At 38.2% G+C, this 242,579-nt stretch overlaps 8 protein-coding genes and 1 long non-coding RNA gene across 21 annotated transcripts; 4 read left to right on the forward strand and 5 right to left on the reverse strand.

Moving 5' to 3' along the window:
• Positions 1-598: 598 nt before the first annotated feature.
• LOC126374057 (uncharacterized) lies at positions 599-31,378 on the reverse strand. Its single transcript, XR_007567395.1, has 3 exons — positions 31,103-31,378; positions 1,838-2,042; positions 599-1,101 (listed from the first exon to the last, which is right to left on the reverse strand). It is a non-coding gene; the product is annotated as an uncharacterized LOC126374057 (long non-coding RNA).
• LOC126374021 (mitochondrial coenzyme A diphosphatase NUDT8-like) lies at positions 17,934-19,478 on the reverse strand. The gene has a single exon (XM_050020467.1). The coding sequence runs from the start codon at positions 19,396-19,398 to the stop codon at positions 18,715-18,717; it is 684 nt and encodes a 227-aa protein (XP_049876424.1). The 5' UTR covers positions 19,399-19,478; the 3' UTR covers positions 17,934-18,714.
• Positions 23,413-29,824, forward strand: LOC126373951 (uncharacterized). Of its 4 annotated transcripts, none has more exons than XM_050020338.1 (4): positions 23,413-24,057; positions 24,718-24,791; positions 25,086-25,370; positions 26,012-29,824. In XM_050020338.1, exon 4 carries the CDS (start codon positions 26,219-26,221, stop codon positions 29,555-29,557), a length of 3,339 nt encoding a protein of 1,112 aa, XP_049876295.1. In that variant the 5' UTR covers positions 23,413-24,057; positions 24,718-24,791; positions 25,086-25,370; positions 26,012-26,218; the 3' UTR covers positions 29,558-29,824. The 4 variants fall into 3 exon arrangements, with proteins under 4 accessions (XP_049876295.1, XP_049876296.1, XP_049876294.1 ...); XM_050020339.1 differs by lacking the exon at positions 23,413-24,057 and having other exon boundaries at positions 24,374-24,791; positions 26,012-26,170; positions 28,564-29,824; XM_050020337.1 differs by lacking the exon at positions 23,413-24,057 and having other exon boundaries at positions 24,374-24,791.
• Positions 31,379-34,690: 3,312 nt separating the features above from the next.
• Positions 34,691-36,016, forward strand: LOC126374019 (mitochondrial coenzyme A diphosphatase NUDT8-like). The gene has a single exon (XM_050020465.1). It carries the CDS (start codon positions 35,053-35,055, stop codon positions 35,743-35,745), a length of 693 nt encoding a protein of 230 aa, XP_049876422.1. The 5' UTR covers positions 34,691-35,052; the 3' UTR covers positions 35,746-36,016.
• A 2,560-nt stretch (positions 36,017-38,576) lies between these two features.
• LOC126373945 (chloride intracellular channel exc-4) lies at positions 38,577-142,502 on the reverse strand. 6 transcript variants are annotated; one of them, XM_050020325.1, is made up of 9 exons: positions 97,105-97,178; positions 78,693-78,786; positions 47,345-47,446; positions 45,824-45,988; positions 44,763-44,902; positions 43,385-43,487; positions 42,708-42,818; positions 41,735-41,800; positions 38,577-40,727 (listed from the first exon to the last, which is right to left on the reverse strand). In XM_050020325.1, the coding sequence occupies exons 3-9, from the start codon at positions 47,387-47,389 to the stop codon at positions 40,635-40,637; spliced, it is 723 nt and encodes a 240-aa protein (XP_049876282.1). In that variant the 5' UTR covers positions 47,390-47,446; positions 78,693-78,786; positions 97,105-97,178; the 3' UTR covers positions 38,577-40,634. The 6 variants fall into 6 exon arrangements, 5 of the variants coding, with proteins under 5 accessions (XP_049876282.1, XP_049876281.1, XP_049876278.1 ...); XM_050020324.1 differs by lacking the exon at positions 97,105-97,178 and adding an exon at positions 83,573-83,646; XM_050020321.1 differs by lacking the exons at positions 78,693-78,786; positions 97,105-97,178 and adding an exon at positions 142,332-142,501.
• Positions 142,503-143,105: 603 nt separating this feature from the next.
• Positions 143,106-144,090, forward strand: LOC126374018 (pre-mRNA-splicing factor Syf2). Its single transcript, XM_050020464.1, has one exon. The coding sequence runs from the start codon at positions 143,193-143,195 to the stop codon at positions 143,901-143,903; it is 711 nt and encodes a 236-aa protein (XP_049876421.1). The 5' UTR covers positions 143,106-143,192; the 3' UTR covers positions 143,904-144,090.
• A 260-nt stretch (positions 144,091-144,350) lies between these two features.
• Positions 144,351-161,117, reverse strand: LOC126373969 (uncharacterized). 2 transcript variants are annotated; one of them, XM_050020376.1, is made up of 5 exons: positions 159,324-161,117; positions 157,682-157,897; positions 153,060-153,203; positions 148,090-148,137; positions 144,351-147,870 (listed from the first exon to the last, which is right to left on the reverse strand). In XM_050020376.1, the coding sequence occupies exons 1-5, from the start codon at positions 160,615-160,617 to the stop codon at positions 147,845-147,847; spliced, it is 1,728 nt and encodes a 575-aa protein (XP_049876333.1). In that variant the 5' UTR covers positions 160,618-161,117; the 3' UTR covers positions 144,351-147,844. The 2 variants fall into 2 exon arrangements, with proteins under 2 accessions (XP_049876333.1, XP_049876332.1); XM_050020375.1 differs by lacking the exons at positions 144,351-147,870; positions 148,090-148,137 and having other exon boundaries at positions 149,225-153,203; positions 159,324-160,715; positions 160,995-161,117.
• Positions 161,118-161,656: 539 nt separating this feature from the next.
• LOC126374044 (ragulator complex protein LAMTOR3 homolog) lies at positions 161,657-163,954 on the forward strand. Its single transcript, XM_050020496.1, has 3 exons — positions 161,657-162,186; positions 162,264-162,456; positions 163,072-163,954. The coding sequence occupies exons 1-3, from the start codon at positions 162,143-162,145 to the stop codon at positions 163,210-163,212; spliced, it is 378 nt and encodes a 125-aa protein (XP_049876453.1). The 5' UTR covers positions 161,657-162,142; the 3' UTR covers positions 163,213-163,954.
• Positions 163,955-164,309: 355 nt separating this feature from the next.
• LOC126373995 (glyoxylate reductase/hydroxypyruvate reductase-like) lies at positions 164,310-178,894 on the reverse strand. Of its 4 annotated transcripts, none has more exons than XR_007567387.1 (8): positions 178,827-178,894; positions 177,937-178,073; positions 176,997-177,186; positions 176,387-176,550; positions 175,335-175,499; positions 173,245-173,370; positions 171,805-172,554; positions 171,188-171,326 (listed from the first exon to the last, which is right to left on the reverse strand). XR_007567387.1 is itself a non-coding variant. In XM_050020434.1 (7 exons), exons 1-7 carry the CDS (start codon positions 171,951-171,953, stop codon positions 165,537-165,539), a joined length of 1,065 nt encoding a protein of 354 aa, XP_049876391.1. In that variant the 5' UTR covers positions 171,954-172,405; the 3' UTR covers positions 164,310-165,536. The 4 variants fall into 4 exon arrangements, 1 of the variants encoding a protein (XP_049876391.1); XR_007567386.1 differs by having other exon boundaries at positions 178,578-178,891; XR_007567388.1 differs by lacking the exon at positions 178,827-178,894 and adding an exon at positions 178,538-178,561.
• Between the last annotated feature and the right edge of the window lie 63,685 nt (positions 178,895-242,579).

The following is a 242,579-nucleotide window of genomic DNA, read 5'->3' on the forward strand; positions in this document are numbered from 1 at the left end:
AATATTGTTAAATTATCACTTAAAACAATCTGAACACAAGACACTCGTAAACACAGTTGACGCGACCGTGTCAAATAGTTCGGTAAATATAAGTAAAATCTTCTTATGTATGTTACTATGTATTTGGCCGAGTTAAAATGAGTCCAATAGGTCCAAATGACATTTCATGTTGTGACAACCTCGGAAAAAATGAAGCAAAGAGCGAATCATTTGTCCTTTTCTCACTCATAGTTTGTGTCGTAAGCTAGAAGAGAGCCGGTTTATAGTTTCTGAATTCTTATTTTAGCCTTCCTTCTATGCTTTAGTTATTGTTCTGAGGTTTTTTCTGATAGCGCGCGCGATGTGTGGTTCGGTAAAAAACGCGAAGAAAAACGAGAGCAAAAATAATTCTGAAAATAGTTGTTGTAATGCAGGGATCCTTGTTATTGTGGAAACAAAAATAAAAGTATTATAGCAGAAAGCTTTCATTCTTATAATTAAGTTAAGTTTCTTATAAGGAAAACTTAGGTTAAGAAGTAAGTAAAACAACAACCTTCGTGTTATAATCTTTAATGTTAACAATAATAGCACATAGGATCATTTACATTATTATAAGTAGTTGCAAACATAAAACCATTGCTCGGAAACTGTTTGTTGTTGGTTTGTTATTAAAGTCTTTGTAATTCAAGTTAAGAACATTTTGCACTTGAACATCTTGATCTGTTTTGTTTTATAAGTATTGCGCTATTATGAAACTCTTAAGTCCATTGTAGTAATTGAGAATTACTTGATATTCCTTGTATTTTGCAATACTTATAAGTTAGAAATAGTATTTAGATTTTTTTCATAAGTTGTCAATGTTCAATAGTGTTGCACCTTGATCTAGTAATAGAATTCCACTTTTGTAAAAATGGAACATGATTACTATGGCAATATTTTATACCTAGGTAACATGATGTTTATGAAAAAATAAATGATTATATCATTGGTCCATCATAATAAGTTGTGGTCTCTATGCTCTCTTCGGAGTCAAACATCATGTCAAATGGAACAACTCTAAATAAATTCGAGTCATAAGATTGGCAGCGACCTCGCCTTTTAACCTTTACGTTATAGAAACAACTGTGAAAAAGTAATTAATATTAAATACACAAATCATTAATGTACTTATACAGGGTGTAAGTGACATCGTAACGAATACTAAGAGGGATGATTCAGCTCATTATTCTGAGTTAATATCAAGTGGAATTTTCTATGGCAAAAGTATAGAATTGAAAATAATTAAAAAAAAACATGAAATTTGCCACCGAAAATTCCACTTGAAATAAACCCCCTATTCGTCTTAATCAACCCCCAATTCGTTACGATGTCACTAACACCCTATATAACAAAACCTTTTTCTTGTTTCAAACTTTTTAGAGCGTGTTTTTTCCGTAGTCGGGTTTTAGTTTTTAAACTTATATTTTATAAAATATTTTAAATATAATTTATCGTTTAATAGGTTTTAGTGGGAAGTAGTAGTTATAATATTGATTTGTTCTTGCATTAAATCGAAGTAAACTGTTATAGATATCAAAGTACAGTCCTACTAATATATAAAAGTGAAAGTTTGTAAATCAAGACAATTAAAACAAAAATACATAAATAAATTATAATAAACAAAAAAAATGCAAATACATATTAACATACAAATTACTAAAATAGTTCATAAAATAAAAAGTAAAAGTTTAAAAAAAAATCGAATATTGTGTTTCGAGATTCAAGATTTGTGAGGCATATCCATGTTAGGATAAATGTCGCAAATGGCACTACCTATCTCGATCACTGATTATATTCCACTAAGTAGGTTCATACTCACTTCAGGCAACCTTCGTTTGGATATGTCTCATTATCACTACCACAAACTGGATCCAATATGCGAATGCATCTACATTCATGTTTAATCCTTTTTGGATAAACTTTTCCTCGCAATTTTACCAGTAGCAAACGACCAGAAGAGCTTTTCCTGGGGAAAGACGACCCTGGTACTGTCAGCACGGCCACCGTGAGTACTACAATCATACCTGGAAAAATGACATTAATGTTTGGTTCATACATTTTTTTTTTAACTTTGTTGTGTTTGCTCTTGGCCCCAGACAATGCCCGAAGGCATTGACGTGGCCTAAGATGGAGCGAGCTCGCCCAGAAGGCGCCTGTTCACTCTGGCCTTGAATTCGGAAATATAGAAGATGGCAGAGAATTCCACTCCTTAGCAGTGCGCATAATGAAGGACGATGTAAGCGCTTTGTGCGAATAGTTGGGATATCCACCAAATAGGAATAGAACCCGGCTGTACAAACGTACAGCCGGGCTGTGAAAACGTACAGCCGGGTTCTATTTTATCTTCGGACTTCCGTTTGGAAGAAGTATAAGGTGACGATATTTGGTTCTTACAGACATACCTGTAATACACGTATTCATTGTTCGCGACGGAGCAGCGCAGTGACCAGGTTTTGCAGCAGACCCCACAAGGGTGGAGTCAGTAACACTAATGACTTATTTCGCTTAAAAATCTCCTCTAATAAGTAGCTAATTGGTTGTCTATGTTTGAGATTGAACATGTAGCAGATGTCTAATTAAGATAGGAGCTTGCAAGCAGTTATTATAACGAGTTTCAGATTAACCGTATCATTAGTATACTTAATTGGTCTGTGTCGCTTTTAATGACGAGTAACGCTTACATAAAGACGATTTACACAGTCGCACACGCAGATAAAGTAAGTAATATTGTAGGCAGTGATGTGCCATTGCCGGGAACATAACCACCATCAAGAGCTTTATTACCTAGACTTTAGGCAGATGGGATCAGAGTACAATCTTAAAGAGATATTATAATATATTTATTTCATTTACTTATTTTTATTAGTAGAGTCTTTTGTAAATATTTCCTTTTATTTTGGTGCAATAAAGTACATTTATTTGTAGTAGTATTTTGAAAAAAAAAGCAGCAAGTGTCCTTACTGTTTAAAATGTAAATTGTAAAAAAAAAGAAGGCGCTGTTCAAATTTAACGTAATAATTACCTATTATCTCATTGCTCGGGGTACTTACATAATTATTTAAAAATATATGGTGGCATATACAAAAATAATTGTTGCTTGATATTTGGATCAGATACAAAAATAATTGTAACCATATTTTAATAATTATATTCACTTATTCTTCTTCTATCGAGTCGGTTAAAAAGTTGATTACCAACCTCACCAACCCTGGTTTCAGGGTTATTATTGAGCCGCCAAAGGCCTCTGACATGGCTCATGTAACGACCACGTATTTACATCAGTAAGTAGTAACCGGGACCAACGGCTTAACGTGTCTTCCGAAGCACGGATCATCTTACATAAATAAAGGTTATAGTACCACATAATGTTATGATGACATTTTTAAACTATCCTGAAATTATTAGTATCACATCCCACGCCAGGATTTGTTGTAGATCAAATATAAACACGCCCAAAACATATTTGTAAGCTAAATATTGACCAACTCTATCACGACATTCAAAAGCAATTTACAAAGAAGATATCTGGTACCTTTGTTCATATAATTTGTGTTACTATGTATCTTTATTGCTTCACTTTATTTTGATCAGAATAAAAATGGTTGGAAAATGTTAGGTTGTAATAAGAAAGGTGGCTCCAAGCTGGTATCGGTGCGAGGCGCGGGGTGTCCCTTCCATATAGACTTAGTATTCATTTATTGTTTATTCTAGGTAAAAAATGAAACAAGATTGAATAATATAAGTACTTCCTTTTACTGTTAAATACGAGATTTTGTCGTTTTTTTTTTTTATATTGAAATAAAATGTTTCTGCCTTTCTAGAGCCATAAATAATATTCGTCGCAAGTACCTTCTGCCAATATTGACACTTTTGGCGTACAACTGCAAAAAAAAAGAATCTGAACGAAGATAAGTAGCTATAAATCGCCTTTTCTTTAAGCGACTTGTTTTCTAGACAAATGGGGAGCCTAGGGGCGTTCAATAAGGCAAACATGCGCATCCGGAGATCGAACCGGCACTCTCCACTTGAGAGACAATCCTCTAAACCAGAGAACCAGGTCTATATTAAAACGCACACATTTTACACTCCTAGTTTTAATTCGCATAACAGAATCCGCATAATTATAAAACCGCATACTTTTAATTTATATAAAATGAATACGCATAATCTTAATGTGCATAATATACACATGAAAAATTCTAAACAAATTGTATGAGACGCCTTGTGAAACCTTCAAAATCAGTGACGTTAAAATGTCTTCACCGTCACAAGTAACCTAACCCACTCGGCTATATGGCGCTTTGCTCCACTCAATTATATTTAAAAAAAAACTGTAAAAACTGAACACTGCCTCTCAAGATACAGGTCTCCTAGTTTGAGAGATAGGGTTACCTTCTGCTTTTAAATAGCCACCAACAAAATTATATTTTATTGTTAATGTGATGTTTAATAATTTTGTAAATTGTTGTTGTTGTGTGAAATAAATTTATTTATTATTTTTAAATCTTTACCGCCGCCATGATTTTATGTGTTTTTATATTTCTATCCTTAAATAACTCTGTATGGGTAGTGGGGCCCTACTCGGTTATATGTTATGCAAATTGATTTTATAAAGATTAAAGTTATACCTACATAGATAATAAATACATAAATAATAAAGTTATAATAGTATTATGCGACTTTATTATTAGGCGAATCTAAAATTATGCGCATTTGCGTTATGCCAAGACTGTTATGCGGATTTATATTAGACCAATTAGATTTTGCCAATTAAAGGACACCCCACAGAACCACAGAGCCTACACATAAAATATGTAGACCGGGCCGGGGGTGGTATAGCGGGCGGGCGAATTGTGCGCTTATTTGGCCCACGATTAGTATTAGTTAGCACCAATAGGTGGCGCGCTTATTTTACTCGCTGTAGTAGGTAGTTACATTATTTTTTGCATGCCTGTATCAGATTTTTAATGAATTTGAGGCGCTACAATGTAACATCATTAATAAAAAAAACCGGGCAAGTGCGAGTCGGACTTATGTACCGAGGGTTCCGTCCGCATAGAAGGACATACTAACCTCAGGCAATATTTATTCGCATACGTTACGTTGTTAGTACCACAGACTGGGACCCATATTTTGGGGCAATCACATACTTCTGGAGACCCCATCAGCGATGCACACAGAAGTAGGAGTACTAGACCTGTAAAATCCAAAGTTATTTACGAATTAAGTACAACAATAACCCTAGCATTGTCTCGTTTTGCACGGGATCCGTAAACCTGAAGATTTGACAGGTCCGGTTTTTTACAGAAAAGACTGCTGTCTGACCTTTCAACCCGCGAAGGCAAAACCAGCCCAATACAGGTTATGTCACATACATCCGAAAATGCATTTCTCGGGAATATGGGTTTCCTCACGATGTTAGCAATACCTAATCCGTGCATAATATTTTTATTATATTATATTATATATAGCTACAAACCCATTGACTCACTGACTCACTGACTCACTGACAGGGTTGTTCTCCCAGAAGGAGCGTCGGGGGGTAAAAATAATGTATGAGAAAAGTGATCGGGACCTCCCGGTGAGTATGGGAAAACTTCCAGATCTTGGAAAACTGCTCCGCATCAGGGAGACGCCCTACAGTCTGGCGAAACTATCACACCTGGATCGATTCTTTTTTCACAATACCTACTTAAATCTTGGTCAAATTCTATCGTGGGTGAAAAAAAATCAAAATGGCGGAAAAACAAGATGGCCGCCATACAAAAGTTTGTTTTTCCAGAAAATGTCTCGGAGGTAAAACTGATGTGTGGGAATGTAATCGGAGTGTCTTGTCGAGTACGGAAAAGTTTCTCAATCTTCGAAAGCTGCTCCGCATCAGGGAGACACCCTACGGCCTGGCAAAACTATAAAACCTAGAGCAATATTTTTTTCACGAAACCTATTTAAATCTTGGTCAAATTCAATCCCCGGTGAAAAAAAACCAAAATGGCGGAAAAACAAGATGGCCGCCATACAAATTTTTCGTTTTTCCCGAAAATGCCTCGGGGGTAAAAATGATGTATGAGGAATGTGATCGAAACATCATGTTGAGTATGGAAATACTTTTCGATCTTCGAAAGCTGCTCCGCATCAGGGAGACACCCTACAGCCTGGCGAAACTATCACACCTGGAACTTTTTTGTTTTCACGAAGCCTATTAAAGTCTTGGTCAAATTTTATCGCCAGTGAAAAAAAAACAAAATGGCCGAAAAACAAGATGGCCGCCATACAAATTTTTGTTTTTCCAGAAAATGTCTCGGAAGTAAAAATGATGTATTGGGGTGTGATCGGAACGCCATCTTGGAAAACTGCCCCGCATCATGGGTCACCCTACGGCCTGGCAAAACTATAGCACCTAGAACTTTATTGATTTCACGAGACCTATTCAAGTCTTGGACAAATTCTATCGCGGTAAAAAAATTGCGGGAAAACAAGACACGCGAGCAGCTTGCTGCGAGCGAACCACGCGACATCTAGTATATATATATATATATATATATATATATATATATATATATATATATATATATATATATATATATATATATATATATATATATATATATTATAAGTATATATATATATATATATATATATATATATATATATACTAGATGTCGCGTGGTTCGCTCGCAGCAAGCTGCTCGCGTGTCTTGTTTTCCCGCAATTTTTTTACCGCGATAGAATTTGACCAAGACTTGAATAGGTCTCGTGAAATCAATAAAGTTCTAGGTGCTATAGTTTTGCCAGGCCGTAGGGTGACCCATGATGCGGGGCAGTTTTCCAAGATGGCGTTCCGATCACACCCCAATACATCATTTTTACTTCCGAGACATTTTCTGGAAAAACAAAAATTTGTATGGCGGCCATCTTGTTTTTCGGCCATTTTGTTTTTTTTTCACTGGCGATTAAATTTGACCAAGACTTTAATAGGCTTCGTGAAAACAAAAAAGTTCCAGGTGCGATAGTTTCGCCAGGCTGTAGGGTGTCTCCCTGATGCGGAGCAGCTTTCGAAGATGGAAAAGTATTTCCATACTCAACATGATGTTTCGATCACATTCCTCATACATCATTTTTACCCCCGAGGCATTTTCGGGAAAAACGAAAATTTTGTATGGCGGCCATCTTGTTTTTCCGCCATTTTGTTTTTTTTTCACTGGCGATAAAATTTGACCAAGACTTTAATAGGCTTCGTGAAAACAAAAAAGTTCCAAGTGCGATAGTTTCGCCAGGCTGTAGGGTGTCTCCCTGATGCGGAGCAGCTTTCGAAGATCGAAAAGTATTTCCATACTCAACATGATGTTTCGATCACATTCCCCATACACAGTTTTTACCCCCGAGGCATTTTCGGGAAAAACGAAAATTTTGTATGGCGGCCATCTTGTTTTTCCGCCATTTTGGTTTTTTTTCAGCGGGGATTGGATTTGACCACGATTTAAATATGTTTCGCGAAAGAAAAATTGCTCCAAGTTTTATAGTTTTGCCAGGCCGTAGGGTGCCTCCCTGATGCGGAGCAGTTTCTGAAGATCAAGAAGTATTTACATACTTAACATGACCTTCCGATTACGCCCCCTTACATTGTTTTTGCCCCCGAGTCATTTTCTGAAAAAACAAAATTTTGTATGGCGGCCATCTTGTTTTTCCGCCATTTTGTTTTTTTTTTCACCGGCGATTGGATTTAACCAAGATTTAAATACATAGTGCGAAAAAAAAATTGATCCAGATGTGATAGTTTTGCCAGGCCGTAGGGTGTCTCCCTGATGCGGAGCAGTTTTTCAAGATCGAGCAATATTAAAATACTCAACATTACGATCCGATCACATCCCTATACAACATTTTTACCCCCGAGGCATTTTCAGGAAAAACGAAAAATTTGTATGGCGGCCATCTTGTTTTTCGCTATTTTGTTATTTTTTCACTCACGATAGATTTTGACCAAGATTTAAATAGGTTCTGTGAAAAAATAATCGTTCCAAGTGCAATAGTTTTGCCAGGCCGTAGGGTGTCTCCCTGATGCGGAGCAGTTTTTCAAGATCGAACAGTTTTTCCATACTCAGCTTGACGTTTCAATTACACCCCTATACATATTTTTTACCCCCGAGGCATTTTCAGGAAAATTGAAAAATTTGTATGGCGGCCATCTTGTCTTTCCGCTATTTTGATTTTTTATCATCAGCGATTGAATTTGACCAGGAATTAAGTAGGTTTAGTGGAAAAAAAAATGTTCTTTGTTTGATAGTTTAGCCAGGCCATAAGGTGTCTCTCTGATGTGGAGCAGTTTTCAAAGATCGAGAAATATTTCCATACTCAACAAGTAGTTCCGATTACATCCCCATACATAATTTTTACCACCGAGACATTTTCTGAAAAAACAAAATTTTGTATGGCGGCCATCTTGTTTTTCCGCCAGTTTGATTTTTTTTCACTCACGATAGAATTTTACCAAGAGTTAAATAGGTTCTGTGAAAAAATAATCGTTCCAGGTGCGATAGTTTTGCCAGGCCGTAGGGTGTCTCCCTGATGCGGAGCAGTTTCTGAAGATCTAAAAGTATTTCCATACTCAGGTTGACGTTTCGATCACACCTCCCATACATAATTTTTACCTCCGAGACATTTTCTGGAAAAACGAAATTTTGTATGGCGGCCATCTTGTTTTCCCGCCATTTTATTACCGCGATAGAATTTGACCAAGACTAAAATAGGTCTCGTGAAGTCTAAAAAGTTCTAGGTGCTATAGTTTTTCCAGGCCTTAGGGTATCTCCCTGATGCGGAGCAGTTTTCCAAGATGACGTTCCGATCATCAATTTTAACTCTGAGACATTTTCTGGAAAAACAAAAATTTGTATGGCGGCCATCTTGTTTTTCCGCCATTTTGTTTTTTTTTTTCACCCACAATAAAATTTGACCAAGATTTAAATAGATATCGTGAAAACAAAAATGTTTCAGGTGCGATAGTTTTGCCAGGCCGTAGGGTATCTCCCTGATGCGAAGCAGATTTCAAAGATCGAGAAGTATATCCATACTCAACAAGACGTTCCGATTACATCCCCATACATAATTTATACCACCGAGACATTATATGAAAAAACAAAATTTTGTATGGCGGCCATCTTGATTTTCCGCCATTTTGATTTTTTTTCACCGACAATAGAATTTGACCAAGATTTAAGTAGGTTTTGTGAAAAAGGAATCGTTCCAGGTGCGATAGTTTTGCCAGGCCGTAGGGTGTCTACCTGATGCGGAGCAGATTTCAAAGATTGAGATCATTTTCCGTACTCGACAAGACGCTCCGATTACACTCCCATGCATAATTTTGACCTCCGAGACATTTTCTGGAAAAATAAAATTTTGTATGGCGGCCATCTTGTTTTTCCGCCATTTTGTTTTTTTTTCACCCACAATAGAATTTGACCAAGATTAAAATAGGTTTTGCGAAAAAAAAAATTATCCAGCTATAATAGTTGCGCCAGACTGTAGGGTGTCTCCCTGATGCGGAGCAGTTTTCCAAGATCTGGAAGTTTTCCCATACTCACCGGGAGGTCCCGATCACACCCCCCATACATCATTTTGACCCCCCGACGCTCCTTCTGGGAGAACAATTATGTCAGTGAGTGAGTGAGTGAGTCAGTCAGTCAGTCAGTGGGTTTGTAGCTATATATAATATAACTAGATGTCGCGTGGTTCGCTCGCAGCAAGCTGCTCGCGTGTCTTGTTTTCCCGCCATTTTTTTACCGCGATAGAATTTGACCAAGACTTGAATAGGTCTCGTGAAATCAAAAAAGTTCTAGGTGCTATAGTTTTGCCAGGCCGTAGGGTGTCTCCCTGATGCGGAGCAGTTTTCCAAGATGACGTTCCGATCACACCCCAATACATCATTTTTACCTCTGAGACATTTTCTGGAAAAACAAAAATTTGTATGGCGGCCATCTTGTTTTTCGGCCATTTTGTTTTTTTTTCACCGGCGATAAAATTTGACCAAGATTTAAATAGGTTTAGTGGAAAAAGAATAGTTCCAGGTGTGATAGTTTTTCCAGGCCGTAGGGTGTCTCCCTGATGCGGAGCAGTTTTCCAAGATTGAGAACATTTTCCGTACTCGATAAGACACTCCGATCACATTCCCATACACAGTTTTTACCCCCGTGACATTTTCTGGGAAAACCAAATTTTGTATGGCGGCCATCTTGTTTTTCCGCCATTTTGATTTTTTTTCGCGTGCGATTGGATTTGACCAAGATTTAAATAGGGTTTGCGAAAAAAAAATTGATCCAGGTATAATAGTTGCGCCAGACTGTAGGGTGTCTCCCTGATGCGGAGCAGTTTTCCAAGATCTGGAAGTTTTCCCATACTCATCGGAAGTTTTTGATGACATCTCCCATACATCACTTTTACCCCCCGACGCTCCTTCTGGGAGAACAACCCTGTCAGTGAGTCAGTGAGTCAGTCAGTCAGTCAGTACATGGGTTTGTAGCTATATATAATATAACTAGATGTCGCGTGGTTCGCTCGCAGCAAGCTGCTCGCGTGTCTTGTTTTCCCGCCATTTTTTTACCGCGATAGAATTTGACCAAGACTTGAATAGGTCTCGTGAAATCAAAAAAGTTCTAGGTGCTATTGTTTTGCCAGGCCGTAGGGTGTCTCCCTGATGCGGAGCAGTTTTCCAAGATGACGTTCCGATCACACCCCTATACATCATTTTAACACCCGAGGCATTTTCGAGAAAAACGAAAATTTTGTATGGCGGCCATCTTGATTTTCCGCCATTTTGATTTTTTTTCACCGGTGATAAAATTTGACCAAGTTTTAAATACGTTTTGCGAAAAAAGAATTGTTCCAGGTGCGATAGCTTCGCCACGCCGTAGGGTGTCTCCCTGATGCGGAGCAGTTTTTCAAGATCGAGAAAAATTTCCATAGTCAACGGGATGTTCCGATAACAACCCCATACACAGTTTTTACCAACGAGACATTTTCTGGAAAAACAAAATTTTGTATGGCGGCCATCTTGTTTTTCCGCCATTTTGATTTTTTGTCACCAGCGATTGGATTTGACCAAGATTTAAATAGGTTTTGCGAAAAAAAAATTGATCCAGGTATAATAATTGCGCCAGACTGTAGGGTGTCTCCCTGATGCGGAGCAGTTTTCCAAGATCTGGAAGTTTTCCCATACTCATCGGAAGATCTTGATCACATCTCCCATACATCATTTTTACCTCCCGGCGCTCCTTCTGGGAGAACAACCCTGTCAGTGAGTCAGTGAGTCAGTCAGTCAGTCAGTCAGTCAGTCAGTGGGTTTGTAGCTTTATATAATATAATAATAATAATATATATAATAAAAATATTATATTATATTATTAATATATTATTAATATTATTAATATTATATATATATATATATATATATATTATTATAATTATAATAACTAAGACATAGTCATGAGAAATGTTGTAAAACAGTTATTTGCCTTTAAAATAAACACAATTTAATTTAAAGCTTATTTAGTTACTTAACAAAAATATATAGAATAATTAAAAAGAAATAGAAATCCAAAAAATAAGTAATCGGTAAGTAGATCCAAAAAAATAATGAAAAATCAATTATTTTAATGAAAATGTGAATTATGTTAATATTTAACGATGCTTACCTATTTTATAAGCGTCCATCTAGGTAGGTGAAGCAAAAAAAAAAGTATTTTACAGCAATACTCGGAAAAAAGAACTATAAGAAAATGCAAACTGAATAAGACATTATTGCAAATGTAATCGATTTTCTAAGTAATTACCGTGCTAAGAAACAACAAATTTTAAATTTTGCGTTTATTTTTAGTAACCGATGGTGTAAGTAGGGAATGCAATCCCGACTTGAAATCGCAAATTCGAAATCCCGTGGGATTGGAAATTTCAATTTCGGGTTCTCGTTTAGTTTATAAAAAATGTTAATTTAAGATGCCTGAAAAATGTGAAGACTGCCTGTTTGTGATACTTAGTGAGGTTAATAAAAATAAATATATTTTGAAAGAAATCAAAAACCTTTATTCTTCAATATTAATAATTAAATAATTGGAAATCAGCATAATCAAAACAAAAAATATAACTCAAGGAGATACGCCCAATCCCGTCAATCTCGAATGCTCGCCTAGTACTAAGTACTTCGGGATTGATCTCGAAAAATTTGACGAGATCTCACGGGATCCCGATCATCGGGATTGCATTCCCTAATGTTAAGTAGATAGATAGGTACCTTCTCGTGTACCTATCTATCGATCTGCGAACACATGTGGTCAGTACATTGTTTTAAGTTTACGCTAATTAAAACACATAATAACGGGTTCTTACCGCGTTTAAAATAGGGATATGAGACTCGATATTCATCAGTCATCCCGTGATCATGGCACTTGCAACAGTGTCGAAATATCGGGAGTCTCATATTCCTATTTTAAACGCGGTAAGAACCCGTTATTATGTGTTTTAATTACATGTGGTCAGTATCATTACAAAATCCTCTTTAGTCTTTTTGCAAATATCCAGTTACGACAGTACTTACGTCAGTTGTGTGCGATATACCTACATAAATTCTAACAGAATATTTGCAAAATTCAAAACCCACTCTACCGGCTTCGTCGACATAATGTTGTTATGTATGGCTCCGTTGCGCTTACAAGGTTTTCACTATATGCCGATAATATACGAATATTGGACAATAAGTACCAAGAATATTACATACTTATTTACGGCATAAATTTACCTAATATCAATTTATTTTATATTGAATAATTAACATTATTAACTTTGTCATGAAGTGCTCTTTTCTCCCTACCACCCCGAGGTGCCTCCAGCCGGAGCGACCAATTTGTCGTTGTCTAACAATATTGCATTTTATGTGAATAGTAATAAAGTTAGTTCCGGTCATGGGTTTCGGTGATAACAGAAAGTGAGGTCTTCGCCGGTTTTGGTCTGTCTGTACTGAATCGATGTTTTTAGTTGTTTGTAAAAAAAAAACAATGTCAGCACAAAAAACCAAACCATACCATGCAAATAAAATAAAATTTGACCAGCACATAATTTTATTATAAAACTGATTCTACAAATTATACTTTTTATGATGTACTTATCAATAGGCTATCAACAAAATAATAAAGTACATACTATCACAGATAACTAATTAACAATTGAAACATGGTGTCACCAGGGAAGATAGTTGATACAATAACAATATGGGTGTTTTGTAAAACAAATAATAATAACAGTTTGAATTTGTGAGAGACAATAAATTTTTCAAGATTACTTCGTGTGGTTTTGTTTCATCAAAAATTCCAGCTCACCGATTTCGGAAGAGAACATCTTCTCCCTAGCATTATCCCGTTTTTCACAGTATCTGCTTACCTAACCTGAAGATTTGACAGGTCCGATTTTACAGAAGCGACTGCCTGTCTGACCTTCCAACTCGTGAAGGGAAAGCCAGCCCAATACAGGTTAGGTCACATACCTCCGAAAATGCATTTCTTGGGTATGTGGGCTCACGATGTTTTTCTTCACCGCTGAGCGCGTGATAATAATTTATGATCCAAACATGAATTTGAAAATAAATTCGACAATCATTGGTATTATATATTAGGTTAAGTGATGTTGTCTTGGCAGAATGTTAAGTTGTCTTTGTTTTTTCATACTAGTGTTTTTAAAAAAAATAAAAGTCAGTTTTGCTTCTGATCTCACTGTGTTTGTATTTTATATTGGCGACTTCGGAATAATCGAGGAATTATGGCTGTGAACATTTCAAATGTGGTATTTCCGGGACCGTTTAACCCAAAAACTGATAAGTGGTGTGATTATAAGGAACAATTGTTGTGTGCACTCGACGCCGCGGGCGTGGGTGAAGCTAACCTCAACAAAGGACGATCGCTATTCCTTGCTCAGTGCGGAAAAGATACATTTGCGTTAATTGCGTCGTTGTTAGTTCCTAAACGCCCCACGGAAGTGTCCCTAGAGGAGATCTTTATTGTTTTGGACCGATTTTATGAACCGGAGGTGAACGAAATACTACAGGCGGGAAAATTTTACAAACGTCAACAGTTACAAAATGAAAGCGTGCAGGATTTTGTGGCGGCTATAAGTTTAATAGGTTCGAAGTGTAATTTCATGGATTTGAAACGACAGTTGAGAGACCGTTTAGTGCTAGGGGTGCGGGACGATAGATTGAGGCGTGATTTGTTGAAAAAGAAGGATCTAACATACGAGATTGCGTTACAAACATGTCTAGACTATCAAGTGGTGTGTCCGGAGTTATACCCAGTGGCTGTAACTAACGCGTCAAAGCAAACTCCGTCCAATGTCACCGACTATCATGAACCAATGGACATTGGTAGTGTGAAAACAATGGGATGTAGTCGATGTGCGCGTGCACACAAGTCAGGCGAACGATGTCCCTTCGTAAAAGCGAAATGCTTCTATTGTAAGAAGTTTGGTCATATCGCTGCAGCTTGTAACCGGAAGCCGGGCAAGGTGCATCAGGTGGAGACAGAAGAAGACAGTGCTGACGCCTCAGCGGTGGTGGAGAACATGATGGGCATATATGTCTGCAGGGACCGTTACGTGCCGCCAATAACGACCGAGGTCACGATTGATGGAGCTGCAGTCATGATGGAAGTGGACTCGGGGGCTTCACGTACCATCATGTCAGAAGAGACATACAACAAGTTGTGGTCGTCACCCCCACCTCTGCGGCCAACTAATTTGAAACTGGTGACATGGACTCAAGATGTTTTAAAAGTAGTAGGACTGGCAGACGTACGTGTCTGGTTGGGAAATGTAGAAGCACAGTGCGAGCTGGTGGTGGTGTCAGGCAAAGGGCCAAACTTGCTGGGCCGGAATTGGTTCCAAGCATTAAATCTACAAGTGGCGGGACTATGCTGGTCAGAAGAAGAGATTGAACAGTACAAAATAGATTTCCCTGAAGTATTTAAGGAAGGGCTGGGTGAATACAAAGGCCCGAAAGTATCACTGCATATACGGCCAGATGCAAAACCACGCTTTATGAAAGCTCGACCAGTGCCGTACCCTCTGAGGAAAAAGGTGACAGACGAACTCAGAAGGATGGAGGAAGAGGGAGTATTGACACCAATCAGATATTCAGAGTGGGCATCACCCGTAACGCCGCGCATGAAAGAGGATGGCTCGGTACGCATCTGCGGGGATTATCGGTCGACGGTGAATGCTGCGATTGATACCGACATCTACCCGCTGCCGACACCAGTCGAGGCATTTGTAAATCTTAGCGGAGGTAGAATATTCAGCAAGCTGGACCTGAAACATGCATATACACAGATGAAAGTGGATGAGGAAACAGCGATGTTGCTGACACTGAACACGACGATTGGCTTAATGAGAGTGAACCGCCTAGCTTTTGGGGTGAGTGCGGCCCCTGCGATTTTCCAACGCATCATGTCCTCTGCCCTTGCGGGAATGAAGGGAGTCGCGTGCCTGCTAGATGATATCGCGATAACTGGAGCTACAATGGAAGAACACGATCGACGGTTGAGGGAAGTTCTACAGAAACTGCAGGATATGGGACTACGGCTAAATATGAAAAAATGCGTATTCGCAGCAAATAGTATCGCATTTCTAGGCCATATGATTGATGCGGAGGGCGTCCACCCGTCACCGATGAAAGTCAAGGAGATAAAGGAGAAACCAGCTCCGACGAACAGAGAGACGTTGCGTGCTTTCTTAGGGTTATACAATTACTATGAAAAATTTTTACCAGACAAAAGCACCATACTAGAGCCATTGTACAGATTGCTGGAATCAAAAAGGGAATGGACTTGGAAGGAAAAGGAGCAGGAAGCATTCGAAGAGGCAAAACGCTTACTATCGTCGGACCTCACATTAGTAGGATACGATCTACAGAAAGAACTTCTTCTGATTTGTGATTCATCTGAGTATGGACTGGGAGCGATAATTGCACATGTGATGGAAGACGGATCGGAGCGTCCGGTGATGATGGCCTCACGCACATTGCAAGCGCATGAGAGGCGCTATGGGCAAATAGATAAGGAGGCCCTTGCAATTATATTCGGATTGACGAAATTTCATGAATTCTTGTCTGGTCGGAAATTTTGTATAGTGACAGATCACAAGCCCTTGGTTGGGTTATTCAACCCAGCGAAACCCATACCAGAACAGATTACACCAAGAATGTTACGCTGGTCATTGAAACTCGCTTCGTATGACTATACAATAAAATATAGACCAGGGAAGCTGATCGGCAATGCAGACGCATTAAGCAGATGGACCGCCGCAGATACGGCGAGCGTGAAGGAAGAGGCACTGCGAGAAGTAATGCTGCTGGAGGAACAACCCACAGGTTGGAATCTGGATGCGGTTAGAATTGCAGAAGAGACTAGAAAGGACCCGGTTTTGCAAAGAGTGATGTTCCACGTGATACATGGTTGGCCACGGAAGAACACAGATCCAGACCTGCAGGCTTTTTGGGCCCGACGAGAGGCTCTTTCACACAATAAAGAATGCTTATTGTGGTGCAATAGAGTCGTGGTACCCTCGGCCATAAAAGAAGAGGTGTTAAAAATTTTACATGTTCCACATGCTGGGATAGTCCAGACGAAAATGTATGCCAGAGGGTATGTATGGTGGGTGAACATTGATCGGGATATAGAAAACTTGGTCGCTGGGTGTGAACAGTGCCAAGAAGTACGTAATAACCCACCAAAAGACCCGCAGATTTGGATTACTGCAGATAAGCCATGGAGCCGTGTCCACATAGATTTCGCTGGGCCCTTTGAAGGCAAGACATTCTTAGTCTTGATAGACAGTTATAGCAAATGGTTTGAAGCCGAGATAGTCCAAACAATGAGCAGTAGCACAGTGGTAACGGTACTCAGGAAAATTTTTACTGCACAAGGATTACCAGATGTGATTGTCTCGGATAATGGCAGAGCATTCACATCCGAGGAGTTCAACATGTTCCTGAAAAAGAATGGAATTAAGCACCTATATTCTCCGCCATATCACCCGGCGACAAATGGTCAAATAGAACGAGCGATCCAGACTTTTAAAAATAAGATGAAGAAGCTGACGCCTTTGAATTTACAGTGGCAGGAGAAGCTCTGTAAGGTGTTATTCTATTTAAGAACTGTCCCAAATAGTGCGACGAATAAAACCCCTGCAGAAGTATTGAATGGACGCAAATATAGGACGGCAGTGTCAGCCCTGCACCCAGATTCAATGCCCAGTCAAGCAGACCAGCAGCGCGAGGCGGCGTCGCGGCGCCGACCGGCGCGTAGCTTCAGTGTAGGACAACCGGTGCTGATACATATGTACGGGCCGGGGGAGAAATGGCTCAGGGCCACAGTAACAACTGTGGAAGGACCTACCACCTATAGGGTGAGGACGGAAGATGGAGAGCTGCATCGTCGACATGCAGACCAAATGTTAAATAGACCGGCGAGGCGAACTACTGATAATGACAACAACAACTCGGATGAGTCACAAGATCCTCCCATAGTGCTCCCTCCCCCTGAACTATGGCGTGACATGATTGGGATACCTGATGAGTGATTTGAAGTAGGAAATGGCAAGTAAGGGTCTTGGTTGTGATGATAATTTAGAATTTTGTTTATTTTTCATGAAAATTATGATTGTTACGTTTAATTAAGAAAGAGTCTGTAATCTAAGAGTAAATTAGTTAGAGGCATATTTAATTTTGTGAAAACCATTGATAATGAGAGAGAGGTATATTATATATTAGGTTAAGTGATGTTGTCTTGGCAGAATGTTAAGTTGTCTTTGTTTTTTCATACTAGTGTTTTTAAAAAAAATAAAAGTCAGTTTTGCTTCTGATCTCACTGTGTTTGTATTTTATAATTGGTTTAGGCCTGTGCAAGATTCTAACCTGCAACCTCAAAGTGAGAGGCAAGCGTTCTACCAACTGGGCTACCTGGGCTCTTCGCTGGATTTCGAAAGAGAACGCCACATAAAATTCTTACGTTTAGCATCTTGCCGACTAGGAGTCGAAGTGGACGCCATGGCCAATATCGGTCGGATATCACCATCATCATCATCAATATTAACATACAGCCTATACATACATGTACATTTCATTCTGAACTCGGTCATCCATTACCAACCAAAGATGGTTAGCATCATACTTCTATGTTACAGACGACTAGTTAGCCAAAACAGTTGCTATCCAATAACAAAAAGTAAAATTATAATAAATATAAATTAAAAAAAGAAAACATTTCCAAATGATTTTAACACTACACTTTTATAAATCATAATGTAACTTGAATAATTCTATGTCGACACATGCAGTGCTTAAAAATTACTTTCATTTATATGAGCAATATCATGTACCCACTTTAGAACCCTGTCACATTAACATATTTGATGTTTACTGTTATTTACAGTTCAAATTGTGAAGAAACTTAATATAACATGGTTCTCAAGTTTAAGTGACCCAACCCAACATGGGTAGACCAAAACACTTTTTATAACTAAAGTATCATGTTCTCTTTTCTGATTATGCAGCTTTCCAATAAGCTAAAATAACAATTTTATTTAGGTGACAGTTTCCAAGAGTCCCCATTACCTAGCCATTACCTGTCTGACCAAGCAGATTCAATCATTTCAAAAGTATTCAATTACTTATAATTTTGAAAGCATTGTAAGCTCGCTTAGGGTGAATTTTTTTCTCAAAAAATCGACTCTATACACATTTTCTGGAAGTAAACACTGCAAAAACAAGTGTGTTATTAATCCAGTAATACCCCATATTTTATGTTTACCGTACATATACACGGGTAGAGGAGGTTTGAACTCCAAATGAGCATGGTTCTCAGTATTGCACAGAGCTGATATAGGGACGGTGAATATCTCTTCCACTTCTTGGGGATTGGGCGTGAGCTTGTCCATTTTGAAATTCTTGATCTCCCCAATAACTGGCGTGATGAGCATATCCTTGTTACGGCCTTGGATACCTGACATTTGGCCCCAAACATCCACGTCTTCCCGGGCGACCCCAATCTCTTCTTCTGTCTCCCTGAGCGCGGTTTCAACCACGCTTTCGTTATTATCCATCTTCCCGCCAGGAAAAGACACCTGTCCTTTGTGTATCTTCAAGTTCATTGACCTCTTAGTATACAGGATATGGACTTCATCACCAACAACACATAGTGGAACGAGGACCGAAGCGAGAGTCGTGGGTTTTTCTTCGAAGAATGCTAGGGTCGGTAGTTCTTTCACACGGGCCACACATCGCTCTCTGGAGGAACTGGACAGTAACACTTTTGGGGAGAAAGACATTGTGTATTTAAAAAAAGATGTTGTCATTTAAAAACATGGCCTTTTGGAAGTCCAAAGTTGAAACTATACGTTTACAGAACCACCGAACCAAAATGTTGTTTTTGACAATGACAGTGACATTTATGACGTTTGTTATCAGCTGTTTCTAGAGTGGTCTATTTACCGATTTTTCAATAGACTGCACTGAACGATGATTAAAGATTAATTGGTTTTTAAAGATTGATTTTATTTTTATATTAAAAAAAAATAAGTATAACCGTTAATAATTTAAAAGAAAACTAAATTTGTTGGTATATTTAAAAGAAAAACTGAAAATTCGCTCGTAAAATGGAACACATTCAAAGTTGAAACTGAAAAATTATTGGTCTTTGTATCATAATCATTCATGGGCACTATTATAGTAGTAGTAGTACTATTATACATCGCAGTACAACCATAGATAAGTGTATTATACTAGCGTACAGTACACTACACTGCGGATTTGAGCCCCTTGCACTTGCATCTTAAGTGCAGTTTTCCCTAACATACTTGGCACGCACGACCACGCTATGATACATACGCCTCACTACTCATCACGTTCGTGTAACAAAAAGCTCGGTGAGGCGTGGAAACTTAATTCATCTTCCTCCAGTAGCTCCAAATCAGATGGCCCGATTTGGTGGCGGTTTCTTTTGTTTTTGCGAGAAGGTTCAATGATATGATTGAAGGATCCAGGATGACCAGGTGTTCACCTCGGCGTGACAATAAATAAATACTCTGATAAGCATAAGAGTCAATCATTATTTTTCGCTTTATAAAGGCAATTTCTCTTCGTCGGGGTTTTTTTTTCAAATATCGGGTGGCGCGTGTTGTGCGGAATAATAGGCATTCTCATAGAAACACAATACTTAGACGACGATTTACTTTAAATTCTAGCACACAAAAACAATCAGCAAAAAAACCATTTAATCACTCTAAATACTTATTGTTGGTGTGAAGGAAGTGCCCAATTTACTGAACAACTTGAATTCGTGGGAAGTTTCAAAGATTATTAATTTCGACAATAATATGTCGCATGCATAATGCCTCATGTCATAATAAAGGAAATCCTAAATGCAGGCTGATGCAAACAAATTGCAGGGAAATAATTATTTAACCAATCTTATTGCTTGGGTGTCTTGTATTAAGTGAAAACATCATTCAGCACAGACTAGACACTCCATTCAAAAATCTCCCTTAGACTGCCCAACGCGTTAATGTGAGTGAGACAGACAATCTGCAGGCTTTCGACGGCCCATTTAGAAGGGAAATAACCTCAAGTTCTATACACTTTATAGGTACACCATACACTTGATTAAAGCGATAAGTGCTTCCGCGTAGCTGACAAATTAATTTTAGATATAATTGGCTATTTCTGTAATTCGTTGTAATCCTAAGCACCTACCTATTAGTCAGGTATTTTCCTGTCTAAAAACAAGGAAAACAGTTCCATTTATCGCCTTTATACTCATCTACTTATTTACAAGGCTTTATTATCTTTTACATTTTTCAGTTGAAAAAATGTATTTTCGACTTAAGGTTCCTTTCAAACCTTGAAAATGATGTCCTCTTCATCATGACCGACGGAATTACTCCGCCAAGCATCAGCATCATATACAGGGTGTAAGTGACATCGTAACAAATACTGAGGGGGACGATTCAGGTCATTATTCTGAGTTAATATCAAGAGGAATTTTCCATCGCAAAAGTATAAAAATATATTTTTTTAAATACATGAATTTTGCGACGGAAAATTCACGATCGGAATCATCGCCCTCAGTATTCGTTACGATGTCACTAACACCCTGTTATATGACGCTTCGCACCTATTCGTACGTAATATGTGTAATACCTACCTACACCTACTCCCTTCATCTTATCTCATGAGATTAAGTAACTTGTTTACACAGGTAATCAATCATAATATAATGATTACAGTTTTACAGTAAACATTCAATTATCAGCCATCATGGTCTAGTGGTTAGAGCGATCTAATTATGAGGTCCGAGTTCGATTCCCGACATTGTCGAAATCACTTTGTGCGTCTTTCATTTGTTTAACCTCAATGAGGGACTTTCCAGGCTACGTTCCAAAAAAAATACAGATGGCACCATGTCACATTAACTTTTTTGACAAATTGAACTGTAAGTCTCACTAAATGTCAAATATGTTAGTGGGACAGAGTCCTAAAGTGGGTACATTATATTGCTCATGACTGTACCTAGTTAAGAGTCTTTTGTAAATATTTCCTTTTATTTTAGTGCAATAAAGTATATTTGTATTGCATTTTATTGTATGGGAAACGGGAAATAGCACCACTGTAGCGCAAATTGCCGCCAAGTAATTTATGCCGAACTTAACGGAAAACCTTGGACGGACAAAGGGTATTGTTTCGAGACGGCACCAAGCAGCAGGTTTAAATAGACCTCTGACATTAATAACTCTACGTTCTTTTCTGTACTCCTGTTAACGTGTACCAGGGTTGATAAAGGCGGTCATTGATCTCACCAGCCACACGAGAGAAGAACGTGTAACTATGCAAAATTGCATGTTGATCGGTGTAGTTTGGATTCTGATGATCTAAAAACTAAAAATGAAAAGCAAATACTTACTAAACTTACTTTACGTTGTAGCACACCACAGACACTTCATACAAACAACTTCGTTTTACACAGACACCACACATTGACGTAAACGTACACGCGCGTCTGTGTGTGTCACGTCTGACGCCATACGATTCAAGTCTAAACTAAGTTCGAGGGGGGGGGGGGGGGGGGGTGGGGTAAACCTAGCTCAGACGCTGGTGGGGAGCGGAGAGTTGCCGTTCTATACGTAGTATTGTTCCTTATTATATGGTTATAGTTAATATTATTACATAGATAAGATCACGCCTCTTACCCGTGGGGGTAGGCAAGGACCACAGAATTCTGCTTACTACGATCCTGACATACCACTTTCGCTTCTTTCACTCTCATGGAAATCTTCATGCAAGTTCGCTGGTTACAGTACTTTTTATATTAATATTAGCAAATACTAGGTAAATTGGCAAGATGGGAAGATAACAGATGGACTAAGATGGTATGCGATATCGAGGCAGACCACCAGCCTGGTGGTCGGTGACATTGTGTGATGAGACTTGCACAGGACCGGAAAGGATGGCGTGAAAGAGAGGAGGCTTATACCCAGCAGTGGGTGGACATAGGCTGAGTAGATAGATAGATAGCTAAGTATAATAATTACCTACAATTTTCTTATTTCAAAGTGCAAAATATCTCTTCAGCCTCACGACCATTTCCTTTGCATTTTAATTTAAAAGCACAGACTATGGCTACTCCTACTAAACATACTCTAAAAATAATTAAAGTAGGGGTAATAAGTAATTAAGGTATTTTTGAAGGGCTCTTCGTAAAATAGATAAGTTGTTAAAATGTAAATCCTCGATATTAGGACCACCGTGGAATACTAAATAGGTAGATATGCCTATTGTTCGAAATTATTCGCATTTATTCCTAACTACCTCCTCAGATCAAATGTCTCTTTGAAATAGGCGGTAAAAAAATAAAAATAGTTCTAGAAATTAAAAAAATAAAAGAAAAACAGATAAATAAAAATGATTTAGTTAATCTATTCTATGTTATGTGAAGCTTGTGTACAAAGTTATTCAATACTTACCTATGTTTGATTGTCTTGTATATCAAAGTGTTGTTTTTATCTTTAACTTGTTTAAAATGTCTTTGGAAAATCGAACGGAAATTATAGATAACGCTTCTGTTTAGTTAATGTATACTATAAAAGACCTACAGTGCAGTGAAAGTTCGTATCCTGCGAGCATAGCCGCTTCAAGTCTCATACGCTGCGGTATTGCAAACGTAAAAATAAAACATAATGGATTACAAACTTCTTGGTAAGTTTTTGTTTCTTTTGTTCTAACAATATTTGCGCTCCCACGTTTTTTTATTCGCGTCTTAGGTGACGGGTGATTCCTGCACATACTTTATTTTATTTTAGTTTCACTCTGTTGGCAACACCAACAATAAAATATTATTTTTTTTATTATTGTGGCAACTTTAAAATCGCTCTCTCTTCCTCCTTCAACGCCATCAAGATGTAACGTGTAACATGTCGTGTGCAAGAAAATAAATATTTTTCTAATACTTTCAACATCGTCTTTGACTACGACCAACCGCAGACCCTAACATGGTCCTTCGAAAAGTAACGAGCAACCTGTGGATTGGTGCATCTTGAGAAGGGTTTGCGGAACATTCGTCGCTTTGAAGACGCGAGGCCACGCGAAAACGCCGTACGCCGCCATCACGGCGCAAGACATTTCTCGTCGGGTGAGGCGCGAACCACGGCTACACTATGTGCGCCAGAAAGTAGCAAACAAAAACGGCTGCGAAGATGAATTCAGCCTGAGACTGTAACAACTCTGGGGAGCCAGTCAACCAAGCCTGCAAGGATCACGGCGCAAGAAAACTTTCGTCGGGTATGGCGCGATATGTATACAAGGAAGCAACAAAGTTAACAGTTGGGATGATTAATTTGGCATGCTGGACTACAACAGTTGGCGAACCAGTCAACCGGACCTGCAAGGGACTTCATCAGGAGTAACGGGCTAACGTGACATCAATAACGAGTATATTATTATATAGTATAAGGAACTATTAAGTGAGTTTTTACGTAGTTTTCTAACATACCTAATTCATTCATGAACATTAATTCTTTAATTCTACAAAAAAAAAATAATAATAAGTCATTCATTCGTAAACGTCACGGTAGTCGTAGTCATTCATTCGATGTGTGTTCACGCTTGTCCGTAATTTGTATCATACGTTGATCAAAAAAAAAAAAAAAAAAAAAGGTTTTTTTTTTATATAGTTGTCAATTGTCATTCATTCATTCATACGTTCTATATTTTATTGTTTGTGAAATTTTTACACGTCGCCATTTTAGACGCCACTGTTCTGTTACAAGAAATCGAGTTTGTTTTGTTTTCATATTGATTGCAATTGAACCAGAGTTAAGCTTTAACAGTTTTATACGATTTAATCTCGTCACTATGGCAGATATAAAAGTGTTAGTAGCAAGCCGAGGTCGCTGCAAAGGCGCAATTACGCGTTTGAAAAATTCGTATAGTGAGGAATCTTATACGAAAATGCCGGTCGAAAAAATTAAAGTTAAACGGCAGCACTTAAAGGAGGTTTACGCAGACTATAATAGTCTGTGCGCGCAGATTCTAGCAGTCGACCCACAGGATAATGACGACCAGGCGGACGTGGAAGAAACATACCTCGATTTGTTGGCAAATTTCGACCTTGTTTTAAACAGTTTACAAGGCGGCAACGCGGCGTGCTCAACATCACGGATAAAGCTACCGAACGTAGTTATTCCTACATTTACTGGTAAGTACACCGAGTACTACGAATTCATAGAAATCTTCACGGCCATGATCCACAAGGACAACTCATTGTCTCCGGTTCAGAAATTTTATTATTTAAAGGGCGCGTTATCGGGCGAAGCCCAGGCTCTTATAAATAACTTGCCGATGAACGATACCAGTTATGTAGAGGCTCTTCGATTACTCAAAGAACGATTTGACATCAAAACAAAAATAGTTCATGAACACATACATGCCATACTGGACATGCCAACGATGACTCGATCAACACCTTCAAATCTTCATAATCTTATTTCAGAAGTCAAGCAGCATCTGGCAGCATTAAAAAACCTGGGTGAGCCCATATGGGACAGCATCATCGTATGTATTGTGCTACGCAAATTAGACATGCTGACAAGCCGGGCTTTCAAGATGGAGCGCGACAACAAGTCTCTGCCAACAGTTGTGGAGCTGACAGAGTTTTTAGAGCGGCGAGCGTTGGCTTTAGAAACCAACGACAACATTCCTGTCCAGAACACGCGCCCGCAACGCCTTGTTAGCCATGCTGTAGCAACACCCTCTGCTTCTGCTGCATGTTCTTACTGTAAGTCATCCCAGCACAAATTATTTCAATGTCCCAACTTCAAACTTGCTGCACCAAACAAGCGCTTAGAGTTTGCATTAGACAACAAAATATGTAAAGTTTGTTTGTCCCAACATAAGCGCAAATGCAAATATCATTTTAAATGTGCAGAGTGTAAAAAGGAACACAACACATTGTTGCATGGTATTGACTCACAAACTACTCCGTCTGTCACACTGCTCTCCAGCACCACTCAGGGTCAGGTATTGTTGCCTACTGCAAGAGTTAAACTTATTTCTCAGTCAGGCACAATCATTTACGCCAAGGCTCTGCTTGACAGTGGGTCGCAAGCTTCTTTTGTAACACAACGGGTAGTCGATTTATTACAAGTGAGTCCCACTAAATCTAATACTACTATAATAGGCATTACTAACCATGAAAAGTCTGTTGACAAATGTATAAACCTTGAGGTTCATTCCACTGTTTATCCATTCAAGATAAATGTCAACTGTCATGTGGTAAAAACGATAACCTCCAAATTGCCACAAACTCATGTCGACTTATCATCCATTGCACTGCCATCAAACTGCCAACTTGCCGACCCGTGCTTTTATAAACCTGGAGATGTGCACCTATTGCTTGGAGCTGACATATTTTTTCAGGTCCTCCTGCCGCCCCTTGAAGGAGCCGCCACTACAAGCAGCCAGCGTTCTGCTTGCGGTCCGGGTGCAGCCAGTCCTGAGCAGCCATCAATACTACACACGTCTTTCGGTCACGTCGTCGCCGGCAGTACAGGCACGCCTACTACATCCAGTAACCAGGTTATATCCTTATTTTGTCAGGAATGTAGTACTAGCTTAAATGAAAACATGAGTGCATTTTGGAGGGCAGAAAAAGTACCTGAAATCTTCCCAGAGCAAGTACCTGAACAGGATTATTGTGAAAAGCTTTTTCAGGAGACCACTAGGCTTGAAAATAATAAATTCCTAGTCACTATGCCAACTAAAGTCCCTTTAGAGCAAATTAATTCTGAACTGGGAGATTCTTTTAATCAGGCACTACAAAGATTCATTAATTTAGAAAAGAAACTGCAAAAAAATCCAGTTCTTTTCAGAGAATACAAAAAGTTCATTGATCAGTACACTGAATTAAAACATGGTGAATATATTGATATAAACAGCTATGATCTTAGCAAAGATCCTGTTTTCTTTCTCCCACACCATGCAGTTATAAACGAGAGCAGTCGAACAACAAAATTAAGAACAGTGTTTGATGGCTCCATGCGTACAAATAATAAAATCTCTTTAAATGATCTATTAATGAATGGCCCAGTAGTCCAAAAAGAACTTTTTGAAATCTTAATATCATTCAGATTAGAGGCCTATTTCTTTATTTGTGACATTCAAAAGATGTTTAGATGCATTCAATTAAATCCATCACAACGGTCTCTTCAAAACATTTTATGGCGAGAGTCTCCTGAAAAAGACATTCTATGCATACAGCTGAGCACAGTAACATATGGTCTCAAGTCATCCTCATATCTAGCCACAAGATGCCTTATAGAGCTTGCCACAAGATATAAAGACCAATTTCCGTTGGCCTCTGCTATCTTAATAAATAACACCTATGTGGATGATGTGCTGGTGACTAGCAAGACCGAATGCGAACTTTTACAAATGAAAGCTGAATTAGTAGGGCTACTTGAACTGGGAAGTTTTTACTTGCACAAATGGGCCTCCAACTCCACTGCGTTACTTCAAACTATACCAGTGGATAGTCGTTATTTTGGAGAGGTCGAACTGCACAATGATATGTCAGTAAAAACATTAGGGGTGAGTTTTGACGTGAAGGACGATCTGTTCAAAACTGCCTGCCCAGAGCCATACAAAAGCACTCATGATACTAAGAGGGACATATTAAGTTATATTAGTAAGTTCTATGATCCCCTGGGTCTTATAGGGCCTATACTTGTTCGTGCGAAAGTCATCATGCAACAACTGTGGCTTAGTGAAACAGACTGGGACTCCATTCCGCCAGAAAACGTACGTAAGATGTGGGTCGATTTCTCACATGATTTATCACTCATGGAGCCAATTAAAGTGCCTCGATGTGTGACGACACAAGGTATAGCTGTCCACCAACTTATAGGGTTTGCTGACGCTTCATCAGTAGCATACGGTTGCTGCCTCTACTTGCGCTCTATCGACGCACAAGGTAACATTCGTCTTGAATTATTATGCTCCAAGTCCAGGGTAAACCCGCTCAGGAAACAGCTGACTGTGCCCAGGCTAGAATTGAATGCTGCGCTGCTTCTCTCGGAATTGTCTGTAAAGGTATATAATACACTTATAAAAAAGATTAATGTACATGACACTTACCTCTTCTCTGATTCTCAAATTGTCCTAGCGTGGCTAAAAACCGACGCGACAAAATTGCAAACTTATGTTGCAAATAGAGTCAGAGCAATTCAGGAGCTTACACATAGTTGTTCATGGCAATACATTAACACTGCTGAAAATCCTTCAGATTGCCTCAGCAGAGGCCTGCAGCCACAAGAGCTGAAAGACCACCATTTATGGTGGAACGGTCCTTTGTTTTTGCATAACAAGGACTATAATTTTCAATCTATACTTGACATGCCTACATACTTACCTGAGGTCAAATGTAGCGACAATAAAGTTGTATGTAATACAACTACTACATTAGACACAAATGTATACGAAAAGCTTAAAAAGTTTTCTAATATCAATAAAATGTCACGTGTATTTTCTTACATTCTACGTTTTTGTAACAATCTCAAAAAAGACGCTGTTAAACAAACAGGTTTTTTGTCTACAGCCGAACTTCATAAAGCCTTATTATTGATTGTGAAAAACGAACAACATCATTTTTATGAAAGTGAAATTAAATGTTTATCTAATCAACGACAGCTAACTGGTAGTTCCTTAACACCTTTGACCCCTTTCTTAGATGGTAATGGCATACTTAGGGTTGGTGGCCGACTGCATAATGCCTCTATGCCATACAATGCAAAACACCCTGCAATACTACCTAAAGGTTCTGAAATTGCTGACTTAATAATTCGAGATGAACATTTAAAGCTTCTTCATGCGGGGCAAAAGTTAGTCTTAACTTCTCTGAAACAACGATTTTGGTTAATTGATGGATTGCGCACTGTAAAGAAGGTAATTCATAAATGTGTCACATGTTTCAGACTGAAAGCCTCCGCGTCAGCTCAATTGATGGGTTCCTTGCCTGCTGAACGAATAACAGCGTGCCGCCCATTTCAAAAGGTCGGGATAGACTTCGCTGGTCCGGTCTCTGTCAAAAACAGCCGCATAAGGAAGCCTATTATAGGAAAGGGTTACATTGTTATATTTGTCTGCTTCGTGACAAAGGCGATTCATATAGAGCTCGCCTCTGACCTTACCACGGAAACCTTCCTGGCTTGTTTCAAGCGCTTCATAGCGAGACGGAATCTGCCCAGCGACGTCTACTGCGACAACGGCGCCACATTCAAAGGGGCAAGGAATCAATTACATGATTTGTATCGCTTACACACTAATAAGGGTCACCAGGATCAGGTTTGCACATACGCCTCGGAGCGTGGCATTTCTTTTAACTTTATTCCCAGCTACAGCCCAGTCTTCGGCGGCCTGTGGGAGAGTGGCGTTAAGAGCGCCAAACACCACCTAAAACGTGTGGTAGGTAAAGCCTTGCTTACTTATGAACAACTGAATACCGTATTGACGGAAATAGAAGGAGTATTGAACTCTCGTCCATTGACTGCAGTGACGGCTGACCCAAACGACTTCTCATTCTTATCACCAGGGCATTTCCTCACGGGTGCACCATTAAATACTTACCCAGAGCGTGATGTAAGTAACACTCGTATAAATCTGTTAAAGTTCTGGTCAATTGCTGTCAATATGAAACAACTATTTTGGAAATACTGGAGTAGGAATTATTTAAACCTACTTCAATGTAGGCCTAAATGGCGTAAAGACATGCCTAATGTTACTATTGGTAGTCTTGTAATATTATGTAATGACAATACACAACCCTTGTATTGGCCTATGGCACGTATCACGAATGTATTTCCTGGAAAAGACGGAAAAGTTCGCGCTGTAGAGCTACAAACCGCTAATGGTCACAAGCACAACAGGTCCATAACGAAGATTTGTGTATTGCCAATAGATTGTAATTAGAAAAGTAAGTATAATTATCTAAATAACATAATTTTCTTTTCTTTCAAGCATATAAATATGCATTTAATTGTAACTTAACACTGTGATGCTCTCATAGTTCCATAATAGAATAAGAAATACTAATATGTTTATGTAGTGTTCTTTTAGGTAAATATAATATGCCATTGAATACATAATTTGTTACATAACTTACGTAAACGAATATTATTATAGAAATTAAGTGTTGAATCTTCGATAACTATAATACTTAGATACATAAATACTTGCTGTTACATAAAATAATTATTCAACTTTACATTGTAATACTTAGATAAATTAATAATTTACTTAAATAAGTGTTATATTATGTTACATAGTAAACTAAATAACTTGCTACGATTATAAACTGTACTAGCCATAGTCCATAATTTAAAACAAATATTTTTTGTAGTACTTACCTTTAATATCTTATAAATAATAATTAGTTGGGTACTCTTTAAAATAATGTGATGGTTGTGTACACTAATTTATAGTAAAACAATACGTTTGTTTGTAGTATACCTTTATTTTATATAGAGCTTAATTTACATTTTCAACTGAGGCCTTTGTAGTGATTATATACAATTAACTATACCTAAAGCATAGCTGTCTTCTAGTGTATAACTTAAATTTGTTTTCATTATTTGCTGAGGCCCCAACTTATGTTGGCAACACCAACAATAAAATATTATTTTTTTTATTATTGTGGCAACTTTAAAATCGCTCTCTCTTCCTCCTTCAACGCCATCAAGATGTAACGTGTAACATGTCGTGTGCAAGAAAATAAATAATTTTGCTATAACTTACAACAACGTCTTTGAATACGACCAACCGCAGACCCTAACACACTCCTTTTATACTACCACATTGTAAGTGAATCTATTGCATTATGAATTTCGGACGTGATTTTTATATGTATGTATTGTATGGTATGTAACTTACGTTCAGCAGAAAATACTAGCTGTTTAATATCCATACACCTTTTGTAATTAAATTATTGTACTTCTATTTATTCGTACACAGCCTAGTTAGTTTCAATTTGAAGTGCTTGATAAACATTGCACGCACATACTTATGCACAAGAATGCAAGCGGATAAAGTAGGTACTGGTTTGTTGTGATAAGTAGCTTTAAGTATATAATTATAATTAGATCCATCAAATAGTTCACAGAAAAGAGTCATCGTAAATCTTGATGTACTTAGATGTATAAAAAAAGAAAAAATAACGGTTGCAATAATTCAAACTAAAAAGATTTTTGCGCGCTCGTTCTCATATGGAAAACCTAGTCAAATGAGATACTTTTTTCTAACAAAAAATACTAATGAAGTTTGTATGAAAATTCAAAATGAGGAGGTCAGTTTAGTTATTCTTAAATTAAACTAAGTAAATAGATTAAAAAGAATAAAAATATACCTAATTGAGTATTTTTGATTTATTTTTGGACTTGCTTCTATTTGAGGATTAGTATTCTATATTTTATCTATCTTTCATGCAGTCAACTACCATATTAATGGAAAAAAACTTACAATATTTTCTTCTTCGCAGTATGTCTTCTGGCCCTGTCTGTGGCGTCAGTTCTCTGTGGGCAGGCCCGTGATAAATTCGAACAGGGTTATGAGAAATGGTCTTCAAACTGCCCCTGCGCACGAGTTTACTTTCCAGTCTGCGCTTCCGATGGCAACACTTACAATAATGACTGTTTGTTTAAATGCCGCGCTTCCTATCTGAGAGAGTTCGGAAAAGAACTCACCATTAAAGCATACAAGAGATGTGAAGAAATCTAACAAGATTTGAATGTAACTTTTAAGTAGGTAGGTATATCAAAGTTTGTTTTTGATTGTGAATGGTTAGTCCTTTAAACCGGATATAGCTATTTTATTTTTATTACTAAACCGTATGTAGTTTACTTTTTATTGCCAACCTTCTGTGTTTAAAAACAGAACGAATAATCGCATTTATTTGATAATTTATAATTATTATGTTACAAGAATCGGAATGTTACACCCGATCTATATTTAGTCAAGTATAATATTCTCTCAAGTCGAGTATTTATTTATTGGAGTGGTTTATTTATCACATGCTTTTATGATGAGTGTGAAATATCTTGCACCATTAGCACCTCACCTGTATGCACTAGAATGTTTAAATTACACATAAGAAAAGTACTTATTGAAGGAACTATTTATTGCTATTACACATGGAGTAAGTAGTAGTTGTCCAGCAGTGGGAAACTTCACGCTAGACAAGACCAAATCTTCATAATTATGAGAATTATTGGAGCATTTTCATTTTAATTACGTACCTTTTTAATTTGAAATCCAACAGAATAATTTTGCTGATATGTCTCTTTCGTTGGTAGGTCCATAACTACGTGCGTAAGCTGCAATAATGGTGCTAATTCTGGCAGTTACACTTTTTTAGATTATGGCTATGACAGTCAATCTTATTATATGAGACGACATGACGCTAGAGGCAAACTAATCTTGACTTTATTTGACAGTTCTAAAAATAATGTTATCCTTCTCTAGCGATAAGTGCAAGAAATTTTACAACTGTCAAACTTAATAATTAAAATTAAGTTCGTATCTGCCAGAATCCTCACCAAGTCAAATTACAAACTATGTTTAGCACAATATAAATAAAGAACAGAAAATAATTATAGTGATTACATTAATAAAAATATATGTGAAAATGAAGGATCACTTTGTGATCCCTAGTTTGGTTAGGACATCACAGGCTTGGTGATCACCTGATTGTCCGAAAGTAAGATGATTCGTGCTTCGGAGGTACGTTAAGCCGTTTGTCCCGGTTACTACTTACTGATGTAAGTTAGTAGTCGTTACATGAGCCATGTTAGGGGCCTTTGGCGGCTCAATCGTAACCCTGACACCAGGTTTGATGGGGTTGGTAGTCCACCTCACAACCCATATGATAGATAGAAGAAGAAGGATTTTTATTACAGTCTCTATTAACTTGTCATATATACTTTCAGCTGTACTAACCCTCCTCACGACTGTTGCGTGCCAGACATTCCCCGGCACAGACATTTGGGCAGAAAAGGACTGTGAATGTACCTACCAGTACAACCCTGTCTGTGGCTCCGACATGATAAGGTACAGAAATTGGTGCACATTCAATTGCCGTTTAAACTACCTTCGAGAATACAGACGTACTATCATCGATAGGGTTGACTGTGCTGGACTTCCTCCAGCTACGCCCGTTTTGGGCTCAAGACCATAAATTTATTAAAATATAATCTACTAATAACAAAATTGTGTGAGTATAAGAAATATGTTTGCATGCTTTTATTTTTAATAAAATGTACTTGCTTGCTTATCAAACTTGTTTTATTAACATACTATGTAAATACCTAATTTGTTCCTTCATTTAATGTGTGGCGATAAAAGAAAATTAATGATAGTAAATAATACTCAATAGAATAGAATAGAATAGAATATGTTTATTTATCAAAAAACTTAAACATGTATACATTACTGGCGGACCCCGCACTAGGGAAACCCTGTATCGCGGAGGTCCTGAACATTTGTTATTACCAAACATATTTAAATAAACCGGCGAGCTAGCCTTTCATAACAGTACTATTATAACAATAGGTACATGTCTAAAAATTAATTAAACTGAAACAAAATTGTCTAAGTATTGCAATACAAGTGCAATTAGTATTTAAATTATTTGCCTTTGCATATTTCAATAAAGCAAATGATGGTAATGTCAGTATTTAGGTACTTAAGTAGGTACATATATTTTGTAGGTAGGTTACTCATACTTTTACAGGCATAAGCTCATCAATTTCGAATTTTCTCCTCATAAAATCGTACTTATAATTATCTTCTGATAAGAAATTTTCTAGAAATAGATGTGTTATAATGGCAGTTGTGCCCCATATTTTATGTTTATCGTATAAAAACACAGGAAGAATAGGCTTAAATGCTAAGTAGCCTTGATGATTGGGATCACACAGGATAGACATAGGTACGGTAAATATCTCGTCAACTTCATCTGCGTTGGCAATAAGTTTCTTCATATCGAAGCTTCGAATTTCGCCGATGATTGGTGTGATGAGCATGTTTTTATTTCGGCCTTCAATTGGCGGCATTTCACCCCAAATGTCAACATTTTCCCGCGGTACACCGATTTCCTCTTCCGTTTCCCGTAAAGCCGTTTCAAATACATTTTCGTTGCCTTCCTTCTTACCGCCAGGAAAACATATTTCACCACTATGATTCCTCAATTTGGTTGAGCGCACAGTATACAAGATATGAACTTCATCATCAATAATACACAATGGAATGAGCACTGAGGAGAACATTGTATAATTCTTCAAATCGTTCTTTATTGTCTCTAGTTCTTCCAGTTTAGCTACACAGCGTTCTCTTGAAACAATGGATAACAGTTCTTTATGAGAAAAAGCCATGATTTTAATTTATATTTGCGTGTACCTTAGTGAGCTTGTTATCTAGGTAGGTGTAGTCAGTACAAAGTCAAAGTAGATTTCGATATAATCTCGTATTGAATACTGACATGTGTATGACACGATGTGATAAAGGATTGATGTTATTGCAGAGTGGGATTGAAGTATATATGCATTGTAATGGTGGCTTTTCGGCGGGAAACGGGAACGGGACAGTTGCTTTCTTCATTGAGTAATCTAAATAATTAATACGAAGTGGTGTTTTGTGGTTAATGATCGCATTAAGTTAGTCGGAAGACATTCGCGAGTGTTATTATATTGGAGTATTCAATAAACAAAGTGTATCTGCCTATTTTCGCTTAGTGCCGGGAAGCCGCTTCATAACTCAAATGTTTATGCGGACTTTTGAGTTAATTCGTTTGGGGTTCGGAGTAGGAGTCTACTCCGAGGGTGGGGGCTTAGGTTTCATCATCATCACCTTTCATCATTTCATTAATCATCAAGAAAAAAAATACGTAAGACATGGCTGTATGGGCATAGTTCCCTTTGCCTTACCCTTCGGGGAAAAACAAAACAAAAAAAAAAAAAAAAAAGCATTGTAATGGTATCCCTTAAAAACAAAAACTTGATTGACAGTTGGTTTGTCAAGCTGATGTGATTGACACTGACAGTGACAGTTAAATGATCAGCTGATAAACAGTGCACTGGTAGGTTCAGCTTAAGTATTTATTTAAGAAATGTATACGTATTATTACGATAATCGAAAATGTCACGTAAAATTCATATTAAATAAGTTTATACAAAATGCAACAGTTAATTAATGTATTTAGTTGAAATTCTTCCTGGCTGATGTGTTCCGTCCAAACTTTCGAATACCTTTTAGTTTGACTTTGACCTTTGAGATTTTTAAAATAAGACAAAAAATAACAAACAAAAGGTCGTTACGTCAAATTGTGGTGTGAAAAAATTAGTCTTTACTTTAAAAAAATATCAAAATAATTTTAAGTACTCATTTTTCAAAATTTACAAGTGAATGTAACAACAATGTATACAAGAACTGCGTATTGTGTGAACAATATATTCTCTAATGCTTCTCGCGAGAGATGCTTGGCCAATTTGAAGAAGATGCGCGTCCCAGACGGGTGGAAGGGTGCCACTCCGACTGCTCCTAACGCCTCCGTGCTCATCCCGGTATGTAGTGTGGAGGACAACACTTCGCTGCTGTATACAATAAGGTCGCCCAATCTCCGATCGCACAGTGGACAGATATCCTTCCCGGGCGGAAAAATGGATGAAGGCGAAACACCAATACAAGCAGCTTTGAGGGAGACTCAAGAGGAGATAGGCCTCTCGCCCACGAAAATCGACGTGTGGGGCCACGGACCTCCCATACAGGGCAGAGACAAGAAATTCCTCATCACCCCTGTAATAGGCACTGTTGTAGATTTAAGGAAAACCGATTTACATCTAAACACAAAGGAAGTTGCTGAGGTGTTCTGTGTCCCTTTAGAAATACTTTGCAACCCGAAAAATCAATTTTATACTCAATTTAGAAATGGGTTCATTCTGCCCGTGTTTGTGGCTGAAGAGTACAAGATATGGGGAATAACTGCTTATTTAACTCATACTTTCCTCAGTTGTTTGCTACCTAAAGAAGTGTACAGGAATGAATGGACAAAAAAGAAGATTAATTTGAAAGATAATGAACATATGCAGTTGGAGTCTGATACAATGTAGCTTTCAAATTGTGAAAATGGACATTATCATTAAGAGATAAGTGTTATGAATTGTGAAAGTATCCTTATACAAATATACACTCAGCCTTTGTTTTAAAACCAACAAATGCAGGGGCCAACTGTAAATTGATTCAACTTGAGATCTAAATTCAAGATACCAAAGATATACCTCTATGGAAACAGAAGTGCAAATTATCTGTTGTAACTTATACAAATGTATATTTACATATTTATAAATAGTTGACTTATATAATAAATTAAAAGAAATTCAATGTTTAGTTTCAATTGTTTATTAAAAATTACAAAAGCTAGCTAGCTAATTATCACATTGATTGAAGCAATCAGTTTTGTATTAATTTTATAAGATATTTTACATATTTTACACTAAGCATACTAATAAGCATTACAGCTCTTGAATTGAATAATTTGTTGATTCAGAATGCAACTTAGGGCTGTGGCTGTCTATCGAGAATATTTCCAGTACTAGCACCATCCCTTGGAGTGGCAACTGGAAATTTAAGTCCCACTTGTCACTGGGGCATAAAACTGTTGGGAATAAACGTGTGCGTTACCCCAACAAGAAAGTATCTCCTAGAGTTATAAGAGTAGAACGTATAGTTGGTGCCTTATCTGCTGTAAATGTGCCCCCACATAAAAAATGTGTGCCCCCTGTCGTTTCGAAAAAAAATCGAAAAAACGATTCTTGCTGGGGTAACGTTTTTCTAGCAGGAAAATTCTAAACGAATGATCGGAGAGAGAAAAACTGTGCATGGCCAGATAGCTTATATGTGTGCCAAAATGTGCCCCCAAAAATAAAATCTGTGCCCCTTCAGATTTTCGAGATATTGCATTTCCTGCTGGAGTAACGTTTTGATGAATAGTATATCTCTAAAACCATTGCATGTGCCCCTGTAGAATAAACATACGCGAGTAGCTCTTAATGTGTGCCCCTTTGTGCCCCAATTAGATTTTAGAAAATATTTATAGTTTTCAAGTTATCGCGGTTTTATGAAAACCCGAAAAAACATCGCAGCGCCTAAATGAGACAAGGCATAACTTCGCTGAAAACTGTATTCGGTCTTTCTTGACGCTAATAATAACCATACAAAGTTTCAAAAATGTTCATGCATGCGTTTTTGAATAATCTTGCTAAAAGTAAAAACGATGGTGTCATAACTTTGACGGCAAAATACAAGGAACTGGCACAATCCCAGATGTGTAGGTGTAAACCAAAATCTTGTGCCTTTAGTCAAAAATATATGGTGAAAATATTGAGCTTCAAATGTTACGCATTAAGTAAATATAAACAAAAAACCAAAATATGTAAACAACGGCTGGTTATCCGACCAAATCTGAATGACTACTAAAAAGCGACGGATTCATACTTAACGAGGACCTTCTTTATTGGACGTATTATACCTAAGCTGTTGTCCTTACAGTCGCGTTCAAAAGTTTTGAGGGCTAATTAAAAAATATATTAAATGCACCTTGTGACTATATAAATGAAACAGCTTGTTGATGTGTAAATTATTATTTACATTAGTATAAAAATACAGGTATGTCACAAAACAGTTTGGTCACGATTTTGAGCATGTTAGTCACATGTACATTTTATTTGAAAATGGCTCTTATAAATGTACTTAATCATGTGTAAGGTCATAGAAACAGCTATTAAAATATAATCCAATAACAACTTTATTTTATTAGTTATTACTTTTCTACTTCAGTGTACTCAGGCACAACACGTGTGAACCGGTTAGTGAGTAAAGTAAAGAAGGTCATCGATATGTATGAATCCATCGCTTTTTAGTAGTCATTCAGATTTGGTCGGATAACCAGCCGTTGTTTACATATTTTGGTTTTTTGTTTATATTTACTTAATGCGTAACATTTGAAGCTCAATATTTTCACCATATATTTTTGACTAAAGGCACAAGATTTTGGTTTACACCTACACATCTGGGATTGTGCCAGTTCCTTGTATTTTGCCGTCAAAGTTATGACACCATCGTTTTTACTTTTAGCAAGATTATTCAAAAACGCATGCATGAACATTTTTGAAACTTTGTATGGTTATTATTAGCGTCAAGAAAGACCGAATACAGTTTTCAGCGAAGTTATGCCTTGTCTCATTTAGGCGCTGCGATGTTTTTTCGGGTTTTCATAAAACCGCGATAACTTGAAAACTATAAATATTTTCTAAAATCTAATTGGGGCACAAAGGGGCACACATTAAGAGCTACTCGCGTATGTTTATTCTACAGGGGCACATGCAATGGTTTTAGAGATATACTATTCATCAAAACGTTACTCCAGCAGGAAATGCAATATCTCGAAAATCTGAAGGGGCACAGATTTTATTTTTGGGGGCACATTTTGGCACACATATAAGCTATCTGGCCATGCACAGTTTTTCTCTCTCCGATCATTCGTTTAGAATTTTCCTGCTAGAAAAACGTTACCCCAGCAAGAATCGTTTTTTCGATTTTTTTTCGAAACGACAGGGGGCACACATTTTTTATGTGGGGGCACATTTACAGCAGATAAGGCACCAACTATACGTTCTACTCATATAACTCTAGGAGATACTTTCTTGTTGGGGTAACGCACACGGAATAAACTACCAATTGATAAGAAATCTTTTGTCAGGCTAAACACCAATACCAAAATTTTATAGTACCTACTTCAAAAACATACTTTTTGGAACACCAGGCCCATCACCAAGCTTTGAGTTGCTTTTCAAAACAAAAAAATCAAGGCACTTGACAAGCCAAAGAAAATATGATTCAAACAAAGGAAAAAAACAAAAGAAATTAAAATAAAACACAAATAAAAAATAATAATATTTATCCAGGTTTATTCCTTAACATTTACATTATAATCTAGTTATATTTTATACATTGTCCAATTGACATGTTGATCGTCTCTCGCCCCCTGTCTCTACAGTCTGTACTATAATATATGGAAATGCCTTACAAAAGCATTTTTTATTACCACATCTTAATTTTTTTCTTCTAAATGCAAGAGATATAATTTCAATTTTCTTTTTTACCTCTAGTGTGCAGGATATTAACGAACTTATAACTGCAATACTTAGGTATGTATGTAAGTGCCATATTTAAAAGTTTGTGGTAAAAAAAATACATTTGTAATTTTGTGGGGAATTTCAAAATGCTACTATTTAAATAGGTGGTCCAACTTAAAGCCTCACATCCTAATCTATTGTAGTCCCTGCTATAAATATTAAAAACATAATTGGGTTTGTTTATAGAAGATAAATTAGTAAGTACTTACAATATAAAACTACCTTCAAAACAAGGTAACAGAGGCAGGCAAGAGCACTCAGGATACTTTAGAAATAAAAACAGAGGATTTATTTACTGAACTAACACAAAATAAAGGCAGAGGCATTAAAATGGCGGTGAAATAATTTCAATTTCTAACCTAATACTAAACTAGGGGGAGTCCAAAAGAACAAACAAAACAAAATGAATACTGTAACCAATCTTACACCTATTGTGAATATAATACAAAAAAAATGTCTGAATGTCTATTCGTTGTGTTTGAACACTGAATCTATACTAAATACTATCGTTAAAATTAATAAGTTCACAGTTTACGTAACAAAGTGGTTGTCAACCATTTTGTGTTGTTAGCTGCGACATTTTGTAACGGTCAACGTGGAGTTGTAGGTATGTGAACACGATATGTTCAGCACCTCTGCCGAATAATGAAATACCGATTGGTACAAAATACACAAAATGGAAGTTTTGAAACTATTTTTAACCAATACAAATGGCCACAGTCACCTCTCCCGATAGTATATCTCATCATCTCATGATGGATTAACAATTATACTCCAATTCTTAAATCACTTACACAGTAAGGACATTACTTTTCATTTAGATATTATTCAATATTACGTCTATACAGAGAGAGGTTAGAAAAAACTAAACTTGCCTTTTCAAGTAATATTATGCCTATAAAGGGGCATTTAAGTAACAAGTCACCCACAATAACCAATGATGAACGCTATATTCCAATATTATAAAAAACAATTTCGATTGCACCACACCAAACATTCTATCTCATAGATTTCAAATTTACAGCGACGCTGAAGAATACAAACATTTTTATACATACAAAAATATATTGTCTCTGGCATGGGCGGAGCGAAAAGGGATCACAGGTCCTGGGTACAAATGACTGAGATGCAAGATGTCTGAAAGAAAATGACCAGAATGGACGCGTAAAAAACTTAGACGCCATTTTGAATCTTCATTATCAATTTCTGCGTACTTCAATGCAATGCAATCCATTCTGATCACTGTGTGAGGCTGAATTAAGTACTATTTTAGTGAGCCAGTCTCTAGCAACTTTGAGGGGAGGTCATGCATGTAATGTTGGCTGCTGCATTGCTTCCTCGTAGGAAACGCAGAGGTGCCAACGTAACAACTCTTATTTCAATAACGGTGGATTGTCTATAGGCGCGGAGCCAAGGCGGCATGACGTGGTCGACGAATGGGATATTTTCGGATTACTTCCTTTATTTATAAAACTCAGACAATGTTAAACATTCTGGACGCTTCTTAAAGCCAATTGACAATGACCGGCATGGATATTGCTTATTTTATATTTAATTTAGGGTATTTAATCAGTCGCGTCTATAAGCTAACTGGAGTAAATTACGATCCCACATTACAAACGATTCTGTCGCGTCGTTTTTTAAACTCGCCAAGTCTAAGGTTCTCGAGGTATAAAAAGGAAGGCACGTGGGACCTGTCGAGTTTAGAGAACGGCGCGATGGATTCGTCGCACCAGGTTTGAGGCCCCAATGGTGGTTGTGAGGCCCCCGTGGCCCCGCCCGGCACCGGCCGCTCGTGTGCGCGGCTACTCCGCGTGGTTCAGGTCCCCCACGTCGACAGGGATGGACGTCGTGAACGTTGGTGTCTCCAACTCTTCGTGTTTCTTCATTTTCAGCGCCTGCAAGCGTAAGTATCAGTTAGTAAAATTGTTCCACTTAGAAATGACGGCAACTTTTTCCAAGCCAATAATTATTGTAAAAGACTGCACAATGAGCTTACGAAATGATATATTTTTTACTATATTTTTTAGCGTTTATGATTCTTTTTTTTATTTGCCCATTCGGGCAGGCAAAAAATATTTGATTCTATAAATGCAACAGATGTTTTCTTTTTATTCTGTGGTTTAAGGTCCGGACCAATGACAATGAGCAATTAAAACTATATTTTTTTAATTAATTGATTCTATAATGCTTGTGAGGCTGTTATAACTGTAATAATATTATACACTGATTTTATTTTTAATAAGAAAAATATTAAAGAATTATTTATCAATTTAAAAAAGAGAAAAGATTTTTTTTTAATCTAGAATGCAAAGATTACTATTAGCAATAAAATATGTATTAATATTATTAATTGGCAACACAGAGATCTCCACCCAATTTTATTAAAAAAAAAAACATTTTATTTAAAGTTAGTTGGTTATTAAATATTATTATATTTTTAATACTATTTGCGGTGCGACTATGTTACGATTGTTGGCTAAGGATGACGATTGATGAATGGAACGAGTACTTTAAAAAAATATTTAAAAGACATAATAATTTGCACGTTTGGTATAATTTAAAATACATTAATTTTGTGCTCATATGAAGTTAAAGAAACCTGAACATGTAAGTATTTACTTTTGTCTCTTTATAGATAGGTAAACATTATCTTTATTTCTATTTTTAATAGGTATTATTAGAAATGATTATGACAAAGTTCCATTATGATGAAACCCACAAACCTTCGGAACTTTGTCACGATCAGTTTACAAAGCACTCACTTCGACAGAGTTACATTTCGACATATTTTTAAAACGTAACTTGGATAAGGTTCCATGTGCGCTGCGTTTACATGAGAGATGCTCCCTTAGCGTAATGTGATGGGTTATGGACACACATGACGTCACTACACCCTACATACCGTCTCCTGAGGCACGTTTCGTTGCCGCGTCGGCATCGGCGATAGTACCAGACCGTTATTCGATAGCTGTCCATATTGGAAACTCAAGTAAGAAAACAGAAGACATATATAGATGTAAATATAGAAAGGAAGGTAAAGGTGGGTGTACCCTATAGTAGGTACGGTCACGAGCACGAGCAAGTGTATACATATTAATATATGTATACACTTTGGTACCATGTCACATTAACTTTGTTGAAAAACTGTAAGTCTCACTAAATGTCAAATATGTTAGTGTGACAGAGTCCTAAAGTGGGTACATTATATTGCTCATGACTGTACAGTATATCAAGGTGAATGTTGAGTTAATAGGAATTGTGATGGGATTAAAATGTAGTTGTTTGTGCAATACGCTAAAAATCACTTCATCCTATGAACTTAAAAACCTTTATAGATAATACTTATATATTTTCAAATGATCCCAAAGTTAATTTCAACACAGTCCCAACCAATACATACTAAATAATAATAAAATTATTCAAAAATACGTAATAAGTTCTGAATAATAATAAATGAAAGCAGAAACTAACATATTTGTAAAACGAACAATGCAACAACTTATTTTTGACGCAAACTCTTTTGTTTTCCGAAAAGGCGCTTACTTGGTTTTCACTATAAGGCTTTTTAGCCTTCAAGGTTGCCAGATTTAAATAAAGAAGCAAAAATATATTCTTTTATTCCTTCGTATTGTAAAATAACAAGAACCACACTATGCAGCCGTTAGTTGGTTGGTAAACCCGGTAAACAACCCTACGACTTGTGGTAGGTTATGAGATCATAAAATAAAGGTACGATCATAAATAGAGGTACGCGATAAGGGGCACTCAATACCCCTAATAGTGTAGTGTTCTTCTATCTTGTGGGTTGTGAGGTGGATTACCAACCTCATCAAAACTAGTGTTAGTTTAGAGTACGACATGTAGTATGGCCTCACCTGTTGCAGTTTGTAATGGTTGATGATGTCCTGGTCGGCGGGGCAGCTCTGTGTGAACGCGTCCAGCTGGTACATGTGGTACATGTAGCGCCACAGCGCGCGGAATGACGTCTGCAATGTTACACGTTAAGGCTTTCTTAGTGGATGTTTTTGTGACATTCTTCTACCGTGTGGGTTGTGAGGGTACCAACCTCATCAATCCTGGCGTCAGGGTTACTATTGAGCCGCCAAAAGACCCTGACATGGCTCATGTAACGACTACTTACTTATATCAGTAAGTAGTAACCGGGACCAACGGCTTAACGTGCCTTCCGAAGCACGGATTATCTGACTTTTTGGACAATCAGGTGATCAGCCTAGATAAATATATGGGCTTGTTTTCCCATTTTTAGTGTGCAGCCGAAATTTAGTTTTATATATATATAAAACTATTTTTTTTTATTAAACTAAATTTCGGCTGTACACTAAAAATGGGAAAACAAGCCCACAAAAATTTAGTTTATTGTGTAAATTCACTACGAAATGTATACTAAATCGAAACTTATTCTAAATTCTAACTAAATGATCATTTATAAATGTTGATGGAAAGTATCGCGCAGGCGTATGGGGTATATTACAGCAGCGGAACAGGATCTAAGTTTTTGATTCACTGCCAGTCCAGCATACAAGCCACATACCGGTATCTCGAAGTCGACGAAGTACTTCCCGGCGACGCGGATGTGCTGCAGCCGCGGCATCAGCTCGCAGTCGAAGCAGCACATCGTGTCTCCCGTTAGGAATCTGGAAACGCACAATTAGAACTGAGAACTGATATTAGGCAGCTAAATTACTCAATTGTATAATATTATTATGTTTTTTTTTAAAGAACGTTTAGGGCCCTGTGCCGAGGTTTTTCAATCAATCAATCAATCATTTATTTGCAAGAACACAAAGTTAAAGATCTTATTCTAAGTAAAACAGTGCATGTATTCAACCTGCAAGCAGGTGTGCAAATATTTATACATATACCTAATTATATTAATTAAGACATTGTTCCTATAGTTAAAGAATTCGTTGAAACTATAAAAACACATATGTAATAACCATTTCGTTAAATCATGCTTAAATTCTATCATATTTAATTCCTTTAAATTTTCAGGTAAATTGTTAAAAATTATGACACACATGTTATAAACATTTTCTTGCAGCTTCTGTTCCCCGGCTATACAGGTTGTGAGAAGCTGCAGTAGTTTTAGGCGGATGAGACGTTCGTTATGGAAAAAATTACGATTCAAAGTGTAACTATGTTGCCTACTGATAAAGATATTTTTGAAATTGAATCAGTGATGTGCCGTTTCTGGGAATATTCCTATATTGAGAACATTCCCGGCAGTAAAAAGGCGCTAAACTTTAAACCGTGTAAATGATTTTAGAATTTGTTTTCGTATTTATGTTTGCATTTTATATGATTCATCGCGTCCAAGCCGTGTCTGGCGACGGCGACTCCTAAATGTCTATCCCAGGTCGTTTTTATGATAGGCTCTAATGTGGCTAGCAAAACCGAACTTCGATTTGAAGGTTCGGCCACATGGCGCACAGAATAACTGGCCAGCAGAATTAAACGTATAGTTGTAGGAGGGCTTCTGTCGAGTCTTCCGTATTTGGCGTTTTACGTCAAGATCTCCTAAACGCTTCTTTTCGTACAGGTCCACGTTTTTGTGAACAGTGTAACAGTGTAGTGTGTTTGTGTGTGTGTATAATGAGCGCTTCTATCCCGGACATGCCAGCACGACGCAGCACTTCTGTATTTGGAACTCGATCTTGCCACTTGATGCGCAGAATAGACCTTAGACATCTGATTTTATATGATTATCATGTGCTCAGCGGTAAGTAAACATCGTAAGGAAACCCACATTCCCGAGCAATGCATTCCGGAAATATGTGACCTAACGTAACCTGTATTGGGCTGGTTTTGCTTTCACGGGAAGGTCAGACAAGCAGTCACTTTAAAATACCGGACTTGTCAAATTTTCAGTGAAACGAGATAACGCTAGGGAGATGATGATTGTATTATACCTGGTGGCTCTGCGCTCGAGCAGCGCGTCGATCCTGCCGAGGTGCGCGCGCAGGGCCGACGACTTCTGCTCGTCCTTGCGCACCAGCACCAGCTTCAGCTTCGAGTACAGGTTCTCGATCAGAGACGCCACTTCCTTGTCCTGCAATGCGGAAATATTCAGGGTTAAAAAGAGACGGAAAATCCCCCTTGGTGGAAAATCTGTGCATGTGAAAAGAGAGCAAGATAAATGTTTATTCAGTAGTAGTATGTAGGTACCAACTTGACAAATACCAATCGTAGCGCTCAGGCATTGGATGGATCACCGCCCAAATTATGTACCACCTCTAGGCACAGGCATCTTATTAAAGCCTTTCCTAAATCAACCATCTGCACGGTAATATCGAGGGTTTCGACCAATAGACGCAGTAAATGCTATCTACATGGATAGATGCCGTACGACTATTTTCCAAGATCCCAAGTGTCAAACGATTACGAATGAAAAGGTCAATGACCCATGGTCTGCGTCCCTGAAAGTGTTAGCATGGATCTCTGGCCTCCCATCAATAAATTTCCCCTCGAACTGTACCACGCTGATCCTTTATTGGGCGTTGGTGGAGGTTTTGGGAGCAGTAGACATCCCAATAGTTTGCAAGCCATCAGAAGCTTAACATCTATAAATTGTTTTAATCATGATATAAGAAGACCAGGTATGCTCAATCCTATGACAAGCCGCCATTGCTAGCTCATTGATGACGTAAGTGTTACCATTCAATTGGTATCTCCAACATTCCAAGGACTTAAATCATATTATTGAAAATTAAGTAAATTACTGACTAATCTATTTAATTACTATTATTTGTCACATATATAAAAATAATTGAAAATGTACGTAAATCTTTTACTAAATCCTTGCAAAGTAAATTAAAAACATTGGACGTGGGTAATTTACTTTTACGAAATGGCAACGCAGGGTCGAATGACGTCAGCTGGGCTAACTTTGAAATGCTAGCTGTCAGTTTTGAACATACCTGGTCTTCTTATACCATGGTTTTAATTTAAAAGCGGGTACTATAATAATTACCTGTACGAAGAGGTTATGTCCACCAGGCACGGACTTCATGATGTGGCGTTCGATCTTTTCGTTCTCGAGGATGGCGAGCCCGTTGTCGATCAGAATGGGCGGGTGCGTCGCCTCGAAGTTGGTGCGGAAGTCTGGCGGTGGCTTCTGCATGTCCACTGTTGTCACCTGCAATGGGTTATACGGGAGTATAGACGTGTTTACTCTTGAATAGATCAATAGTATAGTCCGCGCGCCCTGGACCTCACTCCCTGAGTAAGACCCAGAGGGGGTAAGACCGCCCGATATGAATTGATACGGCGCGGATAGTTTCTGTTCTATGTATAGAACGGTTTACGTGTTTTAAGACAGTAGTTAAACAAAAACTTTACAAAAAAGGTTATTATAAAGTTAATGATTGTTTAGAAGATATGAATGCATGGGATTAACTGTCTGAGAACTGATATTAGGCAGCCAAATTACTCAATTGTATAAAAATATTTTGATTATTTTATTTTTTTAAAGAACGTCTAGGGCCCTGTGCCGAGGTTTTTCTTGCAGCTTCTTTTCCCCGGCTATACAGGTTGTGAGAAGCTGCAGTAGTTTTAGGCGGATGAGACGTTCGTTATGTAATAATTGACGATTCAAAGTGTAACTATGTTACCTACTGAATAAAGATATTTTTGAATTTGAATGTACGTAGTATTTATTATTCTTTATTCTATGGTTATGGTTATGGTATGGTAGTGGACAGCCTCCGTGGTCTAGTGGTTAGAGCGTTAGGCTCACGATCTGGAGGTCCGGGTTCGATTCCCGATGGGGACATTGTCGAAATCACTTTGTGAGACTGTCATTTGTTTGGTAAGGACTTTTCAGGCTTGAATCACCTGATTGTCCGAAAAAGTAAGATGATTCCGTGCTTCGGAGGGCACGTTAAGCCGTTGGTCCCGGCTATTAGCCGTAAAAACACCTCCACCAACCCGCAGTGGAGCAGCGTGGTGGAGTATGCTCCATACCCCCTCCGGTTGATTGAGGGGAGGCCTGTGCCCAGCAGTGGGACGTATATAGGCAGTTAATAAATTCTATGGTTATGTGCAGAGCTTTTTCTTGCAGCTACGTTTGCTCGCCTGTACAGATTGTGAAAGCCTGTCATTCGATAGCATATTTATTGGGGAGTTTGGGTCTCCTAAAAAGGTTGCACAATCAAAGAGCAAAAGTTCAGTCACTGATCCCAGCGAACTATTTGTAAAAAGTGGTAAAAGTGAACCATTAGTTGTCACAATTATAAAAAATATATTTTTGTAGATGTTCTTGATTACCACGTGCTCAGCGGTGAAGGAAAACATCGTGAGGAAACCCACATACCCGAGAAATACGTTCGGAGGTATGGGCTGGTTTTCCCTTCGCTAGGTGGAACGTCAGACAGGCAATCGCTTCTGTAAAAAACCGGACAGGACCTGTCAAATCTTCAGGTTAGGTAAGCGGACCCTGTTAAAAAGTGGGATGATGATGATGGATTTGTAACATGGCAGATGGAGTACGTACCTTTAAACTGATTGTCTTGAGTTCGGCTAAGAGGTACAGGTCCATGAAGTACTCTTGGCAGAACAGACACGCGCCCTTCCGTCGTCCGTCGATTGTCGACGCCTGAAATTAAAAATAATATTAATCAATGAAACTGAAGATATTATTTATCGGATTTTACATACAAGAAAAATGCCATAAAAAGTATTTCTTAAGTCTAACAGAAAATAAAAATAGGTTACTTGACAACCTAGTCAAATGAGATACTTTTTATTGAAAAGTCAAAGTTTTCTTAGGAGTTTGTATGGAAATACTGTCCTGTGACGTCATCAATAAAAGAGGTCAAATGTCGAACTCATTGTTACTTAATTCATAAATAAAATTCGAAAATAAGTCCAAACTAAAATGAGATTGATTTTTGATCATCTATTTCTATGTTTTTAAGAATGCGCAGAAAAATAATTAATCATTCAGAAATTAAATTTCAATCATTAATGCGACATATATCTCGGGTTTCGACTGACCAGTTGCATAGTTTGCCGTCTATTAGGTTAGGTAGGAAGATAAGATTTACCTACGCATACACCGCGTCTATTTTTGCGCCGGTCTATTGTTATACCTGTCATTTCTTATCCGCCGAAAAGGAAAGGGACGGGTAATCGACAGGCATAAAATCACGAACGAACACACGTCAATTTTAGGCAGGAATTTTAAAAACCCTCCCAAATTTTTGTATTAGCCAATATTGCCCGACAGAATGAAGTTGGCAGCACACGTCAAACGGGTTGCATACTAGCGAGATGCCTATTTTATTCACCCTGGTTATTCATTAAAAAAAATTAACAGTTGTCAATGATCCGTCCCTTTCCTTTTCGGTGGATTAGAAAACGACGGGTATAACTTAAAATGAAATTAGGAGGTATCTGCAAGAATCGGGGACAATTTCTGTTTAAATTTTGTACACATTTATTTATATTTATACTTATAAAATAAATTTAGAAGTGTCGGCAGGAATCGGAGCCACTGTTATATTTTAAATATATTCCACAGAACATTCGCTATGAGTTCTGGTTGCGTATTTTCAATTAGTTTTTTTATCTCACTAAAGTGGTTATGAAATAGCGTTTAAGATTTTCATAATAGTGCTATAAGTAGGTTTGTCTGTTTATTATACTGAGTTGTGAGTTAACTGCCGACGTTCAATTAGACTTGGTAATTAGAGAGTGAAGTAATTACCGTCATAGAATTTGTATTTAGCATAAGTATATTGTAAACGCTAAGTACCCCGTATTAAGTTAAAAGGTGAATATAGGCAAATACATACATCTTCTGAAATCGTCTCCCGTTTTCACAGAGTCCGCTTACCTAACCTGAAGATTTGACAGGTCCGGGTTTTACAGAAGCGACTGCCCGTCTGACCTTTTTTTTTTTTTTTTTTTTTTTTTTTTTTTTTTTTTTTTTTTTTTTTGACGTGACTTATTGTAGATTTGCCGCAGATGGCATTAACTACTTGGCCGGACAAATGGGGAGCGCTGAAGGCTCTCACCCGGTACAACATTTAAGACAACAGGCCTGAGGGTGCCCAGTTGGGCGCGAACCTCGGCTCAGGGCGTCGTCTGAGAGGAAAAACATTTGAAAGAATTAATCGACCCTAGTGGGTCGATAGCGATAAGCGCTGAATGAGGGAAATCGTCGACCACGCCGGCGGGGTCGGTATCGGGGTCCTGAAGTGTTTGGTGTCGCGAGCTGATTGGCTGCCTCTATGGCTAGGGTAATCGGGTCGTCGGGATCGTATATTACGTCCTTCGGACGCCGATACTTTTCAGTACCGTCCCTAAGCGGGATGTAATCGGAAGCCGCAACTACCAGGGGATTCGGGTGGTGCGGAGCAGAATCGAAAAAACGTTTGGAAGCTAATTTGAGCCATTGGGCAATGGTTGGCAGACCTAGGTCAATGTGCAGATTTTCATTGCGAAGGAACCACGGAGCTCCCGTGGCTTTCCGCATGAAACGATTTTGTATTACCTGTAGACGGTGGATTTGAGAGGGACTCGCATGAGCGAAAACTACCCCTGCATAGGTCATGATCGGACGGATGCAAGTCGTGTAGATTTTCACCTTATTCCTAAGGGACAATTTACTTCGCTTGTTAAGGAGACAATGAAGACGGCCCATTACAAACGCGGCGCGATCGCGCACACGTTTGATATGGGCCTTGAAAGTAAGACGTCTATCTAAGACTACGCCGAGATATTTGACTTGCTCCTCCCAAGGGATCGGCTTGCCAAACATCTTAATGATTTTAAGTTGACGGCGTGACCGTGGCGTGTTATAATAGCCCTTTGAAAAGTACACCGCTGCACTTTTCTCCGGGTTTACCTCGATTCTCCATTTGCGAAACCACTTGCCCAAGGCATTGGCCGCGCGTTGGAGGATTCCGGTCATCATAACTCGACCACGGCACGAAGAATAGATGGCTGTATCATCCGCAAATAAAGCTAATTCGGTATTAGGGGATTTGGGAATGTCACTAGTATACAATGAAAATAGTAAAGGGGAGAGAACGGAGCCTTGTGGGACTCCGGCATGTATAGGGTGCGGTGACGAGAGCGTCCCTTCCACGCGGTAGCGAAAGGTTCGATTTGAGAGGAAGTCTCGTATGATGTGCACGAGACGGTCTGGCACTCCCAGTGAATAAAGCTTGTAGATCAAGCCGTTGTGCCAGACTTTGTCGAACGCTTTCGCCACATCGAAGAAGAGCGCTCCCGTAGCGACAGGTTTTTTTTTTAAGTTTAATCTACTAGAGATATGTTCAACAATACGGTGCACTTGTTGAACGCAGGAGTGTTTGGTTCTAAAACCAAACTGCTCTGGTGGAATAAGACTATTGGATTCGGCGTAGTCCCGTAATCTAGCAAATATGAGCCGCTCATAAACCTTCCCCATGGAATTGAGGAGACTTATGGGGCGGTAACTCGAAGGTTCGTTTTTAGGTTTCCCAGGCTTTGATATACCAATTACAATTGCTTCTTTCCACTGCTGTGGAAAGACGCAGTTGCTCAAGGCGACGTTGAATATTGCCGTTAGTAAGCAGATGAGGGGAGCACCGAAGTTTTTAAGGACACGATTCGTGATACCGTCTGAGCCAGGGGCTTTTCGGGTATGAAATCTTTTGATAATACCTAGGACCTCTTCCTCAGTTACCTGTGGAAGAGGAGGATCGGTGGGAGGTACAGAAGCCCTACGCTGAACTTCAGAGTTCACCGTCGAGAGGTGCCTACGATCGATAGGGAGAGTGCTGGGCGAGCATTGGGCTTCGAGACTGTCTGACCTTCCAACCCGAGTAGGGAAAGTGAGATACCTCCGAAATGCATTTCTCGGGAATTTGAGTTTCCTCACGACGTTTCCTATCACCTTTGAACATGATAATTATGATCCATTGGAAAATCATTGATTTAGGCTACGGGCCTGCGGGCTGGATTGGACCTCACGGCCCTCTATTCCGAAATACCCATTTAAATTCTACGGCCTCTGTCGTTCAGTGGTCGGGACGTATACCAAAAATAATTTTGATCCCAAATTTGGTTAGGACGTTGCAGACTCACAGATCACAAGATTGTCCGAAAGTAAAGACGATTCGTGCTTCGAAGGGCACGTTAAGCACTGATATATTCGTGTAACAAGTAAGCCATGTTTTCTTGAATCTTGGTTGAAATCTTCACAATATTAGTTAGGTGTGGAATATTCATGAAGCATTGTTATATGAAAACCTTGTCGGTTTGTCTGTCTACATAATATACAAGGACTTCACGTGTTTAATATGACGTTTTTACTTAATATATCGTGTTTGTTTTTGTACGGAAGTTTAGTACGGCCTCCGTGGTCCAGTAGTCGAGACGTTCGGCTCACGATCCGGAGGTCAGATCGAATCCTGGTGGCGACATATCACAAAAATCAGTTCGTCAAACAGAATTCAAAATCAGCATATCGCCCATATAATGACAATATATACTTTTTTATTATTATTGGCTCCAGACAATCACGTGATGAAACGAGCGTTCGTTTGGAACAAAGCAGTGCGTGCGCGCAGGTCAGGCCTTTGTCGATTGTAGTCGTAGTCTGAGTCATCGCCTGTATTCCGGTCAAAGGGCTTCACGGAGCGACGGAACTTTCTCCTGTTTTATTCTAACGCTTACGGTCTATGGCTTTGTTACCATTTCTTGGATTTTCTAACTCTATGGGATGTATGAAATCCTCGATAAGGAAGTGATAAATGATGATGTGATCCAGCCGATTACGGCTACGGCGACCGCTTCAACTCCGACGTTAATGTGCTCGCATGTGGCTTATTATATAGCCAATCTTATTGGAGAAGATCGGTTGGGCTTTCGGGTTAGGGTGGCGTGCCTCCGCTAGTGGGGAGCGGAGATTTAACGTTCTATACGCAGTTTTATTCGTTATTCTATGACCAAGGCCCATTTTTCGAACGAAATACATAGGTTTATTTCTTTACCACCCTAGACAAGATTTATTGAATAGATACCTATTGTACTCACTTCGATAGTAGACATATTCTGTGCCGTCCAGTGGAACGTACACAGACTATTAATTTTCGCAACACCATCCTGTTGTAGATAAAAGCATATCGTAGACTCATATCGACATTAGCTATAATAAAAAGCAGTATAAAGTGACAAAATAAAGGCGTTTATAGTATATTATGTTGCCTACATTTGCATGTCACAGTACAACGGCCCGCGAGGGTGACCACCTGTCCGACAGGTGGTGGGATTATTCGGCAGCTTACAAAGGTGGTAAAACCATAACCTAGTCTTTATAATCGTGCAATCGGGTAAAAAGATGACTATAATGATGGATCGTCGGCTTAACTCTAGTCGACTTCAAAGCGTTTTTGTTTAATTGTATATCTTTTGAGACTTATGACGTGTTGAATGTATAAATGATGTGTCGTGGTACGGACGGAGCTAGAACTTCTATTTGTCATGACTTATTGTAGGCTCGCTTAAGCACCCACCCGGTACAAAATTTAAGACAACAGGCCTGAGGGTACTCGGATGACCGCAAATTTCGGCTCAGGGTGTCATCTGAGAGGAATATATTTGAAAGAATTGATCGACTCTAGTAGGAAGTGGGATGAAAAATTGCGACTCCGCCAGCGAGGACATTATTTTTTATTCCGTAGAATCAGGCATTCAAAACCAAAGGGTAAGTAAACCTAGGGGATAAAATGAATAGTATGTAGTATAAACTGCAAAAGTCCAATCAGTTTCTTGTAGATTAACTGATTGCACTATAGACCTCCTGATTACGTGTCGTTCCTTATATAGACCACAAACAGGTACAAAAACATACATTTTATAATTATGACAACTAATGCTTCATAATTTCACTACCTACTGTTTACTAATAATTCGCTGGCTCAGTGACTGAACTTTTGCTCTTTGATTGTAGTATCAATGCTATAAATATTTTTCTTTTATTCTTATCGTGTGCGTTGTGAGGTCAATTACCAACCTCATCAGCCCTGGTGTCAGGGTTATTATTGAGCTTCCAAAGGCTCTTGACATGGGTCATGTATCGACTAGTTACTTACATCAGTAAATAGTAACCGGAATCTACGGCTTAATGTGCCTTCTAATGCACAGACAATCAGGTGATCAGCCGGTAATGGCCTAACCAAACTGGGGATCATAAAGAGGTTTTTCTGATATATTAATATGTCCCAACCTCACATGTTTTTTTTTTTTATTAAAATTATATTCTTGTGTGTACGCGCCTTGTACAGCATGGTCCCTCTATTCACGGACTGCGCGTGGAATAGAAACCTAGCGACGCGATGATGCGTGACGCTATGGTAGACATGGCCAACCACACCTGTAGTGCGTTACCGATCATTGAATACACTGCGTGAGAGGATGCCGAAACAAATAATGGATATCAATTGTTTTTTTTATTTTTTTTTTCAAAAATAGTGTTCTTCACCTGCGAAAACTCAACAAAAGAGAAAGAAGTTTGTTCCAGCCAGAAATCAGCGCCGATAAAACAGTTGAGACTGTTAAAAATTACGCAGCATAAAATAGCAAGCATAATAAAATCAACAGCGCAAGATTACCAGGGCATGTCTTAACACACATAAGTTTACAATAAATTACATAAAATAAAGGCCTACTTTCCTTCCTGTCGCGCTGCTAACCGGGCAATTAAAGTTGAGCATTGCTATGATGAATTATTCAGCAGTTTGGTTGTACACTAAATAATATAGCGTAAACATTGCATCATTGTTGGGATCTAGGAAGTTTAATTGGTGTGAGATACGTGTGGTCACTCTAGTGTGCGCTATGACGATACTTGCCGTCTCAAAGTAAATAATGACTAGAGAATTATGGAATAAGTACTACAACTGGGGGGTTAAAAAGTCTACACAGAAGCAATTCATCTAAGAAAGCAATATTGCTATTTGACATTTGTTTGCACTGCGCACTTACTTTTATTTGCGCAAATGTCAAATAACAATATTGCTTTTTTAGATGAATTGCTTCGATGTGGCCTTTTTAACTCCCCTGCTCTCTAGTGATGTGGTGAATGAAAGCTATTTATAGTTCTGAACTGTACCATCATCATCATCATCAGCCGTACGACGCCCACTGCTGGGCATAGGCCTCCCCCAAGGATCTCCACGACGATCGGTCCTGCGCTGCCCGCATCCAGCGGCTTCCCGCGACCTTCACCAGATCGTCGGTCCACGTTGTAGCGGGCCTACCCACTGAGCGTCGTCCGACACGCGGCCGCCATTCCAGAACCTTTCCGCCCCATCGGCCATCGGTTCTCCTCGCTATGTCTCCTGCCCACTGCCACTTCAGCTTTGCAATTCTCCGAGCTATGGTGACTTTAGTTCTCCTGCGGATCTCCTCATTTCTGAACTGTACCATACATGTTAATTTACCTTCTGCCATTACATGGCTTGAATAGTTAATATGTATTTGGTATCTATATGTAAGAATCCTTTCAACAATATATGAGTCAAAGAATAACACAGTCAGTACAAAATAAATGTGTACGTAAACTTATCAAATCAAATGATTAAGTATAAGTGTGTGTTTGGTTGTATAAGTTGTTACTAATATTAGCATATAAGTTGTTTGTTACTAACATATATGGATACAGTCCGAAATAAATAATTTGAATTTTGAATTTGAATTAAGTCATATATCTAGTATATGACAATTGGGTTGTGTACTAGGTTCAAGATTAAATATGAATTTCTGATTACTATATAGACAAATCTAAAACTAACGAAAATCTTTTTCTTTTTTCTATTTGATTCCATAGTAATTTCGTGATCATGGGTATGAGATTTATATACGTTCGATTACTACACCTCTTTCATTGGATCTGGTGCGTTTTATGTCCTTTGTAAATACTAAACATGATTCAATAGGTATAATGCAGACATGTATTGGCATATGGAAATTGTTAATTTATTAATGGGCCAGTTTTGTTAATAGGCAAGTAACTACTATCAATTAACATGTGCGATAATAATGGAAGGTCTCAGATTCTAGCCATACACGTCACTGATGTCAACAACTCAATTGAAATCAAGGCGTCTTAAACAGAACGGATAAATAAGTTCTTCCAAGAAACAATAAATTCGAGACTTCAACTGGATATTAATAAAAGATCAGTCGTAATATCTCAAACAAATCACATTGAGTAGAAAAAATCGTGGACGCAGAATGAGTAGTGGAGCAGCGATGCGCGGCGCGTGGTAATGAAGACAGGTTGGAAACACTATAAATCACAATGCCAAATTGCTGCATTCTAGCAATATCTGCGGACACGATAGGATGTCTTGTGGCCCAACCAGGCGTAGCAAACAAACATTGGGAGTCAACGACACCGCCGAACATACAGGCACTTTCAATTTCGTGAAATCGAAAGCGCTCAGCGCACACATCCCGCGCCCGAGCCTCGCTAATTCTCCGCATTTTCGCCAATATGGCGGCGAAAAAAGATAATCCGTCACGCTGTGCGCGGGCGCAGCCAGCCGGCGATTTGTCATTGCAGCTTCAGGCGCACGATGAAAGCCGCGGGACTGATCGTGTGAACACAATTTTGAAACTTGTGAGATTCATCAATGCATACTCGGGATTTCCAGATTTAACGAGATAGACGAGCATTATTATGATTAAGTAAGCCATTTCTTACGTCGATTTTATCTGTTTTTATGAACAAGTAGCTTCACCATTGAGGCTTAATTGTCTGTTTAAATAGTGCGAAGATTTTAACATCAGATCGGCTCTTGGAAATTCTGTTTCATTAAAAATCCATTTAGCAGTCCCTGAACCTTAGTATCAAGAAAAAAAATCTTAGTTTCAAAATGAGAAAATATCAAGATGAAGTGGTCATCTAAGATAGGCGTAAAGTCAGCGACCCGCGACAGTAAAAGCTGGCAACATTGCGACTGGTCGAGAAAGTGATCACCTCAATTACATGACCACCTTATATGGGAGCTAGGTTTTATAGGAAACTTAACGTTTCCTTGACGATAAGCAGACATAAATGAGCAGATCACACGATGAACGACGAGATTATCAATATAAAGAAGGATGTAGAATGTAGTGTTTATGAAGTTTCACAGGAAACCAGACTGATTGGTAGAAATGGAAATATTAATCCGACACGTAAAGGGTGATAACACAACAGATCAGACGATTAATTGGAGCGATAAACCGGAGTGATTGAGAACTGGATGAAGGATAGTAAACGGGTGAACTTTCTAGGGTTTATTTATAATACCTAAGCCAGTTTAGAAAACAGCGTAAAAGAAAAGTCTAAGTACGTCTTAAATTCTGCAAAATTATGCTACAACGTTACAAGTAACAGATATTTTGTTTTCTGTGGAATATTTTTCGACTAACGACCTCATCGTAAAAATGGACGATTGACTCGTGGAGTAATATCACGACATTCATTACATGAGAGAATTTATTTGAAAACATCGCGTGTACCATCCTCAATTTGAAGTGAAACCCCGAAGCTAATTGGTAGTTCTTCCGCGTGAGAAAGGTGATTTGACAGGTTTTCAATACAACGCTACGTTGTTGCCCACCCTCGCTGTTTGCAGCTAGAAATAGAATTTGTAGCACCCTTCACTTCCATCCAAATAATTCTTTCAAGTAACTTTATTTAAGACTAAGTTAAGTATTATGCTATCTTTCATTCATCGTCATTTACAGCGGTTCCTGATAGTTTTAACCTACAAAGTTTTAATTAGTTTTAAGATTTTTGAGCTGGCAAAATAAATGCACCACTCATCCTGCTGCTCTTATCCCATTCTGACTAGGGTCGACACAACTTGTGTACCTGAAGAAACACATAATAACGGGATCTTACCGCGTTTATAGCAGGGATATGAGACTCCCGATATTTCGACACTGTTGCAAGTGCCATGATCACGCTATAAACGCGGTAAGAACCCGTTATTATGTGTTTTAATTATGATAATAACCGCGTAAACTTAAAACAATGTATGTATAAGTACCTCTCATCACTCATCTCATCTCTGTCAGTCGTCATCTCACTACTCACACCTTTCACACACACATCCTTCTTCACTCTATCCATCCACATTCATACTCACAATAACAGTGATATTAAATAATGCACCACTAAAAGTGGGAATATTTTTACGATGTAAGTAAAACTGTGGAGCAAGAACGCCGTCGAATTTGCTCCTTTTGACCATTTGGAATATTCCAATATTGTTATTACTATGAAAGTTCAAAAAGTTTCGAAATACAGCGACCTCCTTTAAAATATATCAGTCTCATGATCTCATCATCATCAATTGGAAGTAATTCCAGGTACTTCCGCAAGTGAAGTAATGCTGACAGGTTTATGATTCTGCAGCCACTCTCACTGCTTGATGCCCGAAATAGGACCCTGCTCCAACCACCAAGTAATCCTAATATGGAATGTATATATATATAGAAGCTTGACAAGTTTATAAGCAAAAAGATTTTAAATGAAAGCTTTTAAATTACTTTTTTACAGTGTTGAATTACGATTGAAAGCTGGGCTGAAATATTTTACACTTTTCTTTACAGTTGAAAGACTGTAGTTTAAGAGTTTGTTAAGTATATTATTAAAACTTTCTTATTCTGTCATCATCATTTGCCTAGCGCTATCGTTTCTGACAAACCGTGTCCACTTGGCGCTTACCTAACCTGAAGATTTTGACATCAGCTAGTTGCCAAGGGATGGTATGCGATTTCCAGGCAGACCACCAGCCCGATGGTCGGATGACATTGTGAGGTACGCCGGAAAGCAATGGATGAGACTTGCATACACAGGAGCGGCAAAGGTGGCGTGAAAGAGAGGAGGTCTATACCCAGCATTGGGTGGATACAGGGTGAGTATAGATTGAAATACATGATTATTTCAGTAAAACCAGTATTAGTAAAAGCTTCATATGACGCAGTTCGCTATCTAGTGACAACAAATAGTGTACTGTGCGGACAACGGATGTGGATTGTGCAATGGGCACCTCCTTTCCGGACTCGCCTGCAGTTTTTGTCCTCGGTCATTCCGGTCAATGTCTGACGCATCATTGCCTAGCTGGTGCAGACTTTCGATATTTGTTTCTACATCCGTGAGATTAAATATCAAAGTTTTTTCGTATATTGTCGTCTAAGAGTGGAAACCTCGTAAGCATTTAAACACTTTCTGAGGTGGTTTTCTTCAACATTTCGACTTCTTTCAAAAAATTTTATTACAATTAAAAATTTACACTAAAGACTTTTACTAGCGTGTCTGCTGCGAAGTTTTGTTAACGTAATTCACATCCGAATCTGATTATTCAAAAAGATACTTGCAAGGTTTTAACGTGTTGTTCAACGAACAAAATCTTTTTTATATAATTTTTTTTTCTGTAATATCTGTTTATTTTAAAATTGACAATTTGTCAATATCAAGATATCGATTAATTACAAAACTATACGATTGTTACTCTATTTTCATTTAGTAATATAAAAACCAATAGTTGCTACTTTCTACACGCTTTGGAGTAGTGCGTCGCTATTGTAATTACTGTTTCTTCCTTTAATAGATAACCCTAAATGCGTCACATCTGAAACGTAAATAGGTAGTTGCGTTGTCTTGTTGCGTTCTTTATCCAAAACTTACTGTAGATTTGTTTAGGTAAGTATATCTACATAATTATATATATATATGTATATATCCCTATTGTAGTAATTACTAACACACCCAGGTATTATCATACTTGTTACGCTATGGAAGACAATGTGATACTTCAGCTTTTTTACAAGTCAGGCGTTAACAGGACCACTTTAAGGCGATACAGGATAAGAACAATGTAATTACACGGTGTAACTCCGGTAAGGAATCAAATGTGCAGTTAATATTCTGTACAGGCTATGTCGCTTGCTTGTTTGTCTAACGGTATGCTATAAAGATACTGACGCTTTAGGCCCTCGCTACAGTGTGGAAAAAGTTTCGAAGATATACCACGCTTTTTAACTTAGTAAACGAATGGTAACCTGGAACTTGACAGAGGGCAGCAGTAACTGTTAGTACTATTCAGAGCCGGAGTACAGGAGTTCTAGTACGGCTTTGAAATAGACTACTCTGAAAGCCATCCCACTCGCGTCTACTGCTAGGCGAAAAGCAAGAGGGAAATCACTGCCTTATTTTTCCCTAAAAAGTAGCATGCAGAATGCTACACCGACAAGAGCGTGGCTCTTAAATTATTGATGAACCGAACAAAATAGATGAATGAAAAAGGCAATTTCTTATAGGATAGAGAATAATACTGCGTACAGAACGGTCACTCTCCGCCCCGCACCAATTCGTATCTGGAGCCGAGCTAGATTTACCTCACCCCCCCTGGGTCTTACTTTACTCAAAATGGCCGTAAGTCGCTAATGAGTAAGGGGAACAGTGCGAGGATTGTGTCTCGTTCGCACTTATGCGGCGGCACACGGTAAGTACGAGATTTTTATAAGAAGTATCCGAGGTGTGCTACAACTGTACGAAGTTTCAAGTCCTTTTCTAGTATTACAATCGCCTAGCTGCTTCTATGCTGTTCTGGGAGCAAATAAAAAACATAGAACACGTTCAGCTGCTTGTCTTCCCGGGCATGTCGTAAAAACCGACAGAGGGATTGCGTCCTCTAACATGATGGACTAATGTTATGGGCGATAGGCTGATCCCTTATCACCATAAGGTTCATCATATCCATCTTAGGACTTCGTATCAACAGTGGCTGCAAGTTGTCTTTGATTACTTGTGGCTCTGCCCACCCCATTTGGGATTACGGGCGTGAGTTTATGTATGTATGTATGTACAATCGCCTAGCATCAAGTACAACGTGCACTTAAAGAATTTTCTATAAGGCCCAGGAATCTCCATGACAAGCAAAGTAGAGCTTGCAGGAATTTTCAATAGCTTTATCCGGAAACCCTCTGTTGTGGAATGCTTTTAATAAATGATGTTAGTCAATAAAATGTTCTATATTAAGCTCTATATGGTCGTCGTGAATGTAGGAGACGCGCAAGGTTGGCGACGCTTCGATCCATACAAATATAGTGTTAAAATACTTTGTGATAAAAAATCTTCATACAATTAACAACATAACATAACATAACATAATAGCCTATATACGTCCCACTGCTGGGCACAGGCCTCCTCTCAATCAACCGGAGAGGGTATGGAGCATACTCCACCACGCTGCTCCACTGCGGGTTGGTGGAGGTGTTTTTACGGCTAATAGCCGGGACCAACGGCTTAACGTGCCCTCCGAAGCACGGAATCAACTTACTTTTTCGGACAATCAGGTGATTCAAGCCTGAAAAGTCCTTACCAAACAAAGGACAGTCTCACAAAGTGATTTCGACAATGTCCCCATCGGGAATCGAACCCGGACCTCCAGATCGTGAGCCTAACGCTCTTACCACTAGACCACGGAGGCTGTCCAATACAATACATACAATTAAATTCAATATAAACTCACGCAATTTTCTAGAGATCTTATTTTACGGCTAGAGAATGCAATCCCGATCTCGCGAGATCTCGTCAATTTTTTCGGGATCAATCCCGAAGCATAATATGACGAAATCCCATTCGAGATTGACGGGATTAGGCGAATCTCCTTGAGTTATACTTTTTGTTATGATTATGCTGATTTAAAAAAAAAAGATTTTTGTATTCTGTCATAAAATATTTTGTTTTAATTAACTTCACTATCACAAAGTAGGAGTTTTCATCGTTTTCAGCCATTCTAACTTTACTTTTTTTTTATATTTCCAATCTCGGATCTCGAATTTGCGATCTTGAGTCGGGATCGCATTCCCTAATTACAGCCTCTGTGGATGGTTGAGTGTTGGGCTCGGAGGCTTACGGGATGAGAGTTTAGTTATTTATGGTTACTGCTCTATACGTAGTATTATTCTTTATTCTGTGCCTACACTAAGTCCACCTTAGCTTACTTCCTTACAAGATACCCGGGAAGATAAGTTCTACTCTAATAATATACATAAAGGTACAAAAAACAAGCCTTATTAATTTCAGACGACGCAATGATGCAACCTTTCAATGACGAGAATTCGTCAAGGCACATTTGACCTTTTAATCTTTCGAAGCATCCGACAGCCAACAACGATATTGAAACGTTGCTTTTAGAAGTATTTTTGAAAGTGATTTTATTACGTAATTTCAACAATGCGGGTTGGATTTAGCTTTGTAGATTTGTGTTATTATTTGAAAAACTACTCACTCAGAACAATTACGTTAAAGGATCTTCTAGGATCTAGATTAAGGCCCTACGCGATAGATCAAGCACGAGGCGTCGGGATCGAGAGGTGTAGGTATATTATACACGTCCACCCTTTTAACATTCAGTTAGCCCGTCCATGGTATAAGAAAACCAGGTATGCTCAATCCTATGACAAGCCGCCATTGCTAGCCCTTTGATGACGTAAGTGTTACCATTAAATTGGTATCTCCAACATTCCAATGAACCGTCTAAAAATTGTATTATTGAATATTGAGTGAATTACTGACTAATGTATTTAGTTACGTATTATTACTTGTCACATATATAAAAAGCATTGGTCGTAGGTAATTTATTTTCTACAAAATGGCAACGCAGGGCAGGATGACGTCAGCTGGGCTAACCTTGAAATGTTAGCTGCCACTTTTGAGCATACCATGTCTCCTTATACCATGCGTCCACCCATATATTTTATTAGGCACATATTTCGTGCTCGATAATTCGCTATATGTAATAGCCATAGGGATTAATGTACGTACGTACTCTAACCTTCCCTTTTCTTGTAAAAAAAACCCTCTTCTATATATCCTCTATATAGAGAGGATTGCACATCTTCAGGTTAGGTAAGCGGACTCTATGAAAAAACGGGATAATGCTAGGGATATGAGGAAGATATAGAGGATTGATTGCACAAGGTTTTTTTTGGACATAAATATGACAGACGGCGAGATGACTAACTTAGTCTCGCTTGTATACAATGACGTAATGTCTTTATTCATAACTTATTCACGATGTGACGGCTTACATGGTCAAATGACGCATCTCTAAATTGTACGATAATATGTTATAATTTTACTTCTATGAAAGGTTAGCTCGCCGGTGTATTAAAAATGTTTGCTAATAACAAATATTCAAGACAGTGTTTCCCTATTGCGGGGTCCGCCAATAATGAATACATGTTCAAGTTTTTTGATAAATAAAGATATTCTATTCTTAGTGGCATAAGAACATTTATTACACAGAGTGTAAAAATGTTGATAGGTATGTTTTTTTCAGGAAGCGATTGTTTTGAGTTACACGCACGTTTAAAACTCTTTTGTCCATATAAGTACTTAAGAATGGTTTATCAAAACATTATTATGTCGTTTGTAAAAAAAACAGATAATAAATAAGTTTAAATAGAGAATAATTGCTATGAATAACTTCAAACGTGACTAGTTTTTAGGCTTCCGAATCTTACAAGGAAAAACGGATCCCTTATACTTTGTTGTCTGTCCGTCTATCTATCTGTCTTTCTGGCCAAGTAGTTAATGTCATCTGCGGCAAATCTACAATAAGTCAAGTCGAAAAAAAAGTCCGTCAGTAAAGGCCCTTTTTTCGGGAACGCGTGTAGCTTATCAAGTTGAAGTAAACATCTGATTTCTGAGGACCTTTGAAGCAGTAAAAAAAAAGCTTTTAAATAAAAAAAGATCTCTCTTAGAGATAAGTCCACCCTTGTAAACGTCCATTTCTTGTTTGTGATGTAACTAGTTGTTAAGTGCAATAAAGTATATTTAAATCCAAAGATACGACCGTTTTTATCCTTATTTTCATACATTTCGTCGGGGAATCAAAACCTATGGAGTACGACATGGAGTATGGGTTACGACTACTAATACCTATGTATACACTTTGATACCATGTCAAATGTCTTTTTTAACAAATTAAACCGTAAGTCTCATTAAAAGTCAAATATGATAGTGCGACAGGGTTCTAAAGTGTTGACATGATATAACTCAGTGCAGTCACTAAGCCCAGCGACCTATCTGTAAACAATGGTAAAATTATGAACCGTTAGTTGTCATAATTATACATTTATATTTTTGTAGGTGTTTTTGGTCTATTACAGAAACGACATGTAACCAGGAGGTCTTCAGTGCAACCAGTTAATTTATAACTTTGCTTTTTAGTTGAGAAACTGATTGGACTTTTGCACTGTATCGTACATAGAGAATAGTTATTCAACAGCAGTTTAGGCCTCCCCACTTGACCGGTTTTTTATATTCTGTAAGTACCTAACCACATTTGCCTCCATTTTTCCGGCCCCAAGTTGTGAGTAAACCGATCATGTGATGACAATGACATCATGACCTCACCAGGATATGTCTAATACATGTGACTATGAGAGGTTTGAGGTTACGTTAATTGTAATGATGATTATGATGACTTGGTGGCCTACAACTGTGTCTAAGTAGGTTTGCCTATTTTTGTAATGACTGCCGTTTGATGCCGATTATGTGCGTGTGTGACCAGATATTGTGTGTCAGATATTATTTCTTGGAACTGTCAATACTATTCAGAGGCGAAGGACAAGAGACCTAGTACGGCTTTGAAATATAATACTCTGGGCGCCATCCCACTCGCGTTAGACAGAGTACTGCGGGGCGGAAGGCAAGAGGGAAACCGCTGCCCAATTTTTCCCTAAAAAAGTAGCAATGAGAATGCAACACCGACACGACCGTGGCTCTTAAATTAGTGATGACGAACTATACACGTAATATCATCCCTTGTCCACTTTATGGGGTCGAAACAACATGTATTTTTCTTCCATTTATCACTGTGAGTCGTCATCTATCATTCATACACACATCATTCTTCACACAATCCATCCAAACTTTCTGGGGTCCCCTACCCCTTCCGTCCATCCACATTCGTACTTTCATAGGCTACCAATATAATAAAAATCATTCTTCTACTATCGTGTGGGTTGTGAGGTGAATTAGCAACCTCATCAACCCTTGTGTCAGGGTTATTATAGAGCCGCCAAAGGCCGTTGACATGGCTCATGTAACGATTACTCACTTACATCAGTGAGTAGTAAACGTGCCTTCCAAAGCACGAATCATCTTACTTTTAGACAATCAGGTGATCAGCCTGTAGTGTCCTAACCAAACTGGGGATCACAAAGATAATTTTTGTGATATGTCCCCATCGGGATTCGTACCCGGGACCTCCGGATCGTGAGCTCAACGCTCAACCACTGGACCACAGAGGCCGTTGATAAAAACCATTAAGTAATTATCATAGAAAAAAGTACAATAAACATAAACTTTACTGTAATTGAGGGCCATAGATAACACATCAACGTAGATACGACTCTAGAGCGCGATTGACAATGATTGATCCATTGACTTTCACACATGCGACCGGTGCAATTACCTACGCTAATCGCTGATCGTACTATTGACGACATGCGCGAACGCCGTTTTTGCATCCATTGCGCGTTACTCGCTTGACAGAAATTATAATTCATTGATTTCTATTCATCGCTTTATTTCGATCTTATGTTTATACAGCATTATGTATTTTTATTGCGGGTTTTATGTTAAGGCAATTTTGTTTGAGTGGCATTCCAATGGAATGTCTTAGTACGAGCATGTTGCAGTAAATAAAAACGTCTGATTAGTGAGAAGCCGTGGTAGCCCAGTTGGTAGAAAGCTTGCCTCTCACTCTGAGGTCGCAGGTTCGAATCCAGCACAGGCCTAACCCAATGATTGTTGAATTTATTTTCTAATTCATGTTTGGATCATAAATAATTATCACGTGCTCAGCGGTGAAGGAAAACATTGTGAGGAAACCCACATTCCCGAGATATGCATTTTCGGAGGTAGGCATAAGACTTAACCTGTATTTGGGCTGGTTTTCCCTTCGCGGATTAGAAGGTGAGATAGGCAGTCGCTTGAATGAATTCTAATACAAATTCGACCATCACAGGCCTGTGCTGGATTCGAACCATACTTTTGCAATTGATATCAACTCAGAATCATGGCCTGAATATCTCTCAAAGTTTTCGTTACGATGTCACTAACACCCTGTATATGCAACATAAATTATGGTTATTGTTATTATGTAGGTAAGAACTCGTACCCGTTATCGGAACGATTATGCAACCGTATAGATCGCTGATGGCGATCTGACAGGTGCGGTCGCCGCGATGTAATTAGTGCATATTTGCGAAGTGAAAACATACACGCTGTATACAGCAATGGTGTTTTTATTTCTTGTAAGATATAATCATCATCATCATCATCAGCCCATTAACGTCCCCACTGCTGGGGCACGGGCCTTCCCTGATGGATAGGGAGATCGGGCCTTAAACTATCACGCAGGCCCAGTGCGGATTGATGGTTATTAACGACTGCTAATGCAGCCGGGACCAACGGCTTAACGTGCCTTCCGAAGCACGGAGGAGCTTTGAACTTTTTTTTTGTGGTCACCCAACCTATGACCGGCCTTTGCGAAAGTTGCTTAACTTCAACAATCGCAGACCGAGCGCGTTTACCGCTGCGCCACCGAGCTCTTCGAGAAGATAGAATAAGTGGTAGAAAACTTAAAGGTTAAGGCAAATTTCGAGGAATGTCGTCCAAAAGATCGTGGCGATATACACTAAATTAATACATCCTAAAAGCATGGAATAAGGAATAAAATACTACGTATACAACGACAACGCTCCGCTCCCAAGCAAGCGTCTGAGCTAGGTTTACCTCCCCCCCCCCCCGCCCCCTTCAGATTTAGTCTTCAATCGTATGGGCGTCAAACGTCACACACACAGAGGCGCAATTCCACCTTGACATTCGAAGAAATGACTACCCTTATATAACATTCACAACATATCCAGGGTGTTAGTAACATCGTAACGAATACTCAGAGGGATGATTCAGACCATGATTCTGAGTCGATATCAAGTGGAATTTCCTGTCGGAGAAGTCATGAAAATTTTAGAGTTTATTTAAATTATTTTCCGTTCCATACTTTTGCGACGGAAAATTCCACTTGATATCAACTCAGAATTATCCCTCAAAGTTTTCGTTACGATGTCACTAACACCCTGTATATTCAGTCGCCCCGTTCACTATATACACACAACCCCGTTATACACAGACACCACACATTGACATTATCGTACACAGCCCTGATAGCTGGGCTATTATTTTATTTTGGGTCCCATAACCTGTCTCTCACGTTCAAACACGATTTTTATTAAAGCAAACAATTATTTTTTAAATAATTACACTATTGGTACATTTCTGATGTTATACTCGTGCTTTTATGTTCCACGTTTTTATCAAAATTATTTGAATTTAACCAAAAACACGGTAACTAAGTTGTACTTTTGAGTAACGCAGTTGTTTCCCTACAAAATTCCACTGTCCCTCTCATATATTTACTCCATATAAACATACATTACTTAAAAACTCTTCAAGACGCTATTAAAATGTAATATTTGCGGTAATAACACGTAATTTAATCTTTACTTTAACAATAATAAATATTATTTTCCTTTATCAGTTTTTAATTATTCCAAAATATTTATTGTGTCCCCGCGGCAAACCGAAAAATTACGAACACTATGTTACCATACGAAACTGAGTCTTAAAATTAGAATTTTGTATGCATTTGCGCCAAAAGTCGTATAACATATAATCAAATATTATTGGGGCGCGGGGGGAGTGCGTGGCTTTGAAATTCGCCGAGTCAGTCACGAGGACGCCGGCGGGATAGGTGCGTGTATTAATTGGGAGACCGCTGAGTGACCGCTGTGATAGGTGAGTTTTTTGAATATTGAATAATCTTTTACGTTATATCTTAAAAAAAAGGAGCAAATATTTATTGTACACGATCTGTTTTATAAAATGAATTACCATATGAGTGCTATTTTAGAATACACGTGGTTTCTACAACTGAGTTACCGATGCACTGCGTTACTGCGAAATGTAACGCAGTTGTAGCAATCGTAACGCAGTGGAAATACTCAAAGTTTTTGCTCAATATTTACAAATTTAATGGTTTTAATAATTTAATTTATAATTATTTCGTTACAGAGTGTCGAGTTTATCGTCCACAAGTCCCTAGTCAACAACGTGTTGACCATCGGTAGTGTTTCGAGCAGGGTAGCGTGCCTGATACTCAGAATATCATCTCGATATTCGCTGACTGTCATCCAGGCATACGCTCCGACCTCGGGACACCACGATGACGAAGTGGAGACTATGTATGAGGAGATTTCTAAAGCCATGCATAGCCATAAAAGCCACTACACGATTGTGATAGGGGACTTTAATGCACAGTTGGGGAAGCGTTGCGGTAACGAGCTGAGAGTGGGGCAATTTGGATTTGGGGTCCGGAACACCAGAGGCCGGATGCTGGCGGACTTTATGGAGAAGGATAACCTCTATATGATGAACTCCTTCTTCAGAAAGCCCGCACCCGCAAATGGACCTGGATAAGTCCCAGTGGAAATTATAAAAACGAGATCGATTTTATCATGTCGACAAAAAAGCACATATTCAATGATGTCTCTGTGATCAATGCCGTTATGACGGGAAGTGATCACCGCATGGTAAGAGGCACATTGAATATCAATATCAAGCTAGAAAGATCACGAGTGATAAAATCCATGCTCCGACCGGCGCCAGCCCAGATCCAAAAACCCGAGCGCTTTCAGCTCGAGCTTCAAAACCGCTTCGAGTACCTTGATAACTGCGCAGAAGTGGACGATATAAACGACCTGATGGTGGATGCTGTCCGTACGGTAGGTTCTAAACACTTTAGAACCCGCCGTACCAAAACGCAGAAACTCTCGCACACACACTCGAACTCATGGATAAGAGACACGAAATGAGGCTGCAGGACTCAGCGGATGTCTTACATTATAGACAACTTAATAGACAGATCTCGAAGTCTTTGACAAGCGACCTTCGCCAATTTAATACTACACGTATTAAAGTGGCTATAGAGCGGAACAAGGGCTCCAAGGTGTTCGCAAAAGATCTGTCTATTGGGCAAAGTCAACTAACGAGACTGAAAACTGAGGACGGCAGAGTCATTTCGTCGACTCCCGAAATCCTGAGGGAGATTGAGATTGGAGTACCTGACGCACCTTCGATTTGCCGATGATATAGTCCTAATGGCTGAGACCCTGGAAGACCAGAACACCATGCTCGAGCATCTCAGTAACGCATCCCAACGAGTGGGTCTTAGCACGAACATTTGTGTCCAACGACCATGTCGCACCCACTCCAGTTCAGGTTGGGAACGTTACACTCGAAGTTGTAGACCAGTACATTTACCTAGGACAAATAATCCATTTAGGTAAGTCCAACTTCGAGAAAGAGATCTCTCGTCGGATCCAACACGGATGGGCAGCGTTCGGGAAGCTGCGAATATCTTCTCGTTCAAAATACCTCAGTGTCTCAAGAGGAAAGTCTTTGACCAGTGCGTGTTGCCAGTGATGACCTACGGCAGTGAGACGTGGCCGCTTACTATGGATCCCGTGAGGAGGCTCGGTGTCGCTCAGCGGGCAATGGAGAAAGCTATGCTCGGTATTTCCCTGCTCGATCAAATCAGAAATGAGGAGATCCGCAGGAGAACTAAAGTCACCGACATAGCTCGGCGAATTGCAAAGCTGAAGTGGCAGTGGGCAGGACACATAGCGAGGAGAACCGATGGCCGCTGGGGCGGAAAGGTTCTAGAATGGCGACCACGTGTCGGACGACGCTCAGTATAGGCCCGCTACAAAGTAGACCAACGATTTGGTGAAGGTCGCGGGAAGCCGCTGGATGCGGGCAGCGCAGGACCGATCGTCGTGGAGATCCTTGGGGGAGGCCTATGCCCAGCAGTGGGCGTCGTAAGGCTGATGACGATGATGACATACATACATACATAAACTCATGCCTATTTCCCACCGGGGTAAGCAGAGACTATAGAATTCCATTTGCTGAAAACGTATTGAATGAATTTGATGTCCCATTAAATATATTTGAAAAATAAGACTGAAGAGAGACTCAGACAGAAACTAATGTATGTTTAATACTGTTTTTTTGAGAAGTTTTGATTTTATTTTATTCTAAGAGAGTTTTGTTTAATTTGTTATGGTTTCAATTTAATTGTATTCTGTTACTAATTGTTTTCAGTAAGTTAAACACCATAGATGCGGAAAGTTTACCATTATGTTACTTACTAAACTACTGCGTTACTTTTTTGTCCCCCATTTTTATGGAGACATTTTCAGAATTATAGCTAAAACTACCTAAGTATGTTTTAAAATTTTTGACTTTTTTTGATTATTTTTAATATATAAATGGCCTCCATAAATAAAATGCTTGAACTGCTATTGTTTTCTATTTTATTAAAAAAGTTTATCTCATAAAATCAAAATTAGGTAACGAAGTGGTAAACCTAACCATAAAAAGATGTATTAGACTGAAATGTTTCGTTATTTAATAATATAAGTTCAAAAATCTTTTATCTTAATTTTAAAAAAAAAGGTTTGAATTTAATGTGAACGTTCCCAATAATAAAACTACATAATGTAACAAAGTAACACAGTTGTTGTTTTTCTGCACCCTCCCTAGTATAAATATAAAAATAAGTGAAAAATAATTGGTAAACATCGCTGCAAAGTCCTGTAAAATGTGATTTAAATATTATTATTGTTATAATAGTAAGAAATATTAACAAACAATAGCATAAATAAAAAAAAAATTTTTTGGCGAATAAGTTAACCATGGGACCCAGAATAAAATAATAGCCCAGCTAACATCTAGCACCACCATCAGAGGTTCTCCAATTAGAAAATGGCCTGGGGGGTTAAAATGGCCACATCGAAGCAATTCTGGCAAGCCCAAAGTTGAGTCAGTCTCAAGTTGACGCTTGTCTTAACTCAAGACCGACGTCCAAAATTAGTGAAACGCCCAGTAATCCGGCTCCACTCACACCTGGGGGGTTAAAATGGCCACATCGAAGCGAATCATCCAAAAAAGCAATATTACAATTTGACATTTGCGCATATAAAAGTAAGTGCGCTATGCAACCAAATGTCAAATAGCTAAATTGCTTACTTAGATGAATTGCTTCAATGTGGCCATTATAACCCCCAGGCCATTTTCTAGTTGGAGAACCTCTGATGGTGGCGCTAGATGTTAGCTATCAGGACTGTGTACGATAATGTGGTAGTGGTGTCTGTAAAACGAGGTTGTTTGTACATAGTGTCTAGGGTGACCGAATATATGTTACTACTTTGTTTACTTTAATAATTACAACGCAAATTTTACTCGATATGATATTTTGTGGCCAGACTTTAGTTGAAGTTCTAAAAAAGAAAGTTCTAAAAAGCATATTTTATTTCTTTTCTATCTATCTATACATAGATAGATAGAAATATCTTTTTATTGTTAGATCCTCAACTAAGGTCTGGCCACAAAATGTCATATCGAGTATAATTAGCGTTATAATTATTAAAGTAAAGAAAGTACAACTAACAAATAATTGAAGCGTGTCGGATCAAATGAATCGTATCAGTTACTGTCAGGTAACTTCATCTGTGATTGTTGAACCGTTTTATAAAAACTAGGCTTCTAAGGTGTACTGAATAAGTGGGTAAGGAGTGAACATAAATTATAATTAGAGATTTTCTAGGCTACGTTCACCAAAAATAATATAGATGGCGTTGTACGGTCACGAGCATTAATATGTATACACTTTGGTACCATGTCACATTAACTTTTTTGACAAATTGAACTGTAAGTCTCACTAAATGTCAAATATGTTAGTGCGACAGAGTCCTAAAGTGGGTACATTATATTGCTCATGACTGTACAGCTTTAACGTGATACTCGGGTACATAAATGGGAGAAGCGTACGAGTATATAAAAATAATTGTTGCTTGATATTTAATAAATTCTTTTATATTATTTTTTTTGTTTTATTCTTTTATTTATTTTAATTGTTGCTTTTTATTTTTGTTTTATGACATCTTTTATTTGTACTGTACAATTGCAATAAAAATCTCTTTTGATTTTGATTTTTCATATCACATTATGTATACCTAGAATTATGTTGTTACCTATGCCTATCTTTATTTTGATCAGAATAATAATGGGTGGCAGATGTAATTGTGCCTCGGTGTAATAAAAAGGGTCATCATTTATACCCAAAAACAAAGGTAAAAGATGCATAAAAAAAAATCTATCTATGAAATTAGAAGGTTAAACGAAGGAAAATATGTTCAGCGCCATCTATATTGTTTCTGAGGAACGTAGCCTGTAAAATCCCGCATTCCAACTGAGCGACTACTTTTGAACTCTACATTATTTATTTTTTATCTTTATGCCTGCAAATGCCATCCAGTGCATAGTCGAATGGTACTAATGGCAATAAAGGACGATAAAAATTTTTGAAAGGGTTTTTTAAATTTCTGCCTAAAATTCACGTGTGTTCCATAAATTTTATGCCTGTCGATTACTGTCCCTTTCCTTTTCGGCGGATAAGAAAATGACAGGTAAAACTTAAAATAAAATCAAATAGTGTGTACTGAATCAGCACCAATGTCTCACTAGGCCACATACAGCAATTCATCTAAAGTTCAAAAAGTAAGTGCGCAAAGTCAACAAAATGTCAAATAGCAATATTGCTTTTTTAGATGAATTCCTGTAATGTGGCCTTTGGAACCACCTGACGTCATCCTAATTAAATAATTTCTCGGGGTATACGATTCAAGTATAAACCGTTGTTGGCATCCCCAACATTTTAGTTTTTTAATTATTATTTAAGTATGGCAATACTGTAACACTCTCCTTTTTCTAATGGTGAACATTACACGCGATTCTCTAAACTTCGGGCTTTTGTCTTATTTTAACCAGCACCCTATCGAAAGTAAAACAACCGTATAAACCCGACTGACGTAGAAACAAGTGTAAGTATACAATGTATTAACAATATTAATAATATACTTTATTGCACAAAACAACTAGTGACAACACAAACATGAGATGGACGACAAGGGAGGATTTATCTCTAAGAGAGATCTCTTCCAGCCAACACAGAGGTGGTACAAGAATAGCTGCGGAAGAATAAAAAAGGTGCAATATACGAAATATAATAATTACATCTAGATAAAATAATAATAACTATTTAAATAAACAGAAGAATATGGGAACACAAATACATGCCTAGGCCTCTATAAATATATCATCATCAGCCCATTAACGTTCCCACTGCTGGGGCACGGGCCTTCCCTATGGATGGATAGAGAGATCGAGCCTTAAACCATCACGCGGGCCCAGTGCGGATTGATGGTTATTAGCGACTGCTAATGCAACCGGGACCAACGGCTTAACGTGCCTTCCGAAGCACGGAGGAGCTCGAGATGATTTTTTTTTGTGGTCACCCATCCTATGACCGGCCTTTGCGAAAGTTGCTTAACTTCAACAATGGCAGACCGAGCGCGTTTACCGCTGCGCCACCGAGCTCCTCTATAAATATATACAAATATATAATATACTAACATAATATATTATACTGTATTGGTATTGCTGATATGAAATGCATAAGATAGCGTAAAGATGGTGCGCCTTAGATGGCGACTGCATAATTATTGGCAATTAGCATCGGCCGGTGGCTTTCAGAACTTCATTATAACTAAACATGGCATGCTTTCCAATATGTCAATATTATAACCATTAATAAGAGATATGGTCAAATGATTAGCACGTGCTCAGCGGTGAAGGAAAACATAGTGAGGAAACCGACATTCCCGAGAAATGTATTTTCGGAGGTATGTGACCTAACCTGTATTGGGTTGGTTTTCCCTTCGCGGATTGGAAGGTAAGACAGGCAGTCGCTTCTGTACAAAACCGGACCTGTCAAATCTTCAGGTTAGGTAAGCGGACCCTGTGAAAAAGCTGCATAATGCTAGGGAGATGATGATGATGAATAAGAAATATGGTCATTATGGTACTACACCGGCTTATTTCTCAAACGGAGAACACCAGTTCGAATCCCGGTAGCGGACTTGCACCAATGAGTTATTAATTTATCTTAAGTGCAGTTTTCACTAACACAGTTGACGCAACACACACAGTTTATGTTTATTATGTATTTAATTATTATTGTGCTTGTATTTATGTGTAAGGTGTACTTAGTTTGCACCCGCAATCTTTTATTTTTTATATCCTCGCCTTATGGTTGCCCGGAAGAAATCGCTTTAAGCGACAAGGCCGTCATTTACCATAAGTATAAGTACGATGAGGTGCAAATGTCCAATCAGTTTCTTGCAAAGAAATAATTTAACTGATTGCACTATGTGAGATAGGGTTTGATCCGGGTATGGCGACTTCACGCCGACGACGACAAGTGCCCTCTACACCGGTTCCCAGGTGGCATAGCCGAGCTGCATTGTGTGAGGGATCGGCAGACTTGGCTAGGGGATCTTAAGCTGGATATATGATCCACGTAGGATATTTTATTTTTGTCTGCCATACGCAATAATAACTTATTGCACTTAAGTCCTCCTAGTTACATGTCGTTTCTGTAGTATACCAAAAACAGCTGTATGTATGTGTGGAGGTTAAACAAATACCTAGCCAGCACAATGATGCGTGACCTATGACATAAATTAACGCCTATTACCGTAATTACACTAGGTGTGTCGTGTAAGTGTATCTTTGGACCTACAACATAAAATGACACATAATATACTATTATACATATGAGTGCAATCTTCTTGACATCCACAGGGTCCGCTAACCTAACCTGAAAATTAGGTCTAGTTTTTTACAGAAGCGACTCTGTCTCACCTTCCAACTAGCAGGGAACACCACCAGAAGTATTTTAATAATTACAATTGTTTATTTAAAAATATTTTCTCTTAAAATATTTTTATTTCTCGAAAAAGCTTTATATGATAGAAAAAAAAACACATTTTTCTACAATTTGTTTAAATTTCGCGCGAAAACGCTTGGTCACGTGACATTTTGTAGTCTGTAGTAGCCTGGAAAGCACCCGCATTGAGACGTTAAGGCGTAACAAATTGCTTTGCCTTTTCAATATCAATGTAATTTAAAAGTAATAATATTAGAACGCCGCTGAAAATGTGAATATATTGGCTGCATTTAGCATATTTCAATTACACGATTACACCAAAAGTTATTCAATTAACAACTATTATTCTGCAATTTTTTTTTTAATCAGCTACTGACAAACTAGACAATTTAAACGAGTTTATATGGCCTAATAAACTATGTTTTCTCACCTGGCCTTAATTTGTCTTATGTAATTACTACCCATATTTAATATGTGTTGCCAGTGCTGAAATAAAAGGCATAAATAAACTTGATGTAAGAAAATAAATGTTATTTTTTTAGGGTTTCGTGCACAAAGGGTAAAAAGAGGACCCTATTACTAAGACTTCGCAGTCTGTCTGTCCGTCGGTTTGTCGGTCAGGCTGTATCTCAAGAACAGCGACTGTTGAACACAAATTATGTATTTCTGTTGCCGCTATATTAATAAATACTAAAAATAAAATAAAATAAATATTTAATGGAGGCTCCCATACAAAATACGCGATTTTTCCCCTTTTTTGCTCGATATCAATCCTCCTATCGTGTGGGTTGTGTTGTGAGGTGAATTACCAAAATCATCAACCCTGGTACCAGGGTTATTATTGAGCCGCAAAAGGCCCATGACACGGCTCGTGTAACGACTACTTACATCAGTAAGTAGTAACCGGGACCAACGGCTTAACGTGCCTTCCGAAGCATGGATCATCTTACTTTTTGGACAATCAGTTGATCAGCCTGTAATATCCTAACCAAACTAGGGATCACGAAGTGATTTTTGTGATATGTACCCATCGGGATTCGAACTCGGGACCTCCGGATCGTGAGCCCAACGCTCAACCACTGGACCACGGAGGCCGTCTCGATATCAATAATGGCAACAGATAAACAATATGAAATTCCGTGTGTAGGTACACGGAATTTCATATTGTTGCTGCTGTTTACTTAGTCAAAGGTACGGAACCTTTCGTGCACGAGTCCGACTTGCGCTTGGCCGGATTTTTTTTTTGTTTAGTTTATTGCCTGCTGATGACGTAAATTATTAGACAGCCTTTTAAGGCATTTGCAAATAAGACTTGGCAGCAAACAGGAAAGAAAATTACATGTTGGGAATAGCGTGAATTATACTTAGTATTCACAATAATTATCATAATACTGACATAAGTAATGGCGGCGCGAAAGACGTTATCATTTTGCAATTTATAAATAGTATTTGAATAGGAAAATTGTATTACATACACACACATATGAACTCACGCCTATTCCCCACCGGGGTGCTAGGAAACAAGAGAAGTGTGTCAGGATCGAAGTAAAAGGAATTCCGTAGTCTCTGCTTACTAACTTTTAGAGAAGGGTTGTTTGAATAGTTTGTTGTATATCCTCCTAACGCCGAGATTTGTAGAACCTTGTTAAACAACGCAGTTTGGATTTTAAAAGGACACTCGGTCGTACGACTATATTGTTTTATTTATTATTATTTTTATAATTCAGGTAATAAAGCTCTTTTTACATAACTTTTGCGCCTTTTACCGCCGGGAACAGCACATCGCTGTTCAGAACAATGCAGAATATGATATATAAATAGAATGCCATTTGCAGTGACCTTGCAGCGGCGACCTCGCGCGTCTTAATGAACACTCTCTAACGTAAACAATTTCTACATGTTCCGAGAATATCAGGCCGCGGACTGGACGGTGGCGGGCAGCGGGGCTTCTTCTTCTTCTTCTATCGTGGTGGATTACCAACCTCATCAATCCCGGTGTCAGGGTTCCTATTGAACCGCCAAAGGCCCCTGACGTGACTCATGTAACGACTACTAACTTGCATCAGTAAGTAGTAACCGGAACCAACGGCTTAATGTGCCTTCCGAAGCACGGATCATCTTACTTTTTGGACAATCAGGTGATCAGCCTGTAATGTCCTAACCAAACTAGGGATCATAAAGTGATTTTCGTGATATGTCCCCATCGGGATTTGAACCCGGGACCTCCGGATCGTGAGCCGAACGCTCAAACCACTGGACCACGGAAGCCGTTGCGCGGGGCTCAACAGTACCGATTAAACAAATGACAACATTTAGAAATATATTGTTTTGACGTAAATCAGTATCTCATGCTCATGTGACATACGCCACAAGAGCCACAAGTAATCAATAAGCTAGTGTCCAACTAGTCACATTAGTTACTTTTTACTAAACGTCAAAACACAAATTTACTAAGGAATTTGTATAAAAAAGCACACAGCGATGTCATAGAAAAACGGGATAAAATGTCGGACTTATTATTACGTTTTTCGTGATTACAATTCATAAATAAGTTAAATGGAAAAAAGAAAATGGTTTTCGTTAGTTCTAGATCTGTATTTATTTAGTAATCAGAATTTTATAATTTATCTTGAACCTAGTACACGACCCGATACATAGACAATCTATGTCAAGCTACTTAATTGACTTGTCGACCACGGAATAGAAAGAAGCTAGAAAGGCCCTAACGCGCATTTTGTATAAGAACCGCTGTCACCGGTTCAACCCCGCTCTCTTTTACTACTACTCCTGCAAATAGATAACTACGATAGCTCTACTGCCTCTCAAATCCCAGCAATGTATATTTTATGGGCTGCAATTTTATCATCACTTTTCTTAAGATACTGCATACAAAAGTATTTTTTGATAAACAGCTGATCATACTAAGGTTTTTAGCTTTGCTGTGATAAGGAGGGATCTCCTTGCGTGATAGTTGATATAATTCTGCAGGTTATAATGTACAAGACGACCTTTTAAATATACTATCGCGGAGCTGCGTGTGTTGTAAAGTTTGCGGACGAGTGGAGTGTAAAGTTGATGTATGAACTATTTGCTCATAGTTGTATGGCGCGCGTTTCGCGCTTACTTGGCCCTTCCAACTTCTCTCTTTTATTCCGTGTTGTCATTGCTACCCGCAGCGCAGACAAGGGTTTGGAAAATAGCAAGTCGTACCAGGCAGGACCTTTGCCGGCTCAATGATAATACTAACACCAGGGGCCTGTTTAATAAAACTTACAATTGTAAATTACAATGACAATTTGATGTACATTGCGGAGTGTGTGATCATGAATATTTTGCAGTTTCATATTAGCTACGCAATGAACATCAAATTGTCGTTGTAATTTACAATTGTAAGTTTTATTAAACAGGCCCCAGGGATCTTAGCGAAGTTGCAAAACGATTATGACAATCGACCGTGATAAAATACTTAGGATTGACAAATTTAAATTCAAAAATATTTATTCAGTAGGTAACATAGTTACTCTTGAAATCATCATTTATTTACATAACGAACGTCTCATCCGCCTAGAACTACTACAGCTTCTCACAACCTGTATAGCCGGTGAAAAGTTGCAAGAAAAACATAGGAACAGAGCCGTAGACGGTCTTTAAAAAAAAACTGTTATACAATTTAGTAATTTGGCTGTCTAATATCATGTCAATCTCATACATTTTTTATCACTGTCACTTTTCTAAATCGTTTGCAACTTGGTTAACCCCCTTTGGTGGGTGAGGAACAATCGAACAGTCGAAAATAAACATAAAGCTCATGTGAAGCTTAATGTATGTAAATAAGCTCACGAGAGTATTAAATGTGTTCTTCTAGTTATTAAATAACTTTGATAAAAAGTTGTGTTGCTGTTGTAGTTTCTTGTTATTTCTTCTCCTCAGTTATAACACCTTGCGAAATGATGTAGATTCCAAAATGTTAAATTGACATGCAACAAGTGTATCTATGATAATTAAGTTGAATAAATGATTTTGATTCATCGACCTAACAATCAACACGAAAGACGCACCCATGCAATCCCGCTTCATTTGTTTTATCGCTCTCGCTACCGCCCCCGCTCCGCTGTCCGCTTCCGCCCGCAGTGACTACACTACCTTACGGCAATTGTCAACGTTCACGCAGTAATTACTGTAACGACCGTTGTTATTGGCCGGCGACATCGTAACGAGCTGTTTGGTTTCACTTCTTGCACTACAAGCAATCTTCGTGACATTGTTGTCAATGAAAAATGTTCCAGCTCTTCCGTGTTATTTTAAATGTAGAATGGAAACTGTTTGTTGAAAATAGAAAAGAAAATATTTGAAAATCAAAAAAAAACAATTGCACGTTCTTTGAGGCTAATAAATCCTACGTATGAAATAGGTTCAAAATACAGAAGCCAGAATAAGTGAGTTGAAACATGTACAGTCATGAGCAATATAACGTACCCACTTTAGGACTCTGTCGCACTAACATATTTGACATTTAGTGAGACTTACAGTTCAATTTGTCAAAAAAGTTATTGTGACATGGTACCTACCAAAGTGTATACATATTAATGCTCGTGACCGTACATTCTTTTGTCGATTCGATTTATGGTTTTGGTAATTTTTAAAGGTTGACTAGTGCCCAACGTTGGTCTAAGAGAAAGTTCGGTGAGTTGTTGGTACTTAGTTCATCTTTCAATGGATGTACCTTTGACTATCCCAATTGGGAATATATTCGGTTTCGCTTTTCTAACCCTATCCTTTGGCATTAAAGTTTGGTTTACCCGGACACTAAATGCATTTGACTTATGTTATAAGGTATCATCTTACATCTAGAACTTTTCTTTAAAATGAAAATATATTTTATTAACTATTTACATGCAACTGTTACAAGTTACAAACCGCACGAAGTCTTCAGAGAACCCACAACCGGATTGCACCAGCGCAAACCGGATCGACGACGATGCGTCCGCGCATCGCTTGCGTCATATTTTACCTGTAACAACATCAATTCACTATTACTTCTCAGGTTTGCATATAAAGTGGTTTCTGAGTGCAATAAGAGTTATGCAGTTGAGAGACCTATTAAGGACACGCATGATCACGAAAAATGATAAGATGTATTCTTTAGAACCATATCACATTCGCTTGTTTGACACTTCGAAACAAAGTCTCACTAAATGTCAAATGTGTTAATGCGACAGGGTTCCTCAGCCATAACACCTTGCGAAATGACATAATTCAAAAATATTACATTGACCTTCAACAAGTTTATCCATGATATTTACTTTGAATAAATGATTCTGATTTCGTCCAACGTCCGTTTCAACGTTCATACGTCCAGAATCCCCATTTTAGTGCTTGTCTACACTTTAAAGGCCTTTGTCGAGATACTTATCTTCACAATGGGGGAAAGTGAAGTGACAATTCGGCGTAGACCGCGTCACTCGTCGGGAAAGTCTCAGTTAGATACGGTCGGAGAACTGCCATTAGTGGTATTTCCAAATTGTCGTGGTCTTATTGTGACTTGCTCAAAGCATAAAGAGAAAATTTTATCGAATTTGATTTGAACCCGCACTTCTCGTCAAGTCCAGACTAACGTGTATACCACCGGATCAGATTGTATAGCATTCCTGGAGAGATTATTAACAATCGGGTAGTTTTCTAGGTAAAAGATAAATTATAAAATTCTGATAACTAAATAAAGACAGATCTAATGGTGACAAAAAACGTTTTCTTTTATCTATTTAATTTATTTGTTATTTTTAATAAATAAAAAAATGTAATAAGTGTGAAATTCTGTCACCTTTTTCCATTACGTCACAGGTTGCTTTTTCATACTTCATATACTAATTTTGTGTTTTGACGTTTAGTAAAAAGTAACTGATTTGACTAGTTGGAAACTAACCTATTGTATCATCCATATGAGTATGCTCCATACCCCCTCCGGTTGATTGAGGGGAGGCCTGTGTCTAGCAGTAAGATGTATTATGTATGTTATGGCTACTGCTTGTATGTGGAGATAATTGATATCACGGAAACAGGAAACTATTCCAGGATTTGTGATCGGTTAATAGCAATAGGCTCGCCTCCTATTAAACAGGACTTAAAACAGCTGGCGAAGAGTACACCTCTGCATACCCCTTCGAGACAACAGGCATGATGCTAAGTTATGTTATGGTTACTGCGAACGTAACAAAACTTTATACGTTAACAGTTGCATGTGACATTTTAAAATTATTTGAAAATAACGAAGCCAAAAAAGTTCACGAGATACGTGAATACGATCCTGCCTCTAGAAGAAGCAACAGCAAGTGATACTGTCAATCAAATAGAGTCATTAACGAGATAAGGTGAAGATTTCTATCTAAAGTATGCGGAGAAGTCGATACGGAACGGTCAATTATAGTACCCGAGCTAATAACAGCCCGAACGTACTAATTACTTGAAGAAACTGAAATGGCCCGAGCCGAGAATTAGTGAAAGTGAACGTAGGTATTTCAGGATAGTACTTCTACTTGCACTTGGTGAACCGTGGTAGTCCAGTTGGTAGAACGCTTGCCTCTCACTTTGAGGTCTCAGGATCGACTCCAGCACAGGCCTAAACTAATGATTGTCGAATTTGTTTTCGAATTCATGTTTGGATCATAAATGATTATCACGTGCTCAGCGGTGAAGGAAAACATCGTGAGGAAACCCACATTCCCGAGAAATGTATTTCGGAGGTATGTGACCTAAGCTGTATTTTCCCTTCGCGGTTTAAAAGGTTAGACAGGCAGTCGCTTCTGTAAAAAAAACCGGACCTATCAAATCTTCAGGTTTCATTAGCGGACCCCGTGAAAAACGGGATAACGCTAGCGAAATGACGATGATGATGATTATTTGTCAACTTTCGAGTCTCCGCCTAAAAGAGACGCGACTATATTGAATTTGATGTTTTATTTATCATCAATCTCTCATCATCATCATCACCAGCCCATTAACGTCCCCACTGCTGGGGCACGGGCCTTCCCTATTTATTTGTGGTCACCCATCCTATGACCGGCCTTTGCGAAAGTTGCTTAACTTCAACAATCGCAGACCGAGCGCATTAACCGCTGCGCCACCGAGCTCCTCATCATCAATCTCTCAACGTACAGCGTAATAGTTAGTTCAATGTGTGTTTCATTGATAGTTTGTGTCATTACTCTCAATTCGTTATTAATGAGAAAGTCAGTGAGCCTTCCTCTACACAAATTTTACGCCGTCATTTTATTCAATTACTCGTGACTTTGCATACAAATATCTCTATTTCATTTTTGGAACTCGTTATAAGCTAATTTTGAAGACGGTTTTTTACTTGCTGTATAATTTTTATAGGCTCCATCATTAGCTAGATCTTGATCTTGTTTAGCAATAAGGCCGCCTATTGTACTTATGTTTTTATTCGTATGTTTATGTCCTTTGTATATGTCGTTGTGCAATAAAGTCTTATTGATTGATTGAATTTGGAACATTTTACTTTTTATGATTGTTGCGTCTGTTTTCTAAAATGATTCTTTTTCTTCTTCTATCGTGTGGGTTGTGAGGTGGATTACCAACCCCATCAACCCTGATGTCAGGGTTACTATTGAGCTGTCAAAGGACCCTGACATGGCTCATGTAACGACTACTAACCTACATCCTACATCAGTAAGTAGTAACCGGGACCAACGGCTTATCTTGCCTTCCGAAGCACGAATCATCTTACTTTCGGACAATCAGGTGATCAGCCTGTAATGTCCTATAACCAAACTAGGGATCACAAAGTGATTTTCGTGATGTGTCCCCACTGGGCTAGCACGGCTATTAAAAAACAAACAATATGTATCAGAATATGTAAACTAAAATAACAGCTTAGCAAAGTAAAAACTAATAATGATTACGTCACAGGCTGTTTTCAACAAAGTTAAGAAACTTATTAAAAACAATGTAAAAAACATGCTAATATTATTTGATTCCAAAACCGTTAGCGGTTTAATAAAAAACAAAAGCAGACGTCCTCGACCAAGACATAAAGTGACGTCATCACATTCAAAGATTCACATTGAGGTTTCAAAAATAAAATCCTTTTTTTTTTCATGGCAATCAAGGCCTGATAAAGGAGAGAAACTGTATCTAAAACAAAATGTAAAAATGTAAGAGGTTAACTGTTATTTGAGTAACTTTTCTTCCAGTGACTTTTTGCTATTCATCAAGAGAAAAAAATCTGGAGTATTGGCAACAGAATACAAAAGACAGAAATTGTAGATGATACCACATTAAGCAGTGACCAAAATTCAAATATGCATTAATGTTTGGTAACTTTACTGACCGGAGTAGGTACATTACCAATATGAAAACTCATTGCAGGGCCACACTTTCTAATTTTGTCTCTTTTCCCTTTCCTTTTGCATTAGGCGATGATTACCGTGATGGTAATTTTATTTAGATTTTTTGAATACATTTTGAGTTTTAAGAACTTAATGGTTTGTGCCGTTAAGAGTTCGACAATTTGAGACCGCATTGCTTTAGAATTGTTGATTTCTTTTCATATCCTCAAAAATACTTATATGAGTAAATTCAGGCTTGTAACTTTATGTTAGGATGGTATGGCAAAATGGTATGTGGCAAAATATTGTACGTTAAGAGAAACATTTTAAGCATGTAAAACAAATATTACGCCAGCTTTTTGACGTTCAAAAAGTGCTAACTTTGTAAGCCAATTTTGAAAAATAAATATTTTTGATTTTTTTTGCCAGGAGGGTTAAAATGGCCACATCGAAGCAATTCATCTAACAAAGCAATATTACAATTTGACATTTGCCCATATAAAATTAAGTGCGCATTGCAAACAAATGTCAAATAGCAATATTGCTTTCTTAGATGAATTGCTTCGATGTGGCCATTTTATCCCCCCAGGTTACCAAAACACCCGATTTGATACGATTTGATACATGAATTCATAACATGACTTCGAATGATGATAAGTTAAGCCAGCTGTTATATCTAAAAGTAAGATAACCCGCAATGGTGCAGGCTGGTGGAGTATGCTTCATAACCCCTCCGGGTACGTATACATATAGCATAGGACGTATTATTTATGTTACATCTAAACCAAATCCTGTAAGGAAAATCGAACCTACATTATTTCTTACATTTTCCTTAATACACGTATCTAAGAGCACATAAATAGCTAAAAATACATTCATCGTAGATGAATTGACATGGTGACGTAACCAGCAACTTTGTTCACATGATGTCTTGGCTATATTACATGACACGATATCCAGTTTAGCACTTCACATGGAGCGTGGTGATAATTCTAACAGCCTTGCAAACTACTGTTCCCACACTTTAAATATAACTACGTAAAATAAACAGTAAGTCAAAAGTTTTAGGTACACTATTCCTGCTTTTATTGCCTTCTGTTTAATGATGTTGTAAAGGTAGCGTGACTATTAATAGACATTTAGGTCTCTTGTCATAGATAAAGAAATGGTTGTCACTTAAAACTTGCAAAAGGTTATACCTTTTCTGACATATTGGCTGGTGTTATATCATATTATATCAAATCAGATAAAAGACTTTTTTGAATCAACCAAGCCAAATTTTTGAGAAGCATTGACGAGTGTTATATAACCGCTGGAATGCGCAATAAACTGCATATATTATGTGCTGGACGTACGGACTAGATGGCCAACCTGAAGTTGACCAAGGCCCATGAACGCCCTACACCGAGGGGGTGCTGGTCGCCGCAACAGGGAAATAAAAATGCTTCTTACAAATCTTGAAACTAATGAGGAGCGAGGCACCGCAGGAGAGCCCGGAGACGTCGAGTATGCGCGCGCGATAGGAACCAACTGACACGATTGCTTGGAAATGACTTCCTTTTATACAAATGACGTACCTATTCCACTCCTGGGTGTGCCTCACTTCTCCGATTCTTTATTTTCACTATAAGTTAGACACATTTTCTCTTATAATCATTTTTCTTATAAGAATAGGCAAGCAAAAACTATATTAATTCAATGATCCTAATCTTTTCTAATCTATATACATCATAAATAGCGTTTCTCTTTAAAATTATTTCAGTAATCTAGAATTTTCATTGCTATTTGGGGCAAAGTCCCTTAAAAATGGATCATTTTTCCTATGTTTCTCTCTGGGTTAATAAAAAACATGAACAAAATAAGTTTTATTAGAAGGTACATACTTAAAACTACACGTAACAACATTATTTCAAGTGATAAAATATAAAAAACAATAATTATCAAACAAAAACCTTACAACTCTAAGTGAAAATGATACAAAAATAGCCCAAAAACAAAACTTAATCAAAATCATTTTCCTCCAATCACAAGTTCTATAGTCTGTCCTGCTCTTTAAGTCCTTTTTTATCACAATTCTTTGTCCTTATTTCGCATTGCGTCTCGCTCTAACACATACTAAATGAAGATATCAAGATTTCCTAACAAATTTTCACTTTTAATTGTTTATTCACATAAATTACACCATAATGTCTTTCACAAAAAATAATAAAAAGTCAATCATCGCGAACATTTCTCCCGCCGTGCAGAGTCCGGATTCGTCGGGGCTCTGCAGTCTTCTTCTGCGTGAGCGATCATTTTGGTAGCAATACCAACTTCTTAACCGGCCTTTTTAGAAGTCCACCGGCTGTGCGGACCTCTACTGTGCGTACGACGTTGTCAGCGCCCGGGTAGACTGCAGCCACGAGGCCTCGCGGCCACGTGTTGCGCGGAAGCTGTCCATCTACTATCAGGACTGGGTCCCCGAGTTGTATGGAAGGACCCCGGCCATGTGGCTCCCGCCGGTATTGTAGCTCTGGCAAATATTCTTTTAGCCACCTCTTCCAAAATAGATCGGCTAAGTATTGAGCTCTCCTCCATTGTAGTTGATGGTCTATATCCTTTTCGGTGAAAGTCCCGGGCAGTGGGACACGAGCAGAACCACCCAACAGGAAGTGGTTAGGTGTGATAGCTTCGTCATCTGTGGCTTCTACCGACACATGCGTGAGAGGTCGGCTATTCACGGAGTACTCTACCTCACAGAGCAGAGTAGCGAGGACCTCTTCTCTCGGATGTCTCTCATGTAGGACGCTCAGCAGGGCAGTCTTCACGGTTCTTACTAGGCGCTCCCATGCACCCCCCATAAAAGGCGCAGAGGGCGTGATGAATCGCCACGTGATGGAGCGCTGCGACGCTTCATCTTGTAGCGCGCGTCGCAACTCTCGGTCGGCTCCGTGCATGTTGGTCCCATTGTCCGAGTGAATCTCAGACGGACAGCCTCGCCTCGCTATCATCCTCCGCAAAGCGAGGATCGCGGAGTCGGCGCTCAGGCTGGCGGCGACCTCGAGGTGGACTGCCCGAGTGGTCAGGCAGGTGAAAAGCGCTACATAGCGCTTTTGGTGTTGGCGGCCCACTCTCATCTCTATGGGTAACAAACGTAGTCGGCTATGTGAAGATACCGCCTTGTCGTCCTCTACGTCCCGCACTTCCTCAGGGAACGCTTCCTCCTGGCTGGCCCGTACCAACAAAGTCTCCGCTTGTTGAATAAACAAAGCATCTAAGGGCAGAAAATTTTTATCATTGTTATCATTAACATGTATAGGTCTCTGTTTCGAAACTCGACGTGCGCTTGTTTTCTTCCAATCAGGGTCTTGATCGCCTTTTTTCATAGTCCTTTTGTAGTGTGTTCTCTCAACTCGACAGAGCGCTAAGAATTGTAATACTCGAGCAGTGGCGCGCTGTAGCCTCTCCCACCGCGAAAAACGTGATGGGTCAGGAATCGCCTGGCTGGCTCTCGCCCTCTCTCTTACCTCGGTAAGTATCATGGTCCTCTCCTCACCGGTGATCTCGAGTTGTGGTGGCTTATCGTGAGGCCAGGTAGCCTCACCCTCTCGTAGAAAGTCAGGACCGGTGAACCAGGGACTGGCTTGCGTGAAGGAGGGGGTTGTCTCTCGCGTGGCGATGTCTGCCACGTTGAGGCGACTCGGTACCCAACGCCACTCGTTCACTGCTGTATGCTCCTCGATGGCAGCGACTCTGTGAGCTACAAAAGGCTTATAAGATTTTGATCCTGATGTTATCCAAGTCAACACAGTCTTACTATCAGTCCAATAAGTTTTCGATTCTATTTCTATGTGATGTTCTTCTAAAACTGAGGCGGCAAGACGGCTTCCCAGTACAGCAGCTTGTAACTCGAGACGTGGGATGGACATTATCTTCACAGGTGCTACGCGTGCCTTCGCTAATACTAATGATAAATGTACCTCACCATCTGGGGTCGTTATCCTCCAATAAACTGCGGCAGCGTAGGCAACCTCACTTGCATCGACGAACGTGTGCATCTCGATCCTCGCGGCGGTGCTGTATCCCTTGTAGCACCGTGGTATAGTGAGGCGCAACACGTCTCGGAGATCATTCAGCCATCTGCTCCATCTCTCTGACAGGTCGTCGTCAAGGACTTCATCCCAGCCAGTTCCTCGTCTCCATGCCTCCTGTAAAACTAGCTTAGCTCTCACTGTTACAGGTGAGGCTAAGCCCAATGGATCAAAAAGAGACATAACAATTTTCAAAGCCTCTCGCTTCGTAGGGGATTTATTTTCCAATAGGACTGGTGAAACTCTAGCTAGATGTGGATTAAACTCTAGGTTGTCATTCTCCGGTCTCCATACTAAGCCGAGCACCTTCTCCATGCTCAAGCTTGGTCCTATATCGACAGTCTCCGTATGCTGTTCTCCTTTGACAGCTTGCAAAATCCTCTTCGAATTGGAATTCCATTTTCTTAATTCAAAGTGGCTTTCTCTATGTATATTACGAACCAATAAAGCAGTTTCAATTCCAATTTCTTCAGTGGGAAAACTATCCAAATAATCATCCATATAATGATGATTTTCTATCGCTGCTACCGCTTCAGGGTGTGTGTCCGCGTGCCTTTTCGCGTTCCAATTTTTCGCGAATATAGCTGTGCAGGGGGAGCTGGATGCACCAAAAATTAATGATGACATTCTATACTCACGTGGCGGCCCGTCGCGGTCGTTACCGCGCCACAAATATCTCAAGGCGTCACGATCCTCCTCCCTTATTTTCACCTGCATAAACATCTCAGCTATATCAGCTGTCACGGCTATCGGGTGGCGTCGGAACCTCATCAGGACACCGGGCAGCGACTGCAGTAAGTCTGGACCAGTAAGCAAATGATCATTAAGGCACACATTACGATATTTAGCGGCTGCGTCGTGTACTATTCTCACCTTACCGGGCTTGGCGGGGGTACGAACTTCGAAATGGGGCAAATACCAAGTACGTCCAGGTGTCGAGTTTTCCGGGGCAGGCTCAGCATATCCTTTCTCGATCAGTGCATTCATCTCCTCGTGGTATCTTACCTTCAAGTCTGGTTCCCTGTCTAATTTCTTCTCCACTGAGAGAAGACGACGGTAAGCATTCTCATAATTATTTGGCATAACAATATCATCACGGCGCCATAACAGCGACGTTTCAATGCGGCCGTCATCCCTCCGCTTAGTATTTTCATGGAGTAGCTTTTCTGCCCTCATCTCGGGGTCAGAAAGCGGTCGTTTCGGGTTGACCAACAGGGATTCCAATGAGAAGTATTGTTTTAATAGTTGATTAGCACAATCGTTATCATTATCATTATTGCAATAATTAACCTCGGTAATTCTATTTACATAATCAACTAACTGACCTAATGAGCGTGTCCTGGTCCCATGAAGCACCCATCCGAGTGGTGTTCGTGACGCAATTGGTTGTCCCTTTTTGCCAATTCGAATCTGATCAGCTATAAGCAGATTCCAGTTATCTTGCCCAATTAAAATGGTCGGCTTGGCGCCCTCATATATAATTTCATTTCTAAATTCTCTCAAGTGATCACAATCGACAATATCAATGGGACTAACGGCTTGTGGAGAAATATTCAGGCTATTCACTGTTCGAGCACTTAAAGTGATAGAGTAATTATTCATACCTGTTATTTCGATCTTTACTCGTTTTGATCTCGGTGTAATTATCCTGGTGTCACCAATCGCCTCGATGATGAGAGGCTCCTCGACGCCTTCAGCTCCAATCCTCTCAGCCATTTGACTTTCGATTAAAGTCACCGTTGACCCGTCGTCGAGAAGGGCGAGGGCGGACATCTCTCCCGCCGGTCCTTTGACACGCACTGGTAACACCTTCAGGTATGTACATGCCTTTGTTTCCGCACGAGCCGTAGTTACACATTCCGAATTTGTCTCCACTGTTATTGTTTTAATTCCTGATCGCGGGTTATGCAATAGTTTGTTATGTGTGCCACGGCATCCCTGTTCTCCGCACTGTTGTATTTTGCACGAATGTTTCCACTTTCGAACACGTAAACATTTGAAACACAGTTTATATTTTTTAGCGAGTTCCCATCTATTGTTTATATCGGAATTTTTAAAAACGTCACAACTTTGAACTAAATGAGATTTGTCACATACCGGGCACGTTAACACTGGTTTGTCCGTTTGTATCACTTGAGTATGAATTTTCTGAACTGCACGTTGTTTGAATTTATCGTTCATGTCCACTTGTTCCGGCGGCGCAAACTGACTACAATAATCCGCTTCTGTATCAATGAAGTTCGCGAAGCAAACTAAATCCGGTTCTTTCTTGTCCCGACTCGATTTCTCATACCATCTAAACTTCAGAATCGATGGTAACTTGTCGGTGATAACACGTACTAACTCCGGGTTGAACATATATTGTTCTTTTCCTAATGCCTGTAGTGTTGCCACACTGTTTCTTATCTTCCCCGCGAAGGCACATATTTCTCTTGGGGCTTCACTACAGCGCGGTAAACTTCTCAACTTTTCTATCTCTGAAATTGCGATTGCGTCGGGCCGGCCAAATCTTGTCTTCAATGTCTTCACCACTTCATCTGGCTTGGGATTCGCAATTAATAACGAATTCACTGCTTCGAGTGCTCTCCCTCTTAGACTTCTTCTGAGCCTTGCGATATTTTCTACTTCACTGTAGTAATTTCTTGATTCGTTGTAAGCAGCTTGATATGACAGCCATTCGTGGTGAGCCCCCGAAAATAACGGTAATTCGGATATATACCGCGGCGCGGGTGTTGATTGACCGGCGCGGGCAGCGAGGGCTATCGCCGATGCTAGCTCTGATATGTCTAGCTTTCTTCTTGATCTTCTTTCGTTTCGTTGTATTTCTTTTTTCTCTTTTTCTTCTTCAATGTTGATTAGTGGTGGCTCTTCTTCAATTGCAGTTTGTCCCTCATTCGGCGCCGATACAAGATTTCGCCCGTCATTCACGGGATCAGTCGTCTGAAGCAGCGGGTGTCAACAATGTATGGGGGGAGCTCGATACCTACGGGGGCCAAAACAAATGTGGCCATGTATAATCTGAAAGACTTTTAGTAAGAGTAGTAGAATTCAGGGCGCATATACCGAAAATTATTGCTGAGTTTTTTACTAATATAAAAAATAAAACAAAGTCTTTGTTAGATCAATTAAATATTTATATAATTACCATTTTTTTTTGGTAAGCCAATTATTTAAAAAATACATAAACTTAATTTTTGGAAATAAATATATATTAATATACTGGCAACCCTATCCCTTGATGTCTGTCACTGTGTTTTTTCGGCGGGAAACGGGAACGGGACAGTTGCTTTCTTCATTGAGTAATCTAAATAATTAATACGAAGTGGTGTTTTGTGGTTAATAATCGCATTAAGTTAGTCGGAAGACATTCGCGAGTGTTATTATATAGGAGTATTCAATAAACAAAGTGTATCTGCCTATTTTCGCTTCGTGCCGGGAAGCCGCTCCATAACTCAAAAGTTTATGCGGACTTTTGAGTTAATTCGTTTGGGGTTCGGAGTAGGAGTCTACTCCGAGGGTGGGGGCTTAGGTTTCATCATCATCACCGTTCATCATTTCATTAATCATCAAGAAAAAAAATACGTAAGAAATGGCTGTATGGGCATAGTTCCCTTTGCCTTACCCTTCGGGGAAAACCAAAACAAAAAAAAATGTCTGTCACTGTCATTTCAAAATGGCGGCGCCTACGCAATTACGCATCGGTGTTGATTTTGTTCTGTAATATTTCGTGAATATTCCTTACCGTATCGTCGAGTTGAGCTACTGTTCCTCCGATAACGTGCAGAATATCATCATTTTTTAGTGATTTTCGAGACAGCGACTCTTTTTCGTGGTGTTTTGTGAGACAGTGACTCTTTATGTGCTACGATGTCGGATAAGGAGAACAAACGGAAATGTTTTAAATGCGGCTCTTCACCCGCTGAAGACGGCATTAAATTGTTCCGAGCTCTTAAGCCTGGCACCAATAACCTAGTTCGGTAAGTAAACATGTGCTAACACCAATTGATTTCCTTGTTATTTCAATTGTCAGTTATCTAACCTAGTTATTTGTCTGTTGATAACATAATAACACAATGAAATAATGTTATATTTTAATTTATTATTTCAGTTGTGAGCAATGGGCACAGTACATGTACCCTGGAAGAAATGTTAGCTCTGTAGAATTTCTGAAAAAGATCTACAATGAGCACAGGATGCTTTGTTCAAAACATTTCCAAGAAGAGGATTTTACGGATCTGACTCGAAAATATTTATTAAGGACTGCAGTCCCCAGAGACGTAAGTTATTGTTATTTTATTTTGTATTTTGACATTTTGTAGAACTGCTACTGAAAGGCAGAGGCTATAATATGAAAGTGCTACCTAAGTGTAAAAATGTCAGCTGTGAGAAAATATATGGATTAAACTCTGATATAAAAATGTATTAGAAATGTAGACAGACCCGGCCTGTACATGTTTGTGTACTTTCTAAGACTATGAAGAAATCATACTTGTTCTTTTCAACTTGCCTGCTAAATGTATGACATATGGCAACCCCTTTACAAAGAAGAGGCCTTCAATGATAAACTGAATTTTTCTATGCCGATTTGGTTCAGTAGATTTTACCCGGTTAAATAGTAAAATAAATAAATAGAATGCTAAAGAAGATAATTATGGTTAAAGTTATAAGGATCTCACTGGTTTTAAGTTGAAATCATAATTAAAAATAAAAAAAAATTTCAGATTGAGCAACATGTGCCTATCTTCGTGGCAAGTCAGCCAGGTACTTCCGGAGTACATAGCCAGGTACTAACAAACATCACAAATCAGCCTGCTCATGGAACAGTAAGTAGTTCACAATGTAATCCCTTATTATTAAATCCAAATGGGTGTACTAATTTTAATTAGATTTGACACAGAGATTCTTTGACATCCAAGAATGGACTGGACATATTTTTACCATCATCTCCCAAGCCTTTTTCCCATATCTCACTGGGTCGGCTACCTTATCTAGGGGATTTGACGAGGGTACTGGCTTTTACACCAACCCGCAGTGGAGCAGCGTGGTGGAGTATGCTCCATACCCCCTCCGGTTGATTGAGGGGAGGCCTGTGCCCAGCAGTGGGACGTATATAGGCAGTTTATGTACTGGCTTTTACACAGAACGACTGCCATCTGAGATCTACCTCCGTGTCCCAGAAGGGAAACCAGACCCAATCCTAGATTAGGTTCCTAGAATAGGCAAACTGGACATATTTTTCGCTTAAGAAAATATTGAAATTACATACGTAATGGAATTTTCATTACCGGGTTCTTAGTACTTTATTTGTCAGCTCATGTTATTTATTATTTATTTATTAAAAATAAGTACAGTACTTAATACATTCGTTTACAATTACATACATTATTACATACATTACATACATTATTTTTATTTATACATTTGTTTGTTGCTAGTAGGTATTATTTATTTATTGTATAACTTATCCAGTGCTATGAGTTTGGTGTATCATCCAGTTGTATTGTGCCCAATAACTCCACCCAGGGCTCGTCTTGAGTACTCGGGGAAGCCTGCCGGAAAGAAGTGGCTCTATGTGAGTTTTGTCTCCCATTTCATCCAATATTAACTTTAAATTTGTTTCTTTGCAGATTGAGCAACAGGAGCTGGGTCAACCGGGACCATCAAGAAGCACAAATGAGGCTTGCATTGAAGCAGGGTCCAGAAAACCTAAGACCAAAAAAGAGCAGATCTTGCAATCCAAATGCATGAAATATCTGCAAAAAATTTGTGTGTTACAAAAACGCGTACAAGCACTATCAGCTCAAACAATGCTCAATGCCATAGCTGATGACAATAATGTTAAAAAATTATCAGCAAAAGTAACTCCTGCTTTTGCACTTTTTTTGCAAGGGCAGATAAGAAACTGTAACCGTAAATTGAGAGGAAGAAGATGGTCGAGAGAGGAGAAAATTACAGCTCTCAGAATTTTTAAAAGATCACCAACCTGTTACCGATTGTTACGCAGGCTTTTCACATTGCCTTCACCTGGTACCTTGAAAAACCTCTTAAGTAAAATACCTTTTACAGTAGGATGTAACGAAGCAGTTTTTAAAATCATGCAAAAATTTGTGAAAAGCCAAAAAACGACAGACAATGAATATATTTTGATGTTTGATGAGATGTCGCTAAAGAAACATCTCAATTATGATTGTAAAAGTGACCTAATTGAAGGTTTTCAAGACCACGGAAATCAAGGCCGATCAGAAAATATTGCAGGATATGCCTTAGTATTCATGGTTGGTGGTATCAGAAAACGTGTGAAGCAGCCAATAGCACACTATTTTTCAAGCAGTTTTGTTACAGCGGACAGACTTGCTATACTCATTAAAGAGGTAATGAATATTTTTATATTATAGCTAGCTGTTTACCGCGTCGTTACCCACGTGATTCCCGTTTTCCCATTCCCGTAGAAATATCGCACGCAAAATCCTTTCTTAGTGCTCCCCTACACCTCAAAAGGAACCTATGTGTAAAATTTGGAGTCTCTAGGCCTAGCGGTTTTAGCTGTGCGCTGATATTTCAGTTGATTAGTTTCTTTTATATATTTAGATATTAAATTTCATATTGTAAGTATGTTTTTTCAACTTCTAACGTATTTCAGGTCTTAAAGCGATGCTTCGAAGCTGGAGTAAATATATCTGCTACAGTGTGCGATATGGATGGAGTTAATAGGAGGGCTCTATCCAACCTGGGCGCAACACCAGAAAATCCATCCATAAAAATAGGAGATAAAGAAATTGTAACATTATATGACACGCCACATCTCCTGAAATGTTTCAGAAATTTGTTTATCAAATATGACATTGAGTATTCTTCGAATATACATTCAACAGGAAAAACAGGAAGAGGTAATTTTGTTTTTATTTACATCAAAACACCTATGAACTGAACTGCAAGGCCAATCAACCCAGCAAATCCACGTGCTAGAGTTTCTATACCTTACAGAAGTAGGCAATTAAAAGAAGGTAAACAAACTTGAGCTGTGCGACCAATTTTAACAATTGGTAATTTATCATTTTGCTGGGCTATAACAGCTGTCAGATTTTGTATGAAATGTTTGTTTTCATTCTTTTAACTACCTACTTACAGAAGTATACTTGACAGTATACTAGACCACCTTACCCATAAGATGACGCCTGACTGATGGGCCTGACGCTTTTTTGTTCTCTAGTTAGTGGTCCTAACCAAACTGAGAAAGCACTCACAGTGATCAGCAAATGTAAACCTAGCAAAAGCTCAGACCAAAGAATGCCAACGACGGACGCAGTTTATCCTGAATGTAAAACTGCTCAAAATAAATTTAACAAACCGTGCACACTTATTATTTTTATGTTTTTCAAATGGCACTAAGAAATATTAAACTTAAAATTTACTTACAGGTGTTGCAAAGTGGAGCCATATAAGTCAATTTTTTCAAATTGACAATACTAACCCGAACTTTGTATTTGCACCATGCTTAAAAAAAGACCATTTAAACCCTAATAACAAGCAAAAAATGAAAGTAAACCTAGCAGCACAAGTTTTGAGCCACTCTGTTGCTGCAGGAATGTTTGCAAGAATATCCACCGGTAAGAAAAACCTCAACTTTTTATGAATATAAAAGGAAAAACATATTTTTGATCATGCTATTATTTAAGATCTAAATTTTAGTTGTAATCGTTGGTGGTGGTGGAAGCGATCGTTTGCCAACAACCTGGCGAAAGCGGATGTCTTATTCCCGCAGCAAAGCCCCTGAAACTATATTATTATAATATTAAAAAGATAATTGTCTTTAATTAATGATGTATAACTCCTAACTAGACTAAAAAAACTAGCAATCTAAAGGACCGCTTAAAAATAAACACTAAAAGAATGATTCTTTCCTTGAAGACTCAATAGCTATGTCTTATCATTATCATACACCTACCTACTTATTTTTCAGGAGAACTTCCTGCTGAGGCAGCATTAACGGCGGATTTAGTCAGCAATATGGACAAATTGTTCGACAGTTTGAATAGCGAGCAAGCTGATTTAAGAAGGGGAAAGCCTCACGCAACCAATTTATCACAAACAAGTCCTCATATTGAACATTTTAAAAAAATGAAAGTTTTATTTTCTGATTTGACTTTTGTTGGCTGCTCTCGAAAGCCACCCTCTCAAGAAGGATGGATATGGACAATAAATGGTGTCGAGATTGTGGCAAAAATTGTCCAACAATAAAAAAAAATTGAGCTTGGCAACAAGGAGGTTGCAGCAGGACCCACTTGAAAATTTATTTGGTTGCATCCGAGGATATTGTGGGTCTAACACAAACCCTACCACTGGGCAGTTTGTGGCTGGGCTTAAGACAGCTATATTAAATAATTTGTCGCGTGTTGGCACCACAGGGAACTGTGAAACTGACAACAATGTTGTAATTAATAATTTTGAAACAATGTTGTCAGTTTCGAAACCCACACAAGTAAGCACACCGAATGAATTTAATTATATTGAATTGCCACCCATGGAGGATGCTTTAAACGAAGAAAGTGGTGAAATTAAAGCGTGTGCTTACGTGTGTGGGTTTTTAATTAAACAATTTCCTGTGACGAGCTGCAGCCTCTGCGAAAGAATATTTTTAACAAAAGATATTGAAAATCATCACTCTTTTGTTGAGTGGCGAGAGTACAGCGAAAAAAATCGAAATCTTAAATATGTTACAAAAAATCTTGTTAATTGTGTGGAGTGCAGTGCTACACTAATTAATATTTTTTTAAACGAAAAGGCTCACATAAATGAGATTAAAAAGAACATTTATACAAATGTGAAAATGTCAATTAATTTTGATTTTTTGAATGCCTGCACTTCTCACAAAGAGACAAATATTGATAGTATAATAAATAGCGTTTTCTTTATTTGTATGAAAAGATTCTGTACTCTTAAAAATAGAGAATTTTCAGAACAAGCATCTGCGACAGCTTTACAAAGAAAAATGAATATAATATTGCATAAGTAATGCCTAATTTACACCGGAGCAACAACGTGCGACATTGCCACATGCCACATCGTCGGTGCGCCTACAAAAATGAGTATGTGTACGAACGACGAAAATTGAAATCGAGTTTTATGTGTAAACATTAAAGACGTGGCATGCGGTAATATCGCACGTTGTTGCTCCGGTGTAAATGAAGCATAATGCTGCTTGTTCTGGAATGATTTGATTAAGGAGGCTTTTTCTTTGTGTTGGTCGTAGTGGTCCTAACAGCCAGTACGACCTGGGGCTTATTTCTCGAAACTTACAAGTCACAAGTTACAAATGTGTAACCATACTAACCCTTAAATTTCACAATTACCACGCGTGACCATGGTTACACACCTATAATTACAAGACTTGGAGGTTTCGTGAAACAAACCACTGGATTTATTATCTATCTTGACATTTAGTTAGCAATCTTCTGTCCACTGCGAAACATATTGTATAGAATAAAATAAGGAAGTAAATCTAAAGGATTGGGACTGCCGCAACTTTTGCGTAGGAACTATTTGGTATTAATAAAAACTATATAAAAATAAATGTTTGGCCCATGTTTCGTGAGAAAAGTTGTTCAGTTTCATGAATGAAATCCAATCCTTCAGTGTAGGTTCTACACCGCATTTCTGTTAATTCATGCAACAGAATCTTTTCATAAGAAGAAAAATGTGATATTTGCACCATTGCTCCTAATTTACGAAAATTCTATTGTTACAAAATATATAGTTTTCATTTAATTCATTATCATCGACACTAAAGAAGAAGAATAAATACATACATTTATACTTTTCTCAGTACTTGTTGTTTTTATTTATTATCTTGTAAGGAAACTTAATGTACGTTCTTGGATTTTTTTTAAACTCTTGTTTTTTTTTTCAAATTTCCAAGAACATACATCGAGTTTTCTTACAAGTGAGAAAAACCTAAATTTTTTAATTAAGGATCAACGTCGAGGCCACGATTCGTAATTCCCGCGCTATTCTGTGTTAGCGTGGGCCAAAACTAGATGGCTCTCGTATCGAACCGCTTTATATGGAGTTGTCATTCTTCTCCGCTAGGAGTAATAGTGTTCTGTGGTCTGAAGAGGGGCTCCTTCCATCAACTGCGACGGCGGTGGTAGGACCGACCGTTCTTGATTGGTTTCTTTCAGCCACGTATCAACATATTCTTCCCGTTCGGGAATTGTCGATCCTTCTGAATCGTCTTCATTTTCCGATTCTTCACGAGCTCTTCTTAAATTGAGTTCCGCAAGTTCCAATTTAATCTTCAATACTTCTTCACGAGCTCGTAGTATCGCTTTCTCACGTGACTTTATCGATCCGCCTACCGACGGGACCCTATGCGAGGGCGGGGGCGCGGGGAGCGGTTCCATACGCGACCGGTCGATGACGCGAGCGCGCGCACGAGCGCGCACCTGTGCAGTCTGCGCGGCGGACGACGAGAGACTGCCGAGCGCAGGCGACGCATCCCGGACACGCGACGGCGAACGCGGGGGGGCGTGGTACGTTATGTGGCGGAGCGTAGTCGGTGAAACGTATGCCGCGGTCGAAAGTTCTTGCCTCGGGTCTAACGTGGGCGCGATTGTAGGTACTGGTTCAGTTGGCTCCTTCGGTTCAGTTGCGATCGCGGACGCGGACGCGGATGTCGATGCGTGTAATATGTCTCGAACTTCTTCCGGGCCGCGCTCCTCTAATTTTCCTTTACTCCTTGTAATAGGCATCTTCAATAATCTCTATTTCCCTGCTGCAGCGGATCCGGCTCGAAGGACCAACAAATGTGCTGGACGTACGGACTAGATGGCCAACCTGAAGTTGACCAAGGCCCATGAACGCCCTACACCGAGGGGGTGCTGGTCGCCGCAACAGGGAAATAAAAATGCTTCTTACAAATCTTGAAACTAATGAGGAGCGAGGCACCGCAGGAGAGCCCGGAGACGTCGAGTATGCGCGCGCGATAGGAACCAACTGACACGATTGCTTGGAAATGACTTCCTTTTATACAAATGACGTACCTATTCCACTCCTGGGTGTGCCTCACTTCTCCGATTCTTTATTTTCACTATAAGTTAGACACATTTTCTCTTATAATCATTTTTCTTATAAGAATAGGCAAGCAAAAACTATATTAATTCAATGATCCTAATCTTTTCTAATCTATATACATCATAAATAGCGTTTCTCTTTAAAATTATTTCAGTAATCTAGAATTTTCATTGCTATTTGGGGCAAAGTCCCTTAAAAATGGATCATTTTTCCTATGTTTCTCTCTGGGTTAATAAAAAACATGAACAAAATAAGTTTTATTAGAAGGTACATACTTAAAACTACACGTAACAACATTATTTCAAGTGATAAAATATAAAAAACAATAATTATCAAACAAAAACCTTACAACTCTAAGTGAAAATGATACAAAAATAGCCCAAAAACAAAACTTAATCAAAATCATTTTCCTCCAATCACAAGTTCTATAGTCTGTCCTGCTCTTTAAGTCCTTTTTTATCACAATTCTTTGTCCTTATTTCGCATTGCGTCTCGCTCTAACACATACTAAATGAAGATATCAAGATTTCCTAACAAATTTTCACTTTTAATTGTTTATTCACATAAATTACACCATAATGTCTTTCACAAAAAATAATAAAAAGTCAATCATCGCGAACATATTAGAACCGGCGGCGCCGGCGCAAACGACGCAGTCAAAGGACACGCCGCGCGCTGCGCAAGTATGAATTGCACAACACATCTTATCGGCTTGAACCTTAGTTTTTTTAGTTTAGTTTTCATGTTATAAGGAAATATTTTTCCTGGTAAAGCTAGAGATTTACATTAGAAAAGAATATGAAGCATTGGTGAAATAAATAATAGTATTGTTTAAATGTGTAATTAAATAACAAGCCCTGTATGTGAATATATTTAAAAGTGCAAAAGTGAAGAAACAAAAGAGGAATCTAAGTAAACAAAAGAAACTGCGATAAAAATAGGAAATGGATCAAAACATACGACGTAATAGGAATTGTAAAAAAGTTGGAAGGTCAAATCGACTAAGCTATACAAATAAAAATAAGAAGAGGCTCTATCAATCTTAATAATGATAACGACCACCAAAAAGTACACCTACATGTTTATAAAGAAACTAATCTCAGCATATTTCATGACAGAGTCCAATTTAAGCAGTTGCCTATAACACGACATCCATCATAATAATAACTGACTTCCGAGAGGGCAACTTATCTCACTTACATTCACTTATCTTGAGATGGCCACAGCTAACCAATTTAGCTGATTCGAGCAATTAGTCAGGGCGATGACCCAGTCATCGAGACAGACTGTCTCGACTCTCAACGTCACCATTAATCATAGATCTCTAAAACGCTTGACTTTTTATTGTTCGCATATGAAAACATTCAAATACGTAAATGATCAAAAAGGCATGTTTTAGCAAAGTGTGTTGCTAAAACATTGTATAAAATATAATTATTTTTTGCATGGCAATATTGTACAGAATTGAATGGCCGACGCCTCCCGCGAAAGTGTATTTTAAGTATTTTAACGATTATAAAAACTTAATTAAATAGTAACATGGAACAATCCGGTGTTTTGCAATTGGAACTAGAACCCTCGACCTCTCACCATCTACACCTACAGTCCACACACACCAAGACCCGAACAAAGTGAATATCTGGCCTCAGGTTGATTTCCAAAATTAAAAATTTGATAAAGTACGAAAACCAGAGGTTTAAGTATTAATACCACAACAAGTATCCGTTAATCTGTCCAGTCAGTTCAGTTGTTCAGTTCAGCTGTTCAGTTGGCATCAATACCGTTAATAAACCAAAACGTGACCATGAAACGAAAAGAGCCTAAATCATTAACCGTTACTAGGCTATGTTTATTTTTACCTATTAAAGACGGAGAAAAGGAATCTAGCGGTTGTCGAGAAATGAGGTTTTACGCCAAAAAGACAAATAAGTGCAAAGAAAGTGTAAATGACATCAATTGTGGAAATCTGTAACGGACATGCAAACGAACTTTTATAAGCTGGAATTTTAAGTTTGAGGAAATTATCTTAACCTGATTAATTAAAACCTAAACTTATCTGAATATTCCACTACTTGGTACCATCATTGATGCGAAGATATTCCGGGTATTTAGATGAAGTATAATAAACCCGAATAACGGAAAAGAAGAACATATGAAAGTTGACAAAGTTATCAGAAATGATGTATGGATATTTCCAATAATTGACAAATCACCATAACTTATCGTTGATTTCACACAAAGTTCACAACTTTCACAAATTCTACTGCAAGTGTTTCATCACTTGCATACTAGTATTAGCTGTTAGAATACGAGGCGTTAAGATGATTACACGAGTCTTTACGAGTACAAAGATCAGAGGTTGTGACCTCTTCCTGTTAATACCCGAGGTAGCTAAGAAGTACATAAACTATGGAAAACATTCTTAGATTAGAAACAATTAAGATTAACAAAATAATGAACAAATGCCGATGCAGTGTTGCTTTTTGAAACGTGGACAATATATCAATATAGAGTACGTGTTTAGTGAAAGCACTTATGCTCAATTGTTTTGATGGTCGAGCCCAGTCTGATTTGATTAATGATAGGGGCAATCGTAACACTAGAGAGGCAGTCGAAACACACGATGACTCAGAACATAATAACAAATAGATCGGAACACCAAAAGTGAACAAACCCAAAATCAGGACACAATGCAAAGCAGACTCGGCACAAAGCATTGCACAAGTTTCGATTGTAAAAAGTGCACGGCTGTCACTTGTGCTAGTAACCCTGTGAACAAGCACAAAGGCTATATGGTACCAACCATCTAACGAATCAACCACAACCAACCAATCGGCAATTTGTATTCGGTACGGTTATGTTACGTGTTGAGATTGTAGTTTGGAGTGTTTGATATGGACAGGGGTTTCTGGTCAAGGTTGTGTGGTCTACTTTTACGTGCGTGATTGTGTGAACAACATTGAGTATTGGGTTATAAATTATAAAGGGTGTTAGTGACCCGTAACAAATACTGAGGGGGATGATTCAGACCACGATTATGAGTTGATTTTAAGTGGAATTTCCTGTCGGAAAATTCATGACAATTTTTTTTCAGTGTCCTTCCTTTGCGACGGAAAATTCCACTTGATAACTACTCAGGATCATGGTCTGAATCATTCCTAAAAGTTTTTGTTACGATGTCACTAACACCCTGTATAATTATGATAGTATTATTGCCTTATTTGCTATTAAATCTTTAAGAGTGTTAGTACGATACTACATTTAAAGCTTTGCCATTACTTGTTAACAGTTACTCTTGGATAGCTACCGCACATTTTGATTACATGTTAACGGTCGAAGTAATTGTTAGGAAGATTTTAGCTGATAAAGGTTTTAGATGGGAACATGAAATCTGAAGAATTTTACACTTGATAAGTATATTTTATGAAGACATTACACGAAAGCTTTCCTTATGCATGGAGAATTGTTTCACTGCATCGATTTGTGTATTATCGCGTAGTTAAATGGTGGAATCTGATAATTTCCAAGTGCGCCCCTTTATCTGCGAAGACCGATACACGATAATAGATAAAACTTATCTTTCTCAAACAGTCCGTTATGTCCACATCCTGAATATAATCGACATACATATTCATAATGCCGTTGTAAAATATTTAATTTTCAAGGAAATTACAGCATAGATAATGCATATTATATGAAGAACTGGAGAGGTTAAGATCTGTAAGGGTTCCCTGTGCGTAACGTTTAAATATTTTGCTATCAATTAGTAGGTTCCAGACAAATAAGAATATCCATCTGTTGCTTTATGAGAAGGCCATAGAAATAAAAATAATTTAATTCGACTACTTATTATTGCTTTTTTAAAGGTGGTTTCTTCATCTGAATTATTAATACCACTTTTGCTGTTAGAATTATCTTTAAATCAGTTTTGATTTTTTTTAAACGTAACATATGAGAAGTCAAGCGATAAATTAAAAGCGCATTCTTATATTACAGCACTTAGTTTATTTAACAAAATTGGAGTGCTTAAAATATAACGTTGGAATTCCGTAAGTGTACGTACAAACCTTTCTGGTTTTTGTTACACTTTTTTGTTTGCGGTTTTGTATATGTTTGCGTTAATAATGGTGCTAATTCCTGTAAATACCATCTAATTTTATTTTAAGTTATATCTGTCATTTTCTTATCCGCTGAAAAGGAAAGGGACGGGTAATCGACAAGCATAAAATTTATGGAACACACGTCAATTTTAAGCACAAATCTAAACCAACCGTCTAAAAATTTTACATCCGTCAATAACCCGACACAGTTAAGTAGACAGCACGTCAAACGGATTGCATACCAGCGACGTACCTTTTGATTCGCCCGGGTTATTCATTAATTTACTCATTCTTCCTAAAATTAAGAGCTGTGAATCATCCGTCCCTTTCCTTTTCGACGGATATGAAAATGACGGATATAACTTAAAATAAAATTAGGCGGTGTCTGCAGGAATCGGGGCCAATATATAAGTATATAAAAAATTACAATAGGTAATCTAATCTTAGACTGCCTCCGCGCCTTGATATCATAATGATTGTTCTAGAGTGCAAGAAAGATGCCTCGAAAGGACGTGCTACACCCAATTAATACGTATGGTATAACAAAACCAGGTATACTCCTATGAAAAGCGGAGCGGTTGAGCGTTGGGCTCACTCCGATGCTACAGAGTATTTTACCAAAACAAAAAGTACATGAAGTTCATTCCACTCCCGAAACAGGCGGCGGGTACACATTGCCACATATGCAAACCGACGCAATCTAATCGTATGCTATCACTGTTATCGCTGCATGACGCAACCGGCCTCTGCGAATTAGCCGACCCACGATTGAAATATAATCCCTTATCTACTTTACATGTTTAAATCAGCTATCTACTTGTGTAAAGTGAGTTAAACGGTCATTATAACTTCTTCAATAATCGTCATCATCCTTACACACGTTTCTCTTGACTTGAAATCAAGCATCAAAAGGGTCGTGCGATCATCTTCATCATCATGGGCCTCATCATCAGCCGATTTCTGGGTGTCTTCTCTTGCCTAGAACTCTAGAATTTGGTAGTGCTCACAACATCGTATATTTAGTTATTTATAACATAACGGTTGCTCATGGCGTTATAATCTATTGGAACATTTGGGATCTTTGTAAAAACAAAATGGAGTAATGGAGAATTTAGTAAAGGCAAAAGAAACATGAATAAAGTATAATCGTAATTAGTTTTATCCGGCGTGTCTTTCTGTAGATTTGCCTTGGATAGCCTGAACACTTCAATCAAACCGCACGCACAAAAACTGTTACTGGAAATCTTCATCCCAGCGGGCTATCTCAAATACAAGTGGTATAAAAAGAACTACATAATGTTTGCGCTCTCTGGACACCCTGCATTAGAAACTCAGCGTGAAACTATGCAACTGATACAATAACGGTGTAGTAAAAAGCGCCTACAAAGCAATAGGTCCGGTTATATTTGTATATGATGTAATTAATGATGCTATGAAATATATATACCTACGCGTAACGGTTAAAGTATTTTAATCTGTCGAAACTATTTTTAGTAACTGTTTTGTTGCCATACACAGTAATGCTTGTTATTATGACCAAGTGAACAATTTTATTTGGGTAGTAACAAATTTAAGTGTTGTTAGTTTTGTTGCTTCATTATATTATTATGTAAATCCTTAAATACAAAATAACCTAATTCTCAATCTTTGTACGGCCAAATAAACTTTTGGACTATGTTGATACAGTGTGTGTTTCTGAAGCACTTAAAAACTTATCGTTGCTATTTTGACAGAATAAAGTACCATAATTCGAACCGTCAATATAGTTATTAATTAATACAAAATTTGATGAGCGGACAAACGTTAAAACGGCCGTCATAGCCTTCCTCAATACAACGATAAAGGCAGATAAAGGAAGTGTTGACCCGAAGAAAATCCAAATATATAAATTCAAATAAATCTTTATTCAGTATGTTTGAATCATCAATTTTTACATCACGAACGTCTAAAGCTAGTGCAGCTTCTCACTATCTGTATAGCATAGGAAAAGAACCTGTAAGAATAACATCGGCACAGGGCCTTAAGAAGTTCTAAAAAAAATATTATAACAAGAAAATAACTATGAAACAGACATGGTTTAGCTTTATCATAATAAGAAACAGAAACCTTAAGCCCAAGAGAAGCTTGCATCAAGCCTTGATGATAGCGTACAATATATACGATCTCAGGCTCGAGATAGCTCGGGATCCGGTTTGCTGGTGAGTCATAGCGACCTAGCGACCTCTGTCTGAGTCTACACTCTATAGTCTACAGCTATACAATAACATATGCCAGCCAGACGTGTGTGAGATTGAGCAATCGCGTATTTTAAAGCTTTGAATTCGGTAGATGGTGAATTTTCGAGAATTGTCTATTGATGTTTGAGGATAGGAGGTAATGGAGGAAGAGTTTTTAGTAAAGAACAAAATGTAATATAAAGATTTATAACAATAAAACAAGATACGGGAATATAAAGCAGCCTAATCTAGCAGTAGGACTTGACCAAGTCTGTCATATCAAAGAATCGTTAAGACTACAATACAACAATCCAGTCGGATCCTTCTGACGACATATGCTGCAGAAATTATTATGCCCGCTGGAGTACAATATGTGGGACCCATTGAAGTTTTGAATCTACAGTAATTCCTAAGAAAATAGTATGTTGAACAAAATCTAGTTTCTCAATTATTGCCCTCAGAATCTCGTCACTAACGTCTAAAGTAACGATGACGAAGAATGACTAGAAATAAAAAAAAATACACGTGGCGAGTGAGAGTCAATCAAACGTAAAGATTTATGAGTCATTTACGTATAATATACATGTCGACAAAGTCCTTTGCAATCCATCAACTATAAGGAAATATGGTGATGATGATAATTCATACATTAATCGGTTGAACCACATGGTGGCTAAGGCAATATTTATTTACTGAGATCATACTTTTAACGCTCGGAAATACCTACTTGTTTATGTCAAGGTTTTAGATGGTCCTTGTGTAAATAAGTATTATCTTATAAAGATTATACCAGCATGAAATAAGTCGAAGTGATTGGATGCAACTTTTTTGAGCCTGTCAAGCAAAATTGATTAAAGTTCATTATTACACAATTCGTAACCAATTAAATGATCAAAAAGATGATGACTTAATGGTACATTAATAATGAAATTAACGAATGTGAAGTCCTCTACAAGAATAGGGATGAAAGTGGCTGAGATGAAACTACAACGAGGTTGTAGTTTGAAACCCGAGGTACATATATGTATATACATTTTCGAGGTGTATATATAAAACGTTAGCATTTTTTATTCTAGGTATAAAGGTATATTGCGTGTAAAGGCTTCCGCACAATATTACCGTAACTATGAAGCAGTTGTAAATCTTTACTATCTTTGTGATCACAGCATAATCAATACAGTATACATCTTTATTGCTCAGTAACAAGCTGTTCGCGAAAGAAAGAGCAAACTAGAGGTTTCTGAAGGCCTGACTACCTGAGCCTTCAATTACGATGTTATTGCTAGTAAACATATATATCCAGACGCAGATACCATAATTACGTTACGAGCGAGATAAATAGCTCGGTTTGATTCGAAAATTGATTTCGTTCTAAGAAACAATGAAGACAGCGGCCAGAAGGCGTAGTCGAGGCGTCACGCAAGTTTTAATTAAGACTGTCCAATGATAAAAAATTACAAGCAAAAGGTGTCTACTGACAATTGGCGAGAATGTTTGCATAATTAATCATGTTGTGACTTTTGTTATGATTTCTGCTAGGCAGATGGTTGATAAGGATAACACATTCTTTAATTGAGCTGTGGTGCACTGATGGAAAAGCTATCGATTTTCGTTCCGGATACAGAGCAAGCATTCATGTTGTCCTGTTGTTGTGAAGTGAAATATCACTTTCTGATTTCAACATTCAAATAGCTACATCTCAAAACTGGGATCTGAAAAAGCCACATTAAAGCAATTCATCTAAAAAGCAATATTGCTATTTGACATTGGCGTATTTAAAAGTAAGTGCGCAAAATCAACAAGTGTCAAATTGCAATATTGCTATTTAGATAAATAGCTTCAATGTGGTCTTTTTTAATCATTGGTTCATTCCACTCTGTAACTGCGTATATTTACAATTTTTTTCTGAACAGACAAATAGATCGAATGGCTTTTTTGACAATTTTGGTGCGGGATCCTTTTAGCAACTTTTTTGAAGAATTTCGCATGCATGTAATAAGCGACATTTAGCTCCATAAACACAGAGGTAATACAGCTAATTATTGGCCTATTTAACGGGACAATCGCATCACATTGCCTAAAAAGGTATGATGGCCGACAATAAAATTAACCACTTATTTACTAAGTAGAACACATTTTTTTCTCTGTTATGTTGTTTGAGTGACACCCTTCTGTGACCTTTACTCTACATGCAGGCTTATCCTAACTCTTGTCATTTGTATGGTAAATACTTGCATACATCCATGTTAGATTGGCAGGTAATAAAAAACAAAACGCGTTCAGCTGCCTGTCTTCCGGGGCATTTCGTAAAATCAACAGAGGGTTCCATTCCCTGACACGTTGACTCATTGGGCGATGGGCTGATCACCAATCACTATGTGGTTTATCATATCCATCTTAGGTTTTCGAAAGTTGCTGCAAGTTGTCTTCTTATTGTGTCTCTACCCATCCTATTAGGAATTACAGGCGTGCGTTCATGTCTGTATCTCTGTGTCTATATTTGCATAGAAGTAGAATTTTTAATATCGAACCAGCTGTGCTTAAGGTTCCATCGTCTCAGCAGGGAGACAAGTTATATATTATCTGTATCAAGTCAGATGTTGGAATAAAAAAATGCTGCAACGATTGATTGATAGCTCATTATTATGACTATTACAACCTATAGTTATTAAATAGGTTTGTACAGTGCTTCTACGGCAATCATCGCATTTTCCAATACAAACAAATGCTAATTTCAATATTCATCAATTATCGCATTTCCGAATACAAAGGAATGCTAATTTCTATGTTCATTAATAATTAGGTGGATTTAACGTGTATCAGAATTTGAATTCGGAACTAAGTACTTTATTGCGGTTTTGTTTTGAGTATGAACAAAACAACAATAAAGTACCTACTTACTTCTGAATTCAAATTTTGATACACCATAAATTAACCGAATTATTAATGAACATGGATATTAGCATTCCTTTGTATTCGGAAATGCGATAATTTCCTAGGGAGAGGCACTGTACCTACCGATTATTATTATTTTTTATTTTTTTATACTCTATGGCAGGACATGTCAAATCCGTCGGGCCGTTTGTAACGGCCGACAGCTGCGCAACTACGCCATATGCGCCAAAGCCTCGAGGTTAGAACCGACTTACATGTGAAAACATTACTTAGGTCTTAGGGGCGCTACACACTTAGGCGAACCGGCAGTATGTGTCAAACATGAAAGCAGGTCCGAAGTTTAGTAATGTTACAAAGAGAAAATTAAATCGAAAGATCTGCCTCGCACGGAACATGGACCCGCAGCTCTTGTCTGTGTTAACACACAGATTTTTCGCTTTATTTTTTTGTTTGTGAGTTTTCCTGATTATCACGTGCTCAGCGGTGAAGGAAAACACCCTGAGGAAACCAACATTCCCCAGAAATGCATTTTCGGAGGTCTGTGACCTAACCCGTATTGGGCTAGTTTTCCTTCGCAGGTTAGAAGGTCAGATAGGCAGTCGCTTCTGTAAAAAACCGAACCTGTCAAATCTTCAGGTTAGGTATGTGGACCCTGTGACAAACGGGATAATGCTAGGGAGATGATGATGATGATGACGAGATTCTCGAAGCACGGGTGAGTGCTATTAAAACAAACATCCCAAAGTAATGTTTTTGTATCTTCCCTAGGGAATGCAATCCCGATCTCGGGTAATTTTTCGGGATGAATCCCGAAGCGTAATACGACGAAATCCCATTCGAGATTGACGGAATTGGCATAATCTCCTTGATTTATAGTTTTTGTTTTGATTATGCTGGTTTCCAAAGAAAACTAGTTAGTAGTATTGAAGAATAAAGGATTTTGATTTATCGATTGAATTTCCATCGTCGGGATTGCATTCTCTAATCTCCGCCCGGCTGTGACGATTAAAGCCCGCTCGAATAAGTGTGTAGCACCCCTTAGACGTATCATATTGAGCTTATAGCATAGCTAGTTATATATTGAGGCTTACAAGTGCAGCTTTTAAACCATGCCTTAAGGCTATAAGCTTATGCCTCTAGGGCTAATGTTTAGACTGACGGCTAGCTAAAATACAGGTCGAAATGACTGCCATAATTATTTATTAAAAATAAATATAGGATAAAAAAACAGTTATTGCTTTTATATAACATGAACACGGGGCATAGGCTTAGACAGTTGGCGATGAGCGTCTACTCTGCCTACCTCTTTGGTGATACAGGCGTGATGTGTATGATGCTGTTGTAACATTAACACTATTGAAAATGACGTATTTTTAACCCCCGACGCAAAAACGACGGTCCCTTAGTCCCGGACAGACACCGGTGCCTATTTAATAAAACTTACAATTGTAAATTACAATGACAATTTGATGTACATTGCGGAGTATGTGATCACGAATATTTTGCAGTTTCATATTAGCTACGTAATGAACATCAAATTGTCGTTGTAATTTACAATTGTAAGTTTTATTAACCAGGCCCTTGGTAAAACAGCTTAACATCCATATATAATACTCGTCCTTCTTCATCCTTCTATCGTGTGGGTTGTGGTGATTATCAACCCCATCAACCCTGGTGTCAGGGTTACTATTGAGCCGCCAAAGGCCTGACATGGCTCATGTAACGACTACTAACTTACCTAATACTCGTAATATGTCACTTTAATGCCCGCAATTTTCTAGCAAGTAGTAATCACTAATTACCAACGATTTGTCGAAAACTTCATGTTACTAAAGCCGCGGCGAGTGTAAAGCCTTAGTGCTCAATTTATTTGCTATCTCGCAAGGTGTGCGCGCAATCATCATTATTTAAATAATGTTGAAAAACTGGTAATTAGCCATAGCAGTGGTAAGGCTATCGGGAATACGCTGGGGGAAACGTTGCGTTTCTTAAAAAAAGAGAACCTCCTTATTTTTTAAGTCGGTTGAAAAAAGATAAAAACTCGACGCGTGCGCAACTGTGCACCCGTCCCCGTGGCAGGCACGAGTCAATTACCCCTCTAGAGTAGGGCTAATATACCGAAAGGGACTCTTTACTATATTGTATTTTTTTTTAATAATAATCGACTAGATTTGCATAAAAAAAAATACTGGATTCAATGAGGGACTTTCCAATCGTCGTTCCTTAAACACACGATAGATGGCGTTGCTCACTTTCAACGGGTTTATTCTTCGTTTGTCCCACTGAGTTTTGTCCCACATAAAAAAATCCTAAGTCGTCCCAAACAATATGCTTCCTTCGTCCCAAAATATAATTTTAAATATTTTATTCCTACTTCGTCCCATTTTGTATTCCTTCTACGGCCCACGTTTTTTTTATAAGCCAAACTTACTATATTATAGAATCAGCAAAAAAGGATTACCTATTATTTTAAATATTACTCGTATTATTTTATTAAAATAAAACTCATTAACCGCTCTTAGTGAGAAAGTTGTGATGTCTCCGGAATATATTTAAAGAAAAAGCAGGTAAAAATAAAACAGATTATTTAGAAGATTTTCTGGAAAAGTAATCGACTTTTTGTTAGTAGTTACTTACAGTTGATTTAATTTAAAAAGTTAGTATTATGATTGTGTTTATCTGATTTACCTGGTTTGTTCATTAAAAAAAATATTTTTTTACTTTTTAATTGTATATATTGCCTTATTATTGTTTCTTATATATCTGACTGTTCTGTATATATTTAAAATTATTATTACATATAATTACCATTTCTGTGGTTTTGATTGTGATACTGAATAATACTTTTATTTATATTTAAAGAATATACTTGTTTTATTAGTAAGTATGTAACTTTAAAAAAAAAATAAGTATTTTGTTAGTATTCTTTTTTGTTGACTATACCTATGAAGTACCTACTTATAATTTGGGACGAAGCAAGACTTCAATAGCGATATGGGACAAACTAAGAATTTTTTGGAATGTGGGACAAAACTTCAGGACGAACGAGGAATAAATCTTTCAACGTGATAATTACCTATTTTCTCATTGCTAAGGGTTCATAATTATTCAATAATGTAATGTAGAATGGCAGAAGCATAATATATCAAACATTTTTTGCCCGCTTTCAGTTTTTTTTTTATGTTTTGACGTAACTTATTGTAGGTTGTATCTGAAATGGCACCCTCAGGGTGCGAGCCCTCAGCGCTCCCCATTTGTCCGACCAAGTACTTAATGCCATATGCGGCAAATCTACAATAAGTCACGTAAAAAAAGCCTCGGATGACATTAACAGCTTGGCCGGCAAATGTGAATTTAACTTTACTTAGGCATCGAAGACGATACCACTGACAATGTTTTGTTCAACTGCTCTCTTCGACCAGTCTCCCTTTATGATATTCTCCCTCCTAAAGTTCCTAAACCTATAAATGTTAAATCCCTCCTCTTGTACACTAACTCCCCTCTAATCAGACTAATTTGTATACATATAAATACAAGACTAAATTGTGATAAATGTTATGTGACGTCCTGTTTTGTATTGTTGCAGGTTAACTCGAGGTTTAGCTCTCTACCTACAGTTTAAAATTATTCAACCTGTCATTTTTTTCAGTTTGTTTTCTGATCACTTCGACACTGGCAGAATGGTCGTACTTCTAAGCGACCCATTGCCATAATATATAAAAAAAACTTTACTTAGATTATAACTCCCCCTTCAAGAAGTGCACCTGTCGCTTCAACAACCTGAGGCAAAAACCTGCAGGTACCCACTTAAGTTACTTTATGGTCGACCCAATTTACTAATATTAAGTGTTTGTGTGTGATGTATAGAGACCGTGGTAGCCTAGTTGGTAGAACGCTTGCCTCTCACTTTGAGTTCGCAGGTTCGAATCTAGCACTTGCCTAAATTTGTTTTCGAATTCATGTTTGGCTCATAAATTATTATCATGTTCAGCGGTGAAGGAAAACATCGTGAGGAAACACACATTCCCGAGAAATGTATTTTCGGAGGTATGTAATGTAACCTCTATAAGGCTAGTTTTCCCTTCGCAGTTGGAAGGTCAGACAGGCAGTAAAAAACGGTCAAATCTTCAGGTTAGGTAAACGGACCCTGTGAGAAACGGGGTAATACTTTTAAGCTCTGCCTCACCTGTTAGAAAGTGAAAACGCGAAGGAGGGTAACAGCTCGCTTACCTGTAATAAAAATAAAAAAATAATTATATTATTGAAAGTTTTTAACATTTTACGAGTACTAATCAATTACACATAATCCTAACTTGGATTATTCTTATAAAAATATTCTTCTAACAAGGAAGGAAATAAACGTTTAACAGCGCAAAGTTATATATAATTCAAAAAAATATATATGATATTTTTTTAAATTGGCTTAAAAAGTTAGCGCTTTTTGAACGTCAAAAATTAAATTACATATTATGTAACTAGCTGTAAAACTACTTTATTTATTTCGGAATAGATACATCCATAATCCATATTGTGTTAGTAACAATGTGTCTTAGCCTAGTCTTAGTATTAATTTACATTAATGCTATATAATATAATACGTTTCATTTACTTAGTTGAGTGTGGACGTAAACCCATCTGTTTAAGAGAGGAGAGTCCCAAATAGGCGTTGGGTCGTGTGCGAGTACTAAGTTCAAAATAATAAGAAATTCTGATGACTAAATAAAGACAGCTCTAAAACTAAAAAATAACATTTTCTTTTTTCTATTTAATTAATTTATGTGTTTTAATTAAGAAAAACGTAATAAGTCCGACTTTTTTTTTCTTTTTTCACATTTTTTTTATCACAGTATGCTTTTTCGTGTTTTGACGTTTAGTAAAACGAAAAAGTAACTTATTTGACTACTTGGAAACTAGCCTATAGTAATATACAATATATATATTTATATTCTTATCATAAAGTGACCGATACCATGACATCATCATCATCAAAATCAACATAAAGCTGATACTAAAGCAAAACCTCTTTTTAGTCGTAAGAACGAATGTCATTTCAAAATCCAAACCTCATTTTTTTAACTATTGTCATAGAATAAGGAATAATAGTACGTGTAGAACGGCAACTCTCCGCTCCCCACCGGCGGCAGAGCTAGATTTACCTCACCCCCCTCGGTCTTACTTTAGTCTTCAATCGTATGGCGTCAGACTAGAGTCTGTGTAAAACGAGGTGTTTTTTATCAAGTGTCCGGGGTGTGCTATTGTAGCAGAAAATCTCAAAGAGGATATAAACCATACCATATGGTTAACATATGGGTAACTGTCATGTTACAAAATGAATGTAATAATAATAAATAAAAAATAATTGTTGTAAGCAAAATTTCATTATGAAAAAAAAAAACAATTTTAATTAAACCCGCACTCGCTAAGCAGCGGCTATAAAATGAACAGTAGAAAACGAAAGTGGAAAAATCTAAATGACATAATGGCGTAGACTCGTTAATTGGAATTGAAAATAAACTTCTTGCTTCTCCACTCGACTGGGAATAGTATGTGATCTAACCTTTATTGGGCTGGTTTTCCCTTCGCGGGTTGGAAGGTCAGACGGGTAGTCGCTTCTGCCAAAAATCGGACCTGTCAAATCTTCAGGTTAGGCAAGCGGACCCTGTGAAAACGGGATAATGCTAGGGACATGATGACTCGACTGGAAGTTAAGAAAAAGTAGATTCAAACTCAAAAATATCTTTAGTATTCAATAGGTAACATCATTACAGTTTCAAATCTAGAGGTTAGGTAAGGAGAACCTGTGGAAACGGGTTATTGATGAGATGATGATGACTTGTGTCCCTGCCTACCCCGACAGATCACAAGCGTAAGGTAGGTATGTCAGTTGAACAAATACCTATCACGATCGTTAAAAAGTTTATTAACATAAACACCAACGTCCAAATTGTTTCTAAACTAATTAAAAATGTAATAAACGGACCTGATTACGCCAGTTTTAAGGACGATTCACAAAACAAACACTAGATAAAATTTTAATTTATGATTGTATGGGCAGGCAAGGTTAAATGTTAGTATATGCTTTTACGGGCATGAATCATTGAGTAGTACAATCTTATACCTACCTACATTCGTATAAAATTCGTACATTCGTATAAAATGTAGGTGTTTTCTGGTACATACATACATATTTGCCTATTTGAGACTGAAATTCTAATTGCTTCGATCCTGACATACATCTCTTGCTTCCTCCACATTCATCAATCGTTTCACACACGCACGCCGGTAGATGATACGGAACCTTTTCTAAGGACATCTCCAATTTGGTCAATGTACGTCCTTCGAGGTCTTCCTCTGCCAGCCGTACCACCGACCTTCGCTTTAATTGCTTTCGTAATCCTATTATCCTTCATCCGCTCTCCGTGTCCAAACCAACTTAACATTTTCTTCTCAATCTTAGTTACTATATCGTCTTTTACACCACATCCCTCTCTCTCTCTCTCTCTGTTTTCTGGCGATGATCATAAATACCTAACAAACACCACAAATCAAAGGATTCTACATTTTTAACCTGTACCTGAATGTACGGTCACGAGCACTAATATGTACTTATACACATTGACCGTAAGCCACATTAAATGTCAAATATGATAGAGCGACAGGGTTCTAAAGTGGTTACATGATATTACTCATGACTGTACCTATCATGTCAATACTAAGTTGTAAATTGCTATAAAGTACCAAAATTATAATTCGGCGTATTTAGCTTTAAAAAAACATAATAAAAATATAATGAAATAACAAAGATATGATAAGATAGCAAGATACCAAACCACTTCAATATTACTAAAAAATAATAAAAGTAACTACTTTAATTAATTCCTTTCCTAGGCTACAATCAATAAAATAGAGCTGCCGATAAGATAACAAGCTAATTACGACAGACGAAAGGCAGTAAATAAAACGTCTATTCAATTAAAATTGGCCGTCTTTCCCTTATAATTATCCAGTTAAATATAAAAATAATAACCACCATTGATATCACCAACCATCGCAAGAGACTTCAATAACTTATAATCAAATTAAATGGAATTCCATTAATGACGAAACTGACCTTTAGAAAAGCTGAGCAAATTTAATGTAGCTTTAATATTTAATGTATTAACATTATAAATTAGGTGCTTATTGCATATGCATTATTTAGATTGCATTCTTAAATGGTCCCGATTATAACGTATGATTAAGTATTTGTAAACAATAATTATGTAGGTGGAGTGGAAACTTAGGCACACCGCGGACACTTCATACAAACAACCTCGTTTTACAGACACCACACATTGACGTTATCGTACACGCGCATCTGTGTTTGTAACGTCTGACGCCATACGATTCAAGGCTAAACTGTTTCAGGGGTGAGGTAAACCTAGCTCAGACGCTGGTGGGGAGCGAACAGTTGCCGTTCTTTACGTAGTATATTATTCTATGACTTAGGCCAAATACTAGGTAGGTATTATCTACGAAGTAGAGTTTTGTGTATGTAAGTATTCAGTGTTATTGCTAAACCAATAGTGCTATTAATCGACCGATCATTAAAATGATGACTTAATGACTACATTGAAACTTTAAAGATCATCCATACTTAATATTATGAATGTGAAAGTGTGTGTCTGTCTGTTCGTTTGTCTGTCTTTCACGGCAAAACGGAGTGACGAATTGATGTTTTACATGGAGATAGTTGAAGGGATGGGGAGTGATATAGGCTACTTTTTTCCCTTTATAACCCCACACTTCCCTAAAATGGGTATTGGAAGTTTGTATGGAGCAATCCACAATTTTCAAGGTAGAGAGCTAAAAATTCATAGACACAGTTGACGCGTTTTTTACGTACTCCTTAGCAGGTTAGGGCCATTTAAGACTAAAGTAAGACCCAAAGGGGGTGAGGTTGGCGCCCGATACGAACAGCGGGGCGGAGGGTTACCGTTCCGTAGTAATATTCTTTATTCTATAGTATAAGTACCTAGATGGATATGATGAACCTTATGGTGATAAGGGATCAGCCTATCGCCCATAACATTAGTTGTCTTTGATTACTTGTGGCTCTGCCCACCCCATTAGGGATTACGGGCGTGAGTTTATGTTGTATGTATGTAAGTACCTAGAAAATGATCACGAACTCCCAATCTTATAATGACGACACTTTGGTGTCTTCAGAATCTCTAATATTACAAATCGTCAATTTACAAAATCCGTTTTGTTTATGGAAATCGATTCGCCATTGGTTGCAATTTCGAAACACCGGAACGCGTTCCATTTAAAAATTTCGATTTTAGACCATAGAAATCGATGATGGTGCGGAATAAATGTCATTCTAAAAATGGATCTGTTAATCCATTTTGCATGTACACGTCTAGACTGAATTTTACGGTTTATTTATAAATAAGAAAGGCGTTGGGACCCTCGCTATATAATTTTCGGCGACAATAGATAGCGTACTTAGGCTATAAATACTGGAAGCCACGTGACTTACAGAACTACAAAAGGAGACGAACTAAACCTACCGAGAGTACTAAGGTTAAGGGCGTTTGGACCTTCGCTATATAATTTTTGGCGACAATAGATGGCGTAAGTGTAGCCACACCATTCGATGACCGAAATCTTTTTTTTGTCATAGATAAAGTAATCTAAATGAGCTCTACACTTTTATGCCACTATTTGAAGGTCTAGAGAAGCTAGTAACAATAAAAAATATTATAAACCCTTCCTATTTTCTTCAGAGTACCCACTCTAGGTCCGAAGCTATTGACAACTTCCTATTTTAATGTGTGGTATATCTATGATGTTTTTCTATTGTCTTCTGTCATGTCAGATGTCAATCGAATTCTGTTTCGGTCTCAATAAAAATGCAAGATTTCACCGCCGTTTAATTAAATATATTACAAAATGTTCTTTTTATTACTTATTATTAGAAACTACATATAGAAAGTTTTGTAAAGGATTGTTTACTTTGTAACATACATAAAATACAGTAACTTAAGAAATACTTTTGTATGGGAATGTCTATTTAATCAATAACTTTAAGAAAATACATTATTATTTTACCTTTTCTGGCATAAATAAAATGAATCCTCAGAAATAATTAATGGGAAAAAGACTAATTTATTTACGTTTTACACTGAACGCGCTACATAGGAACTAGACCCTTCATAATTAACAGATACGTTACATAATAATTTTTGATGTAATCATTATTAATTTCGATAATGATCTAGTTATTAAATAACTTGTGATGCACACCTACATTGATTTAAAAGATGTGTTGCTGTTGCAGTTTCTTGACATTTCTCCTCAGCCAAACAACGTAAAACGTAACGTGTAACGTGTGAAATAACGTAGATTCAAATGTTCCATTGACCTTCAACAGGTTTATCTATGATAATTAACGTTGGATAAATGATTCCGATTTCTGATGGATGTACCTCTGAATTGGGATGGTCGTGAGTTTAATGTTTTTTATAGAGTCGCAAAATATACTCGAGAAGATAATAGATTAAAAAATGGCCAATTTTAAATAAAAAAATAAATAAAAATAACGCTATTGAAACAGACTCCAGTAAAACTATAAACACCAAGATTTACAAATCCGGGTAAAAAACAAATTGTGCAACGGTTTAAGTAATGGGCTTAGACATTTTGTTTAGTCATGACATCTGAGTAGCATTATAAATAATCATACACTATAACCCGTTCGAATCAACTGGATACCTCGCCGGGTGACGTCCCTGACGCGACGTGTTCAGTTAATTCGTCCGGGTTATACATTACAACACAATAAAACAGTAAGGTAGGAAGTGGAACAGGGTATATGTTATAATCTGTGGAACAATGAGGATCCCAGGGCAGGCCTTGGCGTAATGATCGCAATCAAAACGTGACTGCACAACACGTTTTATTATAGGAAAGTAAAAACGATAAAAAATGGATTGTTTGTGATTAGATTGAATGCTGTTTATTGCTTGATTTAGTTTGTGAGTAGAACAGACCCACAACACGCAAATAAACGGGTTTGTTACACACAGAAAGAAGATATACATAACATAAATAGCCTATACCTACAGGTTGTTAGTGACATCGTAACGAATACTGAGGGGGATGATTCAGACCATGATTCCGAGTTGATATCAAATGGAATTTCCACTGCCCAAAATTTTCGTTACGGTGTCACTAACATGTACAATCAAAGAGCTTTAAAAGTTCAGTCACTGAGCCCACCAAATTAATTGTAAACAGTGGTGAAATTATGAACCATTAGTTGTTATAATTGTCAAAAATATGTTTCTGTTGGTGTTTTTGGTCTATTACAGAAACTACATGTAACCAGGAAGTCTTAAGTGCAATCAATTAATTTATTACTCTGCAAGAAACTGATTGGACGAATATTTATACATAAAACAAGCCAAACTGGAATATTCGCTGACAACGTGAAACATAAACAAACAATTGCCAATTTGCTGGAAAAAGACGAAGATACCGCTTCTCGGGAACATTCTATGAATTCTGTTAGAGCTGGTAATTGACCACTGTCACGATAGTGATCAGATGATCACTACATCCAATCGATTTGTGCATGCTTGACAACTTCTAAGAATTATAAAACAACAGCACAATAAACAGCATTTTGCAACCTGAGCGGAGGCGCTGATCATCACGCATTCGGTGTCCTGACGGGTATAAGCGCCGTGGTAGACCTCGAAAGAGATAGCGTTACGACTTGGACGTTTACCGGAGTACGCAAAGAACAGGGAAACACGGAAAGAGGAATGGGGGGTTTTTGCCTGGCAGTGGGATCTTGTAGGCTAGTTCAGATTAGACTCATATCATATAATAATGAGTATACTATGGCGAGTTTGGTGATGACGATAGACGGTGATGTGTAAGCTTGTAGCAAAGTACATCATTAGAGGCCTTTGCTTAAGTTTGCTTGCTCATCACTGTAAAGAATACTAAGCTAAAGTTTCCATTCCATAAAAAGCGAAAGGATTAAGCGGAAATGTCTGCTAGATTGGTGACCTTATTTCTAGTTGAGTTGAGAACAAAGATTTGAATGCACCGATTGCGTTCAGAAAGAAAACATGTATAATGATATATTCGCAATTATTCTAAAGTACAAGGAGCGGTATCCAGCGTTACTTAGTTAATGAATAGCTTTCTTTTTATTTATTTACTTTTTGCTATCAACAGCGTGCAGAGATAAGATTTAAAAATAAACTCTACCCAACACGCCACTCTTTCAGGTTTGTTGACATCGCCAAAAACAAGTTTAACGGGCGTGCGAGAGAATCGTGAGTCGCAAGAGTCGCAATTCGTAATCACAGCTCGGACACTCCATTCAAAAATCTCGTTCTTGATGTGTCCCGTCTTACCACGTACGAGACAGACAGTCTGCACACGCTGTATTACTACTCCTTAACGGCTTATGGGTTTAAATAGAGAACAGTGGCCCCCATCCCTGGGAAAAACAAATCAAGCTCTCTCCAAGCTCGTATTAGTGCGGGGCAGTGTCCCTTCTGTACGTAGTCATCATCTCCCTAGAATTATCGTGTTTTAACCTAACCTGAAGATTTGACAGGTCCGGTTTTTTACAGAAGCTACTGCCTGTCTGACCTTCCAACCCGTGAAGGGAAAACCAGTCCAATACAGGTTAGATCACTTACCTCCGAAAATGCATTTCTCGGGAATGTGGGTTTCCTCACGATGTTTTCCTTCGCCGCTGAGCACGTGATAATCATTTATGAGCTAAACATGAATTCGAAAACAAATTCGACATTCATTGGTTTAGGCCTGTGCTGGATTCGCGAACCTGCGACCTCAAAGTGTGAGGCAAGCGTTCTACCAACTGGGCTACCACGGCTCTGTACATAGTATTAAGTATTGTTTATTCTATGACAAGTCGCAACTCGAGTTGCAACACGTAAGTATGGTTGCGCAAGCGCCGGGGGCGTGGCGAGTGTCCTTCATGTGCGTGCCCAAACATTCTCAGAGGAAAGCATACTTTGCATACTCAAGTAGGCTTTTGTAAATATTTACTTGGGTTTAAGTCATTTTTGACAAATGGTTTTGCTCACTTAAGTCTATGAGTGGCGCATGACGAACTATACAACTACAAGTATACTAAATAAACGGTGATCTAAAACCTTGCAGTGGTACTTTTCTTAATTTCAGTGTATTTATTTATTTATACATAAAATTACAACAGAAGAGAAGTGAAGTCAACAGTAGATTAGTAGGTGTGGGCAATGAAAGGTACATAACATAAGTCGCCTATTTCTCGTAAGGGTAGGTAAAGTCCACGGAATTCCACTTCCAATGAAAAGTAGTGTGATTAGAATCATCAAAATATTATCTTACAACTTAGATAATTAATTAAACTACTCAACTTCCAAAATCAGTTCAAAATTCCGCTATGGCGGACGGAATTGAGTCCAGTGGAAGAAAAGAGCCGAGACCTCTGCTCTGGTCACCATCTGGTGTTACCAAAATTATAAACAAGCAAACATCACATAGGATAGTATTAATAAACTAATTCCTGCTGAGACTGCCCTCAAGATCATGCTCAAGTCCCTGTTTTATATAAGACCTGTCACATTGACATGATCTTGAGGGCAGTCTCGAATCTGATATTAGTTTAATAATACCACCCCTAGAGTCCTTAGGAATTCTACAACATTCGATTGAACAAACCATCTATTTATCAATAAATATTGAACAAACTCGGCGTAAACTTTGCTCTACACTTCTTGCTGTACAAAAAACAAATGGCCGATTCTATGCGAGGGTCAGGCGACGTGCAAAAACCAATGCCAAGGACCCCTCCACACTATCCGATTGGGACAAGAACTATTGATTTCAGGGTTCTGTTTAAAATGGCGCAAAAAGTCCTAGTGTTGTGGGCGGACGAGTCGTGACAAAGGCTTGTACTTGTGCCAGTTTTTGCAAGACCAGTTTTTTCTGGAGTACTGTCAGTAAGTAATATAGAATTAGAGGGGCGAAATTACAAAGTAATGTTGCTAAAGGCGCAGCCAATATGTACATTTAAATGGAAAGGAGACTGAAGTCTGGCGATTGTCTATCATTTTGAACGGTAAAATTGTGTTATTGAAAATTTGTTCATTAATGACCTAAACATTATAAGCTCACGACTTAATCCCAATTGGGGTAGTTCATTCATTAATAACTTCTAAGATATTTACTTGATATCTGACGTCTTCATTTTTTTTCTAACATAATGAGATGATTACCCAGTGGGTAAAACAATAGCCACCGAGGTTCAGTGGTTGAGCATTGCCCTTGAGCTCACGATCCGGAGGTATTGGGTTCGAATCGAAGTCCAGTGGGGACATAATCACAAAAATACTTTTTTAATACCTTTGGTTAGGACATAACAGGTCACTTATTCGGCAATGGCAGGTAACTTGATTGCCCGAGAATAAGATGATCCGTGCTTCGGAGGGCACGTTAGGCAGTGGGTCTCAGATGAAATCGGTAATCGACTAAACACAACCCATCCGATAGAAGTCAATGTTTTTATAACACATGGAGTTACTAGCCTAGTGGATAAAACAAAGCCATTAAAGAGAATCAGTACAAAGCAACGCTAGTCAAAATTATAGTTGCAGTTTCAAAATTGTGCTACAGTTGGGCTACAGTCTGAACCTCAAAAAAGTGTATTATTTCATTTCATAAGATTTGTGTCTGTAACCTGTTACGTGTGTATTTATTAAATAAATAAATTAACGTTATGAAATGCACAATCATAGCCAATAAAATGAGTCCTCAAAAACGATATAACGTTGTAGTTATAACTTGCAAGGCTGTAACGAGCGGGTAGCGTGCACAACACATGAGAAGAGAAAACACGATATTGAAATTGGATATTTTCATGCGTTTGATTAAACGTGACGTAGACGAACCGCCATGTTTTCACTGGATTTTGAATCGATAAGTGGCACTGTGATATAGTTTGTTCTGTGGTTAGCAAAGTCATGATTTTGTGTTCGTTTCGATCACAGTTGAATTACTCTGGGTATTAAAAGTAAGTTGAGCGAGTGAGAGCCTTCAATGGTAACCATTTATCTCGCCTTTCGACTCAATTTTCAAATCGCAAGGTTTAGGTTTAAGAGTTTGGATTCTGGTAGAGCTAGCTAGAACATCACCGATTGAGAAATTGGTCGGTGTACTGCGGAACGGAAGGCGAAACATAGAAAACGTTCAGTTGCTTGTCTTCCCGGGCATGTCGTAAAAACCGACAGAGGGATTGTGTCTTTTAACATGATGGACTAATGTTATGGGCGATAGGCTGATTCCTTATCACCATAAGGTTTATCATATCCAGCTTACGACATCGTATCAACAGTGGCTGCAAGTTGTCTTTGATTACTTGTGGCTCTGCCCACCCCGTTAGGGATTACGGGCGTGAGTTTATGTATGTATGTATGTGTACTGCGGAACGGAAGGCGATTGGGCAACCACTGTTCTACACGCCCTATCTATGGATAACCTCCTTTTCTTATGTCAGTTAAAAATACTACGTTAACAAATGTTAATGAGAGTCGGGGTTTTTAAGACACAAACCAGACAACGCCACACGAAATTAATTCGCGCTTATCTCTTAAAAGCCGTCTGCGCACGTTCAATTGTAGCTGAACGTAAACAGCAAACGTGTTACGATCGGATATCCGATATAAAAAAATCATCCGTAACCAAATCCGAAATAAAAGTTTCGGATAATATCGGATAGAGGCGGAGCCTAATTGAGACACGTTACAAGTTGTTTCGATCGGCTGGCCGCTGCCAGTGCCGGCACGGAAGCCGCGCGCAATGTTTGTTTTTTCTTCTTTTGTCGTCATAATATAATATAACATATCGTTGTAAATTTTCTCGTTATAAATAAAACCACTTTACTACCTATCTATTTGTATTTTACTTTTGAAACACCTTAAAAAATAATATCCGTAACCGAAATCATCCAAAACTAACGGATAATCCGAAATAATTTATTATCCGTATCCGTAACCGTATCCGGTATAATAATTATTCTTAAATTAGTATCCAATCTGTATCCGAAATTTCATATCCATAACATCCCCGATTCCTAACAGGGGGTTAAATGGCCACATCGAAGCAATACATCTAAGAAAGCAATACCTATTGATATTTGGTTGCATTGCGCACTTACTTTTATATGCGCAAATGTCAAATTGCAATATTTATTTTTCAGATGAATTGCTTAAATGTGGCCAATTTAACCCCTCAAATCAACATGAACAATAACAACTTCAACACCAGATGAAAGTCTAGGGACGGGTTTAGACAGCAAATCAAGCGTGCAATTTTTACATATCATGAATATGTGTCATGTAAATGGCGTAATTAGTCATGTCAACGGTGGGGCGCACGAGCTGTCGCGTGTGCCGAGCGCCGTGCCGTCACTTTCCCTGAGCCCGCGCCGGTTTCTGTTTCGAAGGCGCATGCGCTCTCTAGCATGGAATGCTCTCCCCACCACGGGAACGATCTTATTGTGTGGGTTGTGAGGTGGACTACCAACCTCATCAACACTGGTGTCAGGGTTATAACTGACCACGGAGGCCGTTTACGGGAATGATTTTACTGATTCTAGGACTTCTGATTGAGGACTTAGGCCTTGCACCAAGATGTTCATTCGACTCGGCCTCACTCAGCAGTATTTTAAGTCGACATTTACGTCCTCGACTTGAGGACTTTACTTACTGGCGTCAAGTATGTCATAATGCCAACATAATAATACGAAAATGACGTCATGCCTTACTGGAGTACACTCGAGTTAAGGTTGAGGCGCCGTCTAAGAATACCGATTTTGAGCTGAGTTTAAGGAAGGTCTTGTGGTCGCTTCAACTGAGGACGGAGTCCAGCCGGGTCTGACGACCGCGCCGCGCGCGGCGCGAATTATATTCAGCGCTTCGACCAATAAACGATACGAATGCTATCTACGAAGATGGACGTCAAACGGCTATTGGTCGAAGGCCTCGATATAATTCGCGGCGCGCGCGGCGCGGTTACCGTGCAGGGCCTACAGGATGGCTGGAGTTAAGATCTTGGAATACGAGCGTTAATGTTGTGTCAATTATTGATGGTAATAAATAAATTGAAAGAATACGCAACGCACTCGCGACTGTCCGAGCAAAAGTTTACAATTTCCAGATGATTTTTATAGGAGCCAAAAAAAAATAAAAGTCCTTAAACTAAATTCGATTTGAGAACACTTTAAAAAAAGTAAAAGTAACGTATTTTTAATCACTAGCTGACGGAAATCTATGCGTTTAAAGATACTATCTTCTGAAACGTATCACGTGAAGATGTATAGTTGTTTTCGTTGAGTGCAGGTGTATGTAAGGCCAATTAATGTTATATAATACGAAGACGGCCGTTTCTAGTGATGGACGACCAAAACAAGCCGTTTACGATCCACTCGCACGAAACCCGAGCAATTTCGCCTGTCTAGGCATGTTCAGCTAGGGTTGTTCTTCTCTTAAGAGCAGTTTTTACTAACACAGTTGGCTCGACCATTATAGACGGCGATACGGCTCACCACCTACCCCACTGCTCTAACAGAAAGCTGGGTGATTTGTGAGTACTTAATTCATCTTGCGATGGATTTACTTTTGACTACCCCAACTGTGTAATGTGTATGTGTGTGTGCTCTTTCAAGTTAGATTCACAAATGAATTGGGAAACGGAGATTGCATACTACATGCAGTGATAGTTTGGGACTTCATTCATGCACGAATGGCACTATTTCTTCTATAGATATCCCAATTGGGGTAGTCAGAGGTACTTCCGGCGCAAGAAGCCCACAACTCACCGAGCTTTCTGCTAGACCAACGTAATGGGTGATATAGGAGCAGTATCGCCGTCTATAATGATCGAGCCAACTGTCTTTTATAATCTATAGATTAATATTTTTTGTTACGTCATCGAGTACTACATTTTTTTTTAATTTCTTTTCTTTTTTAACTTTCTTTTAAATTTTATGTCTTCATCAAATCTAACGATTTGGCGCGTGCTATCGGCATAGATTTTTCCCATCTTAATAGCAATCGATTGTGAACGTTACGAACAACCTTAATACGGTCGTTAAACACTTTTTCTACGTTTTTGGTGATTTTGCTGTTACTTTCAGACATCGTTTTGTGACTGATAAAGTACAGTTACAACGGCCAGTCAAATGATATAGAGTTATGAAGCAGTGGATAAACATATTAAAAAAAAACATGAATTACCAACCTCACCAACCCTGGTGTCAAGGTTATTATTGAACCGCCAAAGGCCTCTGACATGGCTCATGTAACGATTACTCACATACATCAAGTAGTAACCGGGACCAACGGCTTAACGTGCCTTCCGTAGCACGGATCATCTTATTTTCGGACAATCAGGTGATCAGCCTGTAATTTCCTAACCAAACTAGGGACCACAAAGTTATTTTTGTGCTACGTCTCCACCGGGATTTGCACCTGGGATCTCCGGATCATGAGCCCAACACTCAACCACTGGACCACAGAGGCCGTCCCAGGGGCCGGTCCAGTTCAGTATGTCCAGTTCTTGAAAGGTTAAAAACCCCGACATTTCAGTTTTGCCCAATGGAGAGAGTTAGTACTACAAGTACAATGCTATTCGATTACAATCGTCTCGATTGTCAGATCGATTGTCTGCGGTGTGTATCGAAACAAAACATGATCGATCTCCATATCGATTCGATACTGCATAATATGTCTTCGATACTGTTTTCGAACGGGCATGACATTTTCATCCAAGTTTTATTGCTTATTTAAGTTTTTTTTTTAATAGTCATCTACTTTGTAACAGGATTAAGGTTTGACAATAGGCTAGTTTCCAACTAGTCAAATCAGTTACTTTTTACTAAACGTCAAAACATGAAATTACTACGGAATTTGCATGAAAAAGCACACTGCGACGTCATAGAAAAACGTGATAAAATGTCTGACTTGTTACTACGTTTTTCTTGATTAAATTTCATCATCATCATCATCATCAGCCCATTAACGTCCCCACTGCTGGGGCACGGGCCTTCCCTATATATAGAGGATAGATAGGGAGATCGGGCCTTAAACCACCACGCGGGCCCAGTGCGGATTGGTGGTTATTAACGACTGCTAATGCAGCCGGGACCAACGGCTTAACGTGCCTTCCGAAGCACGGAGGAGCTCGAGATGAAATCTTTTTTTTTGTGGTCACCCATCCTATGACCGGCCTCTGCGAAAGTTGCTTTACTTCAACAATAGCAGACCGAGCGCGTTGACCGCTGCGCCACCGAGCTCCTCAGATTAAATTTCATAAACAAGTTAAATAGAAAAAAGAAAATGTTCTTCGTTAGTTTTAGACCTGTCTTTATTTAGTCATCAGAATTTCATAATTCATCTTGAACCTAGTACGCGACCCAATTACTCGATACTCAAACTATCACGATATTACTAATCATCTAATATAATCTACCCTAAGGTCTAAATAGCCTCATAAACAATTAAAAAAAGAAAGAAATAGAAGTATAATTTCTGCGAAACAACAACACCTTACTACTACGTAACTCCTTGACGCGAGGTGTCTACTTAATTTGCACGGGTTATAATTAGTAATAACAACTAAAGATGCGTGTTGGCAGTTTTTATTCCTTGTCACTCTCGCAAATACAGGTGCAGATGAAAAGGATAGTTGGACATCTTGCATTTCAAAGCTCATGTCTGCTTGTCATACGTCATTCATCATTGTCGGGCAGGTGTAATGGGGTAGATAGGTAGTAGGTACAATGTGAGGTCAATTAATGATAAATAACTTTCTTGATACGGGAAGTGAATGAATGACAATGATGAATTGAATGAATGATCATGTTACTTTTATGACGGTAATCTTCTTCAATTCCGATTCGTAATTTTAAATACTTTATGTTTGAGGTGACGCGAATCCATAGTATGTTCTTGTTCTGCTAAAGTCCAATCAAATCAAATACACTTTATTGCACTGAACTTAATTCTAACAATCAGACATAACACATGCACACAGTACAACTTGGGCGGCTTTAGTGCTCGCAATTTCCAGTTCAGTCTTCTCTTCTATCGTGTGGGTTGTGAGATGAATTACCAACATCAGCAACCCAGGGTTATTATTGAGCCGCCAAAGACCCCTGACATGGCTCATGTAACGATTACTCACTTACATCAGTAAGTAGTAACCAGGACCAACGGCTTAACTGTCTTCCGAAGCACGGATCATCTTACTTTCGGACAATCATGTGATAAGCCTGTAATGTCGTAACGAAACTAGGGATCACAAAGTGATTTTTGTGATATGTCCCCACCGGGATTCGAACCCGGGACCTCCGGATCGTGAACCCAATGCTCAACCACTGGACCACAGAGGCCGTTGAATCACGGTCATTAGAATGTATTTCGTTATAAAATGCCAAGAAAATTAGTAAAAACAGTTTACTATGGGTTTTGTAAGTAAATTGTAGAGCGGTCTCGCGTGTCAAAAAGCGAAATCGGTAGAGTTATCCATAAAATTCGGTAAAGTACCGAAAATCGGTAATTGCTTTATTTCCGTAGATGCGGTCCCATCCCGGTAAAAGTACCGGAAAATCGGTAGGTTCGTGACCATTGAAATTGAATTAATTGGTGACAAACAAGTAGGTATTGTTGTAACTGAAAATTTTGGTGGTTTCGATTTGTGATTGATTTCAAAAGCGTTGATCATGTGGTCTATACTGTATACATATTGTGACTATACATATAGTGTGTCGTGGAGTGGAAGACGACATACAACGAGAAACAGAATGACATTTCTGTCTCAGTTTTATTGTTTCCCTTTGTAAGTTATCCTACGAACGGAAAAGTCATAACCTCCCTTGCATTTTCCCGTTTTTCACACGGTCCGCAGCGTCCTTACCTAACCTGATTTGATTTGACAGGTCCGGTTTTTTACAGAAGCGACTGCCTGTCTACGAACGGGAAAGTATCTATGCCAATATCTTGAAAAACACCTTTTTTAAATTGAAAAAAATAATCATCAAAATAATAGTAAACGCAGTCCCTGGATATGCCAAAATATTAAAAAAAAAATATCCTGCGTGGATCATAGTGGTGGATCTAGTTTAAGCTCATAAGTATTCATTACTAATTAAGTTCATAAATTAATAACTCAATAAAGTATGAAACTATAGTATCGTTAATATTAAACTGTCATTGCTTTCAGGTGTCGCTTATACATCGTAAACTTTCATACATCAGACATACAAATTACAGACAAGAATTCACATTACACATTTTACAACACTTTTAATTTTAAAAGTTACTATTTCATATCGTACAGGATCGTAAACTGTTGATCTTTTAATATGATCGTATAGTAGTTTATAAGCTGATCTCTTATCTAATTACGACACTTGAACTTTAGCAAAAAGAATTCCTTTAAAAAATACTACTCGTTCATTAAGTAGTAGTTTTTTAACTTCCCAACTACTAGGTATTAATTTTGTAGTCATGCACATACCTACAATATTCTTACGTTTTACGTTCAATGTTATATTTTAAATTGAATGAAAAACTTTTTATATTACAGTAAAAGAGTTAGGCGAAATAATAAAAAGTTTAATTCATTATTTTTAGTTTAGGACAACGTTGTCTATACGTCCACTACACAACATGTCGCCAGAGGAACAAGGTGTTGTTGCGGGTCACGTCTTCACTCGACAACAATTGATGCTCAACTCATGGTATAAGGCACCAGGCATGCTCAAAACCGACAGCTAGCATTTCAAAGTTAGCCCAGCTGACGTCATCTGACCCTACGTTGCCATTTCGTAAAAAATAAATTACCCCCGTCCAATGTTTTAATTTACTTTGCAAGGAAATTTTGTACTTTTAGTAAAAAAATTACATACAGTTTCAATGATTTTTGTATACGTGACAAATATAAGTAATTAAATACATTAGTCAGTAATTCACTTAATGACAATGGGCACATTTGTATGAAACTTGGTCCAAGAACCTCCACTGATGAGACTTATATGTATTGAAAGCTTATGCTTTCCCTATGATTCTGGCAAAGTTCTATCAGATTCTGTCCCGGGGTATTCTATTTTTACGGCCATGTTTGTCCTGGCTAAAAGTGTGATAAAATAAAATGAGGGACTAAAATCGATTCGAGATTTGTTGCTAAATGGTGCCAGGACAAACATGGCTGTAGAAAAAGCACCCCGAGACAGAATCTGATAGAAATTTGCCAGAATCATAGGGAAAGCATAATACATATAAGTCGCATCAGTGGAGGTTCTTGGACCAGATTCGCCCATTCTCCTTTTCAATAATAAAATTCGCGTCCTTGGAATGTTGGAGATACCAATTGAATGGTAACACTTACATCATCAATCAATGGGCTAGCAATGGCTAGCAATGGCGGCTTGTCATAGGATTGAGCATACCTGGTCTTCTTATACCATGCTCAAAACAAACAACAAGCCGCGCCACATGTTGCGCTCCAGCTGGCAACGTTGCGCAAGTTGAGCTTTACGCGTTAATTGTTGCCTAGTGGACACGAGGATTGATTATAAAGGGTCAATGTTGATGTGATTTACAGCCTTGTCTAGTGGGCGAGCGCCCTACATTACACGCCCGCTAATCTACCTACTAACAATTACATGGATTAACATTGACTTTGACTTACTACACTGTTATGGGGTTATTTGTCACTCAATGAAACTATGTAATTACATTCACCCAAGAAACCTACTTTTATTTAGCTTGAAAAGTTTAACAATCTGCATGCAACTTATTTCTAACTTAAGTTTAAATTATATATATTTAAAAGGATAAAGGCGCCAGGAGAGTTTTTATTATACGTAGGAACCCTGCCAAAACCTCTTGGCCGACTAGCTGAGCTTAGGGTGGTTGATTGGTCTATCTAGACTCTAAGGGCGTTTCGTCAGGCTAGAACAAAATGTTTACATAAATGTCTATTTATCATTTACAAAGATAAGCCTACATTACGACTTCACTATGTGCACTTGACTTACCCCTTGTATGGTTATAAAATATTTTTTATTCCCAGTGTTTCACGTAAATATATATTTCTGTATATTGTATTGCCACGTATAACTTCACAACTGCAGCAACGAGATACTGCTTGATTTCTCAATAAAATGCACAAAATTGTTTCAAGATTTGTCTTTGCAATCCAACGAACGTTCCAGATCTCTAAATAAACGTCAGTCATAATGAGAAAACGCAATGTCGAGGTACCCGCAATAAGTTATAATAAAAATTAACAATGTCATAACAAATACCCTCACCCTCAGAAAAAAAATAAAAATATATATATACACATATATATTTGTTTGTTTGTCCGTAAAAATATATTTTTATCTTCTCCAAAACATATCTAAAGATATATTTTTTTTTTTTACAAATGATCGTTAAAAGACTACTGCACCGGATTTAAAATTTACTTCCCAATCAGAATTAATAATATTCTCATCGTAAAGGTGATTATACGACACCTGATGATGGTAGTTGTTTTATTTAAACACCGGTTTCAAATCCTTAATGTGCCACATTCCGATGTCCTTACCATGGACATTATTAAGACGATAAATAGTGTTTGATATTTTTTCTTTTATTATTGCTTTCTCAAATTTTGGTGCCAACTTGGCCATAAACTTATTATTGGCGTTAGAAAGGTATTTCGTTCTTTTCCAGACTATATCTCCTACAATGAACGAACCAAACCTTCGTTTATTGTTATAGACTTTACTACTTCTGTCGTGCGATTCCCTCATTCTGTTCTGCACTTCCATGTATACAGTTGCCCTAGTGCTAATTTGTTTCAGATAGGTGGTAGTATTTATCGAGATGTCTCTTGCTTTAGAAATAGTACCTTCAACCGTTTCAGCCGAAGAGGGAGACGAGAGAGAAGTCTCCCTACCCAAGAATAAGTAAGAAGGAGTGTATCCCGTAGTTTCATGCACTGCGGTTCTAATAGCGTGGCCGATTTCCTGTAAGTTAACGTCCCACTCGTTATGTTTTTTAGAATTCGTGTATGCCGAGATTGTGGTACCCACCACACGATTTACACGCTCTGTTGGGTTGCTTTGTGGGTGGTAGTTAGGAGTAAACCAAATTTTACAGTTGTATTTCGATAACATATTTCGAAATGAATGTGAAACAAATTGCTTCCCGTTGTCACATATAATGGCTTCAGGAGCCCCAAACAACAAGAATTGACTTTCTAATATTTCGCAGATCTTTTCATTTTTCCCTGTTCTAAGAGGAAACAACAGTGTAAATTTGCTAAACCAACATGTAAGTACTAAAAGCATAGTGTTGCATGATTTGCTTTTAGGGAAAGGACCCATTAAATCCACGGAGACAATCTGCCAAGGGCCCGTGACTTCTCTGTGCTGCCCCATGAGACCCAAGGGCAGTTTTTGTGACACCTTAAACTTCGAGCAAGTCTCGCAGGATCGAACATAGTGTTTAACATCCTTGAGTATATTGGGCCAGTAATAAAACTGTTTTACGCGATAAAGTGTTTTCCTAATTCCAAAATGTCCTGATTTGGTGTCATCATGACACTCCATTAGTACTTCATTTCGCAGAGATGGCGGTACAAATAGTTTGAGATCACATTTGCTGTCAGGATATTGTTTTAATCGTATTCTTTTAAAGATCAGCCCCCTTTTTACCTCCCAACTGGAATCCCGTTCTTCTTTGTTTAAAATTCTATTAGTTTTCTGGTTATACCATTCGTCTTTGTGTTCCTCCGAAATAGTAATTTTACTAATTTCTGTAGCCGTATCTAATGACCGAGATAGTGCATCAGGCACTGTGTTACATTTACCCGGCCTATGAATGATATCAAAGTCAAACTGTTGGAGCTTCATTGCCCATCTGGCGAGTCTTCCGTGCGGATCCTTCATTTTATGTAACCATAATAATGCACTGTGGTCTGTCACTACTGTAAAATGAAACCCGTCGATGTAGGGTCTGAACTTATCTATGGCGTAGACTACACTTAATAGTTCTCGTTCAGATGTTGAGTATTGTCTTTCCCTGTCCGTGAGCTTCCTACTTAGATAAGCGACTGCTTGATCCTTATCGTCTATATTTTGGCTTAGAACGGCACCGATGCCTTTATTCGACGCATCACACTGTATGGTGAATGGCTTGGAAAAATCTGGACAACACATGACTGGAGTTGTGGTAAGTAACGATTTAAGGTCCGTAAATGCTTTTTCGGCCTCATCATTCCAAACAAATCTCTTATGTTTTTTGCCTTTCGTTAGGTTATGTAACGGTGCTGCTACCATTGAAAAGTCTTTTACAAATCTTCTATACCAACTTGCTAATCCGATAAACCTCTTTAATTCCGTTAAATTTTTGGGCCTTGGAAAATTAATGATCGCCGATACTTTATCCGGATCCGTGCGCAGTCCATCTTTGTCGATTATATAACCTAGATAACGAAGACTCGGTCTTGCAAACTTGCATTTGTCGATGTTGACTGTAAGGTTCGCATCCTTTAATATATTCATGACACGTCGAAGTAGGTCTATATGCTCTTCAAAGCTTTCTGAACACACAACAATGTCATCAAGATAAGCCCATACTTTGTTTTCGAATGCCTGGAATAGAATATCCATAAGTCTCTGTTGTGTTTGTGAAGCATTTACCAGACCGAACGGCATGACCTTAAAATGAAATAAGCCTCGGCCTGGTACTGCAAATGCTGTTTTTTCTTTGCTTGAATTGTGTAACTTTATTTGCCAGAAGGCCGATTTGAGATCTATGGTACTTAAAAATTTTGCATTTCTTAAGTTGTCGATAATGTTTGACACTCTCGGCAGTGGATAGGTGTCTCTTTTTGTAACCTTATTTACCTGTCTACTGTCCAAACATAGCCTATTTTCACCATTAGGTTTTTTTACAATGAGTACAGGCGAACACCAAGGACTATGAGAGGGTTCGACTACATCCTCTTCTAACATCTTATCTAGCTCACGTTCGATCTCCTTTTTTATAACCGGTGAAAAATTATATTGCTTTTGGTGAATCGGCTTACAATCTCCCGTGTCAATTGTGTGCTCAATTATATCTGTTTGACCTAGACCTGACCCTATAACTATCTTCATTTCTTCAATCAGTGATGACAAAAGTAACTGTTGATGCTCATTGAGTTCTTCTCTAGCAATGACGGCAGGCTTCTGAGACGATAAAACATTCAGCATCTCCTTATGATCGATGCTATCGCCTTTGAATTGAATGCTAACGCCAAAAAGGTCGAAAAAATCCTTACCTAATATTAGTTTCTGAGAAAGATTTGGCATGACTAATACTGACACTACTTTAAACTGTCCATCAAATTGTATTGGTACATCTATAATTTCTGTAATCTCGTGGGTAACCCCATCAGCTGTGGCGACAGTACAGGTATGTTTTATTTTTTGTGATTTCAGTCCTAAGTCTTTCAATACCGTAGCTAATTCCTTATTTATTACCGTACGATTAGCTCCTGAATCCAACAACCCTGCAAATGCGAAGTCTAAAATGTTTACAAGTACGTATTTCCTATTATCGTTGATTTTTTCAACGACTACAGGATTTAACTCTTCGTGTTGCGTCATCATGCCGTTAACGATTCTAAGCCAGGCCTGCCACTCTTCATCCTGTCTATTTAGGGGAAAGATTACTTGGCAGGATTTGTACCTTCCCCTGATGCGTTTCCCTTACACTCACAGTCCTTAGATGTCACTCCGAAACGTCCACATTTATAGCAAAACAATCGCTGTTTGGGAACCGCACAAGATCTAAAGAGATGGCCAGTTTCGCGACAGTTCCAGCATCGCTTAATGTTTGTTGCTTTAGTGTTAGTGACATTATTTACCTCAGATTGTGTATCCACTTCATTTATTTCTCTACTATCAAAAGGCGAGGAGCTGTTTTTATAAGCCAGATCCGGTTCCAAATAGTTTTTTTGAACTTTGGGTTCAACAAATCTATCACAACTAATTTTTGTTCTTTCTACAAGCGTTAGAACTTGGATCAAATCAGCAATAGAAGTGAACAAATCGCGACACACTGCTTTTTGATAATATGGCTGTAAGTTACGTAGAATTATCATGATTGTTTCTTGCTCAGGAATTTTAGTGGGTAGACGATTAAACATATTTTGCATGACGGAAATGTAGACCGTTATGGACTCATCCTTGCCCTGTGTCCTTTCTTTGATTTCTGCTAACAACTCCTCTTGGTAGAATGGGGACTGAAACGTGCGTTTGAGTAGAATGAGAAATTCTTCCCAGTTGGTGGCATAATTTTTATTCGCCCTGAACCATACTAAAGCGTCCCCTTTAAAAAAATCAATTGCGTAACGCCACAAGTCTTCATTAGTAGCATTTCTAGCATCTTTTAACTCATTGACTCTTTCAATAAACGCATTTACACTGAAATGCTTATCTCCCGAAAAGGATACCCCCCACTGACTGATAGGAACTAATTTACGTTTTGGCAAGTCGTCTTCAAATGCAGTCGAACTTCTTACGAATTTGGGTTTTGTAGTCTTCATGTTTTCTGGTTTAGTGATCGACCTATCATCTTCAAATGACACTCCTTCAAGTTTTTTTACAATTTGTTCACCTAATTCACCTAAAGTTTCTTGCAATGCTTGCTTCACACTAAATGGCACTTCATCATCACTGCAATCCCCGTCATCATCTTTAGCTTCTAGTCTTTGTAATAACAGATTGCATTCTTCAGTTAGTTTGGCTTTATAAGTGTCATCATCTAGTTCTATTGGACAAATGAGGGAAAGTCTATTTTTTATATGATAAAGACGCGAGACTAAGCGCCTAAATAAGTGTCTATCGGGCTTCCCTATTATTTCATCAACATATGCTGAAAGAGTCTTTAATTTCGATTCACATGTAACTAATTCCCTATCAGGCGCAGACCGAACACTTGTAGGAGCTTTAATTTTATATGAAGTACTACCTGATTGTTCCGTTACCAACAATTCTCTCAAAAGTTTTCGTAATACTGAAACAACTGCTTGTACCTCGACACCTCTGGATTGTAATTCAAATTCAAGTTCATCTTTTAATAGGTAGTTTGGATCCATATTTGCTATTCTCAAACAACGACTGAAATTTATGAAGGAAAATTATACCACTAATAAACTACCTGCCCAAATGTTGTGAACAAATAACTGGTAACACTTAAATACAGTACATGACTGTTTAATAAAGTTGGTCTTATAATTTATAACTATTATCTAACCTTACCAGATACTAAAATAATAAAATGATACAAAGCTTGCTGCAAGTTCTAGTTACGTCAACTACACTACACACCTGCCTATCAAACCCGTCTCCAGTAGGTACAACAATCAAACGCGGCTGTGAATAACAATGTACTTACCAGCGAGCCTTGTAACCGTGACACTTCAAATAATAAGTAACTTCTACGTATAAATATTTACTACATAAAGTCAACAGTTGTAACAAATAAAGGTACTATCTTACAAACCAACTAAATATCTAGGTATTATGACTTAAAATTATAATCTAAGATGTTTCAATTGAGCATCTGATAACCTCATATTTTAACGTTGGGCGTCAATGTTATGGGGTTATTTGTCACTCAATGAAACTATGTAATTACATTCACCCAAGAAACCTACTTTTATTTAGCTTGAAAAGTTTAACAATCTGCATGCAACTTATTTCTAACTTAAGTTTAAATTATATATATTTAAAAGGATAAAGGCGCCAGGAGAGTTTTTATTATACGTAGGAACCCTGCCAAAACCTCTTGGCCGACTAGCTGAGCTTAGGGTGGTTGATTGGTCTATCTAGACTCTAAGGGCGTTTCGTCAGGCTAGAACAAAATGTTTACATAAATGTCTATTTATCATTTACAAAGATAAGCCTACATTACGACTTCACTATGTGCACTTGACTTACCCCTTGTATGGTTATAAAATATTTTTTATTCCCAGTGTTTCACGTAAATATATATTTCTGTATATTGTATTGCCACGTATAACTTCACAACTGCAGCAACGAGATACTGCTTGATTTCTCAATAAAATGCACAAAATTGTTTCAAGATTTGTCTTTGCAATCCAACGAACGTTCCAGATCTCTAAATAAACGTCAGTCATAATGAGAAAACGCAATGTCGAGGTACCCGCAATAAGTTATAATAAAAATTAACAATGTCATAACAACACTACTTTCCAATCCGCAAATAACACGGGAAACTAAATACACATTATAACAAATTTGGTTTGGCACTAGTCCAGTGTTTGTTGTAAACCTGTGAGCCATCGACTCGTGCGCAAGTTATTGTGGTAATACTGTTATTATTATGTCATTTATATTAATAAATAATATTGTAAATATGTTTGACAACAGCAGGGAGACAAAACAGGTTTGTAGAAAATAAATCCTTAGGCAAATATCGATTGACAGGTCTGTGCCCAGCAGTGGGACTTATATACCTAGACTGTAGAGAAAGGTGAAGAAGAAAGAGAAATGTTTTACATGTAAATAATTAATAAAAACGAAATAATATTCAGTGTAAGGAGTAATATTTGTAATGAAACTAATATAGATAAGAAATATTCTAATAGGAATAATAATATTGCATTTGCATGTTGATAAACCATTCAAAATATAATGCCATGAAAATTAAAAAAATATATCAAATGAGTAAAAAAATTAACAGCTTTACTAGCTGAAAGGTACTTTTTTCCAAATCTATGGCTAGAATATCAAGTTTTAAAAATGATGGAGGTACTTATTAGTATAATTCTAAAAACGAATAAATTCATTGATTTTTAATTGTTTCTGTGGTATCCTGTAATAATAAATACTTTTTCTTTCTTGTCTCTTAATTTTCAGGCTCCAACGAAAATGGAGGGGAGTTATTTACAGAGATATTTATTTAAAAATTTAAAGGACTTAAGTCTTATTATAATATAATGATAGATAAATATGACATATAAAAATAGTAAGAAGTATTTTAATAAACTGAGGTGTGCCATTTTATGATTATAAGTATGTAAAAACTTAATTTTATCAGACATATGATTTCATAATCTATTCAAATAATTAAGTAGCTGATGTCATTGAAATATTTATTGTGATAAGATTTAGACTATTGGCCTAGTGATAAGCAGTTTTCATTCAACATTGGCCTCTTTTACTATTTTTAAATTGTTGAGTAAATTTTACGTAAAATTTGTAATGAAATATCACTTAGAAATTGGGTCATTTATGGTTGTCATTTTGATAATTACTTACTTATTGGTCTATAAGTATGTATTTTAATTGTATACATAAACATAGTATTAAAAGGTATTAGAGATAAATATATATATATATATAAGTTTGAATATAGTATTTGTAACCAGAAACATTGTTGGTTAAAATAGTTTAAAAAGAAACCTAATTCAAAATAACAAAGGTTCCAAAAGAGGAAGAAAAAACAGCAAACCGTCTATTTATATTCATGACTTGGTGACACACTTGTCATGCGGTCTTTATTTATATTTTTACGACTTTCCAACACACTTGTTCAATGTTATGCAATTACTGTGGTCCTCACACCGGTTGTTAAAGTAGTGTGACCAGCATAAATAATAATATCCTACAATATTAACATAATTACATACACATGCTGAATATTATAATGAAAATAGAATTATGTGTATTTAAAATATTGAGAGATTAGATATTTCTTTAAGTTTTTTTATTTTTATTTTATTCAGTAGTTTAGCTATACAGCTTAACTTATCAAAACAGATAAGTTTTAAAAATTACCTAAACAAGTTTTTCAATTTACTAGAGTACCTATGATCTCATTCATTGTTGTGCAGTCACATACTATCTTGCTCCTTGTAAATATTGTTAATTTCAGTTCTAAAGTGAAGTAACCTCAGTGAAACTTATATCAATCTATAGATAAAATCATAACCTTTCTATTAGTGTATAAACATTGTGATAAACAAAAGGTTTCTCGAATCAGTGACGTAAAAACATTTAATTTACTTATCCCAGTGCTATTATTATTCCCAATTCGCGCATCGCTCGCTCGCCAGGGGTCATTCAACCTGTGTTCAACCTATTTGTCAGTGATTTCGCGCCATTACGGGAGTCCGCGGCCTTTTATCGTTTTGTTAAGTTTGTGCGTATTTTTACGACACCGCTCACTTACATACCTATTAATTTACACCGGAAAAAGAGGTGCAGTATGCCACAGACTTCTGAGACAAGAGAATCGTTAGATTCAGGAATCGTAAAGTCATCAATGTCTGCTTTTTCGGCCAGTCAGCGAAATAACAAAGTCACTACCCGTAAAAATAAGACCAATACGGAGGCTACGCAAAAAATGTCTGAAAATCCTCCTTCTTCAAACAATAACTCTGAAATATCTGAGCTATCATCCGAAATTCGTCTCTTAAGGCAAGACGTATCCCATATGAAATTGGAGTTGATTAAAGCGGTTTCGGCTATGAGTCGCTGCGAGGAACGACTGGACGAACTCACCACCAAAATGGCCTTGTATGACAGCAGACTGAAGGTAATTGAAGATCAACAATCTGAAATTATAGATTTGAAGTGTACAGTCTCTCAGTTAGAAAACCAACTGAACTCTCAAGCCCAGCAAATGCTCAAGAATGAGATAGAATTCTTGGGGATGTCGGAAATGCCTAATGAAAACCCTTATCACATAATGTTAACAGTCGCTGCAAAGGTAGGAGTGAAACTGGATGAGACTGACATAGATTATGTGTCTCGTGCAGGTCCGAGAGTACGGGATAGGGACAACAAACAGTTGACTCGACCAATGATAATTCGCTTTACGAGAAGATCTAAACGTGATGAATTTTTTAAGGCTGCTAAAATGCGACGATTGAATTCGATTGATATCAATATCGATGGGCCTTCACAAAACATCTACGCTAACGAACGGCTCACTAAGGAGAATAGACTGTTATTTCGGGACGCCAGGTTACGCTCAAGCCAAGCAGGATTTAAATTTTGTTGGACCAGCAATGGAATCATCTTTATACGTAAACGTGAAGGCAAAGGAAAAGGGTCTGAAGCTATTATTATTCGGTCGCAAGCTGATCTCGATCGCCATCTTGGTCCAGTTCCTGCTCCAACAGATAACTAATGATCTTGAGAAATTTCGCGTATCTAAATTTAGTAATTACAGTGATTATTTTTCCTTAATTTTTACCATCTTTTATGTAGCAAGCAGACCAAAGGTCTACCTTGACACAATATTTGAAACTTATGACCCTAGACATATTATAAACACACATCACACATCACACCCCGCAATACATTCACACACACAACGTTCGTCATACTTTCTTTCTGTATTTTTTCAAATAAGCTACGATTTCTACAAACGTGCGTCTTCCTCTGCTTCTAACTTTACAAGAAGACAGTCTATATTCTGTTCTCAGGCCAAACTCATTTCCGATTTCTGTATTATCACTTTTGATAATGGTTGATTTAAATACATTGAAGGATATCGACTCGTTAACACAAGACTGTCATTCTGTAGTTTATCCAGAACTTTGTAGCCAATTTATTACAAATAAATATAATTTTAAAATCCTGACATTAAATATTAGAAGCTTAAATGGCAATTTTAATGATTTTTTAGTAGTATTTAAACGATTGAATATTGATATTGATGTCTTAATTTTAACGGAATGTTGGTTAAAAGACAACTCAATCATCCCACAAATATCAGGATACACTTCTGCCAGAACTCTTAAGTTTATCAACAAATCGGGGGGCGTAGTTGCCTACACAAGAGAACTCCTTGATGCTCAAGTCATGGAACCCGAATTCAATGATGCAAACTGTCTCATAATTACTATTAGGAACATATGTACTGTTTTTGGAATATACAGGTCTCCGTCTTTTGATGATCCTACTAACTTCCTCTTATCTCTTGAACAATTGAAACGCTCTCTTAGCAATTTGTATTGTGTTATAGTAGCAGGTGACATCAATCTAAACATCCTGGAAGATAACATGAAAACTTCAGAATATCTTTGTCTATGCGCTGAGCTTGGTTTAGAGAGTGTAGTAAATTTGCCAACCCGTGGTGATTCCTGCTTAGATCACATACTAGTTTATAAAGGAACCCAATCTATAGGAGTAGTATGTCAAAGCAGTATAACTGATCATAGTTTGGTAATAGCTGGAATCAATACTAATATACCTAAATTGAGATCTGTTAAACGACATGTGAAAAGATTGGACGTAGAAAACATCTGCAATGAACTTGCAAATGTTGACTGGTCCACTGTAAAAGAAGCAAGCACGCTGGATGTAGCCGAGCAAACCTTTATGTCAATTCTGTCGAACGTTATTGACAAAAATTCTACTCAAGTCAAAATAAGTCGCTCAAAGTTTACCATACAGCCTTGGATGACTCCAGGCCTCCTCAGATGTGCAAAACATAGAGATAAACTCCATACAGAAGCTAGACAAAATAAAAATGATGTTATTAAAAAAAGGGTGTACACTCGCTATCGTAACTTTTATAGATCTTTACTCCGAAAATTAAAAGCAAAGCACGATGCTCAAGAAGTAGAAGAACACAAGGATAACCCAAAGAAATTGTGGAAGAGTATCAAAACAATAACACATACTCAACGACTGCCAAATCAACCTTCGGAGCTACTTAATGCTAAAGAAACTGTTCAAGATTCCCTGAATAGTTGCGGTGTATACTTTTCTACTGTTGGCCAAAGACTAGCTGACCAAATATTATTTAAAATCGGGGAATCAGAAGAATCTCTCTCAGCTAGAGTGTCACCTCCATCAACTTCTCCGTCTGAATCGCTGTTTCTCCGACCTACCAGTGAAAGCGAATTAGATATTATCATAACCAATCTCAAATGGGACAGTGCTCCAGGATTGGATGGAGTTACAAATAATTTATTAAAATCCATAAAACAATACATACTATCACCCCTAAACCATATTTGTAACTTAAGTCTATCAGAAGGATCCTTCCCTGAAAAATGGAAGCAAGCAGCAGTAATCCCTATACATAAAGGGGGTGATAAAACCTCTTTTTCAAACTATCGCCCTATTTCACTCATTAGTGTTTTCTCAAAAATTGTTGAAAAAGTAGTGCTTAAGCGTTTAGTGGGATTTATGGAACACCATCAATTGATCTCAGAGAAACAGTTTGGCTTTCGTCAGGGAAAGTCCACTGAGGACGCGGTTTCTCTCCTTACTAGTATCGTATCTAAGCATCTGGATAATGGCAAGGCCTGCGCTGGGATCTTTTTAGATCTGGCAAAGGCTTTTGATACTGTATCAATTCCAATCCTCTTAAGGAAGTTAGAATATCTGGGTGTGAGAGGAACTGCACATGATTGGTTTAAAAGTTACCTAACTGGACGATCTCAGATAGTAAAAATAGACTCGAAGTTTAGTGAACCCAATCCCGTAAAATTTGGAGTTCCACAAGGCAGTATCTTAGGTCCCACCTTATTTGTACTGTATATTAATGATATTTTTGATCATAAGCCAATGAATGCTGACATTATCTGCTACGCAGATGACACAGTTTTGATTTTTGAAGACAACTCCTGGGAGAAAGTTTTTCAAAATATGGAATCAGGTATTTCAAAAGTGGCCAATTGGCTACAAATGAATCTGTTGACGTTAAATGCCTCCAAAACGAAGGTTTTGTGTTTTCACAAAACCAAAGCTTCGGAGCCAAAAAAGTCGCTAGACTTAAAAATTCATCAGTGTAACGCCCAGTTGATAAATGGGACGCGTAATTGTAGTTGCAGTATCATACACAGAACTTGTAATATCAAGTACCTCGGGGTGGTGATCGATGAAAAGCTTTCGTTTTATGATCATATTGCCAAAACTTCAGATAGACTAAGAAGACTTATCCATATTATGCGTCTTCTGCGGACAGCTGCTCCCAGGAAGCTCCTCTTTACAGTTTACACCGCTCTTTGTGAGTCAATAATCACATATTGTATCTCAGTCTGGGGGGGTTCCGCTTGTTCTGAACTTCTCTACCTTGAAAGAGCTCAGCGTTCGATACTAAAAGTCATGCTTAAGAAACGATTCATGTTCCCTACCGATTTACTATTTAAAGAATGTGAAGTATTGAGTATTCGGAAATTATTTATTTTTAAGGCGATGTTAAAGACGCACAGGCGTGTTATAAGATGCAATGAGTACCCTCTGCTCCTGGACAAAAGAGTATTTATTATCCCTGTCCCATCAGTTAACACTAGTTTTGCTAGGAGATTTCCTAATTTTTTGCACCCATTCATATATAACAAGGTAAATAAAATTTGTTGTATTTCTAAATGTAAAATCCTTCAGGCACACGCATTGCTAAAGAATTGGCTACAGTCCTTAACCTATGAAGAAACAGAGGAGGTTCTAAAAATTGTTACTTGAATAATACAGATAACTTTGATTCTGGCTCAAACATACACCTTCTCTCTCTCACACTCACACACACATACACACTCACATACCCATATCCTCACTTACCCTCACTCACTCACAGACTTACTTCATCACATGTTTACTTATTCCTTTAAATTTCTATTATGATCTCATAATTAATTAGCGATCTCTTAATTGTAAGGCTTTGTTATTCGTAATTGTAGTTTTGTTTAACATTTAAATTTTATTTTTTCAACATTTCTAGTTACTTTCGTTCTAAGTAGAGTCTTACAGAGTGTATTTTATCTTTTGTTACCTTTTTTGTTTTTTAATTATATTTTGTTCATTTCAAGTTAGTTTTAACGTTTTCAGTAGTTCTCCATCTTTTGTCCTAAACGGAGACTTAGATAGTATGTACTGTTGTTTATAAACGTATTGAACATGATTCTTACGATACAGGCTTTGCCTAGTGTAAGAATCATAGATATTGCCTCTGAAAAACGTAAACTCAGTAAAAATTGTAAACTTACACTAAAAATGTAATGCTGATTTTGTAAAAATTGTACCTTTTTTTTTTTTCTGAATAAATATTATAAAAAAAAAAAAAAAAAAAAAAAAAAAAAAAAAAAAAAAAATTGTGGCAGGCTAATTGTGTGCTCAAAGACAATCAATGCCTTCACTTCACTTGTCTATCCATTCGTATTATTTGATGATTTGTAATAAATACCTACATAAAACAAGGGGGAAAACCTGTTTGCCCAGTCATTACATTAATATTCTAAGGTCTATAAAAGGTGTGCTCCTAATGACTAGTGCAATTTATTTTAAAGAATAATATAAAGCAATGAATATCATATATAAATTGGTTTCTCAAGAGCAAAAACCGTCACAATACAGTTGGACAAGAACGAAAATGACGTCATCCCAATAATATAGCTAATCCCACACAAAACAGTGATAAAACACGCGCCAAATGTACCAGGAAAACAAAACAACGTTGCGAATGGCCTACATAGCGCGCATTATGAGTGCACTCGGTAATAATATACTTTCATGCATACGACACGGTGCACGACAATACGCAGTGCACCGCTGCCGTCGCGGCACTCGCTGCAGCCGACAGGCATGTAATACAGCTTTCTAAGCAGCACATCACCAGGGTAACAGCAGTTTTCATCATCACAATAAGTACCCAAGTGCCACCTCCTCAGGATCTTCGCGAATCTCCGAAGGCCGAGTGGGCTACGCGTGCCGTAAGCCGCTTCGCTAATCTTATTCAACACGTGTAAAAACTAACGCTACCTTTATAATCAGCTCGATCTCCGGCACGTCCCCGTTCGTTGTTCCATTCTCTGCGATTTCATCCGACATCGTGAACTCCAAAAATCACAAAATCTAATCAAAAGTAGACGTTTTACGCACAAATTCACACAACCGTCACTATTCCAAAACACCGTAAGACTGACTTACTTCACTTCAAACTGTCGTTGGTTGCTTGCGTCATCCAAAGCTAACTTCCAAGTGTGTTCTAGTAGTATTGAAAACTATATGACAGCAAGATAGCTTTATACGATTATAGTGTAGAACGAAAGAGATAGGAGAACCTATTAGTTCATGTAGTTACTAATGTTGGGACTTTTTTATCTGTATTTTAAGTCATTCGTTCTTTTGGTGTTGCCAAAAACGAAAATTACAGCTTATTTATGATTTTTTTTTATTACATGAATACCGTACTGCTTATCGCTCTCTTTCGCTTTCTGTTTCCAATGCAATTAATAATAGGTACAATTTCATTAAGTATTTTTGATATTGTAAAACAAGAACGGAGATCGGCCAAGAAATTAGAAAGAGAAATCTGTCATAAAATGTTTCATTTAGACTCCACCCGAAACTTTAATATCGGTTTCGGTTACTTTTTTCAGATATCGGACAGTTTCGGAGCTCTGTCGTAACATCCCTTGTTTAAACATTTTTAACTTACTTTGTAGTTTTTTGATACTTATAATATGGCTACACTACTCGCTCAATACTTCGTTCATTATATTCATTCATTCATTGACAAACGTCAAAACGTGTGAATAAATGCGAGTTGTTTATTCTATTTTTCTATCACGAATTTGAGGTCTTTGCGAATTTGAGTAATTGTAATAAATTGAGGTTAAAATGAGTGCAACCGATGTAGAAGCTTCGACTTCGGCGCCTAAGGAAATGAGTTTTGCAGAAAAACAAGCGGAACGCATGAAAAGATTGCGACAGTTGCATTCTGCGCGTAACGAGGCTAGAACGCACAATCATCAGGAAGTTGTGGCAGAGGAAGCCAGAAACAAGCTTCCTACGAACTACGAAGCCAAGCGACGACAAGCGGAGTGGCTGCTTGAGGACCAGAAGAAACGAGAAGAGGCCGAAGCCGAAGGTAAAAGTTATGATAGAGTAAAAATGCTGAACATTTCTGCGACGGAAGCAGAGAGACTCGAACGTAAGAAAAAGAAGAAAAATCCTGATCAAGGCTTCTCTACATACGAACAAGCGACCGTTCGACAGTACAACAGACTAGTCAAGAACATGCCAGCAGCAGACATGAATCAGTACGAGAAACAGAAGGAAAAATATGGTGACGCTTTCTATGGCGGTCCTAACGTTATCATTCATGGTATGCATGAGGACAGGAAAGAGGCAGTAGACAAAATGGTGAATGATTTGGAAGGACAGATTGCTAAACGAGCGAAGTACTCTCGCAGACGTACCCACAATGACGATGCGGATATTGACTACATCAACGAACGGAATGCCAAGTTCAACAAGAAGTTGGAAAGGTTTTACGGAGAACACACAGCTGAGATCAAACAGAATTTGGAACGTGGTACTGCTATATAGATCTTGTTGTATAAAATATATAGGTTTACTTTGTAAATATAGTAGATGAATAAGGTAGTAGGTACTTAAAATGTTCATAAATTGCATTTCACATTTTATTTTAAAAAATTGTGACATTACAAAAGTAGCATCTTTGTCAATGCATTTTTTTTGTAAGTCATTAACTAATACATACTATCAAACATCATTTGTTAATTATTTCTGGCTGTATAAATTAGTTAATTAGGAACAAAATTGGATTTTGTAAGTGTCTACATAAGAAATATAAATATTATAAGGTAAAACTTTATTATGTATGGTACCTTAAATGTTCTAATAAATCATGTAGGTATGTTCAATTAATATATTCACCTAGCCAGAATTTTTATGTTTGATTCTATAAATACAAAAATGTTTAACATCAATAAATGTTTAGGAAGTAATCAGATATAAAGTGAAACAAATCAATAAACAAATTTCAATAACAAGTTTATTTCGATAAATGTGTTGATTAAATAAAAATAAGTACATATTTTAGAAAGTTTATACTTTTAAAAGCGTCTATATAATGTTTCACAAACATTACAAAATATTTATCAACCTGTGCAAGAACTGTTTCTTAAATAATATAGGGTCGCATTTGACCACAATTTCACCTGATGGTACAATACAATAAAATGGTTGATTTTTATACAAAACAGTCTTTCATAACTCTTATTTTGTTGTACAAACATGGCTGTCTCAAAATATCCAAAACATTTTCTATTAACCTGTCATTCTAAGAGCATATCATAATATATTCATTTTTATTTTATTTCCGTTACTTGCACAGTTTTATACTGAACATAAGCGGTGGAAGGGTGATTGAAATTAAATATTTTTCAGAATTTATCTTATTTGTATCCCTCTCAGCCATCATACTACTGGGCTTACATAACTAGTTTCTTAAATTCAGCTCCAGAAAGATGATAGAGGGAGTATTTATGTAAAAAGTTTAAACATTTTGATAATTCATAGCTTAAAACCTTAAACTTGAATTTGTGACAGCAATTTTTGTGATTATTGTTCAGTGACCCTTGTTTATACCCATCGCAATATAGGTAATAATCAGATAATCTTATTAATATAGCCTGAAACGAAGTGTAAAAGAGAAAGGTAGAGACTTTACTACAGTCCTTTGAGGGTTGGGCCTCTGCCCAACAGGTACTCATACCTGTTTATAGAACATCAGGCTACAGGTAGAGATCTAGGAGTTTACTAATGGCTCCATCAATAAAAATGGCCCCCAATTAAGGCAAAAGGTAATAATTCAAATTGGGTAACTGAGAGCTGCTTACTTTGATATAATAGCTCAATAGTAGCTGCTTGCTTACCACATATTTTGCCTCCTTTTTAAATCAATGGCATAGTTTTCCAAAAGATTTTTTTTCATAGTATCTAGAGCTTTCCAAAAGGTGTTTTATAGTATCAATTATTAGATAAGTTACTCTTATCCCCATTCTGTCCAGTATGAAAAGGACCTATAGCTTTATGGGTATATATTTTAGCAACTAGCATTTATCAAAAAGGTAAAATATTTTTCATATTACTACGCTACATTTCGATTTCAGGCTACACTGCATTATATAAACTCGTAATAATAATATATACAATATGTGAGCACAAGTTTTTACGTTTAAAATATTATATAGAAAGAAATGCTTATTACTTATACACAATAAAATCTGAAGTTCGGAGCATCGACTAGAAATCACAGTGTTTCGTTATTTTACATTCTGATTTAACTTCTATCTAATTTCGTCTACTTCGTTAAGGGTATTTAAAGATTCTTAGAGACCTTGTGCACTAAGTTTATGCCATAAGTAAGAAATTATATATGGACCTACTAACAAAGGAGTCTTGGGGAGACAATAATACAATATAGGCATACTTATTACAAATTTTATAAGTAAACATAGTTTAAAACTTAAGTACCTGTTCGCCACAATTTTTTTACATTGCCAAAAAGAGCTTAAAATATAGGAACATCCGCCCCAGCCTCAGCCTACCCCTTCAGCAGCGTACAGTAAGCACACCCACTTCTCGCAGATTATGTTCAAGTCCCATGTAATAGAGGGCGATTTCCTTTACACGTCTAAATAAGTGTAACATAATTTCTATTACATCTTAAGTGCACAAGGTCTGTTTTAAATGTACAATCCAAGCACTGATGCTCAGTATCAAAAGTTTAAAAGTACTTTTATGTGTACAGTCATGAGCAATATAATGTACCCACTTTAGGACTCTGTCGCACTAACATATTTGACATTTAGTGAGACTTACAGTTAAATTTGTCAAAAAAGTTAATGTGACATGGTACCAAAGTGTATACATATTAATGCTCGTGACCGTACATACAACATGGTGGAAATTAACATGTGCCGATCAAGATAAGTCTTTATGAATCAGCTCGATCACTTATCATTTTAGTATGAAGATTTTAATGATAATAATTATGTTCATCAGAATATAATTACAGGCAAAGCTGAAAAATCATCACGCGAAATGGATTTGCTTTAAATATGTAATTTTGATTTGAAGCAAGTTAACACAGAGTGTTGATATGTGATGGAGAAAATATTTTACACTTCTTAAAGGTCAAAGAAAATCGAAACCCCACGCAAGATTGTTTCGTAAAGATCATCCGAAACTGAAAACCTACGAGCATAAAGAATAAAAATAAAAGTTATTTTACAGTGCGTATTATAACGGTTTTCTTTTTCAAATTATTAATATTATTGTTCCTTATTTAAAATTTAATTAAACTCGGACATGTTTTCACATTCGGAGGTGTTTCGATTTATTTAATGTGAGGGAAACCACTGTATTATTTTTCCCTAAAAAGTAGCATGGAGAATGCTACACCGAAAAGACCGTGGCTCTTAAATCAGTGATCTGATGACCTACTTATATATAATTTCACTGCTCATCTCACATATAATTATAATGATGACGTTTTTCAATAAAATATCAAGCCCTCTTTGTTTTTGGAATACCAACAGCGGTTTCGTTTACTAAACGGTTCACTTAATGAATGATAAAAAAAACTAAACATTTACCGTTTTAGATACAGCATTATTTATATTGATACTAATACAGATAATATGTATGAAGTCTAACTTTTTATATTCTCAGTCGTACTATTAACACTCCCTGTTAACTTGCCAAACTCTATTTCAATGCCATTTAAATACCAGTACAGTCACCAACGACTGTGGCATTCGCTACGGAGGAACTTTTATTAATACGACTTTCCGAAAATATTTGTCTCCTTTTTAAAGTCGTAGAACACAAAGTTCCTATAGTGCGCAAAAGCATGAAATAGGCATGGTTGTTCATTTTAGATATACAATAACCTTCTTCTTTTTTTGAGGTCGGTTAAAAAGCGATCTTATTTATTTGTTGTGACACAACGGTAAAAAATAGAATATTCTGAAACGATTTGCAATCGGATTATTATAAAAAAGTTTGCTTGGGTAGTCAACATTTAAGACTTAAAGTAGTTAAATGTCGCTTGAAACATTTAACTTTTAAAATGATCTAATATTGCAACATTATAATATTAAAAAAAAATCATTGATCGACGTTGATACACGTCATAATAGTAACATAAATAAAATACAGCATAAATACACTCATGTATACATCTTCCCTATCCACCTTAAGTGCAGCAGCGTTACAATAAAAACAACGATGTATCCGCATTTGGCACTCAGAGAGAATAGGAAAAGTGAAACAAATGAAAAACAACCAAAAATTATTAAAACAACAGGCTTTGGAATGTGACAAATCAAAAATACTTTTGTAACTTAAAATCAGACTTAAATTACCAAATGCGAATATCACAGATCAATTGATATTTTGTACTACTGCACTTAAGATAGAGTCGATATACGTCGGCCCCGAGGCTCGACTCGGCTGCCTCATAAAACCCACGAGCGGACAATTTCTGAAAATGAAAAATTATGTTTTTTAATGCCAATTTGTTTGTGCCAATCGTTTGCGCTCGACTCTTAAAACGTGCCCCATGTTGGGCGCCATTTGTTCTCGAGGCTGTTTCGGTATTTCCCCTCTGTCATTTCGTCTCCCAATATGAATGTCATCCCGGTTGAATCTTATCTTCGAGTTGAGATTCCCGGTATGTATCAAATGATATGTATATACTTACTCCGCCGGCCCGGCATCAACCGCACTGTTATCCCGTCTGGTGCCCGCACTGTGTGAAAATTAATCATTAATCTTGGGACAAACAGATACTTATACTCACTTACATATTATTCAATTAACTAAATTACTATGTTTGTCTATATCTTTAATCTTTAAGAATGTAATGGCCCCGATTCCTGCAGACGCATCCTAATTTTAAGTGATACCTGTCATTTTCTTCAAGAAAGGTACGGATGATTGACAACTGTTAATTTTAGAATGAATAAACAACCCGGGCGAATCAAATAAGCATCTCGCTCATATGCAACGCGTTTGACGTGTGCTGTCATATTAATTCCGCCGGATTATGGGCCAATATGAAATTTGACGTGTGTTCCATAAATTTTATGTCTATCGATTAACCGTCCCTTTTTTTCAGCGCATAAAAAAAACAGGTATGACTTAAATTTATTTAATTTTAAAGTTTTAAAACCGAATAAATAAAGATTTTATAAATGTATTGAGTTGAGCTTAAAAAGTATAATAAAGTTTTTTTTTTAAATGTCAGGAGGCAGGAGGCGTAGAATAAGGAATAGTGCTACGTATACAACGGCAACATTCCGCTCCCCACCAGCGACTGAGCTAGGTTTACCTCACCCCCTCGAACAAGTTTAGACTTGAATCGTATGGCGTCAGACGTCACACACACATATGCGCGTGTACTATAACGTCAATGTGTGGTGTCTGTGTGTCCGGGGTGTGCCGGAGGGTTAATTTGGATAAACTTGCATTACTTACTTATTAAACACGTATTTTATAACGATGTCTCATTAAGTTTTTGTAGGTAAAGTGTACAGGGGTAGAGTCACGCACAAAATAAAATACCACTGCATTCACACAACAACTGTTAGATATTAAAAAATAAACAAAATATACACTTACCTTACAATTGGAGCGGTTACAGTAAAAGAATATTATATGAATATTGGAACTCTTTAGTTAAGATTAACATATGAGGTTACTTGTGTTTACCAGCCAGTTCTGTTTGCATAATTTTCTATCTATTTATTCATTTATGCTCTATAGTCGACTCTCACTTACACCCTGTACTGTATTTTTTTATAATACATTTGTTTTTATTAAATAACACCAAACAATATTTCTAATAAACAATTTATTTATCCTCTGATATACATAAAAATTCAATCCATAAATCACAAATTCAATTAATTTACGCCTATTCACTTAATAAATCTCATGTTTTGTGAAATCACAAATAAATTCTGGCATTAAGACGTAACTGTGTGAAATTGTGCTACAAAGTTTCCCTTTTGTGCGCCTATTTTAAAACTGTGGTATAAAATCTGACTTCTAAATTCTCCAGCGTTAGTAGGTATCCTTAACGATAAGTAAATAAATAATCGGTGACTTTTGTGACGCGAATGCTCAGGGGTGAAGTGTGTTTACGATTCTCAAAAGCAGTGCCACAAATATTTGCACGTGTCTATGCACTAGTAGGTTAGACTCAGAGATACCACTAAATTCGACTTTATGAGTTTGAATTCACGCTTGCATCATATATAATTGATATCACGTGCTTTTGAGAATCTGTGCCCAGTTACGCCCAGTACTCGCCTTCACTTACTACCCACACTCTCGACTATACGTCTCTGCCTTCCCCTTCGGAGATACAGGCGTGATGTTACATTATGGAAATACATTTCATTTATGATGTTACATTATGAATAGCTATAAGTTAGGGGTCGTTCATTTGCCATTGAAGTTTTTAGCAACTTTTTGTGTGCCCCTTACAAACTACCCCGCCTACAAAAATCTCAGGTTCAATCAAGAAAATATCTACACTTACATAAGCTCACGACTATGTCCCAATTGGGGTAGTCAGAGGTACATCTATCGCAAGATGAACTAAGCCTCACTTCACCGAGCTTCTGTTAGACCAACATGATAGGTGGAGTAGGTTGGTCGAGAAAACTGCACTTAAGATAAATTAGTAACTCATTAGTGCAAGTCCGTTACCAGGGATCCAACCGGTACTCCAAGTTTGAGAAGCAAGCCGGTGAACCACAGGACCACAGTGACTAACTTGGTAATAATTTGCGAATCACTTTTGTAATTTTATAAATCAACCCTTCAGATTCAAGATCACAAAAATGCACCGTATTATTTGGGCTTAAAAGGCCCACGCATTTAAAATACAGACAACAAATATTAATAAATAGTTAAAACAAATTCTAGGAAGGCAGAAGAATATCCTATCACAGTTAAATTCGATAAAATTACGATAACGTATAAAAATATGTATTACAAATGTATTAAGACACAAATTTTCAATGAAGACAAAAACTGTCTATTTCTCCCATCATATGTCGCTACTGTTGAGTGTTCTTAAATTTTGACAGTTCCCCATTTGAGTAAACAAACATATTATTATTGTTTTGATTATATTTTCACACTATAACCCTTTGCGTAGCGTTTAACTGCAAAATCAGTTTTATATTTATTCCCTAAAGATCGGAAAGAAGAAAACTTAAAAAAAACTAATTTTCAAACAAAACTGCTTCTTTCCAACTGATGGCTTTTCTTTTCGTAACTCAACCTTCAGACGGGATACACTCCACGTTAGTTCACATCTTATAGTAATTTTATCACAAATTTTAAGCTGGACAGTATGGAGAACTGTCAAAATGAATAGGAACACTCAACAGTGCTGCCGCCTACATTTGAGCTTCTAGTGTTTATCCTCATTACTTATGTAAATTTTGGTCAACAGTAACGCCATTATTTTTAATTATTAAGTACCTTCCCCCTCCGGTTGATTGAGGGGAGGCCTGTGCCCAGCAGTGGGACGTACATAGGCTGTTTATATATAAGTATCTACCAATCATAGCTACCGAATTTTTTCGAAATTTTAATTGCCAATTTATAACGTGTAGTATAGTGCAATAGCACAAAATATATTAATTTACACTAAATTCCGGGATTTGATATGTTATTTTTAAGAAATACTTCATTAATATGAGCAATTCATAGATTTGAGCAAACGCTAAATGATTTGATTTTATTTATTAATTATATGTCTGACTCTTAATTCGATGCAAAAAGAGATATATTTCATTAAGTGTTGCCCGTGACTTAGACCGCGTACACTTGGGATATCGCAGTAAGCACAAGTGTATTTCCACATAATAAAGTACAGCAATTTGCTCCTTTAACGTAGTTATTAATAAATACGAAAATTTATGAGCAGGGTAGTCAAAAAGCCGACCCTGTATATGAAAAATATCATAATGAAACAAACTCACTTAGTATTCTCAATTTTAAAGCAATCCTGAGTTAGCTCACGATTTCTTTCCTATCATTATACCATATCATATCACATAATGAATGTCAAACTTATTTGCATCGAATTGGAAGCTGCTACTATACCTACTTGGGGATGTTAAAAACCGTACTAAATTTATCTTAACAAGTTTTAAGTGGAAAAACCGTGAAAAACTGTAAAAAAAGTAAAAACCTCATTTAAAATTTTAACAGGAATGATATCTTATAATCCTGAATTATTGTACAAACATTAAAGTGCACATTTTTTAACAACTTCTTTACAAAAGTGGCAGAATTCCGAATAGGCGATATATATTATTTGGCAAGGCGTATAAGTAGTCTTTCCGTGAGATCTAGTGATGTCTCGTTTACAACAAGTGATGTGGACTCAGCCTAACTAAAGCGAAATAATAAATACTTTCTATCTATAAAAACTTTTAACAAACTACCTAAACATATCATTAAAATATTTTACAAAACATATTGACAGTTATCTCGTAATTTTAAAAACAGAACCGTATTATAGTTTAAACCACTTCTTACTTCGCGATAAACTATCTTCATAAACACCAATGGTAGGTACAGTCAGAAGCAAATAGTTAGTGACAGTCAAGGTATACATATAGTTAGCAACATCCAGAATATCCGATAATTAAGGACGTTCAAGGTGGCCTACATTTTAAGTGACGTATATTCTAAGTGACCAAAAACATCGGCACAACCTGCGTGTTCAAAAGGTGTCAAATAGTTCGGCTCAATTATATCGTCGGAAATATGAAAACACTCACTGCACCAATGGTATCCAAGCAGTCAAGACGTTCAAAAATATGTGGACGATTAGGTTGTTGCCAACTTTTTGAGTGCTGATGTTTTTGGTCACTTAGAATGTTACTATCTATACGGCCACTTTGAACGTCGCTAATTATTGGACATTCTGGATGTTGCTAACTATAGGTATATCTTGACTGTCACTATTTGCTTGTGACTGTAAATAAAAATATTTTCACTTATAATTTGAATTTAATTTCAAGCCTCATTGAACTAAATAGCTGCAGTCCTGCGACAGCCAACTATACTCTTATAACCTACAATAACTGTCAATAAACATTACAACAAATGGGTAAAAAGGTTAAATCCAGTCAAATATAAACACATGCAAAAGTCCATTTGAACACAAAACCGTGACTATGCGTTCAAACAACAAAGTACAACAATAAACCTGAAAATGTGAAGATAATTCCAATAACTAACAAAATATACATGATTAATACTAAATAGTCCTTTATATATACAAACAGTCATTAGAAATATGGGCTATTTAGGTTATAAAAGTCCATAGAATAATCACATAAAAAATGTCTTAGAATTTCAATAGCCCATTAAGTCCGTTTAAGACGTGGAATTGTCTCCATAAATAATCAAAACGATTAGTTCATGCCATGCGTGTTAACGGTTCAAACAACACTTCACAACACTGTAAAACCGGGTATCACTGCACATAATCAAACTAGCAGTTTAATTTGCGTAAGGCGCAGATGTCTTCTAGGAGGTTGTTGACCTCTAGTTGGGTTTGTTCTGGGTTTTGGGGTCTGCGGTTCCTGTCCCGGAAGGATCCGAAGCCCGAGTCGTGCGTGCGCGCCGGGGACGTACCTACGAATATCCGCGGCATGTCGCACTCCTCGCACTTGTCAAGCAGCGGGTGGTTGCGGAAGGTACACATGTGGCACTGCCACGACGCCGGCGGACGCTGCCCCGTGTAGATATTGCTGTAGAAGTTTCCAGAGTCGTCTTGCTCTGCAAAATGAGAAAATAGAATATATTTATTTGCTTCAAACATAGTAATTTATTTATTTATTTCTAAAAAAGGTACATACAACATTACAGTGTAATCCAATGCTCTGTATGACGAGAAAAAAAGACAATATAAAAACTAATATAACACAAAAAATAAACAATGAATGAAAAAAGAAACAAAAAGAAAAATAAGACTATGAACATGAAAAACAATAAAAAAATAAAAATCTATGAGTAGGGTTGCTAGACCCTAAAATACAAAGGCCGGACATATTGGCCTTCTTCTTCTTCTATCGTGTGGGTTGTGAAGCGGATTACCAACCTCATCAGCCCTGGTGTCAAGGGTTACTATTGAGCCGCCAAAGGCCCCTGACATGGCTCATGTAACGACTACTTACTTATATCAGTAAGTAGCAACCGGGACCAACGGCTTAACGTGCCTTTCGGACAATCAGGTGATCAGCCTGTAATGTCCTATAACCAAACTAGGGATCACAAACTGATTTTTGTGATATGTCCCCACCGGGATTTGAACCCGGGACCTCCGGATCGTGAGCCCAACGCTCAAAACACTGGACCACGGAGGCCGTTATGATTGGCCTAAAAGTCGGACATGTTTTTTTAATAGCCAAACATACTGTTTTTACAGCTGGGCCGATGAAATAAAGTATGTGTAGTCACATGCAGTTCGCTCTCCGCACGCCTGTACTCTAAGCCTAACAAAAACCTAACACGCAAATATTTGTCCGGACACGACCGCAAACGGCCCAACATGTCCGGCTTAAAGCCAAACTTGGCAACCCTATCCATGGACTCTAATACTGAATTTCGAAGTTTGAAAATTGGGCTTAATGAACACATCAATCTAGGGATTTTTATTTCATGGTCTCTCATACATCGTAATTTCGTTCATCGCTACAGTGTACTTTCGAACAAACGTACATTGTACTCGTATACTTCCGATCCCACATACATCGGAATTTCGTACTTCGCTATAGTGTATGTTCGAACTGACGTACATCGAAATCGTATATTTGTGAACTTACATAGAATACATAGATCGGGATTTCAAACTTCGAAATTCAGTATTAGGGTGGTATTAATAAACTAATCTCAGCTTCGAGACTGCCCTTAAGATCATGTCAATGTGACAGTTCTCATATAAAAACAGAGACTTGAGCATGATCTTGAGGGCAGTCTCAGCTGAGATTCGTTTATTAATACCACCTTTAGAGTCCTATCCATGAGTATACATTCAGTACCCAGACCCAGAGTAAACCTGAAGAAAATAGAAAGGATTTATAATATTTTTTATTATTTGTAGGTTCTCTAGACCTTCAAGTTGTGGGAAAAAGGTGCAGAGCTCATTTAGCTTAGTTTATCTACGACAAAAATAATAATTTCGATCACCGAAGGGCATGGTTACACTTACGCCGTCAATTGTCGCCGAGTTAGGGTCCCAACGCCCTTAAGGAATTAGTTCTTCCTTCTCTATGTCATAAAAGAAGGAATAACACTGCGATGTTACGGATGGTGAACCACGCACGCGACAATATCCGTAATTTGGACACTGCCTCAATTTAGGAATCAATTCTTTGAGTAGGTTTTTAGTTTTTTCAACCACTAACCATTAAAGGTATTAAAAAACACGTAACGAACGTGACACTAAAATAACTTAATTCGTTCCTTTTTTAAATAAATGTACGAAAATTCGTGACTAATAAACGCTGCGATAATATCCCCAAGTACAATTGTACTTACATCAGTAAGAAGTAACCAGGACCAACGGCCTTCTGAAGCACAGATTATATTAATTTCGGACAATCAGGTAATCAGCCTGTAATATCCTAGCCAAATTAGGGTACGTACAGTAATTTTTGTGATATGTCCGCACTGGGACCAAGATCTCCGGATCGTGAGCCCAACGCTCAACTAATGGACCACGGAGACTATAATATTGAACATCATCACCAGCCGTACGACGCCCACTGCTGGGCATAGGCCTCCCCAAAGGATCTCCACGACGATCGGTCCTGCGCTGCCCGCATCCAGCGGCTTCCCGCGACCAATAATAATATTGAACAGTACTATCTTATTTTTAACATATATTTCACCTGAGACATGTATTTTCAACAGAAAATATTACCTGAACTAAAATAAGTTATAAATATTACGTTAAAATCAGGGACTTCCCAGGCTACGTTCCCCAAAAATAATACAGATGGCGCTGTCCAGATTTAATGTAATATTTACCTATTTATTTATAAATATAATGTAATGGCAGAAGCATACATAAAAATAATTGCTGCTACATATTTGGATCAGATTATGTAAATAATCATGTTGCTACCTATATTGCTTCTTTTTATTCTGATCAGAATCGCAATGGGTGGAAGATGTACTGGGCCTGAGTGTAACAAAAAGGGTCATTATTTATACTCCAAAATAAAGATGCATAATATGTCTTTTATCCATGGAATTAGAAGGTAAATCGAAGGCAATTTTTTACAACACCATATATTTTTTTGGGGAATGAAGCCTGGAAAGTCCCCCCAGTTAACGTTCCGAGAAAAATAAAATGATTTATGTTAATTATATAATTTTATGTTGCATTGGTCTCTAAGGGAACGTCTTTGGAGGAAAAACGATAGCGTGACACATCTTGTATGGTGTGCACGTGTGGTATAAATAAAAATATTTGTCCTTATCCATATAGCCTTATATATATAGATAGACATCTGCCATGTTTATCAAAACTTACAAGTCTACATGTTCACAAGCTACAAGTTACACAAGTGCGTGTAAATTACGTTTATCAAAAACTTGTAACATGTAATTTACATGTGTAGTTTTGATGAACATATTCTTGTAAAAATGATATTATGTATAATTTAACCCCTTGGCATACTATCTACCTGTAATCCCTTAATTCATATATTTTCTTCATAATTATATTTGCTTATTTTCTTATTTATTGTAAGCAAATCCCGACACTTTTTTGTTGGCACGATAGTTCAAAGTATTTATAAGCGTAACTTAGGTACTGGCAGAATATCAGTGTTGCTAAGAGTGGTATTTCTACTACCCTTCGCAACAACATCCTGAGTCAGTCCCATTTCCCTGGCAGTGTATTTTTGATTTGATACTTATCTCTTATCTTCTCTACTATTGTACTGCACTGTTTTGGGAATAAAGTTATTCTATTCTATTCTATATTTTTTACAAGATCTTGTAATACAGGGCTTGTAAGTTTTGATAAACAGAATACAGATTGCACAATATGTTACGCTTAATAGGACACGACGAATTTATTAAAAACATCGTTCAAGGGAAGCTACAAGGAAAGAGAGGAAGGGGAAGACCAAGGAGAGCTTACATGGAACAGATTAAAGAGAAGGTGAACGTCGTGTCTTGTAAGGAAGTAAAAGAATTGGTCTTTGATAGATAAGAATGGAGAATACTGCATCGACAAAAGCGTGGCTTTTAAATTAGTGATGAATATTTTCCAAATGGTTTGGCTAAACTGGTAGGTAGGTATAATATTATGATCGAGACAAAGTGAATGAGTCATCGCATTAACATATCGGTATTTTTGATAGCCTAATCGGTTAATAACTTTAAACATCTAACATTTTTTATTAAAAATCGATTTTTTTATTGATAAAAATGAACGTGGGTCGTTCTTCTTTTTTATCGACAATAAAAAGACATTTTCTCAATTTATCGGATTTAACATCTTTAAAATTATAACGGCATTAAATATTTTAAAACATCATATAAAGATGTGTCTGTAGAGGACCATTTAGAGGTTCTCTTTATCTTGGTAACATACTTTTCTTTGTAGACACATTCCAAAAAATATTGTGACAGAGTGGTCCTTTTCATCGGAGACAGCATTTTAATTTACCACTTTGTCACAGAATTTTGTGAAAAACAATCAAGCTTCTTTAAGGACTAATTGAGGAACCGATTAGTATTTTGCTTGTATTTTGAGTATAATAAGATAACTATATTTTTGGACAATGGAAACATGAAACAAAATTCTAAAACATAACTTATCAGAAGCAGAACGAAGGACAGATCATTGTCGATAAAAAAGAAGAACGACCCACGTAATACCTTAAACGCTAAGGAAGTTTGAAAAAACGCATTAAGGTTATTATTGAGCCACCAAAGGTCCCTGACATGGGTCATGTATCGATTAATCTCATCAACGGCTTAGCGTGCCTTCCGAAGTACTGATATCTTATTTTCGGACAAATGGGTGATCAGATTGTAATGTCCTAACCAAACTAGTAAGATCACAAAATTATTTTTGCGATATGCCTCACCAGGATTCGAACCCGGGATCTCTACAGATTCTATTCCTAGGAATAGCGACAACTTCAACAGCTACAAAGTCTGTGATGACTTGTGGCTCTGCCCACCCCAATAGGAATACGGGCGTGATTATAATGACGTATGTAAAAAGTACATACCAGCGCCACCCATCTCGAGCCTCTTAGCGAGCGTGTCACACTGATCTCTCAGCTTCTCCACGTAGTCGCGGAGTCTCTGCGCAGCCTGTGCAGGCGGCGGCGGCGCGGCCAGGATGTGTGTCTCCCTGGTGAGCTGCGCCAGCCGCGACCGCTCCTGCGCCAGCGCAGTCGCCAGTCGGCCCAGACGCTCCTTCTGGCGCTCGATGAGGGAACGTTCTGGAATGTATCGGAAATTTTCTTGGTTTAAAAAGTCTAAAGGGCGTGCACGTATGAAATGATTGATGAATGTGGAGGAAGGGAGAGAAGTGTGTCAGGTTCGAAGCAAATTGAATTTCATAGGCGGGGTACGCCTATTTACACGTGAGCTTATGTTTGTATAAGTATGTAAAAAGGTTATCACAACTTTGGATAAAATAAAAATGGTAACACAAAACACAACAACTCTTTCTTCAGCCGTGGCTTAGAGCGGCGAAGACTGTAAGTCGCCCATGACTCTGCTCACCCCACGACAAGGTTAAGGTACAAAGTCGAGTAACAGTGATAAAAATGCATGGTGACTTGTCAATTTGCCTGTCGCTTTTCCAGCCAAATAGTTAATGCCATTTGCGGCAAATCAACAATGACTCCGATTCCTACAGACACATCCTAATTTTATTTTAAGTTATACCTGTAATTTTCTTATCCGCCGAAAAGGACGGATGATTACAACTGTTAATTTTAAAATGAATGAATAACCCCGGCGAAAAAATAAGCATCTCTCTCATACCTATATCATATTCCTTATTCTATGCTCATACGCAACCCGTTTGACGTGTGCTGGCAACTTAATTCTGTGGGGTTATTAGCCAATATAAAAAATTAGAAGGGCATAACATGTTTATGAATCATGTTGCTTTTAGGTGTAGAATATGAATATTATGTATTGTTTATGTTGAGTAAAGATCCAGTTTTAAAATAAATTTATAGGTTGGTTGCAAGTCTCTTTCTGACCACTTGTGGCTCTGCCCAACCCATTAGTGATTGAAGGCGTGAGTTTATGAATGCGTTCTGTAATAGCACAACATCACGTTGTGTTTAGCTGTGGTTATATTATTTATAATTAAGAATATTATAAAACTAACACAAAACATTGAAGTATAAATGCCTAATGGAGTGGACAGGTTGACTCAGGCATTCATCATTGTGGTAATATTTTATTGTACGACATTACTAAGTGATTACTAAGTTATTGATGTTACTACTTAGTAGTACTTTGTAAATATATCAAACCGGTAATTTCTTGTAGTTTTCTTAGAAAAATCAATTACTTGATAAGTTAAGTTATCAATGGTAATGATATAGTCAGTAAAAATATAATGATAATGTCACAGAGAAATGAGATTCATACATGACTGCGATGCAAAATGAATGTTAGAGTTTGAATGAATGTTTAAATGCAAACCATTGATGGTTGAATTGTCAATTAGACAAACTTTCCATGATCAAAATGTCTTAATGCTGTAAGATTGCAAATCAACTAGCAAATTTACAAAGTTAGATAAAAATAGCATAGAAGAAGCATCTGAAAGAGTAGTCTAATTATTGTTTTATAGAAAACAGACTTGTTATTGACTATGTAAATATATTTTTTATGTTTGCTTACCATTCACTGATCCAGGAGGCTCAGGTGCAGTTCTTGTAGGTCTCGGAGACTCCAGTCTTGATGCCCTCTGGTTGGGAGGCGGAGGTGCCGCGCGACGCGGAGGCCGCGCCGTACTCGGGCTCACTGTCACCGTCACATGACCCTCAAACCCCCCCTCGTCATCCCTTGATTCTCTCACCGGACTTGCCATATTTGATGTAGGTGTACAAACAGTCAAATTCACAGATGTAATCGCCCTTGGACTATCATAATCTTCTAACCACGGATCATATCCACGACTATAGTCCATATGACAGTTGACATTCACAGAAAGATTCAGAGGGTACCCTCTCTCAGGTCGGTATTGTTGTTTCTCTTTTGACGATTGGGTTTCATGTTTAACTGGTGCTGGGGATATTGTTCTGCAAGGTTCAGCTGGAGGTTCTTTTAATGTTGGTTTAAATGCAATGTCTGGATTGGGCTTTATGAAGTTGAGTGTGTTAGGTCTTGTTGGTTTCTCTTGCTTTTCCTGAAGATCTTCTTTTGGTTGTTCCTCTTTCTTAACTTCTTTCACTTGTTCTTCTTTTTTAACTTCCTTTGGTAGTTCCTCTTTTTTTATTGTCTTCTTTTCTTTACCCTTTTCTAATCTTTCATGAAGGTTATATTTAATTTTACTACTCTTCAATATTTGGTAATTTGTGCTCTCAGGTAGTTCTGTAACACCCTCTTGTGATATACTCGGTTTATCCTCTTTTGTATTTTCATTTGTTAACTCTAGATCGCTTGGTGATTCCGCACTATATTTAGCATAACAATTATCAATGTTTATAACCGTAACAGGTGATGTATTGTTAGTTTTCCTTTCACTTTCATCACATTTGTGTTCAACAACATTCTGATTAGCATCTGTGTTTGGTTTCTTATCATCTTCATCTGTGTCAGTGCAGGTACTGATCACAGCAGTCTGTGGCTCTTGGCAAGTGGTGGAGATGACAGGAGTAGAGCAGGGAGCCTCGTGCTTGACTATGGGCTGGTTGCGGCACTTGCTCGGTGGGTTGAGCTTAAGCTCGTTGAGCTGGCGCGCGGCTGCCGAAGAGGATGCATGGTAGGCGTGCGTTAGGGAGGCCTTGGCTTCGCTGTGCAGGTGAGTCTCGCAGGCTTGCTTGTCGTGGCAGTATAGCTCGATCGTGTTCGATACCACATGATCAGGAACGCCGGGGAACTTCTGCTTCAGCTCGTGGAACAATTGCATAAGCGATATGTTAGTGCATGCACATGGCGAAGGGCTGGTCGCGCTTTCGGAGGGGGCAGACATCGCCGCCCATCCTCGCCGAGCCCCCCCCTGCCCGCGAACCGCGCCCGCACCCGGACACCACCCACAAACACCACTCACCGACAAAGGCGTACAAACATCTGTAAATAACGTATTGTCGATATCGTGACGTCACAATCCTTAAACCCACAATTCGCACAGTTACGTATACAAGCCCCGAGTTATGCGGCTGTTAATGTCCATGACTCGCTAATCTTGACGGTACACATGTGACGAAAAAGAACATAGAAAGGTACAAGGCTGAATTTTTATATCTTTTGTTATCATCATACCAAAGCTATTTTACGAGAAGTTGCAACATATAAGCAATACGACTGTGCACAAATATAAAACTTTCACTTCAAGTACTAGTTTAATACCTTATAATATAACACGATAAACACTTAAAAACCACAAAGGCAGTAATTATTGCACCCAAAAATAAATTACGAAAATCGCAGACTTGTCAGTCACAATCTGCCATTTTTACCATAGAGTTTGTGTTTGTTTTTATTATTAACTCGAGATTGTTCGGGTTTTGAAACTGTTCATTTTTCCGTGTTCTCGTTAAATCACCGGTTATTATATTTAATTTATTCTACTCCTATTAAAATTTTTCAACATTTGCTGTTGATTTGCTGTAAATAAAAAAAATATAGATGTGGGTTTTAGGCGGAAACGTGAACGACGTGGTTGCTTTCTTCATTGAATAATCTAAATAATTAATACGAAGTGGTGTTTTGTGGTTAATGATCGCATTAAGTTACTTGGAAAACATTCGCGACAATTTATTCTATCGAAATATTCAATAACTCGAAAATTAATGCGGACTTTTGAGGTGATTCGTTTTGGCTAAAGTTTTATCATTCATCGTCATCATCTTTCATCATTTCATTAATCATCATCAAGAAATAAAGTCCAAAGACTTGGTTATATGGGAAATTCCCTTTGTCTTCGGAGAAAACCAGAACAAAAGTCAAATAAATATCTGTGGTTATCTCTTTTGACAGCTGTCAAGAGCAGTCAGCCCAGGCTTTTCGGCGGGAGACGGGAACGGGACAGTTGCTTTCTTCATTGAGTAATCTAAATAATTAATACGAAGTGGTGTTTTGTGGTTAATGATCGCATTAAGTTAGTCAGAAGACATTCGCGAGTGTTATTATATTGGAGTATTCAATGAACAAAGTGTATCTGCCTATTTTCGCTTCGTGCCGGGAAGCCGCTTCATAACTCAAAAGTTTATGCGGACTTTTGAGTTAATTCGTTTGGGGTTCGGAGTAGGAGTCTACTCCAAGGGTGGGGGCTTAGGTTTCATCATCATCATTCATCACCTTTCATCATTTCATTAATCATCAAGAAAAAAAAATACGTAAGACATGGCTGTATGGGCATAGTTCCCTTTGCCTTACCCTTCGGGGAAAATCAAAACAAAAAAAAAAAAAAAAAAAAGCAGTCAGCCCAGCCACTGTGCTGTCAAATTCAGAAAACTGTTTTTGTTGCATTTAAAAGTGATTAAAATTCATTTAAAATGGTCGATGAACTGCGAAAATACTTGAATCACCTATTAGAAAAGTATGTGTTGATTTTCATGGGTGATTTACACCGGGATCCCGGCGACTTGTTTAATTTTAACTTTATTTTTCTTTTAGGGTAAATGGGCTGCACTGTATTCTTATTACCGACCGAGATGGTGTCCCCCTGGTGAAGGCGGTGACTGAGAGGGTTCCACATTTGGCCCTTAGACCCAACTTTATATCCACATTTGGTATGGCGACAGACCAGGCGAGCAAACTCGGGTTAGGGAGGAATAAAACTATCATATCAATGTATTCCAGTTACCAGGTATTTAAATATTTTGTACTTATAAATTGCATGTTTGCCATTTTCTAGTTATTACAAGTATATTCAATCTTGCTTATGTTAATTGCTATAAACTTTACAAACCCTTTTTGTGGTAGGGCTGTTTATTACCTTAGATACTCTTTTGATAAACTAAAAGATACTTCTAGTGTTAATAAGTCTGAATTCACTTGTATGTCAGAAGCTGTTTATCTTGCCCTTAAATAAAAATACAAATCGCCTTTATTACAGTACAATACAAAAACTTTTTATTTATTGCACTTAAATCATATTAAAAATACATTAGGTATTATAATTAGATGGGTAGTACAACAGGCGGCCTTATTGCAAACCTTATTCACCGACATTATTTGTATGTCATTTCTAATATGTTTATTTATGTCAGGCTGTCCTAGGACATAGGCCTCCTCCTTATTGCACCACACCTGTCTGTCGCCTGTTGACCTTCTCCAACCTTGTGGTAGATCGTCTTCCCACCTTTTGTTTGGTCTTCCTTTTCGCCTTTATCCTGCGCTTAGAATGGCATAAACAATACAGTGCGAAACATAAACCATAACTTTTGACAAACTGATTTAATTCTGTTCAATTTCTTTTTAGGTGATCCAAATGAATAAGCTGCCGTTGGTTATAACATTTATTGGCAGCGACAACTGTAACACCGGTCACATCCTGTCTCTGGAGTCCCAGATAGAACCGTTCCTCAAGGATCTAGCAGCCGTTGTGCAGGATGCACCTTGAGTTTAATTCTTGTTTTTATTTCCATTTATGGTTTTCACAAAAAACTATAGTTGATTTTTGTGGTTAATTTAAAAGATTGTTGGTATAAAAGGTAAAAATATCTGCCCTCTCCCTATTCTAGTAAATTTCCGTTACTTTTAAGGCTGTGGCACATCAAAAGCATGTCAGAAGCAGTAATACAGTTCTTCTGATCTCTTGGTGTGCCAAAGCACAGAATTAATACAGCCTTTTTTGTAGGTAAAAGGAGTTTACCTTTCTCATAATTGTAGGCTTTTCAACTGTATACATGTGTGGAACACACTTCCTTGCACTACTACAACTTTCTCTACTTATACAAAAACAAGAACTTGTACAATATGAGCTGATTCATATCTTTCCACAAAAATATGCTCTATGGTTTTTTGTGTGCTTGTTGAAAATTATTCTACACTAATGTTACTAGGCGAAAAACAACAGTGAAACTGTTTTAAGTAGGTACTACTTTGCAATGCAATAAATAATTAAAAAATATACATTTTCAGTTAAAATAATTTTCAATAAGTTTTTTTATACATCGGTTTGTTATTAATACTCAAGCATTAGTATTAATAACAAATTGTGATATAATTTTGTACATAACAGACTAATTGGCTATTTGACAGTTGTAGCTAAAATTATGAAATATGTCAGATATGGTAGATTATCATTTAATGATAATTATCCAATAGTTCTTTTTTATTATATAAAGCTTTTTCATTTTAAGAGGTATAAAATAAGCATTAATAATTTTTAAAATACTTATCTGAAAACTGTCCAGTAGCTAATTATTATTATTATTAAAAAAGTATAATAGGTTAAGGTATGTTATAATGATTATAAAACACATTATTAAAAGCCAAATTTATATTGAATTTTACAAAATTTATTATTTATTTTGCCTTAAAACTAAGCAGAATATGTAATTTCTCAGTACACTTTATACAATTTATGATATTCTTTTAAACTATAATAATTATTATTATAGGGTAGTTTCCTAGGTCAAAGATAAATTATGAAATTGTGTTTACTAAATAAAGACGGATCTAAAGGTAACAAAAACGTTTTCCTTTTTCTTTTTAATTTATTAATGAATTTTAATAAAGATAAATGTAATAAGTGTGACATTATTTTTCTATGACGTCACAGGTTGCCTTTTCGTACAAATTCCATAGTAATTTCGTGTTTTGACGTTTAGTAAAAAGTAACTGATTTGACTAGTTGGAAACTACCCTGTTGTACAAACTCATGAAATGTTTTCCAAATGCTATCCTAAAAATCTGAATCTGTTCAGCATCTGTTTTAATTGGGTATTTGACTGGATCAAAGATAAATGATAAAATGCTAATATAGAAATAGAAGCCAGTCTAAGATGTTCAAAAATTAATCGCATTTTACTTTTCGACTTATTTTCGAATTTTATTTATGAATTAAGTAACAATGAGTACGACGTTTGACCGCTTTTATTGATGACGTCACAGGACAGTATTTCCATACAAACTCCAAAGAAAACTTTCGTTTTGACGTTTCGTAAAAAGTGTCTCATTTGACTAGGTTATCAAGTAGCCTATTGAGTCTTTTAATTTTTGTAAGGCTCGGATTCCCAGACACAATAATTAAACAGTGGGGTTTGTTTTTTTAAAGGAAATTGGGCCTTACGTCTCTGAAAATAATGTTATTTATAAAAGTAAGATTGCGGAATCAGTCAGTGTCAATCGACTTTAGCAGAGCCAATATAATAGATCACATTTGATGTTTCCTTAAACTAATAGTCATAAAGTTTTGTTTTCCTTGCTGGCGTTTGTTATGATTATGAGTCTGACGCTTTCAAATGTGATCGTAAGAGGAGCTGATGAATGCCACCGAAAATGCTGTCCGGGTGGCAAAATACTAGGTTGTAAAAAATCTGAATGCCATCGAAACGACAAGAAGTAGAAATGTGATCTATTAAATTGGCCCTACTATAGTACGGTATAAAGAAGAATATAGTCTACATATTCATATACTTAATGTAGTTAGTTCAATTCGTAGAAGGAAACAAGTTATACATGTATAATAGTGATCCAAGTAAAGTAAGCCGTTGGTCTCGGTTACTACTTACTGATGTAAGTAAGTAGTCGTTACATGAGCCATGTCAGAGGCCTTTGGCGGCTCAATAGTAACCCTGACACCAGGGTTGATGGGGTTAGTAATCCACCTCACAACCCACACGATAGAAGAAGTGAGCCAAGTGGCTTTTGGTTTGATGAAGTCGGTCATCGACCTCGCGGCCCACGCGAAAGAAGAAATGTGTGAGTGAGAAGGAAAGTCTAGTCCAGTACTGGTGTGAGAAGTTTCTCTCCATTCAACACCTTGACCACGTTGTTGGCGGCCAGCACGGCCATGTCGCTGCGCGTGCGCACGGTGGCGCTGCCCACGTGCGGGAGGACGACTGCGGACCATGGCTTGGTTAGTTAGACACAGAATAAACAATACAACTATGTAGATAAGGGGCAAGAGAAGTGTAAGGATTTAAGAAGGAAGCAAACGGAATTCATAGTCTGACTGATAAGAGCTCGGAGTGTAGTCTGTTACCACGGTCGCGCGTACTCGGACAGGTCTAATTCTTGCGCATTGAGATGATTGTAAAATATTTATTTTATTGAAACATAATTGTACTGACCTGGTCGTACTGTTTAATCATCATCTCTAGCATTATCCCGTTTTCACAGGGTCCGCTTACTTAACTTGAAGATTTGACAGTTTTTTACAGAAGCGACTGCCTGTCTGACCTTCTAACCCGCGCAGGGAAAACCAGCCCAATACAGGTTAGGTCACATACCTTTCAAAATGCATTTCTCGAAAATGTGGGTTTCCTCACGATGTTTTCCTTCGCCGCTGAGCAAGTGATAATCATTGATGATCCAAACATGAATTCGAAAACAAATTCGACAATCATTGGTTTAGGCCTGTGCTGGATTCGAACCTGCGATGTCAAAGTGAGAGGCAAGCGTTGTACCAACTGGGCTACCACGGCATTCAACTGGTTGTTCTGTTCAATACTACTTATAAACACCCTCACTGTGCGCGGGAGTTCACTGTAAAGATAAGCTACATAAGCCATCTTCGGGCGCATCAGCGTCGTATCGACTAGGAGTCGAAGTGGTCGCCATGGCCGAAATCGGTCGGAGATCATCATCACTTATTTTTTTATTTTTTTTTATAAAATAAACAATACTTACAAAGGTTAGACAGTGAGAGCAGTTTGTGGTCTTTCGGCAGAGGTTCTGGCGTGGTGACATCGAGTCCAGCCGCGTAGATCTGCTTGTTCTTCAGGGCGTCGTACAGTGCATCTTGGTCCACCAAATCTTTAAAAAAAATGTGGCTGTCGGTGAATTCAAATGTTTAGTCTGCGGTGAACAGATTTGTAATAAATCACAACTTTCTGGATTTTCTAAAATGGATACCTTAAGTATGTACTTAATCGCTGCGTTTTCAGTGTCTTGATCCAGACTCCAGAACATTCTGGAGCAAAAAACACAACGCACGCAACGAACGCATTCTGGAAAACGCAGCGATAGGTACATTGACTTACCCCACGTCCAAAGTTGATCAAGATAGCATTTTTTTTATCTTGTCGAGTATGGACTGCGTGGAGCTGTTGATCTTTTGTCGGGTTTCGTCCATCAGAGGCACGACAGCACTATAAAGTCGCTCTGAGCGACTCTGAGTCATCAATAACTTACCTCCACGTCAACGATGACTAAGATAGCGTTATTTTTTATCTTGCCGAGTATGCTACTGTTACTCATGTATCGGGTTTCGTCCGTCAAAGGCACGGACAGCACTATAAAGTCGCTCTGAGCGAGTCTAAGTCATGAATATACCTCCTCGTCCAACGTTGACTAAGATTACGTTCTTCTTCACCTTGCAGATTGTGCTGCTGTTGATCACGTGTCGGGTACACATGATCAACAGCAGTACAATCATGTAAACAGTAATACAGCCATGAGTAATTATTATGTACCCACTTTAGAACCCTGTCGCAATCATATTTGACATTTAATGAGACTTACGGTTTAATTTGTCAAAAAAGTGTGACATGGTATGAAAGTGTATACATATTACTTAGTACTCCTGACCGTAAATGATCCATCAGAGACACGGCTACTATAAAGTCACTCTGAGTCAATAATAGACTTACCTCCACGTCCAACGTTGACCAAGATGGCGTTTTTCTTCATCTTGCCGAGTGTGGTACTGTTGATCATGTGTCGTGTCTCCTCTGTTAGAGGCACTGCCAGCACTACGAAGTCGCTCTGAGCTAACAACTCATCAAGAGCCACGAACTCAGCCTTTAGCTCTTTGCCTGTGAAGGTAGAATAGTGATATTGTTAAAACCTTCAAAAACTTCCAAGCGCATTTCATGGAGAGTTAATAATCAATAATTCAGTACATCTTATTCTGAGTTCAGAAAAAAAATTTACGTCAACAATATGTACAGTTCAGTAAAATTGGGTAGTTTCCTAGGTCAAAGATAAATTATGAAATTCTGTTTACTTACTAAATAAAGACAGATCTAAAGGTGTCAAAAAACGTTTTCTTTTTTCTATTTAACTTATTTTTGAATTAATAAATAAAAAATAATAATAAGTGCGACATTTGGTTACATTTTTCTATGACGTCACAGGTTGCTTTTCATACAAATTCCTTAGTAATTTCCTGTTTTGGCGTTTAGTAAAAAGTAACTGATTTGACTATTTGGAAACTAGCCTATTATTGGGAATGAACGGTATTGCACATTTGTTACAAAGAAACTCACACAATGACACGAACCTTATTTTTTTTTACCTTTGATGGGTTTGCCAATGGCCCCAGACTTGCCCGAAGGCATTGACGAGGCCTAAAATGGAGCTCGCCCAGAAGGTGCCTGTTGACTCTGGCCTTGCAAGCACCCGGGTTATATGCATTCGGATATACAGAAGACGGCAAAGAATTCCACTCCCTAGCAGTGCGTATAATGATGTTCGATGCGAAGCGCTTTTTGCGAATAGTTGGGTTATCCACCAAATAGGGATGGAACCCGGCCGTACGTCTGGAAGTCCGAAGATAAAAGGGGGATGGTGGAATGAGCTCGTGTAGATCTCGGGCATATAAGGAAGATACAGAAATACATGAGAAAGAAACTAATCTATTCTTTTGTGTAGTTGTAAGTGCTGTAAAGAAGATTCTAGAATCAGGTCACCTTGAAGGAAATAGGTACGAAGTACACAAAGGGTTTACCTTCAGGCTTCTCCCGGTGTCCGGTGTAAAGGAACCTGCCGACTTCAAATCCGGCGAGTCTTCTGACGACCGCCTGTCCGATGCCGCCCAGGCCCACGATACCAAAGGTGCTGCCGCGTACATCTTGACCCAAGACTTTGTCGAAACCTATCTCCCATTCACCTCTGAAATAAATTCATTTCTGACGTTACTTACCTTGCAAATTTGCCAACGGCCTCCGTGGTCCAGTGGTTGAGCGTTATGCTCACGATCCTGAGGTCCCGGGATCGAATCCCGGTGGGGATAAATCACAAAAATAACTGTGTGATCCCTGGTTTGGTTAGGACATAATAGGCTGATCACCTGATTGTCCGAAAGTAAGATGATCCCTGCTTTGGAAGGCACGTTAAGCTGTTGGTCCCGGTAACAAGTTACTGATGTAAGTAAGTAGTCGTTACATGAGCCATGTCAGGGGCCTTTGGCGGCTCAATAATAACCCCGTCACCAGGGTTGCTGAGGTTGGTAAACCTTACAACCAACACGATAGAAGAAGACAAATTTGCCCTTAATTGCTTTTGAGGAACTTAGCCTAGAAAGTCCCTTATTGGGATATCAGGATTGTCGTGAGCTCATGTTATGTTTAAAAAAATGTGTTATTCGAACAGCTCAAACACCCCCCCCCCCCCCGTCCCTATTATTATTATTAGCCTGTATGATCCCACTGCTGGGCAAAGGCCTCCCCCATGTCTTTCCAAGTATCCCTGTTCTGTGCGAGCTCTATCCAGTCCATTCGATAACCGTCGAGATCATCGCGCCATCGTTTCCAGAAATCAGAATCATTTATTCAACGTAATTATCATGGATAAACTTGTTGAAGGTCAATGTAACATTTTTGAATTTACGTCATTTCGCAAGGTTTTATGGCTGAGGAGAAGAAATGACAAGAAACTGCAACAGCAACACATCTTTTAAAAACCAATGAGGGTATACATTACAAGTTATTTAATAACTAGAGGAACATATTCAATACCAGACATTTTTATCATTTAGGTAGTCCCCCTCCCCCTATTTCATAAAAAGAGTCCTAATGCAATTTGGGCGCTCGGAGACTAACCTGCGCACTTGGTCGAGGTTCTCTGTGAACCGCCTGGCTGCAGCCAATACCAAGGAGACAGCTATCTCGGCCACCGCCGGGCTCAGCACGTTGGGCGTGTTTGACAGCTTTATACCGCGGGACTTCAGCTCGTTCACGTTGCAGTGGTTGTAGCCTGCTGATGCTGTTGCTACTATCTTTAGTTGAGGTCCTGGAGACGATAAAACACCCAAAAAGGTTCTATTATTTTTTTAAATTAAGCAACTTTCGCAAAGGCCGGTCATAGGATGGGTGACCAAAAAAAAAGTTTTCATCTCGAGCTCCTCCGTGCTTCGAAAGGTACGTTAAACCATTGGTCCCGGCTGCATTAGCAGTCGTTAATAACCATCAATCCGCGCTGGGTCCGCGTGGTGGTTTAAGGCCCGATCTCCCTATCCATCCATAGGGCAGGCCCGTGCCCCAGCACTTTTTAGATGAATTATGTTGCTTAGTGCGCAATACAAACAAATGTCAAATAGCAATATTGCTTTCTTAGATGAATTGCTTCGATGTGACCATTTTAATCCCTCTGGAACTAAAATAAAAAAAATAGTATATATATATTCTTTATTTCACAAATTTTTGTTACATTGTGGCCGTTAACCGTTAAGGTGCCTTCCGAAGCACGGAGGAGCTCGAGAAGAAAACTTTTTTTTGTGGTCACCCATCCTATGACCGGCCTTTGCGAAAGTGGCTTTACTTCAACAATCGCAGACCGAGCGCGTTAACCGCTGCGCCACCGAGCTCCTCAAAAAGCATATGCGCTGTCAATGAATTGATTCAATGTAAGTACCATTTTTAGATTTCTCGATACTCGATTGTAGTGTAGATAACTCAGAGGTAGATAGACACAACAATGAATTACGTATTGAACATGACGATAACGGTTTGATTACCTATCTCTCCATATATCCAGTCTGGAGTGGTTGTTGGTCGCATTTATACACTTAAAAATAAACAGCCTATATACGTCCGACTACGCACAGGCCTCCCCTCAATCAAACGGAGAGGGTATGGAGCATACTCCACCACGCTGCTTCACTGCGGGTTGGTGGAGCAGTTTCACGGCTAATTGCCGGAACCAACTGCGTAACGTGCCCGGCGAAGCACGGAATTATCTTTTTTGGACAATCAGGTGATTCAAGCCTGAAATGTCCTTATGAAACAAATACCTAACAGTCTTACAAAGTTATTTCGACAATGTTCCTCCACTGAACTTGGACCTCTAGTTCTTGTAACCACTAGACCACAGAGGCTGTTATAGTGTCGGGTTGGTTGTTGTATTCAGTATTGTGTTGTGTGCCTAAAATGTTTTTAAAATACAGTTTTGGTTCTCTTTAGTTATTGTAATAATTAATAATATTTGACAGTTGTAACAATAAAATATGAAATAAGAACCTTGAACATAAGTAGTTCAAGGTTCATACATAATATAGTAACTAGTATAATAGCTAACTAACTATAGTAACTAGCTATAGTAACTAGTATAGTGTAATATACCTAGTATAGTAACTTTAGTTAATGTATACAAAATAATATATTATTTAAGTAAGTACAAATATAATTATATTACTTACCGGCTTTATCCAACAGCTCAGTGCTGAGTGGCAAGTTGGACACCCAGATGAGCGCAGAAGATCCCGGGATCAGCTTCAAGAGCTCCTCGTTATTCTTGGTCTTCCCCTCTTCGCCGAAGTTCAGAAATTGGGTTTGAACTACTGTAAAACTGACCACAAAATCATTTAATAAGTGGGTACCTACTTTCGGTTCGGGTTCAAGGTAAATCAGTTACTTACTATATATCTACTTACTATATACTAGGTATAAGTAGGTAGGTACAGTCATGAGCAATAATGTACCTAATGTAGGACTCTGTCGCACTAACATATTTGACATTTAGTGAGACTTACAGTTCAATTTGTCAAAAAAGTTAATGTGACATGGTACCAAAGTGTATACATATTAATGCTCGTGACCGTACAGGTAGTCAGGTACGCATAATATTAACGCACCTACGCCTATCTAGTCATGTGGACAGTGTAGTAGGGATGTATCTACTTCGTAAAGTAAATAGGTAATAATGTAGATTTGACAGATGTCCTCTCTAAATCTCAAGGCCATAACACAAAAACTTCCTATTACCTACTTACACTGTATTTTGCTTTACGTTCCGAAGTTATTTAGATAATTCATAAAATACTTACTTGTTATCTTGGAGCACTTTCAATCCGCTTTCCGGGAAATCCTTTGATGACACTAACACTTTATTTTGCGCCATTGTTGTTGGCGGGTTTCCGTAGCTCGGCGGCAGAACACAAGCTAACAACGCGGCGGCAATGACATAAATACACATCGTGGTTACGTAACAGCACTTATTGTTTCTTATCTCAAACAATCTCAACTACTACGATTGATAACAAGAAATGAAAAAAATATAAAAAAATACCGCGTTTATCAAAATTAAAATCACTAAAAACCGCCAAAAGGCGATTTAAAAGTAAATCGTTAACTTTTTTATTTAGGTATTTTAACGTACCCGCGCTCTTTACAGTAGAATAGAACCAAGATAAAAATTGATCGAATATGCTTTGCATCGGAACGGTTCTGTTTATTTATTCCCTGACCGGTCCTTGAACTTGACTGGATATTGTTTTTTGTCTCTTTTTCTCTCATATCGCGAGTGAGACCCGTTTAAAAAGATAAGGGTCATTCACGCAATAACTGAACGTCAACTTTTACTTAATAATTTCCTTATATGGATAGAATAATATTATATTTCGTAACACATTTTGATTTTAAAGTAAACAGAAAATGCATAATACGAGCATATACTACTCAGTATGCTGGAAACAGCATAGGTTTTCCTTCTAAAGCGAGAAGGATGTTATTTGCTGATATCTTCGCCATGGCGTTTCTGGTTTCGATCGTAGCGCTTCCCATATGAGGTAAAATATCTGTAACATAAACACACGTATAATATAGGGAAAACGTGACATATCTATGTATAATTAGAACTGTGGACTGTTGTGTCAGAATTATTGCCTACATTCTTCTTCTTCTTTGCGAGTCGATGGCCATTGATACCTAGTACTTATCGGACGTGTTGTGACGCATAACGCATGACTTACATCGTAGTGTCATAGGTTCGAATCTGAATTCTACTTGAAGAGTTTGAATTCATTTTTGGATCATAGATAATTGATATTTACGTGGTATCCAAGATTTATGCCGGGTACTACTGCAATAGGCTCGCTCCCTATTGCATGGGACTTAAATATATCCAGCGAGGAGTGTGAGTTATGTTGTGTTTGAGGCAAATTTACATTATGGGACCGATTTTACCTTTACGCGATGGAAAGAATCGAATTTTAAGGTGTCTCAAATCCAAATCTGATTGTTTAACTACTTCTTGTATCTGAGAATCCGGGCCTGGAGGGTTAAAAAGGCCACATCGAAGCAATTCATCTAAAAAAGCAATATTGCAATTTGTCATTTGCGCATATAAAAGTAAGTGCGCAATGCAAACAAATGTCAAATAGCAATATTGCTTTCTTTCTTATAAGGTTAAAGCATAAGCATCTCATTGACATGGAAAAAAGTAAGTACAAAAGGAATATTCAAAAAACAACGAAATCCAAACTCACAGCAATTAGGAAGGGTTATCAGCTTGTGGTCTTTAGGAAGCGGTTCAGGGGTGACCACGTCGAGTCCAGCCGCGAAGATCCGTTTCTCCTTCAACGCGTCATACAGAGCCTCTTGGTCTACTAGACCTGAAATACAAGCTTTTATTAAGTACCTATTATTATTTTTAGCTCTATTAAAAAAAACTTAGGAAAAACTTGAAAACAAAAATACCGAACTTTTCCAAAACTTTCCCGCCATTTAGTTTCTAATGACCAAAAGAGTACATACATAATACTAATATCGACTTTTGAATAAAGAACTGGCAATTTTTGCCAAAATAATCCTGAAAACGCCATTAATACTATTAAAAAAATAAAAATAAGTTTTTTTTTTCGAAATCTAAAGGCAATTAAAATATTTTAGTGAAGTATGCGGCCTGTTTTTTATATAAGCGGCGTACACTTTTAAAATATATTCTTAAATTAAACAATCGAAAATATTTTATAATACATTATAATGTAGGTTAGAGAATAAATTAGCGTGGAGACTTTTGTTTTAACGCCATCCATACAACAAACGATATTCTATACCTGTTCGGCTAAGTGGAAATGCCATCTAAGGCAAATCGATTTAGGTAGGCCATAGAATATGGCGTAAGTTACCTAAGTAAGTACATAATTATTCTATAACGCGATGAGAGTGGAAAAAGCAAAAGTGGTGTGTCAGGAATCAGGATCATTGTAGGCAATGGAATTCCGAGATCTCTGCCAATTTCCCTCGTTCAGCGTTTGGGGATGTCAGCGGTTAATTCTTTCAAATATAGTCCTCTCAATAGACGACGCCCTGAGCCAAGGTTTGCGCTCAACTGGGCAACCTCAGGCCAGTTGTCTTAAATTTTGTACCAGATGAGACCCCTCACAGCGTTCCCCATTTGTCCGGAAAATTAGTTAATGCCATTTGCGGTAAATCTACAATAAGTGACGTCCAAAAAAATATGCCAAAAGCAAATATGCGTAATATTGTGTAAGTATATTAATTAATTAATACTTTAATAATATTAACCTCGACGATTCGGCCATGTTGAAACGGGCCATGGTTATTGGCAGTTTAAAAAATAATATTTCCATTTTATGGTCCTACAAAAAAACAAACAATAACAACATTTCAATACCCAAGTACTTAAATACAATTTTGTAAGCCATGGTATTCCAGTTGGAAAACGCTTGATTCTCGCTGTGAGGTCGCAGATTCAAATTCCAGCACGGGGCTAAACCAATAATTTTAAAATTCGTTGGAAAGTTCATGTTTGGATCATATATGGTTATCACGTGCTCAGCGGTGAAGGAAAACATAGGGAAACATTCCCGAGAAATGCGTTTCGGAGTGTGACCTAACTTATATTGGGATGGCTTTCCCTTCCATCCCAATACAGGTTAGGTCACAGTCAAAAACCATTCCACTGCAGGGCGAAGGCTTTTCTTCCTTTCACACACCGTCGTCAAGTATGCATCTAACTCGTCACTCCATTTTTTTCGCAGGAGTGGCGGATGATGACCTAAGTTGAATCACTAAACAGCAGTTCCTTAAATGTGAAAGGTACTTCCTTCCCGACCCGTCCACCCACTGGATTTTCCCACTGGTGGGTGGACTGGTAATTCACGATTACCCGTCAACCCACCACGCTAGTGTCAACCGAATTAAGAACATAGTTCTCGATTTACTTCAAATTAAATGAATTCAAAATTTGTTAGGTACACGCACGCCGGTTCAGAGCAGATCGTACGGTCACGCACGAGCATATGTATACACTTTGGTACCATGTCACATTCACTTTTTTGACAAATTGAATTGTAAGTCTCACTAAACGTCAAATATGTTAGTGCGACAGAGTGCTAAAGTGGGTACATTATATTGCTCATGACTGTACTAAACCGTTTAGTACTATCTACTCTGAACCGTCGTGTATGTACGAAACGATTGATAAATGTGCAGGATGCGAGATGTGTGTAAGGATCGAAGCAAATTGAATTCCATAGTCTGCCCCGGTGGGAAATAGGCTTGAGTTTATGTACGCATGAATGTATGAAAAATCTTTTAACTGCAATCCTACCTCCTCTAGCAATGTTAATAAGCACGCAGTTGCTCTTCATGAGTTGCAAGGAGTCCTTGTTGATCATGTTCCGGCTCTCGGCCGTCAGAGGGCAGCTGAGGACCACGTAGTCACTCTCTCGGAGTAGCTGCTCCAACGGTACTCGTTCTGCTCCGAGAGATTTTGCTGCAAAATCGATATTACCTATATAGATAATTATTCAATATATACATACATATAAGCTCTATATCATTATCATCAGCCCATTACCATCCCCACTGCTGGGGCACGGGCCTTCCCTATGGATGGATAGGGAGTCGAGGAGTTCGGTGGCGCAGCGGTAAACGCGCTCGGTCTTCGATTGTTGAAGTTAAGCTGTAGCTGTATATATAATTCTTAATTTACGTTAAGCCTTTGGTCCCAGTTACTACTTACTGATGTAAGTAGTAGTCATTACATGAGCCATGCCAGGGGCCTTTGGCGGCTCAATAAAAACACTGACACCAGGGTTTTTTTTAAGTACTAATATGCTCGCGTTTGACCACAACCTCACCTGATGGTGACGATGTGGTTTAGGTTGGATCACGCTTGAACCTAGCAAATGCCTATTCGCCCTAGCCTTGAGCCAGATTATAACGAGTTGGAAAAACAGACGACGGCAGACAGTTCCAATCCTTCGCTGTTCGCATCAATAAGGTTTAGTGCGGATTGGTGGTATAACATAAGGATGAAATGCCTGCCAACGCCTAGTTGTCCGTAGATGGAATGGAGTGGGTGGAATTAACTCGTGAAGTTCCTGCGCACACTCACCGAAGTGCATCCTGTAAAAGACCGATAGACAAGCTATTCTTCATCTGTGGTCTAGACGAGACTGCTGAGGTTAGTAATCCACCTCACAACAGTCACAACTAATACGATAAGAAGAAGAAGTATTATTTGGGCTACTATGCTAAACGCCTCATATCCAACATCGCGCACCTATCCGCATTTTGCCCCGAATGCGATGACAATGCCGCGTGCGGCTCCTGCGGCGCGACCAATTGCGCGTTCACTTAACGACTACACTATCTCACCTTCAGGTTTGTCAGTCCTCCCGGTGTACAGGAACCTGGCAACATCGAAGCCGCGCAGTCGTCTGACGACCGCCTGGCCGATGCCGCCCAGGCCGACGATGCCTACGGTGCTGCCCGCTATGTCCTGCCCGATCATCCATTGCACGCCGTACTTCCATTCGCCACTGGAAGGATAAATAGATAAAGCAGGGCTCTTTCTGCAATTGTATATACCTAATGGGGCAAGACCAACAAGCAATTGGACGACAACGCCACCTTCGGAAGTCCTGGCTTCCAATCCGACGAACGTCTTATCTGCCTAAAACTACTGCAGCTTCTCAAATGGCTGTATAGCCGGAGAAAAGAAGCTGCATGAAAAACATCGGCACAGGGCCCTTTAAAAAAAATGATTTAGTAATTTGGTTGCCTAATATTAGTTCCCAGACAGTTAATCCCAGTGTTTATCCTAGACCATTATCTACTGGGGTCCTCTTGTATTCATGACTTCTCGGCCAAGAGAGCCCCACAAGTCAGACACCCTTTTACCCGCTCTGACACTCAATTGTTACACCTCTGCCATCTCACACACAATATTGGCATAGGACAAATAATTATGACACCCTCAACTCACGTGACCAATTCCTCCACAGCTTCCTTGAACCTCCTGGCAGCAGCTATCAGCAACCCGACCGTAATATCAGCAACTGCGTCGTCCAGCACTTTCGGAGTATTTCCCAGTGGAAGACCACGCACCTTGACCTCTTCCACGTCCACTTGGTCCACACCAGATGACATGGTGGAGATGGCTCTCAGTTGAGGGCCTGATGAGGTTTAAATATATTCGAGACTGGTTGGGGTTGACAGGGAATTATGTGGTGGTATTTAAAAAAATATATGTATCGTTATTGCGCCGGCGGAGCAGAGTTGATTGACCAAAACAGAGATATCCTTTTTTTGTGTTTTCTACTCTGACCGGGTGAGTGCTCCCTATCCGGGTAAGAGCCCGCTATCCGGTTGAGACTGCTTTATCCGGGTGAGAGCTCCCTATCCGGATGAGAGCCCATATCCGGCTGAGAGCCCCCTGGTCCAGATGAGAGCCCCTTATCCGGATGAGAACCCTCTATCTGGGTAAGAACCCCCTATCCGGGTGAGAGCCCCTATCCAGGTGAGAGCCCCCTATTCGGGCGAGAGTCCCTTATTCGGGTGAGAGTCCCTATTCGGATGAGAGATCCTAACCGGGCGAGAGCCCCCTATCCGGGTGGCGCCCTCTATTCGAGTGAGAGACCGCTATCCGGTTGAGACCCCACTATCCTGGCGACAGCCCCTGTCCACGTGAGAGCCCCTTATTCGGGTGAGAGCCCTCAGCGTTCCCCATTTATTCGACCATGTAGTTAGCGCCATATGGGGCAAATCTACAATAAGTCACAAAAGGCCTACTCTGAACCGGTGTGTATAAAACAATTGATAAATGTGGAGGAAGCAAGAGAAGTATGGAAATCCATAGTCTCTGCGTATTCCGGTGGGTAATAGGCGTGAGTTTCTGTAATTGTATTATGTATGTGTGAACTTACCAGCTAAATTGAGTATTTCCTTGTTGAGTTGGTGTTTCGTGTTCCATATCAATGCGTCAACGCCGGGGATGTTTCTTTTGATGTCCGCCAGACTGTCGGGGTGTTCATCCGAGTATGGCAACACTGTCATTTCTACCCTGTAGGTGGCAACACAGACTTAAATGAAGTACTGTATGTGGGGACACAGAATTAAGAGAACACAGAATAATGAGCTACTAAGCTCTTTAAAAAAAGATTATATTATAAAACATAACTGTAGTATATACAAAATATATTTTTTACAATAGGTACCTAAACAGTAAACACACGGAAACAAATAGGTATTATATTTTTGAGATATAGGTATACAAAAAGGGAATATTGTGTAGGTACTGCCTCTATAATTCAAAACAAGATAACACAGAATATCCGTAATAATAATAATAAGGTCGCCTAAATAGTTCGTAAGCGCCTTTTAAAAAATCGTAATTTTATTCAACAAAACCTCTGTTTCCAATTATTTTTTTATCTTACGGTTTGTTCGTAAGTTTTGTCTTGATTGAAATTAACGTGTAGGTATATTGCGAGGCTGGTTTTCACTATGAGGCACCGATATACTTACTTATTTGATTTTTATAATATGACTGCAAGTAAACACTTACCGATTTTTCATTAATTCCAAGCCGGCAACAGGAAAAGTTTTGTTTACAATCAAAACACGTTTAAGCGCCATCTTACGGATATTTAGATAATCTATATATTACTACAATTATTGTAACTAACACTGGCTTTTGATATGGAATTATTTTTTAATAAATAGGTACACTATCTGCTGTGTTAGAAAAACGATAACAACTTAATTGTTTTTGGCAAAATGAAGATAATTATTTTTATAACAAAACTAAACTAACCTAACTTTATCGGGAAATTCGGGAAGTGCGAAGACAAACGATTATGATCTCTTCAATGATGTATCTGACCTTGGGACAAACAACAGCGTGCAAAGAAAGTGGCGCCCTCTGTAAAGTTCCACTTCCACTAACTGTTATAATAATTATTATGTAATGAATTCTTGAATAATCTCATTATCAGCTGTTAAAGCTATGTACCGCCGCACGTTATCTTATATTGTCTTATTGTAGTAGATAAATAAGACTAGTGTTTGAATATATCATAATAATAATAACATGGCACGGTAGATAAGCATTACCATGACAAGATAAAAGTAAAATTATTTAGATGGTAATTTGAAATGGTAATTTATAGTAATAAAGTAAGATAATTAATTAAAATAAGTTGCAAAATCATCGTTTATAAATTAATTAAATAAAAAATGGTATTTCTAAACGAATTACACTGCCATCTATCAGCGAGTAGCGAAACTTTAAATAGTACGGACATTTTATAAAAGGTGGCGCTACTTGTCTAATATATTTTCAACGTATCAGAAAAGATACACAAACACCGTACGTAGGTACGACAATACGGCGATATTCCTTTTAGGGGTGGGCAGACGCACGAGTTACCAGAAGATAAGATACAGCCGCACTTGGTATTGAGGGCTTAAAGTTGCAAAAATAGTATTTTATGTAAACAACCAAAAAATACGACTTAATAAAATGGTAAGTACTTACCTGTAACTCTCATGTATTGTGTGATGCGCGGTTAATAGCCTGTTATGGTTAATAACCCTGACACCATAGTTGATGAGGTTGGTCATTGAACTCACAACCCAAACGAGAAAAGAATGTTAGGGGCGCTGTACTGACCCAGTAACCAATATTTATAGTGATTTTCTGGAGATTTGTGGGCCAGCCCACCCCATTAGCGATACGGGCGTGATCGTCTGTCTGTAATTTAATAAGATATCAGTCAATACTCTGGCGCCTGGCAGATGCTCTGGCGCTGGCACTTGATCAACTATTGCCGTACCATACTCCGTACGACTGCTCGCTATTGTTATCTCGTGTCAAATTGTTACCTAGTTTTAATTTTAATTTTGGAATGTAAAAAAATATATATATACCTACAAAGCAGTACATATAAAACGAAGGAAGTTACTGGTTATTGGTCTGGCAGAGATCGACCTAGAAGGACTTACATTGACCAAATTGGAGATGTCCTTAGAAAAGGTTTAGTACTATCTCCTCTGAACGTCCGTGTATGAAACGATTGATGAATGTGGAGGAAGCAAGAGAAGTGTGTCAGGATCGGAGCAATATTATACTTAAGTTATGCAGAACCCTATTTTTGACGTGACGCATTGTAGGTTTCCGTGATGATGCTTTTCACTGCCAGGCCGGACAAATGGAGACTACTGATGGCTGTTACGGTACATGATAAGTATGATAACCGACCACCCCGCCAGCGTGGTCAACGTATTCCCTCTAGGTCGCGTCGCTTCTACCATTATATCAGGAGTTAAAATGGCCACATCGAAGCAATTCATCTAAGAAAGCAATATTGCAAATATGACATTTGCACATATAAAATTAAGTGCGCAATGCAAACAGTTCTGCAATAGGTAGGCCTATTGTGACCGCTTAAACTTCAGCAAACCGTTTACAATCGCTATTGCAATACCTAATGACAACCCTAACATTATGAAAGCACTTTCCATAAAAGAAAATAAACCGACCATCTGGTAAAAGCTTGACAAATTCGTATAACACGGCCGAGTAGCGTTGCTCTTCTGACTTTAGTATCTTCGAGGAATTGGCGACTATTTTCTTTATACGCATATTTAAGTGGTTGTTCGAGTAGGTATGAGGAAGCTGGTTTAAGTTGGTTATGGGGTTAGTGTAGCGTGTAGGTAGTGAGGGTGGTTTTAATTTGGTAGGGTTGTCGTGTTGGTGGAGGGTCGGGGAGGTATCGATCGACGAAGGCGCCGCGCTGGCGACGGTCTTCGGAAGGAAGGAACGATTCAAACCTTTTGTATTTCTAAACAGTTCTTGTAAAAAAACTTTCAATTGGTAATATGGAGACGCATTTACAAGGAGGAGTAGTTTTTGAAGCAATCCATAATGAACATAACATATAGCATCACGCCTGTATCTCCGGAGGGGTAGCAGAGGTGTATAGTACTTACACAACCTATGTTTAAATCCCATGTAACAGGGGGCGAGGCTATTGCCGGTAACCGGGCACAAATCCTGGAAATGTAGTGATAACAAAACACTATGATACAAACGTGAATTCAAACCTCGAATCCAGTGGTTTAGAGAGTTAGGTAAGCGGAAATTGTGAAAAACAGGATAATGCTATGGAGATGACGTGCATTTATTAATTAGTACCTAACAGATTCGTTAAATACTCCTGTAGGCTCTGCACGGGAACCGCACCGCGCGCGTCGCGAATTATAATAAGGCACCTAGTGTCGCCTCTTTTATATTGCCGTGCCCTTGCAGGGCGTCACATGTACCTTTTTATTATGTTCCACCTTAATTTATGTTTGTGACTGAATGAATGAATTATATCGAGGCCTTCGACCAATAGCCGTTTGACGACCATCTACGTAGATAGCATTCGTATCATTTATTGGTCGAAGCGTTGGATATAATTCGCGCAGCGCGCGGTGCGGTTGTCATGCAGACCCGGCTGCAGCGTATAAGTAGAACGAATTTTCGATTAAGTATACAAAACAAACAGTAAGTACCTAAAAATACTTACATATTCTCTTAATTTGTTAATTTGAATATTTGTCATGGTTCGTCTGTCGTCACAAGAACCTGTCCTGATTCGGACAGAGGGTATGCAACTTGTCACGTGGCAAGTCTCCAAACACGGTGCTCGTAACATTTTGTGAGCGGACTTCCATGAAACATGAACATTGCTTAAGAAAGTCTACAAATATAAACAGCTCATAATGTTAGTGACACCGTAACGAAAACTTTCGGGGGTGATTCACACCATTATTCTGAGCTGATATCATGTGGAATTTCATGAAAATTTTAGTGTTTTTTTAAGGATTTTCAGTCACATATCATGCTTTTCGCTACTATAGTCCAAAATAATAAAAATGACACATTACTAAAAACTATCTATGTAACTTTGCTACCCCTTTTTATCCCCTTAACCGAGTGAGCACCCACGTCTTAAAAGGCAAAATTTTGAACTCCTAACATTTGTAGTTTCTGAGATTTCGTTATAAATGACTCAGTCAGTGACCTTCGCTTTATATATTATATACCTAGATCTAAACAACGGATGATGGATAGGAGGTTTCTAATAAACATCATAAATAATATGGGACCTACTTAAGAAACCCACACCAATCCGCAAAAGTAGCCGAGGGATCCCTAATGAGAGCAGTAAACAATTAGTCAATTAGTCCAATTTACAGATAAAAAATATGTCACAAACTACCCGACGTTCACGAACAAGCTATTCTGTTGAAGTGGTGGTTTTATTTCAGAGAAAATATAAAAGTTTTAGAACTTCACAGACCTTAGAATAAATAAGTAAATATTTCTGGACTTTTACAGTCATGAGCAATATAATGTACCCACTTTAGGACTGTCGCATTAACAACATATTTGACATAAAGTGAGACTTACAGTTCAATTTGTCAAAAAAGTTAATGTGACATGGTACCAAAGTGTATACATATTAATGCTCGTGTCCGTACATATAATATGTCGGACATTTCTTTTCTTTCTAATATTTTTACTATTAAATAAAAATATAATTTACTCGCAAAATTTTTAATTTATTTTATTTATTTATTATTTATTTTTTCGCTTATTACTCTAATGCTGTGGTTAAAATAATTATAATTTAAATATATTATTCTTAACTTTTTAAACCATTGTATGTAACTCGTTTGTACACTAGCGTATTGTTCATTTAAGTTTTGTTATTGTTTTCTGTTAATTTCGGTTCAATAGTTAACGCAATCTATGATATCCTGTTATTGGCTAAAACACACTATGTAATTTAGATACTTTAACTTTACCTGTAAAACTGCAGTTGGATATCTTATGAATAAAATAAAATAAATAAAATAAAATAAAACCCGTATACGGAAAATTCGCGCTCTAAAAGTATGAAATACGAAAATATTTCTCTGAAATTCTTCTTAATAGTACTTAGGTAATGTTTAGAAGATAAGTAGCCGTGGTCGAATTGGGTAGTTTCCTGGGTTAAAGATAAATTATGAAATTCTGATTACTAAATAAAGACAGGTCGAAAGGTGACAAAAAAGTTTTCGTTTTCCTATTTTACTTATTTATGAATTTTAATAAAGCAAAATGTAATTATATGTGCGACATTTTGTCAACTTTTGCTATGACGTCACTGTTTCCTTTTTATACAAATTCCATAGTAATTCCGTGTTTTGATGTTTAGTATAAAGTAACTGATAAGTAGCTGAAGTAACACGGCTGCGTTAGCAGTCGTTAATAACCACCAATCCGCACTGGGCCCGCGTGGTGGTTTAAGGCCCGATCTCCCTATCCATCCATAGGGAAGGCCCGTGCCCCAGCAGTGGGGACGTTAATGGGCTGGTGATGATGATGAACTGATTTGACTAGTTGGAAACTCCTTTATTCTGTGGTAAGCAAGATTAACATAACATAAATATGCAAATATCAATCGTATCCTTTTTCCGACTTTAGGCTAGACCATTATGACTCATCTATTTTTCTTTGACTCTAACATTTGCGTACCAAAAAAAGCCCATTAGAAAACATCTGTGTCAATTATTGACACACATTTTTATCTGCAAAGCTGACAAAAAACTAAAACTAACGATTCGTCACACTGCACATGTGAATTCCTTATTTTCAAAAGTTTGTACTATAAAATATCTATTTTAGTTTTTAATTTCTTGTCATCGACAATCTTTTGCAGCCACAATTTAAGTCGATTTTCGAACGATTTTGAAAACTATTTCTCGTATTTATGCCAAATATTTTCTGTCATTAAGCAAAGGCAAATACCCTATGCAGCTAGGTAAAAATTGTCTGTGCGACTATGAATTCTATTTACAAATAAAGAGGAGACGCAACAGAATTTTAGTTTGATTTTGGCAGAAAGTTTTTACTTAATTTCAGCTTGGGTCGACCTTTCACATGGCAGCTATTTGTCTTGTGTTTATTTGGTGTTTTCCCGTCCTGAAGCGATTAAGTTGACGTGTAAACTATTCCGTGTGTTGAGTTGCCGATTTTTAATTTGAGAACACTGTGTAATTAAGGAAGCAGATGTTTAAAAGTATCAATTATGTAAAATAAATTGTTAAAGCTGATGATAAGCAGATAGAAAGGTATTTTTTCAGTAGGTTTAGTGTCACCGGACCGAAGACCGAGAAGGATGAGGGGGAACGATTTAGCTCATGATTCTCATTTAATATCAAGTGGAATTTGCCGTTGTTTTACAAAATTTTCGGTTCCATACTGTTGCTACGGTAAATTAACTCGAAATAATGAGCTGAATCATCACCCTCAGTATTCGGTATAGTTTCACGAACACCCTTTTTATGAATTTTCATGAATTTTGCGACAGGAAATTCCACTTGATAACAACTCGGAATCATGGTCTGAATCATCCCTCAAAGTTTTCGTTACGATGTCGCTTACACCCTGTATACTATACTTCTGCCTACCTCTTCGGGAATACAGGCATGATACTATGTTATGTTATGCCAATTTTGAATGACATGTAAATGTTTTTGATTTTTGGAGTTAGAGAGAGTCAAATGCAAATTTTCTTTTTTCTCCCGTCCTCGGGCAAGTCCCTTTAATTCTTAATGAGTTAGGTACGTATATAAAATATTATTTTCTTGAAAAAATATTTTAATTGTCTTACTTTGATAAACTTCACGGTACGTTGTATTGCCTACTGAATTACAAAGTTTGAGGTTTACGCGGTTATTATCATAATTAAAACACATAACACCGGGTTCTCATATCCCTGTTTGAGAGTCTTATATCCCTGATTAGCCACCACCTTATGATCATTTCGACAAATATCCGTCTTGCTTTTTTTGTGATTGTTTAGTGAAAATTTGATGTTATTGTCTTTTTTTTGTGTGTGGCACCCTTTTATAATAACCTATTTCTATTCTATTCTATTCTATTCTAGTAAACAATGTACAATGTATGTCGGAGGCGCAGCGGTAAACGCGCTCGGTCTGCGATTGTTGAAGTTAAGCAACTTTCGCAAAGGCCGGTTATAGGATGGGTGACTACAAAAAAAAGTTTTCATCTCGAGCTCCTCCGTGCTTCGGAAGGCACGTTAAGCCGTTGGTCCCGGCTGCATTAGCAGTCGTTAATAACCATCAATCCGCACTGGGCCCGCGTGGTGGTTTAAGACCCGATCTCCCTATCCATCCATAGGGAAGGCCCGTGCCCCAGCAGTGGGGACGTTAATGGGCTGATGATGATAAACAATGTAGAAACAGCTCAAGTTAAAAACTTAACCTAAAACCTACTACACATGCCACTTGACCTTTCCCTGTCCATCTTTCACATCAACGTCCACACCATATGACCGTACACAGGTGTTGCGGTGAGGTCGCAAAAACGCACAGTGGGGCGCGCGCCACCTTGCGACAGGTGATTGCGCACGCGCAACAAAACGGAAATTCCGCATGCCACCCTCGAAATGCCCTTAAAATGTCTTTTAGGATGTTCGCTATGCATGAGGGTCTGTAATTCGTGTGTTAATTGTTTCATTTCCACTTGTGATTAGTGAAATTAACGCGATTATGTTTTTCTGCGCATGATTCATGGTTGTTTGTGTAAAACTGTATGTAAGTTCAGCCATGTCCTAACCAAAATAGGCGTCAGAAAGTGATTTTTGTGATATGGGGAGCGGGATTCGAACCCGGGACCACTGGATTGTGTGCCCGAAGGTCAACCGGAGTTATGGGTTCATTAATAGACGGCCGTATGACTCACCTATCACGATGGTCTAATAGATCGGTGAAGTGTGGCTTCTTAGTTCATCAAGCGATGGGTGTGCTTCTGATGACCCCAATTGGGTATATGTATAGTCGTGAGAGTTATATTAAGGTATGTTAAAACATAAAAATATTTTTCAAACTGGCAACACTTTCACGGTTCATCTGAATCAACACGGACTGTCGAGACGTGAACTAATTTGGTTTATGTGCGCTATGCTATGCTATAATGCGTGCAATAAAACGCATGCGCCGTGTGGCGCCGCGGTGGCCTGCGCGTGGGCTGATGGACGAGGGGCGGCGGGTCATAACGCACAAGATCACGCCTATTTCCTGTTGGGGTAGGCAGAGACCATAGAATTCCACTTACTGACACACCACTTTCGCTCAAAAATCTGAATCATTTATTCAACGTAATTATCACGGATAAACATGTTGAAGGTCAATGTAACATTTTTTTTTAAATTTATTTATTCCAAAAAAGGTACAATTTTTCTTAAAAAAAAATTTCGCCAAACTTATACCAGTTTGTTGGCGGGCGCTCTTATAACTAAATGAATTTACGTCATTTCGCAAGGTGTTATGGCTGAGGAGATGAAATGACAAGAAACTGCAACAGCAACACATATTTTAAAAACCAATGAGAAACATTACAAGTTATTTAATAACTAGAGGAACATTTTTCGCTTCTTTCACTCTCATCAAAGACTTCATGCATGATCTCCGGTGATCATAAGTTAGAGGTAGGGTGTCAGAGGTACACCCATCACAAGATGAACGAAGTATCCACGCCTCACACATCAGTGATTGTAGGTACTAAGGTTCCCTGGAAACTGCTGCCTGAAAAATGAGTTAAACACTTATTTTGCAGATCATCACTAATATAAGAGTCACACTCTTGTCGGTGTAGCATTCTCCATGCTACTTTTTAGAGAGAAATAGGGCAGTGGTTTCCCTCGTGCCTTCAACCCCTAATCTTTTATGTTTGTGTGTTGTATAACAATATTTTATGCTTATTTATTTTTTTAAAGAACGTCTAGGGCCCTGTGCCGAGGTTTTTCTTGCAGCGTCTAAAAATTTTACATCCGCCATTAATTCGACAGAATTAAGTAGACAGCACGTCAAACGGATTGCATACTAGGGAGATGCCTCTTTTATTCGCACGGGTTATTTATTCCTTTTAAAATTAACTTGTTGACAATCATCCGTCCCTTTCCTTTTCGGCGGATAAGAAAATGACGGGTATAATATAATAACTTAAAATAAAATGATGAGGTGTCTGTAGGAATCGGGGCCATTATATACCTACTTAAGTACACGTACTCGCACGTTAAGCCGTTGGTCCCGGCCATTAGTCGTAAAAACACCTCCACCAAACCGCATTGGAGCAGCGTGGTGGAGTATGCTCCATACCCCCTCCGGTTGTTCGAGGGGAGGCCTGTGCCCAGCAGTGGGACGTATATAGGCTGTTTATGTATATACTTAAGTAGTGGTTGATGAATAAGGATTTATTCCCACTAGTGGGATGTACAATGAAGTAGGTACGTATTCGCTCACGCTTATAGTGACACGCAGCAGCGGTAGCGTCATCGCCCTAGAGAGGTTTCATCAATACGTTTTCGGTAAGAGTGACGTAATAGTTGAAACCGATCATAAGCCGCTGTCAGGGGCCTATGGCGGCTCAGTAATAACCCCCCTGACACCAGGGTTGATGGGGTTGGTAATCCACCTCACAACCCATACGATAGAAGAAGAAGAAGAAGAAGCCGCTGGAAGCTTTATTTAAGAAATCTTTGGACTCGGCTCCGGCGAGGCTGCAACATGATTCTCCGTGTGCAGAGGTATGATTTTAAGGTCACATATAAGCCCGGAAAATACATGTCTTTACAGTCATGAGTAGTATCATGTACCCACTTTAGAACCCTGTCGCACTATCATATTTGACACTTAATGAGACTTGCGGTTTAATTTGTCACAAAACTGAATGCGACATGGTATCAAAGTGTATACATATTAGTACTCGTGACCGTACGGGGTGTAAATGACATCGTAACAAATACTCAGAGGCATGATTCCGAGTTAATATCAAGTAGAATTTTCCTTCGCAAAGGTATGAAATAGAAAATAGTTTAAAAAAAAATCATGAATTTTGCGACAGAAAATTCCACTCGATATCAACTCAGAATCATGGTCTGAATCATCGCTCAAAGTTTTCGTTACGATGTTACTAACACCCTGCATATATTTTTTTAATTATTAAATAAAAAGAATAATACATTATTTTTCTCTCCTCTCTATAATAATACCATTTTTGATTACCTATTTAAATACTTCAATGAAAGCAACACATTAATAAGATAAAATAGCAGTTTCCCTTATCCGTATACGAAAGGTATTCCGTCTCATTTAAAATGAAATAGGTAAGTAAGTAGTATTATTTCACTTTTGTCTTCCCTTTCTTATCAGGTAACACTTGGTCTATCATTTATACATCTCTCGACAAGTGACGATCGAGTGACAAATGACTATAATATGCGTAACAAATTTAAAAAGACCGGCCCGGTGCGCGCGCACCTTTCAAAAAAAGAACGTTTTTACTTTTTAAATGCTATCGAGAGATAACTTTTTAAATTGGCATGCGGCAGGCCAGTGTTGTAGGTAAAAATGTGCCATTGTGTTAATAACTTTGGAAAGTCCATCTGTGTGTGTGATGAGGTAAAAGATGAAGATTGGAAAAAACGGAAGGAGGCCTTGTACAATAATGAACATGCGTACAACCGTAATATTCGTATATTTGGATATTACGATTGTACGCATGTTATCATCACTAATTTAAGAGCCACGCTCTTGTCGGTGTAATATTCCTCTCCATGCTACTTTTTGGGGTAAAATAGGACAGTGGTTTCCCTCTTGCTTTTCGCCCCGCAGTACTCTGTCTGACACGAGTGGGATGGCGCCCAGAATAGTCTATTTCAAAGCCGTATAGGCACTTATATCAATTTAAAAATCCTTTAGTTTAAATTGTCTTAGTAATAAAATAAGGCATAATATTGTGAACGTTTTTCTGTTCCATTGTACTTTTAAACTTAAACGGCTAATTCTTAGCTCAGGCCTTGCCGGAGTGATGCTCTCACAGCCGGGATAACAAAGCAGCTGTGTATTTTAATACATAAAAATATAATAAAAACAATTTATTTTTTGGGCAAATTATAGATCGCGCTAAGTATCGCAAGTGTTCCTACGTTTATGGCAAATGCAATGTGCTTGGAATGCCTGTATTTACATGTATTGTATCGATATAAAACGAACGAGCTCGAACTCGACTAAATTAAAGCAATTATTTGAAAATATACAAAGGTATGCTAGATGGGAGTATGTAGAGTAATAATTCTGGCTGTAAAATAAATGTTCCACGGACAAATGAATAAACCTAGTCGTAAAAGTTTATTATTAGCCCTAAATTGAATATTAACTACCCTAATGCTTTGTTCGATTGCAAAAAAAAACCACACGCATTCAAAAATAATTTTCTGCACATGCAGAACAAACAATTACTTAATTTTCTAAAATAAAGTTTTATTTTCACTAATTTGCCTTTGTCAGTAAACAATTAAAAAGTTATCCGCATATTTACGGATGGCAAGCGATAAAATAATGCTGCCAGGTGACATTTGCCACGCGGCAAATTGTTTCCAATAAAAAAAGAATAAAATAATTTCAAATTTGGAAATTCGAAAGCTAATGCTTTCCTTAATTTTAGTTTTTTTCTGTCAGCTGTCATTTCGCCTGACCAGATCCGGCCACACAGACACCTGCACAGATTTTTTAGCCGGGTGATCTTAATTTTTTACTTTTTTCGTGAAACATTCGCCTTGGCACCTGGCTGCGGCTATTCCGCCTAGCACACCTTTATTACGAGATAGATGGCAGCTGAAGAATGCGGCCGTTGTAGTAATTTATAGAAAAAAAAACCGAATGAATGAATACATTGGTCTACTCTGCCGACGACTGTCAATGCGGTTCTGAGACTGATGAGCCGCTTACGTGTTTATTAGGGTTCATTGTGAAAATGGTAAGTTGGTTGAGTCTATGCATATTTTAATTTCACCTGTAACAATGATAAATTCAATAAGTTTTCTGTTGGTGACAAATAACAACAAAAAAGTAAATACTCTGTTACCTGTAAAACTATCTAACCACTAAACCACAGAGGCTGTTCAAAACATAATTATGTAGGTCAAATTAGATAGAGTGGATATTACTGGGAAGATCGTCAATAAATATTTTAATAGTTATCGGTTTATGACAACTGAGTACTATTGACTGCTGTAGTGCCATAAAAATAATTGAAATAAAGAGCATATTTGAATGCATCTGCTTTGTTACCAACTGTATTGGGAGCAATTAAGAACAATTAGTAATGCTAAATTAAATAGTGCGTCCAGTTATATGGTGGCGACTAATATTTTAACTTAGTAATACATCTCATACACACAAAAGTTCCTTAGATGACGTAAGTGACTACTAAAATGAGGATTTTGGAAATACGTTTCCTAACTAACTCTCTAAATAAGAGGATAAAAGTTTGTATGAAGTCCACGCGGGCGAAATCGCGGACTGACAGCTAGTCATTTCATAGAAACGATCTTCAAAAATATAATGCTTTCGAAAATATACGGAACACCAATTCAAAATTCGAATTTACAGCGGGTTGTCGATTTTCTTTTTAAATATATTTTTTAAACAATACAGAATGTCAGGGCAATGGCATAAAAATATTTTCGTCCAAGGAAGACGGACAATGATCGTTTATGCATTATGCCTCTTGTTAATTTATTACATGTTACTGTTCACCTGACGATCAGCTGATGTGAGGTGGCTATTTGCATCTTATTATAAACATTAAGGTATTATTTTATAAGACTATACATAAAGCAAAATTAGTACCTAGGTACGTTTGTGCCTCAATTACGGATAAAAATATCTCTCGAAATCTTTTGTATTTGTTTTATTCACCTATTTAAGCTATTAAAAGAATTATTTTTGAAGATTTGTATCTTTATTTGAATATTTTTATTTTTTATATTGTGCACACAGATGTAAGGGTCAAGGTATAGATAAAACAAACACTCAAATTCAATTTTTTTTAATTTTTCAAGTTTTTACATAAATATATTTATTGACGAACGTCAAATCTTATCCGCCTAAAATATTTAGAAAAGTAACTGCAAGAAAAACATCGGAACAGGACCTGAGACGTTCTTAAAAACTTACTTCTAGTATACTGTGTATAATGTGTACACAGGTAAGTAATTGACTATTGTTGACAATTGCAACATAAAAATACCTTTTAAAAAAAAGGTTAAGTATAAAAAAATATTATTTTTTGCTATTTTAAATTAATTTTATATTTGTAACCTTTGTAATTATCTACTAAAACTGAATTATATGCGAAGTGGCAAAACAATCAGCGTTTCTTTAATACAGTCTGCGAGTGGTGAAATAATCAATCCACACACATTTTAACAACTATGTCATGAACAAAGGATTTTAATTACTTATAGAAAAAAAATAAGTAGGTACCAATGACGATAACACGTCATGAGAAATATTTTTTTTGTCACTACTACTTATAAAACTTTTAAGAGACAAAAATCCTTCCTTTTATTATTTGGACGAAATCGCGGGCAATCGCTATTAGATACTTAAAGTACCTACACTACTTATATTCGTTTTAGTCAGAGGAGGTATAGTGCCGTTCCCACTTCGAGAACGTTCCCGGGTTTCAGCAGTTTATAACCTAACCTTCAGGCAAATAACAAGAAACAGAGTACAGTCATGAGCAATATAATGTACCCACTGTAGGACTCTGTCGCACTAACATATTTAACATTTAGTGAGTCTGAAAAGTTAATGTGACATGGTACCAAAGACTATACATATTAATGCTCGTGACCGTACAAGAAATAACAATTTGAAAAAGAAAAGCAGCCAGCAGTGGCCTTACTGTTAAAGTTTTTACAACAGGAACATTTCCTCTTTGGGAACGGCACAGGAGCAGATGGCTAAAAGAAACTATTGATATCAGAGACAATTCATCAGAAAAGGTGAAAATAATAAATACATTTCTCGACAATTGAATTCAATTCTTTGTAATAGCAACTGAAGGTTTAATATAAGTATATCGAAAGGTGTTTAAAGAAGACAGTTTACTACGTCTGTCGAAGTTCTTTAATTCGAAGGCTCTGGAAGATTAATTGCGCATAAATATTTTCCGCGATACGGCCAGGCGCGCACTACGAGTTTTTCGCCGCGCGGCAGATAAAAGCAGCGGCATAATGTCGCACTGTAATACTGTACCAAACAGTTTTAAATTGTATTGCGCGCACTTGACGGTAGAGCCACCGCAGCGGCGCAGTATTACAGTGCGACAAAATCATTTTGTGATCCCTAGTTTGGTTAGGACATTACAGGCTGATCACCTGATTGTCCGAAAAGTAAGATGATCCGTGCTTCGGAAGGCACGTTAAGCCGTTGGTCCCGGATACTATTTACTGATGTGAGTAATCGTTACATGAGCCATGTCAGGGGCCTTTGGCGGCTCAATCATAACCCTGACACCAGGGTTGATGAGCCTGGTATTCCACCTCACAATCCACACGACAAGAAGAAGAAGAAGACAGTGCGACATTATGCCGCTGCTCTTTTCTGCTGCGCGGCGAAAACTCGTAGTGTGCGCCTGGCCGTAGCCGTAGTGTCACGGGTTCGAACCACTGAATTCATGAGCTTGTATTATTTTTTTACTGAGATAATTGATATCACGTGGTTTCCAGGATTTGTGCCCGATTATTGGCAACAGGCTCGCCCTCTATTACATGGGACTTAAACATAGCTGGCGGGGATTGGGTGTATATGTAGTATATACAATACCCTCTGCCTACCCTTTCGGGGATAGAAGCGTGATGCTTTATAATGCTCATTATCTCGAAAAGAACAATTTAAAAATAAAATAAACCAATGTTCTTATTATTAAAGAGTTTTTGCAATAGGAACATTCTCTCTTTGGGAACATGTGCCCAGTGAAATCCCGTACCCGGGACTACGGCTCATCACTGGGCACAATGGACAGGGTAGTGTAAGAAGTGGTTGTACCCTCAGCATAGAATTAGGAATAATACTACACGTAGTATTATTAATACTACACGTAGTATTATTCCTACAAGTTTCATTAAGTAATAAATAAGTTCCTAATAAGTTTTAGGCGGATGAGACGTTCGTTATGTAAAAATTTAATAAAGATATTTTTGAATTTTTGAAATTTATAAAGAGCTAGATTTGAGCCGTGGTAGCCCAGTTGGTAGAACGCTTGCCTCTCACTTTGAGGTCGCAGGTTCGAATCCAGCACAGGCTTAACAATGATTGTCGAATTTGTTTTCGAATTCATGTTTCGATCATAAATGATTATCACGTGCTCAGCGGTGAAAGAAAACATCGTGAGGAAACCCCCATTCCTGACAAATGCATTTTCGGAGGTATGTGACCTAACCTGTATTGGGCTGGTATTCCCTTCGCGGGTTGGAAGGTCAGACAGGCAGTCGCTTTTGTGAAAAACCGGACCTGTCAAATCTTCAGGTTAGGTAAGCGGACCTTGTGAAAAACGGGATAATGCTAGATTTACTTCTTTTTTTATATTATGGCAATGGGTCGCTTAGAAGTACGACCATTCTGCCAGTGTCGAAGTGTTCAGAAAACAAACTGAAAAAATTTGACAGGTTGCTTAATTTTAAAATGTAGGTAGAGAGCTAAACCTCGAGAACATTTATCACAATTTAATATTGTATTTACATACCTATATATTTACAAATTAGTCTGATTAGAGGGGAGTTAGTATACAAGAGGAGGGATTTAACATTTGTAGGTTTGGGAATTTTAGGAGGGAGAACATCATAAAGGGAGACTGGTCGAAGAGAGCAGTTGAACAAAACTAGATTTTACTTACTTTAGTCTTCAATCGTATGGCGTTAGACGTCCGTCACACACACAGATGCGCGTGTACGATAACGCCAATGTGTAGTATTTGTGTAAAACGTGTTTTTTTTTGTATCAAGTCCAGGGTGTGCCCTAAGCCTCCCTACTTTCCTTCCCCTCCTTCGGGCATACGTTTGTACACCTGACACATAACCACCTGTTTGACAGTTGCGTCACACCTTGAACTTATTACATTGGTTCTTATTGCCTGTTACTATTATAATAAAAACGGTGGCCGTAAGGTCAGACTTTTTATTGTGTTTCTTTACATATGCGTAGACGCAGGGTTGGTCTTTGGCGAATGTCAAGTAGCTGTGTACTTGGCTAACACGTTTTTGCATAGTTTCAGTTTTGCGAACCTAATTACAAATGAGCAGGGGGTAGATCTTCTCCTACCTCCCCGACCTAATCTAACGTTTTTTTTATCGTTGGGAAATGCGTAACGCATACCACGCCGCCCGGGGGACGACGACGACGACGACGACGACGTGGTTATGTGGGACTCCCCGGATGTCGCCACCCGGTATACCCACTAAAACCCAACGGTGTTCCTCCTTGTCGCCGTGTGGCGGGGATACGGGAACGCAATTGCACACAACCGCGTCCCCGCCGGCGGATGCCCTTTGGGGCCCAGAGTCCACGGGAGCGCGTCAAGCGCCTCCCCCTCCGCCGAGGGCTGCCCGGAACACTTGGGGAGCCCTTCTAGGTAATGAAACTGACCTCCGGTGTTCGAAGACCTGCACGGATCATCATCATCATCACATCGTCCAAATCGTATTCGGCGACGGCGACTCCTAAATATCTATCCTGAGTCGTTGTTGTGGTGGGCTCTGATGCGGCGAAACCGAACTTGGACTTGAAGATCCCGTCACACGACACACAATAAAGCCGGCCTGACGAATTGAGTGTGTAGTCATAGGAGGGTTTCGGTCGAGTCTTCCGTATTTGGCGCTTTGCGTCAAGATCTGTAAACGTGTAAACGCTATCTCGGGCTTGCCTGACAGGATACTACTTTCGGCTATCATAGCATACCTACTAGCTTTAACCTGTTATTTCGTAAATTGTTTTACTAAGGTACTTACTTAAGGGTAAGGCTAAAGTTCCTTTAAAAAGATAGCTTGGTTTGAATGAGAAAAATATTTATTTTATTATGTAGATATCTTGTTTCTTAACTGACTCAAACAATGCATTTATTTTATCGCAAATATAGCTATATTTGTTATCCACAAGACGATTATTATGTCACATTATTTATTGAACAGTATAAATAAGTAGATTAAATTCCTCAAAAAGTTTATGAATATTAAAATATCTACAATAGTTCTTTAGTGTAAACTAAAATCAACAACGAAGTAAAAATTGAGCTTAAAATTAATGAAATAGGTACTTGTTTTATCGATAAATTCGAGAATGCAAATTAACACAGGCATGCAAAGTGTAAATAAGTTAAACATAGTATGATATTGATAAGCGAACACGACAGGAACATTTGCAAACAATTTGTTTACGGTCTACATGTTCTTACTGTGGATAATATCTGTTCTGTAAGAACCTTGTTAACGATGATTTGTGTCTACCCTGAAGGTATCGGAGCACTGTATCTTATTATCAATTTGAAAGAACAAAAATGGTGGACACACGACTCATGCGCGGCAGACTAAAGCGGAGATAACACGAAGTGATCAACATCCTTCAGAGGTTGTGTCTACACATCTTTTTTGTGACGTGAATTTTTGTAGATTTGCCGCAGATGGCATTCACTACTTAGCCGGACAAATGGGGAGCGCTGAAGGCTCTCACACGATACAAAGTTTAAGACAACAGGCCTGAGGGTGCCCAGTTGGGCGCGAATCTCGGCTCAGGGCGTCGTCTGAGAGGAAAAATATTTGAAAGAATTGATCGACCCTACTGGGTCCATAGGAACTCGTCGACCACGCCTGCGGGGTCGGTATCGGGGTCCTGAAGTGTTTGGTGTCGCGAGCTGATTGGCTGCCTCTATGGCTAGAGTAATCGGGTCGTCTACACATCAAATAGTGACCAATAGTATTATAAAAATGAAGAATGTGACGTATCATTCGATCACCGTCTAAATAACCTTTTATTGGGTATGACGCTATATTCTGTTGACGATTGTATGAAAAATTGACATATGTATTATATTGTAATTACTTGAATGTAATTTTATTTTACAAGTACATAATTATTTTATTATTCAAATTAGCCATGACATTGTATTGATTTATTATCTTTTGATATTTTATTATCTTCTATGTTGACATTCTTTTGTTATAATTTTCGACGATCATATTTATGTTGTTACCGTTAAATATTGTATCTAAAATATTAAAGAAAAGTAAGTAAGTAAGTAATATATTTATTTACTCTACAAATAACATTGTTCTTATACTAGTTTACAATCATTTTATAACATGAACATTAATAATATTTGTAGAGGCTGGAGCCTAAACTAGGGTACCCTGTGTTATAGGTCTCCAGGCCTCCACCTCCACGAATACGGTCATTAATAATAATATAAATAGAGCAATACAAAGAAAGTAAATAAAAAAAAAATACGTAAGAAATATGAGAAAAGTAATTTAAAAATACTGTTACAAAAAGGTAGTGTGTGTGTGTGTGTGTGTGTGTGTGTGTGTGTGAGCGCGCGCGCGCGCGCGCGCGCCTGTGTGTGAATAAATGAATCTAATATAATCTAATGATTTTATAGTGAAAATAATTAATTCATCATCGCCCTAGCGTTATCCCGTTTTCACAGAACCGGTTTTTTTACAGAATCAGACTGCCTGTCTGGCAATGGGAAAACCAACCCAACACAGGTCAGGTCACATAACTATACATACTTCCAAAATGCATTTTTCGGGAATATGTGTTTCTTCACGATGTTTCTTTCACCACTGAGCACGAAAAATAACAATAGTTATTTTAAATACACAAAAAACAATTAATCTTAATTTTTAAATAAACGGTTGTGACCAAGTACCCGCAATTCATTCGCCGAGCTTATATTAGGCGGACGTGATGGGTGAACTGTTTTTAATTGTCGTCAATTAATTGTAGATTTATGTTTGAAATTTTACCAAATTACCAAGTTGTTCTTTGTCCAAGCAAGGACGTATGTGAATAGCAAGACGGTCGGCGCTTATCTTAAAGATCGTGTTCGCACAGGCATTTCAATCCATCAGCCGGTGTGATAGGGCTGCTAACCCTCAGTGCTCCCTCGCTTGGCCAAATACAAATCAAATCAAATAAAAAAAATACCCAAGGTACGTAACGAGTACTAATATGTATATACTTTGAAACCATGTCGCATTTAACCTTTTTGACAAATTAAACCGTAAGTCTCATTAAATGTCATATATGATAGTGCGACAGGGTTCTAAAATGGGTACCTGATATTGCTCATGACTGTACTACGGCAAGCAATTTCATTTTCTGTCATTGTATTTTTTTAAGTATAATTTTATTTAGGTAATAGTGCCAATGCCAGTACATACCATCCTAATTATTTTAAGTTATACCTGTCATTTTCTTATCCGCATAAAAGGAAAGGGATAGGCAATTGACAGGCATAAAATTTATGAAACACACGTCAATTTTATGTTGACATTTAAAAAAACCATCTCATCTCAAAATTTTACAAGAACCCGGCCGAATTAAGTTAGTTGACAGCACACGTCAAACGGGATACAAACTGCGAGGTACCTAAACCGGGTTATTCAATCAGTCACTTATTCATTTTAAAATTGACAATTGTCAATCATCCGTCTCTTTCGTTTTTGGCGGATAAGGCAGGTATAATTTAAAATAAAATTAGGAGGTGTCTGCAGGATGATTCCTTTTCGGCTACTTACCTACTTTTTTACTTTCTTTATTATTTTCAGTCTGAGCTGTTATATATACCTATATGTTTTGTTGCTATATTTATAAACGTTGTATATGTATAAAGTATACCGGGACATATTTCAGACATCATAATAATATACAAACATTACTTAATTTTTGTATTATTACAATATGTGCAGTACTGTTTGTGTGCAAGTAAATAAATAAAGTACCTACTAACTTTTGTATATAAAAACCGACAAACAGATATAAGTCACTTATTAAAATTATACCCTAACCATAGAATAAGGAATACTACGTATATAACGGCAACTCTCCGCTCCCCACCAGCGTCTGAGCTAGGTTTACCTCACCCCCTCGGTCTTACTTTAGTCTACAATCGTATAGGCGTCAGACGTCACACAGACACACACACACACACAGCTGCGCGTGTACGATAACGTCAATATGTAATGTCTGCGCGAAACGAGGTTTTTCTTATGAGTGTCCGGGGTGTCCTAAGTAAATCTTTTCCAAATGTCACCTCCTCGGCATCGTACCAGCCCTAGTGTAAGGTGCGCGTCGCAGGCGCAGGCGCGGCGTGCGCGAGCGCGTGCGCGTTTGGGCAGTTGTGCGCGGGCGCACATGCCGCGCAGCTTGCGCCAGGTGGGGCAACTGACACAGTCCGCGCAGTTTAGATATAGGTTAGGTTCTCATGGCTAGCTATTGTTTAGGATATCTATATATAGAATAGAATAGAAATTGTTTATTATAAAAGGATGCCACACACAAAAACAAGACAATAACATCATTTAAAATTTTCACAAAACAATTTAAAAAAAACAAAACGGATGTTCGTCGAAATGATTATAAGGTGGTGGTGGACGTCATGAGATGAAAGGGTCTCATTCAGCACAAGTCGCGGCGTGAACCACGATGTTGATATGTGGTCCCTGTTGGGTGAGGCACGAACGTTGTGTTCCATAAATATGAACACGATGCATATATAGTTTGCGATTTTGAAGCTTCAGAAGTCGAGGCAGACCGCGTAAAAGATGGTGTGACGACCTCTTTAGTCAAGACTAAAGAGAACACGCTCAGCTTCTTCTTATGTAGATTGACCGGAGATCGCGCAAGTCGAGAGCAGTGGAAAAGTCAAGGGGAGGCTTTGCAGTGGGATCAAATAGGCTACATAAGAAGAAGCTGAGCGTGTTCTGTTTTTAATCACTTCCAGCATTGCAGTAAATTATAATATACATAAGTAAAGTCTATTATACCTAGAAGGACGTACATTAACCAAATTGGATATGTCGTTAGAAAAGGTTCAGTGCGATCTTACTCTGAATTACTTACCCCGGTGGGAAATAGGCGTGTGTTTATGTATGTATGTCATCTACCTAGCAGTATCCCGTTTGTCACAGGGTCCGCTTACCTAACCTGAAGATTTGACAGCTCCGGTTTTTTACAGAAGCCTGTCTGACACTCCAACCCGCGAAGAGAAAACCAGCCTAGTACAGGTTAGGTCACATACCTCTGAAAATGAATTTCTCGGGAATGTGGGATGTTTTCCTTCACCGATCCAAACATTAATTCGAAGACAAATTCGGCAATCATTGGTGCCAACGCCAACGTGAGCGCACCATAATAATATAAAACCCAGTCAATATTATCTGTGCTCTATCAATTCACTCTCTCGATCTATCTCCGCGTCACGTCACGACCAACTACAACAATCGCGTATGCGCACAAAATGTAATGTAACGAAGTCAATAAACAATCCCCTTCAAGAAACAATCCCATCAATCTGCTAAGCAATATCTACTACAAACAATAAACCCACGCCGGAGCTACTGCAGCGCCGACAATTGGTTTAGGCCTGTGCTGGATTCGAACCTGCGACCTCAAAGTGACAGGCAAGCAGTCTACAATCGCAATTCCGTGGTCTCTGACAACCCAACAGGAAATAGGCGTGTACGTATGTATGTATGTAAACAGAACTGGAATTGGAACGAAGACTTTATTATTACAGTCGCCGATCTCAATTCAGATGCGAAACACGTACCTTCCCATTTTTCATACCATCGCGTAGGTATTATTATAGGCCACTAGCTTTAGGTCCACGACTCTGTCCGCGTGGATCACAATTATAGTGGTGGCATTTTTCTTCCCCTTAAGGGATAATTTCCGGGATAAAAAGTCACCTATGTTCTTCCTTGGGTCAAACTGTCTATATAAAAGTCTCAAACTATCTATATACCAAAATCGAAATCAGTTACATAACACAACATGACGCCTGTATCTCCGAAAGGGTAGGCAAAGGTATATAACATAATAAATACATCCACACCAAAAATGTTTAAGTCACATCTAATATGAAGCGAGCCTATAGCCATTAACCGAGCACTAATCGTGGAAACAACTTGATCCAAACATGAATTCGACTCACACAGTGTTACTACAAAACAAAGACTAAAAGATAAACTATGTTTAAAATATAATCCGTATACGAAAAAAGTTCCGAAGGCCGCGGCGCTGCTGTCGCAGATTCTGCATAGAATTATTATGACTTGTCAAGTTTCATTAAAATCCGCCGACTTCTTTCGTGGCGCGAAATACTATTTCAAACCTAGTTTATTTTTAGTTTGTGTTTTGTAGTGCTAATTCCTGCAGACGCCATCTAATTTTATTTTAAGTTGTAAGTACTTGTCATTTTCTTATCCGTTGAAAAGGAAAGGGACGGGTAATCGACAGGCATAAAATTTATGGAATACCCGTCAATTTTAAGCAGAAATCTAAAACAACCGTCTAAAAATTTTACATCGGCCAATAACCCGACAGAGTTAAGAAGATAGCACGTCAAACGGATTACATACCCCACCGAGTTGCCTGTTTTATTCGCCCGGGTTATTCATTCGTTTTAAAATTAACTTGTTGACAATCACCCGTCCCTTTCCTTTTCGGCGGATAAGAAAATGACGGGTATAACTTAAAATAAAATTAGGAGGTGTCTGCAGGAATCGGGGCCACTGACAAAGTCCAATTCAGTGATTTAAAGTCCGAGCCGGGATTCGAACCACAGACACTACGATGTAAGCCACGCGTTCTTCGAACAGGGCTCTAACAGATTCTAAATTTAAATTCGTTAATCGAATTAATCATGAAAAAGGTAACAGACATACAGTTTTCCTTACAGACGGATTTACTTTCGCATTTATAATATTTGTAAGTATGTATATTCTTGTTAATAAAAAAAAATAGGCCTCACAATTTGACATGGGGATGATGAAGACGAATGTGCTCAGGTGACGTTGTTTACGATAATTACAATGATATGTCATCCGGACTCAAACTTGGGTGGACAAGGTTACAGGAATTTTTAGTCGGTTGGCCGGTACGATACAGTGTGGTGATAAATACACCAGGGTGGTTAAAAAGGCCACATCGAAGCAATTCATCTAAAAGGGCAATATTGCAATTTGACATTTGCGCATAAATAAGTAAGTGCGCAATGCAAACAAATATCACATAACATAAACAGCATATATACGTCCCACTGCTGGGCACAGGCCTCCCCTCAATCAACCGGAGGGGGTATGGGGCATACTCCACCACGCTGCTCCAATGCGGGTTGGTGGAGGTGTTTTTACGGCTAATAGCCGGGACCAACGGCTTGACGTGCCCTCCGAAGCACGGAATCATCTTACTTTTTTTGGACAATCAGGTGATTCAAGCCTAAAAAGTCCTTATTACCAAACAAAGGATAGTCTCACAAAGTGATTTCGACAATGTCCCCATCGGGAATCGATACCCAGACCTCCAGATCGTGAGCCTAACGCTACAACCACTAGACAACGGAGGCTGTTCAAAACAAATGTCAAATAGCAATATTGCTTTTTGGGTGAATGGAATCGATAATGTGGCCTTTGAAACCCGCTGGACACCGTCAGGCATAAACATAAACAGTTTTAACAAAATGAAGAATAAAAATAATACCAATTCATCTAAAAAAGTAATATTGTTTCCATGTGGCCTTTTTAACCCCCCAGGTTTAAAATATATTTAAACGATATCACGTGATTTTAGAATTTATGGCCGTTTCGTTGCGTCTATTGGTAAAAAAAAAAACAAATTATTCCCAATTCGAAACCAAGCTTAAGCCAGAATAAGTAAGATTTAAGCGCTCACGATCTGGAGGTCCGGGTTCAATTCCCGATGGAGACATTGTCAAAATCATTTTGTGAGCCTGTCCTTTGTTTAGTACGGATATTATAGGCTTGTATCACCCGATTGTTCGAAAAAGTAAGAGGATTCCGTGCTTCGGAGGGCACGTTAAACCGTTGGTCCCAGCTATTAGCCGTAAAAACGCCTCCGCTAAACCGCAGTGGAGCAGCGTGGTGGAGTATGCTCCATACCCCCTCCGGTTGATTGAGGGCCTGTGCCCAGCTTTTATAATAAACTATTTCTATTCTATTCTATTCAATGGGACGTGTATAGGCTGTTTATATTATGTACTTATGTGTTAGATAAGGTTTATAAAAGTACCAGTTTTGCAAACATCATGTATATAGTGCGAAAGCAACTGAATTAAGTCAACGGCAGTCGCTTTGGACATACGTCGCGTCGGCAAAACTTAACAGTTTCTTCGATACATCGTTAAATGACAATAATTTACTGCCGTTTTTTGTCCCTATTATGACAATAAAAAAATAACAATTTGTAACGTACGACCGCGCTAAAATATCAATGAATGCCTGAGACAACCATTCTGTAATTTTTTAACAACTTACATTTCAACTTAGCAGTCCATCGCTCGCTTTATTCAAAGTTCATAGAAAAGTTTACTTCACAGCCAGCATTGTGTGCTGTACAGAGCATTTTATCCGAGTGGTATGTGACGTCATGGTAGGGATGAAGGGGAATTCAGAACACCTGATCGAGTCCACAGGTGCTCTCTATTAAAATATCCTACACTGGGGAAAGATACTACAAGATATATCTTTGGATATCCGTTAATTTTAATGTTCTTAAAGGTTGGATTAATTAAAACTAAAAAAGGAAACGAAAAATCTTGAACGTTAACTCTCTCGCAATATTTGTGATCTAAAGGGCATTGAACATTTCACTATGGAGGCTGGCATAGCCTGGTGGCGCCACCTAGCGGATTTTTCAAAACTGCGGCGCACGATGAAACCTGTGCATATCGATAGGGGGAACTTTTCTGCACAAAAAAGCTTTAATAAACCTATGCTCTAAAGCGTCACGTTTTCAAGATATTTAGCTTGAAAGTTCCGAAAAGTGTTGTATGAACAAATCGATTTTACTTTTATATGCAATTGGAATATAGTGACTAAGTGATTATGCATGGAATATTAGTGTTTAATATACCACATATTTATTTTATTGAAAAATAAATAAATAGAAAATAGATAAAATAAATATCTATAACTTACTTTTATGTGTAACTTAAAAGAAATCCAGAAACGAGTCGTGAGATGTACAGCTCATGACTTATTCTCGTGGTAATCACGCTCAAAGTTATTTGCTATGATTGTCTAACAATTTCACACTTTTTGAGTTTTTATGTTTATTCAATGAAAGGCAGCTTAAATGTCTAATCACAGTGAAAGCAGGTGGGGTGTGAAAATTCGCTTTTAGGACTACTTTACAGCAGTGTATGGAACATACCTAGTTCGTATAGACACACCAAATGGGGTGTGTGCCTTCAATGCAACGGGACCTTAAGCTGTTTAATTCATAACAATCATATTACATGAACACATTGTTCAATTATTCATCGATTTTCTTAGTTGTGTTTTTATAAGTATGAAATAAAACATCGTAAAAGTAGTCATATAGTTATTTATATTTTGCTTAAAAATGTAATCAATACTAATTGTTATTGAATACATACAGTGTATATACTTATAACGAATAGGCTTTTTTTATACAAATTCGTACCTATTAGGATAATGAATATCAGTCTTCTTGAATAATCAATCTTCTTCTTCATCAGAAATAATAACTTGATCTAAAAAGGCAGCAGGGGGTTGAATTTCTTATGATAGTTTGGGGCGTCGTGCTTAAGGAATATATCGTTGATTATTTCATTTACGAGTGGGTGATCTGTCACCCGTTTTCCGAAGGCATTTATTAGGGCGCAAGCAATCCTCACTTCCTCTTTTAAATGTGGCATATTCGGTATTGCGTAGTTAGCTGGAAACGATAAGAATACTGTTCCATCAATAATGAAGTAAGTACGTCACATTTAGACTGCGTTTCCACCAGTAACATGCTAGATGCTACGTTGCATACCCTACAATCGGGTTCATTGTGCCGATCAGAATCAGACCCAATTATCTGATTGGTGGATATTAAACCTAGCAACGTAGCACATCTCAGATGAAAAAACAGCCTTACCGTTGTGCTTGCATTAACATGAACTGATTACTCTCTACTGTTACAAAAAAATGCAAATATCATTTATTATACATAATTAAGTGGTAATAGTTGGCTATAAAATCTATTGAAAGCGTAAGTCTGGTACACAAGTGATACGCTTGGCGTAAGAGCTATCTCTGGCTAATTATAATAGAGATAAGTTGACGACTTTCTGTTAAAAATGTTTTGCGTTGATTACACTTCGTCTAAGACGCTACATAATGAGAGCTTCGATAAAGTAGGATATATTATTTCCATACACGAATTTTTTTCATATGACATTTCGATTATGAAAAGCACGATTGAGAAACGAGCCGAATTATACATTGTCATTTTATGTATTATACTGACCAGGGACTATAATATAGATACCAGATACACTGCATCCTGAGATTTTTAATTTTTGCAATGTTCAAATAAGATTACTTAGCTCTCGATCGTCAAATAAGTGGCGAGCATAATTCAGGATGTTGGGGTGCCTAGCAATATAATCTTCAGTTGTCAAGTAAGACTGTATAGGACGCCGAGATCTTCGGCGCGGGCCACGAACAGTGCTTACACCACAACAAAAAACATTGCCTGGTACCAACATGACTGGACATCTTGCCAAGACAACAACAACAAATTCAACAATAACACTAACAAAGTCAAAAAAAATACTAACAAACTCAAGAGGAATATTAACAAACTCAACAGTGGTAACAAATACAACAGAATGAACAGGATAGAGTCTCAGAACAGAGAAAAGCGCGTGCGCACGTTGAAGATGAAAGTGGCAAACTGACTGAAAGTTCACCCGGCTGCCAATCGTCCTATTGTATTTATTGTATGATGTTGTCTCACTCACACTTATTGTATGGCTATTCGCTATCCTTGTTGATTCCGCCGAAATAATAGAAATTCGTGCAACTTTAAACAAAGGACCTCCATTTTCGTAGTTCCTGGAATTAAACGAGAAAGCAAAATGGCAGTTAATAAGTACACCATTTTGTTTCTCTTACACAGATTTCTTAAACTTCGAGAATTCTGCTTTTTAACGAGTACTAATGATGCCGCACTAAACGCATTGCGTATATAAAAATGTAAACTTTATTTTATATTTCATTAGATCCTGTCGTTGTGTCAAGTAAAATCAAGTTAAGGAGTAAATGACGCCTATATCATACATAACACAAACTGATAAACTCAGTTTGCAATTAGTAACCTTAGATAAGGTGTGCACAGTTAAGTACCTATGTACTTCCTATATAATGTAGCAAAGACAAAAACCATTAATGTTGTTGCAAGTATTTATTAATTTCATTTTTTCAATAAGATAAATATGTTGTATATTAAATAATGTTTCATGTATAATCAATCACTTTGTCACTATATTACGATTGTATATAGATAAAGAGTAAAATCGATTAATCCATACGACACTTTTCGTAACTTTCAAGCTAGATATCTTGAAAACGTGACACTTTAGAGCATAGGTCCATTAAAGATTTTTTGTTCAGACAAGTGTCCCCTATCGATTTGCACAGGTTTCATCGTGCGCCGCAGTTTTAAAAAATCCGCTAGGTGGCGCCACTGAGATATGCCAGAAAGGTTCATAGCCCTTTTTACTGTAATTACTTCATTGAAAGAAAAAAGAAGATGACATTAGAATGTGAATTTTCGATTTTTTTTAAATGCGCTTAAGTACGTGGTTTTTTTTAAGACTAAGTTATTGTTGTCGGGCAAGGCGAAGCATAATTTTAAATTAAATAATACGGACCTTTATGGTCCAGTGGTTGAGGTTCGAATCCCGGTGGGGACTTATTACAAAAATCACTTTGTGATCCCTAGTTTGGTTAGGACATTACAGGCTGATCACCTGATTGTCCGAAAGTAAGATGATCCGTGCTTCGGAAAGCACGTTAAGCCGTTGGTCCCGGTTATTACTTCCTGATGTAAGTAAGTGGTCGTTACATGAGGCATGTCAGGGGCCTTTGGCGGCTCAATAATTGTAAATAAGAACACACATAAGTACTTACGTAAAATTACGCATATTTTTCGGTGAGGTTACCTGGGCAAAACACGGAATTGCACTTAGTACGATTCTGTCACACCATTTTCGTTTCTTCCTCTCTCATCAAAGTCTTCAAAGTATTTAGAAATAAATAAATATAAATTATTTAAAATTAAACACATAAACATAAAACATAAACTGCCTATACACGTCCCACTGCTGAGCACATGCCTCCCCTCAATCAACCGGAGGGGGTATGGAGCATACTACACCACGCTGCTCCACTGCGGGTTGGTGGAGGTGTTTTAACGGCTAATAGCCGGGACCAACGACTTAACGTACCCTCGTGATTCAAGCGTGTAAAGTTCTTGCCAAACAAAGAAAAAATAAGAAATGAGAATGTTATAAGTGAAAAATATCTCCAGATATATCTCCAGATTTTTAAGCCATATGCAGCAAATATCTGCCGCCATAAGAAGGACGGTTGGAGAGCATGTGTCTGTTTTTGAAAAAAAAAAGTAATTTTATTAGCGCACGGCACTCGCCTCAAACTTTATTGTCCATGTAAACGGATCTTAAGTAATTATAATTTTAATTTATTTTTAAGTTAAGGAGTATTATTTCTTATTCTATGGTTAAGGCCCTTTATAAGGTTGTTTGTGCTCTATATCGCTGCCTTATTATTACATATCGTTGCCTTATACTAACAGTCTCGGTGGTCTAGTAGTTACAGCGTTAGGCTCACTATCTGGAGGTCTGGGTTCGATTCCCGATGGAGACATTATCGAAATCACTTTGTGACACTGCCCTTTGTTTGGTAAGGACTTTGCAGGCTAGAATCACCTGATTGTCCGAAAAAGTTAGATGATCCCGTCCTTCGGAGGGCACGTTAAGCCGTTGGCCCCGGTTACTACATCATCAGTAGATGTAAGTGAATGTTTGTTACGTGAGTCACGTCAGGGGACTTTGGTGGCTCAATAATAACCCTGATAACAGGGTTGACGAGGTTGGAAATTCACCTCACAACCCACAAGATAGAAGAATGAAGTTTATACAAGCACACGATAAATAGACTTCAAAAACGAAGGTTATCTTTACAGAAGCAACTGCCTGTCTGGCCTTCCAAAGACAATCAGCCTAGTACAGGTTAGGTCAAACATCTCCGAAACGCATTTCTCGGAAATATGAGTTTCCTCACGATATTCTCCTTCACCGCTGCGCAGTTGAGCTAAGATGGGAAAAAGGCCACATAGAAGAAATTAATCTAAATATAAAGCAGTATTGCAATTTGACATTTGCGCATAATATATTAAGTAAGTCCGCAATAAAAGTCAAATAGCAATATTGCTTTTTTAAATGATAAGCCTCAATGTGGCTTTTTGAACCCCCCAAGAGATGATAATTATACGCAATTTAACTTTTTATTGTCTCAAATAAAAGTGAAGCGATATATTTCAGGGAATACATATAAATACATATATGGTAGGGCTGGCAGAGGAAGACATAGACGGACTTACATTGACCAAATTGGAGATGTCCTTAGAAAAGGTTTAGTACGATCTGCTCTGAACCGGCGTGCGTGTATGAAGGGATTGATGAATGTGGAGGAAGCAAGAGAAGTGTGTCAGGTTCGAAGCAAATGGAATTCTATCTCTGCTTACCCCGGTGGGAAGTAGACGTGAATTTATGTATGTACATACATACATACATATAAATACATAATAAATACATCATACATCATGCCTATATACAGCCTATATACGTGCCACTGCTGGGCACAGGCCTCCCCTCAATCAACCGAAGGGGGTATGGAGCATACTCCACCACGCTGCTCCAATGCGGGTTGGTGGAGGTGTTTTTACGGCTAATAGCCGGGACCAACGGCTTAACGTGCCCTCCGAAGCACGGAATCATCTTACTTTTTTGGACAATCAGGTAATTCAAGCCTGAAAAGTCCTTACCAAACAAAGGACAGTCTCACAAAGTGATTTCGACTATGTCCCCATCGGGAATCGAACGCTCTAATACTAGACCACGGAGGCTGTTATATGTATGTCCATATATATAAAATAATATTATTGGAGTGTTATTTGTCCTGTGAAGTATCTACAGCACGTCCTCTTAAGCGCAAAAGAACATGAATTTCGTATTTTACATCAAAAGAAAACACGTTTATTAGGTATACTACTCTTGATTAAAGGTATTGTTTACTATAGTATACTTATTCCACGTGAGCCGCTGTATTCGTAAAATAATTATGTTTGTCTTCTCTAAAGTCTGTATAATGGCCGATAAAATAATGTTTTTACATTGGCGGTAACGATAACACTCAAGGTACAGGTGACAGCGGAACTGAAAACCCTCAGAAGTCCCCATTTGTCCGGCCAAGTAGTTAAAACTATCTGCGGTAAATCACGTCAAAAAAGGTAGTTGTAAATGGATATTCACGTCAAAAGATTCAGCGACCATTTGTCCGGCCAAGTAGTTAATGCCATCAGGGGCCACAAAACGGCCACATCGAAGCAATTCATTTAAGAAAGCATAAATATAAATATCTTTCGATATACGTACCTATTACATTATTACTACTTATTATAAATTTGATGTCGCAGGTTCAAATCCAGCACGGAATTCACGTTTGGATCATAAATTATTATCACGTGGAGAAGGAAAACATCGTGAGGAAACCCACATTTCCGAGAAATGCACTTTCGGCGGTATGTGACCTAACCTGTATTGGGCTGGTTTTACCTTCGCGGGTTGGTAGGTCAGACAGGCAGTCGCTTCTGTAAAAAACCGGACCTGTCAAATCTTCAGGTTAGGTAAGCGGACCCTGTGAAAAACGGGATAATGCTGGGGAAATGATAAACCATACTTTCATAATAATGTATGAAAGTTTTTTTTTTGGCGTGACTTATTGTAAAATCGCTGCATAAGGTGTTAACTACTTGGTCGGACAAATGAGGAGTGCTGAGGGCTCTCGCCTGGGTGCCTGAAGTTGACCAGCTGGGCGTGAACCTCGGCTCGGGGTGTCGACTCTAGTGGGTTGAAAAAAGCGTTGAATGATTTCATTTACCATGCCAGCGGGGTCGGTATCGTTGATAATAAAAGTACCTAGAATTTCTGCTGTGTGTGCGCACGCTCGCTATCGCGTCCGCTTATTACCTACGTCTATAAAGTTATAGTATCTTGTACGAGATAAATTCTAAAGGTGTTCGTTAAGTATATTATTGTGCTCAGCTGTTGTAGATACTGTCGCATACTGCACCTTGTGGCATTGCTTCAGACTCTTTATTAACTGAATTAAAAAAAAGGTTATTTTACTAATAGCTTTTCGGCCATGACACCACATTCGTGGATTTGGGTTACCAGTACCTCACCCGGCACGTTCTTTTGTTTTCTTCAAGTTGGCATTATGCATTCTTGATTTGAAAACTGTATTTTAAAAAAGATTTTTTGATTTGAAAAATGTAAAATCTTACTAAAACGTAAACGTGTGTAAAGCGTGCGTGTGTATACGCTTGCGTGCAGGCGGATCGGCGCGGGCGCAACGTTGACAAATATGTTATGATAGCGGCGTGGGCGCGTGCACTTACACCAGACAGACTAGTAGAGCGAATAGTTTTGATACTTTGAGGTCTCTCACTTCCCACATTTGTCCGGCTAAGGAGATAATGCCGCCTAAGGCTAATCTGTATTATTTCTTACGCCTTATTTCCTACCGGGGTAAGCAGAGGCAATGTTGCTTCGATCCTGACATATTTCGCTTGCTTCCTCCACATTCATCAATCGTTTCAAGCACTCTCTATTGGTGCGGCCATATGAGGCCATTAAGTAAAAAAAAGCACCAGATATTTGTTAATACCTATTAAAATATCAAATGATAAAATAACGACCTCCGTGGTCCAGTGGTTGAGCGTTGGGCTCACGATCCGGAGGTCCCGGGTTCGATTCCCGGCGGGGACATATCACTCAAATTACTTTGTGGTCCCCAGTTTGGTTAGGACATTACTGGCTGATCACCAGATTGTCCGAAAGTAAGATGATCCGTGAAGGCACGTTAAGCCGTTGGTCCCGGTTACCACTTACTGATGTAAGTAAGTGGTCGTTACATGAGGCATGTCACGGGCCTTTGGCGACTCAATAGTAACCCTGACACCAGGGTTGATGAGGTTGGTATTCCACGACCCATACGATAGAAGAAGAAGAAATGATCAACTCTTAATGGTCGTTGTACACATAACCAGTGGGAAATGGATCCTATTTGAGAATAGGCAGTGGTACCTGTTACATTTTTAACAGAACTAGTATTTTATTGACCCCGGATTGATGGTAAAATGTCACAACTTAATTCTGACCAATTTTTCATTAATATTAAAAATAAAGAAATAAATGATATTCGACTACATTATGACTGTGGTAAGGTCAATGTGGTCCTGTGGTTCACGATCTTGCTTCTCAAACGAGAAGCACCGGTTCGAACCCCGGTAAAGGACCTGAAATCTTCTTCTTCTTCCTTGCGCTATCCCACTTTAGGTGGGGTCGGCTCTCCTAATATTGCGGCGCCATGACATTCTGTCTAGGGTTGTCGGGTCGGGTAAATTTTCTTTTTTCAATAATCGGGACATGCTGGTCCACCAAGTATAAGGAGGGCGTCCTCTGCCTCTTTTGTTCTCGGGCAGGCAAAGAGCTGTGTGGACTACATGCTGCTGGTCTCTCCGCATTACGTGGCCATACCACCTCAAACGACTTTCTTTCAGTTTATCGGGTATAGGGCTACTTTGAAGCTTCCGCGAACGTACTCATTTCTAATTAACGGACCTGCAATGAGTTATTAATTTATCTTAAGTGCAGGTTTCGGCGAAACGGCTCACCACCTATCACGTTGGTCTAACAAAAAGCTCGGTGAGCTGTGGTTAGTTCATCTTGCGTTGGCTGTATCTCTGACTACCCCAATTGGGATATAGTTACATTATGATTACGACCTACCATACGATGATGTGGTGAATATCTAGAGGCACCCTTAAAATAGTTTGAACCAAATGTCTCGATTCGAATTTACCTATCAGATTTCTACCAACCCGCTTTTTCTAAAATAATAAATGTTACTTTCTTTCTTTCAAATAAAAATCTAAATTAATACAAACAGGGTTACTACAAAACACAAACTAAAAATAAACTAGGTTTGAAATAGTATTTCGCGCCACGAAAGAAGTCGGCGGATTTTAATGAAACTAACTTGACAAGTCATAATAATTCTATGCAGGATCTGCGACAATAGCGCCACGGCCTTCGGGACTTTTTTCGTATACGGATTATATTTTAAACATAGTTTATCTTTTAGTCTTTGTTTTGTAGTAACACTGTATTAAGTATTTAGTTTATATTTTTTAAACATTTTTCTTTTATGAGAGTTACGACAATTTACCCCGCAGCAAATCTCAGCCTCCTCACAGAATGTGATCGCAAACAGAAGTCAGCCCACTGAGTGGGTGTCAGACGTGAGAACTCCCGTGGGAACCGGCGGCCATTTTGGATCCGTTGTCATGGTAACCACCTCCATAGATTAAGTACCTATTTGACTAATTTTACGGATAATGACAATGACAAGGCAATCATTAGTTTTTCAATCTAAACCGTCTCTAAATATTTTTTACGAATTTTCTTCTTTTTGTTTATTTTTTTTATATTGCTCATGACGGTACCTACTGAAAGTTGAAATTCATGTTGAATCTATGCATAATTTTAAAAACCAGGCTACGAGTATGGATGAAGACTAACAAGAGTAACTGTGTCTGGATCGTATCATGCAAATTGCGTCTCTGTGTACCCCGTGAGGAAATAGTCCCGCTTTTATGTATATATTGGCCCCGATTCCTGCAGACACCGCCTAATTTTATTTTAAGTTATATCCGTCATTTTCATATCCGTCGAAAAGGAAAGGGACGGATGATTCACAGCTCTTAATTTTAGGAAGAATGAGTAAATGAATGAATAACCCGGGCGAATCAAAAGGTACGTCGCTGGTATGCAATCCGTTTGACGTGCTGTCTACTTAACTGTGTCGGGTTATTGACGGATGTAAAATTTAGCACCATTAAGTAATAATTTACCTTAAGGAACAATTAACTGTATATTCCTGTTCTATTATGGTAAACTGATACAGAAAATTAACAAAGAAAATGTGTTGTTAAAGGTGGGCTTACCTATATTTGCAACTACGGTTACGAGTACTAATAAATATATTACACTTTGAAACCATGTCACATTAACATTTTTGACAAATTAAACCGTAAGTCTCATTAAACGTCAAATATGATAGTGCGACAGGGCTCTAAAATGGGTATATGATATTGCTCATCACCGTACCAAAACCAGGCAAACCACAGAACCCGCTTACCAATAACAAATCACTTCAATTCCCAGTAACTTAACATCGTTCACCTTTCCCAACAAGGATAGTGGTAAAAAAACCAAAGTGTAAACACATAATAACCCAGGCGGGGGTCCCGATCTTTCTGGGGCCTCTGGGGCCTCTAATTAGGCCCCACTGCGCCCGCCGATTGATTCAACCTCTGTCATTCCGTATTTATTGCTGCAGACATTAATTTTAGAGCAGAAAGAATATTGTGGACATGACTGATATTTTGATTGATATGTTGATAACAACCAACTAACATAACATAATATTATTACTTTCGATATTTTGTCACAACCTTTGGAGTTTTTATTTACAACAGTGGGCTTCTTCTATCGTGTGGGTTGTGAGGTGGATTACCAACCTCATCAATCCTGGTGTCAAGGTTACTATAGAGCCGCCGAAGGCCCCTGACATATCTCACGTAACGACTACTTACTTACATCAGTAAGTAGTAACCGGGACCACCGACTTAACGTGCCTTCCGAAGCACGGATCATCTTACTTTCAGACAATCAGGTGATCAGCCTGTAATGTCCTAACCAAACTGGGGATCACAAAGATGATTTTTGTGATATGTCCCCACCGGGATTCGAACCCGGGACCTCCGGATCGTGAGCCCAACGCTCAACCACTGATCCGTGTCGTGAGCTTAAGCTGCTTTTGTCGATTCGTTCATTCACTCATTCGTATTTCCATCAGAGGCAAATGGATAAATTACGTCAAGAAAAAAGAAACCCCTGTCTTATCAACACAAATCTTTCCTATGAAAGCCACGTCGGCGGCGCCGCGAGTTTGACAGATGATTTACTGAAGCAAAACCGAGTGTATCGTGTTGCTTTTTATATGTTCCCTAATTCAAGCTCACCTGTTCGATGCCTGGGAGTAAAGTCCAGCTGTAGTTGTAATCGCTTGATTTTGCTTGAAGATCGACCATATCCTGTTTTTTTCACTAATCGATTTTTTTGGCAACGTAGGCTTTGGTGGAAACGTTGATTTTAGCGCTTAAGTTCTGGGGGGTTAAAACGCCACATCGAAGCAATTCATCTGAAAAAGCAATATTGCTATTTGACGTATTCAGAAAAACTTCGTCTAATCGTCGAAGTATTAACAACTGTAACAATTTTGGTCGAATTCTCACTTTGACTTCCGATAACTTTTTTTTTTATCTTTGATTTGACTTTGATTTATCTTTGATTGAGCGGTACACAGCCTTAGGCATAGTTGTGAAGTAAAATAAAATAATTATTAAAAAAGGGATAGCGACAAAATGATTATTTCTGAAGTAAGGTAGAAAATCTAGAAAAAGGTACAAAATGGGTCATATCTCCTAAACCGTAAATAATTGCTGAACATACATGGGGGTGTTTCTGGTAGCTAATGAGCCCCTCTATCTAATTTTTCATTTTGAACCTGAACTTCTGGGCCACCCTGTATATGTAGGAAAGTGAGAATACTATGGAAGGATAATGAATGGAAATTTGATTGTTTATGGTATGAAAGGAGGATGGTTAATGAATGGGACGTAAGACAGTTTTTAAAAAGAAAGGCGGGTCGATGGTGCAATGATTTTGTTAAATTTAAGAAGTAAAGACTTTTAAAATATCCCGTGTTTCTATATCCCACATATACGTATTAAGAAAAGATAATTTTATTATAATATATAAATAATTATTCAGTAGTATAGATTGAAGCAAGTGATATTACTGTGTGTAAGAACATCTGCTGCAAGTATGGCTGTATGGCGGTAGTTCCTTTGTTTGTGGCACATGTGACAAGTTTATGTGTTTGTTTATAGCACAACATGTGTTTTAGATGCGAACAACTCGTCTCAGTGTGTTTTAGAACATTATTTATTCATCTAGACGGTATTGTCTTGGTATTGTAATATAATTTCACGCGTATATCGCCGAAACGGCACGCATATGTGTATAGTACCTATAATATACCCACTCCTCGCTAGCTATGTTTAAGTCCCGTGTATTAGGGGACGAGCCTATTAAAAAAATGAAATAAAAACAAAGAAAAACGTAAATAGAAAAAAACAAAAATAATATTAAGCAAAACAAAAAAAAGAAATAGAGGGAGAAAAAATAATAATAATAATAGACAATAAAAAAAAATATTGCCAGGAACAGTTTATGTTTTTTAATACCTTTTTATTTATTAAAGTCAAGATATAGAAACGACATACAAATAATAATAATAACCCAATAGCCCAGTTCCTTTTGTTCCCATAATCTGCAATAGTCCTACACGAACCGGGGATTGTCTTTGGGTGCACTCCCATAGTGCATACAGGGATAATCGCCGGTTGGTGTCACACCACATTTAGATTAAACTGTCTTAAGGGGCCTCTACGTGTTGGCTTCGGCCCCACGCACGCCTTCCAAAAGTCCGGGACTCCATACGCCCGCGAGATATAGAAACGACATACAAATAATAATAGAGAGAGTTATAAATAGGTATTAAAAAAGGTATTTTTTATTCTTTTTATTCTTTATTGCCATTAACAGTGCACTAATCCTGGAAACCACGTAATATCAATTATCCATGATCCAAACCTGAATTTAAAGTTTAATTCAGTAGTTTAGAGCGAGTTGGCAATCGAACCCGTAAAACTACGATGTAAGTCACTCTTTTTTTTTGACGTGACTTATTGTAGATTTGCCGCAGATGGCATTAACTACTTGGCCGGACAAATGGGGAGCGCCCAACCAAACAACGACATATCAATGATTTGCGGTTAAAACATGAATTTAAACTCATAAAGTCGAAGTCAATGGTTTAGAGGCCGAGCCTGGTTTTTTTTTTTGACGTGACTTATTGTAGATTTGCCGTAGATGGCATTAACTACTAAGGCCGGAAGTAAGTCACTCGATGTCGATGTAAGTCTTGGTATTGTAGACGTTTTGTTTGACTCCGGGTGAAAGCCCTCAGCGCTCCCCATCAGTTCGGTCAAGTACTTGATGTCATCTAAGGCAAACCCACAATAAGTAACGACATTAAAAAAAATGTTTTACCCCGAAAAAGTTTGGGATCTACTATCGTGTGGGTTGTGAGGTGGAGTACCAACCTCATCACCCTTGGTATCAGGGTTATTATTGAGCCGCCAAAGGCCGCTAAAGTTTGGGATGATCACGAACGGCGGTTCAAATTGCAAAAAAACCTATTTATTAACATACCTATGCAAGGGTGTAAAGGTTAAGAAGTATTTCTTTTTTGACGAGACTTACTGTACCTATATTTGCCGCATTTTGCCGGACAAGCGAAACTCAATCATGGCCGTCCGAGGAAAATTAATTGTAAGTATTTGTCTATTTAAATCAAATCATAAATAAAAAGAATAGGTCTAACACTAACCTTATATAAAAACAACGAACTGAAAAGTATAAGAAAACAGCAAAACGGTTTTTACCGTAACTGTACGTATACAATAACATCAAAACTTGCTCGACGTAGAGGGAAAATAAGGCCACTCGCCGAGACTCGCCGTAGCGCGGGTCGCCGTTCGGAAAGTCGCTGTCAACGCTACAATTCCGTGTCGTGTTTCGGGTCTTGTAATACACAGATAAAAAGTCGCTTTCTGATTTTGTAAAAGTAAAATATTTGAAAATTAACTCAATAAAAATAATTATTGGATCAAGTCAGAGGGGGTGACTCTAGGTCTGCGTCTTACCTGGTCCAATGCTTGTCAGTGGCTGTGCAACGGAGCAATGCCGCTAGTGTAATGGGTTCGTTTGGACCAGGTCAGATTCAGAACAGTTAAACGCCTAGTTGGACGTGACGAAGTTACGTTTGTTTCTGATTATGTGACAAATTGTATTATTATAATAAAATTGTGAATTATTGGATAATTAGTTTATTAGAAGTAGTTTATTATTTAACGATAATTTGGTTAATTATCGTTAAATGATAAACTACCATGTGCGACATATTTCATATTCTATTGTTAGAAATGTCAAGTAGCCAAATTCTGCGTAACCCTCAAACAATACATACTACTTACGTATGTTCAAAGTTTAAAGGTGAATAAAAAACGACCCTGAATGTATATTTTACTGCCTTTCTCACCGTTCATGTTCCCATCTTCAGTCTAAAACTCTAGTATCCTGGGAACCATTTGGTAAGGTCAACAGAGCATATTTGACTGTTTGCCCTGACAAATAGTATAGGTGTCGACAAGTTGCCTATTTGTAGGAGAATAATGAACGTTGCATTTGTTTGCATTATACGGATGGTTGAGTGGTAGGAGAGTCAATAATGTGGGTGAACTGAAGGGTCATAGGACATGTGTAGTTAGTGGGAGAGAGCTGGGCATTTTTTTAAGTCGCCCTGTAGTTCACGGGCTTGCTTCTCAAACGGGGAGTGCCGGTTCGAAACCCGGTACCGGACTTGAATCAGTGAGTTATAATTTATCTTAAGTGCACTTTTCACTAACATAGTTAGCTCGACCATTATAGACGGCGATACGGCTCACCACCTATCACGTTGGTCTAATGAAAACCCGGTGGTGTGGGTACTTAGTTCATCTTGCGATGGATGTACCTCTGACTACCCCAATTGGGAATGAACGAACGAACCCACCGGTGCGGTCGACGATTTCTGTTATTCATAGACAGGCCTATTAAGGTCGATTAATTATTTCAAATCAGTGTCCGTGGTCTAGTGGTTAGAGCGTTAGGCTTACGATCTGGAGGTCCGGGTTCGATTCCCGATGGGGACATTGTCGAAATCACTTTGTGAGACTGTCCTTTGTTTGGTAAGGACTTTTCAGGCTTGAATCACCTCATTGTCCAAAAAAGTAAGATGATTCCGTGCTTCGGAAGGCACGTTAAGCCGTTGGTCCCGGCTATTAGCCGTAAAAACACCTCCACCAACCCGCAGTGGAGCAGCGTGGTGGAGTAGGCTCCATACCCCCTCCGGTTGATTGAGGGGAGGCCTGTGCCCAGCAGTGGAACGTATATAGGCTGTTTATGTATGTATGTTATGTAATTATTTCAAATATATAATCCTCTCAGATGAGCTCCGAGACAAGGTTCGCGCCCAAGAGGGCACACGGATATGTTGTCTTAAAATTTTGTACCTGGTGAGAGCCCACAGCGCTCACCATTTGTTTGGCCTAGTATTACACCATTTTAGACAAACATAAAAAGTTATTTTTTTGAGTTTTTTTTTATTATTTTCAGTTCCATACATTTGCGACGAAAAATCCCACTTGATATCAACTCAGAACGCCGGTCCGATCCCTCAAAGTATTCTTTACGATGTCACTTACACCCTGTATGGCTCCTATGCAAACGCGTCGTAGTAGGATTGTCATTAATCTATTAGCACTAATTAGAGTCAGTCTGTCCGTCGCCGCTTCCTACTTGAGATGCTCTTATGGCTTCATATGCCGCTTCCTAATCGGCAGGATGTTGGAATTACCAGCTTCTTCCTCGTTATGAAGTAATTAGGTCACAGAGTGTTTACGATAGGATAGTTTATAGGTAAGTTTTGTCCGGCCAAGTAGTTAATGCCATCTGCGGCAAATCTGCAATAAGTCACGTCAAAAAAAAATATAGGTAAGTAATTCTGACCGTACAACACGTAACAAACAACATAGAACACGTTCAGCTGCTTGTCTTCCCGGGCATGTCGTAAAAACCGACAGAGAGATTGCGTCCTCTAACATGATGGACTAATGTTATGGGCGATAGGCTGATCCCTTATCACCATAAGGTTCATCATATCCATCTTAGGACTTCGTATCAACAGTGGCTGCAAGTTGTCTTTGATTACTTGTGGCTCTGCCCACCCCATTTGGGATTACGGGCGTGAGTTTATGTATGTATGTATGTAACTCTGACCGTGTCGGCCTTGGCGACCACTTCGATTCCTAGTCGGCATGACGCTGGTGCTCCCGAAGTCTTATGTGGCCTATCTTCACTAAGAAATCCCGCCCACCGTTTCGGTACATAAATTATACACGTCCCACAGCTGGGCACAGGCCTCCCCTCCATCACCGCGGTTTGGTGGAGCTGTTTTACGGCTCATAGCCGGGAGTAACAGCTTAACGTGGGGTCCGAAGCACGGAATCATTTTACTTTTTCGGACAACGGTGACTTAAGCTTGCAATGTCCGTACCAAACAAAGGACAGTCTCACAAAGTTTTTTCGACAATGTCCGCATCGCGAGCCCAACGCTCTAACAACTAGACCTTGGAAACTGCTTCACTCTCGCACGTCTCAACTATCACCGTTTCGGTAGTTGTAATAACTCGTTGTAATAACTAGTCTCTAAGGGTATAGGGACTCTAGTCTAATTCCTACCCGTTACGATACGAATGCTATCTACGTAGATGGACGTCAAACGGCTATTGGTCGAAGGCCTCGATATAATTCGCCCTGCGTGCGGTGCGGTTCCCGTGCAGAGCCTACAGGAGTATTTAACGAATCTGTTAGGTACTAATTAGTAAATGTACGTCATCTTCCTAGCATTATCCCGTTTTTCACAGGGTCCGCTTACCTAACCTGATTTAACAAGTCCGGTTTTTCACAGAAGCGACTGCCTGTCTGATCTTCCAGCCCACGGAGGAAAAACCAGCCCAATACTGGTTAGGTCACATACCTCCGAAAATGCATTTCTCGGGAATGTGGGTTTCCTCACGATGCTTTCTTTCACCGCTGAGCATGAGATAATAATTTATAATCCAAACATGAATTCGAAAACAAATTCGACAATCATAGGTTTAGACCTGTGCTGGTTTCGAACCAATAAGGGTGGCTTGCGTAAGGGTCTTTAAACATGTTTAGTGGGCCACTAAACATGTTTAAAGACCCTTACGCAAGCCACCCTTAGATTCGATAATAAGTACTTAGTAAACAAAAACCATTTAAATAGGAAGTTGTCAATTGCTGCAGACCCAGAGTAAACAACATCCTTCAGACGAGATACAGTCCACATTGTACCATATTCTATAGCAATTTGAAGTAATTTTAGCTGGACAGTATAAACTGTTGAAAAGGAACAACTCAATAATGCTGGCGCCTACTACAAATTCAAATTCAAAAATATCTTTATTCAGTTGGTAACATAGTTACACTTTGAATCGTCAATTTTTACATAACGAACGTCTCATCCGCCTAAAACTACTGCAGCTTCTCACAACCTGTATAGCCGGGGAAAAGAAGCTGCAAGAAAAACCTCGGCACAGGGACCTAGACGTTCGTTAAAAAAATAAACATAAAATATTGGTATACAATTGAGTAATTTAGCTGCCTAATATCAAACAGTTAATCCCATGCATTCATATCTTCTAAATAATCACTAACGTTATATGTACTTAATAACCTTTTTTGTAAAGTTTTTGTTTAACTACTGTCTTAAAACAGTTGAAAGGCAAAAGGCAAATACATTTGAGCTTCTAATTTTTATCCTCATTTAAGTATGCGGCGCGTAGAATTACTGTTCTGTGGGTAGTATTATTTTACTCTTTCTTCTATTGGAATCGGGCAGAGCCACAAATCGTCAGGAGACATGAAGTGAAATGATGATGAAAAAATATATGAAGAAACGAAAAAATAGTTTAATTCGTACGGCCATTAGGGACAGAGAGAAAAAATGCCGGGCAGGGGTTCAGAGGTCACAAGTTTTTGTGCAATCATACACAATAACCACCTCGCCACAGATATATAGTGAAATAGATAGCACAAGTTTGACAATTTATTGAACTACTAGCTTTTTCCCGCGGCTTTGCTCGCGTTAAATTCGGGGTAACAAGGTTTCTCTTTCCTAAGGTACTAATTTTTAGCTTCCTGCCTTGAAATATGCGAAAAGTTTCACCCCCTCTTTGAAAGGGGATGCGGTTTCCAAAAACAAGAGGGATATTAGGAAAGTGGGGGGTTATAAAGAGACAAAAAGTAGCCTATGCCACTCTCCATCCCTTCATCATCCCTTCGATTTTGGGGTACGTAGCCTGGAAAAAGGCGAAAATTCTCATATAAAATTTCATCCCCTCTTTGAAGGGGGTTGCGGGCAGATTTCCTAAAAAAGAGAGATTTTAGGAAAGTTGTACCCCAAAGAAAGGGGCACCCTTTCGTTTTTGAGGTATATAGCCTGGAAAGTTCCTCATTGAGTTTCAAATTCAACCCACAGCACTCATCTACTTACTTTACATCTGTGTTCCATTGGTCATAACTAGAGCTAGTCAGTCCAACGGTATTGTGTGAAAGCACGAGAAATGCTAATTTGGAACAAAAACAGATTACCTATCATCATTTTCTATGACTTTTTTCGGCTTAAGTATATTTTATTGTTAAATATCATTCTTATACTTCTGGATAAAGGTTTCTATTCACGATTCGGATAAAGTAACTCTACTAGAGTGATTAGTGAGTGTTATGAATAATATTACTATAATTTAATAAATTTCATGTGTCGCCTTAGAGAGCAGGGCTTTGACTCCCGCTCCGGGTCTTACTTTGGCTCAGAGGTTGTCCGTGGCAATCCAGCGCGGTAACGCTGCTAGTGTCATGGGCACTTTTGGGCCAGGTTTGCCACGGAGTGGGTTCTAGGTTAAGTAATTCACCACCACCATCACCACCACCACCCACCACCATCACCATCATCACCACCATCCATCCACCACCATCGTTGACCAGTCCATACACTCAATTATTTGTATTTCTCGTGTAAGTATGTTGTTTTTATTATGTGTTTTGTTTGATTGTAAGTTGTGTGTTACTCCGTGTTTTAAATTATATATTTGTTTTATATTTGTAACTGTGGTGTCCCTTTATAATAAACGTTTCTTTCTTTCTTTCTTAATTTTAAGTTAGGTTATTTGACTTTTTGTAATTTTGATTATTTACATGTTTATGACTTATACAATTAAACACACTTAGATATACCAACATAATTATGATAATCAGGTGTATGTAATATTTAATAAATATTAATGCTTGTTTTATGAGAAATTAAATTTGTTATTTTATTGAATTGATGTGACATGATAATGCATGGTAGATATATAATATATTATAATTTGTATACCTGAATTATAAGGTCGAATATGGCGGACATCCTAGCTATAAGATCATTTTGTACCTGTATTCTTACATATAAAGAACTTTGAATTTGAATTTGTTTCTCTTTTTGAAAAGATCATTTCAACGTCTTTAGCCAGTACACAAAGTATATCTCTATAAATGTAAATTAAATTCTTCAAATCAACAGATACCCGACATTCCTGAGTAATGTGTTGCGGGGGTACGTGGCCTAACCTGTATTGGGGTGGTTTTCCCTTCGCGGGTGACAGATTTGATAGGTCCGCTTTAGCCATAGAGGCAGCCAATCAGCTCGCGACACCAAACACTTCAGGACCCCGATACCGACCCCGCCGGCGTGGTCGACGATTTCCCTCATTCAGCGCTTATCGCTATCGACCCACTAGGGTCGATTAATTCTTTCAAATATTTTTCCTCTCAGACGACGCCCTGAGCCGAGGTTCGCGCCCAACTGGGCACCCTCAGGCCTGTTGTCTTAAACGTTGTACCGGGTGAGAGCCTTCAGCGCTCCCCATTTGTCCGGCCAAGTAGTTAATGCCATCTGCGGCAAATCTACAATAAGTCACGTCAAAAAAAGAAAAAGATAGGTCCGCTTCTGTAAAAAACCGGACCATCCAATCTTCAGGTTAGGTTAGGTTAGTCGGTCCCTGTGAAAAACGGGATAACGCTACGTTGAACAGACACGCGACAGTCCAGAGCATAGACATAGGTCGACGGTATTTATGTATTTATCGTATTTATCAGGCATTCTGACAGATACAACAATACGTTGCGGCGGGTGATACTGCGGATTTGTTGCGCAGATAACATCTATGTAGAGCGGGGATCCAGTCACGTCGTGTCTATGGTCAGCAACATAAATACGCAGTAGGATGTTTGACCGGGATAAGGATAAATTATGGAAATATTTTTTATGGGAAAGCTAGAAGGAAAGAGAGGAAGGGGGAGACAAAGAAGAGCTTACATGGAACAGATTAAAGAAAAGGTTAACGTCGTGTCTTATAGGGAAGTCAAGGAATTGGCCTTTGATAGACTGGAATGTAAAATGCTACACCGACAAGAGTGTGGCTCTTAAATTGATGATGATGAAGGATAAATTACAAAATGCTAATCTAGAAATAAAAGCCTGTCTAAGATGATCACAAAAGGAATCTCATTTTACTTTTCGACTTCTTAAATTTATGAATTAAGTAACAATGACCGATTTTATTGATGACGTCACAGGACAGTATTTCCATACAAAGTCCAAAGAAAACTTTCGTTTTGACGTTTCGTAAAAAGTGTCTCATTTGACTGGGTTGTCAAGCCTATTTATGTTTTAAGGTCATAAGCCCCAAAAGTACTGTTAATATCAAATCGCGAAGGGCTTACACCTTACACAATAAAGTTTTACAGACTTTAGAATGATGTGTGTCAACGGTAATAATTCATAAAGGTAAGTATGTATTGGATTGAATTTCGCTTGACTGCTGTTACCCTTTCATAACATAGCATCACACTATAGGGGTAGGCAGTGGTGTATAATATAAATACCCCCTCCTCGCGTATGTCTAATCTAATCTAGCGTACAAGATCCCACTGCTGGGCAAAGGCCTCCCCTTCCTCTTTCCATTTTTCGCGGTCCTGTGCGTATACCGGCCAGTTCCTCCGGCAAGCGCATATGTCTAAGGGTGCTACCAGACCAATCGATCGATCATCGATCGACAGCATCGATCGATGGTAGAATGGAATAGTCGACGTCGATCGATAGTTTCTACCAGACCAATCGATCGACGGCATCGATCGATGGTAGAATGGAATAGTCGACGTCGATCGATAGTTTCTACCAGACCGACGGATCGATTATTGTCATCGCCCGGCAGTCGATCGATTACTTAATCGAACAGTATCTGTCGATCAATTAAAGTTACCAGACCAGTCGATCAACTTCGATCGACGATGATCGATGCCTTCGATCGATGATCGATCGATTGGTCTGGTAGCACCCTAAGCCCCATTATAATAAGGGGCAAGCCTATTGCCATTAACCGGGCACAAATCCTGGAAACCACCTGATGTCAATTATCTATAATCCAAACATGAAGTCATAAAATAAAATTCAGTGTTTAGAGTCATGTAAGGCACGCGTTTTCTGTACGGTCACGTAATATGTATACACTTTGAAACCATGTCATATTAACTTTTTTGACAAATTAAACCGTAAGTCTCATTGAATGTCAAATATGATAGTGCGACAGGGTTCTAAAGTGGGTACATGATTGTACAGAGCTATCATGGACTAATCCTTTCATAGTAGCTCTGTTCTGTTTTGCTATCGGTACGAGGCGTGTCGGCTTCACTGTGGGAATGTCTGTTCGTGAATCGCCCGTGGCTTATGACAATTTGCATTTTTTTGCCGTCCGTACCGATGGAATCGTTTAGAATTTTGTTTTGTGGTATAAGATAGAAACTGGTTAAGTTTTGTACGTAATTAGAGTTTATTTCATAAACATAAACATAAACTGCCTATATACGTCGCACTGCTGGGCACAGGCCTCCCCTCAATCAACCGGAGGGGGTTTGGAGCATACTCCACCACGCTGCTCCACTGCGGGTTGGTGGAGGTGTTTTTACGGCTAATAGCCGGGACCAACGGCTTAACGTGCCCTCCGAAGCACGGAATCATCTTACTTTTTCGGACAACGGAGGTTGTTTATTTCTTGCAATGGTGGTGGTCTAGTGGTTAGAGCGTTAGGCTCACGATCTGGAGGTCCGGGTTCGATTCCCGATGGGGACATTGTCGAAATCACTTTGTGAGACTGTCCTTTGTTTGGTAAGGACTTCTCTCTGTCATCAATCACCTGATTGTCCGTAAAAGTAAGATGATTCTGTGCTTCGGAGGGCACGTTAAGCCGTTGGTCCCGGTTATTAGCCGTGAAAACACCTCCACCAACCCGCATTGGAACAGCGTGGTGGAGTATGCTCCATACCCCCTCCGGTTGATTGAGGGGAGGCCTGTGCCCAGCAGTGGGACGTATATAGGCTGTTTATGTATGTGTAAGTATTTAGTAAAAGGTGCATACTTATTTAATATAAGAGCGCACGCCAACAAACTGTAATCAGTTTGGCAACATTATTTGTAAAAAATAAATGTACCCTTCTATAAAAAAAAAAACAAATCGCTGCCTGCTAGTACCTTACACCACAAGAGACCCGCGGGGAGATCGCTCGTCTCAAACGTGTGCTTTCTTTGCGCCAATGTTCTGCGCAGATCGACGCAGACATCGCGTGCGCAGCTGTGATCTACTGTTTTGGCAGCTCGAAGATATCATCATATTATTATGAGTGTCTGTAAGAATAAGGTACAATGGATATTATTATTTATCCCAAGTGCAGTTTCCACTAACACAGTTGGCTCGGCCATTATAGACGGCTATACGTTTCATCACTTATCACGTTGGTCAAATAGGAAGCTCGGTGAAGTGTGGGTACGTAGTTCATCTTGCTATGGATGTACCTCTGGCTACCCCAAACAGGATACAGTTGTGATCTTATGTTATATGTAACACTATTATTAGTAGTGTGAGTTTTAGTTTTAGTTTAACATAAGTTTGCTATTATGAGCTTTTGGCGGAAGTCGTCATAATCCCCCTTGCATAATCCTGTTTTTCACAGGGTCCGCTAACCTAACCTGAAGTTTTGTCAGTTTTTTATAGAAACGGCTGCCTGTCTGACCTTTCAACCCGCGAAGGGAAAACCAGCTCAATACAGGTTAGGGGTCACATACCTCCGAAAATGAAATGGGAATGTGGGTTTCCTCACGATGTTTTCCTTCACCGCTGAGCACGTGATAATCATTTATGTTCCAAACATGAATTCGAAAACTAATACGACAAACATTGGTTTAGGCCTGTGCTGGATTCGAACCTGCGACCACAAAGAGAGAGGCAAGCGTTCTACCAACTGGGCTACCGTGGCTCTTCCTCTCTTCTTCTAGCCTTTCTCGGAAGTAACCAAGGGGTTTATTTTTCTTCTCTCGTGTGGGTTGTGAAATCGATGACCGACCTCGTTAACCGAAAATTGCTGGTAGTCTGATACGTAATGACTACATACTTACTTAAGAACAATTTCTTAATTTGTAGTCTTAAGTAAGTAAGTAGAGGAGCTCGGTGGCGCAGCGGTAAACGCGCTCGGTCTGCGATTGTTGAAGTTAAGCAACTTTCGCAAAGGCCAAAAAAAGTTTTCATCTCGAGCTCCTCCGTGCTTCGGAAGGCAAGTTAAGCCGTTGGTCCCGGCTGCATTAGCAGTCGTTAATAACCATCAATCCGCACTGGGCCCGCGTGATAGTTTAAGGCCCGATCTCCGTATCCATCCAGGAAGGCCCGTGCCCCAGCAGTGGGGACGTTAATGGGCCGATGATGATGAAGTAAGTAATTATGTAGACTTAAGAAAAATGTGTTAAGTAAGTATGTAGTCGTTACATTTACGTACCCACACAAGTACAAGACATAAATAAAACATCTCCTCCAACACGTCACATCGAGGCGAGGTGCTCTACAAGCTGACAGCATCACTACCACAGCTATCTCTATGTAGAGAGGCAATGGCCCCGATTCCTGCAGACACCTCCTAATTTTATTTTAAGTTATACCCGTCATTTTCTTATCCGCCGAAAAGGAAAGCGACGGATGATTGTCAACAAGTTAATTTTATAACGAAATAATAACCCGTCCGAATAAAATCGGCATCTCGCTGGTATGCAATCCGTTTGACGTGCTGTCTACTTAAATAAAATTGACGTGTGTTCTCTAAATTTTATGCCTGTCGATTACGCGTCCCTTTGTTTTTCAATGGATAAGAAAATGACAGGTATAACTTAAAATAAAATTATATGGCGTCTGCAGGAACTAGCACCAATGTCTGCCGTGGTCGTTTACCGTGGTAAGCAAACTCTTAAGACAGATTATTCGCAAGAATTTCAGAGAAATATATTCTTGTTTCAATACTTTTTAGAGCGCGATTTAGTTGGGTTTTAGTTTTTAAACTTACTTATATTTTTTGTGATTATATTAACATTCATTTTTTGGCCGTATAAATGGTAAGCACTGAAAGCTAGACTGGATCTATCTACTCCGCTTCAATTTCATCAGTCGTCGCGTGATCATGGCACTTGCAACAGTGTTGAAATATCGGGAGTCACATATCCCTGACAATAACGCGTTAAGAACCCGGTGATATGCTTTTTAATTATGTTAATAACAGCGTAAACCTCAAACAATGTATAAACACTTTTTATTGTTTATATTTTTATTGTATTATTATTTTTTGTCTTTATTAGTAAGTATAATTGTTCTTGTAATTTCATAAGATTTGTACGCGTATGTAGGTATGTCTATCTGTAGTATTATACACTGTATGTCTCCTTATCACGTAGGTCAGCTGGAAGAAATCTCTTTTTTAGAGATAAGCTTACCTGTACTGTCTGATTTTTTTGTGTGTTTCTTACTGTGTTCTATTGTGTACAAATAAAAAAATAATAATAAACACTGAAAGCGTATAAATCAGCCGCATATTGATGTATTCAGATTATGAAAGTAAAAAATAGAAATTTCAATAAGACTGTCGAAATACTTACAAGATTATAGACGTGATATAATAGTTAAGTTAATGAAAGCTTAGAAATGCCCTTTCACATATCACGTAGCGGACATAATTAGGCTCATACGGTGTGGTCACGCTAAAAAAAAATACCTATACAGCCTTCGTAAGAATGTTTGTCGCCAACGGGCTTTCTCACGGGGCGATACTTGTATTACGGTTAAAATGTGGATTGAGTTGTGTTATATCTCATAATGACGTATACATTACTTTGCTTATTATTTTTACCCGACTATGGCGAAGCAAAAGGAGGGTTATGTGTTTAACCTCTATACAGGGTGTTAGTGACATTGTAACGAATACTGAGGGGTAAGTGTCAGACCGTGATTCTGAGTTAATATCATTTTAATTTATTATCAATTCTATACTTTTGCGATGGAAAATTCCAATTGATATTAACTTAGAATAATGAGCTAAATCATCCCCCTCAGTATTTGTTACGATGTCACTTACACCTTGCATAAGTACATACAAGTAGCCATACAAGTAGATAGGGCGTTAGTGACATCGTAACAAATACTGAGGGGGATGATTCTTCAGACCATGATTCAGAGTTGATATCAAGTGGATTTTCCTGTTGGAAAATTAATGTCAATTTTAGTGTTTTTAAATTATTTTTCGGTCCATACTTTTTTGCGACGGAAAATTCCATTTGATATCAACTCAGAATCATGGTCTGAATCATGCCTTAAAGTTTTCGTTACGGTTAGCCTATACACTCCCGCGCAGCAATGTACATAATCCACTAACGCATTGTACTCTCAAAGTTCACACAGGTCAGTCGGCTGATTACAGGTTACGTCGGACAATATTTTAGCCGTTTGATATTGATTTCTCCGTTTACTCTGTCCACCCCGCGGCGGTTAGAAAGGCGCGACTATGCGTTAAGGTGTGAATGGCGGGGGTCGGGTAACGGGTAATTAGTAATTCGATGGTGTACAGTCATGCATGAGCAATATAATGTACCGACTTTAGGACTCTGTCGCACAAACATATTTGACATCTAGTGAGACTTACAGTTCAAATTGTCAAAAAAGTTAATGTGACACGGTACCAAAGTGTATACATATTAATGCTCGTGACCGTAAATGTTATGCTTATGGGTTAATGTCTGAAGTTTAAAGTTTTTTTTTAATGATACTTACCTAGTTTGGGTTTGTGGGTGTAGCTAATACTCGTACGAATAAGTAGGTATTTGTATCTGCCCAAGTATCCAGCTGAGGAAATCCTACTACTTACAATACTTTGTACCTTATTCAAGTCAAAAAAAGATAGGTTCTTTAAATCATACCAAGTAGCCAGCTGTGGCAAATCGTAAGTACAATCAAAGAGCAAAAGTGCAGTAGGTGAGTCCAGCGAATTATTTGTAATAAGTGGTGAAATTATGAACCATTAGTTGTCATAATTATAAAATTTATATTTTTGTAGGTGTTTTTGTGGTCTATTACAGAAACGACATGTAACCAGAAGGACTTAAGTGCAACTAGTTAATTTATTACAGCAAGAAACTGATTGGACTTTTGCACCTTATCGTACCTTATTCACGTAAATACGGCCTCTGTGGTCCAGTGGTTGAGCGTTGGGCTCACGATCCGGAGGTACCGGGTTCGAATACCGATGGGGACACATCACAAAAATCACTTTGTGATGTATTTTGGTTGGGACATTACGCGACTTTAAACATAGCTGTCGAGGAGTGGGTGTTACTTAGGTACGTACTTATACATATACTGTACACCTCTGCCACCCCCATCGGCGAAACAGGAGTGATGCTATGTCATGATATTAATTCAGACATCCGTTATAGTATAACCGAGTAAAGATGCTAATTTAACTTGTGGTTCCGACTCACAAAACATGGCTGTCAAAACTGTAAATCACAGCACGGCACTACTTTCGTGCGCACGCGATTATTTTGTAGCTTATTATAATAATATAGGTACCTAGTGGCAATTATGACAAAAAAACAATGTTAACGACCAGATAACCTCAGCGGTGATGTACACGTGTTTTGACACAGATGGTTGGTTGAAGAAACCCTCCCACAGCCATACAGCCTCCGTGGTCTAGTGGTAATAGCGTTCGATTCCCGACGGGGACATTGTCGAAATCACTTTGTGAGACTGTCCTTTGTTTGGTAAGGACTTTTCAGGCTTGAAACACCTGATTGTCCGAAAAAGTAAGTGCTTCGGAGGGCACGTTAAGCCGTTGGTCCCGGCTATTAGCCGTAAAAACACCACCAACCCGCAGTGGAGCAGCGTGGAGGAGTATGCTCCATACCCTCTCCGGTTGATTGAGGGGAGGCCTGTGCCCAGCAGTGGGACGTATATAGGCTATTTATGTTATGTTATGTTATGGTTGGTTGAAGAAATCGCTTAAAGCAATACCTAGGGTGGTATTAATAAACTAATCTCAGCTTCGAGACTGCCCTCAAGATCATGTCAATGTGACAGTTCTTATATAAAAACAGGGACTTGAGCATGATCTTGAGGGTAGTCTCAGCTGAGATTAGTTTATTAATACCACCCCTAGAGCCGCCAACAGCCATGTAAATACGGGCTGTAGTTACATCGTAACGAATACTGAGAGGGATGATTCAGACCACGATTCTGAGTTAATATCAAGTGGCATTTTTCGTCGCAAAATTCATGATTTTTTTTTATATTTTTTAAATTATTTTAAATTCTATACTTTTACGATGTAAAATAGTCAAATCAGTTACTTTTTACTAAAAGTCAAAACAAGTCGTACTTATTATTACCTACATTTTTCTTCTGTAAAATTCATAAATAAGTTAAATAGAAAAAGAAAATGTTTTTGTCACCTTTACATCTGTCTTTATTAAGTAGTCAGAATTTCTGAATTTATCTTTGACCCAGGAAACTACCCAATTCGACCACGGCTCTTCTAAACATTACCTACTATTCAGAAGAATTTTATTTCAGAGCAATATTTTCGTGTTTCATACTTTTTGGAGCGTGAATTATAAGTATTTATAAGTCGTTTTTTTAGCTTTTGGGGACTAGCCAAAGTTATCGCCTACAAGTTTCGGTTTCTCAAATTAAGCATCCAGTTACGCAGAGCATCGTTAACAACCAGCTACACAGATTTACTGTCGATGTTATACCGATAATATTTCGATAATGTTCCAATAAATGGATACCGTGATTTGTGTTTCCGCTACCGGTTTTAGCTAGTAGTTATGACTTGTTAAACTTGTAATTAAAATATTAATTTTAGGATGGACCAAGTGGTGTTTTGGTGTATTTGATTTAGTGCTGCGTCTGTTGTGTGGAGACGGGTGGAAATGGAATCGAATTTTATAGAATAGAAATTGTTTATTATAAAAGGACGACACAAAAAAAAAATCAATAACATCACTTAAAATAAGAGTAAAGGGTCTTTTAGTCTTCTTAGTTAAGAGTCTTTTTGTAATTATTTATTTTTATTTTGGTGCAATAAAATGTATTTGTATTGTATTGTATTGCAAAATTTTCATGAAACAATTAAGTACAACAAAGCAAAAAGGATATTCGTCAAAATCATCATACGGCGGTGGTGGACGTCCTGAGATAATAGGGCCTCATTCAGTGTAGGGAGCGCTGGTTATTATAATAAAACCCCACACAAATAATTGAATGAACTGTATTACTTAGGATATTATATTAAACTACAAGATCCAAACACTGAGACGCGTTGGTTTGCTCGCGCTAGAGATGTGACTGACCATAAATGGTAGACTATTAGGTATGTACCATACATTCAGCACAAGTCGCGGCGTGTACCACGACGCAAGATTGATTTTCAATACAAGATTTGAATTAAAATAATGTTATCCCTCCGTGGTCCAGTAGTTGAGTGTTGAGCTCTCCGGGTGGGGACAAAAAAATGTGAGCCCTGGTTTGGTTACGACATTACGACTTCACCCGATTATCCGAGAGATGTTCATGAGATCCGTGCTTCGGAAGGCACGTTAAGCTGTTGGTCCCGGTTACTACTTACTGATGTAAGCACGTAGTTATATGAGTCATGTTAGGTGCCTTTAGCGGCTTAATAATAACCCTGAGTGAGTTAGTGAGGTTGGTAATCCACCTCACAACCCTGAGGTATCTGAGTAAAACTAACCGTCCGTTTCCTAAAATGGCCCTAATCCCAAACATACCATACATCATGGTCCATAATGATGGTGGTCGTCGTGATAAGATAGCTTGTATGCCTGATGTCTCGCGGCGGGCGTGTGAACGGCCCGCGGCGCGTGCGCATAACGCCGCACGAACATTCGTTCTTAATGTACAGCTCTGTGTAATGCTGGTTTGATTGAATATATGTTGAAAGCTGTATCCTGGTTACAGCCTTGTTACTAGCGTCATCCAGTTTTCACAGGGTCCGCTTACCAAACCTAGATATTTGACGGGTCCGGTTTTTACAGAAGCGACTGCCTGTCTGACCTTCCAACCCGCGAAGGGAAACCAGCCCAATACAGGTTAGGTCACATACCTCTGAAACGCATTTCTGGGGTATGTGGGTTTCCTCATGATGTTTTCCTTCACCGTTGGGCACGTGATAATCATTTCATCCAAACATGAATTCGAAAAAGGATTGTGATAACCATAAGTTTAGGCCCGTGCTGGATTCGAACCTGCGACTTTACAGTGAGAGCCAAGCGTTCTTCCAACTGTCCCTCTACGGCTCCCTCCTGGTTAAAAAAATATACCTTAGATTCGGCGCAAAAGGGCCATCAACCCTGTGGCTGTAGCGCGCTAAAAACCGGACCTGTCAAATCTTCAGGTTAGGTACGGACCCTGTGAAAATGCTGGGAAAACGATGATGATCTTTGAGAAAAACGGAAAAGATTGCTCATATAAGATATTTGAAAAAAAAAAAAAAAAAAACTTTAGAGTGAGGTTGTATGCTTTCTAACATGATGGCCTCATCATCAATCACCTATTCAGAGTGAAGTTATGTGTGTATGAATATGTCTTCTAGAGCACGTTGAACGTTGAACAGAGGTACTCGTAGGGAAAAGGAGTGCAAAATATGAAAACACCGCACGCAATGGTTCACCGCCGACCGTTACCTGGTGGTGTCCTGGTATGCCTGCCGGCAAACGGTCCAGGTTCGATTCCCGGCCGTTTGGCCAAGTCGTGAAGGCTCTGCGGCGTGTGAACGGCCCGCGGCGTGTGCGCATACCACGAACACGAACGTTTGTAATGTAGAGCTCTATATTAATGTTGTTGATTTTATTTTAATACTGAACGTAATTGTTGATGGGACGGTTACATTCAAAGTAAGTACTTTAAATTATTTGGAGTCTTCTCGAGGGCGGTTACAAAGGCACATCGAAGCAATTCATCTAAGACACCAATATTGCTATTTGACATTAGTTGATGATATTGCGCACTTTATACGAATTTGCAATATTGCTTTTTTAACCCGAGACCTTCAATCTTTTGTTTTTGACGTGACTTATCGTAGATTTACTGCATATGGCATTAATTACTTTGTTCTCACCCGGTACAAATAACTACATTTTTACGACAATTTTGCTGCTTGTGTTACAATTAAATGACTCATATCCATTTCTTGGAATTCAAACTTCTTTCACCCAATTAACATTGAAACCTTCAAAGGTGAACGACCAATGATCACAAATGGCTACCGATCAGCAGCACATTCCAATCAAATAACCATTCCTTTTTCAAAATTCAAATTCTGGAACTAATTCGCCCATTTCGAACGTTTGCGTGTCAGCCAATGCTACCGATTATCGAATGCCTTTGTAATAGGTAAATATGAAAATCTGGCCATTTTAGGAAGACCTTCATCTCCCCTTGAATTGCAAGAAACTCACGATCTTAGAGGGAGAAGAAAGGATGATCTTAGGGGTCTTGCTAAGTTGGTGTAGTCGAAATTCAAATGAGTATCCTTGGGCAGGATAAAGACGAATTTCAATGATGGTTGTCGCGTTTTAGGATGCCTTTCTCACGAGATTTTTGACTCTCGACATATTGTGAGAGTGGTATGTAAAATGGCTGGATTTTATGAAAGTATTTTTAAACAGGTTTTTCATAAAAAAAAACAGTTTCATTTTTGTAAATCTTTTACTACAGAAGTCTTTTACTTTTACTAGCTGGGTTAATGGCAGCCCCCGACGGATATTCCTCGGTTATGTATTATGGTAAAATTATATCTATTACTTACTGATTTCTCGAGATATCAAATCTTTTTTAGAAAGTATTTTTAAGTCTAGTATAATATTTCGTTACATAATAATTGGGTTAAGTCGGGGGTTTTGAGTTATTTTATTCTTTTTCGATGAAATTTTTACCGTCGTGGGTTTTTTTTCAAAATTTTTAATTTTGCTTAATTTTTAGTAAGACCCCAGTGGGGTTGAGGGTTGAGGTCGGCGCCCGATACGAATTGGCGCAGGGCGGAGAGTTATCATTCTGTACAGTCATGAGCAATATAATGTACCCACTTTAGGACTCTGTCGCACTAACATATTTGACATTTAGTGAGACTTACAGTTCAATTTGTCAAAAAAGTTAATGTGACATGGTACCAAAGTGTATAATATTAATGCTCGTGACCGTACGTAAGTAGTATTATTCTGTGACAGTAGGTAAGCGCCTCAGCAACCTCTACAAATAGCATAGTAAACTTCAAAAGGTGTAAATTCGCACGTCTATTGCTCCGAATGGACGTGAAATAGGCAAGAACTTCACAAAGGGTCCGCTGTCAAAACACAGGTCGGTGCTATTCCGTTTTTGTACTGCAGGTGTGGCGAGAAAAAAATGGTTTATGACGGCGCTTGCGACTCAACGGAAAATGTTAGAAAATGTGGATAGTAATTTATTTTATTTTTATTAAAATATTATTTTATTTTCGATGGTATTTGAAATTGGAAGTGTATATTTCGTTTTTAATAAATAAACATATTTTTGGACCTATAGGTATGATTACCTTCAGATGGAGAGCCGTGGTAGCTCAGTTGGTAGAACGCTTGCCTCTCACTTTGAGGTCGCAGGTTCGAATCCAGCACAGGCCTAAACCAATCATTGTCGAATTTGTTTTCGAATTCATGTTTGGATCATAAATGATTATCACGTGCTCAGTGATGAAGGAAAACATTGTGAGGAAACCCTCATTCCCGAGAGATACATTTTCGGGGGTGCGTGACCTAACCTGTATTTTCCCTCCGCGGGTTGGAAGGTCCGACAGGTAGTCGCTTCTGTAAAAAACCAGACCTGTCAAATCTTCAGGTTAGGTAAGAGGACCCAGTCAAAAACGGGATAATGCTAGGGAGATAATTGTAATGAAACTAGCGAGTAGCTTGCTGAACTGACATTTATTTTTTTATAGACATAGACAATAGACATAGACAATAGTGTACTTCTATATTTATACATATATCAGATAGCAACATTAACTATTATTTTAATATATTTAACAATACCACCACTTATTAAAATAATCCAAAATCTAACTTCTAAGCCTCTATCAATACAGTTACATTAAATTAACAATACCAATTTTCTGCAAAAAATTATAATGTTTCACTTTACATAAACTTTTGGTAAATAAGTCAGCTGGCATTTCTGAAGTATTTAAGTATGCAATTTTAACTAATTTCTTATCAACAGCTTCTCTAATGAAATGATATCGTACGTCTATGTGTTTACTTCGTCTATGATACATACAATTTTCTGAAAGTTTCTGTGCACTTTGGTTATCGTAGTACAATAATATTGGTGCACTGTCTCTATTTACAAGTTCAGATAACAGATTTTTAAGAAAAATAGCTTCTTTACTAGCCTCACAGACAGCCATATATTCGGCTTCTGTGCTGGATAATGCTACTGTCTGTTGTTTCCTACACTCATGAGAAACAATACATCCTGAGTATTCAAAACAATATCCAGTGTAGGATCGCCTATCTACTGTATCCGAGGCCCAGTCAGCATCCACAAAACCTACTATATCTGAAGAACTTTTCACATACATTAAACCATATGATAATGTAGATTTTAAATATTTTAAAACTCGTTTTGCATGTTTCCAATGTGTTTCATTATTGCAATTATTAAATTGACTCAAGTAACTTACACAATATGAGATGTCAGGCCTTGTAAGTACTGAAAGGTACATCAAACTTCCAATAAGTTGCTGATAGGGATATTTACTTGTTACACTATTACCTTTCTCAAGTTTAAGATTAACCTCCATTGGAGTATCAACATTTTTACAATTTTCCATATTAAATTTAGATAATAATTTCTCTATAAACTGTTTCTGATGAATACAAATTTTATCTTTTTCTTTTGTAACATTCATACCTAAACACTGCCGTAATTGACCTAAATCTTTCAATTTAAATTTCGAACCCAACTGGCTTTTTAAATGAATTACTTCTTTATTACAATTTGAAAAAATAAAGAAGTCGTCAACAAACAGAGCTACAAAGGTTTTTAAACTTCCAGACATTTTTATAAATAAACATGGTTCATAAGCAGATTTTTTATAACCTAACTCTTGTAAACAATTGTCAACCTTTTTATACCATTCTCTAGCTGACTGCTTCAGCCCATAAATGGCCTTCTTTAATTTTAAAACTTTACACACATCATTTACATATTTTAAATTCTCAGGCAATTGCATGTACACAGTTTCATTAAGATGGCCATTTAAAAATGCTGTGGTTACATCTAAATGTGTAATTTCCAAGTCTAAGTTAACACTAATAGCAAATAACAGTTTCAAAGTAGAATATTTGAGCACTGGTGAAAAAGTTTCTTTAAAATCAATACCTTCTCTTTGCGTAAATCCTTTTGCAACCAATCTGGCTCTATATCTCACTGTATTATCACTATTTAACTTCTTTTTGTACACCCACTTACACTGAACAACACGAGCATCACTAGGTTTGTCCACTATTTCCCATGCTTCATTATCATGGAATGACTGCAACTCCTCATCCATTGCTTTGCACCATTCTTCGCGTTCTATGCCATTCATGACATCTTCATATGTAAGGTTTTCTTCCACTATATCTTCATTGAATGTTAGACATGCACTGTTTCCAAAACCATACCTTTCTGGTGGTTTTCTTATACGCTTACCTACGGTAGAGGTAGCAGTTGATTCATCATTCTTCACATCTATTTCTGTAGCGCTGTCCCAAAGCTCTTCAGAATTTGAAAAACTTGTAGATGAATTCACCTGTTCTTCATCACTAGGGACATATGTGTGGTCTAATGAATCTGTCTCTGTCAGGTCTTGTTCACTTTCTTCTGCTCTATGATCTTCTTTCTTCTTGTCTACCACCTCAGCTTGTATCACATTTGAGTCACAACTGGTCTCCATGATAACAACATCTCTGCAGGTGATAATGTTTGCAGTTATGGGATTATATAATCTGTATCCCTTGGTTGTCTCTGAATACCCCATAAGAATGTATTTTTCTGCCTTTTTGTCCCACTTTGTTCTCTTTATTTTGGGTACATGAGCCATTACAGTACTTCCGAATATACGGATATGGCTTAGATCGGGCCTTTTGCCTGTCCAGAGCTCGTATGGTGTTTTCTGTAAACCTGAAGCTAACGTTCTGTTTCGTAAGTAGACTGTAGTATTTACTGCTTCAGCCCAAAACTTCTTGTCCATGTTAGCATCGAAGAGTAAACATCGAGCTCTCTCTACAACAGTCCTATTCATTCTCTCACACATGCCATTTTGTTGTGGCGTATAGGGGTTCGTTTTTTGATGCACAATTCCGGCCTTCTTCAAAAAACTTTCCATCTCTGACGAACAAAATTCTCCGCCATTATCAGTTCTCAGTACCTTAATGCACTTTCCAGTTTGTTTTTCCACCATAGCTTTGAACTCTTTAAAGTACATTATTACTTCACTCTTTGACTTCAGAAAGTAAACAAATGACATTCTGCTGTAATCATCAATAAGTAGGAGAAAATATCTTGACATTCCTATAGAGACTGTCTCCATTGGGCCACAGAGATCTGCATGCACCACTTCTAATACATTCTCACTTCTAGTGCCTTTGTGTGAGAAAGGCAGTCTGGCTAATTTCCCTTCACAACAAGTGATACACTGGGACTTGTCAATTTCAGCCTTATCAGGGAAACAAATCCCCTCCACAGCGCCATTTTTCATGGTGTTTAGGTCTTTACTGTTTATGTGGCCCAACCTTCTATGCCATAACATACAGGTTTCTTGCATTGCTGAGCCCGCTAACAAATTGTTCTGTTGTATATCCAGTTTATACACTCCATTCACTAGATGTGCTTTTCCAACAAGTATATTCTTGTGATTGTATATCTTGCAGACATCCTCTGAAAAATTCACTTTGTTACCATTTGCTATCAGCTGGCTCACTGATAGCAGATTTGTTGTTAAATTTGGAATGTATAGAACATTTTTTACAGTAATATTTATTTTTGAACCATCCACCACTGTCGTCAATTTTGTGTTTCCTGAGCACAATACTGGTACTACTGTCTCGTTCGCTACTACAATCTGCTTTATGGCCGTGTCGTACTGGATATCTGACAAACATTCTTTGTTGGAAATCATATGGGTGCTGGCTCCTGAATCGACGTACCAATCGGTTTTCTTATATGTCGAATTCAAGAAGAACGCGCTGAATACCGTTTCTTTATCTTTATTATTATTCATTTTGCACTGGTTTTTGTAATGTCCGACTTGTTTGCATTTGTAGCAACGAATCGTCTTGACAGGTTTCGAAGATGACATTGACGTATCTGTAGTTCTGCCAACATTAGTAACTTGTTTTTTTCGGTTTTGCCAACCCTTCGATGATAAAAACGCGCCTTCAGTCCCAGTACTGCCAACCTCTGCACTCATATCCAACAATTTTGATTTTATAACGTCTGTACTAACTGTCATCCCCGAATGCTCTATGGCCATAATCATGGGGGCAAATTTTTCCGTTAATCCCGCCAATAAAAGACATCCAATCCACTCATCGGTAATTTGAAATCCTGTTCCTCGTAATTTATGAGCTGTATCTACAATTTGGGTTATGTAGAAAGTCATGGATTCACAATCTTCTAATCGGATTGAAATCAAATGTCGTAATAAACTGATCTTTCTTTGAAATCCTGAGTCATCGAAAAGTGATTTCAGACGCTGCCACACATCCTGAACTGTTTTCTCATTTTTGATATGGACATAAAGCGATGAGTCTATAGTCATTATCAATTTTGCTTTCGCTTTTTGCGCGTCACAATCGGGAACCGTGTCCACAGTCGCTTCTGACTTTTTATTTATGTCCAATCCTTCTAATATGAGAAAGTTCTCTGCAGCAAACGCCCACTCGTCATAATTCTCACGACCCTTAAGTTTTGGTACGTTAATTATGTAGCTGCCGGCCATTGTTCGAAAAACGTGATATGCAACAAAACTGTTTTCTACACCACACTGTTTTTAATCTGAACAAACGTCCAACTAATACAGTTCACACACGAGAAACTACCGATCGCGTTAATATTTCACAGTTCTAACGATAAATACTCTAATTACGTCGCGAAATATGGGACTGGGCCCATAACCTGTAATGAAACTAGCGAGTAGCTTGCTGAACTGACATTTATTTTTTTATAGACATAGACAATAGACATAGACAATAGTGTACTTCTATATTTATACATATATCAGATAGCAACATTAACTATTATTTTAATATATTTAACAATAATAATGACAGACGACTATTCTTGCAACCTACCAAAAATGGCTGGTTTTCCCTTTGGGTTGGCGGTCACTTCTGTACATAACTGACTTGTCGAGCCAATAACTTAGGGTAATATACTTTTCACGAAAAAAATATATGAAAATTCGCCACCAAACTTGGCACATTTTGATATCACCCTTTTGTGTTTTGTATTTTAATATTTCCTGAGTGTGCAATAAAGTATTTGTTATGTTATTTTTACTCTGCAGTTTCTTTCCATCACTCCACCTTAGAAAAAAAAACCGCCACCCACCCTAGTGGTTTCACTGGTCAAAGAACCCCATTTAACTAAAACCCAATTTTTTGTTCACCTGTCAGCTTCCAAGCCAATTCCTGCGGTTGAACCGAAACTAATACGTGTAACGTGCAAAGTTTAAAGGGATTAGCAGCTATTGTAGGGTTTTTTGCAAAATAAAGCCGTGATAGCCCAGTTCAGAAAACGCGTGACTTGCATTGTAGTGTCATGGGTTCGAATCTCGGCTTGGACCCCGATACCGACCCCGCCGGCGTGGTCGACGATTTCCCTCAATCGGCGCTTATCGCGTTCCACCCACTAGGGTCGATTACTTCTTTCAAATATTTTTCCTCTCAGACGACGCCCTGAGCCGAGGTTCGCGCCCAACTGGGCACCCTCAGGCCTGTTGTCTTAAACGTTTTACGGGGTGAGAGCCTTCAGCGCTCCCCATTTGTCCGGCCAAGTAGTAAATGCCATCTGCGGCAAATCTACAATAAGTCACGTCAAAAAAAAAATCCCGGGTCGGCCTTTAAACCACTGACTTCGACTTTATGAGTTTAAATTCATGTATCAACCGCATATCATTGATATCTCGTGATTTGGTCAGTCGCTCCCCATTTGTCCGGCCAAGAAGTTAATGCCATATGCGGCAAATATACAATAGGGCACGTCAAAATACTACTACCTCTACAAATGAAGTATGGGTACTTAGTTTATTTTGCGATGGATTACCTCTGATTAACCTAAATGGGATTATTGTCGTGAGATTATGAACCATATTACATGTAATCACGAGGGAGGCTCTGCCTACCTCATTCGCGATAAGTTTTTGTATCTACGTATGTTGCAAGTACCTATGACTAACAATTCTTAAAAATAATTTATTAATTATATTACGTATGTTAGCGAGAGGCGTAAACTGTCAATCGCGCGAAATCACCGTCGGCGGCGGCGGCGGGCTACTACAAAAGGGTCGCTTGCGCCGGCGCAAGTGACGTATACCTTGATGGAAGGAGTTTGATACTTTTTGGAGAGTTGGAGAGAACATTGTAAATTTTAGTAACCTGATGATTCAAAGCCTTGGAGTATTGGAAAATCGACTAAGGAAAGGATAAATGAAAGTGTCGTAGCAACACGAGATTCGATACCTGAATCATCTCCCAAGCAACAATTATTTTTATTTATTATGGTTCTGCCATTACATTTTATTTTTCAAACGTGATACTGGCAGAATTGTGACCACACAGAAGCCATTCATCAAGAATTGAATTGAATACATTTTATTTTAGAATAATTATGTAAGTACTCGAGTAATGAAAAATACGTACGTAATTATGACGTTAAAGTTGTACAACGCAATCTATATTGTTTTTGGTGAACGTAGCCTGGTAAGTGCCTCATTAAAACCACAATTAATATTTTTTTTTATTATTAAGTATCAAAACCATCCATCCACCTACACACGCACGAGACAATCGGAATGCACCACTAGGGTTGTCACAAGCAAACACGTCCTAAGCAAATAAAAATATTGCATTGTATATTGTATTGTACAAGCACAATAGGATAGCGGGATTATAGAGGTGAACCCCTATCGGTGACACTTTGAAATATTGCTTTTTGATTCCTTTGCTTGCGGTGATTTAACAGACATTTTCGTTTTTTTTCTTGTTTCTTTTTTTTAATTTAGCGTTACGAATATGGTGGTATGTGTATTTGTGGGAGATGGGGGCAAAATTTCAATTATATCTGTCATTTTCTTATCCGCCGAAAAGGAAAGGGACGGGTAATCGACAAGCATAAAATTTATGGAACACACGTCAATTTTAAGCACAAATCTAAACCAACCGTCTAAAAATTTTACATCCGTCAATAACCCGACACAGTTAAGTAGACAGCACGTCAAACGGATTGCATACCAGCGACGTACCTTTTGATTCGCCCGGGTTATTCATTAATTTACTCATTCTTCCTAAAATTAAGAGCTGTGAATCATCCGTCCCTTTCCTTTTCGACGGATATGAAAATGACGGATATAACTTAAAATAAAATTAGGCGGTGTCTGCAGGAATCGGGGCCAATGTCTGTTAAAATGTAACTCTGTGATTATACATAGTTGGTTGTTGTGATCGGGCAGGACTTCACTACATAGTATAAAACAAAGTCGCTATTTCTGTCCCTATATACCTATGTACGCTCAAATCTTTAAAACTACGCAACGGATTTTGATGCGGTTTTTTTAATAGACAGCGTGATTCAAGAGGAAGGTTTATATGTATTATAACATCTATTAAATAGTGGAGAAATACTGTTATTTTTGAGGTTTTTAATGTGATGTCGTAAATAATTTCATTTTTTCCTCAGCATTGCACCCGAGCGAAGCTGGGGCGGGCAGTAGTCAATAAAACAATATTAACGAAGTCGCCAGCCCTGCTACCTGGCGCCAGCTACATCTCCGCGATAGTTGCAACGCTGCGCAGACGCAGGCTTCACACATTACGTTGTTATGTTCACAACTTGTTCGTCACCGCCCAAACCCCGGGCTGAACTGAATAATAGCACAGATTATATATATACATATATAAAGGTATACGTAGACGTAAGGATATTCCTCTATCGTGTGGGTTGTGAGTACTTGTGAGAGACAATTCAGAAAAGTTTCGACAAAAAATACACACCCCCCAAAAAAAAATGACCCGACAGAACATCGAACTTAAGACTATTGGTTTATCGGTCAAGTTGTCTATTCAACGGTAATATCATGTTAAAATTAAATGCTGCCTTGAGGAATTCCACTCACGAGCTATCCAAACCCAGTAGCCAACATAAAAGTTTTACGAGCGAATCAAAGGCACTATTGTTCTGAGTTGCGTACGCGCAGTTAGCAGACAAAATTCACTTCACACCGGAACTCCCTCACTAATTGATGATTTCCTTTCCACTGTTTGAATATCGAATTGTATCGTTTCCGTTGAGCTTAATTCGATTTAGTATGTGGAGTTTAAACGAAGAGTTTGGTGTGTTAACGTGAAATCTCAGTCCATCGCATAGGTACCTATTTATCTCTACTAAATTTTGTCTTACCAAGACTTTAGAGAACCAGAGAGGAAATATGATTGGCCACCTGATACGACGAAGGAAAAATTGAAGGGATGAGAGGAAGGGGTAGACCTAGGTTAACATTTTAATTACATTTATTTTATAGGTCGTGTCGTATCGGGAGGTGAAGGTTTTGGCGGGAAGAAGAGAGGAATGGCGATTACTCCACCGACAAGAGCGCAGCTCTTAAATAGAGAGAGAGAAATCTTGTCTTAAAGTAACATTTGTTCGAGACTATATTCTCAATTGGGCTAGTCAG

Source organism: Pectinophora gossypiella, chromosome 16 (assembly GCF_024362695.1).
Source record: "Pectinophora gossypiella chromosome 16, ilPecGoss1.1, whole genome shotgun sequence".
Lineage (NCBI taxonomy): Eukaryota > Metazoa > Arthropoda > Insecta > Lepidoptera > Gelechiidae > Pectinophora > Pectinophora gossypiella.

Coding starts and splice junctions, on each gene's coding strand:
- LOC126374021 (XM_050020467.1), bottom strand. CDS start 19,398: ATGACAACATCTTTTTTTAAATACACAATGTCTTTCTCCCCAAAAGTG.
- LOC126373951 (XM_050020338.1), top strand. CDS start 26,219: ATGAGTGCATTTTGGAGGGCAGAAAAAGTACCTGAAATCTTCCCAGAG.
- LOC126374019 (XM_050020465.1), top strand. CDS start 35,053: ATGTATACAAGAACTGCGTATTGTGTGAACAATATATTCTCTAATGCT.
- LOC126373945 (XM_050020321.1), bottom strand. CDS start 142,400: ATGTCGGATGAAATCGCAGAGAATGGAACAACGAACGGGGACGTGCCG. Junction 44,903..45,823: donor GACATAACCTCTTCGTACAG/GTAATTATTATA, acceptor TCCGCATTGCAG/GACAAGGAAGTGGCGTCTCT. Junction 43,488..44,762: donor CTCGAGCGCAGAGCCACCAG/GTATAATACAAT, acceptor GTGCGTTTCCAG/ATTCCTAACGGGAGACACGA.
- LOC126374018 (XM_050020464.1), top strand. CDS start 143,193: ATGAGTGCAACCGATGTAGAAGCTTCGACTTCGGCGCCTAAGGAAATG.
- LOC126373969 (XM_050020375.1), bottom strand. CDS start 160,617: ATGTCTGCCCCCTCCGAAAGCGCGACCAGCCCTTCGCCATGTGCATGC. Junction 157,898..159,323: donor GCCTCCTGGATCAGTGAATG/GTAAGCAAACAT, acceptor GATACATTCCAG/AACGTTCCCTCATCGAGCGC. Junction 153,204..157,681: donor GCTCGAGATGGGTGGCGCTG/GTATGTACTTTT, acceptor CTCATTTTGCAG/AGCAAGACGACTCTGGAAAC.
- LOC126374044 (XM_050020496.1), top strand. CDS start 162,143: ATGGTCGATGAACTGCGAAAATACTTGAATCACCTATTAGAAAA. Junction 162,187..162,263: donor TTGAATCACCTATTAGAAAA/GTATGTGTTGAT, acceptor TTTTTCTTTTAG/GGTAAATGGGCTGCACTGTA. Junction 162,457..163,071: donor CAATGTATTCCAGTTACCAG/GTATTTAAATAT, acceptor ATTTCTTTTTAG/GTGATCCAAATGAATAAGCT.
- LOC126373995 (XM_050020434.1), bottom strand. CDS start 171,953: ATGTGTATTTATGTCATTGCCGCCGCGTTGTTAGCTTGTGTTCTGCCG. Junction 167,576..168,489: donor ACACCGGGAGAAGCCTGAAG/GTAAACCCTTTG, acceptor CTACCTTCACAG/GCAAAGAGCTAAAGGCTGAG. Junction 166,575..167,410: donor GGTCAACGTTGGACGTGGAG/GTAAGTCTATTA, acceptor TTTTTTTTAAAG/ATTTGGTGGACCAAGATGCA.